Here is a 288,358-nt window from a genome sequence, read left to right on the forward strand (position 1 = left end):
ATATGATATGATATGATATGATATGGTATTTGTAACGCGCCTATACACAAGTGTTTCAAGGCGCGACGAGGCAGGGAGGGAGGGAAACAAGGGGAAGACAGACAAACGATCCTACTGAACCAGGTGTCATTCAGATCGCGCAAGTGCAGAGGTAAGGGGAAAAGGAGGAAGTGCAGGGGGGAGGAGGTGGGGGGGGAAGTGCAGTACAAGGTAAGTAGCGTAAAAAAAATAAAATAAAATAAAATAATAATAAATAATAAATAGAAAGGGCCAGCTGGTGGCAAGTGCGAGGTAAGTGCAGAGCAAGTGCTGGGAAAGGGGCTGTAGGGATACAGTGACAGTCCCACAGTGCAGGGGGAGCCGGGGAGGCAGTGCAGGTGGAGAGTGGCTGGGCCCTGGACCGAGGTTGCTGAGAGTGGCTGATGGAACTTTTTAATTAAGGGAGGTGCATGGATGTATTCACTAGGTTCCCATGATCTGTCTTGAGGGCCGTATCCCTTCCAATCAACTAAGTAGTATAGTTTGGATCTGGTGTATTTTGAGTCTAGGATATCCTTTACTTCAAACTCTGGTTCTCCATCAACTAATACTGGTTTTGGTGGTATTGTAACCCGAGTACCGGGTTGTAACGGTTTCAGGAGTGATACGTGAAACACAGGATGAATCTGCATAGTGGCTGGTAGGGCTAATTTAACTGCCACTGGATTTATTATGGATGCAATAGAATAAGGTCCCAGATATCGGGGACGAAAGATCTGAGTCCCTTTTATGGGCACATATTTTGATGCTAACCAGACCTTGTCTCCAATTTGATAGTCAGGGGCTTTACTATGACGTTTGTCAGTGAATTTCTTTTGTCTGATCTTGGCTTGGAGTAAATGTTCTGCTGCTTCTTTGAAGGCCTGGGAAATAGTTGTGTGTAGGGTTTTAACCACTGGCATTTCCAAAGGGGTTGGAAGATCCAATACTGAAGTACGTGGATGTCTACCATATATAGTGTAGAAAGGGGTTTGTCCAGTGCTGGTGTGTAATGAATTATTATAGGCATATTCAGCTATCCATAACAAGTCCTTCCAATTTCTTTCCACTTGATGTAACATGCAACGTAAGTATTGCTCAAGGGTTTGGTTTGTGGTTTCTGTTTGGCCATCTGTTTGAGGATGCTGACTTGTGGATAGTCGAATGTCAATTTGGGACATTGAACAGCATTTCCTCCAGAAGTTGGATACGAACTGACTACCTCGATCTGAGATCAAGACCGATGGAAAGCCATGTAGCCGTACGATTTCCTCCAGGAATACCTTTGCTAATTTGAGTATTTATTCTGCTGCTTAAACCTGCACTGCAAGCCAAACCAGGGGCTCTTGCAGGAGCTCGACCGCAGCGTTCAGTAGGCGGGAAGCGTACGGGAGGGGCATTGATGTATGCACCTGAAAAAGTTGGGAAAATTGTACTGACATGTGCCATGCTGCACAGCATCTGCTGTCGCAGGAATGTGCCACTGCCCCCTGATGCTCATGTGCAGCCACCTGAGGATGGGAGTGAAGGTGATGATGTTCCTGAAGGTGTTGCACATGCACAAAGGGTTGGGCTGAGGGAGGGGATGTTAGCCAGACAGAGCTTGATTGGTGTTTTTTTTTTTTTTTAAACGGGTGACGGCTACATTTTGCAAATGTCACTTCAACATTAAAGAGCACTTTATCACAATCACTACTGTTCATGCTTTGTGAATTTTGAAACGTGATGTATTCTCAGTATAACAACCCCCCCTCCCCCAGTGAACACCCAGCACACAATCGCCATTCCCCCCAGTGAACACCCAGCACATAATCCCCCCTCCCCCCAGTGAACACCCAGCACACAATCCCCCTCCCCCCAGTGAACTTCCCACAACAGTGCAGGTAGGTGCATGTTTGTTATCAGGGCACCCACAACGATGCCATGTCCAACTACGATGGTCGTTGGCGCTTTCCATGTCCAGGACTCTCTGGTGTGTGTGACCTCAGGTGGTGCATTGAATGGCACCTAGGATATGGCTCAAGGGGTCCCTCCGTGGGTGTAGTGGAGGTTGATGGGACTGACCCGGTTGCTTGCATGTGCTGACGGAGAAGGTTGTTCCCCTCCCTTGTCTGCTAAGCAAGTGCTGATACTGCCTCGCACAACTCCCTCACCCTTTGTCCAAACCCTGTCAGGGCCTCATTCCGAGTATGGCGGTAAGGGATAGCGGCCACCGGTAACGAGACCGGTGGCGGTAATCCCTTACCGCCATACTCCGAGTTCCCTTTGCACCCTCGCCCTTAACGCCTGCTTTGAGCAGGTGTTAAAGTCGAGGGCGCAAAGGGGCCTCCAAGCCAATAACGGTGACCGTAATGAACGGTCACCGTTATTTGCATCTTCCCCATTCCCATTGAGCCCTATGTGGGCTCATTTGGGAATGGGGAAGAGCCTTGGTGAATGGGGAATTACCGCCCCGCCAACCTTGGAATGGGGCGGTAATTCCGCCATCCATCAAGGCGCTGCCGGTCCGGGTACGGCGTCAACCAAGGCGTTAATAGCGCCATTGGTTAGCGCCGTGCTCGGAATGAGGCCCATTGTCTTGCGCAATGTACTTGCATCCATGGCGTATGGATGCACTGATGGCCTTGATGTGCCGGCTGTGCACCTTGGCCATGGATTCAATTTTGGCCTGTTTGTCCCCTGTGGTGTGCCCATCCCTTCAGCGGCACTGCTTCCGGGTGAATGCAGAAATCCTGCCTGATGCACACGTGGAGGTGTCACTCCCACGTCGGGCTATTATCCACAGGTGACTCCCTCTGCATCAGGGCTATGCCTGGTGGCTTGGGGCGAGCTGGCCGTGGACTCCCTGCGGACAGGTGGGTGCTGAAGTGGTCTGGTTGGGCTGCGTTGTGGTGATGTGGGATGTGGCCTGCATCAGTTCCCTTCCGTGCAGCCCCTTTGTGGGGTGGTGATGCTGGTCGAGGCACGCTGCCTCGGGCGCAGTGATGGTGTGGCCTCCTCCCCATCATCTTCATCTCGTGGGGTTTGCCGTGTGCCTGTGGGGTACATAGTGTGTGGATTGAGTTCAAGGCAACCTACATAAGTATGAAGCAGTTCATGCCATCAAGTGGGATTGTAGACAGTATCAATTATGTATTCAACTTGCATTTTGTTCAGTCACCATGTGGTGATTGGTGTGATGTGTGAGTGTGGAGGTACACTGCATGGGAATGTTTGTGTGACAGGATCACATGCGGGGTTGGGGTGCACTGCGCTCATGGTCCTGGGGTTGTATTCTTGCACACTCACACTCTACATAGCTGTCCCTGGCAATGGATGTCTGTCCCCTGCCCCTTCAATTGATGCACTGCACGTGCAGGGTAGTCTAGGCAGCACTACGGTTCAATGGATCAAGGGGTCACTTTGGATGTCAGCAGTGCCTCACATGCATTTCTTCACATTCATTCACTCAGTGTATGCATGTGTGGTACTTTCAGTTGCATGCATTTGGGGTGGGACTCACCTGCAGTCGGATCAATGCCAGTGCCTGCCTCCGCTCCACCAATTCCCTCGATGGTGTCGATGTCAATCAGGGCACTCATCTTCTCCTTCAGGGTGTGAGTTCAGGTGGCCCTCCTCCAGTGCCCCTGCTTGCACTCCTGTGCTGTGAGAGGGTGCCGCAGACTCTCACACGCAGGTCGTTGAGGCGCGTGCGGCAATCCTCGCCATCCTGGGGCACGCTCCCCACTGCAGTTACCCTTTGGCTGATGTTGCGCCAAACCCGTGCTCGCGGCTGGCCACTGGTTTTGCCCTGCTGCAGCTCTTCATGGTGGATCTCAGCATCCTCCATCAGTACGGCCAGCTCCTGGTTGCTAAATTTGGGCTTCCTCACCCTTTGCAGGGCAGACTAGCAGCACTACCCATCAAGCGCTATTTGCGCTACCGCCATGTCCCTGTGCGCGTGCACAAAAACTCGTGATCTGGCGGACTATCCCCCGGGGGGCTTGGCATTAGCGCTATTTACGCTCGACGGGAAAAGCGCTGCAATACCGCCGAACTCGTGATGAGGCCCATAATCTGTGTGTCCGTGATTGAGGTGTTTTGTAAATTTGCCACACTTGGACCATTTGTTACAGGCATCTTAAGAGAAGCACCCTTGCCGCCAGAAGCACTCATATCAGAACGAGGTTGACAATAGTCCCGAATATCACCCACTACAATCTTTTTTTTCCGGTACTTGAGAACCAGTATTTCTCAACTTCCTTTTAAGTGCAATTTTGGGAGACGGTTTAAGTGGAGTGTATTTAAGAGAGACCAAAGCCCGGCCAAGGCATGTTAGATTTTAATGTATAAATGCCCCCCTGCATGTTCCACACTGAAGTGTATTTAAGGAAAGGAAAAACAATCACCAAAAAAGGACGTGGACATAAAGACAAAAAACAGACGGGCACAAGTTACCGCACTGTTTTTGTGTATCGTGGAAGGCCACTCGCTGCAGAGCGAACCAGCAAAGCAGCCTACCTCTGACTTCCAAATGACTTCCCCGAGTCCACGCGCGAATGCGCGTATTTCCGGGTGTAATAGGAAGGGAAGTGTGGTAGGCGCAACAAGTAGGGGCGGAGTCACAAGTCCATAATAATGCGTCCACTTCAGTGTTTAAAACTCCAGTAATAACAATGCAGTAGTCACGGTAGTCACAGCGGCAGCTGAAGCAAGGTTGCTCTCGCTGACTTACAAATACCTCTTTCCCTCAAGCTCTTTGCAGAGACAGCTAGGGCAAGCATGCACATTTTTACGTACTACATTTCTAATCTAAAAGTAAATTGTCAGCAACATCCAGAAAATAAGCACAACACACTCTCATTCTGTGAATTTCCCCTTACCTTTAATAATAGATTTAATGATCTCGTAAATTAATTAAAATACATTCTAAAATCAATATTTCTCCATATTAATGCAACGACAGGATACCAAATTCAATTTATAAATATCTTTATCATTTCAAAATGAATACAAGTAAAGTCTTGAGAATGTAAATTCACAAGTATTTTATAATTTCTCTGCACTAAAGAATGTCATAAGACAAGTTGAAAAACACATATTAAAAGGGAAGCATATATAAGCAATATGTTCATATCTCTATCAAGCATGTTGATCAACACATTTGTGATTTTTTAAAATATAAATATCAGGCAACATATGCTATATCTGCTACACATAGTGCTGTGCAACAGAGAAATCCGGGGGCAAGCCCGAATTATAAATGGAAGTAAGAAAGATCAGCCAAATGATATAAGACAGAGGGAATGTGCTTACCCACCACAGCCCCTACCCCACACATTTCATCTACTGACATGGAAGTTTATCAGCCCTATTTCAGAATGATTCAGAACATTAACTGAGATATCTTGCACATCAATTTAGATATTATTTTGCGTGCAATAAAATATACCCAGTGAAGTCTAGCCACAACAAATAGAGCCAGCTTTGCACTCTGAAATGCAACATGGAAAGCAGTAAACTGCCTCATAAACCACATACAAAATCATAATCTCTTTCCAGGACTGAAAACATAAATAAATCTAAGGATAAGTCTTTGTTAACAAGTGAGTTTTTCAGAGAGGGCAGCTACTTCTAGTTTCTCGTGTTTTGCTTCTTTGATGAACACGTAAACAATATGTGTGTCCTCTAATGAAGATTTTGAACATACACGAAAAGATCATACTGTATTTGTATACCATTTTCAAAACATTAGGCCCAATTCATAGAAAAAGCGCTAAATCTGTGCTAACTACTTTGCACTATAAAGAACATTGCACATACTTGCGTGACCGAAAAGTTTAGCACTGTCTGATGATTCATGGATTCTAATGCGCAGAGTAACCTGCAGCCGAAAGAACGAGTTGCGCCTGGAACGCCCACAACATGCCCCCCACACAGGCAAAAACTAGCCTCAATAAACAACATTTGCACAAGACTTTGCACCACCATCCAGCACTCTGGCAAAACTGTGGCCTTTCCCCTGCATTTCAAAGCAGCACCCAATTGTAACTGAGACCCGCCCATTACAACTCGAGGCAGCACCCTGGCGAAACGGTGGCCTGTCCCCTGTTGCCCATGGCAGCTCCCAGCAAAACTGCAGATCGGCCCCATAATCTAAGGCAGCACCTCGATGAAACTCTGGACCATCCCCCGTAACTCAAGGCAGCACCCCTGCAAAACTCTGTACCACCCCCATAACGGAAGGCAGCACACTGGCAAAACTGCAGACCGTCTCTCATAACACAAGGCAGCACCCTGGTGAAACTGCAGACTGTCCCTCATAAAGCAAGGCAGCAACCCGTGAAACTACAGACAGTCACGCCTAAGTTCAAGCAGCACTCAAACTAAGGAACGTTACCCCTAAGTGCAAGCGGCATCCAAACGACGTACTATTTCCCTAAGTTCAAGTGGCACAGAAACTGCGTAATGTCACCCCTTACTTCAAGTGGCAACCAAACTACGGACGGTCACCCTTAAGTTCAACTGCACCCAAACTACAGACCGTTACCCCTAAATTCAAGCATCCCAGTGAAAATGTGGACTGTTACCCCTATGTCATAACAACCCCCTCAGTTCCTGAAATCTCTTACTACCCCCACTGACCCCCACCCCATCCCCATTAAGCCTGCTGCTAGTCTTCCCTCCTCCCATCCCCCCCACTGACCTTCACGCCCAACTGCATTCAGACCCCTCAAATCCTGACACCTCTCACAACCCCCACTGCCTCTGACCCATCCACCTCAAACGCCCTGCTAGTCTTCCCTCCTCCCACCACCCCCACTAACATCTGTCCCCAACCCCAGGCAGGCCCCTCAAGCCCTGACACCTCCTACTGCCCCATTGAGCTCTGCCCCATGCCACGCAAGCCCCCTGCTAGCCCGCCATCTTTCCACCACCGCACTGACTTCTGCCCTCAACACCAGGTAGCCCCATCAAGTCCTGACACCTCCCACTACCCCCACTGACATCTGCCCCATTCCCCCCAAACCCCCTGCTAGTCTTCCCTCCTCTCACGACCCCCACTGACCTCCCCCCAACTCAGGCAGCACTCTCAGGTCCTGAAACCTCCCAATACCCACACTGACCTCTCCCCATTTCCCCAGGCAGTCCTCTTAAGTACTGACACCTCCCACTACCCCTACTGACCTCCGCCAGTCCCCCTCAAGGCCCCTGCTAGTCCACAGTCCTCTCACTACCACAACTGACCTCTACCCCCAATGTAGGCAGCCCCATCATGTCCTGACACCTCACACTACCCCAATGACCTTTACCCCATCCCACTCTAGCACCTGCTAGTCGACCATTGTCAAACCACACCCACTGACCTCTGTCCCCAACATCAGGGAGCCCTCTAAAGTCCTGACACCTCCCACTACCCACATGCATGTAGCTCTCTCCATTACCCCAGACAGCCCCCTCAAGTCCTGACCCCTCCCACTACCACCACTGACCTGGACCCATCCCTCTCAAGCCCCCTGCTATTCTGCCACCCTCCCACTACCCTAACTGACTTCCAACCCCAAACCCAGGCAGCCCCCTCATGTCCTCACACCTCCCACTACCCCCACTGACATATGCCTCAACCCCCTCAAGCCTGCGCTAGTCTTCCCTCCTCCCACCAACCCCACTGAACTCCAGCCCCCAAACCCAGGCAGCCCCTCAGGTCCTGACACCACCCACTCACCCTATTGACCTCTGTCCATTACCCCAGGAATCCCTCTCATGTCCTCACACCTCCTACTACTCCCACTGACGTCCACCTCAACCCCCTTAAGCCCCCTGCTAGTCTTTCCTCCTCTATCCACCCTCTATCCACCCCCAATGACCTTGCCCAACCCAGGCAGCCCCCTCAAGTCCTGACACATCCCACTACCCCCAGTGACCTCCACACATTACCCCAGGCAGCCCTCTCAAATTCTGATGGACCCATCCATCTCAAGCCCCCTGCTAGTCTGCCAAACTCCCACTACCCCAACTAACTTCCAACCCCAAATGCACGCAGGCCCCTTATGTCCTTACACCTCCCACTACAACCACTGACATATGCCCCAACCACCTTATGCCCCTTGCTAGTCTCCCCTCCTCCCACCACCCTCACTGACCTCCACCCCATCCCCCTCAAGCCCCCTACTAGTCTCCCCTCCTGCCACCACCCCCACTGACACCCACACCGAACCCCAGACAGCCCCTTCAAGTCCTGACACCTCCATTACCCCCACTGTCCTCTGTCACAACCCCCTCAAGCCCTGTGCTAGCGTACCCTCCTCCCACCACCCTCATTGACCTCCAGCCCCCAATCCCAGGCAGTCTCTCAAGTCCTGACACCACCCAGTACCCCTAATGACCTCCGTCCATTACTCCAGGTAGCCCCCTCATGTCTTCACACCTCCCACTACTCCCACTGACCTCCGCCTCAACCCCCTCAATCAACCCGCAGGTCCTTCTTCCTCCCACCACCCCAATGACCTCCCCCCTAACCCAGGCAGTCCCCTCGGGTCCTGACACCTCCCACTACACCCACTGACCTCCGCCCATTACCCCAGGCAGTCCTCTCAAGTCCTGACACCTCCTACTTCCCCTACTGACCTCTGCCTCATCCCCCGCTAGTCCAATGCCCCCCCACTACCCCAACCGACCTCCATCCCAACCCAGGTTTCCCCTATGTGTCCTGCCACCTCCCACTACCACTACTGACCTATGCCCCAACCCCCCAACGCCCCATGCTAGTTTATGCTCCTCCCAGCACACCAATGGACCTACACCACAACCCCAGGCACTGCCCACTACTCCCACTGACCTCTGCCCCATCCCCCTCAAGCCCCCTGCTAGTCTGCCAGCCTTCCACCCCCCCAATGATCCACACCCCATCCCTAAGCAGCTCTTTGAAATCCTGACACCATGCACTGCCCCCACTGCCCTCTGCCCCATCCCCCACAAGCCCCCAGCTAGTATGCCATCCTCCATCCACCCCCACTGATGCCCACCCCCAACTCCAGGCAGCCTTTCAAGCCTTGACACCTCCAACTACCCCCACTGATCTCTGCCCAACCCTCTCAAGCACCCTGCTAGTCTGCTCTCCTACTAGTCCAATGTGGAGCAATAACCTACCTTGACTCCACTGGCCTGCCTCCACCATGAAGTACACCTGCAACATATCCACCTAAACTTGAACAACTGGAAGCACTGCCGTTAAATGAGGATGGTACCTTCCACTATGACTCCCTGGTAGGCCACATGCCGCTGCATGTCAACAAGGCACCATACTGTTGCACAAGTTACACTTTGACTATTACTCCCTGTACAAATGAGATGCTAGCGCAATCCAGTGCAATGTGGCATTGTATAGTGCCTTTGTGCCATTGCAATGACCTAAGTCATTGGAGGACTTAGGTATGGGGAATCAGAGATTAGTCTGACTGATTTACAAAGTGTGTGAGTGCATATTAGCCTGCACAAAGGTAGGTAGGTAGGGGTGGCAAAGTCACTGCCAGTGACGCTAGTAGAACAGGATTGTGTTTGGGTGATCTGAAGTTTGTCAGAGAGTGTGTGAGTCAAGGAGACAGATAATGCATGCAGAATTATGAATTACTGAAGAATGAATCATGTGACTCAGCTGCATTCACGTGGCAGAAGTGATAGCCGATATGAGAGCAAGTAGTGGCTGATTGCAAAGGTGTGTGGGTGGGTGGCCCTACCTTGGAGGGGCACAGAAGTCTACCATTGAGTGCACAACTGATGAGTGTACGCCACTCACCCACAGTGAAGCCACATCCCACCCCAACACCCACACTGACAAATACCCACACCAGTGAAAGAAGTGTAGCCCCATACACATTAACAAGCACATACCAAAGGAACACCTAAACATCAGTGGACCAGAAAGGAACTCAACTTACAATAAACTCAACCTCCAGTAGTGAATGTTCAGAGGTGAATGAGCTGTCATCAGATAAAACACACAACTAAACCATGTGGAACATGTGGCAATACATATGAACACGTGAGTGCACATCCCCAATGAGAGATTACAACACCACCATGATACACGTCATAAATCAACACAACCATCCTCATATGTACACCATTACACATACAAAACAATACTCTGTTCCAACAACCCTAACACACCAACACCAAACACACAGTGCACCTGCAAAAGGAATGGAATCAGATAATCAGCAAGTGCCATCTCCAGCTGTGTGACGGCCTCCCTCCTACATGTGAAACACATGTGCAAAGGTCCAAGTCAATCCAAACAATGCCACCATGTTAAACATTAACAACATGCAACATCACCAAACAAACATAAACACATAACTCAACCACAGCATAAAACCCTCTCACACACACACACACACATCCACACCATGTACATTATTAAGCAACATGCATGTATTGCACATAATGCATGTAGGCAAGCAACAGATGTGCAGGACAAACTGTCAAAAATGTGAATCCCAAAGCACCTCACCGCCTCACATCTACAAGAGCACACCCTTTGTAAATGAGCATGGGTGCTGACACTACCACACACATTTGGCATGTGCACACGTCCCCCAGCAAACATCACAATAGCAACAAGACACAATGTGAGGCCCTAATCCACATGACTGCCATAGAACATATGTACTGGGAGAAAATGGAAAAAGTTAATGCAAGAAGCGTGGAATGAACTGAGTGAAACGTTGTATTAAAATGTACTATTTACAATAAAATTAGGTGAATGGTAACAATGTCCAGGGAGAAACACCATAAAATATCCAAAATGAAACCTAATCCTATGAAACTATATACAATGGCAGTGGGCTATACATCCACAAAGTTGGACAACGCATGGATGGATTGAAGGCTGTCCACCATCTGCCTCTCTGACTCCTCTGCTGTCCTGCAAGCATCCTCTAGGATGTCAGCACGCCTCACCGCCCACCTATGTGCCACCTCAGCCCTGGCAAATATCAGAGCTGGCAACCATGCCTGCTGCCGCTCCACCACCAGCTGCCTTTATTACTGCCGATACACAGACACCATGGCCTATACGGTTACCTGTGTGCCTCCTGACTCATATTTGTCAATTGTGTTCCTGCTCACCTCCTCTGGGCAGTATTGCATGCCGGGCAGTGTACAAGCTCTGAAGGTATGCCCTCCGACCCGATGACAGTCATCGGGGAGTACAGCACTGTACGGCCCTGAAGTGCCAGCTGTCCCTCCACTACCATTTCCTGTGTTGGTGTCTCAGCAGGCACAGTGACCGCCTCATGTGGCATTGTTGGGGCTTCCACCTTGGGCAAGGATGTAGACACAAACAGACTGCGCAGTACTTGTGGGATTGGTGCACAGGGGAACGTAATGGTATGCGACATGGAAGGCTCACTGGAGGAAGACTGGGCACTGAGGAGGAAGTGGAGGAGGTGGAAATTGTCTGGGCCAGCCCACAGAGACCACCCAAGAGCAGTGCAGTTGCCAGCTGGCCCAGGAAGCCGGCTCATCTGATCATGATGCTGTATAAACTTATTGTGAGAAACTGTAACCGCATCATGAATACACAAGGTCTGCCTCAGGATACCAGCCAGCAGGTCCTGCCATACCTTTGGATGACCACCTCATCCTCATTCAGGGCTTGGTTCTGGGTAGAGGCATCCAGGAAGGTCGTCACTGTTGTAGCAGATGGCCCAGGGAAAGGTGGTTGTGCAGAGCCCTCCACAGAGGACTGCGCATCCTCATGTCTATGCGCAAGGGGTTGTTAGGCAGAATCATATGCAGTACTCTTTGGGAACACACACAGTTAGAACTACAAGTGTAAGAACAAATTCAACCTTTGGTACAAGCCTGTGCTACACAATAAAGTGGTAGTGATGGCTGAGCAGCCAGATTTATCTAAGAGTAAAGTGAGCAGTATCAAAAGTTACACAAAGGACAGCAATTACTATGGTTCAAACAAACACTGACTCAAGGTTTCTGAGTAAAAGAATATACATTTATTTACACATTCATTTGTAAAACAGTTCACTAAATAAAGCAGCAGAAAAATCACGCTCTTAATATACTAAACAACGCCCAATCCATTCTGGACAAGTTAGGCTCAAAATGAAGTGTGAGCAAAATGGCACTCCAGCAATTAAAAAGGAAGGGAAAGACAAAGTTATACAAAATTAAGCAGCACCAAAAAGTAAGTAGGCAGGGCAATCTAGAAAAGGCTTGCTACAATGATGATTCAAATCAATAGTCCGGGGCCAATGTTAATGGTTCAGAGTCTTTACAGAGGATCACATAGTTCAGAGTAGTTTGCGGTTAAGTCTTTGCCAAGAGATCGAAATGAAGTTGGTCGAAGGAAAAGTTATTTAATAGAGTAGAGAAGGAAAAGCCCTCAGATTGGTGAAAGATTTAAAACACTTTCACCGCGGTTGGATGGAACAATCAACCGGGTTTGAACAGTACCGCAGAAGAAGAAGAATACTGTAGCTGAGGCAGAAGTTTCTGGCAGATCCTGCAGGCTCACAGTTCCTAAGGCGACTGTCAGGCTGACACGAAGGAGGAAGACTGGAGGGTCCTGCACTGCCCAGGGAAGAAAACAACAGCAGAGCAAAGCAATGAATAAAAGGTGCACTCCTTAAAACCCAAACAGGGTCCGGTCCTCCTGGCTATCCGGTTCACTGTAGCGATGCACAGCAAATTTGACTAGGGGAGGGAGGCCTTGCTTGGTATTTGGCGAACTGGTTGGTCCCACCAGCTCAAGGAAAGAAGATTCCTTGCAGATCTTCTCTGTCATCGAAGTTTGGAGATTCGGACCCGCAGCAGAGCTTCACTGGGAGGCTCAGTCATGGTAGTGGTCCTCTTCTTTGAGCTTCTCTTCGGGTCTCTCGATCCAATGGCGACTCTACCTTCCAAGTCCAAGAGACCTGCTTTTTATGCAGTTTTCCCCCATTCACACAGGCTGGCTGTCAATCACACAGCAGGTTGGCTGTCCTGCGAGGACAGTCACCTAGCCAATCAAATAAGAGTGCGACTTGGGTTTCCAAGTGTTACGCTCACCTGGTATCCATGGGGATGCTACCCAGCCCTGGTTGTATGATTTGCACTCTCGAACCCTCTCTCGGTCCCTTGGTAATGCCTCTGGTTAAACATGGGTCTGCAATATAGGAGAGCTGGATTCAAAACCAGATTGTCTTTATGTTTTCCCACCTCCCTTGGCCTCAACTCCTTCATCCCTCTTGGGCCTTCTCATCACCTTAATATTGTAAAAGGTGGATTCTCCGTCCTGCTCCTCGTGGCAGGGGCCTGTAGATGTGGGGACGAGCAGCGACCAAGTTACTTCACTGGTGCAAGCCACCCTGTGGGAATCCAGGCCTGCTGCGACTCCGTAGGTTTGCTGCTTTACAGTCTTTGTATGCAGTTCTTATGTTCCGTTTAGTTCTAATAATAATGTCTTGCTTCTTTCCTTTTAGGTATGGAAAGGTATTTTGGTGTTGACATGCAGTTTGAAGATGAGCATGGGCCGGTAGGCGAAAGCGCGGTGTGCGCGATGCTGTCCGGTGAGTAATGCGCGAGGCGTGGCGCTGCTTCACCTTTTATATTGCTAACATGTGTCTTTTCTCTCCGTGCAGGTTGCAATGTTCCTCGCCGAGCGCCATAAAGTTCCAGCAATGATACTGACCAGGAGATGACTACCCAGGTAAGAATTGAGTTACTTTCTTCATTCGGGAGGAAACTTGAGTAAACGCTTACTAATGCTATCTTTCTTTCTCCACTTTCCAGGTTATGGTAATCCAGGATGCATGCGTTGCCGGATGACGGAGTCGTACCTTCTGGTGAGTGGAACTGAAGTCCGCTATGGATTGAAGACAGGATACTGTTCCAGGTAAGTTTCGTAGTGTTCTTTCTCTCTCTGCAGGTCCTTGGTTTCAGGTAAACTGGCATCGAAGAACTAGACACGGTGAGCGTTACGCTGCCCACAGCAGAATAACGCAAAGCATGTTCTGCTGTTTGGGTGTGGTTTAAATAGTCTCAGCTAAAGTAGTCCAGGTAAAATAGTCCCAGGCCTGCCACAGCCAAAGTAGTCCAGGTAAAGTAGTCCCAGGCCTGCCACACCCAAAAGACTAGACCGCATAACTCAATTCCTTGTAACTGAGCTATGTGTGTGCCTTCATGTTGGCTGAACCCCCCCAAGTTAAATAGTCCCAAGTAAATAGTCCCATTCTAATGTTGGTCTTCATGATGGTTATGAGCCTGGCGCCAAAGGCTGACTTGCCAGTGAGGGCCAGGGGCAAGGGTCATGACAGCACTCCCCCTCAAGGCCCCACTCACAGTGGCACTTCTGCCTGGTCCTGGTTTGGCTGGGTAATTCTGATGGAACTTTTTAATTAAGCGAGGTGCATGGATGTATTCACTAGGTTCCCAGGATCTGTCTTGAGGGCCGTATCCCTTCCAATCAACTAAGTAGTATAGTTTGGATCTGGTGTGTTTTGAGTCTAGGATATCCTTTAGTTCAAACTCTGGTTCTCCGTCAACTAATACCGGTTTTGGTGGTATTGTAACCCGAGTACCGGGTTGTACCGGTTTCAGGAGTGATACGTGAAACACAGGATGAATCTGCATAGTGGGTGGTAGGGCTAATTGAACTGCCACTGGATTTATTATGGATTCAATAGAATAAGGTCGCAGATATCGGGGACGAAAGGTCTGAGTCCCTTTTATGGGCACATATTTTGATGCTAACCAGACCTTGTCTCCAATTTGATAGTCGGGGGCTTTACTATGATATTTGTCAGCAAATTTCTTTTGTCTGTTCTTGGCTTGGAGTAAATGTTCTGCTGCTTCTTTGAAGGCCTGGGAAATAGTTGTATGTAGGGTTTTAACCACTGGCATTTCCAAAGGGGTTGGGAGAGCCAATACTGAAGTACGTGGATGTCTACCATATATAGTGTAGAAAGGGGTTTGTCCAGTGCTGGTGTGTAATGAATTGTTATAGGCATATTCAGCTATCCATAACAAGTCCTTCCAATTTCTTTCCACTTGATGTAACATGCAACGTAAGTATTGCTCAAGGGTTTGGTTTGTTGTTTCTGTTTGGCCATCTGTTTGAGGATGGTGATTTGTGGATAGTCGAATGTCAATTTGGGCCATTGAACAACATTTCCTCCTAAATTGGATACGAACTGACTACCTCGATCTGAGATCAAGACCAATGGAAAGCCATGTAGCCGTACGATTTCCTCCAGAGATTCCTTTGCTAATTTGGATGCATTTGGAAGACTCTTAAAAGGAATAAAGTGTTCAATTTTTATAGAACAAGTCTACAACTACTAAGATGGTGTTGAATCCTTGACTGGGAGGTAGATCTGTAATTAAATCAAGGGACAGTGTGTGCCATGGTGTGGGAGGAATTTCAAATGGTTGGAGAAGACCAGCTGGTTTCTGCTTTTTGGACTTGTTTTGTGCACACAACCCAAGATTGAATACATTGTATAAATTCTTTACGCCATGTGTGCCACCAATAGTTTTGTTTTACTTTAGCTAGAGTTTTGGCAATTCCAGGATGACCTTCAATTAGGGAGTCGTGATAACCCGAAATAACCTGCTCTTGTAAATCTTTACTTGGCAAGTATAGATGGGTCCTAAAATATGGTAACTTGTCTTTAATGGTGTAATATTCTCCTTCAGTACACCACTCTTGTGAGAAAGTGGGATCCATTAAGATTTGGATCTTGTTTTGGAGTTCACCCTGTGTCAATATTGTCATACGACCCAGGAGTTTGTCTTCTGGAAAGATGGCTACTCGATCTGTAGTTATGAATACCTTTTCATCAAGACCCATGCAGGACAAGGCGTCAGCCTTTCCGTTTCGGACTCCTGGCCGGTAGGTGATCACATAGTCATATTCAGCAAAGAAAAGAGCCTACCGCAGTTGAGGTAGGATTGAGCCTTTGCTGTTTTTAAGTATTGCAGATCTCGATGATCAGTTATGACCGTGACAATATGTCTAGCACCAAGGAGGAAGTGTTGCCATGCCTTGAAAGCTGATTTTATGGCCAAGAGTTCTTTGTCTGTGATAGCATAGTTGAGTTCGGGAGGTGAGAATTTTCATGACCAGAAGGCCACAGGGTGTAACTTGCCAGTTCCTTGGACCCTTTGTTAGAGAACATCTCCCATAGCCATGCTAGAGGCATCTGTTTCAACTATATAAGGGAGGTCTGGGCGAGGATGCCGTAGAACTGGAGCAGAAGTGAAATTTTTCTTAAGTTCATGAAAGGCCTTCTCTGCTTCTTCAGTCCAATGGAACTTTTTATTGTTTTTTCTCAATAGTGATGTAATTGGATGCACTATTTGGGAAAGATCTGGGATGAATTGACGGTAAAAGTTTGCAAAGCCCAACATACTCTGGATTCCTTTAAATGAAGTTGGTGACGGCCAGTTAAGAATGGCATCTACCTTGTGCCTATCCATTCTGATACCTTTTGGTGTGAGGATAAAACCGAGGAACTCCACTTCAGTGACATGAAAAGAGCATTTTTTGAGTTTAGCATACAGTTTATGTTGGCAGAGTTTAGTAAGGACGGAGCAGACATGCCTAACATTGTCTTCTTTTGTAGCAGAATACACTAAGATGTCATCAATGTAAACCAGGGCGCAAACATCGATTAACTCCCGCAAAACCTCATTCAAAAAGTACTGGAATGCAGCAGGAGCATTGCAAAGTCCAAAAGGCATTACCTGGTATTCATACAAGCTGTATTTGGTACGAAAGTCGGTTTACCATTCATCTCCTTTTTTCACTCGAACAAGATGGTACTCCCCCCTAAGGTCCAGTTTGGTATAGATTTGGGCGTCTTTGACTTGATCCAATAATTCAGGAATAAGGGGCAGTGGATAACGTTTTTTTCTGTGATCTGGTTTAATGCACAATAGTCGATGCAAATCCTCAAAAATCTCCTTCCTTCTTTGGTACGAAGAATAAGGGATTAGCTGCCAGTGATTTAGATGGGCAGATAAATCCATTTGCCAGGTACTGATCAAGATAAGATTTCAAATGGAGGTTTTCTGGTTCAGTTAGTGCATAGATTCGACCACAAGGAATTTGAGCACCAGGTATGAGGTCGATCTGACAAACGTAGGGCCTGTGCGGTGGTAGAGTATTGGCTTGTTCTTTCTGGAATACGTCTTGAAAATCTTGGTATTCATTTGGTAGAGTACTAGTCACACCTAGTACAATCGCTGCCGTACTGGGAGTAGCAAATGTACATAAGTCTGTTTTCCCCTTTTCTTGGTAATAACAGGTGCAAGCACAATCACCAGAAAAGGCCAACTTCTTGGCACGCCAATCTATTAGAGGGTTGTAAGCTACCAACCATGACATCCCTAAGATTAGTCGAAACCGAGGAGCTTTGATGAGATCGAATGCAATAGATTCTCGGTGTCCATCCTGGTACAGTAGGGTTAGTGCTGCTGTACAATGGGTTACTGATCCGGAAGCTATTTCTGTCCCATCAACAGTAGTAACTTTTTCAGTAGTCGATTTAGAGCATAAGGGAAGCCCCATCTCTGCTGCCAGATCTTGGTCTACTTATTTCGTCGGTACGATCCTTAGTAACAATCAAATCCCTCCTAAAAGCATTGGTTTCTTGCCTGGCTGAATGTACTTCAGCACGTAATTGTCCCAACAACTGAACTAACTGGTCAGTCTGTGAAGTCTCTATGACGCCTAGGTGGATAATATTATTGAGGCTTTGTGTTCTGTTACGCTCACCTGGTATCCACAGGGATGCCACCTAGCCCTGGTTGGATGATTTGCACTCTCGAACCCTCTCCCGGTCCCTTGGTAATGCCTCTGGTTAAAGATGAGTCTGCAATATAGGAGAGCTGGATTCAATACCAGATTGTCTTTCTGTTTTCCCACCTCCCTTGGCCTCAGCTCCTTCCTCCCCCTTGGGCCTTCTCCTCAACTTAATATTGTAAAAGGTGGATTCTCCATCCTGCTCCTCGTGGCTGGGGGGCACAGATGTGTGGGTAAGATACTTCACTGGTGCAAGCCCCCCTGTGGGAATCCAGGCCTGCTGCGACTCCGTAGGTTTGCTGCTTTAAGTCTTTATATGCAGTTCTTATGTTCCGTTTAGTTCGAATAATAATGTCTTGCTTCTTTCCTTTTAGGTATGGAAAGGTATTTTGGTGTTGTCATGCAATTTGAAGATGAGCATGGGCCGGTAGGCGAAAGCGTGGTGTGCGTGATGCTGTCCGGTGAGTAATGCGCGATGCACGGCGCTGTTTCGCCTTTTTTATAGCTAACCTGTGTCTTTTCTCTAATTGCAGGTTGCGATGTTCCTCGCCGAGCGCCGTAATGTTCCAGCAATGATACTCACCAGGAGATGACTACCCAGGTAAGAATTGTATGGCTTTCTTCATTTGGGAGGAACGTGAGTAAACGCTTACTAATGCTGTCTTTCTTTCTCCTCTTTCCAGGTTATGGTATTCCAGGATGCATGCGGTGCCGGATGACGGTGTTCGTACCTTCAGGTGAGTGTTACTGAACTCAGCGATGGATTGAAGACAGGATACTGTTCCAGGTAGGTTTCGTAGTGTTCTTTCTCTCTCTGCAGGTCCTTGGTTTCAGGTAAGCTGGCATTAAAGAACTGGACACGGTGAGAGTTAAGCTGCCCACAGCAGAATAATGCAAAGCATGTTCTGCTGTTTGGGTGTGGTTTAAATAGTCTCAGGTAAAGTAGTCCAGGTAAAATAGTCCCAGGCCTGCCACAGCCAAAGTAGTCCAGGTAAAGTAGTCCCAGGCCTGCCACACCCAAAAGACTAGACCGCATAACTCAATTCCTTGTAACTGAGCTATGTGTGTACCTCCATGTTGGCTGAACCCCCCCAAGTTAAATAGTCCCAAGTAAATAGTCCCATTGTAATGTTGGTCTGCATGATGGTTATGAGCCTGGCGCCAAAGGCGCCAGGACTGATTCCGAGAGATTCTTGGATGAGGTTTTAAGGCCTTTGACCTGGCCCTTACTGGAAGTCTGACTTGCCAGTGAGGGCCAGGGGCAAGGGTCATGACACCAAGGGAACCCTGTGTAGGGGTCCTAAAACCCCTGCTTCACATCCTGTCTACCCAGACCCTCAGGCACCTAAGGACGGCTTCTATGCAGAAGCCCACCAAAGGAAGGCGAACAAAGGAACCAAACCTGGTTTGGCGCGCAGAGTAAAACACAAGAAAGACCTCTACAAAAAGAAATGGCAAATAAACCCAGCCAGAACCAAATAAAAGTAAATGGGGTCCAGAGGATTAAAGTTCGAGGCTACTAACATAGCTTAAAACAGTACCAAGACTATTTTCATAGACCGCGGTAGGATAAATATGGTAGATACCACTGCCACCAGCCAAATCTTAAAGAAAGGGGAACATAAAATTGTTCCATGAGAAACAGACAAAAAGGGATAACTATTAACTACCCTCGGCCTCCTCTTCTCCTTCCCTCATCTCTGACTGTCTTTCTGCTATCCAGGAATGGTGTGCCGCCAACGACCTCTGCCTTAATGCACTCCCTACTTCCCTGCAGCTCTCTGATCGGCCTCTCTTGGCCCTCTTCCTGCTCCTACCTGCAAGGCTAAAAACCTCGGGGTCATCTTCGACTCCACTCTCTCCTTCTCGCCTCACATTTCTGACGTTTCTAAGAAGTCACACTACCTGCTGCACCTCCTCAGAGGTATCCTTCCTTTCCTCTTCTTCCCCCAGAAGCTCACTGTCTCCAGAGCCCTGGTTCTCTCGAAGCTGGACTACTGTAACAGCCTCTACCTAAATCTGCCTGCCTCTACTCTCCGCCCTCTGCAACTCATCCAGAACAGGACTGCGAGACTTGTCCTTGGCCTCAAGCCCCGGGACCGTATCTCTCCAGGACTGAAACCGCTGCACTGGTTCCTTGTGGCTGCAAGGATTAAGTTCAAAACCCTCTGCATTGTCCACAAGGCCTTCTGGGGCCTGGGGCCAAAATACCTTCAACTCTCCCTTCCTAAATATCTTCCTTCTCGTGCACTTCGCTCTTCCGCCTCCAACTCCCTCAGGGTCAGCCGCTTCTCTAAGCAACGAGTTGGTGGGAGATCTCTCTCTCTGCTGCAGGGGCCTCCCTCTGGAACAGCCTTCCTGCCTCCCTAAAACTTGAGGAGAACCATCTCCGGTTCCGGAAGCGCCTCAAAACCCTCCTCTTTGCTTCTGCTTTCTCTCCCTCTCTCCCCTGCTAAATCACTGAAATTGTACTAAATCAGCAACTGGGCCACTCACCTATCTTGGTCCTTGGCCCAGCCACTCTCCCCTGCACTGCCTTCCCGGCAACCCCTGCACTGCGGGACTGTCTCTGTATCCCTACAGCCCCTCTTCCCAGCACTTGTCTGCACTTATCTTGCACTTGCCACCAGCTGGCCCTTATTATTTATCTTGTTCGTTACTAACCGTGTACTGCACTTTCCCCTCTCCCTTTCCCCCTTGCACTTTTCCCGTCCCCTTAACCTTGCACTTGCGCGATCTTAATGACACCTGGCCTAGTAGGATCGCTGTCTGTCTCCCTTTGTCCCCCCCTCCCTGCCTCGTCGCGCCTTGAAACACTTGTGTGTAGGCGCGTTATAAATTCCATATCATATCATATCATATCATATCATTAACCCTTTCCAGTACTCTATGTAAGATAGTTTGTTCTGGGTCTGTGAATTTAAAAAGATTAATAAAGTCAATGGCAACTTTACATTCTCGGAGACAGTAGTCAGTCCCAGAAAATGGAGTTTAAAGTGGGATGTCTGAAAAAGACAACCCTGTGTCACTGCACTAAAGGTGCTGGGTGACACACAGTAAAAAAGATGATACCTATGGAGTAGCTGAAGCTCTACAGTCTATAAACACAAACATGTTAAACACACAGCAAAACACATGTAAGAGTGGTAAAGAAGGCTCACACTCTTACGAGGTGAAAAAATAAGTCCTAGAAATCCAGCAAAGCTGCTAAGGGACTCAGTAGGTAAGGTAAATTAGCCATTCTGGAGTATTCCCCCTAACACTCACCCCCCCAGACTAAAGGACGGGAGGATTTAATCCACTCCTGGATGAATCACTTCACTCTAGTCGGTTATAAACATCCTAGAGAGACCATCAGCATTTTGGAGGTGACTTCCTGACCTGTGCTCAATGGTGGAATCAAACCCTTGCACGCGGATTGACCATCTTAGAAGTTTTGGGTTCTCCCCTTTTATTTGTATTAACCATCTCAAGGGTTGATGGTCTGTCTGAATCACAAAATTAGATCCATACAAGTATGGCCTAAACTTCTTCCAAGACCACACAATGGAAAAACAATCACGCTCTATTGTTGCCCACCTTGTTTCTGGTTCATTCAATTTCCTACTGATGAAGCAAATGGGGTGCTCCCGACCTTTCTCATCCAGTTGACTAAGGACTGGAATTATACCTGTATTGGATGCATCTGTCTGCACAATGAAGGGTTGGTGATAATCAGGAGCTCTTAGGACTGGGGCTTGACAAAGGGCTTTCTTCAGGTTTTCAAAGGCTTGAGTGCACTCCTCATTCCGTCTAACCTTTTTAGGGAATTTTGGAGAGGAGACTACATTCAAAGGAGAAGCTATGGGCCCATAGTTCTCAATGAAATTCCTGTAGTACCCAGTGAGACCTAGGAAGGCTCTCAATTGGGTTTGAGTAGTAGGGGAGGCCCAGTTTTGTGCAGTTTGTACTTTGTTAGGCAATGGCCTTATTTCACCTCCTCCTACCTCATGACCAAGGTAGACCACTTTGATCTGACCAATTTGACATTCGCTTGCCTTTATGGTCAGATGGGCCTGCTCAAGAGCCTGCAAACCATATCCTAAGTGATCAACATGTTCTTTCCAAGTAGGGATGAACACTGCAATGTCACCCAAGTATGCCATGCAGAAGTCCTCCATCCCATTCAGAACTTGATTGACCATCCTTTGGAATGTAGCAGGTGCATTCTTTAATCCAAAAGGCATAACCTTAAACTAGTAGAGGCCTGCTGGGGTTGAAAATGCAGTTTTCACCTTGGCATGGTCTGCCAGGGCTATTTGCCAATAGCCTGACATCAGATCAAATGTACTGAGGTACTTGGCTGCACCAAGTTTATCCACCAGTTCATCTGTCCTTAGTAAAGGATGGGCATCAGTCTTAGTGACTGCATTTAGAGCTCTATAGTCCACACAGAATCGCAACTCCTTGGATCCTGCCTTTGGTACTAGAACAACTGGACTAGACCATGGACTTGTAGATGGCTCTATACCCCCAAGATCAAGCATCTTGTTGACCTCTTCCATTATGTGGGATCTCACAAGTTCTGACATTCTGTAACGCTGCTTTTCACAGCTAAACAGTCACCAGTGAGAATATCATGTTGGCCCCAAGGGGTCAAGCCTGGCGAAAGTGAAAACAGGGAAGCAAACTGATTTAACAGAAACTTGCACTTATCAGGTTGTTCAGATATCAGATTAGAAGAGAGATTAACTCCTTCTATCTTCTCATCTAAAGGTTTGCCTCTGAGTAGGTCAGGTAGAGGTTCACTCTCCTCCTCCTCTTGAGCAGAAGCTAGAAGAAAAGCCCCCACTTCTGGTCTTGAGACATATGCCTTCAAACGGTTGGTGTGAAAGACTCTGGGACCCTCTTAGGTCTGCCTAAGTACACCAGATAGTTCACCTCTCCAGGTTTGCCCACAACCTTGAAGGGTCCTATCGATTTGTCCTGCAAGGCACTCTGCCTTGTTTGCACCATAACTAGTACAAGCTGGCCTTGAGTAAACTCAACCATGTTGGTCTTCTGGTCATGCCAATGTTTGACCAGAGCCTGACCTGCTTTCAAGTTATCACTTGCTTCTGCCATCATGTCTGACATTCTCCTCCGAAGACCTATCACATAGTCACTCTAACTGGCTTGGGGGAAGGAGCACTCTCAAACTCCTCCTCAATCAGGGCCAACAGACCTCTGACCGGATGGCCATAGAGAAGTTCAAATGGACTATAACCCACTCCCTCATGAGGGATTTCTCTATAAGCAAAGGGAAGGCATGGCAGTAGAAAGTACCAATTTCTTTTAAGGGGTTCCTCTAAAGCACCTATCATGCTCTTCATAGTATGATTAAACTACCTTACCAGTCCATTTGTCTGTGGATGGTAGGCTGTAGAGAACTTGTAACTGACACCACAGTTTGTCCACATGGCTTGCATGTAGTGGTAAATAAAATTGGATCCCCTGTCAGATATCACTTCCTTAGGAAACTCTAGTCAAGTAAAAATACCAAGTAGAGCCTTAGCCACAGCCTGAGCCGTAAAAGTCCTCATAGGTATGGCTTCAGGATACCTAGTAGCATGGTCTACTACAACCAATATAAACCTGTTTCCTGAAGATGGGGGAGGGTCAAGGGGAACAACAAAGTCGATGCCCACCCCCTCAAAGGAACTCCCACCACTGGGAGAGGCACCAAGGGTGCCACATTCTTGGCTGCACTCTTGCCAGAGGTTTGGCAAGTGTGACAGCTCCTACAGACTTTGTCAACTTCTGGACCCATCTTAGGCTAGTATAAGTATAAAGAGAGCCTTTCCTTGGTCTTTTTAAAACTCAAATGACCAGCCAAAGGTATCTCATGGGCCAACTGTAGGAACTGGAGTCTGTTTTCTAGGGGCACTACAAGTCTTTTGCAGTCCCCAGGGATAGACTCAGTCGGTTAACTGTAGAAGAGGCCATCTTCCCAGCTCAACCTATGTTTTCCAACTTCTTGCCCATCAAGTTGAGAAGCAGCCTTTTGTTGAAGACCTTCAATAGTAGGACACTCTCTTTGTCCTCTGCTGTAGTCTGCCCTGTTGGGTCGACCTTCTGCCAGTAAAGACTGCAGCTCAGGGTGGTCAACAGGGTCCAGAACTCCAACTAATATAATGTCTTCTTCCAGATCTGACTCTTCAGAGACTGGATCAATCACACAGGGTTGTACCTCACACTCTGCCTCAGCAGGTGGAGGAGTCACAGGTGAGACTTTGGACAATCTTGGGGATGTCTTTGTTGGTAGCATAGAGGTGCTGTCTGACATTTTCCTTGAGGTCTTGGGTTTCCCCTTTGCCTCTTTCTTTCCAGAAATAGCAGTGAGCAACTCCTGTGGAGTGGGGGTGAGAGCTTCCTCTATCTCCTCCCCTGGAGAGCCTCACAAGGTCCACTCCCTTGCAGGCCTAGTGAGCTCCTGTTTCCTTTTACTGGGAGGCCTCGGGGTACTAGACAAAACTCCAAGTGTTTTCAGGTCATTACCCAACAGGACTCTCCCAGGCACTTCACTCTGCACACTGACAGGTATCTTGAAAGTCATGTCATTGCACTGGATGAGAGCTGGTAACTGGGGAAGCATTTGCACAGGGACTCCAGCTAACTTGGTTAGGTGTTTGGGTGCCTTAGCAACATCTTCCACCTTGAATAATGATTCATCCACCATAGTTATGCTGGCTCCAGTGTCTCTGATGGCAGGGGTGTCATGGCCATTCACAAGAACACTATCTTTGTAATACTCTTTAGTATTATCTGGGATGGAATTATAGACAACTAAATGCTGTTGCTCCCACAAGCCCAGGGACACTAAGGAAACACTAGCTGAGACTCTAATGTGTTCATCAGCCAATAGGTGAAAGTTTCCACTTGCCATAGGTACTTCTTCCTCTGGGGAGAAGGCTAAGGAGACAGTGTGGACTCCTGAAGGTTTACCCTTACATCTTGGATCCCCTTTCACATGGTCAGTTGACCCACAAACATAAGATTTCCCAAATGTTTTGATGAATGGGGGTTTGTTCTGACCTCTATCTGGTTTGGGTCCAGATGGTACACTTGCCTGATTTGGTTTCCCTTGTGGTTTACCCTTATGTTGCTGTTTGGGGCCCTCTTTTGGATTGGAGTTATTAGAATTTTCCTTGTTATCTTACTTTGGCTGCTTGCCCTCATCCTTCTTCTGAATTGCCCCATTCCTTGGATCTATCTCCTTAGAATCAGTCAAGTGCTGTCTGAGCTCAGGAGAGCAGGCATCATAAATTGACTCCAACATAAAAAGATTTATCATACTTTCGTAAGTGTTTACTTTGTAACCCTTAACCCAATCAACTACGTTTTTCATATATTCACAAACCCAAGTAGCCCAAGGGGTACCATCATGTTTTTTGAGGTTCCTACTCCTCTTAAGGTACTGGGAAGTGTGGGATATTTCAACCCATGCCAATGTACCACACTGCATCCCTTTGCCAATGGGGGAAACAATCTGCCAAAAATGGAGGCGCTAACCCCTGTGCGCGCCAAATCTGCAAAACTGCGCATGGTTCATAAAGCACAAAAGAGCTGCGCACCCTGCCACACACAGGCAAAGTTGATGTCAAAGAAAGAACTCCCTCCGAGAGGATGCCAGTGGGTGTTGTTACGTGTCACATGAATCAAGGCCATAAAAGTTGGCTAAAATCCAAAAATGTCCTTAAATACATCTTCCTAATCAATGGCAACCTTCAAATTGCTGTTTTGGCGCTAAATTCAGTCATTTTCCCAGTGAATTATTGAAAGGAAAAGGGTGCTGAAATCATAGATTTTCCAGTGCAGTCAGAGGAATCCGGGCCTCTCTGACTGACAGCTGCATCAGAAAATTAGCTGTTAAGCCCAGTTTAAAAGTGGTTCTGTTTCCCAATTAAAATGGCAAAATTCACCTATTTAAAGCATGTTTTTGAAGGGCTAATTCTTTTGAATGTCTAAATCCCTTATAAACTGTGCTTATATTTTATATGTGTGAAATGAAAACACTTAAATTTAAAGGAACCCAGTCTGGAGCTAATCAACTATTTAATTCTGATCTGACAGCCCAGCCTGGGAAAGATTCACATTTCAGCTTGACACTCAACTGCTATCGGAAGGCTTAATGGATGCTAATGGTTCCCGCATATTGACAACAAGGCGCACAATGAGACTTCATTAGACATTTGCCTTGTGGCTGAGCCAAGAACAAAGGACAGGCTTGCAGGGGAGGGACAGGATGCTTCCCTCTACACCCCACCCTGATCAAAGTTATCTGACAGCTGTTGTTTGTAGAAAGAAAAAAAAAACCTCGGAACTTCATTTTGTTAAAATCTGTATTTGTGGTTAAATTGGCAACTCTTAAACTGTGCAACCTAAAAAAGTCTGAAAATTGGTAGATGTTAACCTATGTTAGGCAGAATCCAGTGCAGTTCCCTTAGGGAGCACTACACCAGATTAGGACTACAGGTGAGAGCAATAAATCCCCTTTGGTATCAGTCCGTACCACAAAGATTTAGTTGGTAGCTGTGGCTGAGCAGTCAACTTATCTCAACAGGTAGATGAGCAGTATTCAGGGTTTACACAATAGGCAATACAGTACTATGGAGCAAGGACACACTGACCAAAGCTTTGTATCAAAAAGAGAATATATGTATTCAATACACATCTAGTTTAAACACATAGATCACAGTTGATAAAGTAAGTTAAGTTTTAGTCAAGAAAAAGCATATACAACTCCCTATTCAATTGTAGACAAGTTTGCGGTAGAGTGAAAACTGAGCAAAACGGCACAGTGAAAACCAACTACAAATGGCACTCTAGCAATTCAACGAAAGGGAGGGAAAGCACAAGTTAAACCGAAATATCTTCAGACACCCCCTAGCAACACTTCCCTGAAGTTTTGTGAACAAGTAATGCACAGTAACACTTTATCAGAAAGATAAGTGAATGAAAACTGAGCAAAATGGCACTCCACAAGTTAAAACAATAGGAAGGAAGAGGGGGTTAGAAGATTTAGGTGCATCAACACATTTCTCATTGAAAACCAATCTAGTGAGAGCAGATCTAACAAATCAGCCAGAGTCAAGAGGCCTAAGCCAGAGTCAGTGGTACAGGACCAAGAGCTTAGGAGAAAAATGTTCTTGTAGCTGCAGTCAAGTCTTTAGTAGAAAAATATTGAAGAGGTAGATGCGAGCAGAAAGACAATGTTAAGAGAGGGGGCGGCGGACCCTACAAGTAGTTTAAGGATTTAAAACACCTTTAGGGCTACTACGGAGAAAGGGCGGCCTGGCGGAACAATGTACCTTAAACGTGAAAAAGTGGCTCCTGCAGTGGCGGTTGTTCCTGGTAGTTCCTGTAAGTTGAGGGGTGCAACAGAGGAAGAGAGGCTCTCATCATGGAGGAAGGTTCGAGTTGCTGCACTACCCAGGGATGAAACCAGCCGGGGTGCTGCCAAACGAAGTTTAAAAGGTACGCTCCTTTTAATCACGGTCCGGGTCGATAGCTGCCTGGCTATCCGGTCTCTAAGTGCTGGGCACTGTCGATTCGACCAAGGCAGGTCCGAGGAAGTGATAGGTGAACTGGTTGGCCCCACCAGCTCAAGGGAAGGAGGCTCTTTCGCTGAAGATCTCCTCTCATCGTGTGGAAGAAAAGTTGTGAGACGATCCGGCAGGTGGTGTAGATGCTAAAGATGACTGTGGCTTCTCTCCCCTTCGGTTCCGTAGTTCCAGTGGCAACGTCTTGCTCTTCCAGTCCTCAGGACCCTGCTTTTATGCAGAAAGAGACCCATTTATACAGCTTAGCTGTCACTCACACAGTGGAGTGGTCTTCCTGGTGGGAGACCCTCCAGCCTATCAGGTTAGAGTGCGACCTGAGTTGCTGCAGCAACTCTGTCCAGGGGTTCTACTCCCCCTCCCAAACAACAGACCCACCCCAGACTCAGAGGTGCCGAAAGGAGGGCTTCTTGGAAGAAGCCCGCCAAAAGAGTGAACAAAGGATCCCCGACCTGGGTTAGGAGTTTAGAGTAAGACACGAGAAAGAAATTATATCAAAGTTCTGGCAAATAAAACCTACCAGAGTAAAGTTAATAAGAACATAAACCGGCGGTATGTTAGAGGCTGTCAGTAAAAGTGTTAGCCTCGAACAATGGGAAAATTCCATAGGGAAATATTCACATTCGAATATAAAAGGTAGTAACCATTGCCACCAGCCAGAAACTTTGTAGAGGGGGACTTTAAGGTACCCTCTCGAAAATGAACATAGAATTCATGAACATGAACAGAGGATGCAGTGTAACACATGTGCATAAAGATGGTTCCTATGGGTGAAAGAAAATATCCCATAGGCATTAAACACAAACATAGCATAGAACACACATAGCAAAGATGCCTAAGAGTGGGAAAAAGAGTCTCACTCTTAGGAGGTAAAAAGAAATTAACCCTTCAAATCCAGCAAAGCTGCTGGGGGACTCTATATGTAAGAGGAATTAGCCATGAACTGATAATTCTCCCTAAGAACCTAATTTTAGGCTTGTGCTATGAAGATATTTATGAAACCTGTACCACTTAAGGCACCAAAGTTATGAAAAAATCCCTATTGTAGCAGAACTATTAATGTTGCAAGACTAAGATTGTATGTACTTTTTTTTTTTTTTACATTTGTATAGCGCGCAGGCAGCCCAGGGGCATTTTGGCGCTGTTACTTGCAGAAAGCTTAGTTACATTATGCATAGGTTACATCATTTGGCATTGACATTTAGGTGTTACAGATATTATGCATGGAGGCGTACAAAGGTCAGGTATACATGTGGCGAGTGTAGGTGATAAACGGTAGGGAATCAAGCAAACAGGGTGGTTTTCAAGGTTTTGCGGAAGGTGGTCAGGGAAGGTTCAGCTCGCAGGGCAGTGGGGAGGGCATTCCAGTGTAGAGCCGCAAGGTAGGGGAAGCTAGAACCCCCTGCTCTTGATTTTTTTATCATGGGTACCGTGAGTAGGTTGGTATAGGGGGTCCTGGTTGGTCTTGCGGATATGGCCGGGTGGATCCTTTGTGTAAGGTAGGCTGGGGCTGCAGAGTGGATACATTTGTGGGTGAGGGTCAAGGTTTTGAAGATGATCCTCTCTTTTATAGGTAGCCAGTGGGAGGCTCTTCTTGCAGTAGATATATGTTCTCTTTTGGAGATGCCTTGTGCTGCGCTTAAGGCGTTGTTTTGAGTAACTTGCAGTTTCTCAAGGTTTTTTGTGGTGGTCCCTAGGAAGAGGACATTACAGTAGTCCAGCCGAGATCCAGTGATAGCCCTAGCTATGTTTGTGCAGGTGTCGCTGGAGAGGTAGGGTCTAACTGCATTGAGGAGTTTGGCCTGGTAGGCAGCTGAGGAGGCAATGGCATTCACCTGTCTAGTCATGGACAAATTGGAGTCCAGGTAGACGCCTAGGGTTTTCACTGACTCAGATACTGGAATGGTGATAGAGTCAATGGTGAAGTGGGAGAACTGAGCGTCAAGTTTTTTAAGGGTGTCGGGGGAGCCTACAAGTAGGAGTTCAGTTTTGTCAGAGTTGAGACAGAGGCTGTTGGCGGCCATCCAAGTTTGGATTGCGTTATAGATGGTGTTAAGGGCCTTGGAATCAGTCTCATAGTCACCTGTCAGGGTCACGAGGATCTGCGTGTCGTCCGCGTAATTTGTGTACGAGATCCCCATGGCGTCAAGGATGAGGAAGAGAGGGCGAGTGAATATGTTGTAGAGGGTAGGAGAGAGGCAGGAGCCTTGAGGGAAACCACACAGCATAATGGTTGGGGATGCCGTAGCTAGATCAGAGAAAACCTGCATGGTCCTTCCATGTAGGAAAGAAGTGATCCAGGCACTAGCGTGGGTTGAGAAGTTTGCAGTGGAGGTTAGGTGGTGGCATAAGACGTCGTGATCCACGAGGTCAAACGCAGCAGAGAGATCGAGGAGGAGGAGCAGGACAGGTTTGCCCAGGTCTCTGGCATCATCCATCTGGTTTTTTAAATCCAGTAAGGCGGTCTCGGTTCCGTGTTTTGGGCAGAAACCAGATTGTCTCAGGCCTAGGAGTTGGTTCTCTTCGATGAAGTGTTGGACTTGCAGGTAGGCTGCTTTGTCCAGAATTTTAAGAAGGAAGGGGACGGTGGTGATGGGTCTGTAGTTGTTGGGTGAGGTGGGGTCAAGTGTGTTTTTTTTTATGAGGGGCCTGACCCAAGCTTCCTTGAGGGAGGAGGGTACAATGCCTGTGGTGAAGGATGCGTTTACAAAAGCTGTGAGAAATGGGGCGAGGGACTCTGCACAGTCCTTGATAATGGTGGCGGGGCAGGGGTCTCCTTTGCAGTTGGAGGGTTTGATTCCTTTCATTAGGGTGATGATGTCTTTCTCTTGGATGGTTTTGAAGGAGAAGGTGGGGGTGGCCTCTGGAGAGGGGGAGGGGGCGGGAGTGGGGGGGTGGGAAGAGAGAGTCTGGAGTTCAAGATTTTGGCTTGAAGGAGGTCTAGTTTGTTGCGCATGGCAGTTTGGATGCCGTCACACCAGGCTTTGTCTTTAGTGAAGTTCTGGGGTGTAGGGGTAGGGGTTTCAAGTTCCCTGAATATGGAGGACATTTCTTTGGTGTTGGAGTTGGCTTCGGAGATTCTAGTTTCAAAAGATTTGGCTTTTGCTAGGATGATGGCTTTTTTGTATTCCTTTGAGCAGGTTTTGAAGTCAAGTTTGTCTTTGTCATCTTGGGAGGATTGCCAGCGCTTAAGGGCAGCGCGTTTGTTCATCCGGAGTTTAAGTAGGTCTGGGGTGAACCAGGTGTTGGAGTGGCTTGTTGGTTTTGACTTTCGAGGTTTGAGAGGAGCAATGGAGTTGATTGCTGCTGATATAGCCTTATTGTAATTTTGCGCCAGGGTTTCTGGGTTATTGGAGAAGGGAGGTCTGAAGGCAGGACCCTGGAGGAATGGTAGAAGTCTTTCTTTCGTAAGGAGGCGAGCGCTTCTGGTGAGGGCGGGTGGTAGAGGATGGGGGGGTTGGGGTGGGGGGGCGTAGGTGGGGATGTTGAAGGTAATGATGTGGTGGTCAGACCATGGGGAGGGGGAGTTGCCAGTGATTGTTACATGATCCACTGATAAGTGCTCTGAGGTGTACCGAATTAGAAATTATTAATCCAAACTGTTATGATTAAAATGGATGAAATCCCATGAAATGAGAAAGACAGCTCTCACCGAGGTGGGATTTGGACACCAGGATAAACCATAAAAAATGTAATACATGTGTCTGATTTTAGTAGAGGGCATAACTGTAAAAATGTTTATTTATGGGAAAGCTAAATTGTGGTCAAAATCAATGTGGGAGTTCCTAAATCGTATCATAAAGATGACAGCTCTGTTCAGACCACCAACCAGTACAAGGCAAGTGCCTGTAGCCACTCACTGCCATGGGGGTGTGTTTTGAAATTTCGCCCACACCATAAACCTGGGGATGGCATTTGATAGTATAAATATAGGAACTTCACAACACATAACACACTGCTTCCAGAACCCATCCAGATTTCTATGCAGCACCTTGTTAAATAACTTTTTATCTTGTAGCTGACTCTTTGAAGATCCAGATTTCCTTGTAGAATCTAGACATTAGCATTGCTGAACTCTTGCTAGCTAGACCCAATTTCAAAACATCTAAAACTTAAAATAATAATTCTGATTCAGCTTGGCTTGCTACGCTGAAACTTGCATCCTGTAATCTGCTGTGTCCAGTGACCAGAAGGGCCCATCCAAATCCAGTCTGAGGCGCAGTCCAAAATTGACCAGAACCGTGCCGCTGATCCAATCCCTCCAGAGGTGCCCTGCTGCCGGTAGACCTGATCCGACCCAATGACCAGAGCTGACTGTCCAATTTAATTACAAAGGACTGTAAGTATTAACAGGAAGAAGAGTGACCCATTGTATATCTGCATTGTATTATCCCAATCTCAACCCATCCCATCTTTACATTTATAACCGTAGTATTGTTAGAATCCTTCTTGCTCTGATTTTTCTCATCTGTGCTACAAATCCATAACTCCTTAGTGATTTTGAGTAACTAAAGTAAATCCCAGAAAGAAATTGAGTATCCACCATGTGAATGGTTGTGCTGGCCACATAACTGTGAAGTTTCTAGTATGGCCGCCTCTTTTGCATAGTCGTTAATATAGTATGATAAAAACTACCTGTCATTTTTAAAACCAAATTCTGGTTAATTTTGCACTTATTCTGCAAGATTGTCTCTTGTTAAAACCTCTATAACTTCTTCTTTTTTAAAGATAGAAACAAAATTTCAAATCTCACCGATACCTAACACCATTTTCTACATTCACAAGTAAAAACCGCATTGGAAGAGTGTATTTGATTCATTTTTCTCCAATATCGCATAGTAAAAGTTTGCAGTGAATTTGCAGTTTTCAAACATTTCCCACGTGTCTGTTCCCATCCAATGGTTTCTTCAATCCCATCCGGATCTAAAGTGTGTCCTGTTGTTTATATTATAGCTCATGTGTGTTAGGACCTGTTTAGTGTTGCTTTCCTTAGAATGTTTCTCCATTTAAGCATGTTTGCAACCTTTTGCATTATTTTACAAAGCAATTGTTAACTGTCAGTTTAAAAGTGTCACTTTCCAAAAACGGTTGTCTCCCTTGTTTGGGGAGGAAAGATTGCATTTAAGCTCTAGACATTGGTTTTCATTCCTGAATACCTGCTGATTACTTACATCTGCATAGGATTGTTGTTTTTCCTGTGTTTTCTATGCTGCATCATTATAAGTGAATTCAATTGCTTGACTTATATTCTGTATTGTATTATCACTGTTAGGTGATTGCAGTCCCATATATATATATATATATATATATATATATTAAACTTATGTGTGATTTGAATAGTAAATAAATAAATATTTACTTTTACAAACTAGCCTGATTCCTGGTTCAGTGTGACCTGGGGGTATTTTCAGACGGGTGTGATATGAGTGGTGTATCATTCAGAATATTAAACTTATAGACACAAATCAAATAAGGTTTTCATTGCGCACTACATGCTAGGCGAGACCTGGGTGTGTGCCTAATTGAAATCCTTTACAGCTTGGGGGCTCGTCCGGGATTCTGAATTTGAAATACCATCCGTGACAGTCTAACACAGCATACTAGCTTGCAGGGTACAGACACCTTGCTGGGTTGGGGTACTGTGCTACACTGTACAAGCACCTCTCAAAATAAATACTCCCACAAAATCTGGCCTGTTTGCAAAAGTAAATTAACCCTGAAATAAGCCATAAAGAAATTGATATTTCTAAAATGGTGACCCCAGTAGAAATGAATATTGCTAGAATTTGTCAGGGGTGAGTGGCCCAACACAATGAACAGGTATGGCTACAGAAAATAAAACAAAAAGTAACTGCAATAGACCTAGATACATGGCAGGACAAGGGTCCATTACACCAAGGGCTTAGCGAACTGTACATGGCCCCAAAAATAAAAGAGGAACAGTGTAAAATTGCCAAAATAGCAGCCTACCTTTACCTCCAAATAGGAATAATACAGGAAAGGCATGCAGACAATATAGTTCTGGCAAAGAAACAAGGGGAAACACTGCAGAAAATCCAAACTAATCTGGACTAAGCTGCAGAGCAAAGGCTCCAGAAGAGCCAAGAAACAGAGGCTAGGCAGTATATTATGTGTGATTTGAAAGATTTAAGAATTAAAGAAAGATCTTAGCTCTCTTACAGCAAAATAATGTAGAGCAAGATACCAAATTACAGACACTGCAAGATGAGTATCAGGAAAGGGTTGACTCTTTAAAACAGAATCAGCAGAAGCTAGCACAACAGTTAAATTACAACAGAGCATGCGCAGAACAGATAGTCACATTACAGAACCACATAGAATCATTGAAAGAGGAAACAATACATTAATTATTAAAGACTTAGAATCTCAAGCAGAATTTGATGAGGAACACCAGAAATCTAGTGCATTTAAAAAACAGAGGGATGACCTGGCTGAAAAGAGGGGCACTCTAAATCAGGAGACGGAAGCCTTAGGCCAGGAAGTCAGCCAATTAAAAACTAAGTAAGAGGAAAGAAAGCTGGCCCTTCAGGAGTTTAGTGAAGTTAAACCCTAATATGAGAAGCTACTAGAGCACACCAGGCGGGTGGAGGATGCTCTGGAAAAGAACACTCAGACCAATAATGACAAAACTCAGGAGGTGAGTGTCCTGCAGCAAAAAATAACCCAGTATTTGCAATTCAGGCAGGAAGCACAGAGAGACAATTAGGTTCTCTGTGAAAAGAATGACAGGCTCCACAAATAGATAGTCATGCAAGAGCAAAACATTGAGACCAGTAAGGCCTTAATAGAGGAGCAGAAGAGTCAGATTTTGTCAGGTCACCAGGGAATAGGGGCTGAAAGAAATGATGTAGGAAGGGACAGAGAAACCCCTGAGAATAACATCAGGAACCCTGTCATCATGGACTTTAACCCCTTTAGTACCATGGACTCTGTCGCCCTCATGTCCACTGGCTCATATGAACCAAGGGCTACAGGGTTGGTAGAATGGGAAACATGGGATTGACAGATCAGCACCTCCTAGAAATGGATGGGCGGGCATCTCTGTACAGATTCCCAAATGTTAGGGCTAGCCTCTCTGATCAGGAAGACTCCAGTGAGGGGAGAAGTAGGGAATTGGATCCTCAAAAATACTGCCTACCAAAGGATCAGTCTGTATAATTTGGTGGGGAACTCCATGAAACTAGGCCCACAAAGTGTATCTTAAAGACCTCTTCCCCGCTAGGGCAGTGAGGGTGGGGGGTACTCAGCCAATCCTGGGAGCAAGGGAGAGTCAGAAGACTATTCTGAGTGCCACATGTCTCAAGAAACTAGGCCCCCACATTCTGCAAGCCATTCCCAAGCTAGCAGAATCAGGTAGAGCCTGTAGGATCAGATAGCCACCTCCTGTAGCAGTGCCTCTGAGTCAGAGGATGAGTGGACATGGGTGACTAAGACTAAAAAGGCCAAGAAAATTAAGAGGACCCTACTGAAAGATCCCCTGAAACAGATCAAGACCATTAGGAGCGTCATAACTCCCTATCATAAAAATGGCAAGTATTCAGTTTGGGAGCACCTCGAGTTATACGAGCAAATGATGGATACTTTCCATTTGAAAGATAGCCAGAGTTGCATTCAATATGTCAAATGGACATTTCCCCCTGAATACTCCAGCTTCTTTGCGGGGCTGGAGGATCAGAACCACTTCACATGGTCCACCTATAGGGCAGCCATCTTAAAACCTTTTTCTGTACATAAGAACCCCCAAGAGGCCTGCAAGGTGGCCTACAATCTGCAATGTGGTAAAGACCAGGACCCACAAGAATGTGTGCAAGAATTAAAACATGCCTTTGCACAGACCACCAGTAGGGTGCTCACAGACAGTAGGGAGTTAATACCTTCTTTCATGCACTCCCTAAATACATCATGACCAAGCTGGTGAGGGACTTTCACGAGAAGAGGTCACTAGACTGGGTCATTGAACAGGTGACTCGTATTTATGAAGTGCAGAAACCGGTAGAGAATAACAATACAAATAAACCCCCCAAACCAACTAACACCCCTGCTGCTGCTAAGGTGGCAGAGGTGAAGGTTTCTCCCATTCTAGATCTGGAGATGGGGGGCTAAAAATATTCCTGTGCAAAATCCTTCTAACCAAAGACCCAGAAGGCCCTCGGGCCAATCCCAAACATGTAGCCAGGGAAGTAATCCCACAAATGGGACCCCTAACTGCCCTGATTATAGAAGCCCCCATTACAAGGGCAACAGACCCATCCTGGGCTATGTGTGGACTCACCCAGCCCAAGGAGGGGGGATCCAACCAGGTAGCTGCCAACCCAGGAAACTTCCCTCCTAACGTTCCCCAGGAGGGCAGTAATCCCCCAAATGCCAGGTTGAGCTTCTTTCCCTGGTACCCGCCAAGCTTCAACCCCCAAAACAACTCTTCTTTCTTTCCCCACTTTCCTGAGCCCAGACAGCCCAATCCAGGAGAGGGGAGGCCAAGGGTGGAGGGCTACCAGAACTATCCCAACCAAGGGTATTATGAGAGAAGGGACAGTTACCCTTCCTGTGATCCACTTAGGATGAAACAGAGACCCCCGTACTAGCCAGAGCGGGTGTCCCAACTCGAGCGCCAGGTCCAGAACTTGTTACACGATCTGGGTCGCATGTTGAAGGCTCAGCAGAACCCTCAGATGAGCATGCTGGCTCAGAACTCCACAAATCAAGAGTCTGGTACTCCAGAGCAATGACGGGGAGAGAACCCTGATAACCCACTGGTTCCAATGGAGGAGGCACAGGGAGAAGGGTGGTGTAAAGCCTTAGAGGAAGCTTCCTTCCCCACTTGTGAAAAGCCCCTGGAAACACAGGAACCAGAACCAAAATCTCCTGCCCCGAAAGTCTGCAACCTAAGGAACAGAGGGCGGGTAGGAGAAATAAAGGACCTAAAAAGACCCATTTTGTGGAGGAAGTTAGAGTCTTCCATTTTGAAGGAGAGGGTTCCTCAGAGGACTCTGGTAAAAGGATCTTCTCCTTCAGGGATGGGGGAACTCCTCCCAAAGAAAAATCAAGACTGGGTAAATGTGAGGACTCGGTTAAAACCACCCATCATTGAACCCCAGAATGACCAGCCAGAAAATCACCTCGCCCAAACCAATTCTGGTGACTGCCTCCAAAAGGGGGGGGGCAGCCCAGAATTAGAACCAGAGGAGCCCAAAACTTTCACAATATCCAACTGTCACCTTTTTCTTACAGATTCCCGAACTCCCAAACAGAACCCTGCCCAAACTACCCCTCTGTCAGAATCGAGAGTAAAGCAATTAACCTACTAATTGGCCCAAAATGCACATTATCTTTGCCCGCTTGAGGAGAAGGAAGGAAGATGTTATGCCCTGGTCCAAATACAGGGGCAATGTACATGTTTGGCACTGGTGGACACTGGATCCCAAGCCACCCTTCTGTCAAACAGTGCCTTTGATCAGCTGAATTCAGGAAGGGGGAGAGATACGAGATCTCTTTCACTCACTTCCTGGACAACTTCAGAACTTCGATGGGAATTCAATTCCTGTTGAGGGGACTGCGAATTTAGACATTAAATTTGGGCGACACAAAGTGAGACACCCGGTCATAGTTGTGACTCGAGAGGGCACACCATGTTTACTGGGGAATGACATCCTGCGTAGATTGTCCGCCCTAATAGATTGTGTAAACAAGGTCCCCTGGACCCAGACTAACCGACCCTAAAACTAAAACAAAGCGTCGACCATGTTAGTCTAAATGGCACATGCCACATGGTTGAACAAAAACCTGACCAATTGAATTCCTGATGTGACAGTAATTGCAGTAGGACAACAAACTGGTGAGGTGAAGTCCTCTCTATTTTTGAAAATCAACCTTCCTTCCAGTCTTAAGTGGCATTCCACACTGGAAGGAAATACTCTGAAATTCTATACCAATTCACCAATTCACAATCAGAAATTCCCACTTCTATAGTCCAAAATTATGAGAAACCAGCTCAAAGCTTGGCTGACATTCAGAAAATTGGAGAACAGTTGTTCAACCCAATTCAGTTAAATGGGGGGAAGGACTCGGTTCTTGCGTGAGTGTGTGTGAACAACAGTAAGAGCTTCATCAGCGAGGCCATGTTCCAAAAACTCCCAAAAGATCCAACCATCCCCACATTTAAATTGATAGACAAATGAGAAATGTACTTGGAAACACCCAATTCTAAACATCTCCTGCCTAGCAGGTGTATGCTCAAAATTTCCATAGGCAACAAGAGCATAGTCCATAATTGTTGGGTCATGTGAGATGTCCCTGCCACATTTTATTTAGGCAGCAACATTCTCAATCGCTTTGCCATTAGTTTGGACCTAATAAACTTCAAAGCCTGGTCCCGATTAGCGGGTAATCCCATGGACTTTGATGAGCCAGAGAAAGCATTTTGGTTAGGTCAACTGCTGCCATATGCAGTTGAAGTTCAGATTAGAGAAGAAGTCACCATCCCAGAACGGACCAGACAATTCCCACTTCAAGTAAAAATTAAAAGAGGACAGAAACTGCAAAATCCTGACGCATATGTTCACCTCAATGCCCATTTCCAACGGCAAGGGTTGGGGTTAAACCCAACACCACCAGTCAATACAGAACACAACACAATTCCAATAGTGGTGGATAACAGCAACTTTAGGAGTATCACTCTGGCGCAGGCATCATTATTGGAATGGCGGTTGATGACCGACATTTTTCCATAGATTTAGGTAATGAACTGGTAGGACCAATTCCCAATGACTGTCTTGACAGCGATAGCGACAATGACACAACACCATACAGGATTTTCACCCGGCTTGGGGGGAATTTCCAGGTGTACTCTTCCTGCACTTATGGTAAGGAAGAGGTGACCTGTGACTTTAGGAGGGATGAGGTGACCTTTCAAGTCAACCAGGACTGCCTTCCCCACCTGAAGCCATCAGTCCAAGTCAGTACTTTAACCAGAGACTTCCCCACCCAGCTGGCAATGAATTTAATATATTTTTGCATAAGGCCATGCCCGGCTTGGGTGATAGGGGTAGCCTGGCCTATGTAGATGATGTTCTAATCAAAAACACAACGGTGGAGGAACAGATATCAGAGATCCATTATGTTCTGACACAGTTGAGGGCTGCAGGAGCAAAAACTATCTTTCCAAAAGGCACAGTGGTGTAGGACCCGTGTCAACCTCTTGTGGAATGTGTTAACTCATGAGGGTCTCTGTCCCCAGAAAAAGAAAGTAGAAGCACTCCAGAAACTAAAAGACCCCACAACTCTACGGGAGCTAAGGAGCCTCCTTGGACTGACTAATTATAGCAGAAAGTTCATTGAGGATTAAGCAGAGATCACAAGACCCCTGATCCATCTGTTGAAGGGGGGGTCAAGTGGGAGTGGGGTCCAGAACAAGCCGAGGCAATAAAACAACTCAAAAGAAGCCTCTCACAAGTTCCTTGACTAGCTTACCCTGTCAAAAACAAGGAGTTCTTCTTGGAAACAGGGTTCTCAAATACATGCTTGACTGCAGTATTATACCAAAAGCATGACAAGGTCAATAAAGTAATCTCCTATGCGAGTAAGACTTTATCATCTGTGGAGGAAAAATCTAACGATTGTGAGAAGTCACTCCTGGCAAAGTGTGGGCATTTAAGAATTACTGCCTATTTATCCAAGTGGAACCCATCATAGTGGAGACTCCACACCAGCCTCTGCAATATCTTCAAAGTGACACAATCCGTGCCGGAAATGTGAGTAATTCCCAAATTACTTCCTGGATTCTGTCAATGCAAGGCTTTCCTGTTGAGGTCAGATATGGCCAAAACAAGAAGAGTCCCCTCGCGCAAGGTCTGGCTGACTTGCATGATTGTGCCAGAGAAAACTGTCTCAAAGACGAAAGTCTTAAAATCAAGGACAACATGGAGGCGTACCTCAATTCCCCACACAAAGTCTATGAAGAAGACAAGTGTGAGGGAATGCCCACTGTCTATGTGGATCAGTGCTCCTACCATGTTCACAACAATGGGGAAAAGGAACTTGGGGACGGCGTGGGGAATGCATGGGTGAATGATGCCCCAGATCCCGCCACTGGGTACAACATTGGTCCCCATAGTAGTCAAGTGGCAGAGCTGATGGCTGTGCATCAAGCCATCCTCACTGCTTTCCAACACCAACTCCACAAACTGGTCATAATCACTGATTCAGATTATGTACGGAACAGGTTAGTGGAGCACCTGGTTAATTGGAAAACCAGTGGCATGCTATGTGCTAACAATAAACCACTAAAACATGGAAAACTAGTATAGAATATTGATGATCTGGTCACCTCAAGTGGGATGACCATCTACTGGAAAAAGATCAAGGGTCATTCTAAAGTAGAGGGACCAGACAAAACTGGAAACAACCTAGCTGATCAGCTGGCTAAAACCAGAGCCATCCAAGGGGATCTACTTGAGTTCAAGTCCCTGTTGGGGCAAATACAGGTCATTGCGATCACTGGGTCCCAGACAAATGCTCACAATGAACTCTCAACTGCCCAGTGGAGTAAGGAGACCCCAGATGCTGATTTGATTACTGCTCAAAAAGGGGATCCAATAATTGGTAAGTTTTATCAACTCATTGAGGAGCCTGAGAACTTTCCCCTGATGAATACCGATTGCATTGGAAAAGAAGACCTCAGAGTGTTGACGAAGCCTGATGCTAAGTCACGCCCATGATGCGGCCACAGCCGGTCTTCAGGGGTTTCATACAACATTAGAATTCTTGTGAGAGGTTGCATACTGGCCACACATTGGGCAGGACCTCGACCAATACTTGAAGGGGTGTCTTGTATGTGAACAATTTCAGCCAACATCGCTCATACACCCTGCTCCCCTCCTAAAGAGGGGGATGACACTGACTTGGTCAGATTTGCCATTCAATTTCATTGGGCCTGTGATTTGCTCCTCTAGGGGGAACAAGTACATGTTGACCATAACATGCTTGTTTACTAAATGGATGGAATGTCTCCCGGCCCCAAATTGCAAGGCAGAAACAGCAGCTGGCCTGATGATCAATCACATCTTCTCGCGTTTTGGACTACGACAAAGGATTGAGTCAGACCGAGGTATTCACTTCACTAGCGAAGTGATGACAAAGATGTGGGAGATACTTGGGGTAAAATGGAAACTACACATTGCCTACTGGATGTCCTCTAGTGGTGGAGTTTAGAGGTACAATAAAACTATTGTGAGCATATTAAAAAAGTTTGTGGCAGATTCTGGGCCAAGTTCGGATATTCGATAGCCATCAGATCTACCCCTTCTTCTGCAACAAAAATGTCTCCATTTGAGCTGATGACTGCACGAAGGATGGTGCTACCCCAGCATCTGCTCTATAGAACCCAAGAGCAGACCTTGATAAATGCCTCCACAACTCATGAGTATGTTGAGAATCTAAGAAAACATCTTCAACATGCTTTTGCGTATGCTCAGCGGAATTTGAAAGATCTACAGACAGTATGAAGACCCACTATGACCTTAAGACAACTAAAAAGGAATATCAAGTAGGAGACTGGTTCCAAGCCAAAGAGTACAAATTCCTCCCAAGTTGGCGGGGTCCTTTTGAAATTGTGGACAGAATCTCACCGGTCGCCTACAAAATCCGCATCCCCAAGGGCAATGTGACAGAAGGGGAAGACAAGTGGGTCCATGTAAACCAGCTAAAGAGTTGCCATCCCAGGCATACTTTGCGGCAAATAGAAGAGCCTACCGGAAAGCCAGAGGGGGAAAATCCGGAGATCTAAAAAAAATTATGAAATGTTCATTGAGTACGTACAAGGAAAGAGTGTTAAGAACATTATTAAACATAGGCAGCGAATATTGTAAATTGTATTCAATGCATGCATCTGCCCCCCTACACCCCTCGGGGAACAGTAGTGAGGAAATGTCCATAACTGTGCTATGTTCTGTTTTCTAGTACTGGAACTAAAACCACCTAATCACCAAGGAGGACATCCTCTGGGACCGGGAGGAAAAACCCAAGAGATCCGGACTGTCGCTCCACACTTCCAACCAAAACCGCGAGGAGAGCATGTCGCATCAATCACTGATGGGAGAAGCAACCGGATATCTTCACATGGACAGAAGAAAAATAAATCCCACGTGCCCAACTCCCCCACGACTGGACCTCATGCTGAAGTCAAGGGGGCTGTGTGGGATATTTCAACCCATGCCAATGCGCCACACCATATCCCTTTGCCAATGGGGGAAAGAATCTTCCATAAATTGAGGCACTAACGCCTGTGCGCACCCATTCTGCAAAACTGCGCATGGTTCATAAACCATAAAAGAGCTGCACACCCTGCACACACAAGCAAAGATGATGTCAAAGCAAGAACTCCCTGCGAGAGGAAGCCAGTGGGTGTTGTTACCTGTCACATGAATCAAGGCCACAAACGTGGGCTAAATCCTAAAATGCCATTAAATACAGCTTCCTATCAATGGCAACCTTCAAAGTGCTATTTTGGCGCTAAATTCAGTCATTTTCCCAGTGAATTATTGAAAGGAAAAGGGTGCTGAAATGATAGATTCTCCAGTGCAGTCAGAGGAATCCAGGCCTCACTGACTGACAGCTGCATCAGAAAATTAGCTGACAAACCCAGTTTAACGGTGTTTCTGTTTCCTGATTACAATGGCAAAATTCACCTCTTTAAAGCATGTTTGTGAAGGGCTAATTATTTTAAATGTCTAAATCCCTTATAAACTGTGCTTATATTTCATATGTGTGAAATTAAAAGACTTTAATTTAAAGAGACCCAGTCTGGAGCTAATCAACTATTTAATTCTGATCTGACAGCTCAGCCTGGGAAAGATTCACATTTCAGCTTGACACTCAACTGCTATAGGAAGGCTTAATTGATGCTAATGGTTTCCGCATATTAACAACAATGCACAGTGTTGGGGGGAGTTATGGTTGCTTAGCCTACCATAACTGGCGAATTGCAGGGGTTTTTCGTTTTTACTTCAAACCATAATGTCCCGTTTATAATGTTTTTTTAGTGAATTTTACATGTTTTTAGTAGTGCAACTTAACCACAACGTCCCTTTAACAAAGTTTTTTTAGTGAATTTCACAGGTTTTTATTAGGGCAACTCAACCATAATGTCCCTTTAACAATTTTTTTTTAGTGAATTTCAACGTTTTTTAGTAGGGCAACGTAATCATAACATCCCTTTAACAAAGTTCTTTTATTGAATGTACACTTTCAGCATGTGAATTTGGGAGATATGTATTATAATTCCCTCATTTTATATACATGTAACATAGAACATACTGAACCCCCTTGCTAATGATATTTGAAGGGCACGGACTGAGCGCCTGTCTGCGGACGGGCGCGGACGAGATCAACACTACCCAAACAGTCAGGGGGTATCTGAAATTGTTCTATTATGCCATATGAAAAATGCACAAGTTTACAAAGGAGCACATAAACACATTATAAGTAGTAATAAGTAACCATTCGAACCTACACGTCTCACACATTACCCATTCAGTTAATTACCATGTAGAATAAAATGGATTATACAATAACAAAAAAAGATAGGCCTCCAACGTAATTACCTCACAGAAACTGTGCAGCTAGGAGCGACAGTAGACGAACATAACACAACAAAGACAAATTACAAGAAAGGAGTAGGGGAACTTAATTTTTCTTATATGTGTGTATACTTTTTGTATGAGCCGCAGAACAAATAATGGATTTCGGTTGTTTTGATACAGAAATGTGCAGTACTTTGGAGTGGCTGGAGGAGAATTTTCTGCATGGCAAAATGTCGGAAGATAGCGATAATAATGGTACACAATTCTCTGCATAAGCAAATTAATAGTCAGTATGTTATGGGCATTTAACATATATATATGTATTTTTAAAAGAACAGGTTAAAAAACAAAGAAAGTCCACCAAAGGACACAGTGGAAGACACCCTGAAATGAATAGAAGGCAAAGTGGACATGCTAAAGGAGAATTTTAATGAGCTAAAGCAATTTGTGGAGGAATTCATGAAAGGAAAAATCAGATATCACTGTCCCACCTGTACCTGTCCCCCTTCTCCATTTCCTAGTGAACTATCCCCAAACCCTCAAGAACAACATAAATGTTTTGACGAAACTTCCATCCCTTCATCCCCTCACAAGCAGCCTGTGCAAAACCCTTAATCCCTTATATTTTTTTCAGTGTCTGCTTCCCCCTCTCTGTCTCTTGATTGATGTTTATGCGTTTAATAAAAGTGGAGTGGTTTGGATCTAATTTTGTTTAAAAAAGAGTTAAAATGTCCGCGGACAGCACGCCTGTTCTGCCTGTCCGTAATCAATTAAATATGGATATTCTAAGGACACTACACCTACCCGTACCATTTGCAACCAAGATGGAACTGTTGTTGGAACACACCAGCTGTCCAAGATATCCGTAAATCAACAGTATGGGGGCGTCCTAAGGACATTATACCTCTCCGTACTGTTCACAACCAATATGAAACTGTTCTCAGAACACACCAGGTGTCCGGGATGTAAAAATGAACAAAATTAGACTGTCCTAAGGACACTATACCTGTCCGTACCGTCTGCAGCCAAGATGCAACTGTCTGTAGAAGAGGCACAGTGGCCAGCATGTCCGTAGTCAGATAAAATGGAGGTGACCTAAGGACACTGTAGCTGGCCGTACAGTCAGCAAAACATCTTCGCACATGCGCACCAGACCCGTAAGTCTTGTGAACAGCACACTGTCCACAACTGTCCGGCTCACTTGTGTTGCACTTTTAATTAGTTTCAGGATCCGAACACTGTCTGTAGAACACCCGCGCGCATGTTCACGAACGTTACTCTGCATTTGGTGTCCTGCGGGCACTCATTTACTTCGCGGATGTGTTCACGACATCATGTGACCGCACCCACGATGAGCGTGTATCTTAATTTGTGCTCTTTGTCCACTTCCGCAACATTTCAAAAGATCTTATGTAAACCTTACAAATTATTTTACAATACAAAATCATCCTTTCACATGTCCCATACAATGGCCCTAGCTTTCTACATATTGTTTAGAACTTTTTCAATGCTTTTGAGTGATCAATATGATCACGAGGCGCACCCCTCCACCCCTATAAAAAAGCCAAACCCCCGACATCATCTTCATTGTACTTCTGGCTATAGCAGATTGAGTTTTGCTGCCTTTACTGCTGTAGCCGAAGATTATCTGACCAACCCTATTGGCATCCATGGCTGCTGTTGCTTCATCAGCCTGAGCATCACCCCCAAACCCTCCACCGCCACCACCTCCCCAAGGGCTTGCAGAGGGAAATACGCATGAGGATGTAGAGAGCGAGGTAGAAGAGGATGAAGAGAATGAGGTGGAGGAACTCTGTACTACCAGCACTCGCCGGGAGTCGTGGGTGTGGCGGTTGTTTACCATTTTTGGAAACGTACCAAAAGCCTGAAGCCCAAAGCCAAATGTAACTCCTGGTATGACTCGGATCTCGTCACCCTTAAACGCAAGTGCAGGGTGGCAGAGAGGAAATGGCGTGCTTCGTGTTCATCCTCTGACAAACTGGCCTGTCGCCTGCTCCAAAGGCAATACCGGCTCTCCGTTCTCACTAAGAAGAGAGCCCTTATCCAAGCTCGCATCTCTGCGGCATCTAACAATTCGGCTGAACTCTTTAAAATCTGCAAGGAGCTGGCCAACCCTGCTGCAGTCTCCACCTCTGCTGTCCCCTCTCAGGCCCTTTGCACGGCACTGGCCTCTCACTTCATTTCAAAAACTCAGGACATCCTGTCCTCACTCTCCTCCTATCACCTCACCCTCTATTCCCTGCTCTCCCTGTGGCCCTTCTGCAGCCACCCCTCCTCCCTCCTTCTCTGCCTTTACCCTCTTTTCTGCTGACGAGGTTTCCAGACAAGTCGGATCTATGAAAGTCTCGTCAAAACAGGTCCACCCCTGTTCCTCCAAAACTATCAAGGACCACATCGACTCCCTGGCTCCTGCCCTGGCTGACTTCTGCAATCACTCCTTCACCTCAGGAGTCTTCCCTTCCCCCCTCAAGCACTCCCTTGTGCACCCCCTTTTTAAGAAACCTTCCTCCGACCCCTCCTGCCCAGCTAACTATGGCCCAATCTCTATCACTCCCTTCCTGGGCAAGCTCCTTGAGAAACTGGCCATCTCCCAACTTAATCTCCATGCTGAATCTGTTGGTAGTCTTCATGACCACCAGTCTGGCTTCAGAGCTGCCAGAAGCACGGAAACTGCTCTCCTCAACATCCGTGAGGACCTGCTCTCTAACCTTGACTCTAACACCCCTTGTGTTCTCATTTTGATCGACCTCTCTTCTGCCTTTGACACTGTCAACCACACCATCCTGCTCAACCGTCTCCGTGATAACCTGGGTATCACTGGTCAGGCTCTAGCGTGGCTGACCTCCTTCCTCTCCAATCGACCCTCCCAGATCCAACTGGGTTCCTTCCTCTCTGACATCTTTTTCTCTACCTGTGGTGTCCCCCAGGGTTCTAACCTCTCCCACTGGCTGTTCAACCAATATCTGGCACTTCTTGCTCACCGCATCGCCGCTCTCTGTCCCTACTTTCAGTGCTACGCGGATGATACCCAGCTCATTTTCAGGCTACCCTCGGCCTCCTCTTCCCCTTTCCTCATCTCTGACTCTCTCTCTGCTATCCAGAAATGGTGTGCCGCCAACGACCTTTGCCTTAATGCCAGTAAGACTGAGATTCTATTATCGGCACACCCACTCCCTCCTTCCCTGCAGCTCTCTGGCCGGCCTCCCTTGGCCCTCTTCCTGCGCCTACCTGCAAGGCAAAAAACCTTGGGGTCATCTTCGACTCCACACTCTCTTTCTCGCCACACATATCTGACGTCTCTAAGAAGTCACACTACCAGCTACACCTCCTCAGAGGGATCCTTCCTTTTCTCTCCTTCCCCCAGAAGCTCACTGTCTCCAGAGCCCTGGTTCTCTCAAAGCTGGACTACTGTAACAACCTCTATCTAAATCTTCCTGCCTCTACTCTTCGCCCTTTGCAACTCATCCAGAACAGGACTGCGAGACTTGTCCTTGGCCTCAAGCCCAAGGACTGTATCTCTCCAGGACTGAAATCACTGCACTGGCTCCCAGTGGCTGCGAGGATTAAGTTCAAAACCCTCTGTATTGTCCACAAGGCCTTCTGGGGCCTTGGGCCAAAATACCTTCAACTCTCTCTCCCTAAATATCTTCCTTCTCGAGCTCTTCGCTCATCAACCTCCAACTACCTCAGGGTCAGCCGCTTCTCCAAGCAACGAGCTGGGGGTAGATCTCTCTTCGCAGCAGGGGCCTCCCTCTGGAACAGCCTTCCTGCCTCCCTGAAAGTTGAGGAGAACCATCTCCGGTTCCAGAAGCACCTCAAAACCTTCCTCTTTACCTCCGCTTTCTCTACCTATCTCCCCTGCTAAAACCACTGAAACTGCACCGAATCTGCTACTGTACCACTCACCGATCTCGGTCCTTGGCCCAGCCACTCTTCCCTTGCACTGCCTACATGCACAACGGGACTGTCTCTGTATCCCACAGCCCCTTCTCCCGGCACTTACCTTGCACTTGCCACCAGCTGGCCCTATTATTTATCTTGTATTCTACTAACCTTTACTTCACTTTCCTTGCACTTGCCACCAGCTGGCCCTATTATTTATCTTGTATTCTACTAACCATGTACAGCACTTTCCCCCTCTCCCCTTCCCCCTGCACTTTCCCAGTCCCATCTACCCTTGCACTTGCTCGGTCTGAATGACACCTGGCCTAGTAGGATCGTTGTCTGTCTCCCCATTTTCCCCCCGCCTCGTCGTGCCTTGAAACACTTGTGTATAGGCGCGTTACAAATGCCATATCATATCATATCATATCATATCAAAGCACGTGCAATCCAGGTCATGTGTAACCAGTGCAAATTGGTGCTGAGTCGCGTGAGACCTGGTGCGTACAGCTTTGGTACGACAACCATGAAGCGACACCTAAATTCTTTCCACAGTGCGGACATTCGCAAGGTGGTACCACGTGATGAACATAGTAGGTTGAGTTCCTCCGCAGCATCCTCCGTGTCCGATCCTCTCACCACAAGAGACACTCCTGTGGGAGAGCACATCCCTCCAGCTGCCTCACAGGCCATTCGTGATTCTGTTGACCCTTACCTTTCGAGGGTCACAATATTGTGCATGTACTGCGACGCAGTACTCTGCAGGGGGGAGAGTCTTCGAAGTGCTTTCGAGACTACGGTCACAGAGCACCAGAAGAACTGCTACCTACCTAAGTAAGGCCAACCCTACATCTTTCTCTCTCCACCTGCCCTTTCTTATCCCCGTGGTTGGTGTCCCTTCCTGACCCTCCTTTACCCTGCTCTCCTAGTGTGTCATGTGTAAAGAAATAAAAAAATATATAAAACAACAAAAATTAAAAAAGGCTCTTTTCAGAGCCGCCTTTCTCAGTTTAACAATGGAACTATCAAGTAACCGGTGTAGGTCCCCGCGCATTTTGCAAAACGTCCGAAGACAGTCGTTGGACGCACAAAAATGGAGGGTGCAAGCGTAGCAAAACCAATGCACTTTTAGCTGGGAGTAAGTGGTGGCTCTGAAAAGAGCCTTTTGGTGGTGTTGTGTGTGTTTGAAAAATGGAATGCAAAATAGGTGACTATGAATCCAAAAAATGTTGCAATGCATTTTGTACATTTCGAAGAAAAATCTGATTGCCAACATATGTGAGATGGATTCCATCTCTGCGAAAAATGAATGTGCTGCAAAACAAAATGTTTTCATTGTAGAAAGAGGACATGCCAACATCTCTTAGAAAGGCACAAACAGCCTTATTCACAATGTGCCTCGCTTTATCCATTTGTGGAGCAAACGAAGAAGAACGCAGCCACTTTTGTCTTTGTGCAATATGGCAAAAAATTACTTGGCAATTTGGAAACCTGTCCATGACCTTCGCCAGTCCTTCCTTCATTGCAAATTGCAGAGAAATTCCAGAGACATGCCCTAAACTGTTTCTTCCACAATGAATGATAATTATATCAGGATGACGCTCTGTCTGTAAAGTAGCACAGAGAGGTACCAAGTCCAGCCACTTCATTCCGCGCACTGCATGGCGGTACACTTCCACATGTGAAAATCCAAGATCTGCAGATATACCGCAACGTTCTGCATGCACCTTCAACCAATGTCCATGAGTCTCCCAAAATCCACATAATCTGTTTTCGAGGACACAGAGCCATAGCTGTCTGGTCTTCTCTTAGGAAAAAGATGTTCTCACTAAATCTCTCCGTTCACAACACACCCACTGAACTTTACTGACCAATCCCTACCTTCTCTCATCCTCATTTGCATGCGTCTCCACCCCAGAATCCCTGTTGGTAATACGCACTGCCTGCAGACTACCGCCATGTCTGCGGACACGTAGAGGATCTGAGCTTGACGACTGTACATTTAAATAGTATTCCCCTTTTCCCCTTTAAGGTGGACTCTGAAAAGAGCCATTTTTTTGTGGTTTTTTTGCAGATGTCTGACAGACACCTGTTATTTTGTATTTTTTTTATTTTTTTTCTTCTTACTTTACGCCTACAATCATCACAGAACCTTCTCCAAAGCAAGCCTTACATTCCAAAAGAACATGGCATTTCCCAAAACAGATAAAGAAACACCATCTGCTTCAAAATAATCAAAATAATCCACATTACTGGAAACAATGTTTTTGTGGCTGTAGAAAAACATACATGCTCGTAACATGAAAGCACGCATGCCATGATTGATGGTACAATGCTTTGATCAGGACAAAAAACAGAACTGTTGTCCCATTTTGCTCTAGGGATTAAGCCAGAAAAAATTACTTTGGCAGTTGGAAAGATATTAATGACTGCTTGCACCAACTGTTCCTAATCTTCCAACAAAGTAGGTGAACTCACGTAGCCCAAATGGCAAGCACCATAGTGCAAAATTACCACATAGGGACTGGTCATTCTACGCATATCTCTGTAAACTTGGAGAATTGCCACTACATTGCAATCAGTTGCAGCGCTACACCTCCACTCCTCTGAAATCGAAATTGTTTGCCACAAGCCTACTTTTGAATAGTGCTGTAAACCATGGACAAAAATATCTCCAAGCACCAACACCCTGACTGTCTCCACCTCTGCCATCTTCACTACACACACTCTCTTTTGACACAAATCAACAATGTCATCATCTGATTGGCTGATGCCTATAGTCCCCTTTCCATGCTAGATTTGCTGTAGAACCCCGTATGTGGCACGCCCTACCCGCGGAAAAGGGCGGTGTCCGTGTGGCACATAACTCTTAGCCAGTCCTTCTACCCTTTCCACATCACTCGCAAATCCATTCTCTCATTGGACACAGCTAAGCAGTCACACAACCATCCACCAATCACATCCAAGACCTCTACATCTAACTCCGTCATCAGAGTTCCGCACTTCAAAAACTCTGAATACAAGTCGCATATCATAGCAAACCATCTACTTCAAAAACTACTGTGCAAGTGTTGCGGATTTCTACTTACAGCCCCATGCATGAGTACAATGTACAGGTATGCATATTTTATCCAGAGAACATGTACAACTCTTATGATTCTATTTAAACAAATTAATGCCACTACATCTGCATAGCCAATACATACCAACGCTCCCGCTTTAAGTGCAAGACTTCCGATTTTTCATTGAGAAATCGCACTACTTCTTACTGTCTCCCGCATAACCTATACATACGTACCAACCCTCCCGATTTAAGCGCGAAACTCGATTTTCCATTAGAAAATGTCAAATTTGTTTACTGTCTTCTGTCTGAATCAATGCTACTTCCAATGCAATCGTATGAGAAAAATAAACATTCCCAATCGCTGTGGTGACATCTCCCTCTGAGGTACTCCCGATTTTTCGCATTCCTGCTTATAATATGAAAGTATTAAAATTTTTCCCATCTACTATAATGACCTATCACTTCCAAACATCTTTGCTATGGACAACACAGCTTAAAAAAAACAAGGGAATTTCACGAACTGAAAATTGTACTCATTTGTGAAGCAGGTTCAACTAACGTACTGCAAATAACATATAAATGCTGCACATAGTGAAATGAAATGCACACATACACTGTGTTGAGATATCAAACGAGAATACTCCAACGAAAGATGCAAAATGAACGTGTACATTAACATCACTGCTTTAAACACACAAAGTTACTAACTTCTTCCTTTTACAATTGCAGTGAAGACTCCTCTCCTGAAAATCAACAGCATCTACACTGCAAATGGCATATCCGAAGAAACCTGGTCATTCCGCAAAAAAAGTAAGTACAGTACTACGTTTATATTCTTACTGTTCCTCAAAGAGACTGTGTGCATTATGTATGTAATTTGCGCACCAAAAAAAAACATTGATTTCTGAACCATTCTGCCCACAAATCCCCATTTATTAAAACAAGAATAACTGGCAGAATGGCACACAAATCCCTGTGTTTTTGGAACACAAATAACATAGAGAAGCCTTAGAATGTTAGTACTACAAAACAAATAGCTGTTTTAATTTTATACCATTACATTTACTATTAATGCTTCTCCTCACCAGTAGCTGACTTTCTACTCTCATCTGAAAAACAGTATAGTAATATACAAACAGAAAAATAGCCTTCCCAACTCATTCTAACTGCCCAATGCACATTCAGACACCACCACAAACAGCTTTCCCATCAAACCCATACACGTATGCACACAGCACACATACATTGTAAAACAGACCAAACCATACCTTCTTTTTTTTCAACAGACCCCAAAGCATGCCCACCAAAAACCAAGTCCGTAGAAAGGAACGCAGCAATAGAGCAAATGAAAATAAAAGTGTCCAAAGTAAGCATCCATCTCTAGCAGAGTTTGTACAGAATGTTGAAACAAAACAGCTAATACAGTCATTTAGGGAAACAAAAGAAGCTTCAACTATGGAAACTGTGGCTCCTCTATCAAAATGTGGCACAAAACAGAAATTGCTTTACAAGAATTCGGCTACCAGTACTTCTAACAATGCTCCTATAAATCCTGACATACTAGCAAGAACCCATAGTAAAAAAGTATTTTAGCAAAAATGTTCCGCAACAGAGTCCTTCAGAATCTAAGAAGAAGAGGAGCGAAATCATCCTCAACCCTTAAAACCTACCATAGAAAATTAGTCCTACAAGCACTTGTAGACAGTGCAATCCTTCATAAAAAAGGAAGTTAATTATTTTAGTGTTAAATAGGATGAAACCACTAACAAAACTAAGTACTAAACTACAAAAGAAACTTCTCAATAAATGGAATGTCAACAAAAATAACTTCTTAAATATTTGTGGAGGTGAATGGAGTCACACAACGACCACAGAACCATATTTTAATGAAGAAGCATACAAACAAAATCAAACAAACACAATTGCCATCCCTAGCAGTGGACGAGGGTATGAAAAAATCAATAATACCATCATGGTACAAGAAACACTGCTTACAAAAGTATCCCCTGAAAACGCAGAATTACCTCTCCATTCGACTGAACCAGACCGTCCAGTATACACATGGCCGTGCACGACAATGTGCAACAATGAAGATTCAAAATGGTTTGAATTAGCTCTCTACCTTTTAGCAGAAAACAAATAAGTGAACCCCTAATATGTTGCAGTTACTGTACTACAAAACCGGACAACAACCAAACTCCTTCGCGTGCTATCACAAAAAATTTGGAATTATTCCCACTACTAAAACCCCTGCAACAACTCAATGTGTATGAGAGCATCATAATTCAAACAGTTCACCCATTTCAAGCAATAATACGCCTTAAAAAAACAGCTAAATTACCTCCCTCTGAATTGGTGAAAGGAATTCATGGAAAAGTAGTTTATTTGCCATTAGATCTGACAGAAAATGTGCACTCTCTAGGAGTGCAACGTCCAATAGAGCATTCTTTAATTGTCTTAGTAAATGTTGTACCAACAAAAGACAAAACAATTTGTCAACAACTCGTGGACTTACCTAAAGTTAGACAAGCCTTGCAATATCTGAAAGACAATAATGAATACTAAAAAGAAATAAATATTGTAGAAAGCTTAAGGGAAACAACTGAAATAATTCAAGAGTCATCACAAACTGGTCAATTTGAACTTCTGGATCCTGCTGCAGTATCCACTCATTTGGACCATTACACAATTCATCCATTGCACTCTAATGAGAGCATAGATGATGCACTAGAAACTTACCAAATGCGACAAACCAAAGGGTCACCAATTAGCATATGGAAAAAAAGTATAGAAGCACATGCTTTTCCACTGTTATTTCCTACTGGAAAGGAGGAAGATACGACGATAGACGCACTCAGATAACAGCATCAGAATACCACTCATTACGAATGAATTCTGAAGATGCCAGAAATGTGGAATACATATTCCACCTACTCTTTGAAACTGAACTAGCAACCCTATGTTACGGAGTTGCACACATATTGAAATCTGGAACCCACTTTCAAAATATGTCAGCTATGCAATTAATACAAAAAGTGCAAGAAAAAGATGAGGTTTTACAATCAAGTATAACAAATCTGTTTGCAAACATGCGTGGTACGAAAGAATACTCGTTCCGATGGCACAGAGATGTACGTTGTATGATCAGAAACCTTGGACCACCCACTTGGTTTGTTACGTTAGGTTCTGCAGAATATGCATGGGCGGATTTACATGATTTCCTACACATATCAAACAACAACAAAACCAACATAGATATACTAACACCTGGAGAACTTTGCTCTCTAGATCCTGTTAATGTTTCAAGATATTTCCACCATCTTTTCATTGCTATGCTACACTTTATTTATAATAAAACTGTTCCTCCCCCTGGAGAAGTGCAACACTTCTTTTGGAGAAAAGAATACCAAGCCAGAGGAGCACCATATATTCACATGCTTTTGTGGATCAAAGGTGCACCTAAATTTGGTGAGGACTGTGATGCCACTGTTTTGCAGTTCATTCAAAAATATGTCACTTGTGAAATCCCTTCGCAAAAGACACATAATGACCCTCATGGACAGATTGTACAATTTCAAATACACAAATGTGGCAAATATTGTCGTCGCAAATACAAAAGCAAAGGTAAATACTACACCAAATGCCGCTTTGGTTTCCCTTGACCAGTTACAGAAACTGGTGAAGTGAACAACTTCATGTCTTCAGTTCGACGTAGTGTTAAAGGTAAATCACCTAAGAACACGTATTACATAAAAAGAACAGAACAATCAAAATATATCAATGATTACAATGCAATTATTTCCCTCTTATGGAATGCAAACATAGATGTTAAGTACATTGCAGACAATTCCACTGCAGTTGCACAATATGTTACAGCCTATTTAACAAAAGCAGAACAAAACAGAGTTTCAAGACCTCTGGAATGACCTATCATCAGACAAAACATTATCTCAAAAATTATACAGCCTAGGCATAAAAATGCTCTCCTATAGAGAATGTGGCGCCTATGAAGCTGCAGATTGTTTAACCGGTACTGCTTTTTATGGAAAATCTGACAATATAGTATGGCTGAGTCTTGGTCCTGCTAAATCTAGAAAAAGGGTTCTCAAATCATATGAGGACATAGAAACAATTGCCAAAAATGATCCCAACAGCCAAGACATTTAAAAAAAAACAATTTAGTAGACACATACTACCCAAACAGGAGTACTACTTTGGAAACCATGTTTCTATACCACATAGTCCAAAACTTTGCATACAAAAATAGTATAAAACCCGATGAAAGCAAAGGTAGATATAGAGTGACAGATTGTGAAGGCAGCTTAGTGAAAATGACCAAACGAAGCTTAATTAATCATGTGAAATTGTCATTAAAAACTCCTCAACAGAAAGAACTATATTACATGTCCCTGCTACAACTTTTTAAACCATGGAGAAAAGAGGAAAAGATACTAGATAACTATGACTGCTATGAAAACGCTTTCAAAGCAAATGAAAGCGCTATCACCGATGTGAACTTTACGCAGTACAAAACAATGTTGCGCAATGAACAGCAACACGAAGAACAACTCCAGGCCCACCTAGATAAGGACACTTCCGACAGTAGTCAACCTTCTGTAAGAGGAAGTCAAGAGCCAGTAGGACAGCCACTAATAGCAAATGAGGCAGAATTAGCTATGACAGAAGTGGAAAACACCATGTGTCACAATGAAAAAGATATAGAAGACTTAACTGTACTACAATCAAAACTTAACAAAGATCAGCGCACCATTTTTGAAGAAGTAACAAAAGAAATTGCACATGGTGTACAACACGTAAATAAAGAATGTACCTGCCAAAATTACAAACCTGTACTGCTGTACGTCACTGGTGAAGCTGGTTCAGGGAAAACATTCTTAATCAAAATCATCAGCAAGTTCCTTCAACAATTGACAAACAACAAACTGTCAGCTGTTGTAACTGCCCCCACAGGTTTAGCTGCCTACAACATAGGCAGTGTCACTTTGCACTGATTAATACTCCTTCCAGTAGAACACCAAAACAAATTAAACTATTACAAACTTTCTGCAGAAGCTGCAATGGAACTACGCAGAGTATTAAAAAAATGAAAATGCTACTAATAGATGAAGTGAACATGGTCTCCAACCTAATGTTGGCTTTGATTCACCTCAGATTGCAAGAAGTACTTAAAACAAACTACGAAGAACTCTTTGCATGGAAATACATTATGGTTTTCGGAGATCTTCTACAATTGACACCAGCGAAAGGTGAACCTATTTTTAAAACCTTAGGACACAAACTCTGCCGTAAAACTGTTGGCAGCATAGGAAATGTCAACCTTTGGCAACATTTCCAATACAGGGAATTAACAGAAAATATGTGTCAATCTGCAGACCTCACTTACGCCAACATTTTTAAAAAGTATTAGAATTGGTGTACTATCTCAAGAAGCACACGCAATATTGAAAAACTGGCACATTCATGCACCTTATGGCGATAACGCATGTGCTACTGATGTTATGGAACAGTTAGCGCACAAAAATGTCAATTGTATGGCCTTAATGCCAACTCTTGCAAGCTGTTTCAAATTTAATGAAACAATGTAAAAAAAAAAGAAATGCAAATGTTAGTCCTTCATAGAAACGCAACAAACAATCCTGAAACCACGTATAGTGTTAACGGAATAAGACAAGAATTGGACTACTGTGCTGGAATGGTGAGATTCACTATAAAATCACAAGAAGATCCACAAGAATTTCTAATGTACTTACTACAAGTACTCGAAAACAAAAACATAACTATAAATGAAATCTTCCAGATTTCATACATGTGGAAACAAATATGCACTTTCTGTAACAATGTGACACAGGAACAAATCCCAAGTGAGCGATTTGTGTATGTATCCATACCTAATTGTGAATCCATTCCATTTCAGCAACTTCTACAAAATGCAAACCATGGCAGATGGTGTACTATCAATGGTACCAGGAGAACAAGAGAGACTGAAGAAGGTGGGCAGACAAATATGAAGCTCAAATCGGTATAATCATTTTATTAAGATTTGTCTAAAAAAACACATAGACGCATATTGATTTAATTAATTCTAAAAAGCATTTAACTAATCATACATTCATACATTCACTCTCTAATGCAATATTTAAATAATATATTGACATGCTAAGAAATTACAAAAGCTGATCATTTCATTAAACCACTTCTTTTCCATTGTGCTGTAAATCATTCACAATGTTATTAATCACAGTTCATTCCCAATATAATATCGACTATTGGTGCCTAAGACTATTGGTGCCTAACAATATCAATCTTCTTTACAATAAAAGGCTTCCCAGTTGGTTAATAGTTTCGACTCGACAAGTTATGTGTGTCTTCATCAGGATTGGATGAACAATAGCAACGTTCTGCGAACCTCATTAGGTTCGCCTAATAGCTTGTGTCCCAGTAGCTTCTGGTGTAAGTCCAGTAAGGCTGGGTTTTCAAAAAAAGCAAAATCTAAACTGATCCGTTCCAAACACAGGTCAGAAACACTGGAGACTAGGTCACTTCTTGCTCCAGCCGAACGGGAAGAAAAATAACTCTTCTCAAGTTTTCAAGTTTTCAAAAAACCGTCTTCGTTATAGTAACGCTATCCAAATGGAGTAGCACTTGTCTCCCTTCTATCCCGCAGCACAGTTTGTACGCTAACGGGCGTGTACGCTGATGCGTGAATCTTGTTTGCAGCAGTCGGAGCCCGCAGTCTAACGCCGTGTGTCTCTGAAAGCAGAAGTGCACTGGCATGGAATTTGTGGAATGAAGTGGCTGGGCTTGGTACCAATCTGTGCTACTTTACAGACAGAGCGTCATCCTGACATAATTATAATTCGTTGTGAAGGGAACAGTTTAGGACCGGAATTTCTTTGCGATTTGCAATGAAGGAAGGACTTGAGAAGGTTATGGACTTGTTTCCAAATTGCCAAGTAATTTTTTCACGTATTGCGCAAAGACAAATGTGGCTGCGTTCTTCTTCATTTGGTCCACAAATGGAGAAAGCGAGGCAGAATGTTAATAAGGCTGTTTGTGCCTTTCTAGGAGATGTTGGCATGTCGTCTTTCCACAATGAAAATATTATGTTTCGCAGCACATTCATTTTTCACAGAGATGGAGTCCATCTTACATATGCTGGCAATCAGATTTTTATTCGAAATGTACAAAATGCATTGCGTCCTTTTTTGGAAGTATAATCATCTATTTTGCATTACATGTTGACGAATCCAAGTTTTTGAAACACACACAACACCACCAAAAGGCTCTTTTCAGAGCCACCACTTACTCCCAGAGAAAAGTGCATTGGTTTTGCTAGGGTTGCACCCCAAATTTTATCTGTCCTAGGACTGTCACCGGACTGTTAAAAAGATGCACGGGGGTCTGCACCAATTACTTCATAGTTTTATTTTTAAACTGAGAAAGGCGGCTCTGAAAAGAGCCTTTTTTAAAAACTTTTTGTTGTTTTATATATTTTTTGTGGGTTTTTCTACACACAGAACACAAGGAGAGGAGGGGAAAGGAGGGTAAGGAAGGGACACCAACCACGGGGATAAGAAAGGGCAGGTGGAGAGAGGAAGATGTAGGGTGGGCCTTATTTAGTTAGGTAGCAGCTCTTCTGGTGCTCCCTGACCGTAGTCTCGAAAGCACTTCGAAGATTCTCCCCCCTGCAGAGTACTGCGTCGCAGTACATACACAATATTGTGACCCTCGAAAGGTTAGGGTCAACATCATCGCAAATGGCCTATGAAGCAGCTGGAGGGATGCGCTCTCCCACAGGAGTGTCTCTTGTGGTGAGAGGAACGTGGTGAGAAGAAGTAAAAAGGATAGGGCGCTCAACAGCTCGATTCCTTCTCTTCAAAGACATGTATGTACGTAGAGAACAATTTTCTCTAACTCTTGCATATGCAGTCACCATTCATAAATCCCAAGGTCTTACCCAAGACAAAGCATTGATAGATATAGGAAACCCAGTCTTTAAAGAAGGCATGAGCTACGTAGCACTATCACGCTTACGTACACTTGACGGTCTATTTCTAATCAACTTTGATGCACGTAAAGTGAACGCTGATATTCCTTGCATTTCAGAATACAATAGACTGCGATCACTGTACATCCCCCATCTGAAAACATATCCTGTTCCAGAAAAAGGAGAACATTGTAAAAGAAAACTAATTCAAACAGAAATGCAACAGAATCTGAATGCAAATCCTTCAAAGAAAACAAAAGAAGTTAATACTTCATCAATTACCAAAACAAAGAAGAACCTATTAGGGAATGTAAATCAGGTACTTCTACAAAGAAGGAACAGAAACTCAGAAAAAATCACTCGGAGACAGAACTATCTGGAACATTCACATTTTCAAATGAATCTGGTGTAAGTTGCTACGCAAATGTAGCAAAGAATAGTCTATTTCAATTGCCACCATTTGTTAACAACATTTACTTACACAGTACAGACCAATTGTGTTTGCAAATGTTAGTCCTTCATAGAAACGCAACAAACAATCCTGAAACCACGTATAGTGTTAACGGAATAAGACAAGAATTGGACTACTGTGCTGGAATGGTGAGATTCACTATAAAATCACAAGAAGATCCACAAGAATTTCTAATGTACTTACTACAAGTACTCGAAAACAAAAACATACCTATAAATGAAATCTTCCAGATTTCATACATGTGGAAACATATATGCACTTTCTGTAACAATGTGACACAGGAACAAATCCCAAGTGAGCGATTTGTGTATGTATCCATACCTAATTGTGAATCCATTCCATTTCAGCAACTTCTACAAAATGCAAACCATGGCAGATTATGTACTATCTACTATATTTTGGGAGACTCATGGATACATTGGTTGGAGGTGCATGCAGAACGTTGTGGTATATCTGCAGATCTTGGATTTCCTCATGTGGAAGTGCACTGGCATGGAATTTGTGGAATGAAGTGGCTGGGCTTGGTACCAATCTGTGCTACTTTACAGACAGAGCGTCATCCTGACATAATTATAATTCATTGTGAAGGGAACAGTTTAGGACCGGAATTTCTTTGCGATTTGCAATGAAGGAAGGACTTGAGAAGGTTATGGACTTGTTTCCAAATTGCCAAGTAATTTTTTCACGTATTGCGCAAAGACAAATGTGGCTGCGTTCTTCTTCATTTGGTCCACAAATGGAGAAAGCGAGGCAGAATGTTAATAAGGCTGTTTGTGCCTTTCTAGGAGATGTTGGCATGTCGTCTTTCCACAATGAAAATATTATGTTTCGCAGCACATTCATTTTTCACAGAGATGGAGTCCATCTTACATATGCTGGCAATCAGACTTTTGTTCGAAATGTACAAAATGCATTGCGTCCTTTTTTGGAAGTATAATCATCTATTTTGCATTACATGTTGATGAATCCAAGTTTTTGAAACACACACAACACCACCAAAAGGCTCTTTTCAGAGCCACCACTTACTCCCAGAGAAAAGTGCATTGGTTTTGCTAGGGTTGCACCCCAAATTTTATCTGTCCTAGGACTGTCACCGGACTGTTAAAAAGATGCACGGGGGTCTGCACCAATTACTTCATAGTTTTATTTTTAAACTGAGAAAGGCGGCTCTGAAAAGAGCCTTTTTTAAAAACTTTTTGTTGTTTTATATATTTTTTGTGGGTTTTTCTACACACAGAACACAAGGAGAGGAGGGGAAAGGAGGGTAAGGAAGGGACACCAACCACGGGGATAAGAAAGGGCAGGTGGAGAGAGGAAGATGTAGGGTGGGCCTTATTTAGTTAGGTAGCAGCTCTTCTGGTGCTCCCTGACCGTAGTCTCGAAAGCACTTCGAAGATTCTCCCCCCTGCAGAGTACTGCGTCGCAGTACATACACAATATTGTGACCCTCGAAAGGTTAGTGTCAACATCATCGCAAATGGCCTATGAAGCAGCTGGAGGGATGCGCTCTCCCGCAGGAGTGTCTCTTGTGGTGAGAGGAACGGAAACAGAGGATGCTGCGGAGGAACTCAACCTACTACGTTCTTTACATGGTACAACTTTGCGGATGTCCGCATCGTGGAACGAAGTTAGGTGTCGCTTCATGGATATCGTACCAAAGCTGTAAGAATCACGTCTCCCACGACTCAGCACCAAATTGCACTGGTTACAGGTGACCTTGTTCGCACATGCTTTTGGTACGTTACCATGAACGGTAAACAACCGCCACACCCACGACTCCCGGCGAGCGCTGGTAGTAGGGAGTTCCTCGACCTCATTCTCTTCATCCTCTTCATCCTCGTTCTCTACATCCTCTGCAGGCCCTTGGGGAGGTGGTGGTGGTGGAGGGTTTGGGGGTGGTGCTGAGGCTGATGTAGCAACAGCCGTCATGGATGCCATTAGGGTTGGTGAGGTAATCTCCGCTAGAGCACTAAAGGCAGCAACAGTCAATCTCCAATAGCCAGAAGTACAATGAAGATGAGCTCTGGGGTGTGACTTTTATAGTGGTGGAGGGGTCACCTTGTGACCATATTGATCACTCAAAAGCAATCAAAAAGTTCGAAAAAACATTTGAAAAGCTAGGGCCATTGTCTGGGACATGTGAAATGGTGATTTTTTACTGTAACATAATTTGGATTGTCTGCATAAGTTCTTTTAAAATGTTGGGGAAGCGGACAAAGTGCGCAAATTAGGACACACGCTCAGTGTGGGTGCGGTCACATGATGATGTTGTGAACACGGCCGCAAAGGTAATGGGTGTCTGCAGGACACCAAATGCACAGGAACGGTTGTGCGCATGCATGCGGGTGTTCTACGGATCGTGTTCGGGTCCTGAAACTAATTGAAAGTGCGACACAATTGAGATGGACAGTTACAGACAGTCGCGATGTTCGCAGGATTTACGGGTATGGTGTGCATGTGCGTAGATGTTCTGCAGACTGTACAGCCAGGCATAGTGTCCTTAGGACACCTCAATTTTGTTTGACTACGGACATCGTGGCCACCGTGCCTGTTCTAGGGACATTTCCATCTTGGTTGCGAACGGTAAGGACAGGTATAGTGTCCTTAGGACACTCCCATTTTGTTATTTTACGGACATCCTGGACACTGGTGTGTTCTAAGAACAGTTTCATCTTGGTTGTGAACGCTACAGAGAGGTATAGTGTCCTTAGGACACCCCCATTTTGTTGATTTACAGACATCCCGGACAGCTGGTGTGTTCTAAGAACAGTTTCTAACACCTAGGACATCAAAGATGACATCATAAATGTCATTGATAACATCACTGATGACATCACATGTACATTTAGTTTTCATGCAGAGCCTCCACAAGGGATTGTCATAATAATATTGACAGAAAAGTATCAGAGATGATTGAAGAACTAAGATATGCCACATAGTTCATCAAGCAATGCATTGCTGAAAAAAAACCATTGCATTACTGAGTTCATTCAGTACATGAATGAACTCATGACGAAATGTAAGGATTGTCTGCAGCATACACTACAGAGGTGCAATATTTGCAATCTTCCCATGTTGCATACTAAATTGATAAATGCATCCATTACAGATTTTCACATACTGTGAAACATAATGATCTACATATGCTTCCCTTACTGCATAATTGCACTATTACTCACAAAAACATAAAGAGAGCTCAATGCATACAAATATAAGTATATACAGGCAACATAAAGCAAGCACCAAAAACTGCGGTATTACCACAAAATGTTCATATCTGAACTAATTAACTTCATGTACTGAAAAGATTCTTATGTTTCTGGATTCCTTCTTCTTCTATACATATGTATGATATGATGTAACCGTAACCTAATGAAAGTATTCTAAGAATATGTGAGACGGGTAAGGACTACAAATATAGCACTTTTAACTTCTTAAACTGCTGACTGACAGTGAGGAAAGCCACATGGTTTACATATGTCAGTGAACAAAAAAAGAAGGAGCTAGACATGTAATGTCACCGGTGCTGTCATTGTTAGGCAGAAACCTGTGCAGTTCCCTTAGGGACCACTGCAAATGATTTAAGACTACAGGTGTTGGCAGTAAACCCACTTGGTAGCAGTCTGCACCACCCAGATTTACCTGGTAGCTGTGGCTGAGCAGTCCGACTTCCCTCAAGAAGAGTTAGGCAGTATGCAAAGTATACTCAATAGGCACTCAGATACAATAATACAAGCAAACACTGACCAGAGCTTTGGTATCAAAGTATATAATTATTTATTAAAAACACACAGTTGAAACACTCCAGCACTCTTATTGTAAAATATTCTAAACACAGTTACTATTATGATATATACACCCCTTTTTCCCTATTAGAAAAAGGGGTGTATATATCATAATAGTAACTTATTTTCATGCAGAGGTGAGCGCTTAACTAGATTGCACTCTAATAAGTTTGTGAAAAAGGGAGGGAAAAAGACAGAATAAGCAGAGGTACACCACTCTACGATTCCAGAACACTGTTAGCAAGGCAGAGAGCAAAAAAAGTAACTGGTGAGCCAAAGTCCAAAGGCTGGGCCCACTCTTAGAGAGAGCAGAGCACAAATGCGCCCAAGATCACACAGTTACACTAGGCTTAGAAAGTCTTGCAGAGGGTTCAGCAAAGCGTTTAGAGAGGCTTAGAAAAGTTTAGCCAAGGTGTCCCAGGCTAACCCAGGTTTGAAAGCCGGGGGCTAAATCTACCCCGTACAGTCGGTGGCAAGGGAAGCCAGGCGGAACACAGTACCTTAGTGGGAAGGATCCTCCAGCGGTGGCGGTTGTTCCTGGTAGTGGTTGCAAGTTGCGTCATCGTCCAGGGGAAGAGAAGATCTCGACTTGGAGGAAAGATGAAGGTCGTTGCACTACCAGGGCAGAAACCAGCCGCAGAGTTTTCCGGTTAAAGGTGGTACCTTGGTTTCGCGGTTGTGGTAAAACGTGGTATCCCGGTTGCCGGGGTGCTTGGCATGGGCAAGGCGGCCACGAGATATGTCGGGAAAGCGAAAAGGTGGTGAAACTGGTTATCCCCACCAGTCAAAGGAAGAAGACTCTCCGGTGGGAGATCTCCTCTGTCGTTGGGAAAAGTGGTGAGGCAGTCCAGCAGGGCTCCACCGGTGGTGGTGTCGTGGCAGGTCGGCTCAGCTTCTCCCTCGTCGGATTCTTAGGTCCTGTGGCGACTTCTGAAGTTCCAGTCCCCAAAGCCCTGCTTTTATGCAGCAAACCCCCATTCACTCAGCCTAGCTGTCACTCAAACATGCTAAATGGTGAGCCGGTCAGCTCACCACTTGGGCCAATCAGGATGGAGTGCGACTTGAGTTGCCTAGGCAACTCAGTCCAGGGTGCCTAAATTTCCCTCCACCCCTCCTAAATACCCCAAACAGAGTGGCACCACTTTGGAGGGCTTCTGTGGAGAAGCCCGCCAAAAAGTGGCACAAAGGGCTCGACTTGGGTTGGAGTCACAGAAGAGAACACAAACGCCATTTTAGAATCAAGTTTTGGCAAAAAATACCAACCGAAGAATTAATATTAATTAAATAAACCGGCGCTACGTTCGAGGCTACCGTAAATAATTAAATAAAGATAGTAGCCTAAAACAATGGGAAATCCCATAGGAAAATATTTGCGGTTGAATATAAAAAGTAGTATCCACTACCACCAGCCAAAACTCGATCAGGGGGGACGGAGACGTTCCCCCTCGACTAACAGACCCCGGGGCAATTGAATTGCCCCAGCCAGTACATCCACAATATGATGGTTTGTACTGGTTCTGTTCAGAATTTAAGACTAGTAAAGTCAATGGTGACTTTACATGCCCTGGGAGACAGTAGTCAGTCCCAGGGTATGGAGTCTATACTGGGGGGTCACTATGACACCCCTGTGTCACTGCACTGAGGGTGCTGTGTAACACACATCACAAAAACACATGAAGCCCTATTGAGTAAAAGACCCCATAGCCCATTAAACACTTCTAGATTCAAAGAAACACACTCAAATCATGTCCAAGAGTGGGGGTAAAAGAGTCTCACTCTTGGCAGGAGAAAAAAATAAACCCCAAAAATCCAGCAAAGCTGCTGGGGGACTCACTAGGTTAGGAAATTCAGCCTAAACAGAGAATTCTCCCTAACAGTCATCATAGCACTTTGTACTATGGTATAGTGACTTTTTAGTTCCTGCCTGTTACTGCCCTACATATATCAGTGAACAAAAAAGAATGAGCCAGACATGTGATGTCATTAGTGATGTCATCAATGACATTTGCGATGTCATCTTTCATGTCCTGGGTGTAAAACCGAAAAACCCTTGAAATTCGGCAGTTATGGTCAGCTAAGCAACCATAACTCGCACCACCACTGTGCACTGCTACGACTAATACCCAGGACATGAAAGATGACATCACAAATGTCATGGATGACATCACTGATGACATCTCATGTGCATTTACTTTTCATGAACACTCTGTAGAAGGGATTCTTATTATAATGTTGACCAAAAAGTGTCAAGCATCATTGGAATAAATATCAAGTGCTAATTAGTGCATTAAGCAATGCATTGATATAAATAGTATTCTATTATGAAATTCTATCCAGTATACTAAGCTACTCATGTAGAAACATAGGCATTGTGTGCAGCATACATGATAATAATCTTACCATGTTGAATAGTGAAATGATAACTGTTTTCTTATTAGAGTTTTGCGTATTGTTAAACATGTGATAAGTAGGTAATAAAACCCACTTACTACATAGTTGCATTATTATAGACAAAACACAAAGAGACAACAACACATACAAATGTGAGTATATACAAGGAAATCGAAGTAAGGAAAAAAAACCAGCAGTAGTAGCAGAAAGTGTTCATAACCTAACTGATTACCTTTATGCAGAGAAACGATTGCTCTGTTTCAAAGCTGCTACTTACCCTATGCATATGTATCACATGATTTGACTGCACCGTAAGGGAATTACTGTAAGAACATACTTCAAGGATAAGTCTACAAATATAGTGCTGTTTCAATTTTTCATTCCTGACTGTTACTGAAGAAAACCATGTGGGCTAGCTATGTCAGTAAAGGAAAAAAGGGGGAGCAAGACATGTGATGTCATCTTTGCTGTCCTGGGTGTTAGTCTTAGCAGTGCAACGTGGTGGCCCGAGTTACGGTTGCTTAGCTTACCATAACTGGCAAATTTCAAGGGTTTTTCGGTTTTACTTGGAACCATAACGTCCTGTTAACAACGTTTTTTTTAGTGAATTTCATAGGTTTTTAGTAGCGCAATTTAACCATAACGTCCCTTTAACAAAGTTTTTTTTACTGATTTCCTTGGTTTTTGGTAGCACAACTTAACCATAACGTCCCTTTAACAGAGTTTTTTTACTGATTTCCTTGGTTTTTAGTAGGGCAACTTAACCATAACGTCCCTTTAACAAAGTTGTTTTACTGAAGTTCATAGGTTTCTAGTAGTGGCACATAACCATAATGTAAACGAACATCTGACTTCATTGCACACCTTCCGGAGAATGCCACATGACCATGTGCTGGCGCACAGCATGGTGACGTGTCCGAGAACCCGTACACACTTAAGAATAAAATATATGCCTCGTTGACAGTGTGGAACTACATTTTTTACTGATGTAGGAACTTGCAACTTCAACATTTCCCTTGCACAGTTCCAACACCTATTTGTACTCAGCCATTAACAATCTAGTACACAGTACATACTTTTAGAAAAAGTACTATTTATCTGAAAACGACATGAGCTAAGGCCATCCCTCCTCCCAAGAAACAGCACCACTGCTGTTAATGAAGGAGCATGAGAAACACTGCCCCTGCCTTACAAATAACACACACACAACATTTTCCCCCGTCCACCTACCCCTCTATATTACTGTTTGGTGCCTCTTTGCTCATTTACGTCTGCAACTTTCATTCTTAGCTGTCCTCCCAAAAAAAAGCCATCCGTAAACAAAATAAATGTCCCTTTAAGAACCACTTTTCACAGTTAAAAAATATAACTAAAAAAAAATAGCATAGACTCCATCTACTTTATATTTTTCAGTAAAGTAAATAGACGCAATAAGATTTTCCAACATTTCTATTTGCAGTTTGTGTTATGCTAATGGGAATATTTTAGCGTTCATCCTCCGTTCCAGGGACTGGAACATTGAATAAAGGGCCAGCAGGCCAAGTTATTAGCCCAATCGAAGCGAGAGTGCATAACGAGATCTCTGGATCACTACCCCCCCCTTCCACCTCTAAAATGGGGGATGAATGCCATTAGCAATCTAGATTTCCAAAGCAGTAACCCGTGCTACTAAAAAAGAGGATTTTCCGTCCTAAATCCCGGTTTAGGAAACAAAATCCTTTTCCAAGATGGCCACCATAGAAAGGGAAGGTGGGTGTGTGTTCCATACAGGGCCCCTCTTCGCTTTCCATGGCAGCCTGCAAAAAGCAAAAAGGAAACCCTGTTAACATATGACCACAAGCACTTTTTTTCTTCCCTTTCAAATGTATCCTAATGTCGAACAACTTTACCACAAAGCCAGTCCCAGGTGGACATGTCCACTTTAATCCTATCTTTTCTCCCTTCTGGTCATGCCCAGTCGCCACATTGTGCGGATCATGGCCTTATATCATGACCCCGACATTGTGCTCACTCCCCATGGCTACAGCCTACCCCTCAGTCAGTAAAGGTATACCGCTATTTTTTTTAACTACATTATGACACTTGTCAAATACGAAAACACTCCCACATCTCCAACACCATGCTTTTCGGTTGTTGCCAATCAGCCTTATGCAAATTTACTGTAAATCCACGCAAGTTTTTTTTTTCAAAACTGTAAAATGAAAACACAAATTATTTGTCATATTAGGTGTGCACAAAATTCCTACAAACTTTGTAAAATCATTGGCAATCACTAGTCTTGTCCATTGCTGCATCTGCCGAACATAAATTGCCCTGACGTCACTAAATCATATGGGCCGCCCCTGACCGTCACATAACCAACCTTAACGATATTCTATACCTTTTTTGGACGACGTTCCTTTCCAGCGTAGCCAAATGCCCTATAACCACCTACATGCCATGACGCAGAACCTGAAAATGAACACACAGCGACTTATAACGTAGCACGTCACATTTTGAAATAATAAACTGGTTTTTAAAAGAAAACATTAACACTTTACAATTTGTAAAGTACTTTTATTTCACAATAAACTGTCTGAGACCATCGGACTATTCCCATGTTCAATCGAATTGTAACTTTGTTTCTTCGGTCGTCATCGAAAAATGTTAATCGTGAGGCACACGTTGTTCTTTTCCCATACACAAAGTATTCGTTTTCGATAAAGCAACCGCTTCGGTCGCACAGTGAATTCCAGGACGTCGGCATGAACTTGGGCCTAGACCACCATAAAAGATGTTATGTTACTCCGAATTGCCACTGCAGCGTACGGACAAATGGTTCCCGCGCGATCGTCCCACAAAACAGTCACGGTTACGCAGCCAGTCACGAGTACGTGCATCTGCTGTGCGAAAAATCCATCACTTGGCATCTGGAATCCATGACAATCGCAGTAAGGCAGGATGTAGCTATTTGGGAAACATAACAGAAAATACATATCAATACACAACCTTTAGCAAACAATTTCAAAAAAGACAAAAAGAACGTGGAAACTGATACACAAATCGATGTGGTCATACATGACATTTTAAAGAAATATTAGCATTGAACATGGGTGAATCTAGTCAAAGCCTACACACGTCGAGAATCTGCACTCTCCATAACAAAAAAAAAATGACAACTACACAGAAAGATAATACTTCAGTTACATTGCCAAAATTAATGTTCGGGTAATAAAAAATGTAATCTCGTTCCGGGTGTACAGTCGTCAAAAGTAAATTTACACGATATTGACCATCTCTATTATCTTTGTGAAACTCAGACAGCAATGTGTTTGCACCAAAGATTCTTCATGAACTGATAACTCATGTGCCTTACAAACGTTTTGAACGCATACCTTATCAAATGGTCTTTTTTGCAAACTTTCACTCCCTGCATTCTTACGGAATTTTCCCTTTCGCTCAAGGTAAAAAAACAATTGACCCTTATGGGCTCAGTCGAATGCGTGGGCCTACTGCGCTCGCAACCAAAAAAGCAAAGCAAGTGACCTTCACTCAGAATCCAAATACATTCTGACTTTGCAACAACATGTCTCAATGCATTCATGAGAACTGGTACTCCCATGCACTTGCAGACCCGCTGTTTCCATCAAACACTGCAGGTGGCTGCCTCAGATTTCAAACTCTAGGGTGCCAGTCTGACTGCAATATTATTTTAAATACATTGTAACACAGACACAGTATTTCTTTGCATGTACTTTATGGACATTTGTATTTGTATTTAGTTTATTTGTAAAGTGCAGCCAGGCCCGTGTGTTAGGGAGAATTCTCTGTTTAGGCTGAATTTCCTAACCTAGTGAGTCCCCCAGCAGCTTTGCTGGATTTCTGGAGTTTGTTTTTTCCATCCTGCCAAGAGTGTGACCCTTTTCCTCTCACTCTTGGACATGTATGTGTGGAATTCCTTTGAGATGTCAATGTGTTCGATGGGCTATGGGGTCTTTTACTCCATAGGGTCTCATAAGTTTTTCTATGTGTGTCACTCTGCACCCTACGTGTCGTGACACGGGGGCGCCCTAGCAGGTCCCCCCACCATAGACTCCATACCCGGGGACTGACTACTGTCTCCCCGGGCATGTAAAGTCACCATTGGTTTTACTAGACCTAAATTTACTAACAGAACTAGTACCAACCATCTTATTGTGGACGTGCTAGTAGGGGTAATACGATTACTCCTGGATCTGTTACTCGAGGGGGCACTGTCCCGTCCCCCCTCGTCGAGTTTTGGCTGGTGGCAGTGGAAACTACTTGTTATGTTCGGCCCCGAGCATAACCCTATGGGATTCGTCCCATTGTTGAAGATTGATACTGTTTTTCGTTAATCTCCAACGTACTACCGATCTACTTATCTTAAATAGGTTTATCGAGTGGTATTTTCTGCCAGAACTCGGGTTGTAAAATGGCGTCTGTGTTTTTCTCTGTGACTCCTAAACCAAAGGTTGAGCCCTTTGTTCCACTTTTGGCGGGCCTCTGGACAGAGACCCGCGAAGGTGGCGCCATTCTGTCTGGGTTACCTCAGGGGTGTGGGAGGGGGTTTAGACACCCTGGACCGAGTTGCCTTGCCAACTCAGGTCGCACTCTGTAGTGATTGGCCCAGGTGGTGAGCCTTCCCGCTCACCACTTAGCATGTGTTGATTGACAAGCTAGGCTGAATGAATGGGGGACGTCTGCATAAAAGCAGGGCCTTTGGGACTGGATCTTCAGGAAGTCGCCACTGGACCTAAAGAATCCGACGAGGGTAACGCTGAGCCGACCTGCACGACAAAACCTCCGGTGGAGCCCTGCGGAATCGTCTCACAATCTCCCGACGACAGAAGAGATCTCCCTGCCGGAGAGGCTCTTTCCCTGGCTGGTGGGAACAACCAGTCTTCTTCTTCTTTGTGCTTTTTGATCGCCCAGGACGCAGTGGTCGAATTGCCCGTGCAGAGCACCCGGCAACCGGATAGCCACTACTCCTGCATCGTGATCGAAAGGTGGTGCCTTGGGACGAAGCACTCCGCGGCTGGTTTCTTCCCTGGTGGTGCACCGGACATCTTCTCTTCGACGACGAGAGCATCTCTTCTCTTGGCCAAGACCCGACGTGCATCCACCACCAGGAACAACTGCCCCCGTCGGAGCTGTCTTCCCCAACAAGGTACCGTAACCGCCTGGCTTCCCTTTTCGATCGGTTTGTGTGAGGTATCTGATTCCTCTCCGTTCCGTTGGGTTGCCTCCAAGCTTTATTCACTCTTTGTTCTGAACTGGTTCAACCTGTCGCTAAACAATTTGCTAAACAAGACTTGAGTGCATCATCCGTAGAGACTTTCCAGGACATCGTGCCTTGCCTCTCACCGAGTGGGCCTGGCCGCCGAACTGTATGATCTAGTGTGATTAATGCTTTCTTGCCTTGCATTTTTACCCGCTTCAGTACGAACCGTGTTGACTTCATTACCTGCCTTTCTCTTCTCTCCCTTCCTCACTAAAAAATATTCGAGTGTCATCTGGGTTTAGGTATACACCTCTGTCTGAAAATAAGTGGTGCCGTAGAGCCTAGAGTTGTCGATATTGTGTTTCGGGGGGTTGAGCTTTATTCCATTCTGCAGAGTAATTGTATTTTGATTTGTTTGCCGTGGTTCACTTTAGTATTTTTCGTAGACGTTCTGTTATTAATAAATAACTTACTATCTTTATACTAAAGCCTGGTTGCGTGTTTACTCGTTTTGCTGCGAAGAATTACCCTATCTTGTATACTCCCTATACTGACCAACTTTTCTTGAGAGAAGTCTGACTGCTCAGCCACAGCTACCAATTGAATCTGTGTGGTACAGACTGCTACCAAGTGGGTTCATCGCAACACCTGTAGTCCTAAATCTTTTGCAGTGGTCCCAGAGGGAACTGCACAGGTTTCCGCCTAACACTGGTGGCAGCGGTGGGATTAGTATCGAGTATACAGTTTAGAGTGTTTTTCGACGCTGTAGGACGACTAACCACAAAACGTTACAAAAGCAACTTTAAAAAAAAAAAAAACATGTCTACGATGGAAATGTACAGCCAAGAGTCTTTGTCGGATAAAAATACTGAGAGTCTGCGAGCTCTCTGTAGACAAGAGAATCTTCCTGTAAAAGGCAAGAAGTTAGAACTGATAGAGAGATTGCTGGCGAACCAAAGTCTGGGTACTGGTTCAGAGGAACCAAACTCTCCAGCAACTGTAGATAACAGTAATGGTGTTGATCTGAATCGTGATTCTGATGATAGCGATGAAGAGGCTGACGAGGACGGCGAGGCTAACGAAACTGTCTCACCTGTTCCTCTACCTGCCTTACCAACTGTGCCTACGGGGGCCAATACTAGGTCCCACAAGTAACCCTGCTTATTTTGAACTTGAAAAAATGAAGCTCGAATTAGAATATAAACGGTTCTTGGCTCAATCTGAACGAAACCAAGAGCTCGAGTTCAGACGAATGAATGCCCAGGCTGAGCAGAAACAAGCTGAGTTAAGACTCAGGGAAATAGAGCTTAATCATGAGTTACAAATGAAAAAGTTGTCTATGGAAAATGCTTCTCTCTCCTCTGGTTCCTCTAGGAGCTCCAGTCCCAAAAGACCCCGGATGCCGAAGGAATTAGTGGGTATGTATGAACCGAGATTGGATGTGTTGGATTGGTTGAAACTGTTTGAATACAATCATGGGCTCCAGGACATCACCGGGAATGCGTTGCTTCCCTGGTTGTTCTCTAGGCTTCCTCCTGTTGCGACTGATGTGGTAATGGAATTGGGGGAGGTGGATAAGACGGATTACGAAAGTGTGAAACTAGCTTTGATAGCTAGATTCGGGAAGACCCCTTCCCAGTATCTTAAGAGGTTTAGAACCCTCAAAAAGCATGATGGTACCCCTTGGGCTACCTGGGTGAGTGAAGGGTTGAAAAACTTAGAGGGATGGATTAAGGGTTACAAAGTTGACACTTACGAGGGTATGCGAAATCTTTTTATGTTGGAGTCGATTTATGATGCCTGTTCTCCTGAGCTCAGACAGCACTTGGCTGATTCGAAGGAATTAGATTCCAGGGCTCTAGCTAAGGCTGCTGACTTGTGGGTTGCCAACAGGGCTACTCACAAGGATTCTGGGGTAACTCAGAAAAAGGACGAGGGAAAACAGCCTAAAAAAGACTCAAAGGAGAATTCGAATAACTCACATTCCAAAGAGGGCCCCAAACAAAACCAGAAGGGTAAGCCACCGGGAAAACCACAGCAGAATAGTGTGTCTTCTGGTGCCAAACCGGAAGGAGGTCAGAACAAGCCACCATTCCAGAAAGCATTCGGGAAATGCTTTGTTTGTGGCTCGACTGATCACGTGAAAGGAGATCCCAGATGTAAGGGTAAACCTTCAGGGGTCCAGCTTGTCTCCTTAGCCTTCGCTCCAGAGGAGGAAGTCCAAATGGCAAGTGGAAACTTTCTACTGCTAGCTGACGAACCCATTGGAGTCTCAGCCAGCGTTTCTTTAGTATCTCTGGGGTTGTGGGAACAACAGAATTTAGGCGTCTATAATTCTATCCCCGATAATACTAAAGAGTATTATAAGGACAGTGTCCAGGTGAATGGTCAGGAGACGCCTGCCATTAGGGACACTGGGGCCAGCATAACTGTGGTGGATAAATCGTTTTTTCAGGCTGAGGATGTTGCTAAGGCACCCAAACGCCTCACCAAGTTAGCTGGAGGGCCTGTGCAGATGCTTCCCCAATTACCAGTTCTCATCCAGTGTAACGACATGACTGTAAAGATACCTGTCAGCATACAGAGTGAGGTACCAGGACGCGTACTGTTGGGTAACGATTTGAAAACTCTCGGAGTTGTATCGCATACTCCCAGACCTCCTAGTAAACGGTTACAGGAGCTAACCAGACCTGCAAGAGAGAGGACCCTGCGCGGTACTCTCGGGGAGATGATGAAGAAAGAAATCACTCCTGCTCCATTGGAAATGGCGGCCGCTGTCTCGAGGAACACAGAAGTCAAAGGGAAACCTAAAACTTCTAAACCGAAACCAACAGCCCCCATTCCGATGCAGCCGACACGGACTTCCCCGCGGTTGTCCAATGTCACACCCGTAACTCCACCTCCAGCTGAGGCTGAGGGGGAAGTACAACCCTGTATGGTAGAATTAGACTCTGAAGAAGAGCTAATGGAAGGCCAGGAACTCATTGGAGATCTGGATCCTGTTGACCATCCTGAGCTGCAGTCGTTACTGGCAGAAGGTGGACCCAGCAGGGCAGACTTCAGTAAGGGACAGAGAGAATGTCCAACTCTGGAAGGTCTTCGCCGTCAGGCAGAAACTCAGGCTGAAGGGCAAGAGCCTGGGAAACATAGGTTGCACTGGGAAGATGGCCTCTTCTATAGTGAACCGACCGAGTCTGCACCTGGAGACTACAAACGCCTTGTAGTACCCCAAGAGAACAGACCACAGTTCTTGCAGTTAGCCCACGAGATTCCTTTGGCTGGTCACTTGAGTTTCAAGAAGACTAAGGAAAGGCTCTCACTCTACTTCTATTGGCCAAAAATGGGGGCCGAAGTAGAAAAGCACTGCAGAAGCTGCCATACCTGCCAGATCTCTGGTAAGGTTGGGTCCAAGAATGTGGCACCGTTAGTGCCTCTTCCCGTTGTGGGAGTCCCATTTGAGAGAGTAGGGATTGATATCGTTGGTCCCCTTGATCCTCCAACCTCCTCAGGCAACAGGTTTATACTTGTTGTAGTAGACCATGCTACTAGGTATCCTGAGGCAATTCCTATGAGGACTGTTACAGCTCCGGCTGTGGCTAAGGCCCTCCTTGGTATTTTTACTAGGGTCGGATTTCCTAAGGAAGTTATCTCTGACAGGGGGTCAAGTTTTATGTCCCACTACATGAAAGCCATGTGGAAAACCTGCGGAGTAACTTACAAGTTCTCAACGGCTTACCACCCACAAACCAATGGGTTGGTAGAACGGTTCAACCGAACCATGAAGAGCATGATAGGTGCTCTAGAAGAACCCCTTAAGCGTAAGTGGGACCTTCTATTGCCATGCCTTCTTTTTGCTTATAGAGAAGTCCCTCAGGAGGGAGTAGGCTACTCTCCCTTCGAACTGCTCTATGGTCATCCCGTCAGAGGTCCATTGGCCCTGATTAAGGAGGGGTTGGAGAGTGCTCCTTCCCCCAAACCAGTCAGAGTGACTGACTACGTGATAGGTCTCCGGAGGAGAATGTCGCACCTGATGACAGAAGCAAGCGATAACTTGAAAGCTGGACAAGCATTGGTCAAGCACTGGCACGATCAAAAGGCTAACATGGTTGAGTTCGCTCAAAACCAGCTTGTTCTTGTTATGATCCCCACAAGGCAGAGGGCCTTGCAAGATAAATGGATGGGACCCTACCGAGTAGTGGGTAAGCTCGGTGAGGTTAACTATCTGGTGGACTTGGGCAACCCCAAGGAGGCTCCGACAGTCTTTCACACCAACCGACTTAAAGCGTATGTCTCACGACCTGACGTAGGAGCGTTGCTTCTAGCAGCGGCCGAGGAAGAAGAAGAGAGTGAAGCTCTTCCGGATCTCCTCAGAGGCTTACCTTTAGATGAAAAAATTGAAGGAGTAAATCTCTCCTCCAATCTGACACCCGAGCAACAAGAAGAGTGCAAGTCTATGTTGAATCAGTTTGCCTCCCTGTTCTCGCTCTCACCAGGCTTGACCCCTTGGGGCCAACACGAGATACTCACTGGTGACTGTCTGCCTGTTAAAAGCAGAGGATATCGCATGTCAGAAAACGTAAGAACCCACATCAAAGGTGAGGTCAGCAAGATGCTTGATCTCGGGGTAATAGAGCCCTCTACTAGTCCATGGTCTAGCCCAGTTGTGTTAGTACCAAAGGCCGGATCTAAAGAACTTAGATTCTGCGTGGATTATAGAGCTCTTAACGCAGTCACCACGACTGATGCCCATCCTTTGCCAAGAACAGATGAGTTGGTGGATAAACTTGGCGCCGCCAAGTTCCTCAGCACATTTGACTTGACGTCAGGCTATTGGCAAATAGCCCTGACCAACCATGCCAAGGAGAAAACAGCATTTTCTACCCCCGTTGGTTTATACCAGTTTACGGTAATGCCTTTCGGACTAAAAAATGCACCTGCTACGTTTCAACGGATGGTAAACCAGGTTCTAACCGGGATGGAGGACTTCTGCATGGCATACTTGGATGACATAGCAGTGTTCAGCAATTCCTGGGACGAACATGTAACCCACCTGAGAGATGTTTTGCAGGCTCTTGGACGAGCCAATCTGACCATAAAGGCAAGTAAATGCCAAATTGGACAGAGTAAGGTAGTCTACCTTGGGCATGAGGTAGGCGGTGGAGAAATAAGGCCTTTGCTCAGTAAGATTGAAGCTGTGCAAAATTGGACAACACCGACTACTCAGACTCAGGTGAGAGCCTTCCTAGGCCTCACCGGGTATTACAGGAATTTCATAGAGAACTATGGGACCATAGCTTCTCCACTGAATGTCATCTCCTCGCCCAAATTCCCTAAAAAGGTTAAATGGAACGAGGAGTGCAATCAGGCATTTGAAAACCTGAAAAAGGCTCTTTGCCAAGCCCCAGTACTCAGAGCTCCTGATTACCGCCAACACTTCATTGTGCAGACAGACGCTTCCAATGTAGGGATAGGTGCCGTACTCAGTCAACTGGATGGGAAAGGTAGGGAGCACCCCGTTTGCTACATCAGCCGCAAGCTGAAGGATCCTGAAACAAGGTGGGCAACAATCGAAAGAGAATGCTTTGCTATCGTGTGGGCTCTGAAGAAGTTTAGGCCGTACTTGTATGGTTCTACTTTTGTTATTCAGACTGACCACCAACCCTTGAGATGGTTAATGCAAATGAAAGGGGAAAACCCAAAACTACTGAGATGGTCGATCTGCCTGCAAGGGTTCGATTTCACCATTGAGCACAGGTCAGGGTGTCACCACCAAAATGCTGATGGTCTCTCTAGGATGTATATCATCGACTAGAGGTATGAGATTCATCCAGGAGTGGATTAAATCCTCCTGTCCCTTAGTCTGGGGGGGGGCGAGTGTTAGGGAGAATTCTCTGTTTAGGCTGAATTTCCTAACCTAGTGAGTCCCCCAGCAGCTTTGCTGGATTTCTGGAGTTTGTTTTTTCCATCCTGCCAAGAGTGTGACCCTTTTCCTCTCACTCTTGGACATGTATGTGTGGAATTCCTTTGAGATGTCAATGTGTTCGATGGGCTATGGGGTCTTTTACTCCATAGGGTCTCATAAGTTTTTCTATGTGTGTCACTCTGCACCCTACGTGTCGTGACACGGGGGCGCCCTAGCAGGTCCCCCCACCATAGACTCCATACCCGGGGACTGACTACTGTCTCCCCGGGCATGTAAAGTCACCATTGGTTTTACTAGACCTAAATTTACTAACAGAACTAGTACCAACCATCTTATTGTGGACGTGCTAGTAGGGGTAATACGATTACTCCTGGATCTGTTACTCGAGGGGGCACTGTCCCGTCCCCCCTCGTCGAGTTTTGGCTGGTGGCAGTGGAAACTACTTGTTATGTTCGGCCCCGAGCATTACCCTATGGGATTCGTCCCATTGTTGAAGATTGATACTGTTTTTCGTTAATCTCCAACGTACCACCGATCTACTTATCTTAAATAGGTTTATCGAGTGGTATTTTCTGCCAGAACTCGGGTTGTAAAATGGCATCTGTGTTTTTCTCTGTGACTCCTAAACCAAAGTTTGAGCCCTTTGTTCCACTTTTGGCGGGCCTCTGGACAGAGACCCGCGAAGGTGGCGCCATTCTGTCTGGGTTACCTCAGGGGTGTGGGAGGGGGTTTAGACACCCTGGACCGAGTTGCCTTGCCAACTCAGGTCGCACTCTGTAGTGATTGGCCCAGGTGGTGAGCCTTCCCGCTCACCACTTAGCATGTGTTGATTGGCAAGCTAGGCTGAATGAATGGGGGACGTCTGCATAAAAGCAGGGCCTTTGGGACTGGATCTTCAGGAAGTCGCCACTGGACCTAAAGAATCCGACGAGGGTAACGCTGAGCCGACCTGCACGACAAAACCTCCGGTGGAGCCCTGCGGAATCGTCTCACAATCTCCCGACGACAGAAGAGATCTCCCTGCCGGAGAGGCTCTTTCCCTGGCTGGTGGGAACAACCAGTCTTCTTCTTCTTTGTGCTTTTTGATCGCCCAGGACGCAGTGGTCGAATTGCCCATGCAGAGCACCCGGCAACCGGATAGCCACTACTCCTGCATCGTGATCGAAAGGTGGTGCCTTGGGACGAAGCACTCCGCGGCTGGTTTCTTCCCTGGTGGTGCACCGGACATCTTCTCTTCGACGACGAGAGCATCTCTTCTCTTGGCCAAGACCCGACGTGCATCCACCACCAGGAACAACTGCCCCCGTCGGAGCTGTCTTCCCCAACAAGGTACCGTAACCGCCTGGCTTCCCTTTTCGATCGGTTCGTGTGAGGTATCTGATTCCTCTCCGTTCCGTTGGGTTGCCTCCAAGCTTTATTCACTCTTTGTTCTGAACTGGTTCAACCTGTCGCTAAACAATTTGCTAAACAAGACTTGAGTGCATCATCCGTAGAGACTTTCCAGGACATCGTGCCTTGCCTCTCACCGAGTGGGCCTGGCCGCCGAACTGTATGATCTAGTGTGATTAATGCTTTCTTGCCTTGCATTTTTACCCGCTTCAGTACGAACCGTGTTGACTTCATTACCTGCCTTTCTCTTCTCTCCCTTCCTCACTAAAAAATATTCGAGTGTCATCTGGGTTTAGGTATACACCTCTGTCTGAAAATAAGTGGTGCCGTAGAGCCTAGAGTTGTCGATATTGTGTTTCGGGGGGTTGAGCTTTATTCCATTCTGCAGAGTAATTGTATTTTGATTTGTTTGCCGTGGTTCACTTTAGTATTTTTCGTAGACGTTCTGTTATTAATAAATAACTTACTATCTTTATACTAAAGCCTGGTTGCGTGTTTACTCGTTTTGCTGCGAAGAATTACCCTATCTTGTATACTCCCTATACTGACCAACTTTTCTTGAGAGAAGTCTGACTGCTCAGCCACAGCTACCAATTGAATCTGTGTGGTACAGACTGCTACCAAGTGGGTTCATCGCAACACCTGTAGTCCTAAATCTTTTGCAGTGGTCCCAGAGGGAACTGCACAGGTTTCCGCCTAACACCGTGCGCAACTGGGCCCATAGTCTTACATACACAGATAAAGTACATTACATTAAAGGTTGATGGCATGGGATTAAAGCTCCAAGGTTTACTGGAAGGTGCGAGTGAGTAGACCTCTCTTTGACACTTCAAAATCATGAATACCGTGATATACAGACATAGGCAGAGTAAGCAAATAAATACATCGAAAATACAGACATATTCACTAAAATAAGCAGGAACGTAGCATGGAAACAAAGTGAACCTAGAGTTATTGTGCCTGATCGTATAAGAAGTGCATGATGTGTATTGTGTAAGGAGCCAGGATTTTGATTTATTCTTGAAAATTTGAAAGGAAGGCTCAGTTCTGATGGGGACAGGAAGAGAGTTCCAGAGTTTCAAGGCAAGGACAGGGAAGCTCGCACCACCTGCTGCTTTGTAGTTTGCATCTGGGCAGGATGAGGGTGTGAATTTGTGGAGTTCTAGTGGGATGTGTGGAGGTATGAAGAGTGAGACGGGAGGAAAGGTAGGGTGGGGCCTTGTCGTCCAGGCCTTTGTGTGTCAAGGCTAAGGTTTTCAGTGCAATTCCTTGTTTTACTGAGAGCCAGCGAAGATCTGATCTGACGTTAGAGATATGGGAGTGCCTAGGGATATTGAGAGCCGACCCAATGGCATTATTCTGGGTTGTTTGCAGTTTCTTGAGGTTAGATTGACTAGTCCCCAAATATAGTGAACAGGGTAATGCAATTGTGGGAGTTCAGGAAAGGTCTGCAGGCAGTGATGAGTTTTCAAGTGTGGGCCATGGCAGACCTTACTGCATTGGTTTGTCTTTTTAGAAAGAGAGCAGAGTCCAGATAGATGCCGAGAGTTTTGGTATCCTTGGAGACCTTAATGTCATTGCCATCGATGATGAAGGACTTGAAGGTTTGGTCAAGTTTGTTAAGACGTTGAGTTGAGCCAAGTAGTAGGAGTTCCGTCTTATCATCATTGAGGCAAAGTTCGTGTTGTGCCATCCAAGCTTGAATAACCAGGCGTCCTTGAGGTTGTCAGGGACTATGCCTGTTTTAAAAGAGGCATTAATGAAGGCCGTGATGAAGGGGGCTAAATTGTGCGAGGCTTCCTTGATGATAGGGGCAGGGAATGGTCGCCATGGCAGTTGGACGGTTTAAGATTTTTTTTTATAATACCTTCTACTTCTGCAATAGTAAGAGGAGAGAAGGGAAATGGTTTGTGGTTCGAGTTGGTCTGGCAAGCACCGACTGTTGGAATGGAGAAGGGATTGTCTGATTGAAGTAAATTTTGTTTAACTCTTTTTAGTTTGGAGGGATGCAATTTTGTCCAAAAGAGCTGTCTGTATGTTGGTACACCAATTACTGTCTTTGACGCATGAGTCAGGGGGTGTTGCAGGAGACTCAAGTTCCTTGAGAATTTTGAAAAATTCTTTGGTTTTGGATTGAGGTGACAGGATACGATTATTGTAGGATTCCTTTTTGGCTTGGACTATGGCTTCTTTGTAGTTAAGAGTGGCTAAGAAGAGTCTGTCCTTGTGGGCATCAGATGGGGGAATTTTCCCACATGTTTCCACGCTACGTTTCTCTTTATGAAGCACTCTTAGCTGTGGTGTGAACCACGAATTAAGGTGCACATGCTGTTTAGGTTTCCTGAGTTTAAGAGGGGCGATGGCATTGAAAGCTGAGAGCACGGCCTGATTATAGGTGTCAGCTAAGGTGATGGGGTCCAGGCAAGAATCAATGACATTGTTCAAGGTAGGAAGGATGAGGGGAGTAACTTCTCAGTAGTAATGTCCTTTTTGTTTCTGGTGGGGATGGCAGGTGCGACGGAGGGCACGGGTATGTGAGCTGCTTCGATGTTAAAGGTGATGACATGGTGATCTGACCATGCGCATGGTGAATTAGAGAGAAGGCTAATGTTACAGTTGGTGTCGCATAGCCAGTCTATGGACCTCCCTTTGATGTGGATATGTTTTTGTATATGGTGAGAAAATCCTAAGTCAGTTAGGGAGTTGGCAAGGTCAATGGCAGTTGGGTCATTGGGATCTTGGTAACCAAGGTTAAAGTCTCCAAGGGGAATGGTTTGTGAGTTAGTTTTAGCTTTATCGAGGACTAAGGTGGTAATGTCGTCCACAAATGATGTCGAAGGACTGGGTGGTCTGTAAATAAGGTGGACCTTATCAGTTTGATTAGCAGATATAGAGAGTTTGATGGAGAGTAGCTCGGCTGATTCCATGTGTGTGCTAGGTAGTGCTCTGAGTCCTAGTGAGTTTCTATGGATGAAGGAGACTCCACCTCCTCTAGTAGTGTGGTTGCATCGAGAAATAGAGTAATCTGGAGGAATTGCCAAGGAGAGTGCCAAGCGCGAGGCGTCATGCAAATTAACAAGGGGGGTCCTGGGAGTCCCTCTGCCCTGTCTCAGAGATGGCAATGAGGTCAAGATCCTGTGTCTTGATAAGGTCAGAGATGTCAAGTGCGTGAGCTGCGAGGGACCTTGCTTTGACCAAGGCAGCCTTAATCTGCGAAGCTTTGCCTGGTGAGACTGGGTAGGCTGAGGCTTAGGTGTGTGTAGTAGGAGTCTGGAGGGGCGGGCTAGGCGTCCGGCATGACCTGTGACACTTAGTGTGCCCAGTCAAGCCCAAGAATCTGGTTCCTAGTCTCTTGTTTCTTATGTGGGCGGGGCATGGTTGGTTGGGTGTAGGTTTTTTGGTGAAGTGATCTAACCATAAGGCAGGGGCGTTAAGACAGATGTTAGGAGGCTCAGCGCACAAATGTGGCAGGCTATTGTGAGGAGCAGGTGCATTATATTGAGCAACAACTTCCAATTTACCGTATGACTTTGGTGACAAAAAATCACCACTTTTTGACTTCCTGCTACCACATCCCATCCCAGCCTCATTAACATTCACCTTTCGAGACAGTATTTCTTAAGTTTAACAAGTGCAATGTTGTGTTGTTTTATATGTTTTAGCGGTGATGGCCACGTACACCAAAACACGAATGAAAGATGGCGGGCGCATCCAAACAATCTGACGCACTTCATGCTCTTCAACATCCATTCAGTGAACACGTCACATGTCCGCAGACATTACGTTGCAGATTAGCCAATCGGTATCTTGTCCGCGGAGCGAACAGGGAAGTGTGACCGCGGAGCGGACATAGATATCACAAATTTTTTTAGACATATTTTTTGGTCATTTTAAAGAAAACTACTGGACAGATTCTCACCAAATTTACAAAAGCAAGCTTTCGGGACCAAACTCCTGCCGCAAATTTGTTGAAAATTCATCCAGCGGTTTGGGCTGTAGGCGTGCGCAAACATTTCCCCCAATTCAGTCTATGGGAAAAAAAGACGATTTGGGCCCCCCCCTATGACTTCCCCATCCCGGACCAAACCTCACAAAACTTTGCAGAAAAATTCAGAGTGTGCCATATACTTTTTTTTGCAAAGTTTGCTGAGGATTCGTCCAGGGGGAGCGGAGTTATAAACCACCTAAAAAGTGCTCTTCCTATGGAAACAGCATCTTAATCATAACTACACAGCCACTACCGTGGCTGTGTAATATATATATATTAAACTTATATGTGATTTGAATATTAAATAAATATTTACCTTTTAAAACTAGCCTGATTCCTGGTTCAGTGTGACCGGGGGGATATTTTGAGACGGATGTGATATGAGTCGTGTATCATTCAGACTGTTGAATTTATAGACACAAATCAAATAAGAGTTTCATTGCGCACAACATGCTAGGCGAGACCAGGGTGTGTGCCTGATTGCAATCCTTTACAGAAGGAGTCTTCCCAAATCTAGTAATTAAAGTTAGCTTCAGACACTCATAATACATCCTATCCACCTCCCCCAACTACATCACAACATCAGTTGCAACAGTGGATAGCCTAGAGAAGAGCCAAGGAAGCAACCGATTCCCTGTAATGTCTTGAATCCCATGGTTATACTCAAACGTTGCCAACCATTCCCAAATATCAAGCGTAGCCTCATACATACCAACAATTCCTTTAGGCATACAGGGTCTCTTAGGACTGGGAGAAAAGCATTTTCAATAAACAACTTTTTCATTTCTAAGGCATGGTTCATCTCCATTTTTCTGAGCTTAAATTCTTGATGCTTTTGTTCAGTTTGAACATTAATACGTTTGAATTCCAATTCAAGCCTCATCTTTTCTAGAGCAATGAATTCAGGACTGAATGTAGGACCTGATGGGTTCCTAGTGGCCAAAGGTTTAGGTTGCTGAGCAGGTAGAGGAGCAATAAGGCCTATATTGTGAGACACATTTGCCTCATCTAACTCATCCATAATAACTGACACATTATCATCCTCATCATTTTCCACATTTGCTGGAGGGTCAGGTATTTCAGACCCACTCTCCAGACTTCGTTTCTCTAACAACCTTTCAATTAATTCTGACTTTTTGCCTTTAACAAAGAGATTCCTTTCTCTACACAGATTTTTCAGATAATCCACAGTGTAACTAAGGAGGGTTTCCTGACTGTAGCTTTCCATATCAGACATGATCAAAATTTGCTTTTTAGTGATGTTTAGCCTTGTGGTTAGTTGATCCACGGTAATAGCAGCACTCTAAGTGTAATCACTATACTTTATCCTCATCACTGTACACCAGCGTTAGGCAGAATCATATGCAATACCCTTTGGGAACACCACACACAATTAAGTACAAATTGACCTTTGGTAGAAGCCTGTACTACACAGTAAAGTAGTAGCGATGGCTGAGCAGCCAGACTTATCTCAAGAGTAAAGTGAGTAGTATCGGAAGTTACACAAGGGACAGCAATTACTATGGTTCAAACAAACACTGACTCAAAGTTTCTGAGTAAAAGAATATACCTTTATTTACACATTCATTTGTAAAATAGTTCACTAAATAAAGCAGCTGAAACATCACACTCTTAATATACTAAACAACACCCAATCAATTCTGGACAAGTGAGGCTCAAAATGAAGTGTGAGCAAAATGGCAATCCAGCAATTAAAAAGGGAGAGAAAGACAAGGTTATACAAAATTAAGCAGCACCAACAAGTAAGTAGGCAGGGCAATCTAGAAAAGGCTTGCTACAATGAGGATTCAAATCAATAGGCCAGGGCCAATGTTAATGGTACAGAGACTTTGCAGAGGATCACACAGTTCAGGGTAGTTCGCGGTTAAGTCTTTGCCAAGAGTTTGAAACGAAGTTGGTCGAAGGAAAGGTTATTTAAAAGAGTAGAGAAGGACAAGCCCTCGGATTGGCGAAAAATTTGAAACACTTTCACTGCGGTTGGACGAAACGAACATCCAGGTTTGCACAGTACCTTAGACGAAGAAGAATGCTGTAGCTGAGGCAGAAGTTCCTGGCAGATCCTGCAGGCTCACAGTTCCTGAAGCGACTGTCGGACTGACATGAAGGAGGAAGACTGGAGGATCCTGCACTGCCCATAGAATAAACCAGAAGCAGAGCAAAGCAACAAATAAAAGGTGTGCTCCTTAAAGCCCAAACAGGGTCTGGTCCTCCTGGCTATCTGGTTCACTGAACCTGTGCACAGCAAATTCGACCAGTGGAGGGAGGCCTTGCTTGGTTTTTGGTGAACTGGTTGGTCCCACCAGCTGAAGGAAAGAAGATTCCTTGCAGATCTTCTCTGTTGTCGAAGTTTGGAGATTCGGACCCGCAGCAGGGCTTCACCGGTAGGTTCAGTCGTGGTAGTGGTCCTCTTCTTTCAGCTTCTCTTCAGTTCTCTCGATCCAGTGGCGACTCTGCCTTCCAAGTACTAGAGACCTGGTTTTTAAGCAATTTTCCCCCATTCACACAGCCTGGCTTTCAATCACACAGCAGGGCTGCTATCCTGGCGGGACAGTCACCTAACCAATCAAACAAGAGTGCCACTTGGGTTTCCAAGTGAACCCCGTGCAGGGGTCCCAAAACCCCTCCCTCACATCCTGTCTACCCAGACTCTCAGGTACCTAAAGAGGGCTTCTGTGCAGAAGGAACCAAACCTGGTTTGGCGCGCAGAATAAAACACAAGAAAGACCTTTACAAAAAGAAATGGCAAATAAACCCAGCCGGAACCAATTAAAAGTAAATGAGGTCCAGCTGATTAAAGTTTGAGGCTACTAACATAGCCTAAAACAGTACCAAGGCTATTTCCATAGACCGCAGTACGAAAAATATGGTAGATACCACTGCCAACAGCCAAATATTAAAGAAAGGGGAACAAAATAATGTTCCATGAGAAACAGACACAAAGGGATAACTATTAACCCTTTCCAGTACTCTATGTAAGATAGTTTGTACTGGGTCTGTGAATTTAAAAATACTAATAAAGCCAATGGCAACTTTACATGCTCTGGGAGAAAGTAGTCAGTCCCAGAAAATGAAGTTTAAAGTGGGAAGTCTGAAAAAGACAGCGCTGTGTCACTGCACTAAAGGTGCTGTGTGACACACAGTAAAAAATGATTCCTATGGAGTAGGTGAAGCTCCACAGTCTATGAACACAAAAATGTTAAACACACAGCAAAACACATGTAAGAGTGGGATAAAAGGTTCATACTCTTATCAGGTGAAAAAAATAAAATTCTAGAAATCCAGAAAAGCTGCTGAGGGACTTAGTAGATAAGGGAAATTAAACATTCTGGATAATTTTCCCAAACAGAGTTGCAGCCAGAACACCCTCCTCGATGCCCCCACTTGACCCTTTGGGCTGGGCTATAATGTCTTCTCCTCCACCTCCATCAACCTAGATGACTCCAGCGAGTCCTCTGGTCTTGCTGGCCTCTGTATGGCAGCAACGTGTCCCACTGCAGTTCCTGGTTCTTCTATTATCGATCTAATAGAACTTTCTCTGTCTCCTGGGCTGGCCAGACCTCTTCACCTTTCTCCCTTCAGCACGGAGTTCCCCAAGGATCTGCCTTGAGTCAGTTTCTCTTCTCCCTTTACACCTCTCAACTTGCAGCCATAATCTCTTCCTTTGGTCTCTCTCATCACTTCTACGCCAACGATACACAACTTTTTCTTTCATTCTCGTCCTTCATTACACCACACCCTTACAGCCTGCCTTTCTGCCTTTCTGCTATCAAATCTTGGATGGCCGCTCACTTCCTCATTCTAAATGCAGGGAAGTCTGAGGTTCTATTCTTTCCTGCTAACACTGTTCCTCCTCATCCACCACCTCTTCTTAAATCGTTCCTTCCTCTAGTCGTTCTACTTCTTCCATAGGCTGTAATTTTGGCCTCTACTTTGATTCCAATCTTAATTTTGCTCATCAAATTTTTCTTACTTCTCGTTCTTGTCATTATCACATTCATAACATTTGTAAAGTTTGTACTTTCCTCACTTTTCAAGCTACTAAAGTTCTTATTTCTTCATTAACCTTTTCATAACTATTCTACTGCTCCAACTCTCTTTTTGGCCTCCCGTGTTCTCGTCTTGGTCCTTTAAAATCAATCTATAATTCTTCTGTTTGTCTACTTTGTCTTCTCTCCTATCGAGATTCTATCACCTGCTCACTTGCCTCACTTGGCTGGTTACCCTTCCACTCCCAACTTAAATTTAATTTTCTCTGCTTAGTCTTTAAATCCTTATATCAGCTTGCACCTGACTATCTTGCTGCACGCTTATCTTTCTACACTCTGTTTTGTTCTCTCTACTCCTCCAGATCTTTCCAGCTCCTTGTTCCTTTACATTGGAATGCTCTCTCACTCTCTATCTGTTCAATCCCTCCATTCTCTGATTCATCTTTCTTTAAAAATCATCTTCTTCATAGCCCCTGATTGCCTGCTACCAGAATTGGTGTTTTAATGTTTTTCTATCATTATTTTGTACCGTACCCTGTTAATATAATGTAAAACACTTTGGTTTAAGGCACCATATAAAATACAATAAAATACAAATACAAATACACTGCTGCTGAGGTATCCCCCACCACAATTGCTCCTGGGACTTACCCTCAGCAGTCTCACCTGATGATACTGGTGCTCTCCCAGCCACAACGCTCTCTCAAGAGGAGGTGTGAACTGGTAGTGGCTGGTGTCTGAACGTCGGTCTGGATGCCCTGTCCCTGCTCCTCGGCTCCACAGCACTGCCTCCACCCTCTTCAGCAGCTGCATCAACTGTGACAAAGGGGACAGAGAACATAGACACCAGCCAAATATGACAATGCTAATGTGACATACGGAACATAAACAGTACCATTATTTAAGCACAGGTCAACCAGCAACTGCCACACACACACCCATGCAATCAACATGAATACTGGCACATTAGTCTAGGGACAACGATGAGACACAGTTATGACATGCACTCATGTCAAACCAGCACATTAACGTGTGACAGCAAACACATTGCAAGTAATCATTGAAGGGGCTCCTGAGGGGCCCTCGTTTGTGGAAACAAGGCACAATCACCACACACGAACTGATACGCCAGTCACGAGGTTGTATTCCCAAAATCTAGGGTTTATTGCAAAGCAAATAGTCTCAGTTGGCCAACTGTTCCCACGCCCCGGGACGTGTGTCTACCAGACCTCGGGGGACGCAAGAGAGCGAAATTCATACAACAGTTACATATATACAAAACAAGCATCTAGTAATCAGTAGTGTCACAACTTACACCGCCCCTATTACATTTCCTTTGAACTAGGCACGATGATTGACAATGGTGACGAGTTTGACACCTTAAAACATTCATTGTGTAACAGTTTGCAATTTTGTAAGCCTACAGACATTAAGTCTGTGTTTTAAAGAACACAATGCTTCTGTTTTCTGCAAGCAAGCTGTGCGTAGGGAGAGACACATTCCAGGCCTTGACATCTCCTAGTCTCTATTCCTGTGCCGGGGGCTCAACTTGCTCTCTAGGGCTGTACCCGGCTCACGGAAGGGGGGCCGCAAAGAAGAGCATAATTCAAGTAATTTAATGTTTGCTCCAGCGTTTCTACTGTGCTTACCGAGACTAGCTGGCACCTGCTGTACTGATTAAAATGCCTTGTTGTTCGCTCTCCAAGGATATGCGAGGGAGGGGACCGGACATTTTTGTCTGAGTTACTGCGTTATATTTCAACATGCCACTCACAGCCTTGCATTGTGCACCAGTGAAGCAGAATAACATTTCAGCAAAGCAGTTTTACATGAGGCAAAAATCAAATGTTAGAGAAAAAACAAAATGGCGATTTCAGTCGCTTCAAAATGGCCGCACCTTAGTCAAGCTTATGGCTATCTATTTCTAATACTAGATGCATGAGAAGGTTGGTCTTCGGCCAACATAATACATAGCCTTCCGATCGAGGGGTGGCTATTTTTTCAAGATCGACATCATGACATTGCACAATACCAATGCCAAAGTGACCCAAGTGTAACTCGCAGCCAGGGCCATGGGAAGTGCACCTGGCCACATGATCCACCACCACCAATGGTGGCTGGCATCATCACCTTGTCCTCTTGCATAGACATGCAGACTGCAAAAGCCTACCAAGAGGATGGCCACGAGGAGTCACATATGGGAACGGGAAACTTGACAGCCATGTCCAACACAGTGACACACAAGGGTAGGGCCATAAATGCACAACAGGGGCTATGCCATTGAGGCCGAAGAGCAGTAACTTCCCATGAGACCTGGGGACCATAACTGCCTTATGGTGCCACACTAGGGTTTCCATGGGACAACTACAAGAGCCTGTGCCTTGCCTGGCCCTTTAACTGCAGCACATGTTTAGCCACTACCACAGCTACTAGGCCTGTAGTTCCACACCTGCTCTGTCCCTCGGTACCAGCACAGAGCAGCCCCTCAAGCTTCCATGCCACATGTCTGTTACACAGGAAAACACTTAGCACAGACGACAATGCATGCAGAAAATGGATTCCCTGGAGCCCGGCTGCAGAAAAATGTGGGACACAGCGGGGCCAACTGCGACTTAGGCCATCTGGTAAGCCTGGCCTGGCAACATGGGCGGTTGGGCGTGGCCAGAGGTACTGGAAGAAGGAACAGATGCACGTGTGACTATGAGGCAGTGCTATAGCAAAAGAAAAGCTGATGGCTGGAAGGTTTAGAATGAATCATAACCTCTGGAATTGCTCTGGGCAACCCTCCAGACCATTGTTCTTTGCCTAACAGGGCCATTAAAAAAGGGAATGACCATATCAAAATAATGCTTGGTCCCACCCCAAAAGGGGCAGTACAGCCCGAACTGCTTGGTCACATTACTTCTGCACAGGACCACCAGCATCCCCAGCCTCGGTCCTCAACAGTGAGGAGTATCTTGGGGCTCTAGTCCCTAGAGGCACGGGACCAACGTCTTGGCATACCCGTCCCAAATGGGGTGACTTTAACAAAACAAAGGTTTGATGGCTAGAAGGTTTAGAATGAATCTTAATCTCTGGCATTGTTCTAGCCAACCCTCCAGACCATCGTTCTTTGCCTGCCAAGCCAATACAAAAGGGAAAGACCATACGCAAATAAAGCTTGTTCCCTCCCAAAAAGGGGCAGTCCAGTCTGAACTGCTTGGTCACATCCTTTCTTCACGAGACCACAAGCATCCCCAGACATGTTCCAGCCTTGTTGGGCCTAATCAGTGAGGAGTAGCTTGGATCTCTAGGCCCGTTAGGCACAGTACCCACATCTGGGCACACCCGTCCCACTTGGTGTGACTATAGCAAAACAAAAGGGTGATGGCTGGAAGGTTTAGAATGAATCTTAACCTCTGACATTTCCCTGGGCAACCATCCAGACCATTGCTCTTCACCTGCCAAGTCATTTCAAAAGGGGAAAAATATATGCAAATAAGGCTTGGTTGCACCCAAGAAGGGGGCAGTCCAGTGCAAACTGTTTGGTCACATCCCTTCTACATGAGAGGCAGTGCTAGCCATAAGGCCACCATTCAGTGTCTGGCACAATGCCAGCAATACTGTGCTGGGGTCTGCTAGCAGCATAGCACCACTTGTGGGTTGAGCTCTATCAAAAAGTCGTGTGTGCCCTGAGCGGTGCTTAGAAGTGGACCCCTATATGCCACATTCCCTGTGTCTGCTATCAGCACAGTGAACAGTGGACTTCCAACATCACTTGATGTTACTGATGGATGCCTGGACTGGACATGTAATGTTGATCCACTCAAGTAACTAAATGTAGCAGTCTGCCACGCCTGATCTGAGTACGTAGTCATGTGACAGGTGCCCAGGTGGCTGGCCATGGGATGAGGTATGCACTCTTGGCCTGTCCATGTGACCTCAGTGTCAGTAGATGCCCATTGCTGCAGATTGTGGGGCTCTGTTGGTCATGCATATGCAACAATCTTACGAGAAGCGTGCGCCTCCTGCACATGCCCACAACACCGGTGTGAGGAAGGATGGGCTGCCACCCTGTGGAACTGTCGTCGCCCTGGACTGTAGTTGATAAAACGAGCTCAGCGGAGAAGTGCAAAGGAGTGGCTCACATGGGCCCACAACCATTGTGAGTAGGCCAGGCTATGTGGCCAGTCTACCATCATTGTATGCTCCCATGACCACTGGGAAACTGCTGGCTTATTCTGCCTCTGCCCTGCTTAGATGGAAGAGGCACCCATATAAGGGGTCTCTCCCTGAGGGGGGTATGCTGTCCAGTGAACACCTTCCTAACGAAGGTGGTATATAAATGCCTTCCTCAACGGTCATGGTTGGACAAGCAGTCCAACTCAAGATGAACCAAGTGTGCAAAATGAAACTATGGATTGAAGGGAGCCAGATGGACAGGCTGCCTTGCCTTTGTGGTGCAGGTCAACTAAGGTACATCAGTCAGCCATGCACCCTGCACAGCTGCAAAGTCACTGAGCCATTCAGAGCAGGCAAAGCTTGGTTGTCAAATTGCCTGGGGCACAGCATTTGTCCATTCTGGGGATGTGCGTAGCCTGTGTGTGTCAGCGAGAAGCAAGTGGAGGGCACACCGAACCCTTACACATTGTCAACAGGAAGCGAGAGGAAGGCAACAATGTTAACTAGTATACTGTGTTCCCTGGACAACATAGGAGGAGGACTGGCCAGGTGTCATTCCTTCTCATACACATGACAGGAGTACATTCCATATTAGAGACCTTCCAGATACCAGGAGCCAGCCAGCCATCTAGACCTACCATGCATTCCCAAGGGCCTCCATCAGATGACCGGGCATGGAGATCAAACCGCTGGCATTTCAAATGATCATGATGGGCACAGGTGGACAATGGCCCTGTCCCCCTGGCAAAGACCACACACCCCCACAGCATGCCCCAAAGAGGCTTTGCTGTGACTTTCTCTTCCCTCAAGGGTAGAGGTGTGGGCAGTAGGACCCATGTTGGGGTGGCCAACTACTGAAGGCATGGGGGCATAGCTGGTCCGGTGACATCTCTGGGCCTGCATATTGCACTGCTGGGTACACCGTTGCTGTCAAGACACCTTGTTCTATGCAGGACTCCTCAATCCAGTCATGATTAGTCTGCACACAGCATGACCATGTACGCAGGTGGAGAGGTCACATGGCGCCTGCTTGGGCACTTTTACATCCAATTAAATATAACAACATGCACCCCTGACAGCATGACCCGAAGGCTTGCAATACATGCAGGCACCCATTTCTGAGGTACAAGCACCTTTGCCATCATCACTAACTCCTCATCCAGTGGGCAGTAGATCACACTGCCTTTCCTTAGTGGCCAATGCACCATGTACGGGTGCAGAATTAAGGCTCAGTCGCATTGGTGGCATGTTTTTGGGTATACACCATTTTCAAAATAGGAAAAGGTTGGAAAAATGCCTCTCCATTCTTAAAGCTAAGGGGGGCTTTCCCTACCTCAAGAAAAACTAGTGAAATGGTCAGAAGTCCAAAAATAAAGAGTCTGTTGCTGTTGTGCCCAGAAACCTGCTTCTGACCTGAACACTAATAGTTTAAAATAGCTGTGCAATGATGATCTCCTTGTGTTTTCAAGCAACAGAACTGGTCTCTCCTAGTCTCTCAGGTAATAGAATAGAACGTGATGAAATAAATAACATTAATAAGTGCAAGATTCCTAACTTAGAGTCCTTTCCCATAGAGTTCTTCTCAATATCCCTCCCTTTGGGCTCTTGAGCCCCTTTATCCTCTTAGGCAAGTGGACAATTCACAAGGATATGTCATTTAACTTGACAATGCTTTATCTTGTCAACTTGATATTGTTTGTTATAAAATGTAGGAATCCTTTTTACGAACTCCAGGGTTTTTGACCCTCTCAATATCTCACATGGGTGTGCGTCCCAGACTTGTAATGCAGCATGGTTCACTCTCTTGCCAATCTAGTGCCCTCTCATGGACTGTCTCTCTTTCACATGGGTCCCAGACCCTCTTATTTTTCCTTATTTTATGTGCTTGCTTTTCACATGGGTGCAGGTTACAGACTTGCATTTCGTTGGTATATATGTTTGGTTCACTCTCCTGCCAAACATATGACTCCTCTGTCTTGTTTCTTCTTGTGGTATGGTATGCGTTTGGTTCACTCTCCTGCCAAACACCTGATTCAGTTATCTTATCTATTTTTGGCTTCTCATATGGGTTTGAGTGCCGGACTTACAATTCGTTTTCATATCTTTTCAGTTCACCCTCCTGCCAAAAATATGATTCTCTTCTCTTGGGGCTTCTCCGGGTCCCTAATCCTCTTATGCTTTATTTTCCATATGGGTGCATGTCTCCAACTCGCAATGTCCCTTCTTCTCCAATATTTATGTTTACCCTTTGCTGCCCTGGATCTTCAATGCCTCCTGGAAAACCTGCGTACCTGTTGCCTGCTTCTCAGTAGGTAACAGCTTTTCTGCAGCCTCTGCGTTGTTCCCCGAGACTCAGGCAGCGATCTGGTGAATGGTGGGGTCTGCAGCAGTTGGACCATGTTCGGGTTCTCCTTCTCCTTGCTGTGCAGCTAGTTCCACATTGCTTTCCTCAGCCCACCCCGTGCACGGCTCCCATAGATCCTCCTTGGAGGATCGTTCTTCCTCTGTCTCAGCGCTGTTTTCTTTTGAACACCACTTTGGCCAGTTGTATTTGTTCGGGCAATTGCCATCTCGTGAGAAGTTAGACCACTCTGTTTCTCCCGAGTGATCCTTAGACTCTCCATGATCTTCTTCTTCTTCACAGTATTCTCTTTCAATTCTGTTGCCTCATCACGAGTTGGGCGGAGCAGCAAAAATGTGGCGATAATATTGTTATCGCCACATTACCGCTCTGCCCAATCCCGAGTTTGGACCCAAAGCTGGGGAGCTGGAGGTAATAGCATTGAAAAGCCCCATAGAGTCCTGTGGACTGTAAATAAATAGGGAATTATAACAACCCTGCAACTTGGGATCCGGCTCAAATTGTGCCGACTGAGTTGCTGTAAAGCTAATAACATTGCTGGGATACCGTCAAGGCCCTGATGAGACCCTTAGTATTCTCTTGTATTCTAGGCTTGTCAAGTATATTAAAGTGACTGACCTTGCAACAAAGTGCATTTGCTCTACCTAGAGGGAGGGGAGCGGGATTTGGTATTTGAGAAAGGATTATATGTATTGAGGCAGAGGAATACTGTGTTCCCTGAGAATAGTGGTCTTCAATCCCATAGGGGGTTCCACTCCCCATGTGATCCTCCATCGTTGCACCACTCCCAGGGGTACTATTGTACTGTGGATGCACCACAGTGACGTCATGGGAAATTTCTCACCCTAATGGAGAAGAGACAACATCCTCAGATTCGTCACACCCAACATGTCACTTCCAGTCATCCATACCCATGTGTCAGTCTCAGCTGCTGAGTGTGGATGATGCAATATCCAATTGCTAATGTGCAACTCACAGAGGTGTCGGACATGTAGTTTGATCACAAGCCACCAACATCGCAAACTGGCATCTGTACCTGTCAGTGTATTTCTTGTCATCAACTCAAATTGCATGCGCATGAGTGCACCAACTCACCAGGAACTGACAGTTCACATGCCTACGCGTGTCCGCTTCACAGATGCATGCCATCACATATGTCCAGCATTGGCAGGAGGCTCCAGGCCATTGTAGATCAGTGCAACACACATGATGTGTACAAAAGGGAGTAACTGAAATCATGCATACCACTACAGAACATACATATACTGTAGAGCAGTGCATCCCATAGGTACTTACTGACAGATTCCAGCCGTGCTTTCAAGTCACACCTGCCTCGAGGGCTGCCTTTGCCTTCTCATAGCACCAGTGCTTCAGGCCATCACAGCACTTCATCACAGTTCTCTTGGAATGATCTGCCACCTCCTCCGCTTTGATGGCAGCCATGATGTCCTACCAGATACGCTGACGTCTGACTTTCTGAGCTGAATTGCTGGGTCAAAGAGAGAATCATGGTTTGTCAGGACCCGATCCACCAGGATGCCAACTTTTGGTAAAATTGTCCGCCCTCTGCCTCGCCACCATGGGGGTGCTGCTCGATGGAGAGGAGGACGGATAAGACATGTGGGCTAGCTGTATCCTGACGATGTGCTGTCGAGCTGTGGTGGTGGAACAGAGACGTGGAAGTCCCAAGACAGCAGATTAGGTGGTTTCTGAGCCTTTAAGTTCAGCCATCGAAGAATAGGCAATGGGGAATGGCAGGCACTCCAAGTCAGTGCTGGCGGGCAGAAGGCTCGCAGTGCAGGGCACCCTCCACCATGCCCCCACACATGTTTCCCAGCACAGTGGGGCACCTGCCAGCAGGCCCCCACTCATGTCCACCTCATGTCCCCCTGCACCCCCACCCCCCAGAATTCAGGGGCACCCTCCACCAGGCCCCCACTCATGTCTCCAGCACCCCCACCCCCCAGCATCCAGGGGCACCCTCCACCAGGCCCCCACTCATGTCTCCCTGCACCCCCGCACCCCAGCATCCAGGGGCACCCCCCACCTGGCCCCCACTCATGTCTCCCACTCCCCAGCAGTCAGGGGCACCATCCACCAGGCACCCACTCATGTCCCCCTGCACCCCCACCCCCCAGCAGTCAGGGGCACCCTCCACCAGGCCCCCACACATGTCTCCCAGCACCCCCAACCCCCAGCTGTGCAGGGCACACTCCAGCATGCCCCCACCCATGTCTCCCAGCACCCCCAACCCCCAGCATCCAAGGGAACCCTCCACCAGGCCCCCACTCATGTCCAACTCATGTCCCCCTGCACCCCCACCCCCCAGCATCCAGGGGCACACTCCACCAGGCCCCCCTCATGTCCAACTCATGTCCCCCTGCACCCCCACACCCCAGCAGTCAGGGGCACCGTCCACCAGGCCCCCACTCATGTCTCCCAGCACCCCCACCCCCCAGCAGTGCAGGGCACCCTCCACCATGCCCCCACACATGTCTCCCAGCACCCCCACCCCCAGCATCCAGGGGCACGCTCCACCAGGCCCCCACACATGTCTCCCAGCACCCCCACCCCCCAGCAGTGCAGGGCACCCTCCACCATGCCCCCACACATGTCTCCCTGCACCCCCACACCTCAGCATCCAGGGCACCCTCCACCAGGCCCCCATTCACATCCAACTCATGTCCCCCTGAACCCCCACCCCCCAGCACTGTGGGGCACCCTCCACCAGGCCCCCACTCATGTCCAACTCATGTCTCCCAGCACCCCCACCCCCCAGCAGTGCAGGGCACCCTCCACCATGCCCCCACACATGTCTCCCAGCACCCACACCCCCCAGCAGTGCAGGGCACCCTCCACCATGCCCCCACACATGTCTCCCAGCACCCCCACCCCCTAGCACAGTGGGGCACCTGCCAGCAGGCCCTCACTCATGTCCAACTCATGTCCCCCTGCACCCCCACCCCCCAGCATTCAGCGGCACCCTCCACCAGGCCCCCACTCATGTCCAACTCATGTCCCCCTGCACCCCCATACCCCAGCAGTCAGGGGCACCGTCCACCAGGCCCCCACTCATGTCTCCCGTCCCCCCAACCCCCAGCAGTGCAGGGCACCCTCCACCATGACCCCACACATGTCTCACAGCACCCCCAACCCCAGCATCCAGGGGCACACTCCACCAGGCCCTGACACAGGTCTCCCAGCACCCCCACCCCCCAGCAGTGCAGGGCACCCTCCACCAGGCCCCCACACATTTCTCCCAGCACCCCTACCCCCCAGCATCCAAGGGCACGTCCACCAGGCCCCCACTCATGTCCCCCTGCACCCTCACCCCCCAGCAGTCAGGGGCACCATCCACCAGACCCCCACTCTGTCTCCCAGCACCCCCGCCCCCAGCAGTGCAGGGCTCCCTCCACCATGCCCCCACACATGTCTCCCAGCACCCCCACCCCCCAGCATCCAGGGGCACCCTCCACCAGGCCCCGACTCATGTGCCCCAGCCAACACGTCATCACAATCTAGATCCCTTGCCCTTATGGGCTGCCTCCACATGCCAAACACCCACCCAAGTATTGCATCCTCCCACTTACAAATGGCAATTACATGATACAACCCCAATGGCAAGTATGTAAATGAACATATGTCTCTCACATACACATAATGGGTGTCAGTGAATGTCAAAACCCATATCATGATATGCATGAAACCAATGAGATGATACTACACATTGAAGTTTGATGAAGAAAATGTATTAAAAGCAACATAAATGGAATCAAAAATAAACAAACGACAATGGGAATTAAAAACCAAAAGCAGCATGTCCGTAAAATAAAGTAAAACCACAAATCATAATCCAAAGGAAAGGTGTCCAAAGTCACAGTTCAAAAAAGTAAATCCAATGGAAAATCCAAACCGAAAACCATTGCCCCATGGGTAAATTCAAAATAAAAAAATAAAATCCAACACTCAACTATATACAGATAAACAATACAGGGTCCATGATCCCAACAGAAGAAATGAAAACTATCTGATAATACTACCTAATAAAAAAAATATATACAAAAATGCGGTCCATTGTCCAAAAGGTCCAAAAAAAAAAAAAGCAAAGGAAACCTAACACTAACTCCACAACTATTTACAAGGGCAGTGGGCTAGTCTGACGGCTCACTGGTTGTTGTCATGGGCCAGGGCATCATCGAACTCCTGTTCAATGGCTTGGAGGCGGGCATGTTCCCTGGCCCAGAGGTCTCGCAGGGATAATGCAGTGTCCAGCTCCAACTCCCTGCGAATACCCTCGAGGCACTCAGCCCGTCTCAGCGCCCTCCGCATGGAGTTCTCCGCCCTGACCATTGTGAGCCGTTCCTCCTCTGCCCGCTGCCGCTCCGCACCTATTTGCTGGCCCAACCGCTCCCACACAGAAGACACTCCCATTCCAGGGTTCTCCTGCCCTCCGGCCGATGCCTGCACCCCTGATGTTGATGGCCCCGAGCCATGATGCCTCCCACGTCGAGCCTGCCACTGCCTCCGACGCAACTGCCTGTGCCAGCACGACGGCATCCAGGCTGATGGAATCCACCGACGCCGTCGTGCACGTGCCCTGCCCAATGATGCTGTCACATCCTCCATCTGCTGGGGTCCAGTTGCTGGTGTGTCCACCCCTGCTGGACCTCCGACTCCCGACTGTGGCAGGGATGGGATCCCCACTTAGTTGGCTGCGTTGGTCGGGGCAGGTCCACAGGGGGCCCTGGTGGCATCTGGGCCGGAAGACGGCATGGAGAACGACTGGCGCATAGCCTCCACAGAGGAGGAGAGGGTCGCCAGAGTGCCCAACGCATGTATGAAACCCCCGACCATGGCCACTCCCAACTGGGCCACGTTGGCACAGTGCTCTTCGTGATGACGTGCGTGCTCCCCCTGGGAAGCACGCACCTTATCACGAATGACACCCGTGCGCAACGCGACACCAATCAGGACCTTCTCCATACGGCCAGGGGTCCCCTCGTCCACAGGTGGAGGGGATTCAGATGACATGGACATCGCCCCTACCTGCGGACGGGCCTGGGATGGGGCATCCCTGCTGGTGCATGGTGGTGCAGTCACAGTGTCAGGGACAGTGACATGCACAGGCACCTCCACGGCGACCTGTGCTGCCTCCTGCCCCTGGCCCTGGACTGCACCACTTGCACCAGCAGGGATGCCCCCACCAGGCCCCATGTGCGGCTCAGTAGCGGCCTCCTTGTTAGGGAGAATTCTCTGTTTAGGCGAAATTTCCTAACCTAGTGAGTCCCCCAGCAGCTTTGCTGGATTTCAGGTGTTTGTTTTTTTCCATCCTGCCAAGAGTGAGACTCTTTTTCTCCCACTCTTGGACATGAATGTGTGTAATTCCTTTGAATGTCAATGTGTTCTATGGGCTATGGGGTCTTTTACTCCATAGGGTCTCATATGTTTTGCTATGTGTGTTACACCGCACCCTCCGTGCCGTAGCACTGGGGCGTCCTAGCGGACCTCTGTCATAGACTCCATACCCGGGGACTGACTACTGTCTCCCCAGGCATGTAAAGTCACCATTGGCTTTACTAGACCTAAATGTACTAACAGAACTAGTACAAACCATCCTATTGTGGACGTACTAGTAGGGGTAATTCGATTACTCCTGGGTCTGTTATTCGAGGGGGCACTGTCCCGTCCCCCCTCGTCGAGTTTTGGCTGGTGGCAGTGGAAACTACTTGCTGTATTTGACCCCGAATATAACCCTATAGGATTCTTCCCCTTGTTGGAGATTAATACTTTTTCTCGTTAATCTCTAACATACCACCGGTTTACTTATCTTAAATAAGTCTATCGGATGGTATTTTCTGCCAGAACTCGGTTTTTAAAATGGCGTCTGTGTTCGTCTCTGTGACTCCTAAACCAAAGGTTGAGCCTTTGTTCCACTTTTGGCTGGCTTCTGTTCAGAGACCCTCCAAAGTGGTGCCATTCTGTCTGGGTTACCACAGGGATGTGGGAGGGGGTTTAGGCACCCTGGACTGAGTTGCCTTGCCAACTCTGGTCGCACTCTGGTGTGATTGGCCCAATTGGTGAGCCTCCCCGCTCACCACTTAGCGTGTTTTGATTGACAGCTAGGCTGAATGAATGGGGGTTTTCTGCATAAAAGCAGGGCTTTTGGGACTGGATCTTCAGAAGTCGCCACAGGACCTAAGAATCCGACGAGGGTAAAGCTGAGCCGACCTCAACGACGACACCTCCCTGCCGGAGAGTCTCTTCCCCTGACTGGTGGCAACAACCAGTCACCTTTGCTTTTTCTTCACTCCAGGACCTAGTGGTCGAATTGCCCGTGCAGAGCACCTCGGCAACCGGATAGCCACTACCCCTGTACCGCGACCAAAAGGTGGTGCCTTGTGACGGAGCACTCCGCGGCTGGTCTCTTCCCTGGTGGTGCACCGAAACTCAACTTTCCTTCGACGACGAGATCATCTCTTCTCTTGGCAAAGACCCAACGTGCATCCACCACCAGGAACAACTGCCCCCGCCGGAGCTGTCTCTCCACAAACAAGGTACCGTGTCCGCCTGACTTCCCTTTCTGCTGGATAGAGTGAGGTGTCTGAATCCTTGCCTTTCCATTGGGTCGCCTCCAAGCGTTCTTTAACTTTCTGTTCTGAACTGGTACAATCTTTCCATAACAATTTGCGATAAAGACTCAAAGCGCATTTCCACTGAGACACTTTTTGGGACATATCGCCTTGCCTCTCTCCGAGTGGGCCTGGCCTCTGAACTTTGTGATCTGCAGTAGACCCTGCCTTACTTGCCTTGCATTTGTTCTTAAAAGTATTGGTATCGAGTTGATTTCTTAACCCGCCTTTTCTCTCCCGTCCTAACGAATACTAGAGTGCCATCTAGGTTAAAGCATACACCTCTGTTTGCAAATAAGTGATGCCGTTGAACCTAGACTTGTCAAACTATTGTTAGGGGGATTGATCTTTTTCTTATAGTAATTGCGATTGAAATTGTTTGCCGTATTAGTGCCCGAGTGTTTTCCATAGATGTGTTGTTATAAATAAATACCTTTATATCTTTAGACCGAAGCCTTGTTGCGTGTTTGCTTGTCTTACTGTGTAGAATTGCCCTATATTGTATACTCCACATACTGCCTAACTCTTCTTGAGAGAAGTCTGACTGCTCAGCCACACCTACCAAGTGAATCTGTGTGGTACAGACTGCTACCAAGTGGGTTTACTGCCAAACACCTCTACTCCTAAATCTTTTGCAGGGGTCCCAGAGGGAACTGCACAGGTTTCTGCCTAACACTGGTGTACAGCGGTGGGATTAGTATCGAGTATACAGTTTAGATTGCTTTTCGACACTTTAGGATAACTAACCACAAAGCTTAGCACTAAAAAGCAACTTTCAAAAACATGTCTACTATGGAAGTTTACAGTCAAGAATCCTTGTCACGTGAAAATACTGAGAGTTTACGAGTTCTCTGTAGGCAAGGGAATCTTTCTGTAAGAGGCAAGAAGTTAGAACTGATAGCGAGATTGCTGGAAAACCAAAGTCTGTGTAATGGTTCAGAGGAACCAACTTCTCCAGCAAATGTAGATAACAGTGATGGTGTTGATCTAAATCATAATTCTGATGATAGTGATGAAGAGGCTGAAGAGGAAGGAGAGGCTAACGAAACTGTCTCCCCTGCTCCTCTTACTGCCTTACCAGCTGTACCTACGGGGCCCATACCAGGTCCCACATGTAACCCTGCTTATTTCGAACTTGAAAAAATGAAGCTCGAATTAGAATACAAACGGTTCTTGGCTCAATCTGAAAGAAACCAAGAGATCGAGTTCAGACGGATGAATGCCCAGGCTGAGCAGAAGCAAGCTGAGTTAAGGCTCAGAGAAATAGAACTTAATCACGAGTTAGAGATGAAAAAGTTATCTATGGAAAATGCTTCTCTCTCCTCTGGTTCCTCTAGGAGCTCCAGTCCCAAAAGACCCCAGATGCCGAAATAATTAATTGGTATGTATGACCCGAAGTTGGATGTATTGGATTGGCTGAGTTTGTTTGAGTACAATCATGGGCTCCAGAACATCACAGGTAACGAGTTGCTTACCTGGTTGTTCTCTAGGCTCCCCCCTGTTCAACTGATGTGGTAATGGAGTTGGGGGAGGAGGATAGGAAAGAGTACGAAAGTGTGAAACTAGCTTTGATAGCTAGATTTGGGAAGACCCCTTCCCAGTATCTTAAGAGGTTTAGAACCCTCAAAAAGCATGATGGTACCCCTTGGGCTACCTGGGTGAGTGAAGGGTTGAAAAACTTAGATGGATGGATTAAGGGTTACAAAGTGAACACTTATGAGGGTATGAAGAACTTTTTTCATGTTGGAGTCGATTTATGATGCCTGTTCTCCTGAGCTCAGGCAGCACTTGGCTGATTCGAAGGAATTGGATTCCCGGAAGCTGGCTAAGGCTGCTGACTTATGGGTTGCCAACAGGGCTACTCATAAGGATGATGGGGCAACTCAGAAAAAGGATGAGGGAAAACAGCCTAAAAAAGACTCAAAAGAAAATTCGAATAACTCAAATTCCAAAGAGGGCCCCAAACCAAACCAGAAGGGTAAGCCACCGGGAAAACCGCAGCAGAATAGTGTGTCTTCTGGTGCTAAACTGGAAGGAGGCCAGAACAAGCCACCATTCCAGAAAGCATTCAGTAAATGCTTTGTTTGTGGCTCGACTGACCACGTGAAAGGAGATCCCAGATGTAAGGGTAAACCTTCAGGGGTCCAGCTTGTCTCCTTAGCCTTCGCTCCAGAGGAGGAAGTCCAAATGGCAAGTGGAAACTTTCTACTGCTAGCTGATGAACCCATTGGAGTCTCAGCCAGCGTTTCTTTAGTATCTCTGGGGTTGTGGGAACAACAGAATTTAGATGTCTATAATTCTATCCCCGATAATACTAAAGAGTATTATAAGGACAGTGTCCAGGTGAATGGTCAGGAGACTCCTGCCATTAGGGACACTGGGGCCAGCATAACTGTGGTGGATAAATCGTTTTTTCAGGCGGAGGATGTTGCTAAGGCACCCAAAGGCCTCACCAAGTTAGCTGGAGGGCCTGTGCAGATGCTTCCCCAATTACCAGTTCTCATCCAGTGTAACGACATGACTGTGAAGATACCTGTCAGCATACAAAGTGAAGTACCAGGACGCGTACTGTTGGGTAACGATTTGAAAACTCTCAGAGTTGTATTGCATACTCCCAGACCTCCTAGTAAACGGTTACAGGAGCTAACCAGACCTGCAAGAGAGAGGACCATGTGCAGTACTCTCCAGGAGATGATGAAGAAAGAAATCACTCCTGCTCCACTGGAATTGTCGGCCGCTGTCTCGAAGAAATCAGAAGCGAAAGGGAAACCTAAGACTTCTACCCCGAAACCAGCAGCCAGCATTTCGGTGCAGCCAACAAGGACTTCCCCGCGGTTGTCCAATGTTACACCCATAACTCCACCTCCAGCTGAGGCTGAGAGGGAGGTACAACCCTGTGTGGTAGAATTAGACTTTGAGGAAGAGCTAATGGAAGGCCAGGAACTCATTGGAGATCTGGATCCTGTTGACCATCCGGAGCTGCAGTCTTTACTGGCAGAAGGTGGACCCAGCAGGGCAGACTTCAGTAAGGGACAGAGAGAATGTCCAACTCTGGAAGGTCTTCGCCACCAGGCAGAAGCTCAGGCTGAAGGGCAAGAGCCTGGGAAATACAGGTTGCACTGGGAAGATGGCCTCTTCTACAGTGAACCGACCGAGTCTGCACCTGGAGACTACAAGCGGCTTGTAGTACCCCAAGAGAACAGACCACAGTTCTTGCAGTTAGCCCACGAGATTCCTTTGGCTGGTCACTTGAGTTTCAAGAAGACTAAGGAAAGGCTCTCTCTCTACTTCTATTGGCCGAAGATGGGGGCCGAAGTGGAAAAACACTGCAGGAGCTGCCACACCTGCCAGACCTCTGGTAAGGTTGGCTCCAAGAATGTGGCACCTTTAGTGCCTCTCCCAGTTGTGGGAGTCCCGTTTGAGAGAGTAGGGACTGACATTGTTGGTCCCCTTGATCCTCCAACCTCCTCAGGCAACAGGTTTATACTTGTTGTAGTAGACCATGCTACTAGGTATCCTGAGGCAATTCCTATGAGGACTGTTACAGCTCCGGCTGTGGCTAAGGCCCTCCTTGGTATTTTTACCAGGGTCGGGTTTCCTAAGGAAGTAATCTCTGACAGGGGGTAAAACTTTATGTCCCACTACATGAAAGCCATGTGGAAAACCTGTGGAGTTACTTACAAGTTCTCAACAGCTTACCACCCACAAACCAATGGGTTGGTAGAACGGTTCAACCGAACCATGAAGAGCATGATAGGTGCTTTAGAGGAACCCCTTAAGCGTAAGTGGGACCTTCTACTGCCATGCCTTCTATTTGCTTATAGCGAAGTCCCTCAGGAGGGAGTAGGTTATTCTCCCTTCGAACTTCTCTATGGTCATCCCGTCAGAGGTCCATTGACCCTGATTAAGGAGGGGTTGGAGAGTGCTCCTTCCCCCAAGCCAGTCAGAGTGACTGACTACGCGATAGGTCTCCGGAGGAGAATGTCGCACATGATGACAGAAGCAAGCGATAAGTTGAAAGCTGGACAAGCATTGGTCAAGCACTGGTACGATCAAAAGGCTAACATGGTTGAGTTCGCTCAAGACCAGCTCGCTCTCGTTATGATCCCAACAAGGCAGAGGGCCTTGCAAGACAAATGGATGGGACCCTTCAGAGGTGTGGGTAAACTCGGAGAGGTCAACTACTGGTGGACTTGGGCAATCCCAAGGAGGCTCCGACAGTCTTCCACACCAACCGACTCAAAGCGTAGGTCTCAAGACCTGATGTAGGAGCGTTGCTTCTAGCATCAACCGAGGAAGAAGAAGAGAGTGAAGCTCTTCCTGATCTCCTCAGAGGCTTACCTTTTGACGAAAAAGTTGAAGGAGTAAATCTCTCTTCAAATCTGACACCCGAGCAACAAGAAAAGTGCAAATCTATGTTGAATCAGTTTGCCTCTCTGTTCTCTCTCTCAACAGGCTTGACCCCTTGGGGCCAGCATGACATACTCACTGGTGACTGTCTGCCAGTCAAAAGCAGAGGATACCGAATGTCAGAAAACATACGAACCCACATCAAAGGTGAGGTCAGCAAGATGCTTGATCTCGGGTTAATAGAGCCCTCTACTAGTCCATGGTCTAGCCCAGTTGTGTTAGTACCAAAGGCCGGATCTAAAGAGCTTAGATTCTGTGTGGATTATAGAGCTCTTAATGCAGTCACCAAGACTGATGCCCACCCTTTGCCAAGAACAGATGAGTTGGTGGATAAACTTGGCGCCGCCAAGTTCCTCAGCATTTTTGACTTGACGTCAGGCTATTGGCAAATAGCCCTGACAGACCATGCCAAGGAGAAAACTGCATTTTCTACCCCCGTTGGCTTATACCAGTTTAAGGTAATGCCTTTCGGATTGAAGAATGCACCTGCTACATTTCAACGGATGGTAAACTAGGTTCTGAATGGGATGGAGGACTTCTGCATGGCATACTTGGATGACATAGCAGTGTTCAGCAATTCCTGGGAAGAACATGTAACCCATCTGAGAGATGTTTTGCAGTCTCTTGGACGAGCCAATCTAACCATAAAGGCAAGTAAATGCCAAATTGGACAGAGTAAGGTAGTCTACCTTGGACATGAGGTAGGAAGTGGAGAAATAAGGCCTTTGCTCAGTAAGATTGAAGCTGTGCAAAATTGGACAACACCTACTACTCAGACCCAAGTGAGAGCCTTCTTAGGTCTCACTGGGTATTACAGGAATTTCATTGAGAACTATGGGACCATAGCTTCTCCTCTGAATGTCATCTCCTCTCTCAAATTTCCTAAAAAGGTTAAATGGAACGAGGAGTGCAATCAGGCTTTTGAAAAACTGAAAAAGGCTCTTTGCCAAGCCCCAGTACTCAGAGCTCCTGATTACCACCAAACTTTCATTGTGCAGACAGATGCTTCGAATGTAGGAATAGGTGCCGTACTCAGTCAACTGGATGGGAAAGGTAGGGAGCACCCCGTTTGCTTCATCAGCCGCAAGCTGAAGGATCCTGAAACAAGGTGGGCAACAATCGAAAGAGAATGCTTTGCTATCGTGTGGGCACTGAAGAAGTTTAGGCCATACTTGTATGGTTCTACTTTTGTCATTCAGACTGACCACCAACCCTTGAGATGGTTAATGCAAATGAAAGGGGAAAACCCAAAACTACTGAGATGGTCGATCTGCCTGCAAGGGTTTGATTTCACCATTGAGCACAGGTCAGGGTGTCACCACCAAAATGCTGATGGTCTCTCTAGGATGTATGTCATCGACTAGAGGTATGAGATTCATCCAGGAGTGGATTAAATCCTCCTGTCCCTTAGTCTGGGGGGGCGAGTGTTAGGGAGAATTCTCTGTTTAGGCTGAATTTCCTAACCTAGTGAGTTCCCCAGCAGCTTTGCTGGATTTCTGGAGTTTGTTTTTTCCATCCTGCCAAGAATGATAATCTTTTCTCCCACTCTTGGACACGAATGTGGTTAATTCCTTTTAATGTCAATGTGTTCTATGGGCTATGGGGTCTTTTACTCCATAGGGTCTCATATGTTTTGCTATATGTGTTACACCGCACCCTCTGTGCCGTAACACTGGGGCGTCCTATAGGATCCCCACCATAGACTCCATACCCTGGGACTGACTTCTGTCTCCCAGGGCATGTAAAGTCACTATTGGCTTTACTAGACCTAAATTTACTAACAGAACTAGTACAAACCATCCTATTATGGACGTACTAGTAGGGGTAATTCGATTGCCCCTGGGTCTGTTATTCGAGGGGGCACTGTCCCGTCCCCCCTCGTCGAGTTTTGGGTGGTGGCAATGGAAACTACTTGTTATATTCGACCCCGAATATAACTCTATGGGATTCTTCCAATTGTTGGAGACTAATACTTTTTCCTGTTAGTCTCTAACATACCACCGGTTTAATTGTCTTAAATGAGTTTATCGGTTGGTATTTTCTGCCAGAACTCGGTTTTTAAAATGGCGTCTGTGTTCGTCTCTGTAACTCCGAACCAAAGGTTGAGCCTTTGTTCCACTTTTGGTGGGCTTCTACACAGAAGCCCTCCAAAGTGGTGCCATTCTGTCTGGGTACCACAGGGGGTGTGGGAGGGGGTTTAGGCACCCTGGACTGAGTTGCAACTCAAGTCGCACTCTGGTGTGATTGGCCCAAGTGGTGAGCCACCCCGCTCACCACTTAGCGTGTTTTGATTGACAGCTAGGCTGAATGAATGGGGGTTTGCTGCATAAAAGCAGGGCTTTTGGGACTGGATCTTCAGAAGTCGCCACAGGACCTAAGAATCTGACGAGGGTAAAGCTGAGCCGACCTGCAACAACGACACCTCCGGTGGAGCCCTGCTGAACCGACTCACCACTTCCCAACGACAGAGGAGATCTCCGCACTGGAGAGTCTTCTTCCCCTGACTGGTGGGCACAACCAGTCCCCTTTGCTTTTTCTTCGCTTCGAGGGTGTAGTGGTCGAATTGCCCGTGCTGAGCACCCCGGCAACCGGATAGTCACTAGCCCATACCGCGACAAAAAGTTGGTGCCTTGTGACGGAGCACTCTGCGGCTGGTCTCTTCCCTGGTGGTGCAACGGTCTTCCACTTTCCTTCGACGACGAGATCATCTCTTCTCTTGGCAAAGCCCCGACTTGCATCCACCACCAGGAACAACTGCCCCCGCCGGAGTGGTCTCTCCACATACAAGGTACTGTGTCCGCCTGGCTTCCCTTGTGACGGTTAGCGTGAGGTGTCTTAATCCTTGCCTCTCCATTGGGTCGCCTCCAAGCCCTCTTAACTTTCTGTTCTGAACTGGTCCGAACTTTCTGAGACAATTTGCAACAAAGACTCGAATTGCATTTCCACTGTGGTACTTTTGGGACATATCGCCTTGCCTCTCACCGAGTGGGCCTGGCCTCTGAACTTTGCGATCTACAGTAGACCCTGCCTTACTTGCCTTGCATTTGTTCATAAAAGTGTTGGTACCGAGTTGATTTCATACCCTGCCTTTTCTCTCCCATCCTAACGGATATTAGAGTGCCATCTAGGTTAAAGCATTCGCCTCTGTCTGCAAATAAGTGGTGCCGTTGAACCTAGACTTGTCAATCTATTGTTAGAGGAGTGAGATACAATTGTGATTGAAGTTGTTTGCCGTATTAGTGCCAGTGTGTTTTTCATAGATGTGTTTTTATAAATAAATAACTATATATCTTTACACCTAAGCTCTGTCCCCTGTTTGCTCGTTCTACTGAGTAAATTGCCCTATTTTGTATACTCCACATACTGCCTAACTTTTCTTGAGAGAAGTCTGACTGATCAGCCACAGCTACCAAGTGAATCTGTGTGGTACAGACTGCTACCAAGTGGGTTTACTGCCAAACACCTCTACTCCTAAATCTTTTGCAGGGGTCCCAGAGGGGTCCCAGAGGGAACTGCACAGGTTTCTGCCTAACACTGGTGTACAGCGGTGGGATTAGTATCGAGTATACAGTTTAGATTGCTTTTCGACACTTTCGGATAACTAACCACAAAGCTTAGCACTAAAAAGCAACTTTCAAGAACATGTCTACTATGGAAGTTTACAGTCAAGAATCCTTGTCAGGTGAAAATACTGAGAGTTTACGAGTTCTCTGTAGGCAAGAGAATCTTTCTGTAAGAGGCAAGAAGTTAGAACTGATAGCGAGACTGCTACCAAGTGGGTTTAGTGCCAAACACCTGTAGTCCTAAATCTTTTGCAGTGGTCCCAGAGGGAACTGAACAAGTTTCCACCTAACACGTGTGCTTACGCGTGGCCAGCTTGATACGGAGTGATTTGGCACGTGAAAATCAAGCACGTCTGCGTGTAATTCGAGGAAAGGATCTTAGTGCGTAAGTGCGTCAGCACACGTACGCGAATTCATTGGCCCAAAGGCCCCCAGCATGTAGGCGCGTCTATGACGTTACGCGCACGTGTGTTTTCCATGGCGCGTAGAAAAAATAAGCATGTCAGAGTGTCATAGCGTGCAATTGGTGGAAAGGGCCTCAGCACGTATGTGCGTCTGTGACATGCGTGCGCGGGCGTTTCCCTATGACTGCACGTCAGAGTGTCAGCTCGTGTAATTGGAGGATAGGGCCTTAGCGTGTACACACGGAAGTGACGCTGGACGTGTGGGCATGTTTAAAAGGTACGTGTAGAACGCCATTTCCTTGTACGTGCTTTTCGTGGAGAGCGAGTGGGTGAAATCTGTACTTCTTGTCGGTTCACACGCGATTTACTTCACGGCGTTCCAAGTTCGTACTCCCTGTTACCTCTGACAGCTTTTTCTCTTTTTGTCTTTTTCCTGGGCCTGTTTCCTCAAACAGCGTTCACTTCTTCTTTTGTCGTGTCTCCTCAGACAGCGTAAATTCTTCTTTTGGCGGGGGTGTTGCCAACGCGCACACGCGCGTATTTTTCATGTGGTTTTTCCTGGCAGACGGTGAGTCGCGCACATATTTAACATCTGTGCTTGCCCCGTGTGTTGAGTACCCCTTCAGAGGTCCGTCTAGGCTGTGTGTGACACGCATACGTTCATTTTTGTGTTTCTGGGTGCCACAGCGTAGTGCAGGTTTATTTTTCCACGCACGTGGTCTAGGAGGGGTTGCGTGCAGATTATCTCCCTTTTTTGGGGTGCCTGTGCGTTGCGTGACCCGTCATCTTCCCCCAGGGGTCACATACAGCCTTGCTAGAGCACTAGGGTACAAATTCCATCTAGTACCCTACCCCTTTGACCCCCAATTGCCCAGGATAATAGTTTACTGCAACTCCCATACGCACAACAACATCAGTGCCATGGTTGGGAGCCGAGCACGTTGTAAGGGTGGCAAAGGTGGCCGAGCCACAAGAGGTGGCCGTGGTGGATACGGTAGGGGACGTGGCCGGGACTTGCAGGGTGCCCCTAGCCCCCCATGTGTGGGTGACCAGTCAGGGACACCCATGCCCCCCCCCGGTTGAGGGTAACGTGGCTGACACCATCCCTGCTCAGCCCTTGTTGGACCAGCCCATTGTGGCACCAGACCTGGCACAGGGTGACTCCATGGCTGACGTCCAGGTCAGCAGGTCTAGGCCACGTGTGGCGGTGCACGTTGGTGTCACCAGGCCACGTGGATCAGGGGCAGCTATGTCATCTGCTGCCCCGAGTAGGCAGGGTGGGGAGGCTGCAGGGGCAGCTGTGGCTCCATCCACCCCAGCTCTGAGTCTCCCAGCCAGGACAGTGTCGGCCCCAGTCCATCCTGCTGACGTTCCCCCTGACTATATCACACTTCAGCTAATGCCTGCACCAAGTCCCATGGTGAGTGTTCATTCCCACACTCCTAGTCCACAGTCCACCGGGGCTCCTGCCCCTAGTGTCCAGAGCGGCGTAGGACACTCAGGATCCCCACCACCTTCCAAGCGGAAGAGGAAAGGTGCTCGTCCAGTACAGGCTGATGCCCCAGACACGGCTACACAGTCCGGCCCACCAAGGAAGCCCAGCTTCAATCAGGCCGAACTTGATGCACTTGTGGAGTATGTGTCCGCACATGACAGCAAAATGGTGATTACTGCAGGATGCAAGACCACACCTGCACAACGTCAGGCACATTGGCAGACCATCGCGGACCTCATAAGTGCCCTTGGATTCGTGAGGCGCACAGCTAATGATTGCTACAAGCGCTGGAATGACCTGAAGCGCAGGGTAAAGAAAAAGCTGGCCTGAAGTCATGCCGCAACTCTAGTGACTGGAGGTGGGTCTCCAGCAGAGGACATAGAACTCACTCCACATGAGTATGTTGCTGGGACCTACGTCACGGAGGAACAGATCCAAGGCATGGGAGACCTGCCAGATTACGAGGCATTGTCCGGTGAGTTCATATGCATGTGTGTGTCATCCATGTCCATGCTGTGTGTGTGAGGGCTTCTGATTGAGTGCCAGGTGAGGGTGTGTGTGCCTGAGTGGTTTGGGTCACCCATGTGCTTCATCCAATACATTCTGTGCACCAGGATTTGGGTATTGCAGTATCCCTTCTGGCAACAGTAGACATTCAGCCCAACCTCACGCCAGTTGCTCTTGAAATGTCATCTTTCCACAACATAGTTGCGTATTATTCTGTGTTCATTCAGGCTGATTGTTTGCATTCCACCACTTTCACTAGGCATTTCTCAGTCCTATTGTCACATGTGTGACATGGCTATGGTACATGCCATCTGTGTGATGGCATGTGTCATGTATGTGTATTGGACATGCCAATCACAGGCCAATATGTGATGGCACTGCTAGCCAGCATGCAGCAAATGTGTTGGTCTTCCATCTTGGTGTCATCAATGTGTGCCATTTGCCTCCCCTTCATACGCAGTGACGGTGCATGCATGGGAAGGTTATAGTCATGTGGGACATGTGTCAATGAAGTACTGTTTCTGTTGCTTCTCAGCCCTAATTGTGTGCCATGGTGCTAATGCCTGTTCCCATTTCTTTTCTTTCATGTCTTTGCAGGGGATGACGCACTTGATACTGCTGGGGTTGTGGAGATGGTGCAGACCCAGGAGGGGTCTCAGGCCCGACCGGGCACCAGTGAGGGACGTGGTGTGGTGGTGGGTGAGAACCCACAACTGCTGCAGACCATCATCTCAAGGGGTGTCTCTGGGTGCACCTCCCCCGAGCTCTATTCAAGTGTCGATTTGGATGATGAGACCTATGTGTGGTCGCAGGTAAGTGTTTCTGGGAGGGATTCTGCGCTGTCCAACCCACCTGCACCAGGGGTAGAACCCTCAATGTGGATGTCAGTGTTGGTAGGTCCACCTTTGGTGGTTACGTATGCAGGGTCACACTCCGCAACATCTGATCCTGTTCCTGGGCCAGCAGATCAGAGGGGAATGCAGTCCTGCAGCCTCAGGCAGTGCCGGCACAGCAAGGCGCAGTTTGCCTTTCCCCAGACAGGTGTGGTGCCCGCCGACGCGGTGGCTGTACGCCACCTGGCAATACCGCATGGGAGCAATCCATATACGGTATGGCAAACCAACAGGCAGCATCATCTGAGATGATGGTTCAGGCCATGGATAGGGTGGCCACTTCCATTGTCCCCCAAGAAAGGCTGATGGAACAACTACAGCAGGCAACAGACTCCAGTTGCCAGTCACACAGGGAGGACATGTTGGCATCCAACAGGGACAGGCGGGCGGCACTGGAGACTCTGCGGGAAGCCATTTCTATTGAGTCCCAGGGCCACAGGGAAGCCCTGAGGGTGGAACTCCGTCAGCTCAGGGTGACTCTTGTTGAGCTTGAGGCTACAACTGACACGAGGACAGAACAGCAGCTGGAGCGGCTCACACGTACGCTCTCAGCTGAGATGCAGGCAACTAGGGAGGAGGTCAGGGAATCCCGTGAGTTGTTGCATGGGGACCTCCGCACGATTATCCTCCAGAACCAGACCTTCCACACCCGCATGCTTGCTGCCATGGAGGACCAGACTAGGGCTTTGCGTGGGCTGACTCCCATAGTGCCACCACCTCCTGATGCAGCTGCAGAGGTTGAGGAGAGCGACAGGAGCGAATCTTTCACAATAGGGTAGCCGTGCAGGCCATGAGCCCATGGAGGTGCTTTTTTTCTCGCAAGATCCACACAGGTGGGTTTTGGTGTGCACCCTGTCCTCGGACCTCCTGGGTGGCCTCCTCCACCCCCCCTGGCCCATTCATGGCCATTTTTGATTTTTGATTTTTGATTTTTGATTTTTGATTTTTTGGACAGTGTGTTGCCTTGTGTGGCTCCCGTGGGCATACGCTGTATTGTGGCTGGGCACATGCAGGCTTGTCCTGAATTTGGGTTAGATGCATGGGTTTGTGTGACACACACCCCTCCTGCTTCCCGTTTCCATGGGCTTGCAAAGGGTGTGCCCAAGTGACATTGACTTACACAGTGACGTTGGACTCCCATTTGATGTGTGGGCAGTCTGTAGTCAATACTGTGTATACATTCCTAGTGCATATTGTTGTTGTATTGTACACTGCATGGTGTATTGATATGTGCCCCTGCATCCATCTCATCCTCCTAATTTGCAGGTCCATTTCTCATGTCTTCACAAGGCGGTCTACTTTGGAAATGGAGTCCATGTTGTAAGCAGTGCACCTACACTTTTGCGTGGCGTTAACACTGTACAGTTGGAAGTGTTCGAAGTGCTGGCATTATCAGGTAGTGAAACTACCAATTTTTTAAATCCATACTGTCATGTTTATGGTAGGTTGGAGGTTGTGTAGGTGATTAGTATTATTGGTAACTATTTGGTAATGTGTGTTGTTGGTCCTGCATTACTGTGAGCATTTCATGTGTGGCCAGTTTCCATTAGGGACATTGTAGTTTGTGACACTTGTGTCATGTTGTGGGGATTAATTTGTTTGCTCTCACATAGCATGACATGCCATAGTGTGTTGTGTGGCGGTGCCGGGGAGGGGTTGGGTGACATGGCAATGTTCTCATGTTGTATTTAGCAAGTGGGTATTCATTTTTGCTGCATAGAAGTGTGTCTTTTGATGACACTGCATTGGTGGTGTTTGTGTAGGAAAGAATGCACACATTGTGACACTTCCAGGTGAATAATCTCAGGCTGCTATGGTTCTGACAGTTGACTGTCCCTTAATTCATCAGAATTGTCAGATTGAATCATCATTGATTGTCAGATGGCATGTGCCAGGGCTGTGTGCACTCCACAGGGGTGTGATTTCTATGTGAAGTAATTAGCCACCAGCTGCGTACGGGCTGCCTCACCCCGTGCCCTTTTCCCTCCCATGCACAGCGGCCGTGCATGTGGTTGGGGATGTGGGGGCACCACCATGTCCACAGCCAGGCCCCGGCGTGTTGCAACATTGTGCAGGACACATGCTGCCACTATGATCCTGCACACTACTGGGGGAGCGTATAACAGCTGCCCGCCAGAACGGTCAAGGGAGCGAAAGCGTGACTTGAGCACTCCGAATGTGCGCTCCACTATGCCCCGGGTTGCAATATGGGCTGTGTTGTATCTTACCTCGGGAGGCGTGATGGGGTTCCGAATTGGCGTCATCATGTGGGTGCTCAGAGGGTAGTCACTGTCCCCTGGGGAGGTGGTGATGGGGATCATTAGTGGGGTAGTGACATTACTCTGTATCTGTCATGCATGCGTGTGCTGTGGCATTTATACTCACCAAGCAGCCATGCATCGCCATGCCGCCCAGCTTCCATGTCCCGGTTTAGGGATGACATCCTGTAAATGAAACTGTCGTGGGTGAACCCTGGATAGTTGGCATATACTGAGGTGATGATTCCCTTGCCATCACATACTACCTGGATGTTGATGGAATACCAGTGCTTGCGGTTTCGATAGATGTGCTCAGATGCCCTGGGGGGACGTAGAGCCACATGGGTGCAATCAATGGCACCTAGCACTTTGGGGAATTGTGCCACCCTGTAGAAATGCTGGCTGACAGCCTGCCTTTCTGCAGGTGTTCTGGGCAGGTATATGTGCCTGCGGACTGATGGGCGTGCAGTGATGATGGCCAACACCTGGTGTAGGCACCGTGACTGCGCGGCCTGTGACATCCCCCACTATGGCACTTGTCCGCTGAAATGATCCGGTAGCCAAGAAGTGCAGTACATTGAGGACCTTCTCCAGGGGGCTGAGTGCTTGGGAGCACAGGGTGGGTGATGTGAGGTCATCCTCCCACTCACTGACCAGGTTGAGTATTATGTGAGGTGGAAACCTGTACCTCCCATACACCTGGTCATCAGGCATACCAAAAAGGCTGGTTCTGGGTGTGAAGATTCTGGCCCTGACTATCCTCCTCCTCCTCCTGCGGTATTCCACGGCCACTGCTGCTAGGAACGGTATATTCATCCTGGCGTCTGAGCTTGTTTGTTGTTTGCGCACACTTTTATGCTGCGCGGGACGTGCGCCTGCCTCATGCTGGCGTACGTGTTTCCGGATTGGACCTTTTTTTTTGGCGCGTTGTATGCGGCCGTGTAAATCTTCCCGCCCACACCAGGAATACACGTAACACGCTCTCCCAGGCCCAGTCGCGAGTGAATATTCCCACCCACCCCAGGAATACACGTAACACGCACTCCCAGGCCCAGTCGCGTGTGGAATTTCACACGAACCCGTATTACACGTACCCTGCTGATATCGCGAGAGATGAGTGGTGGCCTGGTGAAGGGTGCCCCTGACTGCTGGGGGGTGGGGGTGCTGGGGGACATGAGTTGGACATGAGTGGGGGCCTGGTGAAGGGTGCCCCTGAATGCTGGGGGGTGGGGGTGCTGGGAGACATGAGTGGGGGCCTGGTGGAGGGTGCCCCTGGATGCTGGGGGGTCGGGGTGCTGGGAGACATGAGTGGGGGCCTGGTGGAGGGTGTCCCTGACTGCTGGGGGGGTGGGGGTGCAGGGGGACATGAGTTGGACATGAGTGGGGGCCTGGTGGAGGGTGCCCCTGACTGCTGGGGTTGGGGGTGCAGGGGACATGAGTTGGACATGAGTGGGGCCTGGTGGAGGGTGCCCCTGACTGCTGGGGGGATGGGGGTGCAGGGGGACATGAGTTGGACATGAGTGGGGGCCTGGTGAAGGGTGCCCCTGACTGCTGGGGGGTGGGGGTGCTGGGGGACATGAGTTGGACATGAGTGGGGGCCTGGTGAAGGGTGCCCCTGAATGCTGGGGGGTGGGGGTGCTGGGAGACATGAGTGGGGGCCTGGTGGAGGGTGCCCCTGGATGCTGGGGGGTCGGGGTGCTGGGAGACATGAGTGGGGGCCTGGTGGAGGGTGTCCCTGACTGCTGGGGGGGTGGGGGTGCAGGGGGACATGAGTTGGACATGAGTGGGGGCCTGGTGGAGGGTGCCCCTGACTGCTGGGGTTGGGGGTGCAGGGGACATGAGTTGGACATGAGTGGGGCCTGGTGGAGGGTGCCCCTGACTGCTGGGGGGATGGGGGTGCAGGGGGACATGAGTTGGACATGAGTGGGGCCTAGTGGAGGGTGCCCCTGACTGCTGAGGGGTGGGGGTGCTGGGAGACATGAGTGGGGGCCTGGTGGAGGGTGCCCCTGGATGCTGGGGGGTGGGGGTGCTGGGAGACATGAGTGGGGGCCTGGTGGAGGGTGCCCCTGGATGCTGGGGGGTGGGGGTGCTGGGAGACATGAGTGGGGGCCTGGTGGAGGGTGCCCCTGACTGCTGGGGGGTGGGGGTGCAGGGGGACATGAGTTGGACATGAGTGGGGGCCTGGAGGAGGGTGCCCCTGGATGCTGGGGGTGGGGGTGCTGGGAGACATGAGTGGGGGCCTGGTGGAGGGTGCGCCTGGATGCTGGGGGGTGGGGGTGCTGGGAGACATGAGTGGGGGCCTGGTGGAGGGTGCCCCTGACTGCTGGGTGGGGGGGTGCAGGGGGACATGAGTTGGACATGAGTGGGGGCCTGGTGGAGGGTGCCCCTGGATGCTGGGGGGTGGGAGTGCTGGAAGACATGAGTGGAGGCCTGGTGGAGGATGCCCCTGACTGCTGGGGGGTGGGGGTGCAGGGGGACATGAGTTGGACATGAGTGGGGCCCGGTGGAGGGTGCCCCTCGATGCTGGGGGGTGGGGGTGCTGGGAGACATGAGTGGGGGCCTGGTGGAGTGTGCCCCTGGATGCTGGGGGGTAGGGGTGCTGGGAGACATGAGTGGGGGCCTGGTGGAGGGTGCCCCTGGATGCTGGGGGGTGGGGGTGCAGGGAGACATGAGTGGGGGCCTGGTGGAGGGTGCCCCTGACTGCTGGGTGGTGGGGGTTCAGGGGGACATGAGTTGGACATGATTGTGGGCCTGGTGGAGGGTGCCTCTGGATGCTGGGGGGTGGGGGTGCTGGGAGACATGAGCGAGTGCCTGGTGGAGGGTGCCCCTGACTGCTGGGGGGTGGGGGTGCAGGGTGACATGAGTTGGACATGGTGGGGCCTGGTGGAGGGTGCCCCTGGATGCTGAGGGGTGGGGGTGCTGGGAGACATGAGTGGGGGCCTGGTGGAGGGTGCCCCTAGATGCTGGGGGGTGGGGTGCTGGGAGACATGAGTGGTGGCCTGGTGAAGGGTGCCCCTGACTGCTGGGGGGTGGGGGTGCTGGGGGACATGAGTTGGACATGAGTGGGGGCCTGGTGAAGGGTGCCCCTGAATGCTGGGGGGTGGGGGTGCTGGGAGACATGAGTGGGGGCCTGGTGGAGGGTGCCCCTGGATGCTGGGTGGTGGGGGTGCTGGGAGACATGAGTGGGGGCCTGGTGGAGGGTGCCCCTGGATGCTGGGGGGTGGGGGTGCTGGGAGACATGAGTGGGGGCCTGGTGGAGAGTGCCCCTGACTGCTGGGGGGTGGGGGTGCAGGGGGACATGAGTTGGACATGAGTGGGGGCCTGGTGGAGTGTGCCCCTGGATGCTGGTTGGTGGGGGTGCTGGGAGACATGAGTGGGGGCCTGATGGAGGGTTCCCCTGACTGCTGGGAGGAAGGGGTGCAGGGGGACATGAGTTGGACATGAGTGGGGGCCTGGTGGAGGGTGCCCCTGACTGCTGGGGGGTGGGGGTGCAGGGGCACGTGAGTTGGACATGAGTGGGGCCTGGTGGAGGGTGCCCCTGACTGCTGGGGGGTGTGGGTGCAGGGGGACATGAGTTGGACATGAGTGGGGCCTGATGGAGGGTGCCCCTGACTGCTGGGGGGTGGGGGTGCAGGGGGACATGAGTTGGACATGAGTGGGGCCTGGTGGAGGGTGCCCCTGGATGCTGGGGGGTGGGGGTCCTGGGAGACATGATTGGGGGCCTGGTGGAGGGTGCCCCTGGATGCTGGGGTGGGGGTGCTGGGAGACATGAGTGGGGGGCTGGTGGAGGGTGCCCCTGACTGCTGGGGGTGGGGGTGCAGGGGGACATGAGTGGGGGCCTGGTGGAGGGTGCCCCTGACTGCTGGGGGTGGGGGTTCAGAGGGACATGAGTTGGACATGAGTGGGGGCCTGGTGAAGGGTGCCCCTGGATGCTGGGGGGTGGCGGTGCTGGGAGACATGAGTGGGGGCCTGGTGGAGGGTGCCCCTGACTGCTGGTGGGTGGGGGTGCAGGGGGACATGAGTTGGACATGAGTGGGGGCCTGGTGGAGGGTGCCCCTGGATGCTGGGGGGTGGGGGTGCTGGGAGACATGAGTGGGGGCCTGATGGAGGGTGCCCCTGACTGCTGGGGGGTGGGGTGCTGGGAGACATGAGTTGGACATGGTGGGGCCTGGTGGAGGGTGCCCCTGGATGCTGGGGGGTGGGGGTGCTGGGAGACATGAGTGGGAGCCTGGTGGAGGGTGCCCCTAGATGCTGGGGGGTGGGGGTGCTGGGAGACATGAGTGGGGGCCTGGTGAAGGGTGCCCCTGACTGCTGGGGGGTGGGGGTGCAGGGGGACATGAGTTGGACATGAGTGGGGGCCTGGTGGAGGGTGCCCCTGAATGCTGGGGGGTGGGGGTGCTGGGAGACATGAGTGGGGGCTTGGTGGAGGGTGCCCCTGGATGCTGGGTGGTGGGGGTGCTGGGAGACATGAGTGGGGGCCTGGTGGAGGGTGCCCCTGGATGCTGGGGGTGGGGGTGCTGGGAGACATGAGTGGGGGGCTGGTGGAGGGTGCCCCTGACTGCTGGGGGTGGGGGTGCAGGGGGACATGAGTGGGGGCCTGGTGAAGGGTGCCCCTGACTGCTGGGGGGTGGGGGTGCAGGGGGACATGAGTTGGACATGAGTGGGGCCTGGTGGAGGGTGCCCCTGGATGCTGGGGGGTGGGGGTCCTGGGAGACATGATTGGGGGCCTGGTGGAGGGTGCCCCTGGATGCTGGGGGTGGGGGTGCTGGGAGACATGAGTGGGGGGCTGGTGGAGGGTGCCCCTGACTGCTGGGGGTGGGGGTGCAGGGGGACATGAGTGGGGGCCTGGTGGAGGGTGCCCCTGACTGCTGGGGGTGGGGGTTCAGAGGGACATGAGTTGGACATGAGTGGGGGCCTGGTGAAGGGTGCCCCTGGATGCTGGGGGGTGGCGGTGCTGGGAGACATGAGTGGGGGCCTGGTGGAGGGTGCCCCTGACTGCTGGTGGGTGGGGGTGCAGGGGGACATGAGTTGGACATGAGTGGGGGCCTGGTGGAGGGTGCCCCTGGATGCTGGGGGTGGGGGTGCTGGGAGACATGAGTGGGGGCCTGGTGGAGGGTGCCCCTGACTGCTGGGTGGTGGGGGTTCAGGGGGACATGAGTTGGAAATGAGTGGGGGCCTGGTGGAGGGTGCCCCTGGATGCTGGGGGGTGGGGGTGCTGGGAGACATGAGTGGGGGCCTGATGGAGGGTGCCCCTGACTGCTGGGGGGTGGGGGTGCTGTGAGACATGAGTTGGACATGGTGGGGCCTGGTGGAGGGTGCCCCTGGATGCTGGGGGTGGGGGTGCTGGGAGACATGAGTGGGGGCCTGGTGGAGGGTGCCCCTAGATGCTGGGGGGTGGGGGTGCTGGGAGACATGAGTGGGGGCCTGGTGAAGGGTGCCCCTGACTGCTGGGGGGTGGGGGTGCAGGGGGACATGAGTTGGACATGAGTGGGGGCCTGGTGGAGGGTGCCCCTGAATGCTGGGGGGTGGGGGTGCTGGGAGACATGAGTGGGGGCTTGGTGGAGGGTGCCCCTGGATGCTGGGTGGTGGGGGTGCTGGGAGACATGAGTGAGGGCCTGGTGGAGGGTGCTCCTGGATGCTGGGGGGTGGGGGTGCTGGGAGACATGAGTGGGGGCCTGGTGGAGAGTGCCCCTGACTGCTGGGGGGTGGGGGTGCAGGGGGACATGAGTTGGACATGAGTGGGGGCCTGGTGGAGGGTGCCCCTGGATGCTGGTTGGTGCAGGGGTGCTGGGAGACATGAGTGGGGGCCTGATGGAGGGTTCCCCTGACTGCTGGGAGGAAGGGGTGAAGGGGGACATGAGTTGGACATGAGTGGGAGCCTGGTGGAGGGTGCCCCTGACTGCTGGGGGGTGGGGGTGCAGGGGCACATGAGTTGGACATGAGTGGGGCCTGGTGGAGGGTGCCCCTGACTGCTGGGGGGTGTGGGTGCAGGGGGACATGAGTTGGACATGAGTGGGGCCTGGTGGAGGGTGCCCCTGACGGCTGGGGGGTGGGGGTGCAGGGGGACATGAGTTGGACATGAGTGGGGCCTGGTGGAGGGTGCCCCTGGATGCTGGGGGTCCTGGGAGACATGATTGGGGGCCTGGTGGAGGGTGCCCCTGGATGCTGGGGGTGGGGGTGCTGGGAGACATTAGTGGGGGGCTGGTGGAGGGTGCCCCTGACTGCTGGGGGTGGGGGTGCAGGGGGACATGAGTGGGGGCCTGGTGGAGGGTGCCCTTGACTGCTGGGGGTGGGGGTTCAGAGGGACATGAGTTGGACATGAGTGGGGGCCTGGTGAAAGGTGCCCCTGGATGCTGGGGGGTGGGGGTGCTGGGAGACATGAGTGGGGGCCTGGTTGAGGGTGCCCCTGGATGCTGGGGAGTGGGGGTGCTGGGAGACATGAGTGGGGGCCTGGTGGAGGGTGCCCCTGACTGCTGGGGGGAGGGGGTGCTTGGGGACATGAGTTGGACATGAGTGGGGCCTGGTGGAGGGTGCCCCTGACTGCTGGGGGGTGGGGGTGCTTGGGGACATGAGTTGGACATGAGTGGGGCCTGGTGGAGGGTGCCCCTGACTGCTGGGGGGTGGGGTTGCAGGGGGTCATGAGTTGGACATGAGTGGGGCCTGGTGGAGTGTGCCCCTGACTGCTGGGGGGTGGGGGTGCAGGGGGACATTAGTTGGACATGAGTGGGGCCTGGTGGAGGGTGCCCCTGACTGCTGGGGGGTGGGGGTGCTGGGAGACATGAGTGGGGGCTTGGTGGAGGGTGCACCTGGATGCTGGGGGTGCTGGGAGACATGAGTGGGGGCCTGGTGGAGTGTGCCCCTGGATGCTGGGGGGTGGGGGTGCTGGGAGACATGAGTGGGGGCCTGGTGGAGGGTGCCCCTGACTGCTGGGGGGTGGGGGTGCTCGGGGAAATGAGTTGGACATGAGTGGGGGCCTGGTGAAGGGTGCCCCTGAATGCTGGGGGGTGGGGGTGCTGGGAGACATGAGTGGGGGCCTGGTGGAGGGTGCCCCTGGATGCTGGATGGTGGGGGTGCTGGGAGACATGAGTGGGGGCCTGGTGGAGGGTGCCCCTGGATGCTGGGGGGTGGGGGTGCTGGGAGACATGAGTGGGGGCCTGGTGGAGAGTGCCCCTGACTGCTGGGGGGTGGGGGTGCAGGGGGACATGAGTTGGACATGAGTGGGGGCCTGGTGGAGTGTGCCCCTGGATGCTGGTTGGTGGGGGTGCTGGGAGACATGAGTGGGGGCCTGATGGAGGGTTCCCCTGACTGCTGGGAGGAAGGGGTGCAGGGGGACATGAGTTGGACATGAGTGGGGGCCTGGTGGAGGGTGCCCCTGACTGCTGGGGGGTGGGGGTGCAGGGGCACGTGAGTTGGACATGAGTGGGGCCTGGTGGAGGGTGCCCCTGACTGCTGGGGGGTGTGGGTGCAGGGGGACATGAGTTGGACATGAGTGGGGCCTGGTGGAGGGTGCCCCTGACTGCTGGGGGGTGGGGGTGCAGGGGGACATGAGTTGGACATGAGTGGGGCCTGGTGGAGGGTGCCCCTGGATGCTGGGGGGTGGGGGTCCTGGGAGACATGATTGGGGGCCTGGTGGAGGGTGCCCCTGGATGCTGGGGGTGGGGGTGCTGGGAGACATGAGTGGGGGGCTGGTGGAGGGTGCCCCTGACTGCTGGGGGTGGGGGTGCAGGGGGACATGAGTGGGGGCCTGGTGGAGGGTGCCCCTGACTGCTGGGGGTGGGGGTTCAGAGGGACATGAGTTGGACATGAGTGGGGGCCTGGTGAAGGGTGCCCCTGGATGCTGGGGGGTGGCGGTGCTGGGAGACATGAGTGGGGGCCTGGTGGAGGGTGCCCCTGACTGCTGGTGGGTGGGGGTGCAGGGGGACATGAGTTGGACATGAGTGGGGGCCTGGTGGAGGGTGCCCCTGGATGCTGGGGGTGGGGGTGCTGGGAGACATGAGTGGGGGCCTGGTGGAGGGTGCCCCTGACTGCTGGGTGGTGGGGGTTCAGGGGGACATGAGTTGGACATGAGTGGGGGCCTGGTGGAGGGTGCCCCTGGATGCTGGGGGGTGGGGGTGCTGGGAGACATGAGTGGGGGCCTGATGGAGGGTGCCCCTGACTGCTGGGGGGTGGGGGTGCTGGGAGACATGAGTTGGACATGGTGGGGCCTGGTGGAGGGTGCCCCTGGATGCTGGGGGGTGGGGGTGCTGGGAGACATGAGTGGGGGCCTGGTGGAGGGTGCCCCTAGATGCTGGGGGGTGGGGGTGCTGGGAGACATGAGTGGGGGCCTGGTGAAGGGTGCCCCTGACTGCTGGGGGGTGGGGGTGCAGGGGGACATGAGTTGGACATGAGTGGGGGCCTGGTGGAGGGTGCCCCTGAATGCTGGGGGGTGGGGGTGCTGGGAGACATGAGTGGGGGCTTGGTGGAGGGTGCCCCTGGATGCTGGGTGGTGGGGGTGCTGGGAGACATGAGTGGGGGCCTGGTGGAGGGTGCCCCTGGATGCTGGGGGGTGGGGGTGCTGGGAGACATGAGTGGGGGCCTGGTGGAGAGTGCCCCTGGATGCTGGTTGGTGCAGGGGTGCTGGGAGACATGAGTGTTGGCCTGATGGAGGGTTCCCCTGATTGCTGGGAGGAAGGGGTGAAGGGGGACATGAGTTGGACATGAGTGGGAGCCTGGTGGAGGGTGCCCCTGACTGCTGGGGGGTGGGGGTGCAGGGGCACATGAGTTGGACATGAGTGGGGCCTGGTGGAGGGTGCCCCTGACTGCTGGGGGGTGTGGGTGCAGGGGGACATGAGTTGGACATGAGTGGGGCCTGGTGGAGGGTGCCCCTGACGGCTGGGGGGTGGGGGTGCAGGGGGACATGAGTTGGACATGAGTGGGGCCTGGTGGAGGGTGCCCCTGGATGCTGGGGGTCCTGGGAGACATGATTGGGGGCCTGGTGGAGGGTGCCCCTGGATGCTGGGGGTGGGGGTGCTGGGAGACATTAGTGGGGGGCTGGTGGAGGGTGCCCCTGACTGCTGGGGGTGGGGGTGCAGGGGGACATGAGTGGGGGCCTGGTGGAGGGTGCCCCTGACTGCTGGGGGTGGGGGTTCAGAGGGACATGAGTTGGACATGAGTGGGGGCCTGGTGAAAGGTGCCCCTGGATGCTGGGGGGTGGGGGTGCTAGGAGACATGAGTGGGGCCTGGTTGAGGGTGCCCCTGGATGCTGGGGAGTGGGGGTGCTGGGAGACATGAGTGGGGGCCTGGTGGAGGGTGCCCCTGACTGCTGGGGGGTGGGGGTGCTTGGGGACATGAGTTGGACATGAGTGGGGCCTGGTGGAGGGTGCCCCTGACTGCTGGGGGGTGGGGGTGCTTGGGGACATGAGTTGGACATGAGTGGGGCCTGGTGGAGGGTGCCCCTGACTGCTGGGGGGTGGGGGAGCAGGGGGTCATGAGTTGGACATGAGTGGGGCCTGGTGGAGTGTGCCCCTGACTGCTGGGGGGTGGGGGTGCAGGGGGACATTAGTTGGACATGAGTGGGGCCTGGTGGAGGGTGCCCCTGACTGCTGGGGGGTGGGGGTGCTGGGAGACATGAGTGGGGGCTTGGTGGAGGGTGCACCTGGATGCTGGGGGTGCTGGGAGACATGAGTGGGGGCCTGGTGGAGTGTGCCCCTGGATGCTAGGGGGTGGGGGTGCTGGGAGACATGAGTGGGGGCCTGGTGGAGGGTGCCCCTGACTGCTGGGGGGTGGGGGTGCAGGGGGACATGAGTTGGACATGAGTGGGGGCCTGGTGGAGGGTGCCCCTGGATGCTGGGGGTGGGGGTGCTGGGAGACATGAGTGGGGGCCTGGTGGAGGGTGCCCCTGGATGCTGTGGGGTGGGGGTGCTGGGAGAAATGAGTGGGGGCCTGGTGGAGGGTGCCCCTGGATGCTGGGGGTTGGGGGTGCTGGGAGACATGAGTGGGGGCCTGGTGGAGGGTGCCTCTGACTGCTGGGTGGTGGGGGTGCAGGAGGACATGAGTTGGACATGAGTGGGGCCAGGTGGAGGGTTCCCCTGGATGCTGAGGGGTGGGGGTGCTGGGAGACATGAGTGGGGGACTGGTGGAGGGTGCCCCTGACTGCTGGGGGGTGGGGGTGCAGGGGGACATGAGTTGGACATGAGAGGGGCCTGGTGGAGGGTGCCCCTGGATGCTGGGGGCTGGGGGTGCTGGAAGACATGAGTGGGGGCCTGGTGGAGGGTGCCCCTAGATGCTGGGGGGTGGGGGTGCTGGGAGACATGAGTGGGGGCCTGGTGAAGGGTGCCCCTGACTGCTGGGGAGTGGGGGTGCACAGGGACATGAGTTGGACATGAGTGGGGGCCTGGTGGAGGGTGCCACTAGATGCTGGGGGGTGGGGTGCTGGGAGACATGAGTGGGGGCCTGGTGGAGGGTGCCCCTGACTGCTGGGGGGTGGGGGGGCATTGGGACATGAGTTGGACATGAGAGGGGCCTGGTGGAGGGTGCCCCTGGATGCTGGGTGGTGGGGGTGCAGGGGGACATGAGTTGGACATGAGTGGGGGCCTGGTGGAGGGTGCCCCTGACTGCTAGGTGGTGGGGGTGCAGGGGAACATGAGTTGGACATGAGTGGGGGCCTGGTGGAGGGTGCCCCTAGATGCTGGGGGGTGGGGGTGCTGGGAGACATGAGTGGGGGCCTGGTGGAGGGTGCCCCTGACTGCTGGGGGGTGGGGGTGCATTGGGACATGTGTTGGACATGAGAGGGGCCTGGTGGAGGGTGCCCCTGGATGCTGGGGCGTGGGGGAGCAGGGGGTCATGAGTTGGACATGAGTGGGGCCTGGTGGAGGGTGCCCCTGACTGCTGGGGGTGGGGGTGCAGGGGGACATTAGTTGGACATGAGTGGGGCCTGGTGGAGGGTGCCCCTGACTGCTGGGGGGTGGGGGTGCTGGGAGACATGAGTGGGGGCTTGGTGGAGGGTGCCCCTGGATGCTGGGGGTGCTGGGAGACATGAGTGGGGGCCTGGTGGAGTGTGCCCCTGGATGCTGGGGGGTGGGGGTGCTGGGTGACATGAGTGGGGGCCTGGTGGAGGGTGCCCCTGACTGCTGGGGGGTGGGGGTGCAGGGGGACATGAGTTGGACATGAGTGGGGGCCTGGTGGAGGGTGCCCCTGGATGCTGGGTGTGGGGGTGCTGGGAGACATGAGTGGGGGCCTGGTGGAGGGTGCCCCTGGATGCTGTGGGGTGGGGGTGCTGGGAGACATGAGTGGGGGCCTGGTGGAGGGTGCCCCTGGATGCTGGGGGTTGGGGGTGCTGGGAGACATGAGTGGGGGCCTGGTGGAGGGTGCCTCTGACTGCTGGGTGGTGGGGGTGCAGGAGGACATGAGTTGGACATGAGTGGGGCCAGGTGGAGGGTTCCCCTGGATGCTGGGGGGTGGGGGTGCTGGGAGACATGAGTGGGGGACTGGTGGAGGGTGCCCCTGACTGCTGGGGGTGGGGGTGCAGGGGGACATGAGTTGGACATGAGAGGGGCCTGGTGGAGGGTGCCCCTGGATGCTGGGGGGTGGGGGTGCTGGAAGACATGAGTGGGGAACTGGTGGAGGGTGCCCCTAGATGCTGGGGGTGGGGGTGCTGGGAGACATGGGTGGGGGCCTGGTGAAGGGTGCCCCTGACTGCTGGGGAGTGGGGGTGCAGGGGGACATGAGTTGGACATGAGTGGGGGCCTGGTGGAGGGTGCCCCTAGATGCTGGGGGGTGGGGTGCTGGGAGACATGAGTGGGGGCCTGGTGGAGGGTGCCCCTGACTGCTGGGGGGTGGGGGTGCATTGGGACATGAGTTGGACATGAGAGGGGCCTGGTGGAGGGTGCCCCTGGATGCTGGGTGGTGGGAGTGCAGGGGGACATGAGTTGGACATGAGTGGGGGCCTGGTGGAGGGTGCCCCTGACTGCTGGGTGGTGGGGGTGCAGGGGGACATGAGTTGGAAATGAGTGGGGGCCTGGTGGAGGGTGCCCCTAGATGCTGGGGGTGGGGGTGCTGGGAGACATGAGTGGGGGCCTGGTGGAGGGTGCCCCTGACTGCTGGGGGGTGGGGGTGCATTGGGACATGAGTTGGACATGAGAGGGGCCTGGCGGAGGGTGCCCCTGGATGCTGGGGGGTGGGGGTGCTGGGAGACATGAGTGGGGGCCTGGTGGAGGGTGCCCCTAGATGCTGTGGGTGGGGGTGCTGGGAGACATGAGTGGGGGCCTGGTGAAGGGTGCCCCTGACTGCTGGGGGGTGGGGGTGCAGGGGGACATGAGTTGGACATGAGTGGGGGCCTGGTGGAGGGTGCCCCTGGATGCTGGGGGGTGGGGGTGCTGGGAGACATGAGTGGGGGCCTGGTGGAGGGTGCCCCTGGATACTGGGGGTTATGGGTGCTGGGAGACATGAGTGGGGGCCTGGTGGAGGGTGCCCCTGGATGCTGGGGGGTGGGGGTGCTGGGAGACATGAGTGGGGGCCTGGTGGAGGGTGCCCCTGGATGCTGGGGGGTGGGGGTGCAGGGGGACATGCGTTGGACATGAGTGGGGCCTGGTGGAGGGTGCCCCTGGATGCTGGGGGTGGGGGTGCTGGGAGACATGAGTGGGGGCCTGGTGGAGGGTGCCCCTAGATGATCGGGGGTGGGGGTGCTGGGAGACATGAGTGGGGGCCTGGTGGAGGGTGCCCCTGACTGCTGGGAGGAGGGGTGCAGGGGACATGAGTTGGACATGAGTGGGGGCCTGGTGGAGGGTGCCCCTGACTGCTGGGGGGTGGGGGTGCAGGGGCACATGAGTTGGACATGAGTGGGGCCTGGTGGAGGGTGCCCCTGACTGCTGGGGGGTGTGGGTGCAGGGGGACATGAGTTGGACATGAGTGGGGCCTGGTGGAGGGTGCCCCTGACTGCTGGGGGGTGGGGGTGCAGCGGGACATGATTTGGACATGAGTGGGGCCTGGTGGAGGGTGCCCCTGGATGCTGGGGGGTGGGGGTCCTGGGAGACAGGATTGGGGGCCTGGTGGAGGGTGCCCATGGATGCTGGGGGTGGGGTTGCTGGGAGACATGAGTGGGGGGCTGGTGGAGGGTGCCCCTGACTGCTGGGGGTGGAGGTGCAGGGGGACATGAGTGGGGGCCTGGTGGAGGGTGCCCCTGACTGCTGGGGGTGGGGGTTCAGAGGGACATGAGTTGGACATGAGTGGGGGCCTGGTGAAGGGTGACCCTGGACGCTGGGGGGTGGGGGTGCTGGGAGACATGAGTGGGGGCCTGGTGGAGGGTGCCCCTGACTGCTGGTGGGTGGGGGTGCAGGGGGACATGAGTTGGACATGAGTGGGGGCCTGGTGGAGGGTGCCCCTGGATGCTGGGGGGTGGGGGTGCTGGGAGACATGAGTGGGGGCCTGGTGGAGGGTGCCCCTGACTGCTGGGGGGTGGGGGTGCAGGGTGACATGAGTTGGACATGGTGGGGCCTGGTGGAGGGTGCCCCTGGATGCTGGGGGGTGGGGGTGCTGGGAGACATGAGTGGGGGCCTGGTGGAGGGTGCCCCTAGATGCTGGGGGGTGGGGGTGCTGGGAGACATGAGTGGGGGCCTGGTGAAGGGTGCCCCTGACAGCTGGGGGGTGGGGGTGCAGGGGGACATGAGTTGGGCATGAGTGGGGGCCTGGTGGAGGGTGCCCCTTAATGCTGGGGGGTGGGGGTGCTGGGAGACATGCGTGGGGGCCTGGTGGAGGGTGCCCCTGGATGCTGGGTGGTGGGGGTGCTGGGAGACATGAGTGGGGGCCTGGTGGAGGGTGCCCCTGACTGCTGGGGGTGGGGGTGCAGGGGGACATGAGTGGGGGCCTGGTGGAGGGTGCCCCTGACTGCTGGGGGTGGGGGTTCAGAGGGACATGAGTTGGACATGAGTGGGGGCCTGGTGAAGGGTGCCCCTGGATGCTGGGGGGTGGGGGTGCTGGGAGACATGAGTGGGGGCCTGGTTGAGGGTGCCCCTGGATGCTGGGGGGTGGGGGTGCTGGGAGACATGAGTGGGGGCCTGGTGGAGGGTGCCCCTGAATGCTGGGGGGTGGGGGTGCTGGGAGACATGAGTGGGGGCCTGGTGGAGGGTGCCCCTGGATGCTGGGGGGTGGGGGTGCTGGGAGACATGAGTGGGGGCCTGGTGGAGGGTGCCCCTGGATGCTGGGAGGAAGGGGTGCAGGGGGACATGAGTTGGACATGAGTGGGGGCCTGGTGGAGGGTCCCCCTGACTGCTGGGGGGTGGGGGTGCAGGGGCACATGAGTTGGACATGAGTGGATCCTGGTGGAGGGTGCCCCTGACTGCTGGGGGGTGTGGGTGCAGGGGGACATGAGTTGGACATGAGTGGGGCCTGGTGGAGGGTGCCCCTGACTGCTGGGGGGTGGGGGTGCAGGGGGACATGAGTTGGACATGAGTGGTGCCTGGTGGAGGGTGCCCCTGGATGCTGGGGGTCCTGGGAGACATGATTGGGGGCCTGGTGGAGGGTGCCCCTGGATGCTGGGGCTGGGGGTGCTGGGAGACATGAGTGGGGGGCTGGGTGAGGGTGCCGCTGACTGCTGGGGTTGGGGGTGCAGGGGGACATGAGTGGGGGCCTGGTGGAGGGTGCCCCTGACTGCTGGGGGTGGGTGTTCAGAGGGACATGAGTTTGACATGAGTGGGGGCCTGGTGAAGGGTGCCCCTGGATGCTGGGGGGTGGGGGTGCTGGGAGACATGAGTGGGGGGCTGGTGGAGGGTGCCCCTGACTGCTGGGGGTGGGGGTGCAGGGGACATGATTGGGGGCCTGGTGGAGGGTGCCCCTTACTGCTGGGGGTGGGGGTTCAGAGGGACATGAGTTGGACATGAGTGGGGGCCTGGTGAAGGGTGCCCCTGGATGCTGGGGGGTGGGGGTGCTGGGAGACATGAGTGGGGGCCTGGTTGAGGGTGCCCCTGGATGCTGGGGGGTGGGGGTGCTGGGAGACATGAGTGGGGGCCTGGTGGAGGGTGCCCCTGAATGCTGGGGGGTGGGGGTGCTGGGAGACATGAGTGGGGGCCTGGTGGAGGGTGCCCCTGGATGCTGGGGGGTGGGGGTGCTGGGAGACATGAGTGGGGGCCTGGTGGAGGGTGCCCCTGGATGCTGGGGGGTGGGGGTGCTGGGAGACATGAGTGGGGGCCTGGTGGAGGGTGCCCCTGACTGCTGGGGGGTGGGGGTGCAGGGGGACATGAGTTGGACATGAGTGGGGGCCTGGTGGAGGGTGCCCCTGGATGCTGGTTGGTGGGGGTGCTGGGAGACATGAGTGGGGGCCTGGTGGAGGGTTCCCCTGACTGCTGGTGGGAAGGGGTGCAGGGGGACATGAGTTGGACATGAGTAGGGGCCTGATGGAGGGTGCCCCTGACTGCTGGGGGGTTGGGGTGCAGGGGCACATGAGTTGGACATGAGTGGGGCCTGGTGGAGGGTGCCCCTGACTGCTGGGGGGTGTGGGTGCAGGGGGACATGAGTTGGACATGAGTGGGGCCTGGTGGAGGGTGCCCCTGACTGCTGGGGGGTGGGGGTGCTGGGGGACATGAGTTGGACATGAGTGGGGCCTGGTGGAGGGTGCCCCTGACTGCTGGGGGGTGGGGGTGCTGGGGGACATGAGTTGGACATGGTGGAGGGTGCCCCTGGATGCTGGGGGGTGGGGGTGCAGGGAGACATGAGTGGGGGCCTGGTGGAGGGTGCCCCTGGATGCTGGGGCGTGGGGGTGCTGGGAGACATGAGTGGGGGCCTGGTGGAGGGTGCCCCTGACTGCTGGGGGGTGGGGGTGCAGGGGGTCATGAGTTGGACATGAGAGGGGCCTGGTGGAGGGTGCCCCTGGATGCTGGGGGGTGGGGGTGCTGGGAGACATGAGTGGCGGCCTGATGGAGGGTGACCCTAGATGCTGGGGGTGGGGGTGCTGGGAGACATGAGTGGGGGCCTGGTGAAGGGTGCCCCTGACTGCTGGGGGGTGGGGGTGCAGGGGGACATGAGTTGGACATGAGTGGGGGCCTGGTGGAGGGTGCCCCTGGATGCTGGGAGGTGGGGGTGCTGGGAGACATGAGTGGGGGCCTGGTGGAGGGTGCCCCTGGATGCTGGGGGGTGGGGGTGCTGGGAGACATGAGTGGGGGCCTGGTGGAGGGTGCCCCTGGATGCTGGGGGGTGGGGGTGCTGGGAGACATGAGTGGGGGCCTGGTGGAGGGTGCCCCTGACTGCTGGGGGGTGGGGGTGCAGGGGGACATGAGTTGGACATGAGTGGGGGCCTGGTGGAGGGTGTCCCTGGATGCTGGGCGGTGGGGGTGCTGGGAGACATGAGTGGGGGCCTGGTGGAGGGTGCCCCTGACTGCTGGGGGGTGGGAGTGCAGGGGGACATGAGTTGGACATGAGTGGGGGCCTGGTGGAGGGTGCCCCTGACTGCTGGGGGTGGGGGTGCAGGGGGACATGAGTTGGACATGAGTGGGGCCTGGTGGAGGGTGCCCCTGACTGCTCGGGGGTGGGGGTGCAGGGGGACATGAGTTGGACATGAGTGGGGCCTGGTGGAGATTGCCCCTGACTGCTGGGGAGTGGGGGTGCAGGGAGACATGTGTGGGGGCCTGGTGGAGGGTGCCCCTTTATGCTGGGGGGTTTATGCTGGGGGGTGGGGGTGCTGGGAGACATGAGTGGGGGCCTGGTGGAGGGTGCCCCTGGATGCAGGGGGGTGGGGGGGCTGGGAGACATGAGTGGGTGCCTGGTGGAGGGTGCCCCTGACTGCTGTGGGGTGGGGGTGCAGGGGGACATGAGTTGGACATGAGTGGGGCCTGGTTGAGGGTGCCCCTCGATGCTGGGGGGTGGGGGTGCTAGGAGACATGAGTGGGGGCCTGGTGGAGGGTGCCCCTGGATGCTGGGGGGTAGGGGTGCTGGGAGACATGAGTGGGGGCCTGGTGGAGGGTGCCCCTGGATGCTGGGGGGTGGGGGTGCTGGGAGATATGAGTGGGGGCCTGGTGGAGGGTGCCCCTGACTGCTGGGTGGTGGGGGTTCAGGGGGACATGAGTTGGACATGAGTGGGGGCCTGGTGGAGGGTGCCCCTTATGCTGGGGGGTGAGGGTGCTGGGAGACATGAGTGGGTGCCTGGTGGAGGGTGCCCCTGACTGCTGGGGGGTGGGGGTGCAGGGTGACATGAGTTGGACATGAGTGGGGCCTGGTGGAGGATGCCCCTGGATGCTGGGGGTGGGGGTGCTAGGAGACATGAGTGGGGGCCTGGTGGAGGGTGCCCCTAGATGCTGGGGGGTGGGGGTGCTGGGAGACATGAGTGGGGGCCTGGTGAAGGGTGCCACTGACTGCTGGGGGGTGGGGGTGCAGGGGGACATGAGTTGGACATGAGTGGGGGCCTGGTGGAGGGTGCCCCTTAATGCTGGGGGGTGGGGGTGCTGGGAGACATGAGTGGGGGCCTGGTGGAGGGTGCCCCTGGATGCTGGGGGGTGGGGGTGCTGGGAGACATGAGTGGGGGCCTGGTGGAGGGTGCCCCTGGATGCTGGGTGGTGGGGGTGCTGGGAGACATGAGTGGGGGCCTGGTGGAGGGTGCCCCTGACTGCTGGGGGGTGGGGGTGCAGGGGCACATGAGTTGGACATGAGTGGGGCCTGGTGGAGGGTGCCCCTGACTGCTGGGGGGTGTGGGTGCAGGGGGACATGAGTTGGACATGAGTGGGGCCTGGTGGAGGGTGCCCCTGACTGCTGGTGGGAAGGTGTACAGGGGGACATGAGTTGGACATGAGTAGGGGCCTGGTGGAGGGTGCCCCTGACTGCTGGGGGGTTGGGGTGCAGGGGCACATGAGTTGGACATGAGTGGGGCCTGGTGGAGGGTGCCCCTGACTGCTGGGGGGTGTGGGTGCAGGGGGACATGAGTTGGACATGAGTGGGGCCTGGTGGAGGGTGCCCCTGACTGCTGGGGGGTGGGGGTGCAGGGGGACATGAGTTGGACATGAGTGGGGCCTGGTGGAGGGTGCCCCTGACTGCTGGGGGGTGGGGGTGCTGGGGGACATGAGTTGGACATGGTGGAGGGTGCCCCTAGATGCTGGGGTGTGGGGGTGCAGGGAGCCATGAGTGGGGGCCTGGTGGAGGGTGCCCCTGACTGCTGGGGGGTGGGAGTGCAGGGGGACATGAGTTGGACATGAGTGGGGGCCTGGTGGAGGGTGCCCCTGACTGCTGGGGGTGGGGGTGCAGGGGGACATGAGTTGGACATGAGTGGGGCCTGGTGGAGGGTGCCCCTGACTGCTCGGGGGTGGGGGTGCAGGGGGACATGAGTTGGACATGAGTGGGGCCTGGTGGAGATTGCCCCTGACTGCTGGGGGGTGGGGGTGCAGGGAGACATGTGTGGGGGCCTGGTGGAGGGTGCCCCTTTATGCTGGGGGGTTTATGCTGGGGGGTGGGGGTGCTGGGAGACATGAGTGGGGGCCTGTGTGCCTGGTGGAGGGTGCCCCTGACTGCTGGGGGGTGGGGGTGCAGGGGGACATGAGTTGGACATGAGTGGGGCCTGGTTGAGGGTGCCCCTCGATGCTGGGGGGTGGGGGTGCTAGGAGACATGAGTGGGGGCCTGGTGGAGGGTGCCCCTGGATGCTGGGGGGTAGGGGTGCTGGGAGACATGAGTGGGGGCCTGGTGGATGGTGCCCCTGGGGTGGGGGTGCTGGGAGATATGAGTGGGGGCCTGGTGGAGGGTGCCCCTGACTGCTGGGTGGTGGGGGTGCAGGGTGACATGAGTTGGACATGAGTGGGGCCTGGTGGAGGATGCCCCTGGATGCTGGGGGGTGGGGGTGCTAGGAGACATGAGTGGGGGCCTGGTGGAGGGTGCCCCTAGATGCTGGGGGGTGGGGGTGCTGGGAGACATGAGTGGGGGCCTGGTGAAGGGTGCCCCTGACTGCTGGGGGGTGGGGGTGCAGGGGGACATGAGTTGGACATGAGTGGGGGCCTCGTGGAGGGTGCCCCTGAATGCTGGGGGGTGGGGGTGCTGGGAGACATGAGTGGGGGCCTGGTGGAGGGTGCCCCTGGATGCTGGGGGGTGGGGGTGCTGGGAGACATGAGTGGGGGCCTGGTGGAGGGTGCCCCTGGATGCTGGGTGGTGGGGGTGCTGGGAGACATGAGTGGGGGCCTGGTGGAGGGTGCCCCTGACTGCTGGGGGGTGGGGGTGCAGGGGGACATGAGTTGGACATGAGTGGGGGCCTGGTGGAGGGTGCCCCTGGATGCTGGTTGGTGGGGGTGCTGGGAGACATGAGTGGGGGTCTGGTGGAGGGTTCCCCTGACTGCTGGTGGGAAGGTGTACAGGGGGACATGAGTTGGACATGAGTAGGGGCCTGGTGGAGGGTGCCCCTGACTGCTGGGGGGTTGGGGTGCAGGGGCACATGAGTTGGACATGAGTGGGGCCTGGTGGAGGGTGCCCCTGACTGCTGGGGGGTGTGGGTGCAGGGGGACATGAGTTGGACATGAGTGGGGCCTGGTGGAGGGTGCCCCTGACTGCTGGGGGGTGGGGGTGCAGGGGGACATGAGTTGGACATGAGTGGGGCCTGGTGGAGGGTGCCCCTGACTGCTGGGGGGTGGGGGTGCTGGGGGACATGAGTTGGACATGGTGGAGGGTGCCCCTAGATGCTGGGGTGTGGGGGTGCAGGGAGCCATGAGTGGGGGCCTGGTGGAGGGTGCCCCTGGATGCTGGGGCGTGGGGGTCCTGGGAGACATGAGTGGGGGCCTGGTGGAGGGTGCCCCTGACTGCTGGGGGGTGGGGGTGCAGGGGGACATGAGTTGGACATGAGAGGGGCCTGGTGGAGGGTGCCCCTGGATGCTGGGGGGTGGGGGTGCTGGGAGACATGAGTGGGGGCCTGTTGGAGGGTGCCCCTAGATGCTGGGGGTGGGGGTGCTGGAGGACATGAGTGGGGGCCTGGTGAAGGGTGCCCCTGACTGCTGGGGGGTGGGGGTGCAGGGGGACATGAGTTGGACATGAGTGGGGGCCTGGTGGAGGGTGCCCCTGGAAGCTGGGAGGTGGGGGTGCTGGGAGACATGAGTGGGGGCCTGGTGGAGGGTGCCCCTGGATGCTGGGGGGTGGGGGTGCTGGGAGACATGAGTGGGGGCCTGGTGGAGGGTGCCCCTGGATGCTGGGGGGTGGGGGTGCTGGGAGACATGAGTGGGGGCCTGGTGGAGGGTGTCCCTGACTGCTGGGGTGTGGGGGTGCAGGCATAGCTCTCAACTCACCCGCTTTTGACGGGTGTCACCCGCCAAAGCATCTCCACACCCGCCCACCCGCCAGCTCATCTGTTTCACCCGCCTTGGCAAAGGTGGGAGCTACGATTCATATTTTTGCCGGGACCCGATTTCTAGATCCCGAAATCGGGTCCCGGCGCGACTCTTCCTGCGCGAATGGAGGCGTGAAAAGCAAGTGTCATGCTTTTCACGCCCCCATTTCCTCCCCCTTCCCCTCCCTGGCGCTCTCCTCCAATGAGAGGATTGTGCCTGGGAGCATTCCTCCCCACCCCCCTCCCGTAAAAGGTCAGCGACATAGAAGTAGGACTGCCGTTTCATGTTTTTACGGCAGTCCTACTTTTATGTTTATGGCCTTTCTGGGTTTTCACCCGCCTTGGTATCAAAAAAGGTTGAGAGGTATGGGTGCAGGGGGACATGAGTTGGACATGAGTGGGGCCTGGTGGAGGGTGCCCCTGGATGCTGGGGCGTGGGGGTGCTGGGAGACATGAGTGGGGGCCTGGTGGAGGGTGCCCCTGACTGCTGGGGGGTGGGGGTGCAGGGGGACATGAGTTGGATATGAGAGGGGCCTGGTGGAGGGTGCCCCTGGATGCTGGGGGGTGGGGGTGCTGGGAGACATGAGTGGGGGCCTGGTGGAGGGTGCCCCTAGATGCTGGGGGTGGGGGTGCTGGGAGACATGAGTGGGGGCCTGGTGAAGGGTGCCCCTGACTGCTGGGGGGTGGGGGGTGCAGGGGGACATGAGTTGGACATGAGTGGGGGCCTGGTGGAGGGTGCCCCTGGATGCTGGGAGGTGGGGGTGCTGGGAGACATGAGTAGGGGCCTGGTGGAGGGTGCCCCTGGATGCTGGGGGGTGGGGGTGCTGGGAGACATGAGTGGGGGCCTGGTGGAGGGTGTCCCTGGATGCTGGGGGGTGGGGGTGCTGGGAGACATGAGTGGGGGCCTGGTGGAGGGTGCCCCTGACTGCTGGGGTGTGGGGGTGCAGGCATAGCTCTCAACTCACCCGCTTTTGGCGGGTGTCACCCGCCAAAGCATCTACACACCCGCCCACCCGCCAGCTCATCTGTTTCACCCGCCTTGGCAAAGGTGGGAGCTACGATTCATATTTTTGCCGGGACCCGATTTCTAGATCCCGAAATCGGGTCCCGGCGCGACTCTTCCTGCGCGAATGGAGGCGTGAAAAGCAAGTGTCATGCTTTTCACGCCCCCATTTCCTCCCCCTTCCCCTTCCTTGGACTCTACCCTCCAATGAGAGGATTGTGACCGGGAGCATTCCTCCCCACCCCCCTCCCGTAAAAGGTCAGCGACATAGAAGTAGGACTGCCGTTTCATGTTTTTACGGCAGTCCTACTTTTATGTTTATGGCCTTTCTGGGTTTTCACCCGCCTTGGTATCAAAAAAGGTTGAGAGGTATGGGTGCAGGGGGACATGAGTTGGACATGAGTGGGGGCCTCGTGGAGGGTGCCCCTGGATGCTGGGAGTGGGGGTGCTGGGAGACATGAGTGGGGGCCTGGTGGAGGGTGCCCCTGACTGCTGGGGGGAAGGGGTGCAGGGGGACATAAGTTGGACATGAGTGGGTGCCTGGTGGAGGGTGCCCCTGACTGCTGGGGGGTGGGGGTGCAGGCATAGCTCTCAACTCACCCGCTTTTGGTGGGTGTCACCCGCCTTGCAAAGGGCTGACTCACCCGCCAGGCCTCCTGCATGCCCATTCATTCCAATGGGCGTCTCACCCGCCAGAAACAAAATCGGGTGATTTCACCCGCCTTTGCAAGACAAATGGTTGAGAGCTATGGGTGCAGGGGCACATGAGTTGGACATGAGTGGGGCCTGGTGGAGGGTGCCCCTGACTGCTGGGGGGAGTGGGTGCAGGGGGACATGAGTTGGACATGAGTGGGGCCTGGTGGAGGGTGCCCCTGACTGCTGGGGGTGGGGGTGCAGGGGGACATGAGTTGGACATGAGTGGGGCCTGGTGGAGGGTGCCCCTGGATGCTGGGGCGTGGGGGTGCTGGGAGACATGAGTGGGGGCCTGGTGGAGGGTGCCCCTGACTGCTGGGGGGTGGGGGTTCAGGGGGACATGAGTTGGACATGAGAGGAGCCTGGTGGAGGGTGCCCCTGGATGCTGGGGGGTGGGGGTGGTGGGAGGCATGAGTGGGGGCCTGGTGGAGGGTGCCCCTAGATGCTGGGGGGTGGGGGTGCTGGGAGATATGAGTGGGGGCCTGGTGAATGGTGCCCCTGACTGCTGGGGGGTGGGGGTGCAGGGGAACATGAGTTGGACATGAGTGGGGGCCTGGTGGAGGGTGACCCTGGATGCTGGTAGGTGGGGGTGCTGGGAGACATGAGTGGGGGCCTGGTTGAGGGTTCCCCTGGATGATGAGGGTGGGGGTGCTGGGAGACATGAGTGGGGGGCTGGTGGAGGGTGCCCCTGACTGCTGGGGGGTGGGGGTGCAGGGGGACATGAGTTGGACATGAGTGGGGGCCAGGTGGAGGGATCCCCTGACTGCTGGGGGGTGGGGGTGCAGGGGCACATGAGTTGGATATGAGTGGGACCTGGTGGAGGGTGCCACTGACTGCTGGGGGGTGGGGGTGCTGGGGGACATGAGTTGGACATGAGTGGGGCCTGGTGGAGGGTGCCCCTGACTGCTGGGGGGTGGGGTGCAGGGGGACATGAGTTGGACCTGGTGGAGGGTGCCCCTGACTGCTGGGGGGTGGGGGTGCAGGGGGACATGAGTTGGACCTGAGTGGGGGCCTGGTGGAGGGTGCCCCTGACTCCTGGGGGGTGGGGGTGCAGGGGCACATGAATTGGACATGAGTGGGGCCTGGTGGAGGGTGCCCCTGACTGCTGGGGGGTGGGGGTGCAGGGGGACATGAGTTGGACATGAGTGGGGCCTGGTGGAGGGTGCCCCTGACTGCTGGGGGGTGGGGGTGCAGGGGGACATGTGTTGGACATTGTGGAGGGTGCCCCTGGATGCTGGGGGGGTGGGGGTGCTGGGAGACATGACTGGGGGCCTGGTGGAGGGTGCCCCTGGATGCTGGGGGGTGGGGGTGCTGGGAGACATGAGTGGGGGCCTGGTGGAGGGTGCCCCTGACTGCTGGGGGGTGGGGGTGCAGGGGGACATGAGTTGGACATGAGTGGGGGCCTGGTGAAGGGTGCCCCTGGATGATGGGGCGTGGGGGTGCTGGGAGACATGAGTGGGGGCCTGGTTGAGGGTGCCCCTGGATGCTGGGGAGTGGGGGTGCTGGGAGACATGAGTGGGGGCCTGGTGGAGGGTGCCCCTGACTGCTGGGGGGTGGGGGTGTAGGAGGACATGAGTTGGACATGAGTGGGGCCTGGTGGAGGGTGCCCCTGACTGCTTCGTGGTGGGGGTGCTGGGAGACATGAGTGGGGGCCTGGTGGAGGGTGCCCCTGACTGCTGGGGGTGGGGGTGCAGGGGCACATGAGTTGGACATGAGTGGGGCCTGGTGGAGGGTGCCCCTGACTGCTGGGGGGTGGGGGTGTAGGGGGACATGAGTTGGACATGAGTGGGGCCTGGTGGAGGGTGCCCCTGACTGCTGGGGGGTGAGGGTGCAGGGGGACATGAGTTGGACATGGTGGAGGGTGCCCCTGGATGCTGGGGGGGTGGGGGTGCTGGGAGACATGACTGGGGGCCTGGTGGAGGGTGCTCCTGGATGCTGGGGGGGTGGGAGTGCTGGGAGACATGAGTGGGGGCCTGGTGGATGGTGCCCCTGGATGCTGGGGGGTGGGGGTGCTGGGAGATATGAGTGGGGGCCTGGTGGAGGGTGCCCCTGACTGCTGGGTGGTGGGGGTTCAGGGGGACATGAGTTGGACATGAGTGGGGGCCTGGTTGAGGGTGCCCCTGATGCTGGGGGGTGAGGGTGCTGGGAGACATGAGTGGGGGCCTGCTGGAGGGTGCCCCTGACTGCTGGGGGGTGGGGGTGCAGGGTGACATGAGTTGGACATGAGTGGGGCCTGGTGGAGGATGCCCCTGGATTCTGGGGGGTGGGGGTGCTAGGAGACATGAGTGGGGGCCTGGTGGAGGGTGCCCCTAGATGCTGGGGGGTGGGGGTGCTGGGAGACATGAGTGGGGGCCTGGTGAAGGGTGCCCCTGACTGCTGGGGGGTGGGGGTGCAGGGGGACATGAGTTGGACATGAGTGGGGGCCTGGTGGAGGGTGCCCCTGAATGCTGGGGGGTGGGGGTGCTGGGAGACATGAGTGGGGGCCTGGTGGAGGGTGCCCCTGGATGCTGGGGGGTGGGGGTGCTGGGAGACATGAGTGGGGGCCTGGTGGAGGGTGCCCCTGGATGCTGGGTGGTGGGGGTGCTGGGAGACATGAGTGGGGGCCTGGTGGAGGGTGCCCCTGACTGCTGGGGGGTGGGGGTGCAGGGGGACATGAGTTGGACATGAGTGGGGGCCTGGTGGAGGGTGCCCCTGGATGCTGGTTGGTGGGGGTGCTAGGAGACATGAGTGGGGGTCTGGTGGAGGGTTCCCCTGACTGCTGGTGGGAAGGTGTACAGGGGGACATGAGTTGGACATGAGTAGGGGCCTGGTGGAGGGTGCCCCTGACTGCTGGGGGGTTGGGGTGCAGGGGCACATGAGTTGGACATGAGTGGGGCCTGGTGGAGGGTGCCCCTGACTGCTGGGGGGTGTGGGTGCAGGGGGACATGAGTTGGACATGAGTGGGGCCTGGTGGAGGGTGCCCCTGACTGCTGGGGGGTGGGGCTGCAGGGGGACATGAGTTGGACATGAGTGGGGCCTGGTGGAGGGTGCCCCTGACTGCTGGGGGGTGGGGGTGCTGGGGGACATGAGTTGGACATGGTGGAGGGTGCCCCTAGATGCTGGGGTGTGGGGGTGCAGGGAGCCATGAGTGGGGGCCTGGTGGAGGGTGCCCCTGGATGCTGGGCGTGGGGGTCCTGGGAGACATGAGTGGGGGCCTGGTGGAGGGTGCCCCTGACTGCTGGGGGGTGGGGGTGCAGGGGGACATGAGTTGGACATGAGAGGGGCCTGGTGGAGGGTGCCCCTGGATGCTGGGGGGTGGGGGTGCTGGGAGACATGAGTGGGGGCCTGGTGGAGGGTGCCCCTAGATGCTGGGGGTGGGGGTGCTGGAGGACATGAGTGGGGGCCTGGTGAAGGGTGCCCCTGACTGCTGGGGGGTGGGGGTGCAGGGGGACATGAGTTGGACATGAGTGGGGGCCTGGTGGAGGGTGCCCCTGGAAGCTGGGAGGTGGGGGTGCTGGGAGACATGAGTGGGGGCCTGGTGGAGGGTGCCCCTGGATGCTGGGGGGTGGGGGTGCTGGGAGACATGAGTGGGGGCCTGGTGGAGGGTGCCCCTGGATGCTGGGGGGTGGGGGTGCTGGGAGACATGAGTGGGGGCCTGGTGGAGGGTGTCCCTGACTGCTGGGGTGTGGGGGTGCAGGCATAGCTCTCAACTCACCCGCTTTTGACGTGTGTCACCCGCCAAAGCATCTCCACACCCGCCCACCCGCCAGCTCATCTGTTTCACCCGCCTTGGCAAAGGTGGGAGCTACGATTCATATTTTTGCCGGGACCCGATTTCTAGATCCCGAAATCGGGTCCCGGCGCGACTCTTCCTGCGCGAATGGAGGCGTGAAAAGCAAGTGTCATGCTTTTCACGCCCCCATTTCCTCCCCCTTCCCCTCCCTGGCGCTCTCCTCCAATGAGAGGATTGTGCCTGGGAGCATTCTTCCCCACCCCCCTCCCGTAAAAGGTCAGCGACATAGAAGTAGGACTGCCGTTTCATGTTTTTACGGCAGTCCTACTTTTATGTTTATGGCCTTTCTGGGTTTTCACCCGCCTTGGTATCAAAAAAGGTTGAGAGGTATGGGTGCAGGTGGACATGAGTTGGACATGAGTGGGGCCTGGTGGAGGGTGCCCCTGGATGCTGGGGCGTGGGGGTGCTGGGAGACATGAGTGGGGGCCTGGTGGAGGGTGCCCCTGACTGCTGGGGGGTGGGGGTGCAGGGGGACATGAGTTGGATATGAGAGGGGCCTGGTGGAGGGTGCCCCTGGATGCTGGGGGGTGGGGGTGCTGGGAGACATGAGTGGGGGCCTGGTGGAGGGTGCCCCTAGATGCTGGGGGTCGGGGTGCTGGGAGACATGAGTGGGGGCCTGGTGAAGGGTGCCCCTGACTGCTGGGGGGTGGGTGGTGCAGGGGGACATGAGTTGGACATGAGTGGGGGCCTGGTGGAGGGTGCCCCTGGATGCTGGGAGGTGGGGGTGCTGGGAGACATGAGTAGGGGCCTGGTGGAGGGTGCCCCTGGATGCTGGGGGGTGGGGGTGCTGGGAGACATGAGTGGGGGCCTGGTGGAGGGTGTCCCTGGATGCTGGGGGGTGGGGGTGCTGGGAGACATGAGTGGGGGCCTGGTGGAGGGTGCCCCTGACTGCTGGGGTGTGGGGGTGCAGGCATAGCTCTCAACTCACCCGCTTTTGGCGGGTGTCACCCGCCAAAGCATCTACACACCCGCCCACCCGCCAGCTCATCTGTTTAACCCGCCTTGGCAAAGGTGGGAGCTACGATTCATATTTTTGCCGGGACCCGATTTCTAGATCCCGAAATCGGGTCCCGGCGCGACTCTTCCTGCGCGAATGGAGGCGTGAAAAGCAAGTGTCATGCTTTTCACGCCCCCATTTCCTCCCCCTTCCCCTTCCTTGGACTCTACCCTCCAATGAGAGGATTGTGACCGGGAGCATTCCTCCCCACCCCCCTCCCGTAAAAGGTCAGCGACATAGAAGTAGGACTGCCGTTTCATGTTTTTACGGCAGTCCTACTTTTATGTTTATGGCCTTTCTGGGTTTTCACCCGCCTTGGTATCAAAAAAGGTTGAGAGGTATGGGTGCAGGGGGACATGAGTTGGACATGAGTGGGGGCCTCGTGGAGGGTGCCCCTGGATGCTGGGAGTGGGGGTGCTGGGAGACATGAGTGGGGGCCTGGTGGAGGGTGCCCCTGACTGCTGGGGGGAAGGGGTGCAGGGGGACATAAGTTGGACATGAGTGGGTGCCTGGTGGAGGGTGCCCCTGACTGCTGGGGGGTGGGGGTGCAGGCATAGCTCTCAACTCACCCGCTTTTGGCGGGTGTTACCCGCCTTGCAAAGGGCTGACTCACCCGCCAGGCCTACTGCACGCCCATTCATTCCAATGGGCGTCTCACCCGCCAGAAACAAAATCGGGTGATTTCACCCGCCTTTGCAAGACAAATGGTTGAGAGCTATGGGTGCAGGGGCACATGAGTTGGACATGAGTGGGGCCTGGTGGAGGGTGCCCCTGACTGCTGGGGGGAGTGGGTGCAGGGGGACATGAGTTGGACATGAGTGGGGCCTGGTGGAGGGTGCCCCTGACTGCTGGGGGTGGGGGTGCAGGGGGACATGAGTTGGACATGAGTGGGGCCTGGTGGAGGGTGCCCCTGGATGCTGGGGCGTGGGGGTGCTGGGAGACATGAGTGGGGGCCTGGTGGAGGGTGCCCCTGACTGCTGGGGGGTGGGGGTTCAGGGGGACATGAGTTGGACATGAGAGGGGCCTGGTGGAGGGTGCCCCTGGATGCTGGGGGGTGGGGGTGGTGGGAGGCATGAGTGGGGGCCTGGTGGAGGGTGCCCCTAGATGCTGGGGGGTGGGGGTGCTGGGAGATATGAGTGGGGGCCTGGTGAATGGTGCCCATGACTGCTGGGGGGTGGGGGTGCAGGGGAACATGAGTTGGACATGAGTGGGGGCCTGGTGGAGGGTGACCCTGGATGCTGGTAGGTGGGGGTGCTGGGAGACATGAGTGGGGGCCTGGTTGAGGGTTCCCCTGGATGATGAGGGTGGGGGTGCTGGGAGACATGAGTGGGGGGCTGGTGGAGGGTGCCCCTGACTGCTGTGGGGTGGGGGTGCAGGGGGACATGAGTTGGACATGAGTGGGGGCCTGGTGGAGGGATCCCCTGACTGCTGGGGGGTGGGGGTGCAGGGGCACATGAGTTGGACATGAGTGGGACCTGGTGGAGGGTGCCACTGACTGCTGGGGGGTGGGGGTGCAGGGGGACATGAGTTGGACATGAGTGGGGCCTGGTGGAGGGTGCCCCTGACTGCTGGGGGGTGGGGTGCAGGGGGACATGAGTTGGACCTGGTGGAGGGTGCCCCTGACTGCTGGGGGGTGGGGGTGCAGGGGGACATGAGTTGGACATGAGTGGGGCCTGGTGGAGGGTGCCCCTGACTGCTGGGGGGTGGGGGTGCAGGAGGACATGAGTTGGACCTGAGTGGGGGCCTGGTGGAGGGTGCCCCTGACTCCTGGGGGGTGGGGGTGCAGGGGCACATGAGTTGGACATGAGTGGGGCCTGGTGGAGGGTGCCCCTGACTGCTGGGGGGTGGGGGTGCAGGGGGACATGAGTTGGACATGAGTGGGGCCTGGTGGAGGGTGCCCCTGACTGCTGGGGGGTGGGGGTGCAGGGGGACATGTGTTGGACATTGTGGAGGGTGCCCCTGGATGCTGGGGGGGTGGGGGTGCTGGGAGACATGACTGGGGGCCTGGTGGAGGGTGCCCCTGGATGCTGGGGGGTGGGGGTGCTGGGAGACATGAGTGGGGGCCTGGTGGAGGGTGCCCCTGACTGCTGGGGGGTGGGGGTGCAGGGGGACATGAGTTGGACATGAGTGGGGGCCTGGTGAAGGGTGCCCCTGGATGATGGGGCGTGGGGGTGCTGGGAGACATGAGTGGGGGCCTGGTTGAGGGTGCCCCTGGATGCTGGGGAGTGGGGGTGCTGGGAGACATGAGTGGGGGCCTGGTGGAGGGTGCCCCTGACTGCTGGGGGGTGGGGGTGTAGGAGGACATGAGTTGGACATGAGTGGGGCCTGGTGGAGGGTGCCCCTGACTGCTTCGTGGTGGGGGTGCTGGGAGACATGAGTGGGGGCCTGGTGGAGGGTGCCCCTGACTGCTGGGGGTGGGGGTGCAGGGGCACATGAGTTGGACATGAGTGGGGCCTGGTGGAGGGTGCCCCTGACTGCTTCGGGGTGGAGGTGCTGGGAGACATGAGTGGCGTCCTGGTGGAGGGTGCCCCTGACTGCTGGGGGGTGGGGGTGCAGGGGGACATGAGTTGGACAAGAGAGGGGCCTGGTGGAGGGTGCCCCTGGATGCTGGGGCGTGGGGGTGCTGGGAGACATGAGTCGGGGCCCGGTGGAGGGTGCCCCTAGATGCTGGGGAGTGGGGGTGCTGGGAGACATGAGTGGGGGCCTGGTGGAGGGTGCCCCTGACTGCTGGGGGGTGGGGGTGTAGGAGGACATGAGTTGGACATGAGTGGGGCCTGGTGGAGGGTGCCCCTGACTGCTTCGTGGTGGGGGTGCTGGGAGACATGAGTGGGGGCCTGGTGGAGGGTGCCCCTGACTGCTGGGGGTGGGGGTGCAGGGGCACATGAGTTGGACATGAGTGGGGCCTGGTGGAGGGTGCCCCTGACTGCTTCGGGGTGGAGGTGCTGGGAGACATGAGTGGCGTCCTGGTGGAGGGTGCCCCTGACTGCTGGGGGGTGGGGGTGCAGGGGGACATGAGTTGGACATGAGTGGGGGCCTGGTGAAGGGTGCCCCTGGATGATGGGGCGTGGGGGTGCTGGGAGACATGAGTGGGGGCCTGGTTGAGGGTGCCCCTGGATGCTGGGGAGTGGGGGTGCTGGGAGACATGAGTGGGGGCCTGGTGGAGGGTGCCCCTGACTGCTGGGGGGTGGGGGTGTAGGAGGACATGAGTTGGACATGAGTGGGGCCTGGTGGAGGGTGCCCCTGACTGCTTCGTGGTGGGGGTGCTGGGAGACATGAGTGGGGGCCTGGTGGAGGGTGCCCCTGACTGCTGGGGGTGGGGGTGCAGGGGCACATGAGTTGGACATGAGTGGGGCCTGGTGGAGGGTGCCCCTGACTGCTTCGGGGTGGAGGTGCTGGGAGACATGAGTGGCGTCCTGGTGGAGGGTGCCCCTGACTGCTGGGGGGTGGGGGTGCAGGGGGACATGAGTTGGACAAGAGAGGGGCCTGGTGGAGGGTGCCCCTGGATGCTGGGGCGTGGGGGTGCTGGGAGACATGAGTCGGGGCCCGGTGGAGGGTGCCCCTAGATGCTGGGGGTGCTTGGAGACATGAGTGGGGGCCTGGTGAAGGGTGTCCCTGACTGCTGGGGGGTGGGGGTGTAGGGGGACATGAGTTGGACTTGAGTGGGGGCCTGGTGGATGGTGCCCCTGGAGGCTGGAGGGTGGGGGTGCTGGGAGACATGAGTGGGGGCCTGGTGGAGGGTGCCCCTGGATGCTGGGGGGTGGAGGTGCTGGGAGACATGAGTGGGGGCCTGGTGGAGGGTGCCACTGGATGCTGGGGGGTGGGGGTGCTGGGAGACATGAGTGGGAGCCTGGTGGAGGGTGCCCCTGACAGCTGGGGGGTGGGGGTGCAGGGGGACATGAGTTGGACATGAGTGGGGGCCTGGTGGAGGGTGCCCCTGGATGCTGGGGGGGTGGGGGTGCTGGGAGACATGAGTGAGGGCCTGGTGGAGGGTGCCCCTGACTGCTGGGGGGCGGGGGTGCAGGGGGACATGAGTTGGACATGAGTGGTGGCCTGGTGGAGGGTGCCCCTGACTGCTGGGGGGTGGGGGTGCAGGGGCACATGAGTTGGACATGAGTGGGGCCTGGTGGAGGGTGCCCCTGACTGCTGGGGGGTGGGGGTGCAGGGGGACATGAGTTGGACATGAGTGGGGCCTGGTGGAGGGTGCCCCTGACTGCTGGGGGGTGGGGGTGCAGGCGGACATGAGTTGGACATGGGGAGGGTGCCCCTGGATGCTGGGGGTGGGGGTGCTGGGAGACATGAGTGGGGGCCTGGTGGAGGGTGCCCCTGACAGCTGGGGGGTGGGGGTGCAGGGGGACATGAGTTGGACATGAGTGGAGGCCTGGTGGAGGGTGCCCCTGGATGCTGGGGGGTGGGGGTGCTGGGAGACATGAGTGAGGGCCTGGTGGAGGGTGCCCCTGACTGTTGGGGGGCGGGGGTGCAGGGGGACATGAGTTGGACATGAGTGGGGGCCTGGTGGAGGGTGCCCCTGACTGCTGGGGGGTGGGGGTGCAGGGGCACATGAGTTGGACATGAGTGGGGCCTGGTGGAGGGTGCCCCTGACTGCTGGGGGGTGGGGGTGCAGGGGGACATGAGTTGGACATGAGTGGGGCCTGGTGGAGGGTGCCCCTGACTGCTGGGGGGTGGGGGTGCAGGCGGACATGAGTTGGACATGGTGGAGGGTGCCCCTGGATGCTGGGGGGGTGGGGGTGCAGGGAGACATGAGTGGGGGCCTGGTGGAGGGTGCCCCTGACTGCTTGGGGGTGGGGGTGCAGGGGGACATGAGTTGGACAGGAGTGGGGCCTGGTGGAGGGTGCCCCTGGATGCTGGGGGGGTGGGGGTGCTGGGAGACATGACTGGGGGCCTGGTGGAGGGTGCCCCTGGATGCTGGGGGGTGGGGGTGCTGGGAGACATGAGTGGGGGCCTGATGGAAGTTGCCCCTGACTGCTGGGGGGTGGGGGTTCAGGGGGACATGAGTTGGACATGAGAGGGGCCTGGTGGAGGGTGCCCCTGGATGCTGGGGGGAGGGGGTGGTGGGAGGCATGAGTGGGGGCCTGGTGGAGGGTGCCCCTAGATGCTGGGGGGTGGGGGTGCTGGGAGATATGAGTGGGGGCCTGGTGAATGGTGCCCCTGACTGCTGGGGGGTGGGGGTGCAGGGGAACATGAGTTGGACATGAGTGGGGGCCTGGTGGAGGGTGACCCTGGATGCTGGTAGGTGGGGGTGCTGGGAGACATGAGTAGGGGCCTGGTTGAGGGTTCCCCTGGATGATGAGGGTGGGGGTGCTGGGAGACATGAGTGGGGGGCTGGTGGAGGGTGCCCCTGACTGCTGGGGGGTGAGGGTGCAGGGGGACATGAGTTGGACATGAGTGGGGGCCTGGTGGAGGGATCCCCTGACTGCTGGGGGGTGGGGGTGCAGGGGCACATGAGTTGGACATGAGTGGGACCTGGTGGAGGGTGCCACTGACTGCTGGGGGGTGGGGGTGCAGGGGGACATGAGTTGGACATGAGTGGGGCCTGGTGGAGGGTGCCCCTGACTGCCAACTCATGTGCCCCTGCACCCCCACTCCCAGCAGTCAGGGGCAGCCTCCACCAGGCCCCCACTCATGTCTCCCAGCACCCCCACCACGAAGCAGTCAGGGGCACCCTCCACCAGGCCCCATTCATGTCCAACTCATGTCCTCCTACACCCCCACCCCCCAGCAGTCAGGGGCACCCTCCACCAGGCCCCCACTCATGTCTCCCAGCACCCCCACCCCCCGGCATCCAGGGACACCCTCCACCAGGCCCCCACTCATGTCTCCCAGCACCCCCACCCCCCAGCATCCAGGGGCACCCTCCACCAGGCCCCTACTCATGTCTCCCAGCACCCCCACCTCCCAGCATCCAGGGGCACCCTCCACCAGGCCCCCACTCATGTCCAACTCATGTCCCCCTGCACCACCCACCCCCCAGCAGTCAGGGGCACCCTATACCAGGCCCCCACTCATGTCTCCCAGCACCCCGACCCCCAGCATCTAGGGGCACCCTCCACCAGGCCCCCACTCATGTCTCCCAGCACCCCCACCCCCCAGCATCCAGGGGCACCCTCCACCAGGCCCCTCTCATATCCAACTCATGTCCCCCTGCACCCATACCTCTCAACCTTTTTTGATACCAAGGCGGGTGAAAACCCAGAAAGGCCATAAACATAAAAGTAGGACTGCCGTAAAAACATGAAACGGCAGTCCTACTTCTATGTCGCTGACCTTTTACGGGAGGGGGGTGGGGAGGAATGCTCCCAGGCACAATCCTCTCATTGGAGGAGAGCGCCAGGGAGGGGAAGGGGGAGGAAATGGGGGCGTGAAAAGCATGACACTTGCTTTTCACTCCTCCATTCGCGCAGGAAGAGTCGCGCCGGGACCCGATTTCGGGATCTAGAAATCGGGTCCCGGCAAAAATATGAATCGTAGCCCCCACCTTTGCCAAGGCGGGTGAAACAGATGAGCTGGCGGGTGGGCGGGTGTGGAGATGCTTTGGCGGGTGACACCCGTCAAAAGCGGGTGAGTTGAGAGCTATGCCTGCACCCCCACACCCTAGCAGTCAGGGACACCCTCCACCAGGCCCCCACTCATGTCTCCCAGCACCCCCACCCCCCAGCATCCAGGGGCACCCTCCACCAGGCCCCCACTCATGTCTCCCAGCACCCCCACCCCCCAGCATCCAGGGGCACCCTCCACCAGGCCCCCACTCATGTCTCCCAGCACCCCCACCTCCCAGCTTCCAGGGGCACCCTCCACCAGGCCCCCACTCATGTCCAACTCATGTCCCCCTGCACCCCCACCCCCCAGCAGTCAGGGGCACCCTTCACCAGGCCCCCACTCATGTCCTCCAGCACCCCCACCCCCAGCATCTAGGGGCACCCTCCACCAGGCCCCCACTCATGTCTCCCAGCACCCCCACCCCCCAGCATCCAGGGGCACCCTCCACCAGGCTGACTGCTGGGGGGTGGGGGTGCAGGGGGACATGAGTTGGACATGAGTGGGGGCCTGGTGAAGGGTGCCCGTGGATGATGGAGGGTGGGGGTGCTGGGAGACATGAGTGGGGGCCTGGTTGAGGGTGCCCCTTGATGCTGGGGAGTGGCGATGCTGGGAGACATGAGTGGGGGCCTGGTGGAGGGTGCCCCTGACTGCTGGGGGGTGGGGGTGCAGGGGGGCATGAGTTGGACATGAGTGGGGCCTGGTGGCGGGTGCCCCTGACTGCTTCGGGGTGGAGGTGCTGGGAGACATGAGTGGGGGCCTGGTGGAGGGTGCCCCTGACTGCTGGGGGTGGGGGTGCAGGGGACATGAGTTGGACATGAGTGGGGGCCTGGTGGAGGGTGCCCCTGACTGCTGGGCGATGGGGGGTGCAGGGGGACATGAGTTGGACATGAGTGGGGCCTGGTGGAGGGTGCCCCTGACTGCTGGGGGGTGGGGGTGCTGGGAGACATGAGTGGGGGCATGGTGGAGGATTCCCCTGGATGCTGGGGGGTGGGGGTGCTGGGAGACATGAGTTGGGGCCTGGTGGAGGGTGCCCCTGGATGCTGGAGGGTGGGGGTGCTGGGAGACATGAGTGGGGGCCTGGTGGAGGGTGCCCCTGACTGCTGGGGGGTGGGGGTGCAGGGGGACATGAGTTGGACATGAGTGGGGGCCTGGTGGAGGGTGCCCCTGGATGCTGGGAGACATGAGTGGGGGCCTGATGGAGGGTGCCCCTGGATGCTGGGGGGTGGGGGTGCTGGGAGACATGAGTGGGGGCCTGGTGAAGGGGGCCCCTGGATGCTGGGGGGTTGGGGTGCTGGGAGACATGAGTGGGGGCCTTTTGGAGTGTGCCCTTGACTGCTGGGTGGTGGGGGTGCAGGGGGACATGAGTTGGACATGAGTGGGGCCTGGTGGAGGGTGCCCCTGGATGCTGGGGGGTGGGGGTGCTGGGAGACATGAGTGGCGTCCTGGTGGAGGGTGCCCCTGACTGCTGGGGGGTGGGGGTGCAGGGGGACATGAGTTGGACAAGAGAGGGGCCTGGTGGAGGGTGCCCCTGGATGCTGGGGCGTGGGGGTGCTGGGAGACATGAGTCGGGGCCTGGTGGAGGGTGCCCCTAGATGCTGGGGGTGCTTGGAGACATGAGTGGGGGCCTGGTGAAGGGTGTCCCTGACTGCTGGGGGGTGGGGGTGTAGGGGGACATGAGTTGGACTTGAGTGGGGGCCTGGTGGATGGTGCCCCTGGAGGCTGGAGGGTGGGGGTGCTGGGAGACATGAGTGGGGGCCTGGTGGAGGGTGCCCCTGGATGCTGGGGGGTGGAGGTGCTGGGAGACATGAGTTGGACATGAGTGGGGCCTGGTGGAGGGTGCCCCTGACTGCTGGGGGGTGGGGGTGCAGGAGGACATGAGTTGGACCTGAGTGGGGGCCTGGTGGAGGGTGCCCCTGACTCCTGGGGGGTGGGGGTGCAGGGGCACATGAGTTGGACATGAGTGGGGCCTGGTGGAGGGTGCCCCTGACTGCTGGGGGGTGGGGGTGCAGGGGGACATGAGTTGGACATGAGTGGGGCCTGGTGGAGGGTGCCCCTGACTGCTGGGGGGTGGGGGTGCAGGGGGACATGTGTTGGACATTGTGGAGGGTGCCCCTGGATGCTGGGGGGGTGGGGGTGCTGGGAGACATGACTGGGGGCCTGGTGGAGGGTGCCCCTGGATGCTGGGGGGTGGGGGTGCTGGGAGACATGAGTGGGGGCCTGGTGGAGGGTGCCCCTGACTGCTGGGGGGTGGGGGTGCAGGGGGACATGAGTTGGACATGAGTGGGGGCCTGGTGAAGGGTGCCCCTGGATGATGGGGCGTGGGGGTGCTGGGAGACATGAGTGGGGGCCTGGTTGAGGGTGCCCCTGGATGCTGGGGAGTGGGGGTGCTGGGAGACATGAGTGGGGGCCTGGTGGAGGGTGCCCCTGACTGCTGGGGGGTGGGGGTGTAGGAGGACATGAGTTGGACATGAGTGGGGCCTGGTGGAGGGTGCCCCTGACTGCTTCGTGGTGGGGGTGCTGGGAGACATGAGTGGGGGCCTGGTGGAGGGTGCCCCTGACTGCTGGGGGTGGGGGTGCAGGGGCACATGAGTTGGACATGAGTGGGGCCTGGTGGAGGGTGCCCCTGACTGCTTCGGGGTGGAGGTGCTGGGAGACATGAGTGGCGTCCTGGTGGAGGGTGCCCCTGACTGCTGGGGGGTGGGGGTGCAGGGGGACATGAGTTGGACAAGAGAGGGGCCTGGTGGAGGGTGCCCCTGGATGCTGGGGCGTGGGGGTGCTGGGAGACATGAGTCGGGGCCCGGTGGAGGGTGCCCCTAGATGCTGGGGGTGCTTGGAGACATGAGTGGGGGCCTGGTGAAGGGTGTCCCTGACTGCTGGGGGGTGGGGGTGTAGGGGGACATGAGTTGGACTTGAGTGGGGGCCTGGTGGATGGTGCCCCTGGAGGCTGGAGGGTGGGGGTGCTGGGAGACATGAGTGGGGGCCTGGTGGAGGGTGCCCCTGGATGCTGGGGGGTGGAGGTGCTGGGAGACATGAGTGGGGGCCTGGTGGAGGGTGCCACTGGATGCTGGGGGGTGGGGGTGCTGGGAGACATGAGTGGGAGCCTGGTGGAGGGTGCCCCTGACAGCTGGGGGGTGGGGGTGCAGGGGGACATGAGTTGGACATGAGTGGGGGCCTGGTGGAGGGTGCCCCTGGATGCTGGGGGGGTGGGGGTGCTGGGAGACATGAGTGAGGGCCTGGTGGAGGGTGCCCCTGACTGCTGGGGGGCGGGGGTGCAGGGGGACATGAGTTGGACATGAGTGGTGGCCTGGTGGAGGGTGCCCCTGACTGCTGGGGGGTGGGGGTGCAGGGGCACATGAGTTGGACATGAGTGGGGCCTGGTGGAGGGTGCCCCTGACTGCTGGGGGGTGGGGGTGCAGGGGGACATGAGTTGGACATGAGTGGGGCCTGGTGGAGGGTGCCCCTGACTGCTGGGGGGTGGGGGTGCAGGCGGACATGAGTTGGACATGGGGAGGGTGCCCCTGGATGCTGGGGGTGGGGGTGCTGGGAGACATGAGTGGGGGCCTGGTGGAGGGTGCCCCTGACAGCTGGGGGGTGGGGGTGCAGGGGGACATGAGTTGGACATGAGTGGAGGCCTGGTGGAGGGTGCCCCTGGATGCTGGGGGGTGGGGGTGCTGGGAGACATGAGTGAGGGCCTGGTGGAGGGTGCCCCTGACTGTTGGGGGGCGGGGGTGCAGGGGGACATGAGTTGGACATGAGTGGGGGCCTGGTGGAGGGTGCCCCTGACTGCTGGGGGGTGGGGGTGCAGGGGCACATGAGTTGGACATGAGTGGGGCCTGGTGGAGGGTGCCCCTGACTGCTGGGGGGTGGGGGTGCAGGGGGACATGAGTTGGACATGAGTGGCGCCTGGTGGAGGGTGCCCCTGACTGCTGGGGGGTGGGGGTGCAGGCGGACATGAGTTGGACATGGTGGAGGGTGCCCCTGGATGCTGGGGGGGTGGGGGTGCAGGGAGACATGAGTGGGGGCCTGGTGGAGGGTGCCCCTGACTGCTTGGGGGTGGGGGTGCAGGGGGACATGAGTTGGACAGGAGTGGGGCCTGGTGGAGGGTGCCCCTGGATGCTGGGGGGGTGGGGGTGCTGGGAGACATGACTGGGGGCCTGGTGGAGGGTGCCCCTGGATGCTGGGGGGTGGGGGTGCTGGGAGACATGAGTGGGGGCCTGATGGAAGTTGCCCCTGACTGCTGGGGGGTGGGGGTTCAGGGGGACATGAGTTGGACATGAGAGGGGCCTGGTGGAGGGTGCCCCTGGATGCTGGGGGGAGGGGGTGGTGGGAGGCATGAGTGGGGGCCTGGTGGAGGGTGCCCCTAGATGCTGGGGGGTGGGGGTGCTGGGAGATATGAGTGGGGGCCTGGTGAATGGTGCCCCTGACTGCTGGGGGGTGGGGGTGCAGGGGAACATGAGTTGGACATGAGTGGGGGCCTGGTGGAGGGTGACCCTGGATGCTGGTAGGTGGGGGTGCTGGGAGACATGAGTAGGGGCCTGGTTGAGGGTTCCCCTGGATGATGAGGGTGGGGGTGCTGGGAGACATGAGTGGGGGGCTGGTGGAGGGTGCCCCTGACTGCTGGGGGGTGAGGGTGCAGGGGGACATGAGTTGGACATGAGTGGGGGCCTGGTGGAGGGATCCCCTGACTGCTGGGGGGTGGGGGTGCAGGGGCACATGAGTTGGACATGAGTGGGACCTGGTGGAGGGTGCCACTGACTGCTGGGGGGTGGGGGTGCAGGGGGACATGAGTTGGACATGAGTGGGGCCTGGTGGAGGGTGCCCCTGACTGCCAACTCATGTGCCCCTGCACCCCCACTCCCAGCAGTCAGGGGCAGCCTCCACCAGGCCCCCACTCATGTCTCCCAGCACCCCCACCACGAAGCAGTCAGGGGCACCCTCCACCAGGCCCCATTCATGTCCAACTCATGTCCTCCTACACCCCCACCCCCCAGCAGTCAGGGGCACCCTCCACCAGGCCCCCACTCATGTCTCCCAGCACCCCCACCCCCCGGCATCCAGGGACACCCTCCACCAGGCCCCCACTCATGTCTCCCAGCACCCCCACCCCCCAGCATCCAGGGGCACCCTCCACCAGGCCCCTACTCATGTCTCCCAGCACCCCCACCTCCCAGCATCCAGGGGCACCCTCCACCAGGCCCCCACTCATGTCCAACTCATGTCCCCCTGCACCACCCACCCCCCAGCAGTCAGGGGCACCCTTCACCAGGCCCCCACTCATGTCTCCCAGCACCCCGACCCCCAGCATCTAGGGGCACCCTCCACCAGGCCCCCACTCATGTCTCCCAGCACCCCCACCCCCCAGCATCCAGGGGCACCCTCCACCAGGCCCCTCTCATATCCAACTCATGTCCCCCTGCACCCATACCTCTCAACCTTTTTTGATACCAAGGCGGGTGAAAACCCAGAAAGGCCATAAACATAAAAGTAGGACTGCCGTAAAAACATGAAACGGCAGTCCTACTTCTATGTCGCTGACCTTTTACGGGAGGGGGGTGGGGAGGAATGCTCCCAGGCACAATCCTCTCATTGGAGGAGAGCGCCAGGGAGGGGAAGGGGGAGGAAATGGGGGCGTGAAAAGCATGACACTTGCTTTTCACTCCTCCATTCGCGCAGGAAGAGTCGCGCCGGGACCCGATTTCGGGATCTAGAAATCGGGTCCCGGCAAAAATATGAATCGTAGCCCCCACCTTTGCCAAGGCGGGTGAAACAGATGAGCTGGCGGGTGGGCGGGTGTGGAGATGCTTTGGCGGGTGACACCCGTCAAAAGCGGGTGAGTTGAGAGCTATGCCTGCACCCCCACACCCTAGCAGTCAGGGACACCCTCCACCAGGCCCCCACTCATGTCTCCCAGCACCCCCACCCCCCAGCATCCAGGGGCACCCTCCACCAGGCCCCCACTCATGTCTCCCAGCACCCCCACCCCCCAGCATCCAGGGGCACCCTCCACCAGGCCCCCACTCATGTCTCCCAGCACCCCCACCTCCCAGCTTCCAGGGGCACCCTCCACCAGGCCCCCACTCATGTCCAACTCATGTCCCCCTGCACCCCCACCCCCCAGCAGTCAGGGGCACCCTTCACCAGGCCCCCACTCATGTCCTCCAGCACCCCCACCCCCAGCATCTAGGGGCACCCTCCACCAGGCCCCCACTCATGTCTCCCAGCACCCCCACCCCCCAGCATCCAGGGGCACCCTCCACCAGGCTGACTGCTGGGGGATGGGGGTGCAGGGGGACATGAGTTGGACATGAGTGGGGGCCTGGTGAAGGGTGCCCGTGGATGATGGAGGGTGGGGGTGCTGGGAGACATGAGTGGGGGCCTGGTTGAGGGTGCCCCTTGATGCTGGGGAGTGGCGATGCTGGGAGACATGAGTGGGGGCCTGGTGGAGGGTGCCCCTGACTGCTGGGGGGTGGGGGTGCAGGGGGGCATGAGTTGGACATGAGTGGGGCCTGGTGGCGGGTGCCCCTGACTGCTTCGGGGTGGAGGTGCTGGGAGACATGAGTGGGGGCCTGGTGGAGGGTGCCCCTGACTGCTGGGGGTGGGGGTGCAGGGGACATGAGTTGGACATGAGTGGGGGCCTGGTGGAGGGTGCCCCTGACTGCTGGGCGATGGGGGGTGCAGGGGGACATGAGTTGGACATGAGTGGGGCCTGGTGGAGGGTGCCCCTGACTGCTGGGGGGTGGGGGTGCTGGGAGACATGAGTGGGGGCATGGTGGAGGATTCCCCTGGATGCTGGGGGGTGGGGGTGCTGGGAGACATGAGTTGGGGCCTGGTGGAGGGTGCCCCTGGATGCTGGAGGGTGGGGGTGCTGGGAGACATGAGTGGGGGCCTGGTGGAGGGTGCCCCTGACTGCTGGGGGGTGGGGGTGCAGGGGGACATGAGTTGGACATGAGTGGGGGCCTGGTGGAGGGTGCCCCTGGATGCTGGGAGACATGAGTGGGGGCCTGATGGAGGGTGCCCCTGGATGCTGGGGGGTGGGGGTGCTGGGAGACATGAGTGGGGGCCTGGTGAAGGGGGCCCCTGGATGCTGGGGGGTTGGGGTGCTGGGAGACATGAGTGGGGGCCTTTTGGAGTGTGCCCTTGACTGCTGGGTGGTGGGGGTGCAGGGGGACATGAGTTGGACATGAGTGGGGCCTGGTGGAGGGTGCCCCTGGATGCTGGGGGGTGGGGGTGCTGGGAGACATGAGTGGCGTCCTGGTGGAGGGTGCCCCTGACTGCTGGGGGGTGGGGGTGCAGGGGGACATGAGTTGGACAAGAGAGGGGCCTGGTGGAGGGTGCCCCTGGATGCTGGGGCGTGGGGGTGCTGGGAGACATGAGTCGGGGCCTGGTGGAGGGTGCCCCTAGATGCTGGGGGTGCTTGGAGACATGAGTGGGGGCCTGGTGAAGGGTGTCCCTGACTGCTGGGGGGTGGGGGTGTAGGGGGACATGAGTTGGACTTGAGTGGGGGCCTGGTGGATGGTGCCCCTGGAGGCTGGAGGGTGGGGGTGCTGGGAGACATGAGTGGGGGCCTGGTGGAGGGTGCCCCTGGATGCTGGGGGGTGGAGGTGCTGGGAGACATGAGTGGGGGCCTGGTGGAGGGTGCCACTGGATGCTGGGGGGTGGGGGTGCTGGGAGACATGAGTGGGAGCCTGGTGGAGGGTGCCCCTGACAGCTGGGGGGTGGGGGTGCAGGGGGACATGAGTTGGACATGAGTGGGGGCCTGGTGGAGGGTGCCCCTGGATGCTGGGGGGGTGGGGGTGCTGGGAGACATGAGTGAGGGCCTGGTGGAGGGTGCCCCTGACTGCTGGGGGGCGGGGGTGCAGGGGGACATGAGTTGGACATGAGTGGGGGCCTGGTGGAGGGTGCCCCTGACTGCTGGGGGGTGGGGGTGCAGGGGCACATGAGTTGGACATGAGTGGGGCCTGGTGGAGGGTGCCCCTGACTGCTGGGGGGTGGGGGTGCAGGGGGACATGAGTTGGACATGAGTGGGGCCTGGTGGAGGGTGCCCCTGACTGCTGGGGGGTGGGGGTGCAGGCGGACATGAGTTGGACATGGGGAGGGTGCCCCTGGATGCTGGGGGTGGGGGTGCTGGGAGACATGAGTGGGGGCCTGGTGGAGGGTGCCCCTGACAGCTGGGGGGTGGGGGTGCAGGGGGACATGAGTTGGACATGAGTGGAGGCCTGGTGGAGGGTGCCCCTGGATGCTGGGGGGTGGGGGTGCTGGGAGACATGAGTGAGGGCCTGGTGGAGGGTGCCCCTGACTGTTGGAGGGCGGGGGTGCAGGGGGACATGAGTTGGACATGAGTGGGGGCCTGGTGGAGGGTGCCCCTGACTGCTGGGGGGTGGGGGTGCAGGGGCACATGAGTTGGACATGAGTGGGGCCTGGTGGAGGGTGCCCCTGACTGCTGGGGGGTGGGGGTGCAGGGGGACATGAGTTGGACATGAGTGGGGCCTGGTGGAGGGTGCCCCTGACTGCTGGGGGGTGGGGGTGCAGGCGGACATGAGTTGGACATGGTGGAGGGTGCCCCTGGATGCTGGGGGGGTGGGGGTGCAGGGAGACATGAGTGGGGGCCTGGGGGAGGGTGCCCCTGACTGCTTGGGGGTGGGGGTGCAGGGGGACATGAGTTGGACAGGAGTGGGGCCTGGTGGAGGGTGCCCCTGGATGCTGGGGGGGTGGGGGTGCTGGGAGACATGACTGGGGGCCTGGTGGAGGGTGCCCCTGGATGCTGGGGGGTGGGGGTGCTGGGAGACATGAGTGGGGGCCTGGTGGAAGTTGCCCCTGACTGCTGGGGGGTGGGGGTTCAGGGGGACATGAGTTGGACATGAGAGGGGCCTGGTGGAGGGTGCCCCTGGATGCTGGGGGGTGGGGGTGGTGGGAGGCATGAGTGGGGGCCTGGTGGAGGGTGCCCCTAGATGCTGGGGGGTGGGGGTGCTGGGAGATATGAGTGGGGGCCTGGTGAATGGTGCCCCTGACTGCTGGGGGGTGGGGGTGCAGGGGAACATGAGTTGGACATGAGTGGGGGCCTGGTGGAGGGTGACCCTGGATGCTGGTAGGTGGGGGTGCTGGGAGACATGAGTGGGGGCCTGGTTGAGGGTTCCCCTGGATGATGAGGGTGGGGGTGCTGGGAGACATGAGTGGGGGGCTGGTGGAGGGTGCCCCTGACTGCTGGGGGGTGAGGGTGCAGGGGGACATGAGTTGGACATGAGTGGGGGCCTGGTGGAGGGATCCCCTGACTGCTGGGGGGTGGGGGTGCAGGGGCACATGAGTTGGACATGAGTGGGACCTGATGGAGGGTGCCACTGACTGCTGGGGGGTGGGGGTGCAGGGGGACATGAGTTGGACATGAGTGGGGCCTGGTGGAGGGTGCCCCTGACTGCTGGGGGGTGGGGTGCAGGGCGACATGAGTTGGACCTGGTGGAGGGTGACCCTGACTGCTGGGGGGTGGGGGTGCAGGGGGACATGAGTTGGACATGAGTGGGGCCTGGTGGAGGGTGCCCCTGACTGCTGGGGGGTGGGGGTGCAGGGGGACATGAGTTGGACCTGAGTGGGGGCCTGGTGGAGGGTGCCCCTGACTCCTGCGGGGTGGGGGTGCAGGGGCACATGAGTTGGACATGAGTGGGGCCTGGTGGAGGGTGCCCCTGACTGCTGGGGGGTGGGGGTGCAGGGGGACATGAGTTGGACATGAGTGGGGCCTGGTGGAGGGTGCCCCTGACTGCTGGGGGGTGGGGGTTGTTAGGCGGAAACCTGTGCAGTTCCCTCTGGGACCACTGCAAAAGATTTAGGACTACAGGTGTTGCGATGAACCCACTTGTTAGCAGTCTGTACCACACAGATTCAATTGGTAGCTGTGGCTGAGCAGTCAGACTTCTCTCAAGAAAAGTTGGTCAGTATAGGGAGTATACAAGATAGGGTAATTCTTCGCAGCAAAACGAGTAAACACGCAACCAGGCTTTAGTATAAAGATAGTAAGTTATTTATTAATAACAGAACGTCTACGAAAAATACTAAAGTGAACCACGGCAAACAAATCAAAATACAATTACTCTGCAGAATGGAATAAAGCTCAACCCCCCGAAACACAATATCGACAACTCTAGGCTCTACGGCACCACTTATTTTCAGACAGAGGTGTATACCTAAACCCAGATGACACTCGAATATTTTTAGTGAGGAAGGGAGAGAAGAGAAAGGCAGGTAATGAAGTCAACACGGTTCGTACTGAAGCGGGTAAAAATGCAAGGCAAGAAAGCATTAATCACACTAGATCATACAGTTCGGCGGCCAGGCCCACTCGGTGAGAGGCAAGGCACGATGTCCTGGAAAGTCTCTACGGATGATGCACTCAAGTCTTGTTTAGCAAATTGTTTAGCGACAGGTTGAACCAGTTCAGAACAAAGAGTGAATAAAGCTTGGAGGCAACCCAACGGAACGGAGAGGAATCAGATACCTCACACGAACCGATCGAAAAGGGAAGCCAGGCGGTTACGGTACCTTGTTGGGGAAGACAGCTCCGACGGGGGCAGTTGTTCCTGGTGGTGGATGCACGTCGGGTCTTGGCCAAGAGAAGAGATGCTCTCGTCGTCGAAGAGAAGATGTCCGGTGCACCACCAGGGAAGAAACCAGCCGCGGAGTGCTTCGTCCCAAGGCACCACCTTTCGATCACGATGCAGGAGTAGTGGCTATCCGGTTGCCGGGTGCTCTGCACGGGCAATTCGACCACTGCGTCCTGGGCGATCAAAAAGCACAAAGAAGAAGAAGACTGGTTGTTCCCACCAGCCAGGGAAAGAGCCTCTCCGGCAGGGAGATCTCTTCTGTCGTCGGGAGATTGTGAGACGATTCCGCAGGGCTCCACCGGAGGTTTTGTCGTGCAGGTCGGCTCAGCGTTACCCTCGTCGGATTCTTTAGGTCCAGTGGCGACTTCCTGAAGATCCAGTCCCAAAGGCCCTGCTTTTATGCAGACGTCCCCCATTCATTCAGCCTAGCTTGTCAATCAACACATGCTAAGTGGTGAGCGGGAAGGCTCACCACCTGGGCCAATCACTACAGAGTGCGACCTGAGTTGGCAAGGCAACTCGGTCCAGGGTGTCTAAACCCCCTCCCACACCCCTGAGGTAACCCAGACAGAATGGCGCCACCTTCGCGGGTCTCTGTCCAGAGGCCCGCCAAAAGTGGAACAAAGGGCTCAACCTTTGGTTTAGGAGTCACAGAGAAAAACACAGACGCCATTTTACAACCCGAGTTCTGGCAGAAAATACCACTCGATAAACCTATTTAAGATAAGTAGATCGGTGGTACGTTGGAGATTAACGAAAAACAGTATCAATCTTCAACAATGGGACGAATCCCATAGGGTTATGCTCGGGGCCGAACATAACAAGTAGTTTCCACTGCCACCAGCCAAAACTCGACGAGGGGGGACGGGACAGTGCCCCCTCGAGTAACAGATCCAGGAGTAATCGTATCACCCCTACTAGCACGTCCACAATAAGATGGTTGGTACTAGTTCTGTTAGTAAATTTAGGTCTAGTAAAGCCAATGGTGACTTTACATGCCCGGGGAGACAGTAGTCAGTCCCCGGGTATGGAGTCTATGGTGGGGGGACCTGCTAGGGCGCCCCCGTGTCACGACACGTAGGGTGCAGAGTGACACACATAGAAAAACTTATGAGACCCTATGGAGTAAAAGACCCCATAGCCCATCGAACACATTGACATCTCAAAGGAATTCCACACATACATGTCCAAGAGTGAGAGGAAAAGGGTCACACTCTTGGCAGGATGGAAAAAACAAACTCCAGAAATCCAGCAAAGCTGCTGGGGGACTCACTAGGTTAGGAAATTCAGCCTAAACAGAGAATTCTCCCTAACACTCGCCCCCCCCAGACTAAGGGACAGGAGGATTTAATCCACTCCTGGATGAATCTCATACCTCTAGTCGATGATATACATCCTAGAGAGACCATCAGCATTTTGGTGGTGACACCCTGACCTGTGCTCAATGGTGAAATCGAACCCTTGCAGGCAGATCGACCATCTCAGTAGTTTTGGGTTTTCCCCTTTCATTTGCATTAACCATCTCAAGGGTTGGTGGTCAGTCTGAATAACAAAAGTAGAACCATACAAGTACGGCCTAAACTTCTTCAGAGCCCACACGATAGCAAAGCATTCTCTTTCGATTGTTGCCCACCTTGTTTCAGGATCCTTCAGCTTGCGGCTGATGTAGCAAACGGGGTGCTCCCTACCTTTCCCATCCAGTTGACTGAGTACGGCACCTATCCCTACATTGGAAGCGTCTGTCTGCACAATGAAGTGTTGGCGGTAATCAGGAGCTCTGAGTACTGGGGCTTGGCAAAGAGCCTTTTTCAGGTTTTCAAATGCCTGATTGCACTCCTCGTTCCATTTAACCTTTTTAGGGAATTTGGGCGAGGAGATCACATTCAGTGGAGAAGCTATGGTCCCATAGTTCTCTATGAAATTCCTGTAATACCCGGTGAGGCCTAGGAAGGCTCTCACCTGAGTCTGAGTAGTCGGTGTTGTCCAATTTTGCACAGCTTCAATCTTACTGAGCAAAGGCCTTATTTCTCCACCGCCTACCTCATGCCCAAGGTAGACTACCTTACTCTGTCCAATTTGGCATTTACTCGCCTTTATGGTCAGATTGGCTCGTCCAAGAGCCTGCAAAACATCTCTCAGGTGGGTTACATGTTCGTCCCAGGAATTGCTGAACACTGCTATGTCATCCAAGTATGCCATGCAGAAGTTCTCCATCCCGGTTAGAACCTGGTTTACCATCCGTTGAAACGTAGCAGGTGCATTTTTTAGTCCGAAAGGCATTACCGTAAACTGGTATAAACCAACGGGGGTAGAAAATGCAGTTTTCTCCTTGGCATGGTTGGTCAGGGCTATTTGCCAATAGCCTGACGTCAAGTCAAATGTGCTGAGGAACTTGGCGGCGCCAAGTTTATCCACCAACTCATCTGTTCTTGGCAAAGGATGGGCATCAGTCGTGGTGACTGCGTTAAGAGCTCTATAATCCACGCAGAATCTAAGTTCTTTAGATCCGGCCTTTGGTACTAACACAACTGGGCTAGACCATGGACTAGTAGAGGGCTCTATTACCCCGAGATCAAGCATCTTGCTGACCTCACCTTTGATGTGGGTTCTTACGTTTTCTGACATGCGATATCCTCTGCTTTTGACAGGCAGACAGTCACCAGTGAGTATCTCGTGTTGGCCCCAAGGGGTCAAGCCTGGTGAGAGCGAGAACAGGGAGGCAAACTGATTCAACATAGACTTGCACTCTTCTTGTTGCTCGGGTGTCAGATTGGAGGAGAGATTTACTCCTTCAATTTTTTCATCTAAAGGTAAGCCTCTGAGGAGATCCGGAAGAGCTTCACTCTCTTCTTCTTCCTCGGCCGCTGCTAGAAGCAACGCTCCTACGTCAGGTCGTGAGACATACGCTTTAAGTCGGTTGGTGTGAAAGACTGTCGGAGCCTCCTTGGGGTTGCCCAAGTCCACCAGATAGTTAACCTCACCGAGCTTACCCACTACTCGGTAGGGTCCCATCCATTTATCTTGCAAGGCCCTCTGCCTTGTGGGGATCATAACAAGAACAAGCTGGTTTTGAGCGAACTCAACCATGTTAGCCTTTTGATCGTGCCAGTGCTTGACCAATGCTTGTCCAGCTTTCAAGTTATCGCTTGCTTCTGTCATCAGGTGCGACATTCTCCTCCGGAGACCTATCACGTAGTCAGTCACTCTGACTGGCTTGGGGGAAGGAGCACTCTCCAACCCCTCCTTAATCAGGGCCAATGGACCTCTGACGGGATGACCATAGAGCAGTTCGAAGGGAGAGTAGCCTACTCCCTCCTGAGGGACTTCTCTATAAGCAAAAAGAAGGCATGGCAATAGAAGGTCCCACTTACGCTTAAGGGGTTCTTCTAGAGCACCTATCATGCTCTTCATGGTTCGGTTGAACCGTTCTACCAACCCATTGGTTTGTGGGTGGTAAGCCGTTGAGAACTTGTAAGTTACTCCGCAGGTTTTCCACATGGCTTTCATGTAGTGGGACATAAAATTTGACCCCCTGTCAGAGATAACTTCCTTAGGAAATCTGACCCTAGTAAAAATACCAAGGAGGGCCTTAGCCACAGCCGGAGCTGTAACAGTCCTCATAGGAATTGCCTCAGGATACCTAGTAGCATGGTCTACTACAACAAGTATAAACCTGTTGCCTGAGGAGGTTGGAGGATCAAGGGGACCAACGATATCAATCCCTACTCTCTCAAATGGGACTCCCACAACGGGAAGAGGCACTAACGGTGCCACATTCTTGGACCCAACCTTACCAGAGATCTGGCAGGTATGGCAGCTTCTGCAGTGCTTTTCTACTTCGGCCCCCATTTTTGGCCAATAGAAGTAGAGTGAGAGCCTTTCCTTAGTCTTCTTGAAACTCAAGTGACCAGCCAAAGGAATCTCGTGGGCTAACTGCAAGAACTGTGGTCTGTTCTCTTGGGGTACTACAAGGCGTTTGTAGTCTCCAGGTGCAGACTCGGTCGGTTCACTATAGAAGAGGCCATCTTCCCAGTGCAACCTATGTTTCCCAGGCTCTTGCCCTTCAGCCTGAGTTTCTGCCTGACGGCGAAGACCTTCCAGAGTTGGACATTCTCTCTGTCCCTTACTGAAGTCTGCCCTGCTGGGTCCACCTTCTGCCAGTAACGACTGCAGCTCAGGATGGTCAACAGGATCCAGATCTCCAATGAGTTCCTGGCCTTCCATTAGCTCTTCTTCAGAGTCTAATTCTACCATACAGGGTTGTACTTCCCCCTCAGCCTCAGCTGGAGGTGGAGTTACGGGTGTGACATTGGACAACCGCGGGGAAGTCCGTGTCGGCTGCATCGGAATGGGGGCTGTTGGTTTCGGTTTAGAAGTTTTAGGTTTCCCTTTGACTTCTGTGTTCCTCGAGACAGCGGCCGCCATTTCCAATGGAGCAGGAGTGATTTCTTTCTTCATCATCTCCCCGAGAGTACCGCGCAGGGTCCTCTCTCTTGCAGGTCTGGTTAGCTCCTGTAACCGTTTACTAGGAGGTCTGGGAGTATGCGATACAACTCCGAGAGTTTTCAAATCGTTACCCAACAGTACGCGTCCTGGTACCTCACTCTGTATGCTGACAGGTATCTTTACAGTCATGTCGTTACACTGGATGAGAACTGGTAATTGGGGAAGCATCTGCACAGGCCCTCCAGCTAACTTGGTGAGGCGTTTGGGTGCCTTAGCAACATCCTCAGCCTGAAAAAACGATTTATCCACCACAGTTATGCTGGCCCCAGTGTCCCTTATGGCAGGCGTCTCCTGACCATTCACCTGGACACTGTCCTTATAATACTCTTTAGTATTATCGGGGATAGAATTATAGACGTCTAAATTCTGTTGTTCCCACAACCCCAGAGATACTAAAGAAACGCTGGCTGAGACTCCAATGGGTTCGTCAGCTAGCAGTAGAAAGTTTCCACTTGCCATTTGGACTTCCTCCTCTGGAGCGAAGGCTAAGGAGACAAGCTGGACCCCTGAAGGTTTACCCTTACATCTGGGATCTCCTTTCACGTGATCAGTCGAGCCACAAACAAAGCATTTCCCGAATGCTTTCCGGAATGGTGGCTTGTTCTGACCTCCTTCCGGTTTGGCACCAGAAGACACACTATTCTGCTGTGGTTTTCCCGGTGGCTTACCCTTCTGGTTTTGTTTGGGGCCCTCTTTGGAATGTGAGTTATTCGAATTCTCCTTTGAGTCTTTTTTAGGCTGTTTTCCCTCGTCCTTTTTCTGAGTTACCCCAGAATCCTTGTGAGTAGCCCTGTTGGCAACCCACAAGTCAGCAGCCTTAGCTAGAGCCCTGGAATCTAATTCCTTCGAATCAGCCAAGTGCTGTCTGAGCTCAGGAGAACAGGCATCATAAATCGACTCCAACATAAAAAGATTTCGCATACCCTCGTAAGTGTCAACTTTGTAACCCTTAATCCATCCCTCTAAGTTTTTCAACCCTTCACTCACCCAGGTAGCCCAAGGGGTACCATCATGCTTTTTGAGGGTTCTAAACCTCTTAAGATACTGGGAAGGGGTCTTCCCGAATCTAGCTATCAAAGCTAGCTTCACACTTTCGTAATCCGTCTTATCCACCTCCCCCAATTCCATTACCACATCAGTCGCAACAGGAGGAAGCCTAGAGAACAACCAGGGAAGCAACGCATTCCCGGTGATGTCCTGGAGCCCATGATTGTATTCAAACAGTTTCAACCAATCCAACACATCCAATCTCGGTTCGTACATACCCACTAATTCCTTCGGCATCCGGGGTCTTTTGGGACTGGAGCTCCTAGAGGAACCAGAGGAGAGAGAAGCATTTTCCATAGACAACTTTTTCATTTGTAACTCATGATTAAGCTCTATTTCCCTGAGTCTTAACTCAGCTTGTTTCTGCTCAGCCTGGGCATTCGCATTCATCCGTCTGAACTCGAGCTCTTGGTTTCGTTCAGATTGAGCCAAAAACCGTTTGTATTCTAATTCGAGCTTCATTTTTTCGAGTTCAAAATAAGCAGGGTTACTTGTGGGACCTGGTATTGGCCCCGTAGGCACAGTTGGTAAGGCAGGTAGAGGAACAGGTGAGACAGTTTCGTTAGCCTCGCCGTCCTCGTCAGCCTCTTCATCGCTATCATCAGAATTACGATTCAGATCAACACCATTACTGTTATCTACAGTTGCTGGAGAGTTTGGTTCCTCTGAACCAGTACCCAGACTTTGGTTCGCCAGCAATCTCTCTATCAGTTCTAACTTCTTGCCTTTTACAGGAAGATTCTCTTGTCTACAGAGAGCTCGCAGACTCTCAGTATTTTTATCCGACAAAGACTCTTGGCTGTACATTTCCATCGTAGACATGTTTTTTGAAAGTTGCTTTTGTAACGTTTTGTGGTTAGTCGTCCTACAGCGTCGAAAAACACTCTAAACTGTATACTCGATACTAATCCCACCGCTGTACACCAGTGTTAGGCGGAAACCTGTGCAGTTCCCTCTGGGACCACTGCAAAAGATTTAGGACTACAGGTGTTGCGATGAACCCACTTGGTAGCAGTCTGTACCACACAGATTCAATTGGTAGCTGTGGCTGAGCAGTCAGACTTCTCTCAAGAAAAGTTGGTCAGTATAGGGAGTATACAAGATAGGGTAATTCTTCGCAGCAAAACGAGTAAACACGCAACCAGGCTTTAGTATAAAGATAGTAAGTTATTTATTAATAACAGAACGTCTACGAAAAATACTAAAGTGAACCACGGCAAACAAATCAAAATACAATTACTCTGCAGAATGGAATAAAGCTCAACCCCCCGAAACACAATATCGACAACTCTAGGCTCTACGGCACCACTTATTTTCAGACAGAGGTGTATACCTAAACCCAGATGACACTCGAATATTTTTAGTGAGGAAGGGAGAGAAGAGAAAGGCAGGTAATGAAGTCAACACGGTTCGTACTGAAGCGGGTAAAAATGCAAGGCAAGAAAGCATTAATCACACTAGATCATACAGTTCGGCGGCCAGGCCCACTCGGTGAGAGGCAAGGCACGATGTCCTGGAAAGTCTCTACGGATGATGCACTCAAGTCTTGTTTAGCAAATTGTTTAGCGACAGGTTGAACCAGTTCAGAACAAAGAGTGAATAAAGCTTGGAGGCAACCCAACGGAACGGAGAGGAATCAGATACCTCACACGAACCGATCGAAAAGGGAAGCCAGGCGGTTACGGTACCTTGTTGGGGAAGACAGCTCCGACGGGGGCAGTTGTTCCTGGTGGTGGATGCACGTCGGGTCTTGGCCAAGAGAAGAGATGCTCTCGTCGTCGAAGAGAAGATGTCCGGTGCACCACCAGGGAAGAAACCAGCCGCGGAGTGCTTCGTCCCAAGGCACCACCTTTCGATCACGATGCAGGAGTAGTGGCTATCCGGTTGCCGGGTGCTCTGCACGGGCAATTCGACCACTGCGTCCTGGGCGATCAAAAAGCACAAAGAAGAAGAAGACTGGTTGTTCCCACCAGCCAGGGAAAGAGCCTCTCCGGCAGGGAGATCTCTTCTGTCGTCGGGAGATTGTGAGACGATTCCGCAGGGCTCCACCGGAGGTTTTGTCGTGCAGGTCGGCTCAGCGTTACCCTCGTCGGATTCTTTAGGTCCAGTGGCGACTTCCTGAAGATCCAGTCCCAAAGGCCCTGCTTTTATGCAGACGTCCCCCATTCATTCAGCCTAGCTTGTCAATCAACACATGCTAAATGGTGAGCGGGAAGGCTCACCACCTGGGCCAATCACTACAGAGTGCGACCTGAGTTGGCAAGGCAACTCGGTCCAGGGTGTCTAAACCCCCTCCCACACCCCTGAGGTAACCCAGACAGAATGGCGCCACCTTCGCGGGTCTCTGTCCAGAGGCCCGCCAAAAGTGGAACAAAGGGCTCAACCTTTGGTTTAGGAGTCACAGAGAAAAACACAGACGCCATTTTACAACCCGAGTTCTGGCAGAAAATACCACTCGATAAACCTATTTAAGATAAGTAGATCGGTGGTACGTTGGAGATTAACGAAAAACAGTATCAATCTGCAACAATGGGACGAATCCCATAGGGTTATGCTCGGGGCCGAACATAACAAGTAGTTTCCACTGCCACCAGCCAAAACTCGACGAGGGGGGACGGGACAGTGCCCCCTCGAGTAACAGATCCAGGAGTAATCGTATCACCCCTACTAGCACGTCCACAATAAGATGGTTGGTACTAGTTCTGTTAGTAAATTTAGGTCTAGTAAAGCCAATGGTGACTTTACATGCCCGGGGAGACAGTAGTCAGTCCCCGGGTATGGAGTCTATGGTGGGGGGACCTGCTAGGGCGCCCCCGTGTCACGACACGTAGGGTGCAGAGTGACACACATAGAAAAACTTATGAGACCCTATGGAGTAAAAGACCCCATAGCCCATCGAACACATTGACATCTCAAAGGAATTCCACACATACATGTCCAAGAGTGAGAGGAAAAGGGTCACACTCTTGGCAGGATGGAAAAAACAAACTCCAGAAATCCAGCAAAGCTGCTGGGGGACTCACTAGGTTAGGAAATTCAGCCTAAACAGAGAATTCTCCCTAACAGGGGTACATGGGGACATGTGTTGGACATTGTGGAGGGTGCCCCTGGATGCTGGGGGGGTGGGGGTGCTGGGAGACATGACTGGGGGCCTGGTGGAGGGTGCCCCTGGATGCTGGGGGGTGGGGGTGCTGGGAGACATGAGTGGGGGCCTGGTGGAGGGTGCCCCTGACTGCTGGGGGGTGGGGGTGCAGGGGGACATGAGTTGGACATGAGTGGGGGCCTGGTGAAGGGTGCCCCTGGATGATGGGGCGTGGGGGTGCTGGGAGACATGAGTGGGGGCCTGGTTGAGGGTGCCCCTGGATGCTGGGGAGTGGGGGTGCTGGGAGACATGAGTGGGGGCCTGGTGGAGGGTGCCCCTGACTGCTGGGGGGTGGGGGTGTAGGAGGACATGAGTTGGACATGAGTGGGGCCTGGTGGAGGGTGCCCCTGACTGCTTCGTGGTGGGGGTGCTGGGAGACATGAGTGGGGGCCTGGTGGAGGGTGCCCCTGACTGCTGGGAGTGGGGTTGCAGGGGCACATGAGTTGGACATGAGTGGGGCCTGGTGGAGGGTGCCCCTGACTGCTGGGGGGTGGGGGTGCAGGGGGACATGAGTTGGACATGAGTGGGGCCTGGTGAAGGGTGCCCCTGACTGCTGGGGGGTGAGGGTGCAGGGGGACATGAGTTGGACATGGTGGAGGGTGCCCCTGGATGCTGGGGGGTGGGGGTGCTGGGAGACATGACTGGGGGCCTGGTGGAGGGTGCTCCTGGATGCTGGGGGGGTGGGAGTGCTGGGAGACATGAGTGGGGGCCTGGTGGAGGGTGCCCCTGACTGCTGGGGGGTGGGGGTGCAGGCGGACATGAGTTGGACATGAGTGGGGGCCTGGTGAAGGGTGCCCCTGGATGATGGGGGGTGGAGGTGCTGGGAGACATGAGTGGGGGCCTGGTTGAGGGTGCCCCTGGATGCTGGGGAGTGGGGGTGCTGGGAGACATGAGTGGGGGCCTGGTGGAAGTTGCCCCTGACTGCTGGGGGGTGGGGGTGCAGGGGGACATGAGTTGGACATGAGTGGGGGCATGGTGAAGGGTGCCCGTGGATGATGGAGGGTGGGGGTGCTGGGAGACATGAGTGGGGGCCTGGTTGAGGGTGCCCCTTGATGCTGGGGAGTGGCGATGCTGGGAGACATGAGTGGGGGCCTGGTGGAGGGTGCCCCTGACTGCTGGGGGGTGGGGGTGCAGGGGGGCATGAGTTGGACATGAGTGGGGCCTGGTGGTGGGTGCCCCTGACTGCTTCGGGGTGGAGGTGCTGGGAGACATGAGTGGGGGCCTGGTGGAGGGTGCCCCTGACTGCTGGGGGTGGGGGTGCAGGGGGACATGAGTTGGACATGAGTGGGGGCCTGGTGGAGGGTGCCCCTGACTGCTGGGCGATGGGGGGTGCAGGGGGACATGAGTTGGAGATGAGTGGGGCCTGGTGGAGGGTGCCCCTGACTGCTGGGGGGTGGGGGTGCTGGGAGACATGAGTGGGGGCATGGTGGAGGGTTCCCCTGGATGCTGGGGGGTGGGGGTGCTGGGAGACATGAGTTGGGGCCTGGTGGAGGGTGCCCCTGGATGCTGGAGGGTGGGGGTGCTGGGAGACATGAGTGGGGGCCTGGTGGAGGGTGCCCCTGACTGCTGGGGGGTGGGGGTGCAGGGGGACATGAGTTGGACATGAGTGGGGGCCTGGTGGAGGGTGCCCCTGGATGCTGGGAGACATGAGTGGGGGCCTGATGGAGGGTGCCCCTGGATGCTGGGGGGTGGGGGTGCTGGGAGACATGAGTGGGGGCCTGGTGAAGGGGGCCCCTGGATGCTGGGGGGTTGGGGTGCTGGGAGACATGAGTGGGGGCCTTTTGGAGTGTGCCCTTGACTGCTGGGTGGTGGGGGTGCAGGGGGACATGAGTTGGACATGAGTGGGGCCTGGTGGAGGGTGCCCCTGGATGCTGGGGGGTGGGGGTGCTGGGAGACATGAGTGGCGTCCTGGTGGAGGGTGCCCCTGACTGCTGGGGGGTGGGGGTGCAGGGGGACATGAGTTGGACAAGAGAGGGGCCTGGTGGAGGGTGCCCCTGGATGCTGGGGCGTGGGGGTGCTGGGAGACATGAGTCGGGGCCTGGTGGAGGGTGCCCCTAGATGCTGGGGGTGCTTGGAGACATGAGTGGGGGCCTGGTGAAGGGTGTCCCTGACTGCTGGGGGGTGGGGGTGTAGGGGGACATGAGTTGGACTTGAGTGGGGGCCTGGTGGATGGTGCCCCTGGAGGCTGGAGGGTGGGGGTGCTGGGAGACATGAGTGGGGGCCTGGTGGAGGGTGCCCCTGGATGCTGGGGGGTGGAGGTGCTGGGAGACATGAGTGGGGGCCTGGTGGAGGGTGCCACTGGATGCTGGGGGGTGGGGGTGCTGGGAGACATGAGTGGGAGCCTGGTGGAGGGTGCCCCTGACAGCTGGGGGGTGGGGGTGCAGGGGGACATGAGTTGGACATGAGTGGGGGCCTGGTGGAGGGTGCCCCTGGATGCTGGGGGGGTGGGGGTGCTGGGAGACATGAGTGAGGGCCTGGTGGAGGGTGCCCCTGACTGCTGGGGGGCGGGGGTGCAGGGGGACATGAGTTGGACATGAGTGGGGGCCTGGTGGAGGGTGCCCCTGACTTCTGGGGGGTGGGGGTGCAGGGGCACATGAGTTGGACATGAGTGGGGCCTGGTGGAGGGTGCCCCTGACTGCTGGGGGGTGGGGGTGCAGGGGGACATGAGTTGGACATGAGTGGGGCCTGGTGGAGGGTGCCCCTGACTGCTGGGGGGTGGGGGTGCAGGCGGACATGAGTTGGACATGGGGAGGGTGCCCCTGGATGCTGGGGGGTGGGGGTGCAGGGAGACATGAGTGGGGGCCTGGTGGAGGGTGCCCCTGACTGCTTGGGGGTGGGGGTGCAGGGGGACATGAGTTGGACATGAGTGGGGCCTGGTGGAGGGTGCCCCTGGATGCTGTGGGGGTGGGGGTGCTGGGAGACATGACTGGGGGCCTGGTGGAGGGTGCCCCTGGATGCTGGGGGGTGGGGGTGCTGGGAGACATGAGTGGGGGCCTGGTGGAGGGTGCCCCTGACTGCTGGGGCATGGGGGTGCAGGGGGACATGAGTTGGACATGAGTGGGGGACTGGTGAAGGGTGCCCCTGGATGATGGGGGTGGGGGTGCTGGGAGACATGAGTGGGGGCCTGGTTGAGGGTTTCCCTGGATGCTGGGGAGTGGGGGTGCTGGGAGACATGAGTGGCGGCCTGGTGGAGGGTGCCCCTGACTGCTGGGGGGTGGGGGTGCAGGGGGACATGAGTTGGACATGAGTGGGGCCTGGTGGAGGGTGCCCCTGACTGCTTCGGGGTGGGGGTGCTGGGAGACATGAGTGGGGGCCTGGTGGAGGGTGCCCCTGACTGCTGGGGGTGCAGGGGGTCATGAGTTGGACATGAGTGGTGGCCTGGTGGAGGGTGCCCCTGGATGCTGGGGGGTGGGGGTGCTGGGAGACATGAGTGGGGGCCTGGTGGAGGGTGCCCCTTACTGCTGGGGGTTGGGGGTGCAGGGGGACATGAGTTGGATATGAGTGGGGGCGTGGTGGAGGGTGCCCCTGACTGCAGGGAGGTGGGGGTGCAGGGGGACATGAGTTGGACATGAGTGGGGGCCTGGTGGATGGTGCCCCTGGATGCTGGAGGGTGGGGGTGCTGGGAGACATGAGTGGGGCCTGGTGGAGGGTGCCCCTTACTGCTGGGGGTTGGGGGTGCAGGGGGACATGAGTTGGATATGAGTGGGGGCGTGGTGAAGGGTGTCCCTGACTGCTGGGGGGTGGGGGTGTAGGGGGACATGAGTTGGACTTGAGTGGGGGCCTGGTGGATGGTGCCCCTGGATGCTGGAGGGTGGGGGTGCTGGGAGACATGAGTGGGGGCCTGGTGGAGGGTGCCCCTGGATGCTGGGGGGTGGAGGTGCTAGGAGACATGAGTGGGGGCCTGGTGGAGGGTGCCACTGGATGCTGGGGGGTGGGGGTGCTGGGAGACATGAGTGGGGGCCTGGTGGAGGGTGCCCCTGACAGCTGGGGGGTGGGGTTGCAGGGGGACATGAGTTGGACATGAGTGGAGGCCTGGTGGAGGGTGCCCCTGGATGCTGGGGGGTGGGGGTGCTGGGAGACATGAGTGAGGGCCTGGTGGAGGGTGCCCCTGACTGTTGGGGGGCGGGGGTGCAGGGGGACATGAGTTGGACATGAGTGGGGGCCTGGTGGAGGGTGCCCCTGACTGCTGGGGGGTGGGGGTGCAGGGGCACATGAGTTGGACATGAGTGGGGCCTGGTGGAGGGTGCCCCTGACTGCTGGGGGGTGGGGGTGCAGGGGGACATGAGTTGGACATGAGTGGGGCCTGGTGGAGGGTGCCCCTGACTGCTGGGGGGTGGGGGTGCAGGCGGACATGAGTTGGACATGGTGGAGGGTGCCCCTGGATGCTGGGGGGTGGGGGTGCAGGGAGACATGAGTGGGGGCCTGGTGGAGGGTGCCCCTGACTGCTTGGGGGTGGGGGTGCAGGGGGACATGAGTTGGACATGAGTGGGGCCTGGTGGAGGGTGCCCCTGACTGCTTCGGGGTGGGGGTGCTGGGAGACATGACTGGGGGCATGGTGGAGGGTGCCCCTGGATGCTGGGGGGTGGGGGTGCTGGGAGACATGAGTGGGGGCCTGGTGGAGGGTGCCCCTGACTGCTGGGGCGTGGGGGTGCAGGGGGACATGAGTTGGACATGAGTGGGGGACTGGTGAAGGGTGCCCCTGGATGATGGGGGTGGGGGTGCTGGGAGACATGAGTGGGGGCCTGGTTGAGGGTGCCCCTGGATGCTGGGGAGTGGGGGTGCTGGGAGACATGAGTGGCGGCCTGGTGGAGGGTGCCCCTGACTGCTGGGGGGTGGGGGTGCAGGGGGACATGAGTTGGACATGAGTGGGGCCTGGTGGAGGGTGCCCCTGACTGCTTCGGGGTGGGGGTGCTGGGAGACATGAGTGGGGGCCTGGTGGAGGGTGCCCCTGACTGCTGGGGGTGGGGGTGCAGGGGGACATGAGTTGGACATGAGTGGGGGCCTGGTGGAGGGTGCCCCTGGATGCTGGGGGGTGGGGGTGCTGAGAGACATGAGTGGGGGCCTGGTGGAGGGTGCCCCTTACTGCTGGGGGTTGGGGGTGCAGGGGGACATGAGTTGGATATGAGTGGGGGCGTGGTGGAGGGTGCCCCTGACTGCAGGGAGGTGGGGGTGCAGGGGGACATGAGTTGGACATGAGTGGGGCCTGGTGGAGGGTGCCCCTGACTGCTGGGGCGTGGGGGTGCAGGGAGACATGAGTTGGACATGAGTGGGGCCTGGTGGAGGGTGCCCCTGACTGCTGGGGGGTGGGAGTGCAGGGGGACATGAGGTGGACATGAGTGGGGCCTGGTGGAGGGTACCCCTGGATGCTGGGGGGTGGGGGTGCAGGGAGACATGAGTGGGGGCCTGGTGGAGGGTGCCCCTGACTGCTGGGGGGTGGGGGTGCAGGGGGACATGAGTTGGACATGAGTGGGGCCTGATGGAGGGTGCCCCTGGATGCTGGGGGGTGGGGGTGCTGGGAGACATGAGTGGGGGCCTGGTGGAGGGTGCCCCTGGATGCTGGGGGGTGGGGGTGCTGAGAGACATGAGTGGGGGCCTGGTGGAGGGTGCCCCTGACTGCTGGGGGGTGGGGGTGCAGGGGACAAGAGTTGGACATGAGTGGGGGCCTGGTGGAGGGTGCCCCTGGATGCTGGGGGGTGGGGGTGCTGGGAGACATGAGTGGGGGCCTGGTGAAGGGTGCCCCTGGATGCTGGGGGGTGGGTGTGCTGGGAGACATGAGTGGTAGCCTGGTGGAGGGTGCCCCTGACTGCTGGGGGGTGGGGGTGCAGGGGAACATGAGTTGGACATGAGTGGGGGCCTGGTGGAGGGTGCCCCTGGATGCTGGGGGGTGGGGGTGCTGTGAGACATGAGTGGGGACCTGGTGGAGGGTGCCCCTGGATGCTGGGGGGTGTGGGTGCTGGGAGACATGAGTGGGGGCTTGGTGGAGGGTGCCCCTGACTGCTGGGGGTGGGGGTGCAGGGGGACATGAGTTTGACATGAGTGTGGGCCTGGTGGACGGTGCCCCTGGATGCTGGGGGGTGGGGGTGCTGGGAGACATGAGTGGGGGCCTGGTGGAGGGTGCCCCTGGATGCTGGGGGGTGGGGGTTCTGGGAGACATGAGTGGGGGCCTGGTGGAGGGTGCCCCTGGATGCTGGGGGGTGGGGGTGCTGGGAGACATGAGTGGGGGCCTGGTGGAGGGTGCCCCTGACTGCTGGGGGGTGGGGGTGCAGGGGACATGAGTTGGACATGAGTGGGGGCCTGGTGGAGGGTGCCCCTGGATGCTGGGGGGTGGGGGTGCTGGGAGACATGAGTGGGGGCCTGGTGAAGGGTGCCCCTGGATGCTGGGGGGTGGGTGTGCTGGGAGACATGAGTGGTAGCCTGGTGGAGGGTGCCCCTGACTGCTGGGGGGTGGGGGTGCAGGGGAACATGAGTTGGACATGAGTGGGGGCCTGGTGGAGGGTGCCCCTGGATGCTGGGGGGTGGGGGTGCTGTGAGACATGAGTGGGGACCTGGTGGAGGGTGCCCCTGGATGCTGGGGGGTGTGGGTGCTGGGAGACATGAGTGGGGGCTTGGTGGAGGGTGCCCCTGACTGCTGGGGGTGGGGGTGCAGGGGGACATGAGTTTGACATGAGTGTGGGCCTGGTGGACGGTGCCCCTGGATGCTGGGGGGTGGGGGTGCTGGGAGACATGAGTGGGGGCCTGGTGGAGGGTGCCCCTGGATGCTGGGGGGTGGGGGTTCTGGGAGACATGAGTGGGGGCCTGGTGGAGGGTGCCCCTGGATGCTGGGGGGTGGGGGTGCTGGGAGACATGAGTGGGGGCCTGGTGGAGGGTGCCCCTGACTGCTGGGGTGTGGGGGTGCAGGGGGACATGAGTTGGACATGAGTGCGGGCCGCGTGGAGGGTGCCCCTGGATGCTGGGGGTGGGGGTGCTGGGAGACATGAGTGGGGGGCTGGTGGAGGGTGCCCCTGACTGCTGGGGGGTGGGGGTGCAGGGGGACATGAGTTGGACATGAGTGGGGGCCTGGTGGAGGGTGCCCCTGACTGCTGGGGGGTGGGCGTGCAGGGGGACATGAGTTGGACATGAGTGGGGCCTGGTGGAGGGTGCCCCTGACTGCTGGGGGGTGGGGGTGCAGGGGGACATGAGTTGGACATGGTGGAGGGTGCCCCTGGATGCTGGGGGGGTGGGGGTGCTGGGAGACATGACTGGGTGCCTGGTGGAGGGTGCCCCTGGATGCTGGGGGGGTGGGAGTGCTGGGAGACATAAGTGGGGGCCTAGGGGAGGGTGCCCCTGACTGCTGGGGGGTGGGGGTGCAGGGGGACATGAGTTGGACATGAGTGGGGGCCTGGTGAAGGAGGCCCCTGGATGATGGGGGGTGGGGGTGCTGGGAGACATGAGTGGGGGCCTGGTTGAGGGTGCCCCTGGATGCTGGGGAGTGGGGGTGCTGGGAGACATGAGTGGGGGCCTGGTGGAAGTTGCCCCTGACTGCTGGGGGGTGGGGGTGCAGGGGGACATGAGTTGGACATGAGTGGGGGCCTGGTGAAGGGTGCCCCTGGATCCTGGGGGGGTGGGGGTGCTGGGAGACATGACTGGGGGCCTGGTGGAGGGTGCCCCTGGATGCTGAGGGGTGGGGGTGCTGGGAGACATGAGTGGGGGCCTGGTGGAGGGTGCCCCTGACTGCTGGGGTGTGGGGGTGCAGGGGGACATGAGTTGGACATGAGTGGGTGCCTGGTGAAGGGTGCCCGTGGATGATGGAGGGTGGGGGTGCTGGGAGACATGAGTGGGGGCCTGGTTGAGGGTGCCCCTTGATGCTGGGGATTGGCGATGCTGGGAGACATGAGTGGGGGCCTGGTGGAGGGTGCCCCTGACTGCTGGGGGGTGGGGGTGCAGGGGGGCATGAGTTGGACATGAGTGGGGCCTGGTGGAGGGTGCCCCTGACTGCTTCGGGGTGGAGGTTTTGGGAGACATGAGTGGGGGCCTGGTGGAGAGTGCCCCTGACTGCTGGCGGGTGGGGATGCAGGGGGACATGAGTTGGACATGAGAGGGGCCTGGTGGAGGGTGCCCCTGGATGCTGGGGGGTGGGGGTGCTGAGAGACATGAGTGGGGGCCTGGTGGAGGGTGCCCCTAGATGCTGTGGGGTGGGGGTGCTGGGAGACATGAGTGGGGGCCTGGTGAAGGGTGCCCCTGACTGCTGGGGGGTGGGGGTGCAGGGGGACATGAGTTGGACATGAGTGGGGGCCTCGTGGAGGGTGCCCCTGGATGCTGGGGGTGGGGGTGCTGGGAGACATGAGTGGGGGGCTGGTGGAGGGTGCCCCTGACTGCTGGGGGGCGGGGGTACAGGGGGACATGAGTTGGACATGAGTGGGGGCCTGGTGGAGGGTGCCCCTGACTGCTGGGGGGTGGGGGTGCAGGGGGACATGAGTTGGACATGGTGGAGGGTGCCCCTGGATGCTGGGGGGTGGGGGTGCTGGGAGACATGACTGGGTGCCTGGTGGAGGGTGCCCCTGGATGCTGGGGGGGTGGGAGTGCTGGGAGACATTAGTGGGGGCCTGGTGGAGGGTGCCCCTGACTGCTGGGGGGTGGGGGTGCAGGGGGACATGAGTTGGACATGAGTGGGGGCCTGGTGAAGGGTGCCCCTGGATGATGGGGGGTGGGGGTGCTGGGAGACATGAGTGGGGGCCTGGTTGAGGGTGCCCCTGGATGCTGGGGAGTGGGGGTGCTGGGAGACATGAGTGGGGGCCTGGTGGAAGTTGCCCCTGACTGCTGGGGGTGGGGGTGCAGGGGGACATGAGTTGGACATGAGTGGGGGCCTGGTGAAGGGTGCCCCTGGATGCTGGGGGGGTGGGGGTGCTGGGAGACATGACTGGGGGCCTGGTGGAGGGTGCCCCTGGATGCTGGGGGGTGGGGGTGCTGGGAGACATGAGTGGGGGCCTGGTGGAGGGTGCCCCTGACTGCTGGGGTGTGGGGGTGCAGGGGGACATGAGTTGGACATGAGTGGGGGCCTGGTGAAGGGTGCCCGTGGATGATGGAGGGTGGGGGTGCTGGGAGACATGAGAGGGGGCCTGGTTGAGGGTGCCCCTTGATGCTGGGGATTGGCGATGCTGGGAGACATGATTGGGGGCCTGGTGGAGGGTGCCCCTGACTGCTGGGGGGTGGGGGTGCAGGGGGGCATGAGTTGGACATGAGTGGGGCCTGGTGGAGGGTGCCCCTGACTGCTTCGGGGTGGAGGTGCTGGGAGACATGAGTGGGGGCCTGGTGGAGGGTGCCCCTGACTGCTGGGGGTGGGGGTGCAGGGGGACATGAGTTGGACATGAGTGGGGGCCTGGTGGAGGGTGCCTCTGACTGCTGGGGGGTGGGGGTGCAGGGGGACATGAGTTGGACATGGTGGAGGGTGCCCCTGGATGCTGGGGGGTGGGGGTGCTGGGAGACATGACTGAGTGCCTGGTGGAGGGTGCCCCTGGATGCTGGGGGGGTGGGAGTGCTGGGAGACATTAGTGGGGGCCTGGTGGAGGGTGCCCCTGACTGCTGGGGGGTGGGGGTGCAGGGGGACATGAGTTGGACATGAGTGGGGGCCTGGTGAAGGGTGCCCCTGGATGATGGGGGGTGGGGGTGCTGGGAGACATGAGTGGGGGCCTGGTTGAGGGTGCCCCTGGATGCTGGGGAGTGGGGGTGCTGGGAGACATGAGTGGGGGCCTGGTGGAAGTTGCCCCTGACTGCTGGGGGTGGGGGTGCAGGGGGACATGAGTTGGACATGAGTGGGGGCCTGGTGAAGGGTGCCCCTGGATGCTGGGGGGGGTGGGGGTGCTGGGAGACATGACTGGGGGCCTGGTGGAAGGTGCCCCTGGATGCTGGGGGGTGGGGGTGCTGGGAGACATGAGTGGGGGCCTGGTTGAGGGTGCCCCTTGATGCTGGGGATTGGCGATGCTGGGAGACATGATTGGGGGCCTGGTGGAGGGTGCCCCTGACTGCTGGGGGGTGGGGGTGCAGGGGGGCATGAGTTGGACATGAGTGGGGCCTGGTGGAGGGTGCCCCTGACTGCTTCGGGGTGGAGGTGCTGGGAGACATGAGTGGGGGCCTGGTGGAGGGTGCCCCTGACTGCTGGGGGTGGGGGTGCAGGGGGACATGAGTTGGACATGAGTGGGGGCCTGGTGGAGGGTGCCTCTGACTGCTGGGGCGTGGGGGGTGCAGGGGGACATGAGTTGGACATGAGTGGGGCCTGGTGGAGGGTGCCGCTGACTGCTGGGGGGTGGGGGTGCAGGTGGACATGAGTTGGACATGAGTGGGGCCTGGTGGAGGGTGCCCCTGACTGCTGTGGGGTGGGGGTGCTGGGAGACAAGAGTGGGGGCATGGTGGAGGGTTCCCCTGGATGCTGGGGGGTGGGGGTGGTGGGAGACATGAGTTGGGGCCTGGTGGAGGGTGCCCCTGGATGCTGGAGGGTGGGGGTGCTGGGAGACATGAGTGGGGGCCTGGTGGCGGGTGCCCCTGACTGCTGGGGGGTGGGGGTGCAGGGGGACATGAGTTGGACATGAGTGGGGGCCTGGTGGAGGGTGCCCCTGGATGCTGGGGGGTGGGGGTGCTGGGAGACATGAGTGGGGGCCTGATGGAGGGTGCCCCTGGATGCTGGGGGGTGGGGGTGCTGGGAGACATGAGTGGGGGCCTGGTGAAGGGGGCCCCTGGATGCTGGGGGGTTGGGGTGCTGGGAGACATGAGTGGGGGCCTGGTGGAGGGTGCCCTTGACTGCTGGGTGGTGGGGGTGCAGGGGGAAATGAGTTGGACATGAGTGGGGCCTGGTGGGGGGTGCCCCTGGATGCTGTGGGGTGGGGGTGCTGGGAGACATGAGTGGCGTCCTGGTGGAGGGTGCCCCTGACTGCTGGGGGGTGGGGGTGCAGGGGGACATGAGTTGGACATGAGTGGGGGCCTGGTGAAGGGTGCCCGTGGATGATGGAGGGTGGGGGTGCTGGGAGACATGAGTGGGGGCCTGGTTGAGGGTGCCCCTTGATGCTGGGGGGTGGGGGTGCTTGGAGACATGAGTGGGGGCCTGGTGAAGGGTGTCCCTGACTGCTGGGGGGTGGGGGTGCAGGGGGGCATGAGTTGGACATGAGTGGGGCCTGGTGGAGGGTGCCCCTGACTGCTTCGGGGTGGAGGTGCTGGGAGACATGAGTGGGGGCCTGGTGGAGGGTGCCCCTGACTGCTGGGGGTGGGGGTGCAGGGGGACATGAGTTGGACATGAGTGGGGGCCTGGTGGAGGGTGCCTCTGACTGCTGGGGCGTGGGGGGTGCAGGGGGACATGAGTTGGACATGAGTGGGGCCTGGTGGAGGGTGCCGCTGACTGCTGGGGGGTGGGGGTGCAGGTGGACATGAGTTGGACATGAGTGGGGCCTGGTGGAGGGTGCCCCTGACTGCTGTGGGGTGGGGGTGCTGGGAGACAAGAGTGGGGGCATGGTGGAGGGTTCCCCTGGATGCTGGGGGGTGGGGGTGGTGGGAGACATGAGTTGGGGCCTGGTGGAGGGTGCCCCTGGATGCTGGAGGGTGGGGGTGCTGGGAGACATGAGTGGGGGCCTGGTGGCGGGTGCCCCTGACTGCTGGGGGGTGGGGGTGCAGGGGGACATGAGTTGGACATGAGTGGGGGCCTGGTGGAGGGTGCCCCTGGATGCTGGGGGGTGGGGGTGCTGGGAGACATGAGTGGGGGCCTGATGGAGGGTGCCCCTGGATGCTGGGGGGTGGGGGTGCTGGGAGACATGAGTGGGGGCCTGGTGAAGGGGGCCCCTGGATGCTGGGGGGTTGGGGTGCTGGGAGACATGAGTGGGGGCCTGGTGGAGGGTGCCCTTGACTGCTGGGTGGTGGGGGTGCAGGGGAAATGAGTTGGACATGAGTGGGGCCTGGTGGAGGGTGCCCCTGGATGCTGTGGGGTGGGGGTGCTGGGAGACATGAGTGGCGTCCTGGTGGAGGGTGCCCCTGACTGCTGGGGGGTGGGGGTGCAGGGGGAAATGAGTTGGACATGAGAGGGGCCTGGTGGAGGGTGCCCCTGGATGCTGGGGTGTGTGGGTGCTGGGAGACATGAGTGGGGGCCTGGTGGAGGGTGCCCCTAGATGCTGGGGGGTGGGGGTGCTTGGAGACATGAGTGGGGGCCTGGTGAAGGGTGTCCCTGACTGCTGGGGGGTGGGGGTGTAGGGGGACATGAGTTGGACTTGAGTGGGGGCCTGGTGGATGGTGCCCCTGGATGCTGGAGGGTGGGGGTGCTGGGAGACATGAGTGGGGGCCTGGTGGAGGGTGCCCCTGGATGCTGGGGGGTGGAGGTGCTGGGAGACATGAGTGGGGGCCTGGTGGAGGGTTTCCCTGGATGCTGGGGAGTGGGGGTGCTGGGAGACATAAGTGGCGGCCTGGTGGAGGGTGCCCCTGACTGCTGGGGGGTGGGGGTGCAGGGGGACATGAGTTGGACATGAGTGGGGCCTGGTGGAGGGTGCCCCTGACTGCTTCGGGGTGGGGGTGCTGGGAGACATGAGTGGAGGCCTGGTGGAGGGTGCCCCTGACTGCTGGGGGTGCAGGGGGACATGAGTTGGACATGAGTGGTGGCCTGGTGGAGGGTGCCCTGGATGCTGGGGGGTGGGGGTGCTGGGAGACATGAGTGGGGGCCTGGTGGAGGGTGCCCCTTACTGCTGGGGGTTGGGGGTGCAGGGGGACATGAGTTGGATATGAGTGGGGGCGTGGTGGAGGGTGCCCCTGACTGCAGGGAGGTGGGGGTGCAGGGGGACATGAGTTGGACATGAGTGGGGGCCTGGTGGATGGTGCCCCTGGATGCTGGAGGGTGGGGGTGCTGGGAGACATGAGTGGGGGCCTGGTGGAGGGTGCCCCTTACTGCTGGGGGTTGGGGGTGCAGGGGGACATGAGTTGGATATGAGTGGGGGCGTGGTGAAGGGTGTCCCTGACAGCTGGGGGGTGGGGGTGTAGGGGGACATGAGTTGGACTTGAGTGGGGGCCTGGTGGATGGTGCCCCTGGATGCTGGAGGGTGGGGGTGCTGGGAGACATGAGTGGGGGCCTGGTGGAGGGTGCCCCTGGATGCTGGGGGGTGGAGGTGCTGGGAGACATGAGTGGGGGCCTGGTGGAGGGTGCCACTGGATGCTGGGGGGTGGGGGTGCAGGGGCACATGAGTTGGACATGAGTGGGGCCTGGTGGAGTGTGCCCCTGACTGCTGGGGGGTGGGGGTGTAGGGGGACATGAGTTGGACATGAGTGGGGCCTGGTGGAGGGTGCCCCTGACTGCTGGGGGGTGGGGGTGCAGGCGGACATGAGTTGGACATGGTGGAGGGTGCCCCTGGATGCTGGGGGGTGGGGGTGCAGGGAGACATGAGTGGGGGCCGGTGGAGGGTGCCCCTGACTGCTTGGGGGTGGGGGTGCAGGGGGACATGAGTTGGACATGAGTGGGGCCTGGTGGAGGGTGCCCCTGACTGCTTCGGGGTGGGGGTGCTGGGAGACATGACTGGGGGCCTGGTGGAGGGTGCCCCTGGATGCTGGGGGGTGGGGGTGCTGGGAGACATGAGTGGGGGCCTGGTGGAGGGTGCCCCTGACTGCTGGGGCGTGGGGGTGCAGGGGGACATGAGTTGGACATGAGTGGGGGACTGGTGAAGGGTGCCCCTGGATGATGGGGGTGGGGGTGCTGGGAGACATGAGTGGGGGCCTGGTTGAGGGTGCCCCTGGATGCTGGGGAGTGGGGGTGCTGGGAGACATGAGTGGCGGCCTGGTGGAGGGTGCCCCTGACTGCTGGGGGGTGGGGGTGCAGGGGGACATGAGTTGGACATGAGTGGGGCCTGGTGGAGGGTGCCCCTGACTGCTTCGGGGTGGGGGTGCTGGGAGACATGAGTGGGGGCCTGGTGGAGGGTGCCCCTGACTGCTGGGGGTGGGGGTGCAGGGGGACATGAGTTGGACATGAGTGGGGGCCTGGTGGAGGGTGCCCCTGGATGCTGGGGGGTGGGGGTGCTGGGAGACATGAGTGGGGGCCTGGTGGAGGGTGCCCCTTACTGCTGGGGGTTGGGGGTGCAGGGGGACATGAGTTGGATATGAGTGGGGGCGTGGTGGAGGGTGCCCCTGACTGCAGGGAGGTGGGGGTGCAGGGGGACATGAGTTGGACATGAGTGGGGCCTGGTGGAGGGTGCCCCTGACTGCTGGGGCGTGGGGGTGCAGGGAGACATGAGTTGGACATGAGTGGGGCCTGGTGGAGGGTGCCCCTGACTGCTGGGGGGTGGGAGTGCAGGGGGACATGAGGTGGACATGAGTGGGGCCTGGTGGAGGGTACCCCTGGATGCTGGGGGGTGGGGGTGCAGGGAGACATGAGTGGGGGCCTGGTGGAGGGTGCCCCTGACTGCTGGGGGGTGGGGGTGCAGGGGGACATGAGTTGGACATGAGTGGGGCCTGATGGAGGGTGCCCCTGGATGCTGGGGGGTGGGGGTGCTGGGAGACATGAGTGGGGGCCTGGTGGAGGGTGCCCCTGGATGCTGGGGGGTGGGGGTGCTGAGAGACATGAGTGGGGGCCTGGTGGAGGGTGCCCCTGACTGCTGGGGGGTGGGGGTGCAGGGGACATGAGTTGGACATGAGTGGGGGCCTGGTGGAGGGTGCCCCTTGATGCTGGGGGGTGGGGGTGCTGGGAGACATGAGTGGGGGCCTGGTGAAGGGTGCCCCTGGATGCTGGGGGGTGGGTGTGCTGGGAGACATGAGTGGTAGCCTGGTGGAGGGTGCCCCTGACTGCTGGGGGGTGGGGGTGCAGGGGAACATGAGTTGGACATGAGTGGGGGCCTGGTGGTGGGTGCCCCTGGATGCTGGGGGGTGGGGGTGCTGTGAGACATGAGTGGGGACCTGGTGGAGGGTGCCCCTGGATGCTGGGGGGTGGGGGTGCTGGGAGACATGAGTGGGGGCTTGGTGGAGGGTGCCCCTGACTGCTGGGGGTGGGGGTGCAGGGGGACATGAGTTTGACATGAGTGTGGGCCTGGTGGACGGTGCCCCTGGATGCTGGGGGGTGGGGGTGCTGGGAGACATGAGTGGGGGCCTGGTGGAGGGTGCCCCTGGATGCTGGGGGGTGGGGGTTCTGGGAGACATGAGTGGGGGCCTGGTGGAGGGTGCCCCTGGATGCTGGGGGGTGGGGGTGCTGGGAGACATGAGTGGGGGCCTGGTGGAGGGTGCCCCTGACTGCTGGGGTGTGGGGGTGCAGGGGGACATGAGTTGGACATGAGTGCGGGCCGCGTGGAGGGTGCCCCTGGATGCTGGGGGTGGGGGTGCTGGGAGACATGAGTGGGGGGCTGGTGGAGGGTGCCCCTGACTGCTGGGGGGTGGGGGTGCAGGGGGACATGAGTTGGACATGAGTGGGGGCCTGGTGGAGGGTGCCCCTGACTGCTGGGGGGTGGGGGTGCAGGGGGACATGAGTTGGACATGAGTGGGGCCTGGTGGAGGGTGCCCCTGACTGCTGGGGGGTGGGGGTGCAGGGGGACATGAGTTGGACATGGTGGAGGGTGCCCCTGGATGCTGGGGGGGTGGGGGTGCTGGGAGACATGACTGGGTGCCTGGTGGAGGGTGCCCCTGGATGCTGGGGGGGTGGGAGTGCTGGGAGACATAAGTGGGGGCCTGGGGGAGGGTGCCCCTGACTGCTGGGGGGTGGGGGTGCAGGGGGACATGAGTTGGACATGAGTGGGGGCCTGGTGAAGGAGGCCCCTGGATGATGGGGGTTGGGGGTGCTGGGAGACATGAGTGGGGGCCTGGTTGAGGGTGCCCCTGGATGCTGGGGAGTGGGGGTGCTGGGAGACATGAGTGGGGGCCTGGTGGAAGTTGCCCCTGACTGCTGGGGGGTGGGGGTGCAGGGGGACATGAGTTGGACATGAGTGGGGGCCTGGTGAAGGGTGCCCCTGGATGCTGGGGGGGTGGGGGTGCTGGGAGACATGACTGGGGGCCTGGTGGAGGGTGCCCCTGGATGCTGAGGGGTGGGGGTGCTGGGAGACATGAGTGGGGGCCTGGTGGAGGGTGCCCCTGACTGCTGGGGTGTGGGGGTGCAGGGGGACATGAGTTGGACATGAGTGGGGGCCTGGTGAAGGGTGCCCGTGGATGATGGAGGGTGGGGGTGCTGGGAGACATGAGTGGGGGCCTGGTTGAGGGTGCCCCTTGATGCTGGGGATTGGCGATGCTGGGAGACATGAGTGGGGGCCTGGTGGAGGGTGCCCCTGACTGCTGGGGGGTGGGGGTGCAGGGGGGCATGAGTTGGACATGAGTGGGGCCTGGTGGAGGGTGCCCCTGACTGCTTCGGGGTGGAGGTTTTGGGAGACATGAGTGGGGGCCTGGTGGAGGGTGCCCCTGACTGCTGGCGGGTGGGGATGCAGGGGGACATGAGTTGGACATGAGAGGGGCCTGGTGGAGGGTGCCCCTGGATGCTGGGGGGTGGGGGTGCTGAGAGACATGAGTGGGGGCCTGGTGGAGGGTGCCCCTAGATGCTGTGGGGTGGGGGTGCTGGGAGACATGAGTGGGGGCCTGGTGAAGGGTGCCCCTGACTGCTGGGGGGTGGGGGTGCAGGGGGACATGAGTTGGACATGAGTGGGGGCCTCGTGGAGGGTGCCCCTGGATGCTGGGGGTGGGGGTGCTGGGAGACATGAGTGGGGGGCTGGTGGAGGGTGCCCCTGACTGCTGGGGGGCGGGGGTGCAGGGGGACATGAGTTGGACATGAGTGGGGGCCTGGTGGAGGGTGCCCCTGACTGCTGGGGGGTGGGGGTGCAGGGGGACATGAGTTGGACATGGTGGAGGGTGCCCCTGACTGCTGGGGGGCGGGGGTGCAGGGGGACATGAGTTGGACATGAGTGGGGGCCTGGTGGAGGGTGCCCCTGACTGCTGGGGGGTGGGGGTGCAGGGGGACATGAGTTGGACATGAGTGGGGCCTGGTGGAGGGTGCCCCTGACTGCTGGGGGGTGGGGGTGCAGGGGGACATGAGTTGGACATGGTGGAGGGTGCCCCTGGATGCTGGGGGGTGGGGGTGCTGGGAGACATGACTGGGTGCCTGGTGGAGGGTGCCCCTGGATGCTGGGGGGGTGGGAGTGCTGGGAGACATTAGTGGGGGCCTGGTGGAGGGTGCCCCTGACTGCTGGGGGGTGGGGGTGCAGGGGGACATGAGTTGGACATGAGTGGGGGCCTGGTGAAGGGTGCCCCTTGATGATGGGTGGTGGGGGTGCTGGGAGACATGAGTGGGGGCCTGGTTGAGGGTGCCCCTGGATGCTGGGGAGTGGGGGTGCTGGGAGACATGAGTGGGGGCCTGGTGGAAGTTGCCCCTGACTGCTGGGGGTGGGGGTGCAGGGGGACATGAGTTGGACATGAGTGGGGGCCTGGTGAAGGGTGCCCCTGGATGCTGGGGGGGTGGGGGTGCTGGGAGACATGACTGGGGGCCTGGTGGACGGTGCCCCTGGATGCTGGGGGGTGGGGGTGCTGGGAGACATGAGTGGGGGCCTGGTGGAGGGTGCCCCTGACTGCTGGGGTGTGGGGGTGCAGGGGGACATGAGTTGGACATGAGTGGGGGCCTGGTGAAGGGTGCCCGTGGATGATGGAGGGTGGGGGTGCTGGGAGACATGAGTGGGGGCCTGGTTGAGGGTGCCCCTTGATGCTGGGGATTGGCGATGCTGGGAGACATGATTGGGGGCCTGGTGGAGGGTGCCCCTGACTGCTGGGGGGTGGGGGTGCAGGGGGGCATGAGTTGGACATGAGTGGGGCCTGGTGGAGGGTGCCCCTGACTGCTTCGGGGTGGAGGTGCTGGGAGACATGAGTGGGGGCCTGGTGGAGGGTGCCCCTGACTGCTCGGGGTGGGGGTGCAGGGGGACATGAGTTGGACATGAGTGGGGGCCTGGTGGAGGGTGCCTCTGACTGCTGGGGTGTGGGGGGTGCAGGGGGACATGAGTTGGACATGAGTGGGGCCTGGTGGAGGGTGCCGCTGACTGCTGGGGGGTGGGGGTGCAGGTGGACATGAGTTGGACATGAGTGGGGCCTGGTGGAGGGTGCCCCTGACTGCTGTGGGGTGGGGGTGCTGGGAGACAAGAGTGGGGGCATGGTGGAGGGTTCCCCTGGATGCTGGGGGGTGGGGGTGGTGGGAGACATGAGTTGGGGCCTGGTGGAGGGTGCCCCTGGATGCTGGAGGGTGGGGGTGCTGGGAGACATGAGTGGGGGCCTGGTGGCGGGTGCCCCTGACTGCTGGGGGGTGGGGGTGCAGGGGGACATGAGTTGGACATGAGTGGGGGCCTGGTGGAGGGTGCCCCTGGATGCTGGGGGGTGGGGGTGCTGGGAGACATGAGTGGGGGCCTGATGGAGGGTTCCCCTGGATGCTGGGGGGTGGGGGTGCTGGGAGACATGAGTGGGGGCCTGGTGAAGGGGGCCCCTGGATGCTGGGGGGTTGGGGTGCTGGGAGACATGAGTGGGGGCCTGGTGGAGGGTGCCCTTCACTGCTGGGTGGTGGGGGTGCAGGGGGAAATGAGTTGGACATGAGTGGGGCCTGGTGGAGGGTGCCCCTGGATGCTGTGGGGTGGGGGTGCTGGGAGACATGAGTGGCGTCCTGGTGGAGGGTGCCCCTGACTGCTGGGGGGTGGGGGTGCAGGGGGAAATGAGTTGGACATGAGAGGGGCCTGGTGGAGGGTGCCCCTGGATGCTGGGGTGTGTGGGTGCTGGGAGACATGAGTGGGGGCCTGGTGGAGGGTGCCCCTAGATGCTGGGGGGTGGGGGTGTTTGGAGACATGAGTGGGGGCCTGGTGAAGGGTGTCCCTGACTGCTGGGGGGTGGGGGTGTAGGGGGACATGAGTTGGACTTGAGTGGGGGCCTGGTGGATGGTGCCCCTGGATGCTGGAGGGTGGGGGTGCTGGGAGACCTGAGTGGGGGCCTGGTGGAGGGTGCCCCTGGATGCTGGGGGGTGGAGGTGCTGGGAGACATGAGTGGGGGCCTGGTGGAGGGTGCCAATGGATGCTGGGGGGTGGGGTTGCTGGGAGACATGAGTGGGGGCCTGGTGGAGGGTGCCCCTGACAGCTGGGGGGTCGGGGTGCAGGGGGACATGAGTTGGACATGAGTGGGGGCCTGGTGGAGGGTGCCCCTGGATGCTGGGGGGTGGGGGTGCTGGGAGACATGAGTGAGGGCCTGGTGGAGGGTGCCCCTGACTGCTGGGGGGCGGGGGTGCAGGGGGACATGAGTTGGACATGAGTGGGGGCCTGGTGGAGGGTGCCCCTGACTGCTGGGGGGTGGGGGTGCAGGGGCACATGAGTTGGACATGAGTGGGGCCTGGTGGAGGGTGCCCCTGACTGCTGGGGGGTGGGGGTGCAGGGGGACATGAGTTGGACATGAGTGGGGCCTGGTGGAGGGTGCCCCTGACTGCTGGGGGGTGGGGGTGCAGGCGGACATGAGTTGGACTTGGTGGAGGGTGCCCCTGGATGCTGGGGGGTGGGGGTGCAGGGAGACATGAGTGGGGGCCTGGTGGAGGGTGCCCCTGACTGCTTGGGGGTGGGGGTGCAGGGGGACATGAGTTGGACATGAATGGGGCCTGGTGGAGGGTGCCCCTGGATGCTGGGGGGGTGGGGGTGCTGGGAGACATGACTGGGGGCCTGGTGGAGGGTGCCCCTGGATGCTGGGGGGTGGGGGTGCTGGGAGACATGAGTGGGGGCCTGGTGGAGGGTTCCCCTGACTGCTGGGGCGTGGGGGTGCAGGGGGACATGAGTTGGACATGAGTGGGGGACTGGTGAAGGGTGCCCCTGGATGATGGGGGGTGGGGGTGCTGGGAGACATGAGTGGGGGCCTGGTGGAGGGTGCCCCTGACTGCTGGGGGGTGGGGGTGCAGGGGGACATGAGTTGGACATGAGTGGGGCCTGCTGGAGGGTGCCCCTGACTGCTTCGGGGTGGGGGTGCTGGGATACATGAGTGGGGGCCTGGTGGAGGGTGCCCCTGTCTGCTGGGGGTGGGGGTGCAGGGGGACATGAGTTGGACATGAGTGGGGGCCTGGTGGAGGGTGCCCCTGGATGCTAGGGGGTGGGGGTGCTGGGAGACATGAGTGGGGGCCTGGTGGAGGGTGCCCCTGACTGCTGGGGGTGCAGGGGGACATGAGTTGGACATGAGTGGGGGCGTGGTGGAGGGTGCCCCTGACTGCTGGGAGGTGGGGGTGCAGGGGGACATGAGTTGGACATGAGTGGGGCCTGGTGGAGGGTGCCCCTGACTGCTGGGGGGTGGGGGTGCAGGGAGACATGAGTTGGACATGAGTGGGGCCTGGTGGAGGGTGCCCCTGACTGCTGGGGGGTGGGAGTGCAGGGGGACATGAGGTGGACATGAGTGGGGCCTGGTGGAGGGTACCCCTGGATGCTGGGGGGTGGGGGTGCAGGGAGACATGAGTGGGGGCCTGGTGGAGGGTTCCCCTGACTGCTGGGGGGTGGGGGTGCAGGGGGACATGAGTTGGACATGAGTGGGGCCTGATGGAGGGTGCCCCTGGATGCTGGGGGGTGGGGGTGCTGGGAGACATGAGTGGGGGCCTGGTGGAGGGTGCCCCTGGATGCTGGGGGGTGGGGGTGCTGAGAGACATGAGTGGGGGCCTGGTGGAGGGTGCCCCTGACTGCTGGGGGGTGGGGGTGCAGGGGACATGAGTTGGACATGAGTGGGGGCCTGGTGGAGGGTGCCCCTGGATGCTGGGGGGTGGGGGTGCTGGGAGACATGAGTGGGGGCCTGGTGAAGGGTGCCCCTGGATGCTGGGGGGTGGGTGTGCTGGGAGACATGAGTGGTAGCCTGGTGGAGGGTGCCCCTGACTGCTGGGGGGTGGGGGTGCAGGGGAACATGAGTTGGTCATGAGTGGGGGCCTGGTGGAGGGTCCCCTGGATGCTGGGGGGGTGGGGGTGCTGGGAGACATGAGTGGGGGCCTGGTGGAGGGTGCCCCTGGATGCTGGGGGGTGGGGGTGCTGGGAGACATGAGTGGGGGCTTGGTGGAGGGTGCCCCTGACTGCTGGGGGTGGGGGTGCAGGGGGACATGAGTTTGACATGAGTGTGGGCCTGGTGGACGGTGCCCCTGGATGCTGGGGGGTGGGGGTGCTGGGAGACATGAGTGGGGGCCTGGTGGAGGGTGCCCCTGGATGCTGGGGGGTGGGGGTGCTGGAAGACATGAGGGGGGGGGCTGGTGGAGGGTGCCCCTGACTGCTGGGGGTGGGGGTGCAGGGGGACATGAGTTGGACATGAGTGGGGCCTGGTGGAGGGTGCCCCTCGATGCTGGGGGGTGGGGGTGCTGGGAGACATGAGTGGGGGCCTGGTGGAGGGTGCCCCTGGATGCTGGGGGGAAGGGGTGCTGGGAGACATGAGTGGGGGCCTGGTGGAGGGTGCCCCTGGATGCTGGGGGGTGGGGGTGCTGGGAGACATGAGTGGGGGCCTGGTGGCGGGTGCCCCTGACTGCTGGGGGGTGGGGGTGCAGGGGGACATGAGTTGGACATGAGAGGGGCCTGGTGGAGGGTGCCCCTGGATGCTGGGGGGTGGGGGTGCTGAGAGACATGAGTGGGGGCCTGGTGGAGGGTGCCCCTAGATGCTGTGGGGTGGGGGTGCTGGGAGACATGAGTGGGGGCCTGGTGAAGGGTGCCCCTGACTGCTGGGGGGTGGGGGTGCAGGGGGACATGAGCTGGACATGAGTGGGGGCCTGGTGGAGGGTGACCCTGGATGCTGGGAGGTGGGGGTGCTGGGAGACATGAGTGGGGGCCTGGTGGAGGGTGCCCCTGGATGCTGGGGGGTGGGGGTTCTGGGAGACATGAGTGGGGCCTGGTGGAGGGTGCCCCTGGATGCTGGGGGGTAGGGGTGCTGCGAGACATGAGTGGGGGCCTGGTGGAGGGTGCCCCTGACTGCTGGTGTGTGGGGGTGCAGGGGGACATGAGTTGGACATGAGTGGGGGCATGGTGGAGGGTGCCCCTGACTGCTGGGGGGTGGGGGTGCAGGGGGACATGAGTTGGACATGAGTGGGGCCTGGTGGAGGGTGCCCCTGACTGCTGGGGGGTGGGGGTGCAGGGGGACATGAGTTGGACATGGTGGAGGGTGCCCCTGGATGCTGGGGGGTGGGGGTGCTGGGAGACATGACTGGGTGCCTGGTGGAGGGTGCCCCTGGATGCTGGGGGGGTGGGAGTGCTGGGAGACATTAGTGGGGGCCTGGTGGAGGGTGACCCTGACTGCTGGGGGGTGGGGGTGCAGGGGGACATGAGTTGGACATGAGTGGGGGCCTGGTGAAGGGTGCCCCTGGATGATGGGGGGTGGGGGTGCTGGGAGACATGAGTGGGGGCCTGGTTGAGGGTGCCCCTGGATGCTGGGGAGTGGGGGTGCTGGGAGACATGAGTGGGGGCCTGGTGGAAGTTGCCCCTGACTGCTGGGGGGTGGGGGTGCAGGGGGACATGAGTTGGACATGAGTGGGGGCCTGGTGAAGGGTGCCCCTGGATGCTGGGGGGGTGGGGGTGCTGGGAGACATGACTGGGGGCCTGGTGGAGGGTGCCCCTGGATGCTGGGGGGTGGGGGTGCTGGGAGACATGAGTGGGGGCCTGGTGGAGGGTGCCCCTGACTGCTGGGGTGTGGGGGTGCAGGGGGACATGAGTTGGACATAAGTGGGGGCCTGGTGAAGGGTGCCCGTGGATGATGGAGGGTGGGGGTGCTGGGAGACATGAGTGGGGGCCTGGTTGAGGGTGCCCCTTGATGCTGGGGATTGGTGATGCTGGGAGACATGATTGGGGGCCTGGTGGAGGGTTCCCCTGACTGCTGGGGGGTGGGGGTGCAGGGGGGCATGAGTTGGACATGAGTGGGGCCTGGTGGAGGGTGCCCCTGACTGCTTCGGGGTGGAGGTGCTGGGAGACATGAGTGGGGGCCTGGTGGAGGGTGCCCCTGACTGCTGGGGGTGGGGGTGCAGGGGGACATGAGTTGGACATGAGTGGGGGCCTGGTGGAGGGTGCCTCTGACTGCTGGGGGGTGGGGGTGCTGGGAGACATGAGTGAGGGCCTGGTGGAGGGTGCCCCTGACTGCTGGGGGGCGGGGGTGCAGGGGGACATGAGTTGGACATGAGTGGGGGCCTGGTGGAGGGTGCCCCTGACTGCTGGGGGGTGGGGGTGCAGGGGCACATGAGTTGGACATGAGTGGGGCCTGGTGGAGGGTGCCCCTGACTGCTGGGGGGTGGGGGTGCAGGGGGACATGAGTTGGACATGAGTGGGGCCTGGTGGAGGGTGCCCCTGACTGCTGGGGGGTGGGGGTGCAGGCGGACATGAGTTGGACTTGGTGGAGGGTGCCCCTGGATGCTGGGGGGTGGGGGTGCAGGGAGACATGAGTGGGGGCCTGGTGGAGGGTGCCCCTGACTGCTTGGGGGTGGGGGTGCAGGGGGACATGAGTTGGACATGAATGGGGCCTGGTGGAGGGTGCCCCTGGATGCTGGGGGGGTGGGGGTGCTGGGAGACATGACTGGGGGCCTGGTGGAGGGTGCCCCTGGATGCTGGGGGGTGGGGGTGCTGGGAGACATGAGTGGGGGCCTGGTGGAGGGTGCCCCTGACTGCTGGGGCGTGGGGGTGCAGGGGGACATGAGTTGGACATGAGTGGGGGACTGGTGAAGGGTGCCCCTGGATGATGGGGGGTGGGGGTGCTGGGAGACATGAGTGGGGGCCTGGTGGAGGGTGCCCCTGACTGCTGGGGGTTGGGGGTGCAGGGGGACATGAGTTGGACATGAGTGGGGCCTGCTGGAGGGTGCCCCTGACTGCTTCGGGGTGGGGGTGCTGGGATACATGAGTGGGGGCCTGGTGGAGGGTGCCCCTGTCTGCTGGGGGTGGGGGTGCAGGGGGACATGAGTTGGACATGAGTGGGGGCCTGGTGGAGGGTGCCCCTGGATGCTAGGGGGTGGGGGTGCTGGGAGACATGAGTGGGGGCCTGGTGGAGGGTGCCCCTGACTGCTGGGGGGTGGGGGTGCAGGGGGACATGAGTTGGACATGAGTGGGGGCGTGGTGGAGGGTGCCCCTGACTGCTGGGGGGTGGGGGTGCAGGGGGGCATGAGTTGGACATGAGTGGGGCCTGGTGGAGGGTGCCCCTGACTGCTTCGGGGTGGAGGTGCTGGGAGACATGAGTGGGGGCCTGGTGGAGGGTGCCCCTGACTGCTGGGGGTGGGGGTGCAGGGGGACATGAGTTGGACATGAGTGGGGGCCTGGTGGAGGGTGCCTCTGACTGCTGGGGGGTGGGGGTGCTGGGAGACATGAGTGAGGGCCTGGTGGAGGGTGCCCCTGACTGCTGGGGGGCGGGGGTGCAGGGGGACATGAGTTGGACATGAGTGGGGGCCTGGTGGAGGGTGCCCCTGACTGCTGGGGGGTGGGGGTGCAGGGGCACATGAGTTGGACATGAGTGGGGCCTGGTGGAGGGTGCCCCTGACTGCTGGGGGGTGGGGGTGCAGGGGGACATGAGTTGGACATGAGTGGGGCCTGGTGGAGGGTGCCCCTGACTGCTGGGGGGTGGGGGTGCAGGCGGACATGAGTTGGACTTGGTGGAGGGTGCCCCTGGATGCTGGGGGGTGGGGGTGCAGGGAGACATGAGTGGGGGCCTGGTGGAGGGTGCCCCTGACTGCTTGGGGGTGGGGGTGCAGGGGGACATGAGTTGGACATGAATGGGGCCTGGAGGAGGGTGCCCCTGGATGCTGGGGGGGTGGGGGTGCTGGGAGACATGACTGGGGGCCTGGTGGAGGGTGCCCCTGGATGCTGGGGGGTGGGGGTGCTGGGAGACATGAGTGGGGGCCTGGTGGAGGGTGCCCCTGACTGCTGGGGCGTGGGGGTGCAGGGGGACATGAGTTGGACATGAGTGGGGGACTGGTGAAGGGTGCCCCTGGATGATGGGGGGTGGGGGTGCTGGGAGACATGAGTGGGGGCCTGGTGGAGGGTGCCCCTGACTGCTGGGGGGTGGGGGTGCAGGGGGACATGAGTTGGACATGAGTGGGGCCTGCTGGAGGGTGCCCCTGACTGCTTCGGGGTGGGGGTGCTGGGATACATGAGTGGGGGCCTGGTGGAGGGTGCCCCTGTCTGCTGGGGGTGGGGGTGCAGGGGGACATGAGTTGGACATGAGTGGGGGCATGGTGGAGGGTGCCCCTGGATGCTAGGGGGTGGGGGTGCTGGGAGACATGAGTGGGGGCCTGGTGGAGGGTGCCCCTGACTGCTGGGGGGTGGGGGTGCAGGGGGACATGAGTTGGACATGAGTGGGGGCGTGGTGGAGGGTGCCCCTGACTGCTGGGAGGTGGGGGTGCAGGGGGACATGAGTTGGACATGAGTGGGGCCTGGTGGAGGGTGCCCCTGACTGCTGGGGGGTGGGGGTGCAGGGAGACATGAGTTGGACATGAGTGGGGCCTGGTGGAGGGTGCCCCTGACTGCTGGGGGGTGGGAGTGCAGGGGGACATGAGGTGGACATGAGTGGGGCCTGGTGGAGGGTACCCCTGGATGCTGGGGGGTGGGGGTGCAGGGAGACATGAGTGGGGGCCTGGTGGAGGGTTCCCCTGACTGCTGGGGGGTGAGGGTGCAGGGGGACATGAGTTGGACATGAGTGGGGCCTGATGGAGGGTGCCCCTGGATGCTGGGGGGTGGGGGTGCTGGGAGACATGAGTGGGGGCCTGGTGGAGGGTGCCCCTGGATGCTGGGGGGTGGGGGTGCTGAGAGACATGAGTGGGGGCCTGGTGGAGGGTGCCCCTGACTGCTGGGGGGTGGGGGTGCAGGGGACATGAGTTGGACATGAGTGGGGGCCTGGTGGAGGGTGCCCCTGGATGCTGGGGGGTGGGGGTGCTGGGAGACATGAGTGGGGGCCTGGTGGAGGGTGCCCCTGACTGCTGGGGGGCGGGGGTGCAGGGGGACATGAGTTGGACATGAGTGGGGGCCTGGTGGAGGGTGCCCCTGACTGCTGGGGGGTGGGGGTGCAGGGGCACATGAGTTGGACATGAGTGGGGCCTGGTGGAGGGTGCCCCTGACTGCTGGGGGGTGGGGGTGCAGGGGGACATGAGTTGGACATGAGTGGGGCCTGGTGGAGGGTGCCCCTGACTGCTGGGGGGTGGGGGTGCAGGCGGACATGAGTTGGACTTGGTGGAGGGTGCCCCTGGATGCTGGGGGGTGGGGGTGCAGGGAGACATGAGTGGGGGCCTGGTGGAGGGTGCCCCTGACTGCTTGGGGGTGGGGGTGCAGGGGGACATGAGTTGGACATGAATGGGGCCTGGTGGAGGGTGCCCCTGGATGCTGGGGGGGTGGGGGTGCTGGGAGACATGACTGGGGGCCTGGTGGAGGGTGCCCCTGGATGCTGGGGGGTGGGGGTGCTGGGAGACATGAGTGGGGGCCTGGTGGAGGGTGCCCCTGACTGCTGGGGCGTGGGGGTGCAGGGGGACATGAGTTGGACATGAGTGGGGGACTGGTGAAGGGTGCCCCTGGATGATGGGGGGTGGGGGTGCTGGGAGACATGAGTGGGGGCCTGGTGGAGGGTGCCCCTGACTGCTGGGGGGTGGGGGTGCAGGGGGACATGAGTTGGACATGAGTGGGGCCTGCTGGAGGGTGCCCCTGACTGCTTCGGGGTGGGGGTGCTGGGATACATGAGTGGGGGCCTGGTGGAGGGTGCCCCTGTCTGCTGGGGGTGGGGGTGCAGGGGGACATGAGTTGGACATGAGTGGGGGCCTGGTGGAGGGTGCCCCTGGATGCTAGGGGGTGGGGGTGCTGGGAGACATGAGTGGGGGCCTGGTGGAGGGTGCCCCTGACTGCTGGGGGGTGGGGGTGCAGGGGGACATGAGTTGGACATGAGTGGGGGCGTGGTGGAGGGTGCCCCTGACTGCTGGGAGGTGGGGGTGCAGGGGGACATGAGTTGGACATGAGTGGGGCCTGGTGGAGGGTGCCCCTGACTGCTGGGGGGTGGGGGTGCAGGGAGACATGAGTTGGACATGAGTGGGGCCTGGTGGAGGGTGCCCCTGACTGCTGGGGGGTGGGAGTGCAGGGGGACATGAGGTGGACATGAGTGGGGCCTGGTGGAGGGTACCCCTGGATGCTGGGGGGTGGGGGTGCAGGGAGACATGAGTGGGGGCCTGGTGGAGGGTTCCCCTGACTGCTGGGGGGTGGGGGTGCAGGGGGACATGAGTTGGACATGAGTGGGGCCTGATGGAGGGTGCCCCTGGATGCTGGGGGGTGGGGGTGCTGGGAGACATGAGTGGGGGCCTGGTGGGGGGTGCCCCTGGATGCTGGGGGGTGGGGGTGCTGAGAGACATGAGTGGGGGCCTGGTGGAGGGTGCCCCTGACTGCTGGGGGGTGGGGGTGCAGGGGACATGAGTTGGACATGAGTGGGGGCCTGGTGGAGGGTGCCCCTGGATGCTGGGGGGTGGGGGTGCTGGGAGACATGAGTGGGGGCCTGGTGAAGGGTGCCCCTGGATGCTGGGGGGTGGGTGTGCTGGGAGACATGAGTGGTAGCCTGGTGGAGGGTGCCCCTGACTGCTGGGGGGTGGGGGTGCAGGGGAACATGAGTTGGTCATGAGTGGGGGCCTGGTGGAGGGTCCCCTGGATGCTGGGGGGTGGGGGTGCTGGGAGACATGAGTGGGGGCCTGGTGGAGGGTGCCCCTGGATGCTGGGGGGTGGGGGTGCTGGGAGACATGAGTGGGGGCTTGGTGGAGGGTGCCCCTGACTGCTGGGGGTGGGGGTGCAGGGGGACATGAGTTTGACATGAGTGTGGGCCTGGTGGACGGTGCCCCTGGATGCTGGGGGGTGGGGGTGCTGGGAGACATGAGTGGGGGCCTGGTGGAGGGTGCCCCTGGATGCTGGGGGGTGGGGGTGCTGGAAGACATGAGGGGGGGGGCTGGTGGAGGGTGCCCCTGACTGCTGGGGGTGGGGGTGCAGGGGGACATGAGTTGGACATGAGTGGGGCCTGGTGGAGGGTGCCCCTCGATGCTGGGGGGTGGGGGTGCTGGGAGACATGAGTGGGGGCCTGGTGGAGGGTGCCCCTGGATGCTGGGGGGAAGGGGTGCTGGGAGACATGAGTGGGGGCCTGGTGGAGGGTGCCCCTGGATGCTGGGGGGTGGGGGTGCTGGGAGACATGAGTGGGGGCCTGGTGGCGGGTGCCCCTGACTGCTGGGGGGTGGGGGTGCAGGGGGACATGAGTTGGACATGAGAGGGGCCTGGTGGAGGGTGCCCCTGGATGCTGGGGGGTGGGGGTGCTGAGAGACATGAGTGGGGGCCTGGTGGAGGGTGCCCCTAGATGCTGTGGGGTGGGGGTGCTGGGAGATATGAGTGGGGGCCTGGTGAAGGGTGCCCCTGACTGCTGGGGGGTGGGGGTGCAGGGGGACATGAGCTGGACATGAGTGGGGGCCTGGTGGAGGGTGACCCTGGATGCTGGGAGGTGGGGGTGCTGGGAGACATGAGTGGGGGCCTGGTGGAGGGTGCCCCTGGATGCTGGGGGGTGGGGGTTCTGGGAGACATGAGTGGGGCCTGGTGGAGGGTGCCCCTGGATGCTGGGGGGTAGGGGTGCTGCGAGACATGAGTGGGGGCCTGGTGGAGGGTGCCCCTGACTGCTGGTGTGTGGGGGTGCAGGGGGACATGAGTTGGACATGAGTGGGGGCCTCGTGGAGAGTGCCCCTGGATGCTGGGGGTGGGGGTGCTGGGAGACATGAGTGGGGGGCTGGTGGAAGGTGCCCCTGACTGCTGGGGGGCGGGGGTGCAGGGGGACATGAGTTGGACATGAGTGGGGGCATGGTGGAGGGTGCCCCTGACTGCTGGGGGGTGGGGGTGCAGGGGGACATGAGTTGGACATGAGTGGGGCCTGGTGGAGGGTGCCCCTGACTGCTGGGGGGTGGGGGTGCAGGGGGACATGAGTTGGACATGGTGGAGGGTGCCCCTGGATGCTGGGGGGTGGGGGTGCTGGGAGACATGACTGGGTGCCTGGTGGAGGGTGCCCCTGGATGCTGGGGGGGTGGGAGTGCTGGGAGACATTAGTGGGGGCCTGGTGGAGGGTGACCCTGACTGCTGGGGGGTGGGGGTGCAGGGGGACATGAGTTGGACATGAGTGGGGGCCTGGTGAAGGGTGCCCCTGGATGATGGGGGGTGGGGGTGCTGGGAGACATGAGTGGGGGCCTGGTTGAGGGTGCCCCTGGATGCTGGGGAGTGGGGGTGCTGGGAGACATGAGTGGGGGCCTGGTGGAAGTTGCCCCTGACTGCTGGGGGGTGGGGGTGCAGGGGGACATGAGTTGGACATGAGTGGGGGCCTGGTGAAGGGTGCCCCTGGATGCTGGGGGGGTGGGGGTGCTGGGAGACATGACTGGGGGCCTGGTGGAGGGTGCCCCTGGATGCTGGGGGGTGGGGGTGCTGGGAGACATGAGTGGGGGCCTGGTGGAGGGTGCCCCTGACTGCTGGGGTGTGGGGGTGCAGGGGGACATGAGTTGGACATAAGTGGGGGCCTGGTGAAGGGTGCCCGTGGATGATGGAGGGTGGGGGTGCTGGGAGACATGAGTGGGTGTTAGGCGGAAACCTGTGCAGTTCCCTCTGGGACCACTGCAAAAGATTTAGGACTACAGGTGTTGCGATGAACCCACTTGGTAGCAGTCTGTACCACACAGATTCAATTGGTAGCTGTGGCTGAGCAGTCAGACTTCTCTCAAGAAAAGTTGGTCAGTATAGGGAGTATACAAGATAGGGTAATTCTTCGCAGCAAAACGAGTAAACACGCAACCAGGCTTTAGTATAAAGATAGTAAGTTATTTATTAATAACAGAACGTCTACGAAAAATACTAAAGTGAACCACGGCAAACAAATCAAAATACAATTACTCTGCAGAATGGAATAAAGCTCAACCCCCCGAAACACAATATCGACAACTCTAGGCTCTACGGCACCACTTATTTTCAGACAGAGGTGTATACCTAAACCCAGATGACACTCGAATATTTTTTAGTGAGGAAGGGAGGGAAGAGAAAGGCAGGTAATGAAGTCAACACGGTTCGTACTGAAGCGGGTAAAAATGCAAGGCAAGAAAGCATTAATCACACTAGATCATACAGTTCGGCGGCCAGGCCCACTCGGTGAGAGGCAAGGTACGATGTCCTGGAAAGTCTCTACGGATGATGCACTCAAGTCTTGGTTAGCAAATTGTTTAGCGACAGGTTGAACCAGTTCAGAACAAAGAGTGAATAAAGCTTGGAGGCAACCCAACGGAACGGAGAGGAATCAGATACCTCACACGAACCGATCGAAAAGGGAAGCCAGGCGGTTACGGTACCTTGTTGGGGAAGACAGCTACGACGGGGGCAGTTGTTCCTGGTGGTGGATGCACGTCGGGTCTTGGCCAAGAGAAGAGATGCTCTCGTCGTCGAAGAGAAGATGTCCGGTGCACCACCAGGGAAGAAACCAGCCGCGGAGTGCTTCGTCCCAAGGCACCACCTTTCGATCACGATGCAGGAGTAGTGGCTATCCGGTTGCCGGGTGCTCTGCACGGGCAATTCGACCACTGCGTCCTGGGCGATAAAAAAGCACAAAGAAGAAGAAGACTGATGCAGGAGTAGTGGCTATCCGGTTGCCGGGTGCTCTGCACGGGCAATTCGACCACTGCGTCCTGGGCGATCAAAAAGCACAAAGAAGAAGAAGACTGGTTGTTCCCACCAGCCAGGGAAAGAGCCTCTCCGGCAGGGAGATCTCTTCTGTCGTCGGGAGATTGTGAGACGATTCCGCAGGGCTCCACCGGAGGTTTTGTCGTGCAGGTCGGCTCAGCGTTACCCTCGTCGGATTCTTTAGGTCCAGTGGCGACTTCCTGAAGATCCAGTCCCAAAGGCCCTGCTTTTATGCAGACGTCCCCCATTCATTCAGCCTAGCTTGTCAATCAACACATGCTAAGTGGTGAGCGGGAAGGCTCACCACCTGGGCCAATCACTACAGAGTGCGACCTGAGTTGGCAAGGCAACTCGGTCCAGGGTGTCTAAACCCCCTCCCACACCCCTGAGGTAACCCAGACAGAATGGCGCCACCTTCGCGGGTCTCTGTCCAGAGGCCCGCCAAAAGTGGAACAAAGGGCTCAACCTTTGGTTTAGGAGTCACAGAGAAAAACACAGACGCCATTTTACAACCCGAGTTCTGGCAGAAAATACCACTCGATAAACCTATTTAAGATAAGTAGATCGGTGGTACGTTGGAGATTAACGAAAAACAGTATCAATCTTCAACAATGGGACGAATCCCATAGGGTTATGCTCGGGGCCGAACATAACAAGTAGTTTCCACTGCCACCAGCCAAAACTCGACGAGGGGGGACGGGACAGTGCCCCCTCGAGTAACAGATCCAGGAGTAATCGTATTACCCCTACTAGCACGTCCACAATAAGATGGTTGGTACTAGTTCTGTTAGTAAATTTAGGTCTAGTAAAGCCAATGGTGACTTTACATGCCCGGGGAGACAGTAGTCAGTCCCCGGGTATGGAGTCTATGGTGGGGGGACCTGCTAGGGCGCCCCCGTGTCACGACACGTAGGGTGCAGAGTGACACACATAGAAAAACTTATGAGACCCTATGGAGTAAAAGACCCCATAGCCCATCGAACACATTGACATCTCAAAGGAATTCCACCCATACATGTCCAAGAGTGAGAGGAAAAGGGTCACACTCTTGGCAGGATGGAAAAAACAAACTCCAGAAATCCAGCAAAGCTGCTGGGGGACTCACTAGGTTAGGAAATTCAGCCTAAACAGAGAATTCTCCCTAACAGTGGGGGCCTGGTTGAGGGTGCCCCTTGATGCTGGGGATTGGCGATGCTGGGAGACATGATTGGGGGCCTGGTGGAGGGTTCCCCTGACTGCTGGGGGGTGGGGGTGCAGGGGGGCATGAGTTGGACATGAGTGGGGCCTGGTGGAGGGTGCCCCTGACTGCTTCGGGGTGGAGGTGCTGGGAGACATGAGTGGGGGCCTGGTGGAGGGTGCCCCTGACTGCTGGGGGTGGGGGTGCAGGGGGACATGAGTTGGACATGAGTGGGGGCCTGGTGGAGGGTGCCTCTGACTGCTGGGGGGTGGGGGGTGGAGGGGGACATGAGTTGGACATGAGTGGGGCCTGGTGGAGGGTGCCGCTGACTGCTGGGGGGTGGGGGTGCAGGTGGACATGAGTTGGACATGAGTGGGGCCTGGTGGAGGGTGCCCCTGACTGCTGGGGGGTGGGGGTGCTGGGAGACATGAGTGGGGGCATGGTGGAGGGTTCCCCTGGATGCTGGGGGGTGGGGGTGGTGGGAGACATGAGTTGGGGCCTGGTGGAGGGTGCCCCTGGATGCTGGAGGGTGGGGGTGCTGGGAGACATGAGTGGGGGCCTGGTGGCGGGTGCCCCTGACTGCTGGGGGGTGGGGGTGCAGGGGGACATGAGTTGGACATGAGTGGGGGCCTGGTGGAGGGTGCCCCTGGATGCTGGGGGGTGGGGGTGCTGGGAGACATGAGTGGGGGCCTGATGGAGGGTGCCCCTGGATGCTGGGGGGTGGGGGTGCTGGGAGACATGAGTGGCGGCCTGGTGAAGGGGGCCCCTGGATGCTGGGGGGTTGGGGTGCTGGGAGACATGAGTGGGGGCCTGGTGGAGGGTGCCCTTGACTGCTGGGTGGTGGGGGTGCAGGGGGACATGAGTTGGACATGAGTGGGGCCTGGTGGAGGGTGCCCCTGGATGCTGTGGGGTGGGGGTGCTGGGAGACATGAGTGGCGTCCTGGTGGAGGGTGCCCCTGACTGCTGGGGGGTGGGGGTGCAGGGGGACATGAGTTGGACATGAGAGGGGCCTGGTGGAGGGTGCCCCTGGATGCTGGGGTGTGTGGGTGCTGGGAGACATGAGTGGGGGCCTGGTGGAGGGTGCCCCTAGATGCTGGGGGGTGGGGGTGCTTGGAGACATGAGTGGGGGACTGGTGAAGGGTGTCCCTGACTGCTGGGGGGTGGGGGTGTAGGGGGACATGAGTTGGACTTGAGTGGGGGCCTGGTGGATGGTGCCCCTGGATGCTGGAGGGTGGGGGTGCTGGGAGACATGAGTGGGGGCCTGGTGGAGGGTACCCCTGGATGCTGGGGGGTGGAGGTGCTGGGAGACATGAGTGGGGGCCTGGTGGAGGGTGCCAATGGATGCTGGGGGGTGGGGGTGCTGGGAGACATGAGTGGGGGCCTGGTGGAGGGTGCCCCTGACAGCTGGGGGGTCGGGGTGCAGGGGGACATGAGTTGGACATGAGTGGGGGCCTGGTGGAGGGTGCCCCTGGATGCTGGGGGGTGGGGGTGCTGGGAGACATGAGTGAGGGCCTGGTGGAGGGTGCCCCTGACTGCTGGGGGGCGGGGGTGCAGGGGGACATGAGTTGGACATGAGTGGGGGCCTGGTGGAGGGTGCCCCTGACTGCTGGGGGGTGGGGGTGCAGGGGCACATGAGTTGGACATGAGTGGGGCCTGGTGGAGGGTGCCCCTGACTGCTGGGGGGTGGGGGTACAGGGGGACATGAGTTGGACATGAGTGGGGCCTGGTGGAGGGTGCCCCTGACTGCTGGGGGTGGGGGTGCAGGCGGACATGAGTTGGACATGGTGGAGGGTGCCCCTGGATGCTGGGGGGTGGGGGTGCAGGGAGACATGAGTGGGGGCCTGGTGGAGGGTGCCCCTGACTGCTTGGGGGTGGGGGTGCAGGGGGACATGAGTTGGACATGAATGGGGCCTGGTGGAGGGTGCCCCTGGATGCTGGGGGGGTGGGGGTGCTGGGAGACATGACTGGGGGCCTGGTGGAGGGTGCCCCTGGATGCTGGGGGGTGGGGGTGCTGGGAGACATGAGTGGGGGCCTGGTGGAGGGTGCCCCTGACTGCTGGGGCATGGGGGTGCAGGGGGACATGAGTTGGACATGAGTGGGGGACTGGTGAAGGGTGCCCCTGGATGATGGGGGGTGGGGGTGCTGGGAGACATGAATGGGGGCCTGGTTGAGGGTGCCCCTGGATGCTGGGGAGTGGGGGTGCTGGGAGACATGAGTGGGGGCCTGGTGGAGGGTGCCCCTGACTGCTGGGGGGTGGGGGTGTAGGGGGACATGAGTTGGACTTGAGTGGGGGCCTGGTGGATGGTGTCCCTGGATGCTGGAGGGTGGGGGTGCTGGGAGACATGAGTGGGGGCCTGGTGGAGGGTGCCCCTGGATGCTGGGGGGTGGAGGTGCTGGGAGACATGAGTGGGGGCCTGGTGGAGGGTGCCAATGGATGCTGGGGGGTGGGGGTGCTGGGAGACATGAGTGGGGGCCTGGTGGAGGGTGCCCCTGACAGCTGGGGGGTCGGGGTGCAGGGGGACATGAGTTGGACATGAGTGGGGGCCTGGTGGAGGGTGCCCCTGGATGCTGGGTGGTGGGGGTGCTGGGAGACATGAGTGAGGGCCTGGTGGAGGGTGCCCCTGACTGCTGGGGGGCGGGGGTGCAGGGGGACATGAGTTGGACATGAGTGGGGGCCTGGTGGAGGGTGCCCCTGACAGCTGGGGGGTCGGGGTGCAGGGGGACATGAGTTGGACATGAGTGGGGGCCTGGTGGAGGGTGCCCCTGGATGCTGGGGGGTGGGGGTGCTGGGAGACATGAGTGAGGGCCTGGTGGAGGGTGCCCCTGACTGCTGGGGGGCGGGGGTGCAGGGGGACATGAGTTGGACATGAGTGGGGGCCTGGTGGAGGGTGCCCCTGACTGCTGGGGGGTGGGGGTGCAGGGGCACATGAGTTGGACATGAGTGGGGCCGGTGGAGGGTGCCCCTGACTGCTGGGGGGTGGGGGTACAGGGGGACATGAGTTGGACATGAGTGGGGCCTGGTGGAGGGTGCCCCTGACTGCTGGGGGTGGGGGTGCAGGCGGACATGAGTTGGACATGGTGGAGGGTGCCCCTGGATGCTGGGGGGTGGGGGTGCAGGGAGACATGAGTGGGGGCCTGGTGGAGGGTGCCCCTGACTGCTTGGGGGTGGGGGTGCAGGGGGACATGAGTTGGACATGAATGGGGCCTGGTGGAGGGTGCCCCTGGATGCTGGGGGGGTGGGGGTGCTGGGAGACATGAGTGGGGGCCTGGTGGAGGGTGCCCCTGGATGCTGGGGGGTGGAGGTGCTGGGAGACATGAGTGGGGGCCTGGTGGAGGGTGCCAATGGATGCTGGGGGGTGGGGGTGCTGGGAGACATGAGTGGGGGCCTGGTGGAGGGTGCCCCTGACAGCTGGGGGGTCGGGGTGCAGGGGGACATGAGTTGGACATGAGTGGGGGCCTGGTGGAGGGTGCCCCTGGATGCTGGGTGGTGGGGGTGCTGGGAGACATGAGTGAGGGCCTGGTGGAGGGTGCCCCTGACTGCTGGGGGGCGGGGGTGCAGGGGGACATGAGTTGGACATGAGTGGGGGCCTGGTGGAGGGTGCCCCTGACAGCTGGGGGGTCGGGGTGCAGGGGGACATGAGTTGGACATGAGTGGGGGCCTGGTGGAGGGTGCCCCTGGATGCTGGGGGGTGGGGGTGCTGGGAGACATGAGTGAGGGCCTGGTGGAGGGTGCCCCTGACTGCTGGGGGGCGGGGGTGCAGGGGGACATGAGTTGGACATGAGTGGGGGCCTGGTGGAGGGTGCCCCTGACTGCTGGGGGGTGGGGGTGCAGGGGCACATGAGTTGGACATGAGTGGGGCCGGTGGAGGGTGCCCCTGACTGCTGGGGGGTGGGGGTACAGGGGGACATGAGTTGGACATGAGTGGGGCCTGGTGGAGGGTGCCCCTGACTGCTGGGGGTGGGGGTGCAGGCGGACATGAGTTGGACATGGTGGAGGGTGCCCCTGGATGCTGGGGGGTGGGGGTGCAGGGAGACATGAGTGGGGGCCTGGTGGAGGGTGCCCCTGACTGCTTGGGGGTGGGGGTGCAGGGGGACATGAGTTGGACATGAATGGGGCCTGGTGGAGGGTGCCCCTGGATGCTGGGGGGGTGGGGGTGCTGGGAGACATGACTGGGGGCCTGGTGGAGGGTGCCCCTGGATGCTGGGGGGTGGGGGTGCTGGGAGACATGAGTGGGGGCCTGGTGGAGGGTGCCCCTGACTGCTGGGGCATGGGGGTCCAGGGGGACATGAGTTGGACATGAGTGGGGGACTGGTGAAGGGTGCCCCTGGATGATGGGGGGTGGGGGTGCTGGGAGACATGAGTGGGGGCCTGGTTGAGGGTGCCCCTGGATGCTGGGGAGTGGGGGTGCTGGGAGACATGAGTGGGGGCCTGGTGGAGGGTGCCCCTGACTGCTGGGGGGTGGGGGTGCAGGGGGACATGAGTTGGGCATGAGTGGGGCCTGCTGGAGGGTGCCCCTGACTGCTTCGGGGTGGGGGTGCTGGGAGACATGAGTGGGGGCCTGGTGGAGGGTGCCCCTGTCTGCTGGGGGTGGGGGTGCAGGGGAACATGAGTTGGACATGATTTGGGCATGGTGGAGGGTGCCCCTGGATGCTAGGGGGTGGGGGTGCTGGGAGACATAAGTGGGGGCCTGGTGGAGGGTGCCCCTGACTGCTGGGGGGTGGGGGTGCAGGGGGACATGAGTTGGACATGAGTGGGGGCGTGGTGGAGGGTGCCCCTGACTGCTGGGAGGTGGGGGTGCAGGGGGACATGAGTTGGACATGAGTGGGGCCTGGTGGAGGGTGCCCCTGACTGCTGGGGGGTGGGAGTGCAGGGGGACATGAGGTGGACATGAGTGGGGCCTGGTGGAGGGTACCCCTGGATGCTGGGGGGTGGGGGTGCAGGGAGACATGAGTGGGGGCCTGGTGGAGGGTTCCCCTGACTGCTGGGGGGTGGGGGTGCAGGGGGACATGAGTTGGACATGAGTGGGGCCTGATGGAGGGTGCCGCTGGATGCTGGGGGGTGGGGGTGCTGGGAGACATGAGTGGGGGCCTGGTGGAGGGTGCCCCTGGATGCTGGGGGGTGGGGGTGCTGAGAGACATGAGTGGGGGCCTGGTGGAGGGTGCCCCTGACTGCTGGGGGGTGGGGGTGCAGGGGACATGAGTTGGACATGAGTGGGGGCCTGGTGGAGGGTGCCCCTGGATGCTGGGGGGTGGGGGTGCTGGGAGACATGAGTGGGGGCCTGGTGAAGGGTGCCCCTGGATGCTGGGGGGTGGGTGTGCTGGGAGACATGAGTGGTAGCCTGGTGGAGGGTGCCCCTGACTGCTGGGGGGTGGGGGTGCAGGGGAACATGAGTTGGACATGAGTGGGGGCCTGGTGGAGGGTGCCCCTGGATGCTGGGGGGTGGGGGTGCTGGGAGACATGAGTGGGGGCCTGGTGGAGGGTGCCCCTGGATGCTGGGGGGTGGGGGTGCTGGGAGACATGAGTGGGGGCTTGGTGGAGGGTGCCCCTGACTGCTGGGGGTGGGGGTGCAGGGGGACATGAGTTTGACATGAGTGTGGGCCTGGTGGACGGTGCCCCTGGATGCTGGGGGTGGGGGTGCTGGGAGACATGAGTGGGGGCCTGGTGGAGGGTGCCCCTGGATGCTGGGGGGTGGGGGTGCTGGAAGACATGAGGGGGGGCCTGGTGGAGGGTGCCCCTGGATGCTGGGGGGTGGGGGTGCTGAGAGACATGAGTGGGGGCCTGGTGGAGGGTGCCCCTGACTGCTTCGGGGTGGGGGTGCAGGGGACATGAGTTGGACATGAGTGGGGGCCTGGTGGAGGGTGCCCCTGGATGCTGGGGGGTGGGGGTGCTGGGAGACATGAGTGGGGGCCTGGTGAAGGGTGCCCCTGGATGCTGGGGGGTGGGTGTGCTGGGAGACATGAGTGGTAGCCTGGTGGAGGGTGCCCCTGACTGCTGGGGGGTGGGGGTGCAGGGGAACATGAGTTGGACATGAGTGGGGGCCTGGTGGAGGGTGCCCCTGGATGCTGGGGGGAAGGGGTGCTGGGAGACATGAGTGGGGGCCTGGTGGAGGGTGCCCCTGGATGCTGGGGGGTGGGGGTGCTGGGAGACATGAGTGGGGGCCTGGTGGAGGGTGCCCCTGACTGCTGGGTGGTGGGGGTTCAGGGGGACATGAGTTGGACATGAGTGGGGGCCTGGTGGAGGGTGCCCCTGATGCTGGGGGGTGGGGGTGCTGGGAGACATGAGTGGGGGCCTGGTGGAGGGTGCCCCTGACTGCTGGGGGGTGGGGGTGCAGGGTGACATGAGTTGGACATGAGTGGGGCCTGGTGGAGGGTGCTCCTGGATGCTGGGGGGTGGGGGTGCTGGGAGACATGAGTGGGGGCCTGGTGGAGGGTGCCCCTAGATGCTGGGGGGTGGGGGTGCTGGGAGACATGAGTGGGGGCCTGGTGAAGGGTGCCCCTGACTGCTGGGGGGTGGGGGTGCAGTGGGACATGAGTTGGACATGAGTGGGGGCCTGGTGGAGGGTGCCCCTGAATGCTGGGGGGTGGGGGTGCTGGGAGACATGAGTGGGGGCCTGGTGGAGGGTGCCCCTGGATGCTGGGGGGTGGGGGTGCTGGGAGACATGAGTGGGGGCCTGGTGGAGGGTGCCCCTGGATGCTGGGGGGTGGGGGTGCTGGGAGACATGAGTGGGGGCCTGGTGGAGGGTGCCCCTGACTGCTGGGGGGTGGGGGTGCAGGGGGACATGAGTTGGACATGAGTGGGGGCCTGGTGGAGGGTGCCCCTGGATGCTGGTTGGTGGCATAGCTCTCAACTCACCCGCTTTTGGCGGGTGTCACCCGCCTTGCAAAGGGCTGCCTCACCCGACAAGCCTCCTGCACGCCCATTCATTTCAATGGGTGTCTCACTCGCCAAAAACAAAATCGGGTGATTTCACCCGCCTTTGCAAGACAAATGGTTGAGAGCTATGTGGTGGGGGTGCTGGGAGACATGAGTGGGGGCCTGGTGGAGGGTTCCCCTGACTGCTGGGGGGAAGGGGTGCAGGGGGACATGAGTTGGACATGAGTAGGGGCCTGGTGGAGGGTGCCCCTGACTGCTGGGGGGTTGGGGTGCAGGGGCACATGAGTTGGACGTGAGTGGGGCCTGGTGGAGGGTGCCCCTGACTGCTGGGGGGTGCGGGCGCAGGGGGACATGAGTTGGACATGAGTGGGGCCTGGTGGAGGGTGCCCATGGATGCTGGGGCGTGGGGGTGCTGGGAGACATGAGTGGGGGCCTGGTGGAGGGTGCCCCTGACTGCTGGGGGTGGGGGTGCAGGGGGACATGAGTTGGACATGAGAGGGGCCTGGTGGAGGGTGCCCCTGGATGCTGGGGGGTGGGGGTTCTGGGAGACATGAGTGGGGGCCTGGTGGAGGGTGCCACTGGATGCTGGGGGGTGGGGGTGCTGGGAGACATGAGTGGGGGCCTGGTGGAGGGTGCCCCTGACTGCTGGGGGGTGGGGGTGCAGGGGGACATGAGTTGGACATGAGTGGGGGCCAGGTGGAGGGTGTCCCTGACTGCTGGGGGGTGGGGGTGCAGGGGGACATGAATTGGACATGAGTGGGGCCTGGTGGAGGGTGCCCCTGACTGCTGGGGGGTGGGGGTGCAGGGGGACATGAGTTGGACATGAGTGGGGCCTGGTGGAGGGTGCCCCTTACTGCTGGGGGGTGGGGGTGCTGGGAGACATGAGTGGGGGCATGGTGGAGGGTTCCCCTGGATGCTGGGGGGTGGGGGTGCTGGGAGACATGAGTTGGGGCCTGGTGGAGGGTGCCCCTGGATGCTGGAGGGTGGGGGTGCTGGGAGACATGAGTGGGGGCCTGCCGGAGGGTGCCCCTGACTGCTGGGGGGTGGGGGTGCAGGGGGACATGAGTTGGACATGAGTGGGGGCCTGGTGGAGGGTGCCCCTGGATGCTGGGAGGTGGGGGTGCTGGGAGACATGAGTGGGGGCCTGATGGAGGGTGCCCCTGGATGCTGGGGGGTGGGGGTGCTGGGAGACATGAGTGGGGGCCTGGTGAAGGGGGCCCCTGGATGCTGGTGGTTGGGGAGCTGGGAGACATGAGTGGGGGCCTGGTGGAGGGTGCCCTTGACTGCTGGGTGGTGGGGGTGCAGGGGGACATGAGTTGGACATGAGTGGGGCCTGGTGGAGGGTGCCCCTGGATGCTGGGGGGTGGGGGTGCTGGGAGACATGAGTGGCGTGCTGGTGGAGGGTGCCCCTGACTGCTGGGGGGTGGGGGTGCAGGGGGACATGAGTTGGACATGAGAGTGGCCTGGTGGAGGGTGCCCCTGGATGCTGGGGCGTGGGGGTGCTGGGAGACATGAGTAGGGGCCTGGTGGAGGGTGCCCCTAGATGCTGGGGGGTGGGGGTGCTTGGAGACATGAGTGGGGGCCTGGTGAAGGGTGTCCCTGACTGCTGGGGGGTGGGGGTGTAGGGGGACATGAGTTGGACTTGAGTGGGGTGCCCCTGGATGCTGGGGGGTGGGGGTGCTGGGAGACATGAGTGGCGTCCTGGTGGAGGGTGCCCCTGACTGCTGGGGGGTGGGGGTGCAGGGGGACATGAGTTGGACATGAGAGGGGCCTGGTGGAGGGTGCCCCTGGATGCTGGGGTGTGGGGGTGCTGGGAGACATGAGTAGGGGCCTGGTGGAGGGTGCCCCTAGATGCTGGGGGGTGGGGGTGCTTGGAGACATGAGTGGGGGCCTGGTGAAGGGTGTCCCTGACTGCTGGGGGGTGGGGGTGCTGGGAGACATGAGTGGGGGCCTGGTGGAGGGTGCCCCTGGATGCTGGGGCGTGGGGGTGCTGGGAGACATCAGTAGGGGCCTGGTGGAGGGTGCCCCTAGATGCTGGGGGGTGGGGGTGCTTGGAGACATGAGTGGGGGCCTGGTGAAGGGTGTCCCTGACTGCTGGGGGGTGGGGGTGCTGGGAGACATGAGTGGGGGCCTGGTGGAGGGTGCCCCTGACTGCTGGGGGTGGGGGTGCAGGGGGACATGAGTTTGACATGAGTGTGGGCCTGGTGGACGGTGCCCCTGGATGCTGGGGGGTGGGGGTGCTGGGAGACATGAGTGGGGGCCTGGTGGAGGGTGCCCCTGGATGCTGGGGGGTGGGGGTGCTGGAAGACATGAGGGGGGGGGGCTGGTGGAGGGTGCCCCTGACTGCTGGGGGTGGGGGTGCAGGGGGACATGAGTTGGACATGAGTGGGGCCTGGTGGAGGGTGCCCCTCGATGCTGGGGGGTGGGGGTGCTGGGAGACATGAGTGGGGGCCTGGTGGAGGGTGCCCCTGGATGCTGGGGGGAAGGGGTGCTGGGAGACATGAGTGGGGGCCTGGTGGAGGGTGCCCCTGGATGCTGGGGGGTGGGGGTGCTGGGAGACATGAGTGGGGGCCTGGTGGCGGGTGCCCCTGACTGCTGGGGGGTGGGGGTGCAGGGGGACATGAGTTGGACATGAGAGGGGCCTGGTGGAGGGTGCCCCTGGATGCTGGGGGGTGGGGGTGCTGAGAGACATGAGTGGGGGCCTGGTGGAGGGTGCCCCTAGATGCTGTGGGGTGGGAGTGCTGGGAGACATGAGTGGGGGCCTGGTGAAGGGTGCCCCTGACTGCTGGGGGGTGGGGGTGCAGGGGGACATGAGTTGGACATGAGTGGGGGCCTGGTGGAGGGTGACCCTGGATGCCGGGAGGTGGGGGTGCTGGGAGACATGAGTGGGGGCCTGGTGGAGGGTGCCCCTGGATGCTGGGGGGTGGGGGTTCTGGGAGACATGAGTGGGGCCTGGTGGAGGGTGCCCCTGGATGCTGGGGGTAGGGGTGCTGCGAGACATGAGTGGGGGCCTGGTGGAGGGTGCCCCTGACTGCTGGTGTGTGGGGGTACAGGGGGACATGAGTTGGACATGAGTGGGGGCCTCGTGGAGAGTGCCCCTGGATGCTGGGGGTGGGGGTGCTGGGAGACATGAGTGGGGGGCTGGTGGAGGGTGCCCCTGACTGCTGGGGGGTGGGGGTGCAGGGGGACATGAGTTGGACATGAGTGGGGGCATGGTGGAGGGTGCCCCTGACTGCTGGGGGGTGGGGGTGCAGGGGGACATGAGTTGGACATGAGTGGGGCCTGGTGGAGGGTGCCCCTGGATGCTGGGGGGTGGGGGTGCTGGGAGACATGACTGGGTGCCTGGTGGAGGGTGCCCCTGGATGCTGGGGGGGTGGGAGTGCTGGGAGACATTAGTGGGGGCCTGGTGGAGGGTGACCCTGACTGCTGGGGGTGGGGGTGCAGGGGGACATGAGTTGGACATGAGTGGGGGCCTGGTGAAGGGTGCCCCTGGATGATGGGGGGTGGGGGTGCTGGGAGACATGAGTGGGGGCCTGGTTGAGGGTGCCCCTGGATGCTGGGGAGTGGGGGTGCTGGGAGACATGAGTGGGGGCCTGGTGGAAGTTGCCCCTGACTGCTGGGGGGTGGGGGTGCAGGGGGACATGAGTTGGACATGAGTGGGGGCCTGGTGAAGGGTGCCCCTGGATGCTGGGGGGGTGGGGGTGCTGGGAGACATGACTGGGGGCCTGGTGGAGGGTGCCCCTGGATGCTGGGGGGTGGGGGTGCTGGGAGACATGAGTGGGGGCCTGGTGGAGGGTGCCCCTGACTGCTGGGGTGTGGGGGTGCAGGGGGACATGAGTTGGACATAAGTGGGGGCCTGGTGAAGGGTGCCCGTGGATGATGGAGGGTGGGGGTGCTGGGAGACATGAGTGGGGGCCTGGTTGAGGGTGCCCCTTGATGCTGGGGATTGGCGATGCTGGGAGACATGATTGGGGGCCTGGTGGAGGGTGCCCCTGACTGCTGGGGGGTGGGGGTGCAGGGGGGCATGAGTTGGACATGAGTGGGGCCTGGTGGAGGGTGCCCCTGACTGCTTCGGGGTGGAGGTGCTGGGAGACATGAGTGGGGGCCTGGTGGAGGGTGCCCCTGACTGCTGGGGGTTGGGGTGCAGGGGGACATGAGTTGGACATGAGTGGGGGCCTGGTGGAGGGTGCCTCTGACTGCTGGGGGGTGTGGGGTGCAGGGGGACATGAGTTGGACATGAGTGGGGCCTGGTGGAGGGTGCCGCTGACTGCTGGGGGGTGGGGGTGCAGGTGGACATGAGTTGGACATGAGTGGGGCCTGGTGGAGGGTGCCCCTGACTGCTGGGGGGTGGGGGTGCTGGGAGACATGAGTGGGGGCATGGTGGAGGGTTCCCCTGGATGCTGGGGGGTGGGGGTGGTGGGAGAGATGAGTTGGGGCCTGGTGGAGGGTGCCCCTGGATGCTGGAGGGTGGGGGTGCTGGGAGACATGAGTGGGGGCCTGGTGGCGGGTGCCCCTGACTGCTGGGGGGTGGGGGTGCAGGGGGACATGAGTTGGACATGAGTGGGGGCCTGGTGGAGGGTGCCCCTGGATGCTGGGGGGTGGGGGTGCTGGGAGACATGAGTGGGGGCCTGATGGAGGGTGCCCCTGGATGCTGGGGGTTGGGGGTGCTGGGAGACATGAGTGGGGGCCTGGTGAAGGGGGCCCCTGGATGCTGGGGGGTTGGGGTGCTGGGAGACATGAGTGGGGGCCTGGTGGAGGGTGCCCTTGACTGCTGGGTGGTGGGGGTGCAGGGGGACATGAGTTGGACATGAGTGGGGCCTGGTGGAGGGTGCCCCTGGATGCTGTGGGGTGGGGGTGCTGGGAGACATGAGTGGCGTCCTGGTGGAGGGTGCCCCTGACTGCTGGGGGGTGGGGGTGCAGGGGGACATGAGTTGGACATGAGAGGGGCCTGGTGGAGGGTGCCCCTGGATGCTGGGGTGTGTGGGTGCTGGGAGACATGAGTGGGGGCCTGGTGGAGGGTGCCCCTAGATGCTGGGGGGTGGGGGTGCTTGGAGACATGAGTGGGGGCCTGGTGAAGGGTGTCCCTGACTGCTGGGGGGTGGGGGTGTAGGGGGACATGAGTTGGACTTGAGTGGGGGCCTGGTGGATGGTGCCCCTGGATGCTGGAGGGTGGGGGTGCTGGGAGACATGAGTGGGGGCCTGGTGGAGGGTGCCCCTGGATGCTGGGGGGTGGAGGTGCTGGGAGACATGAGTGGGGGCCTGGTGGAGGGTGCCAATGGATGCTGGGGGGTGGGGGTGCTGGGAGACATGAGTGGGGGCCTGGTGGAGGGTGCCCCTGACAGCTGGGGGGTCGGGGTGCAGGGGGACATGAGTTGGACATGAGTGGGGGCCTGGTGGAGGGTGCCCCTGGATGCTGGGGGGTGGGGGTGCTGGGAGACATGAGTGAGGGCCTGGTGGAGGGTGCCCCTGACTGCTGGGGGGCGGGGGTGCAGGGGGACATGAGTTGGACATGAGTGGGGGCCTGGTGCAGGGTGCCCCTGACTGCTGGGGGGTGGGGGTGCAGGGGCACATGAGTTGGACATGAGTGGGGCCTGGTGGAGGGTGCCCCTGACTGCTGGGGGGTGGGGGTACAGGGGGACATGAGTTGGACATGAGTGGGGCCTGGTGGAGGGTGCCCCTGACTGCTGGGGGTGGGGGTGCAGGCGGACATGAGTTGGACATGGTGGAGGGTGCCCCTGGATGCTGGGGGGTGGGGGTGCAGGGAGACATGAGTGGGGGCCTGGTGGAGGGTGCCCCTGACTGCTTGGGGGTGGGGGTGCAGGGGGACATGAGTTGGACATGAATGGGGCCTGGTGGAGGGTGCCCCTGGATGCTGGGGGGGTGGGGGTGCTGGGAGACATGACTGGGGGCCTGGTGGAGGGTGCCCCTGGATCCTGGGGTGTGGGGGTGCTGGGAGACATGAGTGGGGGCCTGGTGGAGGGTGCCCCTGACTGCTGGGGCATGGGGGTGCAGGGGGACATGAGTTGGACATGAGTGGGGGACTGGTGAAGGGTGCCCCTGGATGATGGGGGGTGGGGGTGCTGGGAGACATGAGTGGGGGCCTGGTTGAGGGTGCCCCTGGATGCTGGGGAGTGGGGGTGCTGGGAGACATGAGTGGGGGCCTGGTGGAGGGTGCCCCTGACTGCTGGGGGGTGGGGGTGTAGGTGGACATGAGTTGGACTTGAGTGGGGGCCTGGTGGATGGTGCCCCTGGATGCTGGAGGGTGGGGGTGCTGGGAGACATGAGTGGGGGCCTGGTGGAGGGTGCCCCTGGATGCTGGGGGGTGGAGGTGCTGGGAGACATGAGTGGGGGCCTGGTGGAGGGTGCCAATGGATGCTGGGGGGTGGGGGTGCTGGGAGACATGAGTGGGGGCCTGGTGGAGGGTGCCCCTGACAGCTGGGGGGTCGGGGTGCAGGGGGACATGAGTTGGACATGAGTGGGGGCCTGGTGGAGGGTGCCCCTGGATGCTGGGGGGTGGGGGTGCTGGGAGACATGAGTGAGGGCCTGGTGGAGGGTGCCCCTGACTGCTGGGGGGCGGGGGTGCAGGGGGACATGAGTTGGACATGAGTGGGGGCCTGGTGGAGGGTGCCCCTGACAGCTGGGGGGTAGGGGTGCAGGGGGACATGAGTTGGACATGAGTGGGGGCCTGGTGGAGGGTGCCCCTGGATGCTGGGGGGTGGGGGTGCTGGGAGACATGAGTGAGGGCCTGGTGGAGGGTGCCCCTGACTGCTGGGGGGCGGGGGTGCAGGGGGACATGAGTTGGACATGAGTGGGGGCCTGGTGGAGGGTGCCCCTGACTGCTGGGGGGTGGGGGTGCAGGGGCACATGAGTTGGACATGAGTGGGGCCTGGTGGAGGGTGCCCCTGACTGCTGGGGGGTGGGGGTACAGGGGGACATGAGTTGGACATGAGTGGGGCCTGGTGGAGGGTGCCCCTGACTGCTGGGGGTGGGGGTGCAGGCGGACATGAGTTGGAAATGGTGGAGGGTGCCCCTGGATGCTGGGGGGTGGGGGTGCAGGGAGACATGAGTGGGGGCCTGGTGGAGGGTGCCCCTGACTGCTTGGGGGTGGGGGTGCAGGGGGACATGAGTTGGACATGAATGGGGCCTGGTGGAGGGTGCCCCTGGATGCTGGGGGGGGTGGGGGTGCTGGGAGACATGACTGGGGGCCTGGTGGAGGGTGCCCCTGGATGCTGGGGGGTGGGGGTGCTGGGAGACATGAGTGGGGGCCTGGTGGAGGGTGCCCCTGACTGCTGGGGCATGGGGGTGCAGGGGGACATGAGTTGGACATGAGTGGGTGACTGGTGAAGGGTGCCCCTGGATGATGGGGGGTGGGGGTGCTGGGAGACATGAGTGGGGGCCTGGTTGAGGGTGCCCCTGGATGCTGGGGAGTGGGGGTGCTGGGAGACATGAGTGGGGGCCTGGTGGAGGGTGCCCCTGACTGCTGGGGGGTGGGGGTGTAGGTGGACATGAGTTGGACTTGAGTGGGGGCCTGGTGGATGGTGCCCCTGGATGCTGGAGGGTGGGGGTGCTGGGAGACATGAGTGGGGGCCTGGTGGAGGGTGCCCCTGGATGCTGGGGGGTGGAGGTGCTGGGAGACATGAGTGGGGGCCTGGTGGAGGGTGCCAATGGATGCTGGGGGGTGGGGGTGCTGGGAGACATGAGTGGGGGCCTGGTGGAGGGTGCCCCTGACAGCTGGGGGGTCGGGGTGCAGGGGGACATGAGTTGGACATGAGTGGGGGCCTGGTGGAGGGTGCCCCTGGATGCTGGGGGGTGGGGGTGCTGGGAGACATGAGTGAGGGCCTGGTGGAGGGTGCCCCTGACTGCTGGGGGGCGGGGGTGCAGGGGGACATGAGTTGGACATGAGTGGGGGCCTGGTGGAGGGTGCCCCTGACAGCTGGGGGGTAGGGGTGCAGGGGGACATGAGTTGGACATGAGTGGGGGCCTGGTGGAGGGTGCCCCTGGATGCTGGGGGGTGGGGGTGCTGGGAGACATGAGTGAGGGCCTGGTGGAGGGTGCCCCTGACTGCTGGGGGGCGGGGGTGCAGGGGGACATGAGTTGGACATGAGTGGGGGCCTGGTGGAGGGTGCCCCTGACTGCTGGGGGGTGGGGGTGCAGGGGCACATGAGTTGGACATGAGTGGGGCCTGGTGGAGGGTGCCCCTGACTGCTGGGGGGTGGGGGTACAGGGGGACATGAGTTGGACATGAGTGGGGCCTGGTGGAGGGTGCCCCTGACTGCTGGGGGTGGGGGTGCAGGCGGACATGAGTTGGAAATGGTGGAGGGTGCCCCTGGATGCTGGGGGGTGGGGGTGCAGGGAGACATGAGTGGGGGCCTGGTGGAGGGTGCCCCTGACTGCTTGGGGGTGGGGGTGCAGGGGGACATGAGTTGGACATGAATGGGGCCTGGTGGAGGGTGCCCCTGGATGCTGGGGGGGGTGGGGGTGCTGGGAGACATGACTGGGGGCCTGGTGGAGGGTGCCCCTGGATGCTGGGGGGTGGGGGTGCTGGGAGACATGAGTGGGGGCCTGGTGGAGGGTGCCCCTGACTGCTGGGGCATGGGGGTGCAGGGGGACATGAGTTGGACATGAGTGGGTGACTGGTGAAGGGTGCCCCTGGATGATGGGGGGTGGGGGTGCTGGGAGACATGAGTGGGGGCCTGGTTGAGGGTGCCCCTGGATGCTGGGGAGTGGGGGTGCTGGGAGACATGAGTGGGGGCCTGGTGGAGGGTGCCCCTGACTGCTGGGGGGTGGGGGTGCAGGGGGACATGAGTTGGACATGAGTGGGGCCTGCTGGAGGGTGCCCCTGACTGCTTCGGGGTGGGGGTGCTGGGAGACATGAGTGGGGGCCTGGTGGAGGGTGCCCCTGTCTGCTGGGGGTGGGGGTGCAGGGGGACATGAGTTGGACATGAGTGGGGGCCTGGTGGAGGGTGCCCCTGGATGCTAGGGGGTGGGGGTGCTGGGAGACATGAGTGGAGGCCTGGTGGAGGGTGCCCCTGACTGCTGGGGGGTGGGGGTGCAGGGGGACATGAGTTGGACATGAGTGGGGGCGTGGTGGAGGGTGCCCCTGACTGCTGGGAGGTGGGGGTGCAGGGGGACATGAGTTGGACATGAGTGGGGCCTGGTGGAGGGTGCCCCTGACTGCTGGGGGGTGGGGGTGCAGGGAGACATGAGTTGGACATGAGTGGGGCCTGGTGGAGGGTGCCCCTGACTGCTGGGGGGTGGGAGTGCAGGGGGACATGAGGTGGACATGAGTGGGGCCTGGTGGAGGGTACCCCTGGATGCTGGGGGGTGGGGGTGCAGGGAGACATGAGTGGGGGCCTGGTGGAGGGTTCCCCTGACTGCTGGGGGGTGGGGGTGCAGGGGGACATGAGTTGGACATGAGTGGGGCCTGATGGAGGGTGCCCCTGGATGCTGGGGGGTGGGGGTGCTGGGAGACATGAGTGGGGGCCTGGTGGAGGGTGCCCCTGGATGCTGGGGGGTGGGGGTGCTGAGAGACATGAGTGGGGGCCTGGTGGAGGGTGCCCCTGACTGCTGGGGGGTGGGGGTGCAGGGGACATGAGTTGGACATGAGTGGGGGCCTGGTGGAGGGTGCCCCTGGATGCTGGGGGGTGGGGGTGCTGGGAGACATGAGTGGGGGCCTGGTGAAGGGTGCCCCTGGATGCTGGGGGGTGGGTGTGCTGGGAGACATGAGTGGTAGCCTGGTGGAGGGTGCCCCTGACTGCTGGGGGGTGGGGGTGCAGGGGAACATGAGTTGGACATGAGTGGGGGCCTGGTGGAGGGTGCCCCTGGATGCTGGGGGGTGGGGGTGCTGGGAGACATGAGTGGGGGCCTGGTGGAGGGTGCCCCTGGATGCTGGGGGGTGGGGGTGCTGGGAGACATGAGTGGGGGCTTGGTGGAGGGTGCCCCTGACTGCTGGGGGTGGGGGTGCAGGGGGACATGAGTTTGACATGAGTGTGGGCCTGGTGGACGGTGCCCCTGGATGCTGGGGGGTGGGGGTGCTGGGAGACATGAGTGGGGGCCTGGTGGAGGGTGCCCCTGGATGCTGGGGGGTGGGGGTGCTGGAAGACATGAGGGGGGGGCTGGTGGAGGGTGCCCCTGACTGCTGGGGGTGGGGGTGCCGGGGGACATGAGTTGGACATGAGTGGGGCCTGGTGGAGGGTGCCCCTCGATGCTGGGGGGTGGGGGTGCTGGGAGACATGAGTGGGGGCCTGGTGGAGGGTGCCCCTGGATGCTGGGGGGAAGGGGTGCTGGGAGACATGAGTGGGGGCCTGGTGGAGGGTGCCCCTGGATGCTGGGGGGTGGGGGTGCTGGGAGACATGAGTGGGGGCCTGGTGGAGGGTGCCCCTGACTGCTGGGTGGTGGGGGTTCAGGGGGACATGAGTTGGACATGAGTGGGGGCCTGGTGGAGGGTGCCCCTGATGCTGGGGGGTGGGGGTGCTGGGAGACATGAGTGGGGGCCTGGTGGAGGGTGCCCCTGACTGCTGGGGGGTGGGGGTGCAGGGTGACATGAGTTGGACATGAGTGGGGCCTGGTGGAGGGTGCCCCTGGATGCTGGGGGGTGGGGGTGCTGGGAGACATGAGTGGGGGCCTGGTGGAGGGTGCCCCTAGATGCTGGGGGGTGGGGGTGCTGGGAGACATGAGTGGGGGCCTGGTGAAGGGTGCCCCTGACTGCTGGGGGGTGGGGGTGCAGTGGGACATGAGTTGGACATGAGTGGGGGCCTGGTGGAGGGTGCCCCTGAATGCTGGGGGGTGGGGGTGCTGGGAGACATGAGTGGGGGCCTGGTGGAGGGTGCCCCTGGATGCTGGGGGGTGGGGGTGCTGGGAGACATGAGTGCGGGCCTGGTGGAGGGTGCCCCTGGATGCTGGGGGGTGGGGGTGCTGGGAGACATGAGTGGGGGCCTGGTGGAGGGTGCCCCTGACTGCTGGGGGGTGGGGGTGCAGGGGGACATGAGTTGGACATGAGTGGGGGCCTGGTGGAGGGTGCCCCTGGATGCTGGTTGGTGGCATAGCTCTCAACTCACCCGCTTTTGGCGGGTGTCACCCGCCTTGCAAAGGGCTGCCTCACCCGACAAGCCTCCTGCACGCCCATTCATTTCAATGGGTGTCTCACTCGCCAAAAACAAAATCGGGTGATTTCACCCGCCTTTGCAAGACAAATGGTTGAGAGCTATGTGGTGGGGGTGCTGGGAGACATGAGTGGGGGCCTGGTGGAGGGTGCCCCTGACTGCTGGGGGGTGTGGGTGCAGGGGGACATGAGTTGGACATGAGTGGGGCCTGGTGGAGGGTGCCCCTGACTGCTGGGGGGTGGGGGTGCAGGGGGACATGAGTTGGACATGAGTGGGGCCTGGTGGAGGGTGCCCCTGGATGCTGGGGCGTGGGGGTGCTGGGAGACATGAGTGGGGGCCTGGTGGAGGGTGCCCCTAGATGCTGGGGGCGGGGGTGCTGGGAGACATGAGTGGGGGCCTAGTGAAGGGTGCCCCTGACTGCTGGGGGGTGGGGGTGCAGGGGGACATGAGTTGGACATGAGTGGGGGCATGGTGGAGGGTGCCCCTGGATGCTGGGAGGTGGGGGTGCTGGGAGACATGAGTGGGGGCCTGGTGGAGGGTGCCCCTGGATGCTGGGGGGTGGGGGTGCTGGGAGACATGAGTGGGGGCCTGGTGGAGGGTGCCCCTGGATGCTGTGGGGTGGGGGTGCTGGGAGACATGAGTGGGGGCCTGGTGGAGGGTGCCCCTGACTACTGGGGTGTGGGGGTGCAGGCATAGCTCTCAACTCACCCGCTTTTGGCGGGTGTCACCCGCCAAAGCATCTACACACCCGCCCACCCGCCAGCTCATCTGTTTCACCCGCCTTGGCAAAGGTGGGAGCTACGATTCATATTTTTGCCGGGACCCGATTTCTAGATCCCGAAATCGGGTCCCGGCGCGACTCTTCCTGCGCGAATGGAGGCGTGAAAAGCAAGTGTCATGCTTTTCACGCCCCCATTTCCTCCCCCTTCCCCTCCCTGGCGCTCTCCTCCAATGAAAGGATTGTGCCTGGGAGCATTCCTCCCCATCCCCCTCCCGTAAAAGGTCAGCGACATAGAAGAAGGACTGCCGTTTCATGTTTTTACGGCAGTCCTACTTTTATGTTTATGGCCTTTCTGGGTTTTCACCCGCCTTGGTATCAAAAAAGGTTGAGAGGTATGGGTGCAGGGGGACATGAGTTGGACATGAGTGGGGGCCTCGTGGAGGGTGCCCCTGGATGCTGGGAGTGGGGGTGCTGGGAGACATGAGTGGGGGCCTGGTGGAGGGTGCCCCTGACTGCTGGGGGGTGGGGGTGCAGGGGCACATGAGTTGGACATGAGTGGGGCCTGGTGGAGGTTGCCTCTGACTGCTGGGGGGTGTGGGTGCAGGGGGACATGAGTTGGACATGAGTGGGGCCTGATGGAGGGTGCCCCTGACTGCTGGGGGGTGGGGGCGCAGGGGGACATGAGTTGGACATGAGTGGGGCCTGGTGGAGGGTGCCCCTGGATGCTGGGGCGTGGGGGTGCTGGGAGACATGAGTGGGGGCCTGGTGGAGGGTGCCCCTGACTGCTGGGGGTGGGGGTGCAGGGGGACATGAGTTGGACATGAGAGGGGCCTGGTGGAGGGTGCCCCTGGATGCTGGGGGGTGGGGGTTCTGGGAGACATGAGTGGGGGCCTGGTGGAGGGTGCCACTGGATGCTGGGGGGTGGGGGTGCTGGGAGACATGAGTGGGGGCCTGGTGGAGGGTGCCCCTGACTGCTGGGGGGTGGGGGTGCAGGGGGACATGAGTTGGACATGAGTGGGGGCCAGGTGGAGGGTGTCCCTGACTGCTGGGGGGTGGGGGTGCAGGGGGACATGAATTGGACATGAGTGGGGCCTGGTGGAGGGTGCCCCTGACTGCTGGGGGGTGGGGGTGCAGGGGGACATGAGTTGGACATGAGTGGGGCCTGGTGGAGGGTGCCCCTTACTGCTGGGGGGTGGGGGTGCTGGGAGACATGAGTGGGGGCATGGTGGAGGGTTCCCCTGGATGCTGGGGGGTGGGGGTGCTGGGAGACATGAGTTGGGGCCTGGTGGAGGGTGCCCCTGGATGCTGGAGGGTGGGGGTGCTGGGAGACATGAGTGGGGGCCTGGCGGAGGGTGCCCCTGACTGCTGGGGGGTGGGGGTGCAGGGGGACATGAGTTGGACATGAGTGGGGGCCTGGTGGAGGGTGCCCCTGGATGCTGGGAGGTGGGGGTGCTGGGAGACATGAGTGGGGGCCTGATGGAGGGTGCCCCTGGATGCTGGGGGGTGGGGGTGCTGGGAGACATGAGTGGGGGCCTGGTGAAGGGGGCCCCTGGATGCTGGGGGGTTGGGGTGCTGGGAGACATGAGTGGGGGCCTGGTGGAGGGTGCCCTTGACTGCTGGGTGGTGGGGGTGCAGGGGGACATGAGTTGGACATGAGTGGGGCCTGGTGGAGGGTGCCCCTGGATGCTGGGGGGTGGGGGTGCTGGGAGACATGAGTGGCGTCCTGGTGGAGGGTGCCCCTGACTGCTGGGGGGTGGGGGTGCAGGGGGACATGAGTTGGACATGAGAGGGGCCTGGTGGAGGGTGCCCCTGGATGCTGGGGCGTGGGGGTGCTGGGAGACATGAGTAGGGGCCTGGTGGAGGGTGCCCCTAGATGCTGGGGGGTGGGGGTGCTTGGAGACATGAGTGGGGGCCTGGTGAAGGGTGTCCCTGACTGCTGGGGGGTGGGGGTGTAGGGGAACATGAGTTGGACTTGAGTGGGGTGCCCCTGGATTCTGGGGGGTGGGGGTGCTGGGAGACATGAGTGGTGTCCTGGTGGAGGGTGCCCCTGACTGCTGGGGGGTGGGGGTGCAGGGGGACATGAGTTGGACATGAGAGGGGCCTGGTGGAGGGTGCCCCTGGATGCTGGGGCGTGGGGGTGCTGGGAGACATGAGTAGGGGCCTGGTGGAGGGTGCCCCTAGATGCTGGGGGGTGGGGGTGCTTGGAGACATGAGTGGGGGCCTGGTGAAGGGTGTCACTGACTGCTGGGGGGTGGGGGTGCTGGGATACATGAGTGGGGGCCTGGTGGAGGGTGCCCCTGGATGCTGGGGGGTGGAGGTGCTGGGAGACATGAGTGGGGGCCTGGTGGAGGGTGCCACTGGATGCTGGGGGGTGGGGGTGCTGGGAGACATGAGTGGGGGCCTGGTGGAGGGTGCCCCTGACAGCTGGGGGGTGGGGGTGCAGGGGGACATGAGTTGGACATGAGTGGGGGCCTGGTGGAGGGTGCCCCTGGATGCTGGGGGGTGGGGGTGCTGGGAGACATGAGTGAGGGCCTGGTGGAGGGTGCCTCTGACTGCTGGGGGGCGGGGGTGCAGGGGGACATGAGTTGGACATGAGTGGGGGCCTGGTGGAGGGTGCCCCCGACTGCTGGGGGGGTGGGGGTGCAGGGGCACATGAGTTGGACATGAGTGGGGCCTGGTGGAGGGTGCCCCTGACTGCTGGGGGGTGGGGGTGCAGGGGGACATGAGTTGGACATGAGTGGGGGCCTGGTGGAGGGTGCCCCTGACTGCTTGGGGGTGGGGGTGCAGGGGGACATGAGGTGGACATGAGTGGGGCCTGGTGGAGGATGCCCCTGGATGCTGGGGGGGTTGGGGTGCTGGGAGACATGACTGGGGGCCTGGTGGAGGGTGCCCCTGGATGCTGGGGGGTGGGGGTGCTGGGAGACATGAGTGGGGGCCTGGTGGAGGGTGCCCCTGACTGCTGGGGCGTGGGGGTGCAGGGGGACATGAGTTGGACATTAGTGGGGGACTGGTGAAGGGTGCCCCTGGATGATGGGGGGTGGGGGTGCTGGGAGACATGAGTGGGGGCCTGGTTGAGGGTGCCCCTGGATGCTGGGGAGTGGGGGTGCTGGGAGACATGAGTGGGGGCCTGGTGGAGGGTGCCCCTGACTGCTGGGGGGTGGGGGTGCAGGGGGACATGAGTTGGACATGAGTGGGGCCTGGTGGAGGATGCCCCTGACTGCTTCGGGGTGGGGGTGCTGGGAGACATGAGTGGGGGCCTGGTGGAGGGTGCCCCTGACTGCTGGGGGTGGGGGTGCAGGGGGACATGAGTTGGACATGAGTGGGGGCCTGGTGGAGGGTGCCCCTGGATGCTGGGGGGTGGGGGTGCTGGGAGACATGAGTGGGGGCCTGGTGAAGGGGGCCCCTGGATGCTGGGGGGTTGGGGTGCTGGGAGACATGAGTGGGGCCTGGTGGAGGGTGCCCTTGACTGCTGGGTGGTGGGGGTGCAGGGGAACATGAGTTGGACATGAGTGGGGCCTGGTGGAGGGTGCCCCTGGATGCTGGGGGGTGGGGGTGCTGGGAGACATGAGTGGCGTCGTGGTGGAGGGTGCCCCTGACTGCTGGGGGGTGGGGGTGCAGGGGGACATGAGTTGGACATGAGAGGGGCCTGGTGGAGGGTGCCCCTGGATGCTGGGGAGTGGGGGTGCTGGGAGACATGAGTGGGGGCCTGGTGGAGGGTGCCCCTAGATGCTGGGGGATGGGGGTGCTTGGAGACATGAGTGGGGGCCTGGTGAAGGGTGTCCCTGACTGCTGGGGGGTGGGGGTGTAGGGGGACATGAGTTGGACTTGAGTGGGGGCCTGGTGGATGGTGCCCCTGGATGCTGGAGGGTGGGGGTGCTGGGAGACATGAGTGGGGGCCTGGTGGAGGGTGCCCCTGGATGCTGGGGGGTGGAGGTGCTGGGAGACATGAGTGGGGGCCTGGTGGAGGGTGCCACTGGATGCTGGGGGGTGGGGGTGCTGGGAGACATGAGTGGGGGCCTGGTGGAGGGTGCCCCTGACAGCTGGGGGGTGGGGGTGCAGGGGGACATGAGTTGGACATGAGTGGGGGCCTGGTGGAGGGTGCCCCTGGATGCTGGGGGGTGGGGGTGCTGGGAGACATGAGTGAGGGCCTGGTGGAGGGTGCCCCTGACTGCTGGGGGGTGTGGGTGCAGGGGGACATGAGTTGGACATGAGTGGGGCCTGGTGGAGGGTGCCCCTGGATGCTGGGGGGGTGGGGGTGCTGGGAGACATGACTGGGGGCCTGGTGGAGGGTGCCCCTGGATGCTGGGGGGTGGGGGTGCTGGGAGACATGAGTGGGGGCCTGGTGGAGGGTGCCCCTGACTGCTGGGGGGTGGGGGTGCAGGGGGACATGAGTTGGACATGAATGGGGGACTGGTGAAGGGTGCCCCTGGATGATGGGGGGTGGGGGTGCTGGGAGACATGAGTGGGGGCCTGGTTGAGGGTGCCCCTGGATGCTGGGGAATGGGGGTGCTGGGAGACATGAGTGGGGGCCTGGTGGAGGGTGCCCCTGACTGCTGGGGGGTGGGGGTGCAGGGGGACATTAGTTGGACATGAGTGGGGCCTGGTGGAGGGTGCCCCTGACTGCTTCGGGGTGGGGGTGCTGGGAGACATGAGTGGGGGCCTGGTGGAGGGTGCCCCTTACTGCTGGGGGTGGGGGTGCAGTGGGACATGAGTTGGACATGAGTGGGGGCCTGGTGGAGGGTGCCCCTGGATGCTGGGGGGTGGGGGTGCTGGGAGACATGAGTGGGGGCCTGGTGGAGGGTGCCCCTGACTGCTGGGGGGTGGGGGTGCAGGGGGACATGAGTTGGACATGAGTGGGGGCGTGGTGGAGGGTTCCCCTGACTGCTGGGAGGTGGGGGTGCAGGGGGACATGAGTTGGACATGAGTGGGGGACTGGTGAAGGGTGCCCCTGGATGATGGGGGGTGGGGGTGCTGGGAGACATGAGTGGGGGCCTGGTTGAGGGTGCCCCTGGATGCTGGGGAATGGGGGTGCTGGGAGACATGAGTGGGGGCCTGGTGGAGGGTGCCCCTGACTGCTGGGGGGTGGGGGTGCAGGGGGACATTAGTTGGACATGAGTGGGGCCTGGTGGAGGGTGCCCCTGACTGCTTCGGGGTGGGGGTGCTGGGAGACATGAGTGGGGGCCTGGTGGAGGGTGCCCCTTACTGCTGGGGGTGGGGGTGCAGTGGGACATGAGTTGGACATGAGTGGGGGCCTGGTGGAGGGTGCCCCTGGATGCTGGGGGGTGGGGGTGCTGGGAGACATGAGTGGGGGCCTGGTGGAGGGTGCCCCTGACTGCTGGGGGGTGGGGGTGCAGGGGGACATTAGTTGGACATGAGTGGGGCCTGGTGGAGGGTGCCCCTGACTGCTTCGGGGTGGGGGTGCTGGGAGACATGAGTGGGGGCCTGGTGGAGGGTGCCCCTTACTGCTGGGGGTGGGGGTGCAGTGGGACATGAGTTGGACATGAGTGGGGGCCTGGTGGAGGGTGCCCCTGGATGCTGGGGGGTGGGGGTGCTGGGAGACATGAGTGGGGGCCTGGTGGAGGGTGCCCCTGACTGCTGGGGGGTGGGGGTGCAGGGGGACATGAGTTGGACATGAGTGGGGGCGTGGTGGAGGGTTCCCCTGACTGCTGGGAGGTGGGGGTGCAGGGGGACATGAGTTGGACATGAGTGGGGCCTGGTGGAGGGTGCCCCTGACTGCTGGGGGGTGGGGGTGCAGGGAGACATGAGTTGGACATGAGTGGGGCCTGGTGGAGGGTGCCCCTGACTGCTGGGGGGTGGGAGTGCAGGGGGACATGAGGTGGACATGAGTGGGGCCTGGTGGAGGGTACCCCTGGATGCTGGGGGGTGGGGGTGCAGGGAGACATGAGTGGGGTCCTGGTGGAGGGTGCCCCTGACTGCTGGGGGGTGGGGGTGCAGGAGGACATGAGTTGGACATGAGTGGGGCCTGATGGAGGGTGCCCCTGGATGCTGGGGGGTGGGGGTGCTGGGAGACATGAGTTGGGGCCTGGTGGAGGGTGCCCCTGGATGCTGGGGGGTGGGGGTGTTGAGAGACATGAGTGGGGGCCTGGTGGAGGGTGCCCCTGACTGCTGGGGGGTGGGGGTGCAGGGGACATGAGTTGGACATGAGTGGGGGCCTGGTGGAGGGTGCCCCTGGATGCTGGGGGATGGGGGTGCTGGGAGAAATGAGTGGGGGCCTGGTGAAGGGTGCCCCTGGATGCTGGGGGGTGGGTGTGCTGGGAGACATGAGTGGTAGCCTGGTGGAGGGTGCCCCTGACTGCTGGGGGGTGGGGGTGCAGGGGAACATGAGTTGGACATGAGTGGGGGCCTGGTGGAGGGTGCCCCTGGATGCTGGGGGGTGGGGGTGCTGGGAGACATGAGTGGGGGCCTGGTGGAGGGTGCCCCTGGATGCTGGGGGGTGGGGGTGCTGGGAGACATGAGTGGGGGCTTGGTGGAGGGTGCCCCTGACTGCTGGGGGTGGGGGTGCAGGGGGACATGAGTTGGACATGAGTGGGGGCCTGGTGGAGGGTGCCCCTGGATTCTGGGGGGTGTGGGTGCTGGGAGACATGAGTGGGGGCCTGGTGGAGGGTGCACCTGGATGCTGGGGGGTGGGGGTGCTCGGAGACATGAGGGGGGGGCTGGTGGAGGGTGCCCCTGACTGCTGGGGGTGGGGGTGCAGGGGGACATGAGTTGGACATGAGTGGGGCCTGGTGGAGGGTGCCCCTCGATGCTGGGGGGTGGGGGTGCTGGGAGACATGTGTGGGGGCCTGGTGGAGGGTGCCCCTGGATGCTGGGGGGTAGGTGTGCTGGGAGACATGAGTGGGGGCCTGGTGGAGGGTGCCCCTGGATGCTGGGGGGTGGGGGTGCTGGGAGACATGAGTGGGGGCCTGGTGGAGGGTGCCCCTGACTGCTGGGTGGTGGGGGTTCAGGGGGACATGAGTTGGACATGAGTGGGGGCCTGGTGGAGGGTGCACCTGATGCTGGGGGGTGGGGGTGCTGGGAGACATGAGTGGGGGCCTGGTGGAGGGTGCCCCTGGATGCTGGGTGGTGGGGGGGTGGGAGACATGAGTGGGGGCCTGGTGGAGGGTGCCCCTAGATGCTGGGGGATGGGGGTGCTGGGAGACATGAGTGGGGGCCTGGTGAAGGGTGCCCCTGACTGCTGGGGGTGGGGGTGCAGGGGGACATGAGTTGGACATGAGTGGGGGCCTAGTGGAGGGTGTCCCTGAATGCTGGGGGGTGGGGGTGCTGGGAGACATGAGTGGGGGCCTGGTGGAGGGTGCCCCTGGATGCTGAGGGGTGGGGGTGCTGGGAGACATGAGTGGGGGCCTGGTGGAGGGTGCCCCTGGATGCTGGGGGGTGGGGGTGATGGGAGACATGAGTGGGGGCCTGGTGGAGGGTGCCCCTGACTGCTGGGGGGTGGGGGTGCAGGGGGACATGAGTTGGACATGAGTGGGGGCCTGGTGGAGGGTGCCCCTGGATGCTGGTTGGTGGGGGTGCTGGGAGACATGAGTGGGGCCTGGTGGAGGGTTCCCCCGACTGCTGGGGGGAAGGGGTGCAGGGGGACATGAGTTGGACATGAGTAGGGGCCTGGTGGAGGGTGCCCCTGACTGCTGGGGGGTTGGGGTGCAGGGGCACATGAGTTGGACATGAGTGGGGCCTGGTGGAGGGTGCCCCTGACTGCTGGGGGGTGTGGGTGCAGGGGGACATGAGTTGGACATGAGTGGGGCCTGGTGGAGGGTGCCCCTCACTGCTGGGGGGTGGGGGTGCAGGGGGACATGAGTTGGACATGAGTCGGGCCTGGTGGATGGTGCCCCTGGATGCTGGGGCGTGGGGGTGCTGGGAGACATGAGTGGGGCCTGGTGGAGGGTTCCCCTGACTGCTGGGGGGTGGGGGTGCAGGGGGACATGAGTTGGACATGAGAGGGGCCTGGTGGAGGGTGCCCCTGGATGCTGGGGGGTGGGGGTGCTGGGAGACATGAGTGGGGGCTTGGTGGAGGGTGCCCCTAGATGCTGGGGGTGGGGGTGCTGGGAGACATGAGTGGGGGCCTGGTGGAGGGTGCCCCTGGATGCTGGGGGGTGGGGGTGCTGGGAGACATGAGTGAGGGCCTGGTGGAGGGTGCCCCTGACTGCTGGGGGGCGGGGCTGCAGGGGGACATGAGTTGGACATGAGTGGGGGCCTGGTGGAGGGTGCCCCTGACTGCTGGGGGGTGGGGGTGCAGGGGCACATGAGTTGGACATGAGTGGGGCCTGGTGGAGGGTGCCCCTGACTGCTTGGGGGTGGGGGTGCAGGGGGACATGAGTTGGACATGAGTGGGGCCTGGTGGAGGGTGCCCCTGGATGCTGGGGGGGTGGGGGTGCTGGGAGACATGACTGGGGGCCTGGTGGAGGGTGCCCCTGGATGCTGGGGGGTGGGGGTGCTGGGAGACATGAGTGGGGGCTTGGTGGAGGGTGCCCCTGACTGCTGGGGCGTGGGGGTGCAGGGGGACATGAGTTGGACATGAGTGGGGGACTGGTGAAGGGTGCCCCTGGATGATGGGGGGTGGGGGTGCTGGGAGACATGAGTGGGGGCCTGGTTCAGGGTGCCCCTGGATGCTGGGGAATGGGGGTGCTGGGAGACATGAGTGGGGGCCTGGTGGAGGGTGCCCCTGACTGCTGGGGGGTGGGGGTGCAGGGGGACATGAGTTGGACATGAGTGGGGCCTGGTGGAGGGTGCCCCTGACTGCTTCGGGGTGGGGGTGCTGGGAGACATGAGTGGGGGCCTGGTGGAGGGTGCCCCTGACTGCTGGGGGTGGGGGTGCAGGGGGACATGAGTTGGACATGAGTGGGGGCCTGGTGGAGGGTGCCCCTGGATGCTGGGGGGTGGGGGTGCTGGGAGACATGAGTGGGGGCCTGGTGGAGGGTGCCCCTGACTGCTGGGGGGTGGGGGTGCAGGGGGACATGAGTTGGACATGAGTGGGGGCGTGGTGGAGGGTGCCCCTGACTGCTGGGAGGTGGGGGTGCAGGGGGACATGAGTTGGACATGAGTGGGGCCTGGTGGAGGGTGCCCCTGACTGCTGGGGGGTGGGGGTGCAGGGAGACATGAGTTGGACATGAGTGGGGCCTGGTGGAGGGTGCCCCTGACTGCTGGGGGGTGGGAGTGCAGGGGGACATGAGGTGGACATGAGTGGGGCCTGGTGGAGGGTACCCCTGGATGCTGGGGGGTGGGGGTGCAGGGAGACATGAGTGGGGGCCTGGTGGAGGGTGCCCCTGACTGCTGGGGGGTGGGGGTGCAGGGGGACATGAGTTGGACATGAGTGGGGCCTGATGGAGGGTGCCCCTGGATGCTGGGGGGTGGGGGTGCTGGGAGACATGAGTTGGGGCCTGGTGGAGGGTGCCCCTGGATGCTGGGGGGTGGGGGTGTTGAGAGACATGAGTGGGGGCCTGGTGGAGGGTGCCCCTGACTGCTGGGGGGTGGGGGTGCAGGGGACATGAGTTGGACATGAGTGGGGGCCTGGTGGAGGGTGCCCCTGGATGCTGGGGGATGGGGGTGCTGGGAGACATGAGTGGGGGCCTGGTGAAGGGTGCCCCTGGATGCTGGGGGGTGGGTGTACTGGGATACATGAGTGGTAGCCTGGTGGAGGGTGCCCCTGACTGCTGGGGGGTGGGGGTGCAGGGGAACATGAGTTGGACATGAGTGGGGGCCTGGTGGAGGGTGCCCCTGGATGCTGGGGGGTGGGGGTGCTGGGAGACATGAGTGGGGGCCTGGTGGAGGGTGCCCCTGGATGCTGGGGGGTGGGGGTGCTAGGAGACATGAGTGGGGGCTTGTTGGAGGGTGCCCCTGACTGCTGGGGGTGGGGGTGCAGGGGGACATGAGTTGGACATGAGTGGGGGCCTGGTGGAGGGTGCCCCTGGATGCTGGGGGTGTGGGTGCTGGGAGACATGAGTGGGGGCCTGGTGGAGGGTGCCCCTGGATGCTGGGGGGTGGGGGTGCTCGGAGACATGAGGGGGGGGGCTGGTGGAGGGTGCCCCTGACTGCTGGGGGTGGGGGTGCAGGGGGACATGAGTTGGACATGAGTGGGGCCTGGTGGAGGGTGCCCCTGGATGCTGGGGGGTGTGGGTGCTGGGAGACATGAGTGGGGGCCTGGTGGAGGGTGCCCCTGGATGCTGGGGGGTGGGGGTGCTCGGAGACATGAGGGGGGGGCTGGTGGAGGGTGCCCCTGACTGCTGGGGGTGGGGGTGCAGGGGGACATGAGTTGGACATGAGTGGGGCCTGGTGGAGGGTGCCCCTCGATGCTGGGGGGTGGGGGTGCTGGGAGACATGAGTGGGGGCCTGGTGGAGGGTGCCCCTGGATGCTGGGGGGTAGGTGTGCTGGGAGACATGAGTGGGGGCCTGGTGGAGGGTGCCCCTGGATGCTGGGGGGTGGGGGTGCTGGGAGACATGAGTGGGGGCCTGGTGGAGGGTGCCCCTGACTGCTGGGTGGTGGGGGTTCAGGGGGACATGAGTTGGACATGAGTGGGGGCCTGGTGGAGGGTGCACCTGATGCTGGGGGGTGGGGGTGCTGGGAGACATGAGTGGGGGCCTGGTGGAGGGTGCCCCTGACTGCTGGGGGGTGGGGGTGCAGGGTGACATGAGTTGGACATGAGTGGGGCCTGGTGGAGGGTGCCCCTGGATGCTGGGTGGTGGGGGGGGTGGGAGACATGAGTGGGGGGCTGGTGGAGGGTGCCCCTAGATGCTGGGGGATGGGGGTGCTGGGAGACATGAGTGGGGGCCTGGTGAAGGGTGCCCCTGACTGCTGGGGGGTGGGGGTGCAGGGGGACATGAGTTGGACATGAGTGGGGGCCTAGTGGAGGGTGCCCCTGAATGCTTGGGGGTGGGGGTGCTGGGAGACATGAGTGGGGGCCTGGTGGAGGGTGCCCCTAGATGCTGAGGGGTGGGGGTGCTGGGAGACATGAGTGGGGGCCTGGTGGAGGGTGCCCCTGGATGCTGGGGGGTGGGGGTGCTGGGAGACATGAGTGGGGGCCTGGTGGAGGGTGCCCCTGACTGCTGGGGGGTGGGTGTGCAGGGGGACATGAGTTGGACATGAGTGGGGGCCTGGTGGAGGGTGCCCCTGGATGCTGGTTGGTGGGGGTGCTGGGAGACATGAGTGGGGCCTGGTGGAGGGTTCCCCCGACTGCTGGGGGGAAGGGGTGCAGGGGGACATGAGTTGGACATGAGTAGGGGCCTGGTGGAGGGTGCCCCTGACTGCTGGGGGGTTGGGGTGCAGGGGCACATGAGTTGGACATGAGTATGGCCTGGTGGAGGGTGCCCCTGACTGCTGGGGGGTGTGGGTGCAGGGGGACATGAGTTGGACATGAGTGGGGCCTGGTGGAGGGTGCCCCTCACTGCTGGGGGGTGGGGGTGCAGGGGGACATGAGTTGGACATGAGTGGGGCCTGGTGGATGGTGCCCCTGGATGCTGGGGCGTGGGGGTGCTGGGAGACATGAGTGGGGCCTGGTGGAGGGTTCCCCTGACTGCTGGGGGGTGGGGGTGCAAGGGGACATGAGTTGGACATGAGAGGGGCCTGGTGGAGGGTGCCCCTGGATGCTGGGGTGTGGGGGTGCTGGGAGACATGAGTGGGGGTTTAGTGGAGGGTGCCCCTAGATGCTGGGGGTGGGGGTGCTGGGAGACATGAGTGGGGGCCTGGTGAAGGGTGCCCCTGACTGCTGGGGGGTGGGGGTGCAGGGGGACATGAGTTGGACATGAGTGGGGGCCTGGTAGAGGGTGCCCCTGGATGCTGGGAGGTGGGGGTGCTGGGAGACATGAGTGGGGGCCTGGTGGAGGGTGCCCCTGGATGCTGGGGGGTGGGGGTGCTGGGAGACATGAGTGGGGGCCTGGTGGAGGGTGCCCCTGGATGCTGGGGGGTGGGGGTGCTGGGAGACATGAGTGGGGGCCTGGTGGAGGGTGCCCCTGACTGCTGGGGTGTGGGGGTGCAGGCATAGCTCTCAACTCACCCACTTTTGGCGGGTGTCACCCGCTAAAGCATCTACACACCCGCCCACCCGCCAGCTCATCTGTTTCACCCGCCTTGGCAAAGGTGGAAGCTACGATTCATATTTTTGCCGGGACCCGATTTCTAGATCCCGAAATCGGGTCCCGGCGCGACTCTTCCTGCGCGAATGGAGGCGTGAAAAGCAAGTGTCATGCTTTTCACGCCCCCATTTCCTCCCCCTTCCCCTCCCTGGCGCTCTCCTCCAATGAGAGGATTGTGTCTGGGAGCATTCCTCCCCACCTCCCTCCCGTAAAAGGTCAGCGACATAGAAGAAGGACTGCCGTTTCATGTTTTTACGGCAGTCCTACTTTTATGTTTATGGCGTTTCTGGGTTTTCCCCCGCCTTGGTATCAAAAAAGGTTGAGAGGTATGGGTGCAGGGGGACATGAGTTGGACATGAGTGGGGGCATCGTGGAGGGTGCCCCTGGATGCTGGGAGTGGGGGTGCTGGGAGACATGAGTGGGGGCCTGGTGGAGGGTGCCCCTGACTGCTGGGGGGAAGGGGTGCAGGGGGACATGAGTTGGACATGAGTGGGGCCTGGTGGAGGGTGCCCCTGATTGCTGGGGGGTGGGGGCGCAGGGGGACATGAGTTGGACATGAGTGGGGCCTGGTGGAGGGTGCCCCTGACTGCTGGGGGGTGTGGGTGCAGGGGGACATGAGTTGGACATGAGTGGGGCCTGGTGGAGGGTGCCCCTGACTGCTGGGGGGTGGGGGCGCAGGGGGACATGAGTTGGACATGAGTGGGGCCTGGTGGAGGGTGCCCCTGGATGCTGGGGCGTGGGGGTGCTGGGAGACATGAGTGGGGGCCTGGTGGAGGGTGCCCCTAGATGCTGGGGGGTGGGGGTGCTGGGAGACATGAGTGGGGGCCTGGTGAAGGGTGCCCCTGACTGCTGGGGGGTGGGGGTGGGGGTGCAGGCGGACATGAGTTGGACATGAGTGGGGGCCTGGTGGAGGGTGACCCTGGATGCTGGGAGGTGGGGGTGCTGGGAGACATGAGTGGGGGCCTGGTGGAGGGTGCCCCTGGATGCTGGGGGGTGGGGGTTCTGGGAGACATGAGTGGGGGCCTGGTGGAGGGTGCCCCTGGATGCTGGGGGGTGGGGGTGCTGGGAGACATGAGTGGGGGCCTGGTGGAGGGTGCCCCTGACTGCTGGGGTGTGGGGGTGCAGGGGGACATGAGTTGGACAAGAGTGGGGGCCTCGTGGAGGGTGCCCCTGGATGCTGGGGGTGGAGGTGCTGGGAGACATGAGTGGGGGGCTGGTGGAGGGTGCCCCTGACTGCTGGGGGGCGGGGGTGCAGGGGGACATGAGTTGGACATGAGTGGGGGCCTGGTGGAGGGTGCCCCTGACTGCTGGGGGGTGGGGGTGCAGGGGCACATGAGTTGGACATGAGTGGGGCCTGGTGGAGGGTGCCCCTGACTGCTGGGGGGTGGGGGTGCAGGGGGACATGAGTTGGACATGGTGGAGGGTGCCCCTGGATGCTGGGGGGTGGGGGTGCAGGGAGACATGAGTGGGGGCCTGGTGGAGGGTGCCCCTGACTGCTGGGGGGTGGGGGTGCAGGGGGTCATGAGTTGGACATGAGTGGGGCCTGGTGGAGGGTGCCCCTGACTGCTGGGGGGTGGGGGTGCAGGGGGACATGAGTTGGACCTGAGTGGGGGCCTGGTGGAGGGTGCCCCTGACTCCTGGGGGGTGGGGGTGCAGGGGCACATGAGTTGGACATGAGTGGGGCCTGGTGGAGGGTGCCCCTGACTGCTGGGGGGTGGGGGTGCAGGGGGACATGTGTTGGACATGAGTGGGGCCTGGTGGAGGGTGCCCCTGACTGCTGGGGGGTGGGGGTGCAGGGGGACATGAGTTGGACATTGTGGAGGGTGCCCCTGGATGCTGGGGGCGTGGGGGTGCTGGGAGACATGACTGGGGGCCTGGTGGAGGGTGCCCCTGACTGCTGGGGGGTGGGGGTGCAGGGGGACATGAGTTGGACATGAGTGGGGGCCTGGTGAGGGGTGCTTGGAGACATGAGTGGGGGCCTGGTGGAGGGTGTCCCTGACTGCTGGGGGGTGGGAGTGTAGGGGGACATGAGTTGGACTTGAGTGGGGGCCTGGTGGAGGGTGCCCCTGGATGCTGGAGGGTGGGGGTGGGGGTGGGGGTGCTGGGAGACATGAGTGGGGGCCTGGTGGAGGGTGCCCCTGGATACTGGGGGGTGGAGGTGCTGGGAGACATGAGTGGGGGCCTGGTGGAGGGTGCCCCTGGATGCTGGGGGGTGGGGGTGCAGGGGGACATGAGTTGGACATGAGTGGGGCCTGGTGGAAGGTGCCCCTGGATGCTGAGGGGGTGGGGGTGCTGGGAGACATGACTGGGGGCCTGGTGGAGGGTGCCCCTGGATGCTGGGGGGTGGGGGTGCTGGGAGACATGAGTGGGGGCCTGGTGGAGGGTGCCCCTGACTGCTGGGGCGTGGGGGTGCAGGGGGACATGAGTTGGACATGAGTGGGGGACTGGTGAAGGGTGCCCCTGGATGATGGGGGGTGGGGGTGCTGGGAGACATGAGTGGGGGCCTGGTTGAGGGTGCCCCTGGATGCTGGGGAGTGGGGGTGCTGGGAGACATGAGTGGGGGCCTGGTGGAGGGTGCCTCTGACTGCTGGGGGGTGGGGGTGCAGGGGGACATGAGTTGGACATGAGTGGGGCCTGGTGGAGGGTGCCCCTTACTGCTTCGGGGTGGGGGTGCTGGGAGACATGAGTGGGGGCCTGGTGGAGGGTGCCCCTGACTGCTGGGGGTGGGGGTGCAGGGGGACATGAGTTGGACATGAGTGGGGGCCTGGTGGAGGGTGCCCCTGGATGCTGGGGGGTGGGGTGCTGGGAGACATGAGTGGGGGCCTGGTGGAGGGTGCCCCTGACTGCTGGGGGGTGGGGGTGCAGGGAGACATGAGTTGGACATGAGTGGGGCCTGGTGGAGGGTGCCCCTGACTGCTGGGGGGTGGGGGTGCAGGGGGACATGAGGTGGACATGAGTGGGGCCTGGTGGAGGGTACCCCTGGATGCTGGGGTTGGGGGTGCAGGGAGACATGAGTGGGGGCCTGGTGGAAGGTGCCCCTGACTGCTGGGGGGTGGGGGTGCAGGGGGACATGAGTTGGACATGAGTGGGGCCTGATGGAGGGTGCCCCTGGATGCTGGGGGGTGGGGGTGCTGGGAGACATGAGTGGGGGCCTGGTGGAGGGTGCCCCTGGATGCTGGGGGGTGGGGGTGCTGAGAGACATGAGTGGGGGCCTGGTGGAGGGTGCCCCTGACTGCTGGGGGGTGGGGGTGCAGGGGACATGAGTTGGACATGAGTGGGGGCCTGGTGGAGGGTGCCCCTGGATGCTGGGGGGTGGGGGTGCTGGGAGACATGAGTGGGGGCCTGGTGAAGGGTGCCCCTGACTGCTGGGGGTGGGGGTGCAGACCCAGATTCTGTTTCTTCATCAGGAATATTGGAGCCATTAGTATTGAGCCCTTGGTTGTTTGCCGGTTTGGGTTAGAGTTTATTTGGGCTCTTGATTCAGTCCAATTCTGAGTTTCCTTTGTCTCCTTATTGGCTTTCATTTTCTCTGAAGGGTTCAGAATTGCCAGAACTCACCCTCTGTCTGGAGTCCCACACTCACATTTATGATTGTAATTCCTTCTGGCAGATAGGATGATGAAGGCAGCTTCTTTTTCTCTTGTAATGTTTTCCTTAACTCAACCCTTGATGTCTTAGTGGGGTTTTCTCTCGGAACCCAAATTGAGGTAATGGTGGAATTAAGCACTTCCCCTTCCTCTATCGTAGTTCCGAATAGTGCTCTAGATAGGCACCTCAAAAAGGCATTTGTCTATGATTTCTTAACTTTTAGGATTTTTTGCTTCTTTGTTTTTTTTCTGATTCGTTTTGAGTAATGAAAGTCTTCTCTTCCTTCGTGTTTCTCTCCTCCTCACTCTTCTTCTACCTAAAGATTGACGAGAGTTAATTTCCTCAGCTTCTAGAATGGAAGGTTCCTTGTCGTGTTTCAGGGGTCCTTCCGATAGCAACAGTTGTGGTGTCCCTTCCTCTTGGGATACATCCCCCACATTTGCTAATCTTCTGAACTCTTCCAGAACTGATTCAGACAATGGCGTATCATCAAAACGGGGGTTGGGCTCTTCCACTCCTGTTCTTTCTCTATCTTTCCTTGCTCCTTGGATCATACAGCTTAATTGAGACAAGATGTTCTGCATGAGCATAGCACATGAGTTGTCTTCTTCTTCTTTTATTTTGGTAGCAAGTGATTGTTAGATTGAGGAGAGATCTAAAACTTGTTTGGTTGTTTCGAGCCTGAGATCCTTCAAGATGGGTAATAAAGTGGAGTTTATTACATAACTGCACCACAATACAGATGACTCCAGATTGGCCATTTCATTTGTTAGTTCCAGGAGTATACTAGCCTGAGATTGTACTTCTCCTCTCAGCAGTTCAAAAATGGGCACCAAAGAGTTTAGGACATAGTTGAGTGCTGAGAGGGTATTTTCATTTGCTTGTGTTTCAGACACAACTTGAAATTTGAACTGGGGAAGGAAAGATTCTACTTCTTCTTCCCCACTTATTTCTGCAGTAGTCTCAACTGCCATGGAGCAGTTACTTGGGCCCCTGCCCGTGGCAGAGAGGTCTAATCTTTCCATCTCCACTGACATTTGATTAAGATGAGAGGAGGATTGAAATGTGTCACTAGCTCTTCTGTCTCTCCTTATTGGAGGCTTTCCATTTTGATTATTTAGTGACACCTCCTCATCATTAAAACTTTTACTTCTCTTTTTTCCAAAGTGGCCTTCAATCATTCTTTGGATTTTTTTGGTTTTGACTGTGTCCTCTAGACCTCTTTTCCAAGCATGTGCAATGGAGTTTGATTCTGTCTCCAACACCAATCACATTCCCAATGTATAGGGTGCTGGCTCTGCATGCACTTGAGCTTGAATATTTTGACTAGTTGAGGGGGCACAGTTAGCACCTTTAACCTGATGGGTCGAACAACTCTGTTGGGCCTCCGCATTTAGACTTCCATGATGGCTCTTCCCATTCTGGGGACCTTGTGTCATCTTGCAATAAGTTGCTGCGCAGTTTAATTCCCGCTGTATTCACCAGACGTAGCGTTGCCACTTCGGACGTTACAGTTTTGGCACATTTAGCGGGATTAAATTGCGCTCATCCCTTTGCTGTCTTTCTGATGTATCTTTTCTTTGAAACATTGTCGTTTTTGTGTTCCTTTCTTTGATTAAAGGGGGTTGTTTTTTGACAAATTCAAGGGCAATTTAGGCTGTGCACTCCTTAACAATAAATAAAATGCCTTTGTTCTGATCATTTTTGACCGTTCTGAATATCTTCTGATTCGAGCGAGTGCACCCTGTTTCCCCTAGCCTCTTCAGATCTTGATGCTTGTCTTAATACTTGCAGGCTTTATCAGGTGGCATTGAATGTTTACAGTTGTGAGTGGGATCAAAGGGGATAAACCCCAACAGTCTCTCATTCTGAATCGCTTGTTCGTTGTGACTAATACGCTTTGATATCAGACATTTTTAATGCAATACCAACAGAGTATTTGGTCTTTTCTGAATCAGGATCACGTTACCTCAGTTGCCACATTTGTTAAATGTCATAGATGAACCAAAAGTTGTTTATGGGATCAAAGGGGACTCACCTCAACAGTCTCCCTCTTAGCAACTTCAGAGGACTAAAATTTGAAGCTACATGACGTAGTATGGCTTACCAGTTTGCAGAAGTAGGTTGTATTCCAGCTTTGGGTCCTCGCACCGTGTGATGTTAATTACCTGACTCTCCGGACCCCCGATGAACCACAACAGACCACTTGAGTCTCCACTTGCTCTCTGCGCACGCTCCGTGCAGCAAATGAGAACTTGTAGGCACTGACTCCACGCTGCAAGAAATGGCTCCTCCTCTTCCCCAAAGACACTAAAAAAATACTGCAAAAAGAACATGACAGACCACTTGAGTCTCCACTTGCTCTCCGCATGCACTCCACGCAGCAAATGAGACTTTGTAGGCACTGACTCCACACTTCAGGAAATGGCTCCTTCTCTTCTCCAAAGGCACTTCAAAAATACTGCCAACAGACCACTAGAGACCACTTGAGTCTCCACTTGCTCTCCGCCAAGTTCTGCTCTCTTATATTCACTCTAGCCTTCCTTTTGTCATCCTCCTCCTTGACCTTTTCTTTGCCTTTGACATAGTCAATCATGCCCTCCTGATCAAACGACTGTCTGAGAACCTGGGCATCACAGATCAGGCCCTGGCGTGATTGACCACCTTCCTCCTGAACCGATGCTCCCAAGTATAACTTCGGTCATTTCTCTCCACCACCTCTCTCTCCACATGTGGTGTTCCCCATGGCTCTATCCTCTCACCATTGGCTCTACAATGTCTACTTGGCCCCTTTGGCCCACCTGATCACTACCCTCTACTCTAATTTTCAGTGTTGCAGATGACACTCAGCTCTCTTCCAGGCTCCCCTCAGCCTCCTCTTCTCTCTCGCTCATTCCTGACTGTCTATCCACGATTCAGGATTGGTGCGGTTCCAATTATCTCTGCTTTAATGCCAGTAAGATGGATATCCTTCTCATTAGGACCCCTGCTCGCACTTTCCTTCTCTCACTCAAGAACCCCTCCTTGGGCCCTCTTCCTTTGCCTTCCTGTGAGGCAAAAACCTTGGTGTCATCTTCGACTCCACTCTCTCCTTCTCTCCTCACATCATGGATCTTTCCAAGAAGGCCCACTGCCAGCTGCTCTTGCTCAGAGGCATTCTTCAATTTTTTACATTCCCCCAGAAACTCACTATCTCCAGAGCCCTTGTTTTCTCTAGGCAGGACTAATGGTACAGCCTCTTTCTCAATCTGCCTTCCTCAACTCTCTGCCCTCTGCAACTAATCCAGAACAGGACTGCAAGATGTGTCGTTGGTTTCAAGACCTGGGACTATATCTATCCAGCCCTGATTGCTCTACACAGGCTCCCGGTGGCTACAAGACTCAAGTTCAAGACCATCTGCATAGTCCACAAGGCTTTCTGGGGCCAGGGCCCGCTCTACATCCAATATTTTCTTCCAAAATACCTTCCTTCTCAAGACCTTTTCTCAGCTACCTCAAACACTCTGAGGGTCAGACACTTCTCCAGGCAGAGGGTAGAGGGTAGATCTCTCTCCTCTACAGTTGGATCCCATTGGAATGGCCTCCCTGCCCCTCTCAAACTTGAGCCAGAACACCTGAAGTTCCAGAAGCAGCTCAAGATCTTCCTTTTCTCCTCTGCTTTCTCTGTCTCTCTCTCCCTCTCCCTCTCTCTCTCTCTCTCTCTCTCTCTCTACCCTGATGACTTACCTCTCCTGCACTGGCTGGTTGCTTGGCTACCCTCAGAGTCCACTGGGTACCAGGTTCCTACATTATCAGTCTCCCTGGCACTGCCTCCGGGTCACAGTGCACTTAGGGGCTGTAACTGTTACCCACAGTCCCCTGCCTACTTGCACTTTCCCAGAGCCGAGCTGCCCTGGATGCACTTACAAAGTGCAATGCTGCCCTGATTGCACTTACCCAATTTCCTCACCCCAGCACTCCCCCTACTCCCTTCCCACTGCACTTTATATCGTAGCACTTGCATGATCTGAATGACACAAGGCCTAGTAAGATAATTTGTCTTGTCATTCCTCTGTCTTCCCCACCTTGTCTTGTTGCGCCTAGAAACACTTTTGTACAGGCACATTATACCAGGCATGGTATCAAGAGAGATACAGACTTAAAAGTATGTGTTTTAAAACCTTTATTTACTAAGGTTTCTGGGCTGGTATAATGCCTGACTAGCCCTAACTCTAAAAGGGATGTTTTCCTTAACTGATCACCCCAGCCAGGACACTGATGCCAAACCTCCATGCAAGTCCTGACTTCATGCCAACCGGATGTATATTCCGGGAGGTGGAATAAGAACAAGATCAGCAGGGATAAGACATCTTTCTTTTGATGCAATGGTTTCTGTCCAGCTGCTGCCGCAAAGATCAAACCCAACAGACCCCTTAGTGGTAACTGTGGGGTTGGAGGCTCCATCACTTAACTTATCATACTTCAGGGTCCCCCAACTTGTTTCAAGCTGGACTTCAAGGTTAAGCATCAAGTTTTGACTTCAGTTTCTGAAGGATTCTAGTCAGTGAGAGGTCCCGTGATATACTGTTCTGTCTCTCATCCACACTGCTGAGCCAGGCTGAGGCAGCCAATCATTCAGAAGGGCATTCAGCAGGCAGCCAATCAGGCTCATAGTGCATTCAGGCCATTCATCTCCATCCAGACACTCACAACAAGGAATGTGGATTGTGACAAGCACCCAGCTATTCAGCACGCCACACTGCATTCATGCCAGTTTCAGGCAGAGCTGTCTCACTAATTGTGTCACACACCAGAAACCAAACACATGAAATATACATGAAATGTATATTGGTCACACACTCCATTCACCCAGGTACCACACCAAGGGCATACACACAACATACAGTCATTGGGAAGGCTTCAGCCAGTCTGGTCTGGCCTTCCCCAAAATACCATATATGGAACTTCCACCCAACAGCCAGTCAGGGGAAGGGATAGAGTTGGGGCTTCCTATGTCTTTGGGAAAACAAGGTAATAGTGTTGGATGTATTGACCCACTTTTGATCTGCTATGCTGCATCACTCTGTTATGATGGTGCCAGAAGCAGCAAAATGGCCGCAAAACCCTTGTGCATGCCAAAACCCCTGAAAATCATTACGCTTTTCAACACAAAAAAAGATGGCTCCCCAATCTGCCACGCATGTTGTCGGTGGTGGAACAGAGCTCTCACTACTGAAATGTGTCACTGGGCTCCACCACAATTGAAAGTGGAGTGCAGAAGGAAAAAGCAGTGTTTTGCTTAATGAAACTCCAATATGGCTTTAAATCACTTTTTCTTTGTTGCTGAAACTTCAGAGTGGCGTTACAGAACACCTTCAAATATCCAAAATTCTTGCTGGGTGCTACAATGCACTTAGTGTAAGGAATCATTGTGAACTTACAAGGTCCTGAAAGGCTGAGAGCATATAGAAATGTCCACAGCAAAAACGGCCTGCCTGTGGATCTGTCAAAAATCTCTGTGCAGCAGAGGGCTGCTGTGATGACAGCTGTCAGGAGTTTACCTGATTAAACTTTCACATGTATAAACTGAAAACCAAATGTTTGCAATCTAAGAGGCCTGTTACTGATAGTAACCCATATTGTAATTGTTTTGATCCCATGGGTTTAAAATCTTGAATGAGAATTATAGCTGTTATTTGACACAACAAGTTAGTTTTGTGCTAAGGAAAAGTCAACAGAGTTAACAATTAAATTAAACCTGGCTGAAGCTGCCAAACTGGAATAGCAGGTTTTTCTCACAGAAGGAAGGTCTTTCCCCCCAGCAGTTAATCATGCAGAGGCGTTAATTACAGGGTAGGAAAGAATCTGGTCTACAGAGGCAAAAGGAACAATGATAAGCTGCAGCTCAGGAAATTCGAAGTGTGAAGACAGTCCTAAATGGCCTCTGCCAGGAACAAACATGGGGGATGGCTCCTGGGCTTCCAGGGAGAGACCAAAGGGTGGAGCCAAACAACCATTTGTTGCTTAACATGGACAAAGAACACATTTTAAAAAGATGGATAACTTACTATTTAAATTGTGAAAAATATAAAAATAATAGAGTTGTTAATTTAATTTCTGTCTGCACGGGAGAAGAAGCGCCAGGGCTGTGTGACATGTTCTGGACAGCAATGGCAAGAAACATGATTTTACGCAAAATGCATTTCTGCTAGAATTGTGAAACTTTATACACTCATTCCCTTGTTAAACTCACATACTTGTAGAAATTTTCTTAAAAATTAGACATTGTGTTCATAGTGAAAAGGGCAAAATTCTGTGAAAAGCGGAGACAAGATCCCACAGCTACGGGGTTCTGAGGACTAGCTGCTAGGTAAAATATGTAATCTATATATGTGATTTTCATAGAGGTGGCACATGTGGAAATATGTATTTTGCCAAAAGTAGATTTTGTGTTCCAGGGGATAGGGGTGGATTCTCAGCCTCATAAAATCACACCATAAAGATGACACTCTGTTTCTCTCTTCCTATCAAGGCAGAGAGTAGACTCTGGACAAATCATACCAGCACACACACACCCTTTATGATGTAATTTCATAGCATAAATAGAGACAGCTCGCCACACATAAAGACAGACAGATTCACGCACTATCCTGATGCTGGCGGAGCACCATGCTGCAGAACTCTACATCTTCCTTGCTCCAGACTCCAGAAACTTGGAAAAGAAAAAGGCCACTGCATAGCTGAACCATTCTCAGCTAGGCCTCAGATTCCAGAACAGAACCCCACAAGCCTAAGGGGAAGCATCATAATACAGACGGTGGGCTGTGTTGTTACTGCTTGCCTGCTGAAAATAAATAACCTCAGAACCAAGAAGGGCAGATCCAGTCCAGTCCTGTGCCATGCTGTGACCAGAGCGCCTTGTTGACCTTGTCCAGTCCTGTGCTGTGCGGTGACCAGAACGCCTTGCAGATCCTGCCAGTCTGATGTGCCAAGCCATCTTTCCTAAACCAGATCCAATCCCCTGACCAGAACTGATGGTCCCATTTAAAAATGTATCCAGTGAGTATAAATAGAAAGATTGTGTCACTGGCATAGGTACTTTTCATTGTCTGAAACCTCCCTCCAACCCATCCTATCTTTTCTCCAGAACTAGTATTGTTAAAACTATCTCTGCGCTGATTCTTTTCTCATCTGAAGAAGGCAAGTTTCCTTAGCAGGCAGTCACCCTGATCAAGTGACTCTGTTCCTGTGTGGTATTTGTTTTGTTGATAGTCATCCTCTAGTGTAAGAAACCTGTTGTCATTTTAAAAGTGCATTCCTGTTTTCCATTCTTGCACCTATCTCGAAAAAACGACCTCTACTAAACTTCTACTAAATTGTCTGTAACTCTGTAAATGCGATTCTCCCGTTATCGTGAATATCACGCAGTGAAAAATTTGCCGCAAATTTTCATTTCAGGAACATTTTACACATGTAAAACAGCTTTTAATTGCTTCTGACTTGAATTTTAAGATTTCAAATGTTTTCTTTGAATTAACTTATTGCTTGTGTTTGTGTGCAACTATCCAAAGCGGCTCCCATAAGAATTTATAACAGTTTTAGCGATTTTGACCATATTTGGTGTTTTTGCCCAGTCCATTCTAAAGATAACTTTAAAAGCTTTTCTGACAGCTTGACAGTCAATTCTGTTTTTCTCTTGTGTTTGCTAGGGTTAAGTGGGATTGATATTCTGTTTGATTTCTGCCATTCCTGAATACCTGCTCTCTCCTCCTATGTCTTTACATTGCCTATTGGGGTTTGAGGGGTGTTCAGGGGGAACATTTAACCACAGTGCTATCTGATCTGAACCAACACAAAAGTATCATTTTCTGTGCTGAATTGTTTTGCTCACTACTTACTCCTTGTGTATTAAAGAGATTATTCAGTGTTACATCACCCCAGTGGTGTACCTATTAAAACCTATTGCGATAACATTTTAAATACATAAATAAATCTTTACCTTTGCAATCCAGCCTGATTCCTGGTTCAGTGTGACCGGGGTGGGGGGTTCCAGGTGAAGGGCGTGATATGAGTGGTACATTGTTCAGAATACAGAACTTTTAGCCAAAAATAAATAAGGATTTCAGTTGTGCGCTACATGCTAGGCGTTGACTTGGGTATGTGCCGGATTGAAGTCACTTACAGCTTGTGGGCTTGTTGCAAGATCCTGAATTAGACATACTACTAGTGACAGTCTAACACAGCGTGCTAACTGACGGGGTACATACACCTTGTTGGGCTACCATACTGTGCTACACTGTAAAAACACCCTTCAATAGAAATACTCAAAGGAGTTAGGCCTGTTTTGCAAAAGTAAAGTAACCCTCAGATAAGTCAGAAGGAAATTAATATTTCCGGAATGGCGACCCTCGTGGAAATCAATATTGCAAGGGAACACCTACTGCACAAATTGTTTGTCAGGGGTGAATGGTTAGAGCAGGATCAGAAAGTCTGGCTGCAGGAAATCAAACAACACAGAATTAGATGGCAGGACCATGGTCCATTATACCAGGCACTTAGTAAATTGTATATGGCCCCAAAAGTAAAAGAAGAGCAATGTAAAATTGCCAAAATAGCGGCTTACTTGTACCTCCACATTGGAGTAATACAGGAAAAATATGCCGAAAGCCTAGATCTGGCAAAGAGGCAAGTACAATCCCTAGAGAAAACCCAAACTGATCTGGACTCTGCAGAGCAAAGGCTACACAAGAGCCAAGAATCAGAGAGAGAAACCAGACAGTACCTGACAAAAGTAAAGGAAGATCTGGATCTCCTGCCGCAAGAGAAGGCAGAGCAAGATACCAAAATACTGACACTGCAAAAAGAGTAAATTAACAAGGGGTTCCTGGGAGTCCCTCTGCCAGACATTAGTCCTGGTTACGAGAGACTTACCCAGAGTCTTTAGCTCACTATCTTTCACAGAGAAGAAATATCCCAAACATATCAGTTTTTGTCCTGCCCTGGGGCAGTCCAGCACCGAAATGCTAGGCAATTCTCCTCTGAACAAGAGTACCAACAGAAACCCCAGACACGTGTTTCGGTCTGGTTGGACCTCATCAGTAGGGTGGATCTGTGCCTCTCTAAGAATAATGAGCAAGGGGTCCACGTCTGGATTCCCCTAGTAACTTAGGGTGAGACCCAAAGTTACTTAAAAATGCAAATTAACAAGGGGGTCCTGGGAGTCCCTCTGCCAGACATTAGTCCTGGTTACGAGAGACCCAGAGTCTTTAGCTCACTATCTTTCACAGAGAAGAAATATCCCAAACATATCAGTTTTTGTCCTGCCCTGGGGCAGTCCAGCACCGAAATGCTAGGCAATTCTCCTCTAAACAAGAGTACCAACAGAAACCCCAGACACGTGTTTCAGTCTGGTTGTACCTCATCAGTAGGGTGGATCTGTGCCTCTCTAAGAATAGTGAGCAAGGGGTCCACGTCTGGATTCCCCTAGTAACTTAGGGTGAGACCCAAATTTACTTAAAAATGCAATTTAACAAGGGGGTCCTGGGAGTCCCTCTGCCAGACATTAGTCCTGGTTACGAGAGACCCAGAGTCTTTAGCTCACTATCTTTCACAGAGAAGAAATATCCCAAGCATATCAGTTTTTGTCCTGCCCTGGGGCAGTCCAGCACCGAAATGCTACGAAATTCTTCTCTGTGAAAGATAGTGAGCTAAAGACTCTGGGTAAGTCTCTCGTAACCAGGACTAATGTCTGGCAGAGGGACTCCCAGGACCCCCTTGTTAATTTGCATTTTTAAGTAATTACTGTCACGTCTGGGATTTGGTTATTCTGGAAGTGGAATTCTATTTGGTCAGGTTTTTGTTCAACCATGTGGCATCTGCCATTTAAACTAACATGGTTGACACTCTGTTTTAATTTTATTGGTCGGTTAGTATGGGTCCAGAGGACCTTGTTTACACAATCTATGAGGGGAGACAATCTACGCAGGATGTCATTCCCTAGTAAACATGGTCTACCCTCTGGAGTCACAACTATGACCGGGTGCTTCACCTTGTGTCGCCCAATTTTAATGTCTAAATCCGCAGTCCCCTCGACAGGAATTTCCTTCGCATCGAAGTTCTGAAGTTATCCAGGAAGAGGGGTGAGAGGCATTTGGTATTTCTCCCCCCTTCCCGAATTCAGCTGATCAAAGGCTCTTTTTGACAGAAGGGTGGCTTGGGATCCAGTGTCCACCAGTGCCAAAATTGTACATTGCCCCTGTATTTGGACCGGGGCATAAAATCTTCCCTCCTTTTCCTCAAGGGGGCATAGATAATGCTAATTGTTTGGCCAATTGGTGGATTCATTTCTTTGCTTTGGATACTGACAGAGAGGTGATTTGGGCAGGATTCTGTTTGGGATCTCAGGAACCTGTAAGAAAAACTTGACAGCTAGATATGGGGGACGTTTTGGACTCCCCTGGTTCTGATTCTGGGCTGCGCCCCCTTTTTTGGAGGCAGTCACCAGAATGGGTTTGAACAAGGGGATTTTTGTGCTGGTCATTCTGGGGTTTGATGATGGGGGGTTTTAACTCAGTCCCCACATCCCCCCAGTCTGGATTGGGATCCTTTGGGACCCATTTTTCTTTAGGAGGAGGTCCCCCATCCCTGAAGGAGAAGATCCTTTTCCCAGAATCCTCGGAAGATCCCTCTCCTTCAAACTGGAAGATTTGCACCTCCTCCACAAAATGGGTCTTTTTAGGCTCTTTATTTCTCCTACCCACCCTCTGTTCCTTGGGTTGCAGACTTTCGGGGGGCCGGAGATTTTGCTTCTGGTTCCTGGGTTTCCAGGGGCTTTACACAAGTGGGGAAGGGGGCTTCCTCTAAGGATTTACACCCCCCTTCCTCCTGTGCCTCATCCATGGGAACCGGTGGGTTGTCGGGGTTCTTCCCCCATCATTTTTCTGGGGCACCAGACCCTGGATTTGAGGAGTTCTAACCACCATGCTCATCTGAGGGTTCTGTTGAGCCCTCAGCATGCGACCCAGATCCTGTGCCATGTTCTGGACCTGGCTCTCCAGTTGGGACACCCGCTCTGGCTGGTACAGGGTCCTCTGGTCTACCCTGGGTTGATCCTGGGAAGGGTAACTATCCCTTGTCTCTTAATAACCCTGGTTAGGATAGTTTGGGTACCCCTCCACCCTTGGCCTCCCCTCTCCCGGATTGGGCTGTCTGGGCTCAGGAAAGTGGGGAAAGAAAGAAGAGTTGTTTTGGGGGTTGAAGTTTGGCAGGTACCGGGGAAAGAAATTTGGTCCGGCATTTGGGCGATTACTGCCCTCCTGGGGAAAGTGAGGAGGGAGGTTTCCTGGGTTTCCAGCTGTCTGGTTGGAGCCCCCCCTTGGGCTGGGGGAGTCCACACATAGCCTAGGATTGGTCTGTTGCCCTTGTAGCATGGGCTGATGTAGTCAGGGGAGTTAGGGGTCCCATTTGTGGGGTTACCTCCCTGACTCCCTGTTTGAGATTGGCCCGAGGGCCTTGTGGGTCTGGGGTTGGTTGGATTCTGCGCAGGAAGGTGTTTAGGCCCGCCATCTCCAGATCTAAAATGGGGAAATGGGGTTAACCTTCACCTCCGCCACCTTAGCACCAGCAGGGGTGTTGGTTGGTTTGGGACTTTTGCTAATATTTGTACTTTCTAGTGGCTTCTGCACTTCATAGATGCGCATTGCTTGTTCAATGACCCAGTCTAGTGATATTTTCTCATGAAAGTCCCTCACTAGCTGGGTCATAATGTATTTAGGGAGAGCATGAAAGAAGGTGTTCACAAATTCCTTACTGTTAAAGTGCACCCTTATAGTGGTCTGTGCAAAGGCGCGTTTCAATTCCTGGACAAGTTTTTGTTGGGCCTGGTCTTCCCCACATTGTAGGTTATAGGCTGCATTGTGGGCCTCTTGAGGTTTTCTATGAATAGAAAAATGTTTCAGGATTGCCGTCCTATAGGTGTACCATCTGGAATGGTTCTGATCCTGCAGCCCCGCAAAGAAGCTTGAGTACTCAGGTGAAAATGTCCACCTTACATACTGAATACAGCTTTGGCTGTCTTTCAGGAGGAAAGTCTCCATCATCTGCTCAAACAATTCAAGGTGCTCCCAAACCGAATATTTTTGTGGTAGGGCGTAATGACGCTCCTAATAGCTTTTATTTCTTTCAGGGGATACTTGAGTAAAGCACTCTTGACTTTGTTCGCCTTTTTAGTTCTAGTCACCCTGGTCGACTCATCCTATGACTCAGAGACACTGCTACCAGAGGTGGCTGTCTGATCTTCCAGACTCTCCCGGATTCTGTGAGCTTGGGAATGGCTGGCAGAATGTGGGGGTCTAGTCTCTTGGGATCTGTGTCTCTCAGAAGAGTCTTCTGACTCGTCCTTGCTCCCAGGATTGGTTGAGTACCCCCCCCCGCTGTCTCCCAGATCAGAGAAGATGGCCCTAGTATTTGGGAACCTGTACATAGACGCCCGCCCATCCATTTCTGGGAGGCGCTGACCTATTAGCTCCATATTTCCCATTGTGTGGAAGTCTACCATCCCCGTGGCCCTTGGTTCATATGAGCCAGTGGACATGGGGGTGGCAGAGCCCATGGAATTGAAGGGATTAAAGTCCCTGAGGCAAGGGTTCCTGAGGATATGCTCAGGGGTGTCCCTCTCCCATCTGACCTCATCTCTTTCAGCCCCTACTCCCTGATGACATGCAAGAATCTGACCCTTTTGTTCTTCTATTAAGGCCTTACTGGTCTCTTTGAGTTGTTCCTGCATGGTTATCTGGTAATGAAGCCTGTCATTTTTTCACAGAGAGCCTCATTGTGCTTCCTGCCTGCACTGGTTGTATTGGGCCAATTTTTGCTGCAAGAGACTCACATCCTGAGGTTGGTCCTTACTGTCCTGATTATTCTTTGCCAGTGCATCGTCCACCCTCCTGGTATGCTCTAATAGCTTTTCATAGTCCATTTTGAGTTCACCCAGTCCCTGAAGAGGCATGTGATTGGCTTCCAGCTTGTTTTTTAAATGGCTGACTTCCTGGGCTAGGGCGTCCCTCTCTTGACACAGAGTTCCCCTCTGCTCAGCCAGGTTTGTCCCTTTGATTCCTAATGCCATATAATTTCAAAATCTGTTGGAGTGTGGAGATCCTTCACTATTAATTTATTATTGTCCTCCTTTAGTTCATCAATCTGATTTTCTAGGGCAACAATCTGCCCTGCGCAGGCTCTATTATTATTTCATTGCTGCTCCAGCTTTTGTTGGCTCTGTTGTAGAGAATCCAACCTTTCTTGACACTCTTTTTGCAGTAAATTAACAGGGGGGGTCCTGGGAGTCGATCTGCCTTACCATAGGCAATAGAAAGCAAGAGGTGACAGGGCCATCTCGTTTTCTATCAGGAATCAACTGATTCCATTGGCATGGCCTGGGTATGCCAAAATGGAAGCTACCCAGAGCACCTGTGAAATTCAGCATGGTGCTGCCACCAGCCATTACCCTGTTCAGTGGGCCATACAGAGGTGCTAAAAAACATACACTAGGGGCACAGGGTTGTACCCCCACCCATTGGTTCCATAAGTGTATCCCAAGTGTCTGTTCACCACAATCAAAACAGGACTCCTGTGCAAAAAACAACACAGAACACACATGAAAAAGGAGTAGAGGACAAGGTGTCCCTCCAATGCATTCCCAGCATCACAGTGACCCCCCCCCCCGCAGACTGAGGTTAGGGTGATCTGATCTCCCATGAGATTGACACCCTCATGCAGACGGTCAACATACTGTCATGGCCACAGGACCCAGAACACAAAAACCACACCATCTAGTGATGGGGCAATGGGTCACTTGACTCACTTATGTCCCTTTGGGACCCATAAACACAGGGGCCCTGGCTGGGCTCAGTCCTGGCGCCTTTGGCGCCAGGCTCATATAGAGATGTGAGCAGGAACACTTTATTTCAGTGCAGGAGCGATTTTACTTTATTTCAGTGCAGGAGTGCTTTTATTCTACAATAACTTTCCAGGAGCTGATACATCCGCATGTGCTGACTCATCGGGTGTGGCTCCCTAGGCCTGGTCTTCATGTGCTGACTCATCGGGTGTGGCAAGGTGTGGCAGGCAGGCAGAATCTGTTGGGTGTGGCTTCAGAAGCTCATCTATATAAGCTGCTCCATCCTTAAGCCGGTGCTTTGCGTTACTGAGCACTCACATGCAATGTGACGCTCACCGCCTCTTGGACCAGTTTACTTACCTTTACCAGGTGTTCTCCTGCATACTCACCTCCAGGAAACTGGTGCTTCATCGCTTCATCTGCAGACTCTTCTCCTGACATTCAGTGATATTGATCCCAATGCCACAGCACCACGCTCTGCATCCACAAACTCGAACCCTGTGAAGTAAAAGATAGACAAGGTTAGAACATTCGTCCTAGGGCCGCGCAACATTGAACCCCACGCACCCCCTAGTTAACAATTTACCAGCTACTGTACCACTGTAGCTTCATTCCTCATTCCCTTCCGGCTGCCGCCTTGAGCTCCGCAGCTTCTGCTGGGCCAGCAAAATCACCTGCAAGGGAAGAAAGCAAAAGAGCAAACATCAAAAGTGTAACGGACAGCAATACAAGACAACAAACTTTACAATACAACAAAAACATACGAGGAAAGATAAAGGCAAACAGGAACATTTACCTGAAGTATAGTGGCTTAGTCGCAGCAGGACTGGACTACCACATGCAAGGGGCCAGTGAAGGAACTCGGTCCATATCATACAAGCGCCCCTGCCAGAAGCAGCAGGATGGAATGCTCACCATAATTAATCTACAGGTGAGCTTTCCAGTGACGGCGCATCTCACGGATACCACGGTTTAGGAGAAGGGGTCTGGAAGGGGAACAGGTGTACAAGCTAGATGCCACGATGCCCTTGGACTGATGTGCGCTATATAAATACGAATAAAACAAACAAACAAATACTCACCCCCCCAATTCTCCATGCAGGAGCAGTCCCGAGCAGCATCACCTATTACCACCAGTCACAGGAGTGCAGAATAACGCAAAGCGTGTTCTGATGTTTGGGTGTGTTTAAATAGCCTAGGTAAAGTAGTTCTAGGCCTAGTAGTTCCAGGCCCAGCCACACCCAAAACACTAGACTGCATGGCTTGGTTCTAAAGAACTGAGCTGTGTAATAGGCCTCCATGTTGGATTAAGGTCCAACTGGTATTGCTTTATTCCTGATAATGAGCCTGGTGCCAGAGGTGCCAAGACTGACTCCATGTATGTTTCTGATGGAGTTTTAAGGCCGGTGTGAAGAGCTTTAGCCCCACTGCTGCCAGGGGGCCGTTATACGTGAGGGAGTCAGCGGCATGGATCATGTCAATAACACCTAGATCAAACATCTTGGCGACCTCAGCCTGGATGTGGTTCTTAACCGTGTCTGACATTCGGTAGCACCTGATTTTGACAGACGCCATGTCACCAGTGTCAATTTCATGTCTGCACCAAGGGGTGAGGCCTGGTGTCAGTGAGAACAGAGGTGCATACTGCCAGACCAAAGCCCTGCAGGCCCTCTGCTGCTCTTGTGTCAGATCTGGAGAGAGAGGCACTCCCTCCAATGAGCCATCCTGAGGATTTCTAGGCAGCAAATCAGGAAGGGGCTCACTCTCATCCTCCTCTTGCTCTGAAGCTATCAGAAGACATGAGACTTCTTCTCATCTATGGAAATTCTTGAGCCTGTTGACGTGGAATACCTGAGGGGCTACCCCAGGGACTCTCATGTCAACCAGACAATTGACTTTGCCCATCTTAGAGATTATCCTGAAGGGTCCAGTCCACTTTTCTGCCAAAGCCCTAAGCTTGGTTGGCTCCATCACAAGGATCTCCTGTCTAGGATTGCAATCCACTTGTGATGCTTTACGGTTATGCCAGTATTTGTTCAAATACTGGGTTGCTTAAAGGTTCGCTGTCGCCTGGCCGGTCATCTGTGTCATTTTCCGTCTGAGGCCTAACACATAGTCCCCACTTGCTTGGCAGGACCTGGAGGGGTGGCCTCCAAACCTTCTCTGATCAAGGCAAGGGGCACCCTCTTGGAATGTCTAAAGAGGAGCTCAAAGGAGTTGAAACCAACACACTCTTGAGGTACCTCTGTGTAAGCGAACAGCAGGCATGGCAGGAAGAGATCCCATTTCCTCTTCAGGGGCTCTTCCAAAGCACCCAGCATGCACTTGAGAGTTTTATTCAATCTCTCAACCAGACCAATGGTCTGGGGGATGGTAGGAGGTGGAGAACTTGGAGGTTACTCCACACTCTTTCCACATCGCTTTCATGTAACTCAACATGAAGTTGGATTGTCTGTCAGAGACCTCCTCTTTAGGGAATCCAGCTCAGGTAAAAATGCCCAGGAGAGCTTTGGCAACCACCTTGGCAGTAATGGTCTGAAGGGGTATAGCCTCAGGGTACCTTGTGGCATGATCAACCAGGACCAGGATGAACCGGTGTCCACCTGATGGTGGAGGGTCAAGGGGACTAACAATGTTAATGCCAATCCTCTCAAATGCTGTGCCGACTACTGGCAAAGGCTACAGTGGGGCAATGGCACTGCCTCCAGTCTTGCCAGACAACTGACAAGTGGGACAGGTGTGGCAGTGGGACTCCACTTCTACTCCCATCCAGTGCCAGTAGAAATGTGCAGAGAGCCTCTGCTTAGTCTTCTTTTCCCAAGATGACCAGCCAAGGGCACCTCATGCGCCAACTGCAACAGGAAGGGCCTGTAAACCTGGGGTACCACCAACCTCTTGAAGGCACCAGGCTCAGGCTTAGTGGGCTCACTACAAAGGAGCTCACCCTCCCAATAAATCTTGAATGACCTAGTCACTTCACCTTGTACCTGGGCCTGTTTTCTCAGACCCTCGATAGTGTGGCACTCTCTCTGACCCTTACAGAAGTCACCCCTAGAGGGCCCCCTTCAGCTAGCAAGCATTGAAGTTCAGGGTGATCCTTCAGGTTGAGCAACTAAACCTCAAATTCAAAAAGTGAGCATAATTTGTGACACGGTTACATGCCAATTATTAAAACTATTAGTATCCCACCCCTGCCACCAGTGTAAAGACTGGCTGGGGTGCTCTGTGTTTCTACTCTGGCATATAGAGGACAGGAGTACAGATAACCCCCTCCAGTCATTACACACCCTAGTCTCTTTGTCAAACGGAATTTATATCGTACCTCCCATTGCAGCGAATATATGTATATTGGCCTACGCCAAGCTGCTTGTAATCCACTTGCGAAGAAATCCGTGTTGCAAGGTCCTGACCTTAAAATCAATGTAAGCCGCCATTTTAGGTCAATCCGACATTTTAGGTTCGCTTTGTAAAGTCACCCTGGGAGTTAAAATGGTGGACGATGTCATTCCGAAATACAACATGGCCGACTTGACCTCTGTGTGTAGCTAATATGTAACTTGCCTGCAGGCCACTTGTTGAGGTCATGAACTGAAAACTTGTCCTTTGTTGACCTGTGTGTAAAGGATTACTCGTGCAATGAAACTAATCCACGAGCATATGTTAAGAACAATGTATTCAAATATTGAACTAAGAACACTTGTTTAACTACATTGTATTAATGTTTGAGAAGACTTGTATGGTGAATCCCAGAATACACAGTTGCCGTGTAGGCTTGTTGATGTATATATTAAAGGCAAACTAGTTACATGTGGATATGCGAACTCAGCATGAACCCTAGATCAGTAATGTATTAGAGGAATATTAACCCGAAGTAGGGTTGGGCATCGTGTTAGCAAATAGTATAAAAGAGCAACAAATTCTAATGTACAGCGTCTCTCACTGAACACACTGAACCACGCTGGAGTTTGTTGTGTTGTACTGAGGGCCGATAGCTATCTGTTTCTTTTCTTAGAAAACTGTTTAGTATAAAATAAAGTACTTTGTATGTTCGTTTGTAACCCGTGTTCGGTGTATTTCCTTTTGGGGTACTCAGCCTTGATATTTTGATTTTGTTTTCACATCTTTACCATCTGCTGGACACTGGACATTCATGCCTCTCCCGCAGTAGGGTCTTCTGGCTCTTCTCCCTCAGGAGATGAGTCTTGGGTTACCACTGGACCCAGCTCATTCGAAACATGTATCCCAGTGGGTGCTGCTGAAGCAGCAGGAAGAGAAGGAGCCCCCTTTGCAGAGGTGGCCATCTTACTCTTACGTCTTGCCTTGGGTCTCCCATTTGGCTTGGGTACCTGACTCGCAGTCACACCCAGTGCGGCCTGTGACCTAGTGACTGCAGCAGGCGTCAGGGGTAGACCATCAGAAATCAACCCCAACTGCACTAGATAATTTCCCAACAAAATGTTAGCAGGTACATGGTCCTGAACCAGGACAGGAAGCTTTGCTGTCTTGTCCGTAATTGTGATGGTGACTAGGGCAACAGGAAATAATATAGTAGGCCCACCAGCTAACCTGGTAGTTCTCAGCGGAACAGCTACATAGTCCTCTGGCATGAGCAGGGTCTTGTCCATCACTGTCATGCTTGCTCCAGTGTCTCTTAAACCAGTAGGAGGCTGGTCATTCAGGAGGACACTTCTCAAAAACCAGCTGTTTCTCTGTGGGACTGTAGCCAGTACTTCTGCTTTCTGGTCCCAGGCCCCAAGGGACACTAGGGAAATCTCTGCAGGAGCATCAAATGTGGTTCCTGTGGAGGAGGGGAGGACAGTGGCCTCCATCTCCGGCCTGAAATAATGATAGGTCAGGCTGACAGCCTTGACTCCAAATGCCTTACGTTTACACTTGGGGTCACCCTTCTTGTGGTCTAGGGCCCCACAGTCCCAACAAGTGCCGGAAATGGTACTGGAGACACTGGGAGCCTGCTTTGCAGCAGGAGGACCACTACTCTTACTCCCACCCACATAGGATTTATCCCACTAGATATTTGGTTCTTAGGAGAGGAAGGTTTTGGTTTATTCAACTGTGATTGCTTTTGGGACTCCTCAAAATTCTGAGAGGTCCCTTTCTTTTTGTCCTTGTCCTTTCCACTGGGTTCCTTAGGGGACACCCGGTGGGAGACCCACTTGTCAGCCAGCCTGGCCAGCTTAAAGGGATCTAAAATGTTCTGGTCAGCAACATACTGACGCAGCTATGGTGAACAGGCTTCAGAAAAATGCTCAAAAAATAAGAGGTGGGACAATTCAACACAAAGTTTTCATCTTGTATCATCAATCCACCCCATGATGTTCCTTTGTGCAGCACTCACCCAGTCAGTCCAAGACACGTTCTCTCTTTTCTTATATTCCCTGATATTGGATGTATTGACCCACTAGGCTCTGCCCTGCGACATCACTGTGTGCTGGTGGCACCAGAACCAGTGAAATGGACGCAAAAAGCCCTATGCATGCTAAAACCTCTGAAAATTGTGCAGTGAAACCAGAAAAGTTGGCTGCCAATCTACTTTGCCTCTGTCAGTGGTGGAACAGGAGACCACACTGCTAAAACCTGTCATTGGGCTGCCCACAGAGTGAAAATGGAAACTACATGAAAGGCAGTGCTTCATTGCAAGGAAACCTAGAAGTGCTCTGAAATCCGTTTCTCCTTGGTTGCTGAAATTACAAAATAATGATTCCAAGCATCAGAAAATATCCAACATCCTTGCTGGGTGTTACCCATCACTTTATTTAAAGAATCCACATAAGCACACAATGTCAGGAAAAGCAGATTCCATCACAAGAATATCCACATTAAAAAGTGTAAGTCTGTGAAATCTGTCAGAAATGGGCGCAGTGCCACTGGCCCATTGTGTGACAGTTGTCAGTTAATTACATTGGAAGCTTAACTTGTGCCGTTTAAAATCACATAGTTGAAATTAAGTCACTTGCCATCCAAACAATATAGGATGCTCTCTGTTGCTGTTTACGGCTGGTGACATGGTTAGTCCTTCTGTTTTACCGGTCAGATGGCGATATAGTATAGAATTAATTGCGAGAGAGAAATAATGGATTCCACCAAACCACGCACCCGATTACAGGAAAAACTGGAAGAGTCACTAGCTAATGTGTCTAAAATCACTACACCTATATATCCAGCCACAGGCCCTAGTCAAGAGCAAATCAGCACTTCAGCTAAAATAACAAACAAGATTGACCAACCGCTCCCTGTTGAGCCAAAGAAAGAAGATCAATTAATTACGGCATCTATACTCAACAATTAGGAAATAACCATCAAACTGATTCGAAACAGTATTGAACTTAGAGAGGAAAAAAAACAAACCATTTTAGCCAATCAAAATACTGACTCTTCTGCACAAAATGTCTCATCCATACAAACTTCAAAAATTCATATAAAGAAATGCACGGATGTGCCCTGCACTCCATCTTTGCAGCAAAGAGCTCGAACAGAAAAACAGCAATGGCAAACATCATATTATCTGTTGGACTCTCCTCTACAAAATACAAATAAACAATTGGAAAACAGTGTGGCCCACCTATCTCTTGACATCATGGAAATTGATGCAATTATGGACTCACAGGAAAGAAGAAAAGAAATCTTCGGAGGACCAAAGAATACCAAAACAATGGCAACAAATAATACATCCACGCCAATCGCCAACAAAATTAAATCCACGCATATTAAAACCTCTCCATCTCATGCCTCTACATCAAAATGCACTCCAGTTGACAGCAATCAACCGGCAATAGAGGAGACTACAACGCATATTCCCACTGATATGCCAGAAAGAATCCCAACAACCATGCTGGATCTCCAGAACACGCTAGTGGCTGTCCTCTCATTAGCTATGGTACACTTCCTTAAAATCCAAGAAGCCATGGTAGATTCGACAAAAGATCAAGCAACCCTGCTGGCTATGATTTTAACAAAGCAAATTAATATTGAAGGCTTCATGGGTACGATACAAGAACGTCTCAACTATGAGGCAGAAGCCACTAGGACCTGGCAAAACCGCCTGGCAGAAATTGCTAGAATTGATCGGGTTGACAAACAAAATCTAACAGATACCCTGACAACAATAACAAAGAAAATGTTGGACGACAAATCAAAAAAATATCTTGGAACAGACAACAAACCAGACCATCTTTCAATGCAACCTCAAAGTGAAAAAGTCGTATGTGATCCCAAACTTACAACAGACCAAACTACCCAATACGAAACTCAAGTTGATCCGGCAAAACCACTTACAAATATTGCTAATGCTGAACCTTCGTCATGTACTCCATTTGACATCTTTGACCTAACCAAAAGAGGCCTTATTGGAAACCAACCTCAGCCAAAGAAAAAAACTGTAAAAAAACAACAAACAGGCTCTCGAGCGTTCTTAAGAAAACTCCAGGTGGTTGAAAAACAACAAACTTCCCCCATAATAACAACCCAAAAAAATCTGGAAAATAGGAAGAAACAAGACCAACCGGACATGATGAAAGCCCCTGCGACACCAAGATCAGATTCTAAAGAAGCAACGGATGGTTCAGAACAAAAGCGAGAAACACAGATAAAAAGAGAAGACGAACCACCGAAGGCAAGCGTCCCCAGATAGCACGATCCTCCCCACAACGAGAGACAATAATGGACTCTCCCAGGATGGGAATAAGGCCAGGACAAAGTGCGGGTGAGCTTAAATGTGAGTTTATCGATCAGAATAGGGCATGCAAAGAACTCTGCAAACTCTGAGAGCGCTCTGTCTGACAATAGCAAAGATAGGCGTATATATTTACAAAAAACGTCATAAGAACCTACATGCTATAGGGAGCACAAGTTTGTGGGTATTGGGTGGCGACGACTAGCTATAGGTGCTGCTGCGATGTGGTTTGCTGTTGCTGGAGGACGTCACTAGTTACCCTCGTGGGTTGGGCTGGGCCTGGCAGGTCAGCTGGGCTCATCCGGACGGTGTTGTTGTGCCAACCGTGACCAGTGTCAGAGATGAATGTCTTTCCTGACTTTCTGCCCTAGGGCCATGCACACCGCAGTCATTCAACATTGCAATCTTATCTTCCGTGGTAAATCTTCCAATAGGTTATTCTACAGGTTAATGCAACACAGGAGGAATGCACCTAGAGTGTGGTCTGCTGGCGATTCATCAATACATGGTTACCATCGTCCTGTTGACCGGGTATCATAGGTCGCGGGGTTGGGTCTCGGGGCATGGGACAGGCGGTCCACGTTATCCCGTCTTGTTAGAAGTCATTATGGATGTGTTCCTGTAGTGTTGCCATAATATTGGGTGTCCTAATTTTACAGGGGCCATTAACCTAAGGTGAGCCGGTGGGTCGTGGAGCCTATGAAAGGGCACCTTTGGATCTGTGTTTTAAGGCCGGGGTTTACTGCTGGGTTGTAAATAATTCAGGGGGCAGGCCATGGCCTTGGGTACTGCGGGGGGAATGTGAATGCTTGAAGCGGCTCCAGCCAAATTGGGGAAGGTGGAGCAGCGCGGCACAGGCCTCTGCTTTTTCATCTGGCAGGCTTCACTGGGAGGAAGAGGGAATGGCCTTGCATGTGCTCACAAAGGTATTTTCCTCGTGTGTTGCATATTTTAGGTGGATGAGACATACACATTCATATAATATACAATACTCATTGAGTCTTTCCAAAGCTCACGTTTTTGACATTGCTAGTGCCATCCATATGGCCAATTTGAGCACATTACTTGTACACTACGTTTTTAACAACTACAACATTTTGTTATATGCTTATACATGCGCGGTAATTGAGGTAGTAGTAAGGTTGGTGGAGCATGCAGGAACAACCCGCCAATGAGACTGGCGGCAGTGGCACATAGTGGGCTTAGACACACATATGGTGCATTTTCGTGCACCCCTTACATGAGCCCTCAATATGGTTGCATTTGTCTTCCTTTGCACTCTAGCAGCATTAGTTCAGTTTTGGCGCCGGACCGTGGGGTGCAGTCTTCTCGATAACACACATAACATGAAAAACCCCCGGGACGCTTTTACCATTTGCGCATAGCTACAGGGATGTGGGTGCTTCATCCCTAATGTCATATGAGCACCCATTCTGCCATTTTTATACATTTTACAGGTTTTTTAGTCAGAGAGGTTGTGGAGAGAACGCTTCCATCACAGGTGGTTTGCTCATTAGTATTTGGGGACTCTGCTTTTGTCAGGGGACCATTGTACAGTTCTCATGCTGGAAACAGCGATACACTGCGGAAGGTGAAATGTTACAGTGCTGGTATCCAACACTAGCTCATGTTCGTCTGTTCGTGGGAACAGGCTCTCAGCGGATCTGCCAGAGAGCTGTGGCCACAGGGATAATTGAAACTCTCCAAGGTTGGGGGCCGCGCTGCGGTGCACAGGGCTCAAACCATCTTTATTAGACAAAATGGTTTCCAAGGCCTAGCTAAATTCAGCAGGTTTGGTCAATGTCGACAGCCAGTGGCCCATCCACCACCTGGGCCCTGGTGGCAGGGAGGGGGGCCCTGACGAGCCATGGACCTCACCGGGGGAGAGGATGCAGGGGAGGGGGGTCTCTTGGACCAATCCTCCCCTACATTTCCCCCCTTTCGTTACTTAAGTAATGAATTCTTTAAATCCTCCAATCTCCTGCACTCTTCCTCGTCAATTATTGCGTCATCCCACGCAGGTGTGCCTTTTATGGGCATCCATGCTCTGCACACCCCTCGCAGGCTCTCACCTCTCCTAGCATATTCATCTGGGGTGCAGGTCAGGTATATACATCTGCTCTCCCCTTCCAAGTCCACCCACACCTCCTCTTACCATTCCAGTGTACGGGGCTCTTTAATGGTAGTATGCCACAATTTATCTACTATATCTTTGTCTTGGTACCTGGGCACTATCTGGTATCTTGGCGTGTCATCTGTTCCTGTTTGTACCTGTACTTCCTGCATAGTTTGTATTGTACCACGGTCGTTGCCCATTGTCACCATCATCATTGCACCATTCGGCACTGCGTTAGCACAACATCGAAGACCCACCTGGCACAGGCAAAAAATAAAAAGGAGGAACACTACAGCCGGCATAAAAAATTTCACAGTCATTCCCAGCAACGATGGAACCCAGGAGAAGATATTGTCGAACCACGTGCTTTCTTCTGGTCCACCTTCCATTCTCATTCTTTCTCCTAGGTTATGTACTGCTTCGATCACATGGGACAGGGAGCCGTTGTCTGCGTCTTCGGAAGGTACGAAAGTGCAGCAGGCACTTCCAATTTTTCGGCAAACACCTCTGTCCATCGCTGTCAACAGGTCCAAGACATACCTGTTTTGCATGGTCATTAGCCGTAGTGCTCGCAATTCCACTTTTATTACGTTAAACCCTTCTTCAGTATCATTTGCCAGCTGGATCAACTCCCAACGTGTGATTTGGAACCACTTTGCATTTGCTCGCGCCTGGATGCTTGGGATGAGTGAGGCGAAGAACGTTTCTGCAGAGCTGAATAATCGATATCTATCCGGGATCTGTGCCAGCAGTTCCGATGATGCTTTTGATATGTAGTTCGATGATCGTTTGTTTCGGGACAGCACCCCTTCCTTGTTCCCGGAAGACAGGACATATACTTGTGACTCTGCAGTTGGCTGGGCCGCACGCTGTTAGGTGTTTCCTCGCGTCTTCTTGCTCCCATCAATGTGGCTTTCCGGGATTACCATTAGTGCGGAGTGTAGGGTGGCCAATGAACAGCTGCCACCCCAGGATTGTGGGAGGTGTAGGTATGCCCAGTTGCCACATACCCAATAGGTGTCCATTAGGGCCGCTGTCCCTTTTCTCATATCTGGGATGGTGAGGGTCTTGTTACAGTTCTTGTTTGCCCCCATGGTGGTTCTCCCGTCTCCCTTTAAACACAGTTCATAGTTTATTTCTTTCTGCAGCTTGAAGGGTTTTTCAATGGCCGTTACCCAAGTCAATTTTGAGATGTGTTCCTTCCATACTGGTGTGCATGTCTCTTCTATCCATTGCAGTTTCTCTGGTGCCACACCCCTCAGTGCTTCAGCCTTGCACATTATTTCTTCGTCCTTCCACTTGTTGTCTGAAAAAAGTGTCCCTTGTATTATAAAAAATGGCTCCTCCAGACATACCACTCCTACTGCCTTTGGATAACAGGTCTTCTCGTTCTGCAGCATTCTAAAAGTTACCTCATGTGCCTGGAAGGTGTTCTTAATTCTGCACAACGTGAGATGAAGGAGACACTGGGCATCGACAATAGGCAACTCTTTGGGTAACAATACTTTGGGTGTTACCTGAAGCATGGGGAATGAGGGAGCAGACATAACAGCTCTCATTTGTTGTTTGCTTAGCCGTTGCACTCATGTCCGCATACCATTTATTTGTCTGGTGGGGGTGTCGTGGGTCTTCCATTTTGTTTAATCCTAATCCATAATACTCATCATACTTCCTCCTCCCTGCCTCCCTTTTCCGTCTGTTATTTCTTTTTCTAAGGTATTTCCCAGCTTCATGGGCGATGGACAGTGTGGGCCCCCCTTTCTCCCTCTCGCCCCCCTTTGCCCAATCATCATATAATATTTCATATCTCGCTGTCATTTCTTCATTTTCTTTCTTCATGCTATCTAACAGTGTGTTTTTTGTTACGGGAGCGGGCCGGCTGGTGGGGGTGTTAAATAACCAGGATATAGCAGAGGGGTTACGATCATTTAGACTGTGGGCATTGTAATTATATACTTTTGGCGGGGAAGTTTTGCTGTTTTGCATTTTTCCCTGCAGACCTTCATTTTGCGAGATAGCAACATTGGATGGTGTCGTGTAATATCCCCATACCAGTTTAGTTCCATCCCATACCAAAAAATCACCTTCTTTAGTATTTACAATTGCTGTTTCATTTGTCACATTAGTCCCGTTAATCCCTCCCCCCTCGTTCATCTCGATAGAGATGAACGCTATGAACCAATACGTAACCAGGCCAAACATAATTGTAAAGAATAATGTAATGCAAACAGATAACCCACACTCATACGAATATCTACATCTCTCAGCTAAAAATTCTCTATATCTAATAAATCTATCCGTTGCAGGCTGCCCGTTAGTTGCCATGGTAGTTCCTGTTTGAGATATAAAAGTGCATTAAGTGCATGCATGTAGACATTTTTGTTGGCACTACCAGTGCCAAGATATCATGGAAGGGGAATAGGATTGGGTAGGGGAGGGGGGTTGGGATGTACAGAGAAGGGAGCATACAACATACGTATTCTTCACATTATTATTTACACATAAATCCTTTTTTTTTTTTTCAATCCTTCAACTTTATCGATAACCTGTAATATAATGTTTCTCGTTAACAATTTTCTCTGTCAGGTACACTTCTTCCACTCACATGTTCACATTCACTTGTCATTTTCATTAGTATTGTTTGCTGTTGTCTGTGCCTCCTCGTCCCCCTCTTCCTGCACACTATTATATGCCTTTCGCACATCCGTCAAATGTATCCAATACTTGAGCCCCTTAACTTTTACAGCCGAAGGGGTGCAAAATACCACTTCATATGGTCCGTGGAACCATGGCGCATTCCACCCGCGCACAAAGCTCCGGACATAAATGAACTCTCCCGGCATCAGTTGTACCGGTTTTTCAGGCTCCGTAAGCGACTCCGTTGTGTTCCCTTCTTCCCTTGTGAATGGTGGTGAGAGCTGCTTTGATATTGCGTGCGCTGCCCTAGTTAGCTTTTTCAGGTATTCTGTGAACTCATCTCCCAATATTGCGGCGCTTATGAGCGCGTCTGAGTGTTGGCGCAGTGGGGAGTGTGCTGTGTGCATTCGTCTCCCGGTCACGATTTCGTGCGGGGACAAATGGTGGTCCTTGCTTGGCTGATTCCTCAGCTCAAATAGCGCAAGGGGCAAACAGTAAATCCAGTTTTTCTTTAATGAGAAACACAATTTGGACAATCTTCCTTTTAACAGTCCGTTCATCTTTTCTACCATGCCATTACTTTGAGGATGATAAATCAAGCACAATTTATGTTTTATTCCCAATAATGTCGTCACTTCTTTGAAGAGCTCGTTCACGAAGTGAGTGCCGTTGTCTGAGCGAATTACGTCGCAAATTCCCCAGCGCGGGAATACTTCCCTTACTAGGAACTTTGCAGCGCTTTTAGCATCAGGTCGTGCACATGGGCCTGCTTCCACACACCTCGAGAATGGGCATACAACCACAATCATGTAGCGTGCCCCATTACACCTTTCCCCCATATCCGCGTAGTCTATGTGCAATTCCCTGAAGGGTCCTACTGGTTTTGGAATTGTTCCCCTGAGTGTACGTAACGTCATTCCAGAGTTGTATATCTGGCACATTGTGCACTCCATTGTCAATCTTGATACGTGCTCCTGGAGACAGGGCACGAACCAGTCTTCTTGTATCTCTGCTGCAATGTGTTGTTTGGTGTTGTGTGCTGGAAAGTGTAATTGCTGAAATGCTATTTCTAATAGCTTGACTGGCATTACCACTTTCCCTGAGTTATTTTGTCGCCATAATAAGTCTGTTGCTGACTGGCTGCACCCTCGTTTTACCCACATCATCTTTTCATCACCACTTGCTCCTTCCTGTAGCTCTAGTATTTGTGACATGGGCATCACATTGTATCCTTCTGGGAGCTCTTTGTTTGTCTTGTGCTGTAGCATGCACTCACCTGTTTCATGTTTTTCAAAGTATGAGGCTTCCTTGGCAGCAGCGTCCGCTGCCGCGTTCCCCAAAGACACAACGTCTGTGTTGGACGTATGTGCTTGGCACTTCACTATTGCTACCACTGTTGGATCTTTTAGGGCCTCAATTAACTCCTTCAGTAATTCTGCATGTTGCACTGGGGTCCCATCTGCTCTTCGAAACCCCCTTGCCAGACCTCCATGTACTGTTGTTGTCATGTAAGCTGAATCTGTGTATATTGTTACTGCACAACCTTTAGCTGCATGTAATGTTTCTATTAGGGCAATGAGTTCCGCTGCTTGTGCTGAGAAATGTGATGGAAGGCGATACTGCACTAGTGTCTCATACTCACCTTCTTCTAATCTCAACACTGCCAATCCTACATGTTTCTCTCCCGTGTCCATGTCAATCGATGCTGACCCATCCACAAAGTACACCTCCCCCTCGCTCAGGGCATTCTCGCACACCACTGTGTCCTCCCCTCTTTCCCCTGTGTAAGTCGCACAATCGTGTTCCTGCATGTCCTCCAGTGTGCATGCTTCTGTATTGAATGTTGCCGGATTCACTGTCCTGCATCGTACCACATGGATATTGGCGCTGGACAATATTATTTCATAGGCAGTTGCTCGCTGTGTGGTCAGTGTACTCTTTGATCTCTCAAGTATTGCAAATAATGAGTGTTCCACAAACAATGTGACAGGGCATCCCATTACTATTGTGGCGCTTTTCTCAATTGCGAACGCGGCGACAGCGAGTGATTGCTCGCTCGCGGAATGTCCTTGCATCACCGCATCCAAGGTCCCACTATAGTAAGCCAAAGGTTTGTGTCCTAGGTAAGACTTTTGTGTCAGTACAGCTGTCATGATTGTCCCCTTGCAATGTGAGAACAGGTAAAAGTTGCGTTCATAATCAGGATTGGCGAGTACTGGAGCACTTGAAATCAACTCTTTTAGTGACTTGAATGAGTCACTCATCTCGTCTGACCATTCTATTTTCCTGTTTTCTTGTTGTGCCTCCTTGAGTGCTTGCAGTAATGGTCTGGTGTAGGCTGCATAATCTAATATCCATGCTCTACAATAGTTACACATTCCCAAGAATTTCTGCATCTCCTTCACTGTTGTGGGTTCTCTTACTGATCTTATTGCTTCTACCCTATCAGGGATTATTCTTTTTCCGTCTTTTGATATCAGCTGTCCCAAGTACAGGACCTCTTTCTGACAGTATTGTAGCTTTTCCTTGTCCACTTTGTACCTCTTATTTGCCAGCAGCGACAGGAGTGTTACTGAGTCTTTTCTGCATGTTTCTTCATTCTGTGCGCAGATGAGCAAATCGTCTACGTACTGAATTATTGTGCTTTCAACTGATACATTTTCCAGGTCTTCGTGTAGTATGCGGTTGAATATGCTTGGGCTCTCACAGTATCCCTGTGGTAATTTGCAATGTTTGTATCTCTTTCCCCCTAATGTAAATGCTGTCAGGTATCTGCTTTCTTCTGCCAAGGGGATGGAGAAGAATGTTTTTTTCAAATCGACCACTGTGAAATGTGATGCCGTTTTTGGGATACTGCATAATATTGAAGCAGGGTTCGGGACCAAAGGGAACTCTTTCTGTATGACGTCATTTAGGGGGCGTAAATCCTGGATCATCCTCCAAGCCCCCCCCTTTGCTTTTTTGATCGGGTAGATACATGTGTTACATGGGGAGTTTGAAGGCACTATTATCCCCTGTGCTAGCAATGCAGTTATTGTCTCTTTTATCCCTTCCTCAGCTTCACGGGACAATGGATATTGTTTCACTCGGGGTAGAATTGCCCCTTGTTTGAGCTTTATTACCACTGGTGTCACTCCATGCAACAACCCCACATCATGGGGGCCTGTTGTCCACAAATTGTTTGGCACCAGTCTCATGTCATCATCAAAAAATGACGGTGGTGTTCCCACCACTGCCATCAACTGGACGGGAATTTGTCTAGCTTGAATCAAAATGTCACAGGGCATTGCTATTTCCATTATTATTTCGTCATCACTTTCTGAATCGGAAAAGAGATCCTTATCAGATAAATCTTGCAGGGCAATGTTGGCATTGATGCACAGTACTGTGCGCCATTCACACCCGTCTATGTCCATCCCAATCACAGCGATCCTTTTCACTGACACCTGTACAGCATGCAAGTCTAATGATACCACTGATCCTGGTGCTATGTCTGGGCGTACTATTGGGCGGAAGATGAATTCCGCGGGTATTCTCCACTCCAGCTTTTTTAGCTGAGGCACTACTCGGGCCAGTGTTTTTAAACCTTCAATGAACATTCTTTCGTCCACTGGCAGGCCACGTATTTCCGGAGCAGTTGTTTGAGCCTGTACTACCAGCATTACACGTAATGGGCATATTCCTGGTGTTGAACACCCTATCCCTCTTTCTGTGAATGATATTGTCATGTTAAGCTTGCTAAGAAGGTCCCTCCCTAGCAAGTTTATTGGCGATTGTTCGTAATATAGTAAGGGTGTTTTTACAGTTTTACCCCCCACTGTCACATCCAAAGCTTCTGTATAAGGAACTTCAATTACAGCCCCAGAGAACCCCTGCGTCTCTAACTTCCGGTTAGATAACGGAAACCGGCCCTCCCTAATGCATGATTTCTCCGCTCCCGAATCCACCATGAATATGAACTGCTTGTCTCCTATCTGCGCCCCTACCAATGGTTCCTCTGCTGCATCGTAGGTGGTAGATAGGACAGGACACGCAAGTGTTCTCTGTGGGCTGTCCTATGTGGGGTGTCTCATTGCCCCTCCTTGGTTGAACACACTCCCTGAGACTACTGATACACCACTATAGGGGGCTGGTGCTGGGGCTCAATTTGCTGTTGTCGCAAAAGGGTTGCCTGGGGTGTAGTGCATAGTGTCATTGTTCTGTGGGTGATTCTGTGTTCTGTATTGGTGTCCCTGCCGTTGCTCAGGGTACCCCTGCCCTGGGTCCCTTTGTTGTTGTCCCATTGGGAGACCATATGGGCTCCCCGGATGAGGATGGCCATAGTGTTCTACCTCTGGAAACCCGTTGTTTGGTCTACACCTGCACTCTCTGGAAAAGTGCCCCCACCTCCCGCAGTTCCAACAACTTCCTTGCGCACCTCTGGGACCCGCCCATCCATTTCCTCCCATTCCCCCGTACCCTTGTCCACCCCCTCTTCAACCCCTGTACCCACCTCGTCCCCCTCGAGGGGCCCACTCTTGCCACTGCGGACCTCCACTCTGCTCCTGCTCGTTCCACTGCCGCTGCCCTGCCCAATTTGTTGCCATCCTCCCTTGTATTGCTACCAGCCCCTCCTCCTCCTCATCTCCCTCCCTGCTGTGTGGGAGCGCGGCTACTGCTGCGGCGACCTTCACCAGCTTTGTTTGTACTAGTTTTGCTTCGTCTGCCAATCTTCTCTGCGCCACCTCCTTTTCCCTCTCTTTTATTCGTTTGCAGTGGTGAACTATTATGCTCTGAATTTCGGGCCATCCTTTTGCTTCAATACCTGCTATTTTGTCAAGTGCTTTTTGCACCTCTTTTGGGATCCCCTCTTTATTATAAAGTAGAATAATGATGTTGATTGATACCAGGGCGTGCCCGTTTCTGCTCTCCACATCTCTTGGACCCGAAAAATGTAATCCATAGCATCTTCCCCGTCATTCATTGTACATTGCATTACTGACTGCAAATCTGGGGTATCTGGTAACGTTTCCCGCAAGGCATCCCACACCCTGGCACATACTGTGTTAAAAGAGGCACCATCATGGCGATCGCAATCTAACGTTACTCCCGGGAAGCCAGCTTTTACCCATACTCTGTCTGCCTGATCCCCAACTGCTGATACTAGCAAACTCTTCACATCGCCTATTGCTAGAGGTACCCCGGCTGTGTGTTTCTCAAAGGCATATATCCACTTGCTTGCCCCTCCTGATAGCGGGGGCAATAACTTTAACAAATTGGCCTTATCCATCTGAGCCCAGGGTATGTAATTCGGCCTCCCTCCTCCCCTGTGTATTAGTGGGAGTTGTAACTTCCCCTTTGTCGTTGTATCTGTACTCACCTTCATTCCTGATTTTCCTAATGATGCCATTTTTTCCAACCTGTTCCTTAATCGCCCTGTCCACTCATCATCCATCGTTCTCATTGAGCATGCGCCATCCAACCCCTCGCTTCCCCCTCCCATTGCCATACTTAGCCTTTCACCTTCTTCTAAATCATCCCCTATATCACACAGTAGCTCCTCTCTGCCTTCTGTGGTCCTTACCTCATCATCAGTACACCCCTCTCTTCCCTCTAGTTCAATTATTTGTGTCGGTTCTTCCTGTATCCTAAACAGTATCTCTCCTTTTTTCCACCCTTCTTCAAATGTTCTATTCTCACTCTGCGCTCTTGATGCAGGCTCTGATCTAGCGGTATTGATTGCAGTCCGTACACATATGCTTTTTATTCTCGAGAGCTCGTCTTTGGCTATAGAGAGCCTGGATTCTAGGTCTCCTGTTAATTTCTCTATGACCACCCTTGGTGTACTTACCTGCTCTCGCTCCCTATGACTCTCATATGGTGGGGGTGCTGTTGGCCCTTGAGTGGTAGTGGTTGTCGTTGGGGGTACATAAGTTGGGTCACTATATCCCTCTGCGGGCACTGGCTTATTTAGTATTGGGTACAACCTAGTTACCTCTATCGGTGGCTCCTCTTCTGGCAATACCTTGTCATCCTTTGGTATCATTAGTGGATTGTCAGTGGTAGATGGTAGATCAGTATCTAATTCCCTTGTCTTAGGCAGGGGTATTTCTTCAAACAGTCTCCAGAGGTCTAATATTTCTCTTCTATTGTGTAGCTGCTTCCCCTTGTATTTCAAACAAATGCATGTAGCTACCATATCTAGGACACTCTTGTCAAACGATCCCCCTTCGGGCCATATCTGAGGAATCCTTCCCCCTTCAACTCTCTGATCCACTGGTCATGATATTTCTTAATCCGTTCTGCGTATCCAGGTAGACTCTTACAAATATGTGATAAGGGTGTTTCTGACCCTATACTTCGTACTTGCTCGATACTGATGTATCTCTATATGTATATATCTGTATCTCAATATAAATGTATCACCATAGGAGTTCACGTATTTATATCTTACTGAACGTGGGGACCTGCGTGTTTTCCCGCCACCTGTACAGTATGAGAATGGCTGCCCACAGCCTCTATTCCATGCACTTTAGGGGGCACGTACAAGAGCAAACCATCAATAACTTCGACAATTTTGCCCTACAAATCAAGGAAATAAACACTCACTTTACCACATTACACTCTTCTTTGTAATATTTCTTCTGGTCACACTTACTGTAACCAAACCATAATTATGCATTTCTGACCAACTTTACACACTCATTATAACAAATATGTTCTGACACATACAATGCTTACACACCCATAAGCAGCACTCTTATTCACAGCCCAGTTTGTCCTCCCTTTCCTCCCTTGCCAGCTGTCCCTTTCCGTCTTACTCTGATATATATATAAATATTTGTTTCCTAGTTTTGGAGCAGAATTATCTCTCTACTTAGATTATATTTTTGTTTGTGCTAACCCAGTTTATTTTTCCGTGAACCCAAAGAGAAGAATAGAAAGAATAGCAGTCACTAATGTATTCTCCGTGTCTTCCTTTACCAGACACCTTTATCTCTTTTTCCACTTCTTCATATATTCCCAGTACTAGTCAAGATAGCACTATGCGGACGCCGCCTTCCCCCCCTCGCGGAGCTGGGTTCCCGTCTCTTTATCTCTGTTCACCTCTTAATCCTAATGGCCATATGCGAAGAAAAAGCAAAGGAAGTTTAGAGTGGTCCTTAGTAGACCCAAAGTGCCCCCTTTCAACCAGCCTCGTTCCCTGTCCTATATTTCCTCCCCTACTCCCTTTATGGTCGCTCGCACTCAATACTCACGTGCCCGTCTTGAACCGAGAGTCTCCGAAACTGGGTCCGTCCAGGCAGTGTTGCCGTACGCTCAACGGTCAGCCCCGGCTCCGGCAAGCGGTACTCAAAGGGGATTTTTCAACCGGGATCCCGTACCCTCTCTCTGTTGAGTGCGCACTTCTGAGTGTACCGATCGCCGTTGGCGGGCAGCCTTCCGGAACCGGCGCACTGTGCGTATCCGTTTTCGACCGGAGATTTTCATGCCAAAGGGGACGGTAGGGATATATATATATATGCTAGGAGAAAAATAATAATCATGCTTTCGGGGTCACCACTGAAGGCAAGCGTCCCCAGATAGCATGACCCTCCCCACAACGAGAGACAATAATGGACTCTCCCAGGATGGGAATAAGGCCAGGACAAAGTACGGGTGAGCTTAAATGGGAGTTTATCGATCAGAATAGGGCATGCAAAGAACTCTGCAAACTCCGAGAGCGCTCTGTATGACAATAGCAAAGACAGGCGTATATATTTACAAAAAACGTCATAAGAACCTACATGCTATAGGGGGCACAAGTTCGTGGGGATTGGGTGGCGATGACTAGCTATAGGTGCTGCTGCGATGTGGTTTGTTGTGCCTGGAGGACGTCACTAGTTACCCTCGTGGGTTGGGCTGGGCCTGGCAGGTCAGCTGGGCTCATCCGGAGGGTGTTGTTGTGCCAACCGTGACCAGTGTCAGAGATGAATGTCTTTCCTGACTTTCTGCCCTAGGGCCACGCACACCGCAGTCATTCAACATTGCAATCTTATCTTCCCTGGTAAATCTTCCAATAGGTTATTCTACAGGTTAATGCAACACAGGAGGAATGCACCTAGAGTGTGGTCTGCTGGCGATTCATCAATACATGGTTACCATCGTCCTGTTGGCCCTAGGGCCACGCACACCACAGTCATTCAACATTGCAATCTTATCTTCCCTGGTAAATCTTCCAATAGGTTATTCTACAGGTTAATGCAACACAGGAGGAATGCACCTAGAGTGTGGTCTGCTGGCGATTCATCAATACATGGTTACCATCGTCCTGTTGACCGGGTATCATAGGTCGCGGGGTTGGGTCTCGGGCATGGGACAGGCGGTCCACGTTATCGCATCTTGGTAGAAGTCATTATGGATGTGTTCCTGTAGTGTTGCCATAATATTGGGTGTCCTAATTTTACAGGGGCCATTAACCTAAGGTGAGCCGGTGGGTCGTGGAGCCTATGAAAGGGCGCCTTTGGATCTGTGTTTTAAGGCCGGGGTGTACTGCTGGGTTGTAAATAATTCAGGTGGCAGGCCGTGGCCTTGTGTACTGCGGGGGGAATGTGAATGCTTGAAGCGGCTCCAGCCGAATTGGGGGAGGTGGGGCAGCGCGGCACAGGCCTCTGCTTTTTCGTCTGGCAGGATTCACTGGGAGGAAGGGGGAATGGTCTTGCATGTGCTCACAAAGGTATTTTCCTCATGTGTTGCAGATTTTAGTTGGACGAGACATAAACATTCATATAATATACAATACTCATTGAGTCTTTCCAAAGCTCACGTTTTTGACATTGCTAGTGCCATCCATATGGCCAATTTGAGCACATTACTTGTACACTACGTTTTTAACAACTACAACATTTTGTTATATGCTTATACATGCGTGGTAAGTGAGGTAGTAGTAAGGTTGGTGGAGCATGCAGGAACAACCCGCCAATGAGACTGGCGGCAGTGGCACATAGTGGGCTTGGACACACATATGGTGCATTTTCATGCACCCCTTACATGAGCCCTCAATATGGTTGCATTTGTCTTCCTTTGCACTCTAGCAGCATTAGTTCAGTTTTGGCGCGGGACCGTGGGGTGCAGTCTTCTCGATAACACACATAACATGAAAAACCCCCGGGACGCTTTTACCATTTGCGCATAGCTACAGGGATGTGGGTGCTTCATCCCTAATGTCATATGAGCACCCATTCTGCCATTTTTATACATTTTACAGGTTTTTTAGTCAGAGAGGTTGTGGAGAGAACGCTTCCATCACAGGTGGTTTGCTCATTAGTATTTGGGGACTCTGCTTTTGTCAGGGGACCATTGTACAGTTCTTTTCCACCCAGGCCCTGCTGGCCGGGTCATGCTGGAAACAGCGATACACTGCGGAAGGTGAAATGTTACAGTGTTGGTATCTAACACTAGCTCATGTCCGTCTGTTCGTGGGAACGGGCTCTCAGCGGATCTGCCAGAGAGCTGTGGCCACAGGGATAATTGAAACTCTCCAAGGGTGGGGGCCGCGCTGCGGTGCACAGGGCTCAAACCATCTTTATTAGACAAAATGGTTTCCAAGGCCTAGCTAAATTCAGCAGGTTTGGTCAATGTCGACAGCCAGTGGCCCATCCACCACCTGGGCCCTGGTGGCAGGGGGGGGCCCCTGACGAGCCATGGACCTCACCGGGGGAGAGGATGCAGGGGAGGGGGGTCTCTTGGACCAATCCTCCCCTACACCACTCAACGCACTATTAGCTGTGATTGATCAAAACGCAATTATCGATTTGACGAGGAGTCGTCATGACAAACCAAAAAGCCTAAGTATCCTAACAGATCTGGGTACCACTTTAATCGATCCTCAAGATGAGCAACTAATAGTCCTAGATTAATGTTCTGAGACCTCAACACCTAATTCGATTTCGATCAATACATCCACTAATATTTCCTTCACATACTCTATGTGGTATCAAATGAAGAAAGCTGGACTTCAGTTGAAACTGAAAATTCCTACAAAAGCGTGGAAACGACTATGGACCAAGGCGAATCCCCATTAATTCGACCTATCTTTGTGGATCCCAGGAAAGTAAATAATATCTTTCTCCTATCATTGACTGCAACTACCCCAAATCCTACTGAAGTCCTAATTATGAACAGATCAAACATTCTACGTTTATTTACAGTCATTCCACAACTGGCTGAAATCACTTCGAGAGACATTGATGTTCTACACTTCCCAAACAAAAACCAGATGGACACAGTTTAAATTGACTTCTACAATCAAAAAACGATGATGCATGTATTGTCAACAAATAATCACCTACTGAAATTTGGATTTACAACAGAAGAAGTCTTTGTAACCAAATCCATGGCCTCAAAAAAACTAAAAATATATATGAAGCATGAATATTCGTATCAAAACAAACAGAAGCATATCGACAGCCAACAGAAAACCAGGCACCCAGTATCTTGCAATGACCTGCGGGACAGAAACATTCAATTAAATCAATTTGCGAAGGTTCCTCATCCGATCCGCAGGACGGACCAAATGCATCCTGACATGTCTTATAACGCACAAATCAAACAAAAATTAACACAACGAGCCGACATTCAAAATTCAAGAATTAAGACCTATCTATAACAACCAAAAAATAATGAAATAAAGGCAGAAGAGATAACATTATGTTCCTGGTATACCAGAGGCTCAAACCATCTATTTGAAGAAGGATCCTTAAACCAAAAAGATGTAGCAATAATTTGCCTCCAGGAAACTTGGCTGTCCGAAGAGGTCATTTGCAAAGGTTTTTCGACCTTCATGGACCCAGCGATTACCTCACACCAAGGTAGACCATCATCAGGGATGCTGATTATGACCAAAATAAATCCATCTTGGTCAATTGTAGCAAAGCAAAATCTACACCCCTGGGCGCAATACATTACCATCTGTATTCAAACCCCAAAAAAGGAATCCAGCTATTTAACTATTTTCAATATTTATTGGAACCCAACATCAATGAATGAAAACATATTTCTTGATTCAATTTTCTATTAATTCAATACAATTGCCAGACTACACAATCTGACAGATTTTATAATCGCTAGTGATTTGAATATTCATCTTTATAGCCCAGAAGGTATGAAACAAAATTTCTCCAACCTATCGTCAAGAGCAAAAAAAAGGACCAAAGAAATGTTCATTAGAAACCTAACCTTGACTGAACAACCACGAAATGACCAAGATAAACCACCACCAACATGGACACGAGAACAATCCAACTCAATCATAGACTACATCTTCATCTCAGAAACGATATTAAAAAACCTAACTGCAACTGCAAATCAGCCACAAATATATAGCGATCACCACCAAATTTTAATCACATGGTCTACTACTCAAACCCAAATCTCATGATTATACCTCCCAGAGTTGGAACTCAATAACAGGCTAAACAAGCTTTGAATAAACAAACACCAAATGGTTGACCTGCTGACAAACTTTGAGACTTCAAATCTACCTGACAATGCAAAGCTCAATTATGAGTGGATTCTACACAAATATCAGCAACCTAAAAAAATCTGTGCGATCCAGCAAATCAAACATAAACATCAGTTTAATCATGATATCAAGCTAATGAAAAAGAACTTACACAAATAAATTTGACTAATTAAAAAACAGAATATAATAACCTCTGTGGTAGAAATAAAAAAAGAAAAACAGAAATATTCCAACTTCATAAAATCACATAAAGCAAATATGCGCCAAGCGGACGCAAAGGCGATACTAGCGGCTCTAGGGCAGAAAAACACCAGACAGTTGTGGTCGCTATTAAACGAAAAATCCAATGCATCAACCATGATACAAGAGGTAGAATCTGGAGAATGGTCTCTACATTTCAAAAACCTCTACAAAGAGAAAACAGGCATTTCACCAACAGTAAGCTCGAACAACCATCAGGCTTGGGACCTAACATGGGAAAGGGATGAGATCAAAAAAACCATTATGGCCCTGAATCCATCGCGAGCACCAGGCCCTGATGGGCTTTCAAATGCCGATCTAAAATCTGCCGCTGAGGAATGGGCTACCTTTTTCTCAAAACTGCTTAATCTAATAGAGAAAACCAAACAAATCCCATCCACCTGGAACCTAGCAATATTGATTCCGATTTACAAAGCTGGTGATAGGAAAATGCCAACAAACTATTGGCCCATAGCCCTTCTTGACCCATTGGGAAAGCTATTCGCGGGATTCCTGATGAAAAAACTCAATATTTGGGCAGAGGAGAAACGGTTTCCAAGAGAAGAGACAGACTGGTTTCGCTAACAAAATCGGCACAAACGTGAATCTGCTACTATTAAGTATAATTAAGTACTAAGCGACAATATAGAAACAACAAGTATACACTGTCTTATAGACCTAAAAACAGCATTCGACTCGGTGAATAGAGAAAAATTATGGCTGAAGTTAACATCATGGGGATGCCCCTCCTCCATTCTCAACCCATTTAAACAGCTCTACTCAAATACATCGATCAGAGTCAGATTAACAAAAGACGGTGCAGTAACAGACGAAATTATCACCTGGGACGGCCTCAAACAAGGATGTCCCCTGGCTGCTTGTCTTTACAACTTATATACATTTGGCTTTGTACAAGCAATTCACGATCCTCTCTCGAATCCGCCGAAGATTAATAATGAACCGTTAAAAACCTTAATGTATGCAGATAACATCATTGTCATGTACAAAACACAATCAAGTTTACAAAAAACAGTAAACAAAGTGGGCCTTTTTATGAAAGAGAACGACCTACAAATTAACATCCCGAAAACCAAGTTAATGAGACTAACATTTCTGCATAACATCAGGCGACAAAAGGTGAAACTAAAATTAGAAGATACATAGATTGAAGAACTAAAAGTATTGAAATATCTTGGCGCAATGATAAATCCATCACCAGTTGAGCAGGAATGTAAAGACCATATTGAGAGGAAAGCACGATCCTTAGCCCGTTTAGGTCGCTTTTTTCATTGTAAATTTGGAACCTTCACAATAAAATTGACAATCCTATTGTACAGATAAAAAGTGGTCCCCATCCTAACCTATGCAGGAGAAACAATAATGAATCAAGCCACGATGAAATGGCAACAAAACAAGGCCATATTTTGGAGAAAAACTCTTGCTTTGCCTAACTCATTTCCAATGCCAAGAATTTGTTTTAAATTGGCACTACAATCGCTAGAATCTATTATTACTTGGAAAAAAATGGATCTTTACAGAAAAATTATTTGCCAGGATAAAATTCCATCTCTAGAAATACTCAAGGAAAAAAAGACCCCTGTATATGTAACAGCTCTTCAATACTGGACCAACGAGATAAAAAAGAAAATGAAGGCCGAAGACATCAGCGAAGACATGCTAATAAATAGACCACAATATGACAAAAAAAGAGTTCAGCAAAATGATTGGATCAAAACAATAGAGGAACAATCAAAATACAAACGAGCATTAAATTGCTCAGTGGAATCAAGAGCTCTCAACGAACTACCACCATATTTAGCATGCTTTACAGAACGATCAATACAAGACCAATTCCTTCGCTTTCGCCTAAACATATTGCCAACTCGCGATTACTTATCTAACATAAAACATCCAACCATAATGACTACAAACTGTCAATTTTGCAAGATTGACAACACCAAAGAGACCCTTTTTCACGTAATCATGATTTGCCAAGCTTTGACGGATGCAAGAAACTTGTTCAGGGATTTCTTTAAAATCTCCCAGAAACAGATGAATACACAGGAACGATGGGCCCATATCTTAAAAGGACATGACAAGAACCTGATCTTAACAGTAATGAAATGTTGGACTGCGATCCTGAGTACTAGCAATCACCAAGAATAAGAAACTTAAATTTCAACCTGTTCTCATTTTGTAAATGATATAAATGAAAAGTTTGTATTACCAAACAGAACATTTTAATAAAAAAAAAATAAAAAAAAATATAGGTTGCAACTATTTAATCTCTATGTTTTAAAAAGACTGGAATTAGAGATTTGTTTGCCTGCTGTGAAATTGTAAGTTTATTTTCAGCTAAGAAAATGTAACAATTGACTTTAAAGTAAATCTGATGCAAGCCAAAGAACTTCAAAGCGAATTCCACAGTTTGCTCCAACAAAAGGCATCTCCCCTGATGCTCATCAAAGGCCAGGAATTCCCAGTCAGGTGTTAATGAAGAGGGGAGAGGATTTTGCTCTGCTGCTCCTGGGAGAGACAAAGGACTCCCTTGACTGAAAAGAATATGCAGATGCAAGTGTCAACAGAAACCCCTGCTAGAGGAAAGGGACGGGGATTGCTCTTCACCCACCAAAGCTTTGGGGGCGGGACAGACAGTTATGTGTATTCTTAAAGCACAAGAAAGTATATTTTTGAAAAGGACTGACAGAGGACTGTGCAAAATTGTAAACATTTGTAAAATACAGTATTGTTAATATGAAAATTCTGGTCATGTTTTAAAAGTACTCAGAACTCTGTGCTATGTTCAGGGACAAGACTACGGAATTTGTGGTTTTGTAGCAATTGTGGTGATGCCAGAAACATGAAACATTACATGATTATGCCCAGATATCATGCGCACATATGTGTAAAAATGTGGACAAATCTGACATTGGGTATCAGACCAAAAGTGCGAAAAATTGCCAAATCTAGACCCAAGCTCTCACCGAGACAGGGCTGGGATGAATACTTGCTCCACCAAATCTGTGATATCAATATGCTATTGCTAGCAAGTTTGTAATATTGTAAATATGTCTTGTATGAAAAATAAATTTCATGTGCAGAAACCAGGGGGAGGTTCTCCCTGGATCATAAAATACAGCGCCATCATGACACCATGTTTTCTTCTCGAATCAGGGGAGAGGAAAGACCCTAACCAATAGAATACCTAGGGGTGTGCCTAGTATAATTCAGCCTACCCACCCTTTTAGAAAATACATAAATAGAGACAGCTTAGGACCTAGAGAGACACACACATTCACCCACCATCCGATTGCTGGCGGAGCACTTTGCAAGAGAAATCCATATCCAAGACTCCAGACTCCAGAATTTGAAAGTAGAAAGGCCCATTTCCAAAGCTGAACCATTCTCAGCTTGGCCTTTAATAAATCCTGAAACCAGATTTTACCCCAGACCTCCAAGGGGAACCAAAAAGAACAGCCTAGCTGTGCTGTTGCTACTTTCTTGCTAAGAATTTTTGTCAGAATCCAGAGATCCAACCCAGTAGAGCAGAGCTGTGACCAGATAGCTGCAAACCAGAACCAACCCGTCAGATCCAGTCCAATCCTGCCGTGCAGTGTCCAGAGTGCCGTGCTGAGTGCAGAACCAGAGTGCCTTGAGTCCAGTCCAGTGTGCTAGCTGAATTTCTGTCCAGAAAGTCTCCCTGACCAGATCCCTGACAGTTCCATTCGGAACAGTGGTAGTGAGTATCCATAGCATAGGATTGTCCCTAGCAAATATCGTATCCATAAGTAATCCTATCCAAACCCATTCTATTATATCCAGAACTGCATTGTAGAAAATCTTTTGTCTTACCTGAATCTTTCTCTCATCCCTATAGTCCTTTGGTAATAGTAGTGTTAAAATCATCTTTGCGCTAATATATTTTCTGAAGAAAGGCGAGCGTCTCGGCAGGCAGAAACCATCCAGAGGCGTCGCTGGGATGATGGCTGCGCTGTCGTGTATTTTGCGGCTTCATAGTCTCCCTAGTGTAAGGAAATCTTGTTTGTAATTTTAAAAAGTGCATCTTTCTTTTGCAAATTTTGACTCTTTCTGAAAAGAATGACCTCTACAAAAACCTTCATAACTTCTTCACCGTGTATGCTAGAAACAAAATTTAAGTATCAAATTGAAGCTAACATCCTCAGCTTTCCAACGAATCCATATGCTTCTAGTTATTCCGCAATCGCACTTACCGTGTGTGGAAAAGTTTGCCGCAAATTTTTCGTTTGGCTCAAATCCATCACGTGTGAAATAGCTGTTCATTGCATCTGACCTCAGAATTAAGTTTTCAACCTGCTAGTTACTCAATGATGATTGATAGTGTTTATCTAAAACCATACAAAGCGGTTCCCACTAGTATTGAATCCATTTTAGTGAATTAAATCCATTTCCAGTGTTTTTACCCTTCATTCAAAGCCAAATTCAAATCCATTTTGGACCCGTTTGCAATCATTCCTGTTTTTCTCTGTGATTGCTGGGGGGAAATTGGGATTGATACTGTATTTGTTGAGTGTGTATTCCTGAAACCTGTTTTCTCTCCTTCATCTCTTTATACTGCATATTGGGGGGATTGAGTAGTGTGCAGGGGGAAAGAGTGATCGTATTGCATTTTGATTGAACCCACACAAAGTATTATTCTACGCTGCATTATTTTTCCTATCATTACTCCGTGTGATTAAAGAGAGTTGTTGTGACATCACCCCATTGGTGATCCTTGTATAAATATTAAATAGTGTGATATATTACATGGCCACGGTAGTGGCCATGTAGTTATGGTTAAGTTGCTGTTTCCATAGGAAGAGCACTTTTTGGGTGGCTTATAACTTCGCTCTCCCTGGACGGATCCTCACCAAACTTTGCAAAAAAATTCAGAGTGACCCAAATACTTGGGTCACTCTGAATTTTTTTGCAAAGTTTGGTGAGGATTCGTCCAGGGGGGGCAAAGTTATAGGGGGGGTCCCAAAACTTTTTTTTTTCCCATAGACTGAATGGGAAAACAATTTTGCTCGCGCCTACAGCCCAAACCGCTGGACGGATTTCCACCAAATTTGGACCAGGAGCAGCGGCTTGGTCCCGAAAGCGTGCCTTTGCAAATTTGGTGAAAATCCGTCCAGCAGTTTTTTTTAAAAAAATGACCAAAAAGTAGGTAAAAAAAAATTAGTGATATCTGTGTTCGGTTCGCGGACACACTTCCCTGTTCGCTCCGCGGACAGTGTCCTGATTGGCCAATCGTCTTGTGTGATGTTCGCGGACAAGCAACATGTTCACTGATTGGACGGCGTGAAGCGCGTCAGATTTTTCGGTAGCGCCCGCCATCTTGGATTTGCGGACATCCGCGGACAGCGTGGTGAAACTTTGTTCAAAATGTGTATTTTGTAGAGTCTGTTGGTGTGTAGGAGTGTTTGGGGAGGGTGGGAGTGTATGAGATAGGATGAAAGTTGTGTTTTTTATGTGTTAGACGTTCTTTTTGTGTTCGATTTGTTTGCGGACATCACGGGTGTTCTGAAATGTTCTGAAATGTTCTAAATAAACTGACTAGGGGGTGTTCTAAGTACTCAATATGTGTCCGTTTTGTTCGCAAGCACAGTGAAACTGTTCTAAGAACACTCGCGGTGTCCGGGGAGTGTTCGTAGGGGGTGTCCTGAGGACGCTGTCCGTATTGTTCTCTGTCAAGTTGAATCTGTTCTAAGAACACCCGCGGTGTCCTGAAATGTTCGCAAATAAACAAAATGGGGGTGTTCTGAAGACGTTTTTGAGAACACTCCCAGTGTCCTGAAATGTTCATAGGGGGTGTCCTGAGGACGCTGTCCGTATTGTTCTCTGTCAAGTTGAATGTGTTCTAAAAACACCCGCGGTGTCCTGAAATGTTCGCAAATAATCAAAATGGGGGTGTTCTGAAGACGCTTCTAAGAACACTCGCGGTGTGAGGGGAGTGTTCGTAGGGGGTGTCCTGAGGAAGCTGTCCGTATTGTTCTCTGTCAAGTTGAATGTGTCCTAAGAACACTCGCGGTGTCCTGAAATGTTCGCAAATAAACAAAATGGGGTTGTTCTGAAGACGCTTCTAAGAACACTCGCGGTGTCCGGGGAGTGTTCGTAGGGGGTGTCCTGAGGACGCTGTCCGTATTGTTCTCTGTCAAGTTGAATGTGTCCTAAGAACACTCGCGGTGTCCTGAAATGTTCGCAAATAAACAAGATGGTGCTGTTCTGAAGACGCTTCTAAGAACACTTGCGGTGTCCGGGGAGTGTTCGTAGGGGGTGTCCTGAGGACGCTGTCCGTATTGTTCTCTGTCAAGTTGAATGTGTCCTAAGAACACTCGCGATGTCTTGAAATGTTCGCAAATAAACAAAATGGGGGTGTTCTGAAGACGCTTCTAAGAACACTCGCGGTGTCCGGGGAGTGTTCGTAGGGGGTGTCCTGAGGACGCTGTCCGTATTGTTCTCTGTCAAGTTGAATGTGTCCTAAGAACACTCGCGGTGTCCTGAAATGTTCGCAAATAAACAAGATGGTGGTGTTCTGAAGACGCTTCTAAGAACACTCCCGGTGTCCTGGAATGTTCGTAGGGGGTGTCCTGAGGACGCTGTCCGTATTGTTCTCTGTCAAGTTGAATGTGTCCTAAGAACACTTGTGGTGTCCTGAAATGTTCGCAAATAAACAAGATGGTGGTGTTCTGAAGACGCTTCTAAGAACAATCGCGGTGTCCGGGGAGTGTTCATAGGGGGTGTCCTAAGGACGCTGTCCGTATTGTTCTCTGTCAAGTTGAATGTGTCCTAAGAACACTCGCGGTGTCCTGAAATGTTCGCAAAAAAACAAGATGGTGGTGTTCTGAAGAAGCTTCTAAGAACACTCCCGGTGTCCTGGAATGTTCGTAGGGGGTATCCTGAGGACGCTGTCCGTATTGTTCTCTGTCAAGTTGAATGTGTCCTAAGAACACTCGCGGTGTCCTGAAATGTTCGCAAATAAACAAGATGGTGGTGTTCTGAAGAAGCTTCTAAGAACACTCCCGGTGTCCTGGAATGTTCGTAGGGGGTGTCCTTAGGACGCTGTCCGTATTGTTCGTTGTTAAATTGAAAGTGTTCTAAGAACTATCGCGTTGTTCTGAAATGTTCGTAGGGGGTGTCCTGAAAACAGTGTCCGTATTGTTCGCTGGCAAGTTCAAAGTGTTCTAAGAACACTCACATTGTTCGCGGACATTACAAGTTTCCCATAGATCATAGTTGAAATGTTTGACTCTATGGATGTGATATGCTGCGGTGGTTGTTGCCAGGGCATAGAGTCTTGGGTGCATGGCCATTTGGCCATGCACCCAAGACTCTATGCCCTGGCAACAACCACCGCAGCATATCACATTCATATTTGCTTATCACTTTAGTGAAAAACAAATGTATAAGGAACAAAGGTATTAGATACTACGGATGTGATATGCTGCTATGGTTGTCCTTATTATTGTATACTTACTGTTTGGTCTAGTAATGGGAGTCCATGTTTTTCTTCTTCATTTCTGTGATAAAAGAAAATAGCATGTTAGTATTAGTATTTTGTAATGACTTATTACATTGTATAAGCAATATACTTTTATTTTTTTTTGACCCTCATATTTAGTAGAGTACAAATCAGAGTACTGTGCAATTTGCTCAGTTTCTGTATTTGTTGGTAAAATCATTGGGTCTGTGGGAGAAAAAAAAATCCATGTTGGATTAAAAAAAAAACCTTTTTCTGTTATGCTACAGTTTATTTGTTTGTTTGTTTTCAGTGTTCACTTGTTTCTGGCTAATGCTTTATACTTTGCTTTGTTGTATTTTTTTTGGAGCAGTAACAGATTCTTCATTTGTTTTGATATTATAAAATTTTGGAGCAGTTAGATACCAATTGGCGTATTCTAACTGTCTATTTTTTTAATATATTTTAGTGGTTTTGATTTATCTATTTGGATATTGTTAAATGTTGGGACAGTTAGATACCAATTGGCGTATTGTAACTGTGTATTTTTGGGCCTAATTTAGTGGTATTCATTTATCTGATTAGTTGTTGTAGAATCTTTGAGCTGTTAGATAGCTTTTGGAGTATTCTAACAGTTTATATTATTTTAACACAAATTTATAATTTTGGGACAGTTAGATACCAATTGGCGTATTCTAACTGTGTATTTTTTGGTCTAATTTAGTGGTATTCATTTATCTGATTAGTTGTTGTAGAATCTTTGAGCAGTTAGATAGCTTTTGGAGTATTCTAACAGTTTATATTTTTTTAACACAAATTTACTTAAAGGTTTAAATACAGTTTATTTATCAAATTTTGGTTTTAAGAACATCAAATAAGCATTTGTAAGATTTGCTGGTAATCTCTTCTTTAGAGTAATGGTACTATCATTACATTCAAACCATCCACATTTCTTTTTTATATATGCAGTGTAGTGCCCTGAATTGGTTGTGGCTCCTGCGTGGTAGATTATACCTATTGTTGTGAAGGTTTTCTTACCAAGTGATATTTGACCATGTGTGAATCCAGTCAGCTTGCAGTTATTTTTGGTACCATCTGCATTGTAACGTAGAAGCATTAGTATTACGTATTTACTATGTGTTTGTATTACTAACGTGGAGAGATTATCTGAATTGCAGGTAGAGCATAATCTACCATGGTTTGCATTTTGTACAAGTTGCTGAAATGGAATGGATTCACAATTTGGTATTGATATATATATGAAGCGTTCATTGGGGATTTCATCTTGTGTCACATTGTTGCAGAGAGTGCATGTATGTTTCCACATGTATGAAATCTGAAAGATTTCATTTATAGGTATTTTTTTGTTTTCCAGTACTTGTAGTAAGTACATTAGAAATTCTTGTGGATCTTCCTGTGAGTTTATAGTGAATTTCACCATTCCAGCACAGTAGTCCAATTGTCGTCTTATTCCAAAAACACTATATGTGTTATCAGGATTGTTTGCTGCATTTCTGTGAAGTACTAACATTTGTAAACACAATGGGTCTGTACTGTGTAAGTAAATGTTGTCAACAATTGGTGGTAATTGAAATAGAATATTCATTGCTACATTTGTATAGCAACTTACACCAACTATATTTGAGAATTTAAATGGTCCAGGTAGTTCTGTATCTAACTGCTTTTTTTGGAGTTTGTCTTCCTTCTTTAAAGAAGTACCTGGTTTACTTTCTCTAATTGATTCTTTTTTGTTTGTGGTACTTGATGAAGTATTACTTTCTTTTACTCTCTTTGGAGGATTTGCAGTGACGTCCTGTTGCATTTCTGTTTGATTTAGTTTTCTTTTACAACGTTTTAGTTTTTGTGGAACAGAATATGTGTTTAGATGGGGAGTGTATAGTGAGCGAAGTATATTATATTCTAAAATGCAAGGAATATCAGCGTTTACTTTACTTGCATCAAAGTTGATTAGAAATAGACCGTCAAGTGTACGTAAGCGTGATAGTGCTATGTAGCTCATGCCTTCTTTAAAGACTGTGTTACCAATATCTATCATTGCTTTGTCTAGGGTAAGACCTTGTGCTTTATGAATCGTGACTGCGTATGCAAGAGTTAGAGAAAATTGTTCTCTGCGTACATACATATCTTTGAAGAGAAGGAATCTAGCTGTTGAGCGTCCTATCCGTTTTACTTCTGAAAGTTTGTCAAAGAGTATATTGACAAACTGAATTTTGTTGTCACGTGGGTATGTTTGAAAGCCAACAACTGTACCCAGTGCTCCATTAACTAGTCCTTGGTCCACGTCAAGGTTACGTTTAAGCATTACTCTGCAATTTAAGGATAATTTTAACATCTTTTCTAAGCCTGCTGTGTTTGAGATTGATTTTTCTAAATTATTTAGTCTTGTTGTGGCTTGATCACACATGGGTAGTGTCATACCATGTACATCTAGTTTGTCTGTGGCGCTAATTTCCATTATTGGTTGCATTTCTTTACTTAACATTATTTCATTGAATTTGAGACAGCTTGCAAGAGTTGGCATTAAGGCCATACAATTGACATTTTTGTGGGCTAATTGTTCCATAACATCTGTAGCACATGCATTATCGCCCTAAAGTGCATTAATGTGCCGGGTTTTCAATGTTGCTTTTTCTTCTTTAGAAAGTATACCAACTCTCAAACTTTTTAAAATGTTGGCATAAGTTAGATCTGCAGATTGGCGCATGTTTTCTGTTAATTCTCTGTATTGGAAATGTTGCCAAAGGTTGACATTTCCAATGCTGACAACAGTTTTACGGCAGAGCTTGTGCCCTAATGTTTTAAAAATAGGTTCACCTTTTACTGGTGTTAATTGAAGCAGATCTCCAAAAACAATAATGTGTTTTCCTGCAAAGAGCTCTTCATAGTCTGTTTTGAGTACTTTTTGTAATCTGAGGTGAATCAAAGCTAACATCAGGTTGGAGACCATGCTCACTTCATCTATTAGTAGCATTTTCATTTGTTTCAATACTCTGCGTAGTTCCATTGCAGCTTCTGCAGAAAGTTTGTAATAGTCTAATTTGTTCTGGTGTTCTACTGGTAATAGTAGTAATCGGTGTAATGTACACCACCTATGTTGTAGGCAGCTAAACCTGTGGGGGCAGTGACAACAGCTGACAGTTTGTTGTTTGTCAATTGTTGAAGGAACTTACTAATGATTTTGATTAGGAATGTTTTGCCAGAACCAGCTTCACCACTGACGTACAGTAGTATAGGTTTATAATTATGGCAGGAACATTCTTTATTTTCATGTTTTACACCATGTGCAATTTGTTTTGTTACTTCTTGAAAAATGCTACTTTGCTCATTGTTTAGTTTTGATTGTAGTATAGTTAAGTCTTCCTTATCTTCATACTGACACATGGTGTTTTCTACTTCTATCATAGATAATTCTGCCTCATTTGTTATTAGTGGTTCTCCCAGTGGTTCTTGGCTTCCTGTTACAGAAGGTTGACTATTGTCAGGAGTATCCTTATCTAGTTGGGCTTGGAGTTCTTCTTCATGTTGCTGTTCATTGTGCAACATTGTTTTGTACTGTGTAAAGTTTACATCAGTTATAGTGCTTTCATTTGCTTTCAAAGCATCCTCATATGAGTCATAGTTATCTAGTAATTGTTCTTCTTTTCTCCATGGTTTGAAGAGTTGTAGCAGGGACATGTAATATACTTCTTTATGTTGAGGAGTCTTCAATGACAATTTGATATGATTAATTAAATTTGGTTTAGTGAGTTTAACTAAGCTGCCTTCACAGTCTGTCACTCTATATTTACCTTTTTTTCATCAGGTTTCATATTATTTTTGTATGTGTAGTTTTGGGCTATTTGGTATAGACACATGTTTTCCAAAGTGTTACTTCTGTTTGGGTAGTATGTGTCCAATAAATTGTTTTTTAAAATGTCTTGGCTGTTGGGATCATGTTTGGCTATTGTTTCTATATCTTCATATGATTTTAGAACTCTTTTTCTAGATTTAGCTGGACCAAGACTTAGCCATACTATATTTTCAGATTTACCATACAATGAAGTACCAGTTAAACGATCAGCTGCTTCATAAGATCCACATTCTCTATGGGTGAGCATTTTTATGCCCAAGCTGTATAATTTCTGAGATACTGTTTTATCTGATGACAGGTCATTCCAGAGGTCTTGGAGCTCTGTCTTTTCTGCTTTAGTTAAGTATGCTGTGACATATCGTGCAACTGCAATAGAATTGTCTGCAATGTAATGCACATTTATGTTTGCATTCCATAAGTGGGCAATGATTGCATTATAATCATTGATATATTTTTCTTCTTCTTTTCTTTTTATGTAATATGTATTTTTAGGTGACTTACCTTTAACACTATGTCTAACTGAAGACATGAGGGTGTTTACTTGACCTGTATTTGTAACTGGTCTAGGGAAACCAAATCGGCATTTGGTGTAGTATTTGCCTTTGTTTTTGTATTTGCGACGACAATATTTTCCACATTTGTGTCTTTGAAATTGTAAAATTTGTGCATGAAGATCACTATTTGTGGCTTCTGATGGAATTTCACAAGTGACATATTTTTCAATAAACTGTAAAACAGTGGCATCACTGTCTTGACCAAATTTAGGAGCATCTTTAATCCATAAAAGCATGTGGATATGTGGTGCTCCTCTGGCTTGGTATTCTTTTCTCCAAAAGAAGTGTTGCACTTCTCCAAGGGGAGGAACAGTTTTATTACAAATAAAATGTAGCATAGCAATGAAGCGATGGTGAAAATATCTTGAAACATTAACAGGATCCAAAGAACAAAGTTCTCCAGGTGTTAGAATATCTATGTTTGTTTTGTTTTTATTTGATATGCGTAGGAAATCATGTAAATCTTCCCATGCATATTCTGCACAACTTAATGTAACAAACCAAGTGGGTGTGCCAAGGTTTCTGATCATACAACGTACATCTCCATGACGTCGAAACCAGTACTCTTTAGTACCACGCATATTTGCTAATAGATTTGTAATATTTGATTGTAAAACCTCATCCTTTTGTTGCACTTTCTCTAATAATTGTGTAGCTGTCATATTTTGAAAGTGTGATCCTGATTTTAATATGTGTGCAGCTCCGTAAAATAAAGTTGCTAGTTCACTTTCAAAGAGTAGGTGGAATATGTATTCCACATTTTGTCTAAATCTGGGATCTTCAGAATACATCCGTAATGAGCGGTATTCTGAAGCTGATATTTGAATAGGTCTATCATCATACCTTCCTCCTTTGCCAGTAGGAAAGAGTAGAGGAAAAGCACGTGCTTCTATACTTTTTTCCCATATACTGATTGGCGATCCTTTTGTTTGACGCATTTGGTAAGTTTCCAGTACATCTTGTACGGTGTCATTACAGTGCAAAGGATGAATTGTATAATGGTCTAAAGTATTTGATATTGTAGCAGGATCTAGTAGCTCAAATTGACCAGCTTCTTCTGTTTCTTGAATTATTTCATTTGTATCTTTCAAGTTTTCTTCAATATTAATTTCTTTGTAATATTCATTATTCTCTTTAAGATATTGGAAGGCTTGTCTAACTTTATATAAATCTACCAGCTGTTGCCATATTTTCTTTTGTCTTTTTTAGGTACTCCATTTACTAATATAATTAAAGATTGCTGCATTGGACGTTGCACTCCTAGAGTATGCACATTTTCTTTTAGATTTAATGGTAAATAAACTACTTTTCCACGAATGCCTTTTACCAATTCAGAGGGAGGTAATTTTGCTGTTTTTGGTTGAAGGCGTATTATTGCTTGAAATGGGTGTACTGTTTGAATTATGATGCTCTCATATAAATTAAGTTGTTCTAGAGGTTTTGGTACTGGGTATAATTCCAAATTATTTGTGATAGAACGTGAAGGAGTTTGGTTGTCAAGTTTTGTAGTGCAATAACTGCAAAGTATTAAGGGTTCAGTTATTTCATATTTGTTTTCTGCTACAAGGTAGAGAGCTAATTCAAACCATTTAGAATCTTCATTGTCTTCTATTTTGTATGATAGGTCCACAGTTTTTGTGTTACTTTTATAAAAAATTCTGCGGCAACATACACATACATGGTTTGGTACTTCAGCTGATGTACTTTTAGTATTTCTTTTTTGTATGTGTTTAGCAAAAGGTTGCCATGTGTAGAATTGTTGCTTAATTGGTTTAAAGCTATTTCATTCTGTAAATGGCTTTCACTTCCAAAATATTTTTTCTGGATATAGTGAATTTCTTCAAGTAGGTCTTTTGCTGTACCATGTAGAAGGATGTTATTTAACTTTGCTAGTGCTAAAGCAGGACTTTTAGCATAGTACGTTTATAGACTAGATTTCATATAGTTGAATGATGTGTTGATATCCTTTTGATATCATGGAAAGTGGTTTTACAAGTAGGTCCTGTAATGCAGGCCAATGAATGTCCTTGTAGTCCTGTGTACTTGCGCACTGGACAGGTATCTATATTTTGCAGTAATTTAATTTTGATTTTGTCTTTGCTTTTTACATATTTATTGAGGAATTGGCGTAAAGATTTGAAACATTGTTTGGGAATGTTACACATTGACGTGCATGGCCATTTGTACACTAGACGTTCTGATTCAGTTGAATGGAGGGGTAATTCTAAGTTTTCAGGGCATATTTTTGTAAGAAGTACTTCTTGTTCCATTATTGTATTATTCACTTTTTCATAACCTCGACCACTGCTATGTATGGCAATTGTATTAGTTTGCTTTTGTTTGCACGCTTCTTCATTAAAATATGGTTCTGTGCTTGTAGTGTGATTCCATTCACCTCCTCTGATACTTAAGAAGTTCTTTCTGTTGATATTTCGCTTATTGAGAAGTCTTTTTTGTAATTTAGTTATTAGTTTTGTTAGTGGTTTCATTTTGTTTAACAGTAAAATAAATAATTTCTTTTGAGAAGAATTGCATGTCCATCAATGCTTCTAAGATTAATTTCCTACGATAGGTTTTAAGCTTTGAACCTGATTTCGCTCCTGTTTTTATAAGATTTTGAAGGACTTTGTGACGGTATATTTTGGCTAAAATACTTTTCTTGGTATGCTTACTTTGCACTATATTAAAATTTGAAGAAGTAGTTTTATCTGTACTGATTTTCTGTTAATTGTTTTTTGGTTTGTTTTACATTTTGATAGAGGAAGCAAAGTTGTTGTACTTGAAACTTCTTGTGTTTCACAAAATTATTGTATTAGCTGTTTTGTTTCAACTTTTTTTACAAATTCTGCTAGAGATGGATGCTTATGTTGGACACCTTTATTTTCATTTGCTCTACGTTTGCGTTGCTTTCTACGGACTTGACTTTTGGTAGGCATTCTTTAGGGTCTGTTGAAAAAAATAAAGCAGATATGGGTTGGGGTGTTCTGGATTGTATGTGTGCTGTGTGCATGAGTGTTTGAGTAAGATGATAAAGATGCATGTAATGGTGTGTGATTGTGCATTGGGAACTAAAACTAGTAGGGATAGGTATTCTTGAATTAATGTGTTACTAAACTGGGGTTCAGATGACAAAAAAAAGTAAACTAGTGGTGTGGAAAAGTACAAATAGTAAATCTAATGTATACAATTAAAACAGTTGTTTGTTCTATAATATGAAAATTGTAGTGGTTCATTTGGGTAATTTGTGTGTCCAAAAATAGAAATGCTGTTTAAGACATGGACATTTTTGGACAAAATGGTACAAAATCTCTATTTTTAGAAACCGAAATAGCTCGTATTAATGTTATAGTATATTTGATTAATAATACAAATATTATGGTGATATTTTACTTACTTTTTTAAAAAATTAACAGGTAACTTCTTAGTTTTTCTTTCTTCTTCGAATTCGGCTGCTTCTTTTCAGGAAACTGGTCTTCACTGCAATTGTAAAAGCTTCAAATTAGTAACTTTGTTTGTATATAGCACTGTTTTTAATTTAGATATTGATTTTTTTAATTGAAATCCTCAGTGCCTTCTGTAAAACCATTAAACTAATTTATTTACATAAGATACATTGCATCAGTTCAGTACATATGATATGTTCTTAATGAACAAATTGTATTGAATGACTAACTGTAGCAAAAAAAAATATCTTTACTATGTCTTGTAAAATTTATATTATATTAGTGAATACCACTATTTCTGTAAGTAAACTGTTCTAGGTAATAGCGCCTCAATGTCATGTCTAATTTAAAGTAATTAAGTAAATAAATAAATAAAAACAAAAAATATGAAATTGTATAAGTATTTTTATAAAGGTTTAAACATAAATTGTGTTTGCATGCAATTTTGTTTGAATATATGTAGTCTATATATTTCATTTAAAAAATGTTAGTTTAACATGATTTGAGTGTGTGTGTAGAAAGAAAGTAAAAAGTATAAAGGTTTATAAGTGATAGTTGATTTTAGGAAATTGAAAAAAGTACAGTAAATTCATTTTACAGATTTTACAAGGTAAAAGTCTGTTTGAAAATGTGTTCATCTAATATACAGAAAATATGCATACCTGAAGTTTGTGTTCATGCATATGGATATGCATGGAGCTGCAATTAGAAATCTTGAAGACTTGTACAGTATTTCTGGTAGATGCTGCTTGCCAATGATATGACACTTGTACTCAGAGAGAGTCAGAGTACATTTGCAGTGCTGATCTATGATGATGCAGTTAGATGTAGAGGTCTTGAATGTGATTGGTGCATGGTCATGTGATTTGTGAGGTACATCCAATGAGGGAATGGCAGAGAGAGTGTAGTGGAAATGGTAGAAGGGCTGTTCATGTAACGATATGTCCGCGGACATGGCGGTAGTTCGCGGACATCGGGAGTTACATCCGGGGATTTTTGGGTTCAGAAGTCATGTAAATGAGAATAAGCACTGAAAGGGATTGGTCAGGAAAGTTTGGTGGGTGTGTTGTGCCAGGAGAGATTTTCTCAGATACTCTTTTTGCTGAGAGAACAAAAGATAGCTATGGCTGTGTGTTTCAGAAAACAGATTGTTTGGATTTTAGGAGATTCGTGGATACATTGGTTGAAGGTGCATGCAGAAAGCTGTGGAGTAGCTGTAGATCTTGGATTCCCACATGTGGAAGTACACTGGCATGGAGTACGTGGAATGAAGTGGTTGGACTTGCTACCTCTCTGTGCTACTTTGGAGACAGAGCTACATCCAGACATAATTGTAATTCATTGTGGAGGGAACAGTTTAGGACATGTGCCTGGATTTGTTTTGCAATTTGCTATGAAAGAAGGATTTAGGAAGGTTATGGACATGTTTCCTAATTCTCAAGTGATATTTTCACGGATTGCGCAGAGACAAATGTGGCTTTGTTCTTCTTCATTTGTTTCCACAAATGGAAAAAGCAAGGCGCAATGTTAATAAGGCTGTTTGTGGCTTTCTAAGAGATTTTGGCATGTCTTCTTTTCACAATGAAAATATTATGTTTTGTAGTACATATATTTTTCGCAGAGATGGAGTCCATCTTACTTATGCTGGTAATCAGATTTTTCTGAGAAATGTACAAAATGCATTGCAACCTTTTTTGGAATTACAACAATGATTTTGAAGTAGATGTTAAGCATTTACAATTTTTGACTTACAAACACCACCCAAAGGCTCTTTTCAGAGCCACCACTTCTTTCCAGAGAAAATTACAATGTTTGTGATGGAGTAGCAACCCAATTTTTTTAATGTTCGCAAACTGTCCACGGACTTCTAAAAAATACCAAGAGCCCTGCTTCATTTATTTTCACTTCTATTTTTTAACTGGGAAAGGCGGCTCTGAAAAGAGCCTTATTTTTTTTTGATTTTTGTAATTTTGTATTTTTTTTTGGTTTTTCAGACACGACACACTAGGAGAGGAGGGTAAAGGAGGGTAAAGGGGGGGACACCAACCACAGGGATAAGAAAGGGCGAGCTGAGAGAGGAAGATGTAGAGTGGGTTTTATTTGGGTAGTGAGCAGGTCTTCTCGTGCTCTGAGACGATAGTCTCAAAAGCACTCCGAAGTCACTCCCCCCTGCAGAGTACTGTCTCACAGTACATACATACAACTGTGACCCTCGAAAGGTAAGGGTCATCAGCATTCTGTATGGCCTGTGAGGCGTCTTGAGGAAGACGCTGTCCCACAGAGGTGGTCCTTGTGGTGACAGGATCAGAAACAGAGGATGAAGTAGAGGAAATCAACCTGCTACGTTCTTCGCAAGGTACAACCCTGCGAATAGCACCAGAGTGAAATGACCTCAGGCGTCGCTTCATAGTAGTGGTCCCAAAGCTGTACTTACCGTGCTTCCCGCGACTGAGTATCATTTTGCACTCATTGCAGGTAACACGGTTCGCACGAGCCTTAGGACCATTCCCATGAATGGTAAATAACCGCCACACCCAAGACTCACGCCTAGTGCGGGAAGTAGGGATTTCCTCTACCTCATTCTCATCATCCTCTTCTTCCTCCTCCGCATCCTCACTCCTGTTCCCCTCTTCAGGCCCTTGGGGAGGTGGTGGTGGTGAAGCAGGTGCAGCACCAAGTGGCAGTTCAGCAGCCAAGGATGCCATCTCGATGATGGTGTAGTCTGCAGGTGGCAGCAAAAATCACTGTGTTCTGAAGAATAGCCAGAAACACAATGGGAATAAGCTCTTGGGCGTGGTCTTTTATAGGGGTGCTTGTGCGCGGTCCGCGGACATGCACACTGTCCGTGGACAGATCGAACACAAAAAAAGGATCGGAAAGTTTAAAAAGGTATATAGAAACTCAAGATTGCTATGTGGGACTTGTGCCATGGTGAGATTTTATTGAAAAATATTATGGATTAACTGAAAATGTACTTTTAAATTGTTCGGGGACACGAACAGTGTCTGCATTTCAGGACACACGATGAGCGTGGGCGCGGTCATATGATCCGTTTGCGAACTAGTCCGCGAAGGAAGCGCCTGTCCGCAGGACACCAAGTGCACAGAGATTGGTTAGCGCATGCGCATTGATGTCCTACGGACACTGTTCGGGTTCTGAAGTAATTAAAAGTGCGTCACACGTGAAACGAACATTTCAGGACACTGCGTGTGTTCTTAGAACAGTTTAAACTTGGTAGCGAACAGTAAGGACAGATATAGTGTTCTTCAGGACACGTGTAATTTAGTTTATGTACGAACATTTCAGGACACCAATTGTGTTCTTAGAACAGTTTCAATTGGGTAGCAAACACTACAAACAGGTATAGTGTTCTTCAGGACACCTCCATTTTCGTTTACGTACGAACATTTCAGGACACCAATAGCGTTCTTAGAACAGTTTGAACTTGCTAGCGAACAGTACCGGACAGGTATAGTGTTCTTTAGGACACTTTAATTTTTGTTTGTTTACGAACAATTCAGGACACCGCGTGTGTTCTTAGTACAGTTTCATGTTGCTAGCGAACACTACGAACAGTTGTACTGTTGTTCAGGACACATCATTTTCGTTTATTTACGAACATTTCAGGACACCAATTGTGTTCTTAGGACAGTTTTAAGTTGATAGCGAACATTACGGACAGATGTAGTGTTCTTTAGAACACTTTAATTTTTGTTTCTTTACGAACATTTCAGGACACCACGTGTGTTCTTAGAACAGTTTCAACTTGCTAGCGAACAGTACGAACAGGTGTGGTGTTCTTCAGGACACCTCCATTTTCGTTTATGTATGAACATTTCAGAACACTCGCACTGTCCGCAGACACTTTTATTGTTTTTAAAAAAAAAACGGAAACTATTCACAATACAATATAAAAATTAAACTTTATTTAACATATATTAATAATTTATGACAGAGAAGGTGAGGCAGAAACAGAAACAAAAACAGGAGAATTTGGGGTTTCAACATGATTGGTATTAGGTGAAGAAGGGATGGAAATCTCATCAAAACGTTTTGGATTATGGAGAGGGTTTGGGGATAATTGACTGGGATATGGTGAGGAGAGACAAGTACATGTGGGGCAATGGTACGAGGTTTTTGGTTTGAAATGATTTTCTACAAAAGTTTTTAAATTATTAAAATTATCCAACAATACATCCATTTTTTCTTCTATATTATGAAGACTGTTATCCATAACAGGGTTTTCTGAAGTTTTTTTCTATTCTGGTATGCTCTGTACAAAAAAATAATATATATGTTAAATGTATATAAAAAAAATAATAAATAAATAGTTTATATTATAAAGTGTTTACCATTAGTTTCACTATCTTGTGACATTTCTTCATGTGGGAAATTGTCCTCTAGCCATTCCAGAGTACTAGACATTTCTGTGAGAAAAAAAAAAGATAATTTATTTTTTAATCTAATACAGAA

The sequence above is a fragment of the Ambystoma mexicanum genome, chromosome 9, assembly GCF_040938575.1.
Source record: "Ambystoma mexicanum isolate Mex_15411 chromosome 9, UKY_AmexF1_1, whole genome shotgun sequence".
NCBI classification, from domain to species: Eukaryota; Metazoa; Chordata; class Amphibia; order Caudata; family Ambystomatidae; genus Ambystoma; species Ambystoma mexicanum.